The sequence below is a fragment of the Anolis sagrei genome, chromosome 2 (genome assembly GCF_037176765.1).
Source record: "Anolis sagrei isolate rAnoSag1 chromosome 2, rAnoSag1.mat, whole genome shotgun sequence".
Taxonomy (NCBI): domain Eukaryota; kingdom Metazoa; phylum Chordata; class Lepidosauria; order Squamata; family Dactyloidae; genus Anolis; species Anolis sagrei.
This window is the reverse complement of record NC_090022.1, coordinates 267,944,623-268,148,651: the sequence shown is the minus strand read 5'-3', so window position 1 is coordinate 268,148,651 and position 204,029 is coordinate 267,944,623. Positions and strand designations below refer to the sequence as shown.

Below are 204,029 nucleotides of genomic sequence, written 5' to 3'. Positions count from 1 at the left end.
TCCTCTTAGCCTTCTCTTCTTCAGGCTAAACATGCCCAGCTCCTTAAGCCGCTCCTCATAGGGCTTGTTCTCCAGACCCTTGATCATTTTAGTCGCCCTTCTGGACACATTCCAGCTTGTCAATATCTCTCTTCAATTGTGGTGCCCAGAATTGGACACAATATTCCAGGTGTGGTCTAACCAAGGCAGAATAGAGGGGTAGCATGACTTCCCTGGATCTAGACACTATGCTCCTATTGATGCAGACCAAAATCCCATTGGCTTTTTTTGCCGCCACATCACATTGTCGGCTCATGTTTAACTTGTTGTCCACAAATGATTTTGTCATTTGAGTTGTATTTGCTGGGATTTATAGTTCACCTACAAGCAAAAAGCATTCTGAACCCCACCAACGATGGAATTGAACCAAATTTGGCACACAGAACTCCTATGGCCAACAGAAAATACTGAAAGGGTTTGGTGGGCATTGACCTTCAGTTTTGGAGTTGTAGTTTGCCTACACCTCGTCCATGAGGTCACGAAGAGTCGAAAGCGACTGAACAAATCAACAACAACAACTTTACCTACATCCAGAGAGCACTGTGGAACCAATCAATGATGAATCTAGACCAAACGTGGTACGAATATTCAATATGCCCAAATGTGAACACTGGTGGAATTTGGGGAAAACAGACCTTGACATTTGGGGGTAATAGTTGCTGAAACTTATAATTCACCTACAATCAAAGAGCATTCTGAACCCCACCAACAATAGAATTGGGTCAAACTTCCCACACAGAATCACCATGACCAACAAAAAATACTGTGTTTTCTGATGGTCTTTGGTGACTCCACTGACACTCCCCATGTGACCCCCCCCCCCCAGGGGTCCCAACACCTAGGTTGAAAAACACTGATCTTATCCAAGTGTATTATAATCCAGGAATGTTTATGCCACAATATAGCTGCCAATTATTAAAATGCTACAACACTGCCGTTTTAGGGCCATTTTAAATTGGAAATGACTCAAAGGTACCCAACCAACTATATCTATGAAAGAAACATGTCTCAGAGTGTGATGAGATGAAGAAGATTATAAAGAATAAACATGGCCTCGTATTCTGAGAGGGTTAAAATGCTTGCTCTCCCATTCTTGCATTGTTTTTTATTGTTTTCTACCTCACTGGAGGGAAGGATGGTGGCAACCAGACTGATTGATAACTGGCAAATAGAGGGGGGAAACGTGGAGACAGTGACAGACTTTGTATTTCTAGGAGTGAAGATTACTGCAGACGCAGACTGCAGCCAGGGAATCAGAAGACATTTACTTCTTGGGAGGAGAGCAATGACCGATCTCAATCAAACAATGAAGAGTGGAGACATCACACTGGCAATGTTGATCCACATGGTTAAAGCAATGGTATTCCCCATAGTAACCTATGGATGCGAGAGCTGGATCATAAGGAAGGCTGAGCGAAGGAAGATAGACGCTTTTGAATTGTGGAATTGGAGGAATATTGGATGGATGGTATCCTTGAAGTGACTGGATTGACCTTGAAGGAGCTGGAGGTAGAGATGGCCAACAAGGAGCTCTGGTGTGGGCTGGTCCATGAGGTCACGAAGAGTCGGAAGTGACTGAACGAATAAACAACAACAGACAGATCACCCCCAGACAACAGTTTACAAAATCCTGGTCTTGTGTGGCCAATGTATACTTTTTCTCCAAGTATGAGAGTAATAAAGAGTTCTGTGCCAAAAGTCTATCTAGTCTGGCATTGTTTTCCACCTTGGCCAACAAAGTGGATGCATCTGGGAAGCCCACACACTCAGGACAGAGAGCAAAACTCTCCAGCTCTTGTTTCCCAGCAAGTTGCCTTTGATCCTGGAGGTATTATGTAGTCACTAGCCACCATGACTAGTAACCACTGATTTTCCATATTCAACTACAGATGAACAAATGTTCAGCAGTAAAGAATAAATATATCAAATGCTCACAAATAGCAAAAGACACCCACAGATTCAAATCATGTGTCTCCTTGTCCAATTTTACATGTGTTTGTTGTGACATGGAGAACAGCCCTAACACTCCCTTGCTGACTACCATGCAATCTCTGGCGAACACTGCAGCTGACAGAACTATAATTTTCTGCCCAACTTGGAGCTGCGCAAACACCAGACACAGAAGTCCTTTTTCTTTTTTCCCCACCTTGTCCTCCTTGTGCTCTTACCCACTGCATTCTGTACTGTAGAATGAATGCAGTTTGATACCACTTTAACTGCTATGGCTCAATGCTATGGGATTCTGGGGACAGTCGTTCAGTGAGGCATCTGCATTCTTTAGCAAAGAAGGCTAAAGACTAAGGGCCCCTTTATACTGCTATATAATCCAGATTATCAAAACAGATAATCTAGGATCTGATCCTAGATTATCTGTTTATCCCAGATTATCTGGCAGTGTAGACTCATATAATCCAGTTCAAAGCAGATAATGCAGGATCAGACCCTGGGATATAGGACAGTGTCAATCCAGCCTATATTCTACACAGGAGGAGGTTGGATTGAATTGGCCCTTCTGGTCTTTTCCAGTTCAATAATTCTATGATTTTTATGAACTTTCTTCCAAGTTTTTCTGTTATATCTGGATATTATAGCACTTCAAACAGCAGCAGCAATACTGAAAGACTCCCCATATCTTCGAGGGATACATTTCAAGACTCCTGATACCTGAAACCCTATATTTTGACAGGCTTGGGACAGAAGTTTATCATTACGTCACATCTAAAGATCTACTAGAGCGGCCCACAACTCTTCCAGAGAAGGGTGGATATTGTTTTGAAGTGTGAGAAAGTGAAACCATGAATATCTAATCCACTGATAAGACAGCCAAATTGTGTGATCAATGTACACACCATGGAGTATGCTGTCTTATTTTCAATCACTTTCAACTCTCTAGGAAAACTTATTTATTTTGTGGTGGTGATCCTTCCATTGGAAAGAGTCCTAAAATGAATCCCTGGTGACTTTCAGCTTCCATATAATATATCAAGTGGAGGAGGTGAAAACAACAGAAAAAAACTAAAATTTCAAGGGCGCTGGAGTCTTTATTTACATATTCAAATCAAAATAGGAATAAGATTGAGTCTTGAATGTTTAAGCAGGGGCTAGTCAGTGGTTCTCAACCTGGGGTTCCCAGATGTTTTTAGCCTTCAACTCCCAGAAATCCTAACAGCTGGTAAACTGGCTGGGATTTCTGGGACTTGTAGGCCAAAAACATCTGGGGACCTCAGGTTGAGAACCACTGGGCTAGATGGTCATCTGTCAGGAGTACTTTGATTGTGCTTTTCTGGCAGAATGGAATTGAACTGGATGCCCCTTGGGGTTTCTTTCCTCTATGGCCCTTCCCACACAGCTGTATAAAATCATATTGAACTGGATTCATATAATCCAGTTCAAAGCGGATAATGTGGATTATCTGTTTTGATAATCTGAATTATATGGCAGTATAGAAGGGCGCTAAGGCACACCCCTAAGACAAATGACTCTCTGATATGTTCTTGAACCAGGCCTCTGTGATTATAGTTGGCCCTGTGTATCGACAGGTTCTGCATCCAATGGTTCAACTAACAATAGCTTGAAAAGGAAAAAAACACAAACCTTGATTTTGCTGCATGCCTGTGTTGATATGTAGGAATACACTGTTGTAGCCTCCTGCCATTTCACAGATCCTCAGGCTTTCTCCAGCACTCGATTTGAGTTGCTTGCCATTTTATATAAGGGATCTGTGTATCCACGGATTTTGGAACTCTGGAAGCAAAAGATACCGAAAGCTGATTGTTCACATATTTCCCAACACGTGTTTGCCTCATTCTCACATTTAATCATCAGTATATGACTCATTTAAAAAGGTAATCTGTGCAACAAGCTCCAGTAATTCTGTGTCTCTCTATTTTTGGCGGAGCCACTCTCAGCCTGCCCAGGATGACTGCATGACCAGATTTTGTCTGAGGCTCTGAGAATAGCATGTGATTGTCCAGCCCCTCCTGCCCTTTCTGCTCACTAAACAAATCCCCAGTACTCAGGGGATCAAGGGCCTGATTTCCAGATGGAGAGGAGGAACTGGCTCTTTTTAATTGGGAGCTGGTCTTGCTGCGCTGGCTTACTTCTACTCATGTTCAGGATCTAGAGTGTACAATAAATGCAATTTGATGCCACTTTAACTGCCATGGCTCAATGCTCTGGGACGCTAGTTTGGTGACACACCAACACTCTTTGGCTGGATCTACACTGCCATATAATCCAGAGCCCCTTTTACCCAGCTGTATAAAATTCACATTATCTGCTTTGAACTGGATTATATGGCATTGAAGTGAGGTCAGACTTTATTAACTCTACGGTGTAGACTTAGGGCTCTTCTACGCAGCCATATCACCCAGCATATCAAGGCAGAAAATCCCACAATATCTGCTTTGAATTGGTTTATCTGAGTCCACAAATATATTCCAGTTCAAAGCAGACAACGTGGGATTTTATTCAGCTGTGTGGAAAGGGCCTCAGATAATCCAGTGGATTATCTAATGGATTATCTAGTGGATTATAATGTGGATTATCTGATTTGATAATCTGGGTTATATGGCAGTGTAGAAGGGGCGCAGATTATCAAAGTAGGTAATCCAGATAACCTGCTTTGAACTAGATTACATGAGTCCATATAACCGAGTTCAAAGCAGATAATCTGGATTTGATATGACAGTGCAGATGGGTCCTAAATCAGATATGGCTAAATACCTCGTGCAACTCCCATGACTCCATAGCACTGAGCCATGGCAGCTAAAAGTAGTGTCAAACTACATTCATTCTACAGTGTAGATGCCCAGTTTCCGTCTCAAGAGTCATGGAATGGCAGCAGGGGCTTGAGTATAAACCTGAGGTGCATCTATGCAGTAGAATTAACCTAGGTTGGATCTACACTGCCATGTAATCTAGATTATCAAAGCAGATAATCTATATTATCTGCTTTAAACTGGATTATATTAGGTCCCTTTTACACTGCCATATAAAATTAATTTTTTCAGCTTTGAACTGGATTGTATGTCAGTGTGGACTCATATAATCCAGTTCAAGGCAGATAATGTGGATTATCTACTTTGATAATCTGGATTATATGGCAGTATAGAAGGGGCCTGAGTTTACCCTACCGTATAATCCAGTTCAAAGCAAATAAATCTGGATTTTTTATGAGGCTGTAATTTGAAACCACTTTAACTGCAATGGCTCAGTGCCATGGAGTCATAGGAGTTGTAGTTTTACAAGGTATTTTAGACTTCACTTCCAAAGAGTGCCTCAAACACCTCTAGACCAGATTGTAGCTCAAGCCCTTCTTGGTAGTAACATTTGCTTTGTTCAGTCCCTCCTTCTCTGGTTTCTATTTCCCAGCAAACAAGAGACTTTTGCTTTCATTTCAGCCATCTATTGACATCCAGAGGAGGGAATGGAAGAGAAAAGAAGAAAATAGCCCTAATTTGGGAAGGCTGGGGACCCTTCCACACAGCACTGTATAGCAGAATATCAAGGCAAAAAAATCCCATAATATCTGCTTTGAACTGGAGGCCCTTCCACACAGCCATATAACCTAGGCTCCCTCAAGGCAGAATAACGAACAATATCTGCTTTGAACTGGGATATCTGAGTCCACACTGCAATATATCCCAGTCCAAAGCAGACAATACGGGATTTTATTCAGTTGTGTGGAAGGGCCCTCTGTTATCTGAGTCCACACTCGGATAATGTGGGATTTCCAGCATATAACCCAGAATATCAAGGCCGAATAACCCACAATATTAGATCCTGGGATATAGGGCCTGTCTGGAAGGGCCCTCAGAGAGGCCAGTTCAAAGGCAGATATCGTGGATTATCTACCTTGATATTAGAATCATAGAGTTGGAAGAGACCTCATGGGCCAACCCCCTGCCAAGAAGCAGGAAAATTGCATTAAAAGCACCCCCGACAGATGGCCATCCAGCCTCTGTTTAAAAGCTTCCAAGGAAGGAACCTCCACCACACTCCGGGGCAGAGAGTTCCACTGCTAAACAGCTCTCACAGTCAGGTGGAATCTCCTATCTTGTAGTTGGAATCCATTGTTCTACGTCCTAGTCTCAAGGGCAGCAGAAAACAATCTTGCTCACTCCTCCCTATGACTTCCTCTCACATATTTATACATGGCCATCATGTCTCCTCTCAGCCTTCTCTTCTTCAGGCTAAACATGCCCAGCTCTTTAAACCGCTCCTCATAGTGCTTGTTCTCCAGACACTTGATCATTTTAGTCGCCCTCCTCTGGACACATTCCAGCTTGTCAACATCTCCCTTCAATTGTGGTGTCCAAATTGAGGGTTATATTGCTGTGTGGAAGGGTCCTAGAATCACAGAGTTGAAAGAGACCTCACAGGCCATCCAGTCCAACCCCCTGCCAAGAAGCAGGAAAATTGCATTCAAATCACCCTCTGCAAATGGCCATCCAGCCTCTGTTTAAAAGCTTCCAAAGAAGGAGCCTTCACCACACTCTGTGGCGGAGAGTTCCACTGCTGAACAGCTCTCACAGACAGGAAGTTCTTCCTAATGTTCAGATGGAATCTCCTATCTTGTAGTTTGAAGCCGCCTTCTTGAAGCACCGTCTTTTACAAATTTGCCTCCAAAAAACCCCCCAAAAAATAGGATGCAAGACATTTCCCTCGCACATTACATGGCAATGTGGTTTTGTGGCCACCAAAATTAAGCCCTCAAAATTTGGTCTGAGGGACAAAACCCCCAGATTCAGGCAAGCGGCCCATTGGTTTTCCAGTGGCCCTTCCACAGAGCCCAGAATATCAAGGCAGAAAATCCCACATTATCTGAGTGTGGGCTCAGATAACCCAGTTCAGAGCAGATGTAGGATTTTTCTGCCTTGATATTCTGGGATATAGGGCTGTGTGGAAGGGCCTCAGGTCAATAATCTGAAATATATTCAACAGGGGGGAAATATGCGAGTGTGGAGACTGACGCCTTGTATGACACGAAATATAACCTACACAATCATTTCGGAAGCCTCTGTGTGAGGCCATGTTCCACAACAACGACAAGAGGAAAAAGGAAGCTTATTTATGAATAAATAAGGTGCCCCTGAGGAAATCTTTAGGGATTTTGGAAGAGAAATTTCACATTCTGAGGGGAAAATTGCCTGTTCCATGGGCGCCATCTTGTGGCAGTGGAAAGAAAAAAGAAACCAGGCCAGAGGTTGTGGAAGATTTTGGTTGGATCTACAATAGGCATGGGCAAACTTGGGCCCTCGAGGGGTTTTGGACTTCAACTCCCACCATTCCTAATGGCCTCAGGCCCCTTTTCTTTTCCCCCTCAGCTGCTTAAGCTGCTCCATAACAGGGGGTCTCTCATCCATAGGGTTGTCATAAATGGATGTCAACTTGGTGGAAGTTAACAATGAATGCAGAACTGTATTTGAAAATGTTAGACACATATCAGAATATTACAAAAAAGGCAGCTAAATTCAATCTCTAGCAAGCGTGGCTATTAATGTGAAACGAGGCTGAGGAGTGGGAGAGATAAGTAAACTGTCTGCAGTAAAGGCATAGATTGTTGTATGGCTTCAAGTTATTTCTGACTAAGAGCAACCTTATCACAGGATTTTCTGGGGCTGAGAATGTGTGACCCAGCCTAGGTCATCCAGTAGGTTTCCATGGCCAAGCACATAATTGAGTTGCAATCCAACACTCAGGCCACTTCTACACTACTATATCAAATCCAGATTATCTGCTTTCAACCGAATCAAATGGCCGTTCATATAACCCAGTTCAAAACATATAATGTAGATTTTCTGATTTGATAACTTGGATTATATGGCAGTGTAAAAAGGGCCTTTGGTTGGATGTACACTGCTCTATATCCCAGGATCTGATCCCAGGGCCCTTCCAGACAGCCCTACATCCTGGAATATCAAGGCAGAAAATCCCATAATATCTGCTTTGAACTGGGTTATCTGAGTCCACACTCAGATAATGTGCAGTTTTCTGCCTTGATATTTTGGGATATAGGGCTGTGCGGAAGGGCCCATAGATAACCCAGCTCAAAGCAGATATTGTGGGATTTTCTGCCTTAATATTGTGGGATATAGGGCTGTTTGGAAGGGCCCCCAGATTACCTGCTTTGAACTGGATTATATGAGTCTACACTGCCAAATAATCTGGGATAAACAGATAATCTGGGATCAGATCCTGGGTGTAGGGCAGTGTAGAAGGTACCTTAAACAACTACACCAAGCATATTCAGGTAAAACTACTAAAGAATGTTCTCTTAAACTCCAGAAAATTTTACCAGCTGACAATCCAATCTTGAACAAATTAGTTTTTGGAACATAACTCCTGTTCCGCCTCCTGGTTCACCATAGGTATTGGGCATATTGCTAGACAGGAACTGGGAATGGTAGCCCAAAATTGTAACTTTCCACTCTCATTTGATAATACAGAGCTAGACAGACCATTCGTCTTGCGTACTGTAAAAGACCTTCTTGTATCCCAAAGATGTAAGAGTCTTTTTTAAAATATGGAGGGACATGAATGGATGATCCATGGTCAACAATGCGCACTGCAAAAAGAAAGGCTTATGTAGCTTCAGCAGGTAAGATTCAATATATCCTTACCCTGAATCGTTCCCAAAATATGAAGAAGGGGAATATTAGAAGGGGGGGAATCTCTAAGGGTGAAAACCTCAAACCGCCCAGTGAGGATTGAGTGGATACAGAATGCAGACAGACTTCATTTGAACTTATTTCAAGTTAGTCTGCATAGGACGGATCACACCTTTAGAAAGATAAATGGATAAAACTTCTTAACATTCTGAGTACTGTGAAATATAAACTGGATTCAGCTGCTCCTGCTTCTGCTATCGCCATTAAGTGATTAAATATGTCAATAGACGAGTAAGTGAAGAAGAAAAAAGATCAAATTCAACCATTTCTGTTTTCAGCTTTATGAAAAGTTAATGTTGTGGTTCCGACTGACTTGCACAGGTATCTGCTAGCAGCTCAGTATTTTAATATAAAATAGCTGGAAGACAGCTTGAAAGATTGTTTTTCAAGGTGCCAGATGACTGGTTGGGGTGCAGAAGGGAAAATGCACTCAATTTTCTATGTAGCTATACTTAGTGTAAAAAAAAAAAAGAGTTTTGAGTTCACTATAGCTACAGACACTTTCCTTGCTGAAAAAAATCATCTTCTCTCACGATCCGAACATCCTTCTTTCTAAAAGATAAACACTTCACATTGTGGCAGAAACTCTGCTAGACATAAACATGATTGAGTTGTTTCAAGACTGTACTTAACATTTTTTTGGTGATTATGAAAAAGCATTTGGAAAGAAGGAAAGTGTGATTACATTGTAGATACTTCTTGAGTTCACTCATCTGAACTCCTTACACAAATAATGCAATTATACCACTTTCTGGGTTCGATGGGGCCAGGCATAGTTGAATATTGCAAACACAAACACAATTTAAGTCTCAATCTATTTCTAGCAACAGTACAACAAATTATGTATTAAATTTAACATATATGCACTGTCCCAAGAGTTCAGTGACTCCAGGGAGGTGCCAGTGAAGGTGTTGATTGCAAGATTCACCTATCTGTGCTGCTCAGTAGTTTGGACATCCTAAATAAAAAAAGACAAAAATATGCAAATGAAATATAGAAGTTCCCCTTTTCTTCCCTCCTAAATGTGCAGCTGAAAATACTTCTACCTTTTCACCTTGAGTAAGTCCACTCTTTAGCCCTAGCCACTGCAAATCCTCTCCTTCTGTCCTTCTCTTTCTGAACCCCTCTCTTTCAGTACCCTTCCTTCCTTCAAATTTCCCCACCCATTTGGGCAAACCAATAATTCATAGGATTTATACAATATCAATTGGTTTGGCAATAAGGTTTATAGTGATTTTTCCCAGGCTTCAAGAACAGATATGGCACCAAATTAATGGCATGTTGTGCATGCCAGGTGGGTTTTGTGCATTATAGTATGAATCCAGTATCTGCAGAGAATATGTTCCTGAACTTTCTGGGGATATGCAGAATTATGCATAACGAAAAGCTCTTACTGAAATGGAAGACTTCCGACCCAAGAATAGCAGAGAGTCATGCTAGCGGACCTAGAAACTTCCTAGAGAGGATATATTATATGTTGTTGTTCATTCGTTCAGTTGTTTCCGACTCATCAGAAATATATATATTTTTTATTATATTAGGTAGCACATGGATAAATGTGGACATTGGTTGCATAGATATGAGCTTCATATCTATGTCAAATGGAGTAGAAATGTAATTCAAAACCAATCTATGCATGTTACCTTTTTGTAGATATAGCACCACAGGCCTAATCTCCAGGCCTTGCAAAATCTATATATATATATATAAATGCTCTGTGCCTTAAAAACCTTAAAAACAAAAGAACCAATGAACGAAATCACACCAAATTTGGCAACAAAACGTCTCACAACACAAGGAGTGACCATCACTCCAAAAATTATGATTTTGTCATTTGGGAGTTGTAGTTGTTGGGATCTATAGTTCACCTACATTCAAAGAGCATTCTGAATTTCCATCGATGTAATTGAACGATGTAATTGAACCAAACTTGGCGCATAGAACTCCCATGACCAACAGAAAATACTGGAAATGTTTGGTGGACATTGACCTTGAGTTTGCGAGTTGTAGTTCACCTACATCCAGAGAGCACTGTGGACTCCAACAATGATAGATCTGGACCAAATTTGGCACAAGCACTCAATACGCCCAAATATGAACACAGATGGAGTTTGGGGGAAATAGACCTTGACAGTTGGGAGTTGTAGTCACTGGGATTTACAGTTCACCTACAATCAAAGAGCATACTGAACCCTACGAACGAAAGAATTGGGGCAAACTTCCCACACAGAACCCCGTGACCAACAGAAAATACTTAAGGCCATCCAATTCAACTCCCTTCATCAGGGCAAGAAAACGTAATCAAAGTCCTCCTGACAAAGAGCTAGTAATTCAATTCTAAATCACTTCCAATTTTTTTCCGGAAAACAAAAAATTGAAACCTTCAGAAACTTCCAAATCGATTCGTAAATGGTGGACACACATGCACAATAGGAGAAAACAGTACTGACACTGGGGAAACTTCAGAGGCTTCTGTCTCCCTTCAAAGAGAAGGGAGGCAGTTGACCCCCCCCCCCCCAAAAAATAACTTTAGTGCCTTTCCCCTGATTAAGGGGAAACACCTGGGTGTTGGGGTCCAGGAGATTTAGGAAATATTGTAGAACAGTGCTGTTATAATGTTGAAAATACAAACCAAAACAGAAGAGAGGCGGTTGAACCCTAAGAAAAAAGTAACTGTGGTACCTTTCCTCTGACTTAGAGAAGGCACAGGAGTTTTTGGAGAGAATAGATAAAAGTGACAAAAAAAAACAGCACTTAAAGGCTTCCTCTCAGGTTTTTCTCTCCTCCTCCTTTCCAATTTTTTTCTTCTTTCTCCTTTCTCTCTTTTCTCTTCTCTCTCTCCCTCTCCCATAATCTTTTCTTCCTTCTCCCTTCCTTCTTTCTCCAAACCTCGTTTGGCTCCAATGCTTTTGCCTGCCTACCCTTCCACCCACCCAGCAGCAGCACCAGCAGCAAGAAAGATCCCAACCACCCTCATCCCTTCCCTGACTGGAATGAGCCTTCCAACCATGTGCTTGGATTTATAAGCAGCAATGGCTTTCGGACACTGGATAACCCCTCCCCTTTACAAAACGTAAGCCCTGGTTGGCTGGGAGGTAAGCAGTTTACGCTGGGCCTCCCAGCTGGTTTACTTTCATCAAAAGGCTTTCTCATACTTCCGAATCAACTTCTGAGCCATTGAAATAAATGGCCCAAGTTACTTTGAAACTACAAGGGACTTCTGACTCGCAAGTACGCTTTGGAAATCAGTTCAGAAATGTGAAATTTCTGACTTTAGTTCTGACATCCGCAACTTCCAAACAAACTCACCTATGCCTAGTATGTACATGTTGTAGAGGACTACATTCCCATTCTTCAAAGTTGTAAGTCAGATGTGGAAATCATGGACTATGGGCCAAATGTGCCTTTTAGGCTCTTTCTACACTTCCATATAATTTAAATTATTAAATCAGATAATCCATATAATCTGATTTGGATTATATGAGCCCCCATAAAATCCAGTTCAAAGCAGATAATCTGGATTTTACATGGCAGTGTTAATAGACAGAGTTAATATTTTACCAACATCCATGAAGTTATGTAGCTCCTTTTCCATGTCTCCAATCACAGAGAACCCCAAATATGTGTGCACTGCTTTTTTTTTGGCCCTGAAAATCTCCTCCCATGAGCTTTTTTTTTTTTTTTTTTTTTGCTTAGAGCTGTGACTGGATGCAGGTGTAGGCAAAACAATCCCACCTCGATTCATTTACAGACTCCAAGTTTTCCTTATTGTGCTTACTGGTCAAGGCAAAATAGACAGTCTTTACACCCACTTTTTATATAACACAAATCTAATCTGGAGGATAGCAAGGAAATAGATTTTGAAATGGTGTTAGGAAACACTTTTAATGGATATCCCATTTTAGCTTTCTATAAATGTACTTGTTCTATTAACAGTAACAACACTGATATCAGCAACAACAAAGGACATGTTAAGAGATGTATAGAGAATTAGGCTTGATCTACACTGCCATGTAATCCAGTATCTGATACCAGATTATCTACTTTGAACTGAATTATATGAGTCTACACTGCCATATAATTCAATTCAAATAATATAATCTAGAATTAGAAAATCATTATATGGCAGTGTTGATGGGACCTTCGTTGACACCAAAAAACAAAAACACATATAGAAAGAAAATAATGAAAAAATCACATGGTCACTACATTAGAATCATAGAGGGAAAAGCTGAAAGGGGAAACATCTGGCAATGGTTACAGAACAAGATGTTGAAAAGAGAAACTGAAGAAATTTTATTTGCGGATCACGAACAAGTGCTTCATGACAGCCAGTGTGGTGTAGTGGTTTGAGTGTTGGGCTATGACTACAAAAACCTGCTCAGCCAAGGTAATACTGCGGGTGACTTCGGACAAATCACACATCCTCAAATTTAGAGAAAGACCCCTCTGAACAATCTTGCCAAGGAAATGCCATGATAGGTTTGTCTTGGGGTCACCATAAGTTGAAAGTAACTTGAAGGCACACAACAGCAGCAAGAGTAGCAAGAATAATAGCAGGTGCCATTGACAAATAGTGTCAAGACAAACATTTTAAAATGTTGTATACTATTTATTCTTTATTTATTGTGTCAGAAACAAATTGAGAATACAGTTATAATTTATAGAAAAACCACAAACCAAGTTAAAAACTTGACATTGTACTAAATTTCCTTTGACCAGAAGTTGGCCACTTGGAATGCCTCTGGTATCACTGTGAGAAGGTCCTCCATTGTGCGTGTGGCAGGGAGCTCAGACTGCCTTGTAGTAAGTGGTCTGTGGTTTGCTCCTCTCCACAATTGCATGTTGTGGACTCCACTTTGTAGCTCAGTTTCTTAAGTAACACCAGATTTCTCAGTAACACCAGGTAGACTATACTATCAAAAGACCCAACAACATTCTACCACAGGGACCCAAATCTATTAACAAACTTTTTTAAAGTTACAAAAATCACAGTGAATCTATATAAATAAAAATTAATGCTCGTTTGTGGGATTAACATAACTCAAAAACCACTGGACGAATTGACACCAAAAAACCTTCACTCAAAAAACTTGATTTTGACATTTGGGAGTTGTAGTTGCTGGGATTTATAGTTCACCTACAATCACAGAGCATTCTGAACCCCACCAGCGATAGAATTGGGGTAACCCCCCCCCCACAGAACCCCCCATGTGGGCCACAGCAACGCGTGGCAGGGGACGGCTAGTTATTTCATAAAAGCACAATCTATTTATTCTATTTCAGGAGTGGGCAACAGATGTTGAGCTGAAACTCTCATCACCCTCTAGTAAGCATAGCCAATGGTGAGGAATGCTGGGACTTTGCTGGGACTGCAACATTGAGAGACCTGCACTTTATTAATCTCTATTCTATTGAATGGAAAAGGAATCTATGGGCTCTATATGTTGCTAGATGGCAGCTCCTTTTCACCCTAGACACACTATCTTAGGGGAGATAAGAATAACCTCTCTTGCCTCTTTTGGAATTGAATCAGGAATCTCCAGAGATAGTGAGCATGTTACTCAATCTAATGAACTGCTCATACTGTTGAAGCCTCCAATCCTTCTTTAGATACTGGTATATATGTGGACTATAATGGACAAATTTGCCTTCTACAAACAGCAAGATCTCTATATTTTACCTAACGAGATAAAAACAAGGAACTATCCCCATTCTTATTGCTTGGGGAACACTCATCCTAGAGCTTATTTTATGTTTGGGCACACAAGCCCACAGTTTAGTTCTGCTTTTCCCTGAAACAAACACTGTCTCTTCATTCTTGTGATGAGTTACTGAAGCAGACCCCTGAGGATCTGTGAGCATTCAGTGTACCCAACTGTACCCAACTGAAGAATGATTATGTTCCTTTAAGGCAGTGTTTCTTAAGCTATTCGATGGCTTCTGTCTGCTCACCTCAAGGAACTGGTGAGATATTTGTTCTCCTTGGCTAAATTGGTAATCTAGTTTGTTTAATGTTTCCCAAGAATTGGCACCAGTCCATAGACCACCTTTTTTAGTAGGACCCCTTAGTGTCTCGTAATTGTAGTTTTGATGTTAGAGGAAGTGTCTGTCTTGAAACTACAATCCATGCTTACACAAATTTTAAACCATCAATTCCCTCTCCCTCTCCCTACTATGTTAGTATAAATGTAAGGGAGTCATATTTGCCAACATTGCTCACATTTTCATAGAACCATGAAATCTGGCTGAAACGCATCATTTTTCAAGCTGATCAAAACAGGATATAGGGCCAACTCAAATTTGACCTTATTTGGGCAATTGCTGGATTTTAAATAATTTATTATGAAAATTGCCAAAAGTGGAAGTGAGAAATAAAATGAGCAATACTTATGTAACATCATCTTGTCCTCCTCTTGAGTAATAGCATGCTTACATTCTTGAGTCAATCACATTAATTTTCTATAATGTCTGAATGCTTCACATAATATCTGAGTATCATTTGATATTTCAGGAATTGCAAAGAGATGGCAGCTAGTAACTGCACAATATTTGTGTGATTTGGTAATAACTGGCCTATTATTAGAATAAATCGGCATATGATACTAACACAAGTCATGCTTCCTATATATCACAAAGAATGCAGACAGCAAGAGCATTTTCCATTTCATAACACATTTTAATCTAAATAGGTCATGTTTCTCTTCTAGAACCGTAGAATCCCAAATACGTATGTTTTCTTCTCATTCTTAAAAATCTTTATGCTCACAATTTCTAACATATACCCTAATTGTAAGTATTTTTATCTAGAAGTACGTTCCACTGATGACATCAAACACAGGACATCTCTCTCCCCCCTTCCCCCCCCCCCCCCCGGGTCAAAATATTAAATTGATGATATTGATGCTGTGACGGAGCATTCCGCAGGTTAGCGTAGCTAATATTTGTAGTCATAAATAAATGATGAATTACCAAAGGTCTGATAGAGCCTAGCAACAGCTACCAACATCCAGGAGACTCATTGACCCCTTCTATTGTCTCTGACCCTTCAATAAACTGTTTATCCTTAGTTTCTACCTCTCTGTCTCTTGCTTGGCTCTCCTGTGTCTTGCTTCCCTTCTGCATTCCATTGCCAGCAGCCACATGGCCCCATGGCCTCTCCAACTCTATATATCTCTTATAACACAACAGCTCCTCCCCACCTCCCCTTACATGCAACCCACCTTTGCCCCTGTAACCCCGTACACGCTTGCCCAAATTGCGGATACTGACATCTACCTTCCCCCATGGGTTTATACATTGTGCTGCCTGCTAGCACTTTCCTCAAAGCAGCCCCTCATCATTCTCCCCGAACCCCTCTGCCATCTTTTAGCCACCTCACACACCCCAAAACACATCCAAACTATATTTTCCCTTCACCATTCATTCTACCTACTGCTTGTCCTCAATTGACCCAACCTTTAACCTTGTTGTTGTTGTTGTTCATTCGTTCAGTCGTCTCCGACTCTTCGTGACCTCATGGACCAGCCCACGCCAGAGCTCCCTGTCGGCCGTTACCACCCCCAGCTCCCTCAAGGTCAGTCCAGTCACTTCAAGGATGCCATCCATCCATCTTGCCCTTGGTCGGCCCCTCTTCCTTTTGCCTTCCACTTTCCCCAACATAATTGTCTTCTCTAGGCTTTCCTGTCTCCTCATGATGTGGCCAAAGTACTTCAACTTTGTCTCTAGTATCTTTCCCTCCAGTGAGCAGTCAGGCTTTATTTCCTGGAGGATGGACTGGTTGGATCTTCTCGCAGTCCAAGGCACTCTCAGCACTTTCCTCCAACACCACAGCTCAAAAGCATCGATCTTCCTTCGCTCAGCCTTCCCTAAGATCCAGCTCTCACATCCGTAGGTGACTACAGGGAATACCATGGCTTTGACTAGGCGGATCTTTGTTGCCAGTCTGATGTCTCTACTCTTCACTATTTTATCGAGACTGGACATTGCTCTCCTCCCAAGAAGTAAGCGTCTTCTGATTTCCTGGCTACAGTCTGCATCTGCAGTAATCTTTGCACCTAGAAATACAAAGTCTGTCACAGCCTCCACGGTTTCTCCCTCTATTTTCCAGTTGTCAATCATTCTTGTTGCCATAATCTTGGTTTTTTTGACGTTTAGCTGCAACCCGGCTTTTGCGCTTTCTTCTTTCACCTTGAACCTTTAACCTACTAACACAGAAACTGCAGTTGCCTAACTGGTCGTCCTTCCCTCTATCCGTGGATTCTCGCCCCACACTTCCTCTATGATCCCATCATCCTAGGCATCCTGGTATCCCCAGGAGCCTCATTATCCGCTTAACTTCCCTCTTAACCTATACTCTTTCCTATCCATAATTCCCTTAACTGCGCCTTACCTAAGGTCCCAGAATCTGCATATACATTAACCCCCATGGATACAGAAACCCATTGGGTTTCCCCTGCTAGCCACAGGTTTCTCCTATTTGCCTCTCCTCACTCGTGGGTCCCAGGGAACCCACCTGATGGGTTCCCCACTATCCACAGATCCTATATTTTCCATATATATATATATATATATATATATATATATATATAACTTTAATCTTCCTTCCCATGATACTCAGGATCTCTGTAGGAGATCGGGTCCCCCTTGCTCTCCATGTGCCCCTTGTGTACGTGCCCCCTCCCCCTGTGGATTCCGAGTCTCCATGAGAAATTTGGTCCCCCACTAACCACTGGACCTTTATGTGTGTGTATTAATCTTTCTATATTTTATATCTTCATAAATATGCTCTTGGAGAAGCCTTGTCACCAACCAAGTTTTCTGTTGACCTTTTTGCCTACATTTGCTGACCTGGGAAGGCCAGCCAGCTGTCTTCCTGGGCGTCATCTATAGGAGATTGGAGTCACCCTTCACCTCTGGGAGTCCATCTCTACTGATCCCATGGACTCCCAGCTGGGTGGAGGACAACATGATCCCTTTGCTGGGCCGCCTGTCTTTTGTCTCAGCCACCTGGACAGATGACTCACTCATCATCTAGCATGACCAACCAGTACACCAGGAGGCCATGTCCCATTGTCACACAAAAACATTTCCCCTTTTCCAGAAACTTGCTACTCAAGCCAATCAGGATGGACAATATTTCTGTTTTTTGGACTCTATGGACATCAACACCAGAGGCATTGCACACATTTTCTGGGGACTCAGATAACCATCATGCCAACAATAAAGACTCTTGGGACCTGATAGCCCCTATTGTTTGTCTCTTGCTGAGATCACATAACTCACTCATAAGCCATTTCAGCACCTTTATATCCTGGACTGCCTGTCCCCTCTATACCCACTGGATGGAGAGAAATCTACATTGGAGGCTAGGGGCGCTCTCTCATTGACCGGTGAGTGCCACACTTACTCCACTACAGGCAGCCCTCTTTGACGTCATCAGGGCTTAGCCAATCACAGCAGAGCTGGCTCAGCTGGGGCAGGAGTGGGAATTTCAAAGTGTATTGTATAAAAATGTCAGTTTTTCACTGCAACATATCTCAGCTTACTTTGGCGGATTACCACAAGTTGGTATCACTTTCAGCTGATTGAATAAAATACCTCGGTGGCTTCTTCGTCAGCTTGGTGAGCTTTATTTTGGTAGATCAGGTTCTTCACTTACCAGGCACATGGATTCACATGGATGGCCGATTGCCAGTGCCTGTGCCTGCTTATTGGACTCAGTATCCACACCTCAGGTTCTGGTATCCACGGCCCTGATCTCACTATCTGCGGTTGTTTCAAATTATTCTATTTCACTCACAGCAGTGGTTTGAATTGAAATTTAGAGCACATCTGTACTGACAATTTGTAGTTTGGTGAGGCACCACCACCCTTTGGCAGAGGTTGAAGACCTTATAAAACTACATCTTCTAGCATTGAGCTTTAGCAGTTAAATTGGTGTCAAACTTCCTTAATTTCACAGTGTAGATGCACTTTTAGTCAAACATCTATTGAAGTCAATGGATTTAGTCCTACTGAGTTTATACCAGAGGTAGTGAAAACACATCAGCTGGGAGAGTGGGAGCAGCTTTGGGGCATGCAGATAACTGCACATTCTTTGTGCCCAGCGTAAACCAGCATTTATGATTTTTCCACTTTCATCGGGTTCCTATGCTCTAACCACCACAAATGTGAGAAGCCAACTATATTGAACTATGTCTCTGCATCAAAGAGAAACTGGCTATGTCAGGAGAGAGAAATACTGTGCTCTAAATGTGTTGAAAACTGTTTTAGCATTGTGTTTTTAATATCATTGTTTATGTAACAGGTTTTTAATTTTTTGTATCAATAAGATTTTAGTTCTGTAGTGAGCCCTTGGTACCCACTAGAGTTTGATTCCAGGTCCTCCATAGATATCAAAATCTGTGGATGCTTGAGTCCCAGTATATAAAATGGCAAAATAAAATGACATCCCTTATATAAAATGGCCAAATTAATCTTGCTTTTTCAATCATTAAAAAAATCTTTCCAGGCAGTGGCAATCCATGAATGTGAAGGGCTGACTGTACTTTACTGCAAATGGTTGCAAGCGATCTTGGATCTGTTGAGATAAAGGTGGGAAACTTACTTGGCGTCCTTAGCCAAGTCACATTCTTTCAGCCTCAGAAGAGGACAAGGCAAACCCTCTCTGAACAAATTATGCTGAGAGACCTCTGTGATAAGTTCACCTTGGAGTCTCCATAAGTTAAAAATGGCTTGAAGACACACCAACTAAAACTATTATATCCAAAGTCTTATTAATTTTCCATTTATGCCTTATAATTTCTGTTTGAAAATGGCTTTTCCTTGAAGTGATCAGAGATATCAGTAATTATGATGGCCAGGTAGGAAGTGTCACTCCTTATCACAGACACCTTGGCATTGCCCATATACACAATCTGCTTCGTAAACTACACTGCATTTGAATTCCCAAGCATACCATTTGTCATAAACCGCTAACTTCCACCTCATTGCCAAGAAAAGTCTTCCTTCTCAAGCAGACAAACCTTCAATTAAATTGGCAGTCCGACAATTCTTGCTGAACAGAATTATCCTGGGATAGTTTGGCCTGGGAGAATAATGCAATTTCTCAGGTTACAGATGTGCAGATGGCTGAGGACAAGTCATCATCTCACAGGATGGAATGCAATCTCCTGTTCCCGGGTATAAAGAAGAATATATATTTTTAGCAGCTGCTGCTTATTTGAAAAGCTAGTATTCCTGACAGGTATGGAACTATCTCAGGACTGCAGAATCTAATTAATGGAAATAAGGTAGCTCATTGGGAAGGGAAAATAATCCCACAAATGGAATTTAATTTCAGTTTTCCTTTAATTGCCCAATAATAATTTATTTCCTTCCTTTCTACCCCACCCTTCTCCTAGAAGGGGACTCAGGGCTCAGTCATTGTCAATCTCACCTTGGAGATTATAGCTATTTTCAAATATTATCTTACAATTATCTTTTCCTTATCTGGTGCATTCCAATATGCTGGACTATAACTCCCACAATTTTAATGATCACATTAATTGGATATGATGAGGGTTGTAGCACACGCTTCAGGCAGCAAAACGTACTAGTCCTGCCCTGCTTGGAGCATTATGATGGCATGGATTTCTGGCAGTACTTAATATGTTAAATGCATCCCTTTTGGTGGGAGAGAGGGAGGGAAAGAGACTAGAATTACCTAGCCAGCATGGCCTCTGGGAATTATAGCTCCAAATGTCATAGCTGGGAATTGGAACTAGGAATTCTGCTAGTTCTGCTCGGCAGGTAAGGCGGGGTTGGTTGGTTGATTGGTTGGTTGGTTTCATGGCTATAACTTGGAAGTCTGTGAGGGACGGACTGGGAGTCAGCTGTATTAAGATCACTACTGACCAAAAGGTCATGAGTTCGAAGCCAGCCTGGGTCGGAGTGAGCTTCTGACCAATTTGTGTAGCTTGCTGTCAACCTTTCCAGCCTGAAAGTCGCATCTGTCAAGTAGGAAATTTAGGTATCGCTTAGGCGGGGAAGCTAATTTACAACACCATAAAAATCTCCAGCAAGCATGAAAGAATGAGGAAGTACTTCATCAGTGTCACAAATGGACGGTGAAGCAACAACTCCCTTGGTGGCCAGAATACCCTCATGAAAAAGCTGGAATGTTAAATAGCCTCTGTGTGTCTGTCTATATAAGTTGTGTGTCTATGGCATTGAATGTTTGCCATGTATATGTACATTGTAATCTGCCCTGAGTCCCCTACGGGGTGAGAAGGGCAGAATATAAATACTGTAAATAAATCAAATAAATAAACAGTAGCCCTAAAATTATTTTCCTGGGCTCTAATGTAAGGACATAGCACCAAGCAGCAAACAAGGGGGAACCATAAACGCACCCCCAAAAAATCCATGCTTAAACATGGTGACAAGATCAGAGAGCTGATCTACAGATGTAGTGGCCCTGTCTTTCTTTCTTGGCTAAGATTATGTCTTCAGTCAGGTCCCTACCCAACATTATGCCAAAGTAGAGGAAGCTGTAGCTAAATGCAGGTGTAAGCTATTACTTCCAAGACTTGAAAATGGCCACGATGGGTTAGGGATCCTAGAATGTTTAACCCCCTAAAAAACAACTTTGAGAAGACTGGCTTTATTCTCAGTTTTATGTATCTTTTCTCTTTTGCCATGGGCAAAGTGGATATAAGTCATAGGAGGTCATTGTGAAATATTTAAATCCATGACTTCCTCACTGCACACTTTGTTTACATATCAGGAAGAAAAATGTGAATAACTAATCTGAGATGAAATAGAGGTCAGTCTTAAAATACAAAAGCACGGGCTTTTACAATACCAATGCCTCCTTTAATACCAATGTTTCCTTCAATTTGATTTGACAGCAAAAATAAAAAACACTCTTAGAGAGTGGCTGGATTTTCCAAAAAAGATGAAAAACTCATTATTTGCTATAAGAACACTGGAAGAAGATATTTTACCTCAAAAGACTGCTAAGAATTGTTATGGGTTTATATTTAGCCAAAAATATTTCAAAACTCCAACCTCTTAAATGCCTCTTGAGCTATTTTGGTTTAACATTAATGCGAAAATATGCATCTCTTTCAAAAGCAGTCATTCAAAGGATCATTAGGGTACCTGACCAAAACCCTCTATATTTACACAAGATTCGACTATAAACTAAGAATGATGATGTTGCATAATTTTCAAATACAGCCATCTAGAACTTGTATTACACTAATTTCAAGAGTAGCGGCCATATGGATTGTATCATTATCTGGAATCAAGTTGCCTGAATAGAAAAGGTAGCTAGCTGTCTTCTCAGAACTTCCATGTAGACTACATGGAAGAAATACAACTTCTTTTCCCACAAAATATTTGCAGATAAAAGTAAAATATATTAATTATAACTAAAGATGTTCTGAAAGTGCTTCCAAACTCTTACCTGCAATATATGTGGAAAACGTATTGGGGGGGGGGGGATCCAAAATAATCGGCAACAAATTGCATTACACCTTAAAATCCAACACATTTCTTGTACCTTAAACCTTTAGGTAGCAGGTACTTTTTTTCTAGATGCACCCAGATAGACACTTAAAGATTTTGAAGTCAAGGGCAGAGGCATAAAAATTAGATTGTAACTAAAATGAAAGCATATGGCCAAAATATAGTTTTCTGTTCCTGTTAGTTATCTTTATTGTAAAAAAATAATAACATATCAGCCCTTTCAGATGCTGCTCAGCATGAGTATGACACAGATCTGACTGTAAAATTATAGTGAATTATTATAGAAACTACAGTAGTGCTAATAAACTTAAAAACAAGATGAGTATTTGAGCCAAGCTTGAAAAAGTTATTGGGGGGGTTGGGGGGTTGGTTTACAATTCTGGGAGATGGCGGCATAACTCAACTTCTTCCCTCTCCTCTCTGATTAATAATCAAGTTAAAGAGTGTTACATTGAAAGAGAACAAGAAATAATTGGCAAAGAAAAAGGTGTAGGTGCCAAGAAATAATAAGCCATCAACACGATGGAACATCTTTTCCAGTGACTGACAAAAGCCTTCTTCTCTGCAGGTTTTTAAGAAAAGCCTGTGTGCGTGTATGTGTGTGCTTGTGTGACAGGCCTGTAGCTAGAAAAAAATAGGGAAGAGGGATTAAACAATTACTGTTTTTAGTGAATCATTCTATATTTTTATATAGACTTCAATAAAATTTCTATTTTAACTACAAAGGTTCATGTCTAACCCCCCCCCCCCCCCTAAAAATGACTCTTAAAAGAAGATTACAACACCTGCTGGAAACACTTGAAAACTGTGTCAATACACTTTGACAGAAATCAGGCTCCATTGAGAAACTTTGGTGGATACTCAAGAGTGCAAGTTCAATCATTCTTTCGTGTCCTATTGTGCTTCTTGTTTATGTTTTCAAACATTTAACAGTTGTGCTTTATCTTTATACCAAGTTCGGAAATGCCAATTGGATCAAAATACAGCAGCCACATTGGTTACAGGAACACCCTGGAGTGAGCATATCACCTTTATCCTAAAGTCATTCCACTGGCTGACAATTAGTTTCCAGGCAAAGTGTAAGGTGTTGGAATTGACCTTTAAAGCCCTACATGATTTGGGTCCAGGTTAGCTACAGGATTAACCTGATAACTCTATCTCAGTTTACAAAAGTCTTGCTTTCTGTCTCTACCCTCATGGTTTCTTTCACAGGGCTTGGATTAGATGAACCTGTGGTAGACATCTTCATTTCCACAGTTTCCTCAGTTTTCACCTACAGCCCAGGTGTGCATGTTCTGGGGTCTTCATCAGTACCAGCTGCTGCAATGGTTCTCAACCTGCTGCCTTCTTGGTCTTCAGTTCAGTTGCTTTAATAAACATTTAGACATCTTCTGGAGTCAGGTGGATGAAAGGAAACACTAACAGCAATTAACAGGACTTTAAGTCTCAGACCAGCAAATAATTGCACAGTAAGACGCCTGTGTTTGGAATGACCCACTGCTGCTTTCATGCCTTCCTTTTTTTACCCCAGTACAATGAGTAAGAAGGTGGATGTAAGAGGAGGGAGAAGAGCAAGAGAGCAGTGACATGACTACTTTCAGGTGTTTTTAAAAATAATATTTCAAAAACTAGTAAAGTTAATTACATGGGGTAAAACAAACCAAACTACATAATAAAATCTACAATTGTGTTCAAATTTCACAAAAAGTATTGATTAGAATCAGAGATGCAGCATTTTGAAAGATCTCTTATTTTCACTTTAAATTGAATTATCTAAAACTCAGGATATATAGGTTGCTTACCTGTAAACGTAGTTTCCCAAGTGGTCACCTGTGTATTTGCACATATGGTATTATCCCTGCGCGTGCGCAGGCAACAACGGAAAGGTCTCGAGATTACAATGAGTTAGAGCAGCCCCGCCCACCTCTGCTCCCTCTATAAATAGCCCTCAGAAGGGGCCGTGCTCAGTTCTTCCAACGCTAAAAAAGCATCCAGAAGTCCTGAGGCATGACAAATAAATGAAGAGGGGAGGATGGGCGGGTTGTGCAAATACACAGGTGACCACTTGGGAAACTATGTTTACAGGTAAGCAACCTATATTTTCCCCACGTGGTCACCATGATTTGCACATATGGTAGACTAGCGAGCTGCTAACCTAGGATGGTGGGCGTCATGCCACAGCTGAAAACAGTACAGCTCTCCCAAAGGCTGCGTCCTTCTTTGACAACACATCTAGCTTGTAGTGCTTCACAAAGGTCGTCGGTCTGGACCAAGTAGCTGCTCGGCAGACTGCATCGAGCAGGATTCCTTTCATAAACACCGTTGACGTTGCCACAGCTCTCGTGGAGTGCGCCTTCACCTGTAAAGGTAAGTCTTTCCCGCACAAACGGTAAGCAAGCCTAATAGTTGACACTATCCAGGAGGAAAACCTCTGTGAAAAGACAGGAAGGCCTAAAGCGTCCTTCCTATATTTCAAAAATAGTCTTGTGGATTTCCTATACTGCCTAGTCCTATCTACATAGTAAATGAGCGCCCTACGCACATCTAACAAATGGGACTGGAGAAGAAATAATGTTTTGCTTATATGAGAAATCAATTTTTCCTTCGAATTTGCTACTATCAGCCAATCATCTATATACGGGTAAACCATTATTCCAGTCATGCGAAGGTAAGCTGCTACTGTGGCCATGCACTTAGTAAAAACCCTCGGGGCTGTGGCCAATACAAACGGTAACACAGTGAAATGGTAAGCATGGTTATCAACCATGAAGGCTAGAAATCTACGGTGTTGCATATTAATTGAGAGATGAAAATAAGCGTCCTTCAAATCCACCGTTGCAAACCATACGCTTTTATTCAACAAAGGGAGGATTGTCTTAAGAGACACCATTCGAAACTTCTTAGTACTCATAAACCTATTGACTCCCCGCAAATCCAATATTGGACGTTGACCTCCTTCCTTTTTAGAAACCAGAAAATATCTAGAGAAAAAACAGTGTCCATAGAAAGATGGAAGAACTGGACATATTGCTCCCTTAGAGAGCAAGGTAGTAACTTCTTCTAACAGTGTGGGAGATGAAGGCATGACCTTTACATAACCCACTGGTGGCAATTTATCAAATTCAATTAAATAACCATCTTTAACAATTTGTAGTACCCAAGAGTCAGTAGTAATACTAGACCAAACATCAAAAAATGGAGCTAATCGTGCTCCGAAAAAAGGAAGGTTAGAATTCCTAACATTGACATCCTTATAGGAAGGAATGCAACAAACTGGAACAGGAACAGAAGAAACGAAATCAAATATTTCAGCTATTCCCTCAACAGGAGGGATAGTGTCAAAAACGCTGCTTGTTTCCCCCTGAGCGGTTGGGCTTATTCTGATACGGTTGAAACCTATTCTTTGCTTCGTATGACTGCTTCCTTGGAAAATATGGTTTATTGTTCTGGGGGGCACGCTGCCGTAGTTGATTTCCATGGAAATTACCGGTGTTTCTTCTGTAATATGGTGATGATGATGTCTGCCAACAGGACTTAGGTTGGAAATAACCTTGACATGGGAAGCCATAAATCTGCATAGTCTTCTTCATTTCTTGGTTATGTTTAAGCTTTTCATCAGTTGTTGGGTGAAATAAGCCCTCCTCGTGTATCGGGAGATGTTCAGCGAGAGTACATCCCTCTTCTGATAGAGCAGAGGCTCTCAACCAGGCATGTCGCCTTATCGCAGTGACATTGTTGAATATTTTCCCTGCAGTCTCTGCCATATGTTTAGCAAAATCCTTTTGAAATTTTGCTAATAGGGTAGCCTCCGAATGGAATGCTCTTGGCAAGCGTTGTTCATCCTCAGGTAAGAGGTCAATATATGGCAACATCTTGTTCCAAAGAAAAGTTTGATACGCGCTCATGTATGTAGCATAATGAGCCATTCTGGTGCACAGTCCAGCTGCCATGTGGGCTTTTTTACCCATGGCATCTATCTTTCTCCCTTCTTTATCCGAAGGTGTAGGATTCAGCTTCTTAGCCTTTTGTCCATTACCCACTTCTGCTATTACTGTATTAGCAACTGGTGGTTTAGCTATCCAGTTTGCGGAGGACAAGTCCAATCTATAAAGATTATCCACTCTCTTTGGCATTGCTGGGGCCAAAGAAGGAGAGCCCTCAGAAGTCTTTGCTAACTTCAGTAAGTATGGTAATGTTGGGAGTGCGGTTGTAACAATAGAATCTTGTTGTTCCGCAGGGAACATAGGATCATCCACCGATTCAGGTGGTTTAGGCGTTGGTAAATCAAGCGCACGAATCAACCTAGTCATTAGAGATGCAAATTTTGTATAGTCCTCATTCGCTGCATCATTCTCTGCATCCCTGATATTATCTTGACTAATTATATCTTCATAAGAGGAGTCTGAATCATCCAATTGAGTTAACTCATTATGTGGAATAGTTAATAGATGTTCCTGTTCATCCATATTTTCTGGAGGTGGAACTTGAGGTTCTTTGGATCTCTTTGAATGAACTCTCCTTGGGTGTCTAGGTTCACTACTCACAGCACTATTTTTGTTAATATTTACAGCAGACCCAGTTGGATGCCACTGTGTGGGAATTGGGGCTCCACAATAGATCATCTGCCCATTTGGCGCTATTTGCCAAAAGCCTCCTTGAGGCACAATGGAAGGAGGTGGTGGGCATTGGCCCCCTTGATTCACGAAGGGGGCAATAGGCATAGATTGCTGGTTCCAGTAACTGCAGGACTGGGAAGTGCTAGGCTGTGGATCAGCTCCTCTTGAAGAAATAGGGGCACTCCCCTGGCTTCTATGGCTTCTCCCCCTCCTGTGACGCTTCCTTGAGGGAGAAGAGCTAGAGGAGGAGTCGGAGGAGGAGCTTGAGCTCCTCGATGTCAAGCGGCTCCGACGTCAACGCCCTCCATTCTTCTCTGTGCTTCTCGAGGGAGCGCGGTCCCTCGCGTGCCTTGGGCTTTTATCTGGAAGCCTTATTGGGGGAGAGGGTGCTCTCGACGCCGACTCTAAGCTGCTGCTTAGGGCTCGAGGGTTCGGCATGGACATCGAGAAGGTAAAGGATTTCTCTTTTACAGCTTGCAGGGCTTTCGAGCCCGTCTCGGAAGTAAGCTGAAGGGTCACCCCTTTGTTTGTGCTACATCGCCATTATTCACCAAGGACGCCATTTTGTTTGTCGGCTGGTGAATTAAGACCGCTTATCCCTCTTTAATGGCTTTTTGCGGTTTATCTTTACTTGACTGAGCACTTTGAGCCGCTTCACCTCCGTTGGAGGGCTTGATTTTTTACATTTTAATTACTTTCTTCTTATTATTAGATAGATCTGATTTCTCTACCTCAGCTGCTTGCTGATTTTCAGTAGTTTTTACAGGCAGTAAGGCCTGTTCGTATAGTGCTGCTTTCAAACGCAATTCTCTATTTTTCCTGGTTTGCGGTGTGAAAATGGCACAAATCTCACATGCCTGGGAGAGATGTTCTTCCCCCAGGCAGACCAGACAATGAGGATGTGTGTTGTTGTCCGGGTATTTGTTTGGGCACGACACACATTTCTTGAAAGAAGTCGTAGCCATTATCATTAAGATAATATGTTGTCCCTTCCGTTGCTGCTTTTTTGTGCGGATAGGAAGAACTGAGCGCAGCCCCTTCTGAGGGCTATTTATAGAGGGAGCAGAGGTGGGCGGGGCTGCTCTAACTGTGATTGTAATCTCGAGACCTTTCCGTTGTTGCCTGCGCATGTGCAGGGATAATACCATATGTGCAAATCACGGTGACCACTTGGGAAATTATGATTTACACTTATTATTACATTTTAAAAAACTACAGTAGAGTCTCACTTATCCAACATAAACGAGCCGAAAGATCGTCGGAGAAACGAAAATGTTGGATAATACTATTACCCATTCGACATGGCACTAGACACATAATACTAAAAACAGGGACTCAAAGGGTTAAGATAAAGCAACACCGTGGGGCTAGAGTGGCCAGCAGGAAGTGCCCAGATGTAGAAGAGCATTGAAATCACAAAGAGAAGGAGAAAGGATGCTTCCACTTCTGGTCCTGCCTCTTTTCCCACTTTCCTTCTTCCTCCTCCTCCTCCTCCTCCTCTTGTATTTTTCACTTATTGGGAATTTAGAGATAATTGGGGAGCGTACCTTTAACTGAAGGGGAAATGCTGGAGGAAAAGAGGGGTGTCAGATAAGAGTGTTGAATAAGACAGAATGTTGGATAAGTGAAGGTCGGATAAGCGAGACTACTGTACATAAAATACCTTTAATCAGGTACCTAGTTATTCAAAAATACTTGATAGTTTAGGAGAAATTAAAGCAAAGTTTTAAAGCAAGCACAAATCATAACTGTTATATACCTGGAAACATCATAAATTACATTTAAACTTGTTTTTCTTATGGAGTTTAACCTGGGGAGTCTGATGTCTGCTTTTTATGATCAGATCTAACACAAGGTGCAACATTTCTAAGTTTAGGTGTAAGATATTTGATGTTTCAAGTGTTTTGAAAATGACTTGGGTTAGTAACAAATGAACAGTATTGTGCATAGTGAGCTAGTTAGTGTGAGGATTGTTAAGACTGTGCCAAATTTGTCATCTTTTATTGGTATTTTGGTGCACTGCCAAAAATATTTTCTTTTCCACTATGACCTTGGTTATATTTAGCTTTTCTTCTCCCTTTTGAACATTTAAGAAGTAGATTCTGATTTTATCTTGATTGCTTTATGGAGTTGTCTATTGTTTTAATTGAACTGCTTCAGGCCCCTTCCATACAGCTGAATAAAACCCCACATTATCTGCTTTGTAGTGTGGACTCAGATAACCCAGTACTCAGATAACCCAGTTCAAAGCAGATATTGTGGGTTATTCTGCCCTCTGTGGTTCTCCAGAGGGTTGCAAGAAATAATGCAAATATATGACCCGTGACTGTTTTGAAGGACTTGGGAGCCAGTTTTCACCATCAGCAACTGCTGTGATCCAAACTAGACACAGTGGGCAAAATAGTGAAAAAATAACTGACTAGATGTCTGCTCCTGATTTAAATTCTTCTGATGTGGGAACTGGTATGGTCCTGACTCTCCCCACATAAAAAAACACATCTTTCTGCACCCCCTTCCTCCTCAGACTAATTTCTGATCCTATTGCTTTATTTCCATGGCCCATGGACTGAACTTTGCTCACCTATCTTAAAAATGAATGAAGAATGAAAACAAATAGAAAATGGCGTTATTCCTGATCTCATATTCTCTAGATATATTGAACTAAAACTCTCACTAACCCTATCCAACATGGCTAACATCTATGATAGCTAGAAATGATAGCAACTCATGCCAGAAATATCCAAAGGGTTTGAGGTCAGAGAGAGGCTAGTGAAGAATTTTAACAATTTTTTTTCACTTGTGGAGAAGGCAGTGATGAGGAGATATGCCTTGCCAAATGCTATACAAGGCTGGGAATCACGTGATTCTTCAGCTGTTTTTGGACTGGAACTCCCAGCATTCCTCACTACTGTTGGTGTTGAATGGGGCTGCAAAGTTGCAGCTCAACAGCATTTGGAGAGCCACATGATTTCCACACTGCCCTAGTACAATAGCATTGCACAATTGTTCCAGCAGAATACATTCAAGCTTTTATATTTTCTTTTACTCAGTCTTACTGAATAGAAAATATCTAATTAATTTTAACTTTATTTATTTTAATGTTAGTTCTTCCAGTCCCATGTCATTAAAAAAAAACATACATTTGGCTTGGATAAAAGCAAAAGCTGAATACAAATACACACAGACATACACTCCCCTGTATAAAAGTTCCTAAAGAACATTAGCAAGGCAATACTGCTGCACATATTTCCTGCGTGTGGGCTTCTTAGGCAACCAATGGTCTAGTGCCACTATGTGAAGAGAATGCAAGACTAAATTTGGTCTGACCCAGCATAGTTCTTAAGATCTTATAAAATACATGTCTCCACAAACTGAGTAATTTAGCATGCGATCTTAAACACATTTACTGAGGGAAAAGCACACACTGGACACTACGGACCACACTTGACATAATCCAATTCACTTAGAATAGACTTAATTCCTAGTAAATATATACATTGGATTGTGCTGTGATTAGTTATGGTCATTGCTCTGGACTGACAGGCCCGATTCCCAAAAGCCCTGCTTTGTTTTATATTAAAAAGTGGAAGCCATTGATTTCTGTGAATGAAGATGACTTTCCTTTTGCCCATTTCACAGTGGTACCCTTCCACAGCTAGATTAGGCATCATGTCTATCATGTGGTTTTATCAATGTAAATATTTTAAGGAAATATATCAGCCATGGACTCAGGGTATTACCTAGTCCTAGTTATGCTTAACTCTTTGCCTCAGCCTGTTGTATGTCAGCCTGTAATTGTGTTTAATGATCAGGTTCCTTTGGATGATGGGAATGACAATGTTGTTCATGTTCAAGTTGATTCCTCTGTTGGGAATTGGGATGCTGTCCATGAAGATGTTCCTGAAGGAATTGTAATGATGGTTTGTTTCCTGGTCCTAGTTTTAGAGCTGTGGGGCCTGAATGCAGTTTAGTTGATGGGTGAGAGAGGCCTTTATTGCTGCAAGATGATTCTCAATGTCTTGAGCCTGGGAAAGGCTCTGTGTCGCAGTCCCTGGTCAGTTATCTCCAGGTGCAGATTTCAATGAAGCCTTGATCAGAAGAAGTGTTTTAAGCCAGCAAAGACAAACCAGCAATTCCAGCACTCAGCTAGATTACAGCAGAAGTTAGAAGTGAAACCAAAGTTAAGGAAAAGTCCGTTCTTAGCTGTTTGGGAAATAGGGCAGGGATATAAGTGCCAAGTACAAAATCTAGCTTCAGACGAAGCAACATTGGATTCATGTTAAGTTCTTCATGCTAAGTTCCTGGACTCTTGTCTTTGTTTGATTCTGTTTTAAGTGCCTTTGCTGTTATTTGCCTTTGAAATCAAGCATCTAGTTTCATGGATTTCTTTGGTCTATTTCTCTTTGGATTAATTGCTCCTTTTTCTTCCTAATGAATTGGATTTACCTTTTAGTGTAGATTACTTTTTATTACTTTTGCTTTTATTACCTTCAATAGACTGCTTGTTATTTTAACTCAACCATGTGATGTTTAAAGTCAGAGTGGATCCTGCTCTGGAGTGCAACACAGCCATGATCACAGTATCACCCAATACATAGTAGCAGGCATCCTATTGGTGACTCCCAGCTACAGTGGACACTTAGTCAATAGCTGACCAGTGAGCCAAAACATTATAAAGCACAGATTCATTGAGTTCACTCTAGTCAGAACTAAAGACAAGATTTAGACCAGAATTTGCATGGTTAAAAAAAACCAAGTGCTAAAAGAAACAGCAGATACATGTGTTGAGGTGGGAACAGATTTAGTTACGTTACATTTTTGGACTCCAAATTTGACCATGTTGGCCAGGAATCCTGGTTGCTGCAGTCCAAAAGAGTAATTCTTCCAAGCTCTGAGTTGAATGATGGAATGCATATTAGAACTGGTGGAACAGTCTGATGGTACATGTATGCAGTATTTTCGTATGTAAGAGAAACTACCAAAATAAAATCATGCCCCAGTTTCAGATTGAAACTAACTTGCTGGCACATTGCTGTCAAAGAGCTGGTATTTTGTTTTGTTTTCTTTTTCTTGGGCAGGCTCAACAGGCAAGTTTCCCTTTTACAGTCAGACTATCAGATTACATATACCCCAAAGTAATATATGTTAATAATACTTACAATTTGGCTGTGTATGATATATAGACACAGAATTTAGAAGCTTTGCAAAAGCCATACATAAAAAGTAGCTGGTAGAAAAGAAATAGGTAAAATAAGTGCCCTGGTAGGTATCAATTCCTTTTTAATAATGGAGCTGTTTTTCTGAACTTGAATTTCTTGTGGTTTATTTAGAATTTTGGCAATGATGCTGCTGGACGATCATTTCACCAAATGGCTAACAGCTTACCTCCTTGCCAACTGACCAGAATTCCCCTGTGTTTCTTTAGCAACAGAAAAGCATATTATAAGACTGGAGAAACATGAGAAACTGATTGAAGAGGAAACGATTTATTATAAATAGTAAAGGTCTCAAGTTGCCGCTCATATTTATCAAGGATCCTGAAACAGTCATCTAGATTAATTTGCATTTAAAGTATGTCTGCAAGGAACCGCTTCCAGCAACTCATTTAAATGAGTTCTAAATTACAATAGAAATACCACCAAAATTACATTTTTCTTGGCTTACTATAATCCTAAAGCTCATTTGGAAGCACCTGCAAACAGTATTGCTTGCCAAAAAGAGAAGGCAGGATTCAGTTTCATTTGACATAATAAATTTTGCAAAATCCAGAATTTTAAAACTTTTACAGAACAAAGAACTTTTTGTAACTATGCTGATTATAATTACGGGTAGTTCTGCACTGCTGAGGTGCCTTGGAATGTTCATTGTTTAACCTGGAAACAATTTGAAATGAGACAGAATGCTGAAGTTGCCTCAGATTAGCGTAAGGAGGAGGAAAGACGCAATGACTTAAACTGAATATCTATACTGGAAATAGGCACCGAAATCACAAAACCAAGATTGTTAGGATCAGTTACAGAAATGGATGGTTAGGCTCACAAACAACAATATACGTATGCCCCAATAGACCTGTAGTGATCCAGAGGAAGGGGTAGGTTTAGCATACAAATAACAATCTCTTGAAAGTAATCCATCCTCTGTTCCCATTGTTAAAGAATGAGGAACGTTTCCCTCTTGAGCAAGTTTAGCAAGGATGTTTTATTTCATGCTCAGGCCTGAATTCAGCCCTGCTGTTTCCACTCATACAAATCAATCCAGACTTTGCTTCCTGCACATGAATGCCCACAGCATGTCTCTGCTTTCCTTCCAATGTGCTCAGAGCCATGATTTAGCCCCATAGAAGCCCACTGAAGTAGGTTAGCTTCAGTGAAAATGAACTGGTCAAAGCTGTCTGGTGAACTTCATGAGAAAGGCAAAAGCAATAAACCAGGGTCCAAATTTGCTACCTACCCAAATTAGTTTGTTCCTAAATATATTGAGGCTGAGAAATTAGGAAATGTAGGAGAAGGAAGGAGAAACAAGCTTTAAACATCTTGTTTAAATAACCAGAGTCTGGTAAGTATTCCCTTTTCCCCTTGACGGCTTGAGCTTCCTCAAAATGTAGCCAGGTGTTTACAGCAGTCTGCTAGAAAGAAAAAGGACTTTGTATTGTGGGAAGGAGCTGTTCCTTAAGAACCAGCTGTGTTCGAGTGTCATATTTTTAATGGTCACTGCAAGACTTTACCATGTACGTGCAATGCAGGAAAGCACAGCTTCAACATAGAACATAATAAAAAAATAGAAACATACAAAAACAGTCTACGGTGAACTTAATGATATTTTCCATGTTAAAGCTAAAACATCAATTTCTCAACCCTACATTATCGTTAAAATGACTATATCTGTACTTTTGCTTGCATTTATAAGCTAATTGACTCTTTATCCATATGCAGAAATCTATACATAGTTTGTTTCCATCTCAGCAAGGCCAGAAGAACCTGTAGTTGGATTCCTGTTTAACAGATACTCTGTGGTTTCAGCAAACTATAGCTTGTTGTATTAGGCACAATTAGGTCGGCAGGTTTAGATCCAGGTTTATATTTGAGTATTATGTAGAATATGGAAACAAAATGTCAACTTAATTCAATGTCAAAATTGTTATAGTTTAAAAACAAGGAGCTGCTTTGAACTGTTGCACAAAAATAGTGCTTCTATACATCTTGGGCCTATGTACATAACAATCGAAATAATTGAATGGTGGTCATGTGGCAGATTGAGCAGACCTGTCCTTTGTTGTTCAGAAGGCAGAATGAGAACCAACAGGTAGAAACTTTAGGAAAGCAGAATTCAATTTAATATTAGAAGAGACATCTTAATAGTGACAGCTGTTTAGTACGTAACCAGCCTGCCTTAAGAGGTTGCAGGTTCTCCTTTGAAGAAGATATTCAAGTAAAGGTTAGATCTACCATGGAGGCTGTAGCTACACTTTACCATAAATCTTGTATTGAACAAAGTTGGATCATCTCCAACATCCTTGTCAGCACCATGTTACTCTAATGATATCTTAATTTTCAAAATGCGATTATCTCTAAAACAGTGTTTCCCAACCTGTGGTCCATGGACCACCAGTGGTCTACAAGAATGAAAATATGGTCCGTGGCCTCACCATTACTACACAATTGCCTCGAAACCACGTGGCAACGAGAGCGACTGGTCTCGTGAAACCCTCTTATAGTGCCAAGGCAACTGGGATGTCGGAAGGGAGAGGCTGACTATCCATGAAAGATTATTACTACCACATCAGCTCTAGATTATTAAAGGTGATTTTCTGTGCGTGAGCGGATGGAGACTACTGGATGGCATATGTTCTGTATCATGAACTAGAGCTGATGTGGTCTATGCAATACAAATTTCTGAATCAGCACCCCACATAACCAAACCAAATGTAAAGTTGACCAAAAGCTGATTTGTTACCCTTTTGGTACTAATGTTGGAGAGTGGCCCCTGGTTAAGTGGCCCCTGGTCAAGTGATCCCTAGTTTAAAAAAAGGTTGGGAACCACTGCTCTAAAACCTAAATAACCTAGACCCAAGAACCCTTGGGGATTACCAGACTGTCCTCTCCTAAGATCTCCTGGGGATGTTTTTTTTTTTTTTCATATTCCAGTGATGACCAAGGCACTGCAAAAATTTCTTATCTTGAGACACATGTTTCTCTCCTCTTTTCCATTTTCTTCTTCTGGCCTGCAGTTTTCCTTTATAAAAAAAAGCAGGTGTTTTGATCTGCTGGTTGAGAATTCTTTGGGATTCTCTCCTAGGATTTTTTTAAAATTACAGTTGTCTGGTTTATCATTTTTGTTGTAGCTGTTTATTACGCTTTCCCTAAATTCTGCAAATATAGAAGGGTAGAATAGAAATAGTTTCAAACAAACAGCAATTGTTCACGAATTAGGATAGGAGGTTTCTATTCATTTCCCTCTTGTGTATAGAGGAAAGTAGAACATTTTATAGCCGTGTTGAAATATCAACCCTACTGTATTTCTCAAGGGAAAATGGAGTTAGAAAGAGCCCTGAATCTGAGCAGGAAGGCAAACAGACAACAAACAATAACTTTGGCAAATGCTTTGTCAAGCCTTAGCATTGTTTTCAGTCCAACCTATTCATTGCACTGTTCAAGACAGATAAAGTTTATTCCAAGCATCAGTATTTTATAGAATTTCAGAGGAATACAGATAAAGTGTACATGAACAATATCTAATGCACATGTAGTAATCCTTATCTGAGGTCTATGTGACCAGCACTGAATGTTTCAAGAGCTTGTTTATTGTTTATAAGGATATTCTCAGGATCTGGCACTGTTAGTAACTATAACTTCTGGTTTTTGGCCCTGGGTACATAATACTACAGTTCCAACATTTCTAACATAACACAAATAACAGAGCTCAGCAAATAATACAGCCCATAGGAGACGTCATCTACAATCAAAATTGAGTTGACTGGAGACTTATCAAAATTGCCCTTATGACGCTTTGTAAGCATACAGGAGAATTTTGGGCCTTTTTTTTTTTTTTTGTAAAACAGGCTTCCCTTGGGACCAATGTGCTTTCAAACTCTGGCAGTTGCCCATTCTTTCTGCAAGGCCTTTGACAATGCCAACTTTCTCCCTGAAAAACTACCTAGTTGATGCTAGTGTTAGATATTATTTACTGTACTGAAGAATTTGGAATTTAATTGATCTGAGAACAGGATGGAAATTTTCTGTGATTTTTTTTTAAAAAAACCTCTTTCTTATAGAAATAAGTGGCATTATCTACAACACAGCATGAGCACCATTATCCATGCGGATACTTTCCTGGATGTAATGTAGAAACACAAAACTGGATAATAGTGAACGCTATTAACATGAACAACTTCAGGTGGAAGCCGTACTACAGAATCACACTTGACACAGAAAATGCCTAGATAACCTTTTCTTTAACACAAGTAACTAAAACCACAGGTATTGTAATTGTGTTTCTGAAATGTTCAAAAGGGCCTATTTCTAATTATATGGCAATTAACAAGGCTTACCAATCAGCAGGGCTCACGTGAGACAGAATGATGGTAAATATCCTCAACCCTTGTCTCAGTTTCCTTTGTCTCTCCTTTCCAGGTATGTGTCAACACAACGTCTTAATGACTTTGAAGCAAATATTCTATTTCTTTCTCATCATATAATCCCAGGAAGACATATTGTTTACTTTTATGCTGGTGATATAATCAGAGAGTTCATGGTAGCAAAATTGTTTGGAAAACTACAGACAAAGAAACTTAAAATTGTCATTTAATCTGAACTGATCTTACTATAACTATCTGAACAGCTTTTATAATACAAGCATTATTTATTAATAATTATTTTTAAAATAACATTAGAAGCACTTTTTACAATCTCCCACTAACATGCATTTTGTAGTTTATACTTTACAGAAACAGTGTTAAGAACTAGCATGAAAGATACAAATCATTAACAAATATTTTCTAAGGCAAAAAATATCTTTATACCCCTTATTGTTCATTTTATTGTACTGAGTAGGTGATGGCTTAATCTTAATACATGTTACTAATTGTTGAAGTTTTCTAGCCGTATTCGGGCAGAATCTTCTGGATGTCTTAATGCAATCCCAGATCGCAGAAGAAGTTCAATATAAGGTTCCCAAAACGAAGCATTGATTGTTATATATGGATCATGAGGTACTTTTACATGTTTTGCTATAAGATTCTGAAAATGAGAAAAAAATTCAGATTAGATTTCTCATAGTTGGCCTGAAATTTCAGTAAATATAGTAAGAACTTACAAAAAATCTGAATACCATTGAAAGAAATAAAATAATTGATACAAATAATTCCAAGCCACTAATTCCTTGCATACTTATTTTGCTGCCTATTAATATCAGCCTTTAACTGCAGCAAACACACACAAAAAAAATCCTATTTACCTCTAAAATTTCATGTAATGTTATTCGGTCTACCTCTGGCTCTTCGGATGAACGCTACAAGAAGCAAAAAGACAATTACATACTTAAGACAGTCATATTCACAAAGAAAAATAGTTTTATAGAGAACTGAAAACGTCATTCATACTAAGAATAATCTGGCGTATAAAAGCTATGTATGTGAGAGTATATGGCTGAGAATACACACTTTCATGTTCATATCATTTAAAACAGTGGTTCTCAACCTGTGGGTCTCCAGATGTTTTGGCCTTCAACTCCTAGAAATCCTAACAGCTGGTAATCTGGCTGGGATTTCTGGGAGTTGTAGGCCAAAACACATGGGGACCCACAGGTTGAGAATCACAGATTTAAAACTATACAATAAGGATAGATGGCATCCTCATTCAAATGAACTTCTCATTCACACTCATGGTTCATGAACCCTCAAGTTCCAAATGGAGCCATCTGCTTATATGCTAAAACCTTGATGATTTGGGAAATTGTAATAGAGAATATTAGAAAACACAGACCTCGGCCCAATGTATGCAATGCATGAAATATTTTTGCATATAAACCAGTTTGCATTCTCAAGCTCTTGGTATTTCATTTATCATTTTTATGTAATAAGCTTTTAACAAGAATGAACATGGAAGATAATTTGAAAATGTATGGCTGCAGTGGGTTGAACCAATGAGCTGCTGAACTTGTTGACTGGCGGTTTAAATCTGTGGGATGGGGTGAGCTCCTGTTGATAGCCCCAGCTTCTGCCAATCTAGCAGGTCGAAACATGCAATTGTGAGTAGATAGGTACCGCTCAGGTGGGAAAGTAACGGCGCTCTATGCAGTCATGCTGGCCACATGACCTCGAAGGTATTTACGGACAACACCGGCTCTTTGGCATAGAAATGGAGATTATTGCCATCCCCCAGTTAGACCCGACTAGACTTAATATCAAGCGGAAATCTTTACTTTTACCTATGGCTACTCTGGTCTGAATTAACAGAAAAGTAGATAAAAATTCAGTGTTCTTTTAAAAAAATACTATCTAATATTTTCTGTGATTAAATTCAGCTTGCACTTAATATTTTGTGTTTATGCTTAGCTTAAACTGACTATCAAAATAAAATATACATCTACATGTACCTTTCCAATATCTTCACATAAGTTATAGCTTTCTAAGGAAGATGGTATCTCTTAAAAGAACAAATATCCAAATGGATGAGATAGATTTTTACCATTTATTTTAAGCAGTGATGATTTTCACCCTCTCTTAGGAGGTAGAGAAACAAAGCATGCCAAAGGCATATCTCAAGCATCTGAATCTGCGGGTATTTAAATCTGGAAGAACGTTCAATGTGGTTTTTAAGAGTGAGAGTATGGATGTCCCTTGGAACGTATGTTAAAAGTGACCACCAGGAGGCATAGTAGATACTCTAGTCTCAACTGTATTTGAAAAAGAAAAAGATCTTGTGGGATCACAGTTTGCTGCCTGAAATGGTTTCCTGCAAGAACTGCAAGGCTAAGCATATGCACCACTTCTTATAGCCTGCAAGATGGAGAGGCTGGTACCACAACTGCCAGAAGCAGAATAAGCTGAAACTAAGGAAGTTCAAGGACAGATGGGCAGCTGGACATTATACAAGAGAAGAAGGCTCAGAAACTGAACTTGTTCTTAGAAATAGTGCTTCTGACAAGACAAGCACTTGCTGGGTGAATCCAGGATGAATAAGGGCCATGCTGCTTTTATATTGTTCATATGGTTTTATACTGTTTATACTGCTTATATTGCTGTTTTATTATATTATTGTTACATTGTATATTCATGTTTTGATGTGGGTGCCGATTTGTTAGCGGTCCTGAGTCCCTTTACGGAGGTTGAGATAGGACGGGACATAAAAGCCCTAAATAAATAAATAAATAAACAAACTATTTGGATTGCAATGTTGGTGTGCTTATATCATTTTCATCTCTGGATTTAGTTATCATCTAAAGCACTGCTTCTTAAACTGTGGGTCCCCTTACCACAGTGTTGGGGGCCCCAAAATTTGGCATCAGTAAAAGTATTGCCACCTAGTAGCTCTTTTCTGACATTTATATGAACCTGTTAGCAACAATATGCAATGTTAGAATCAGAGAGTTGGAAGAGACCTCATGGGCCATCGAGTCCAACCCCCTGCCAAGAAGCAGGAATATTGCATTCAAAGCACTCCTGACAGATGGCCATCCAGCCTCTGTTGAAAAGCTTTCACCACACTCCGGGACAGAGAGTTCCACTGCTGAATGGCTCTCAGTGTTTACAGTGGACTCTGCGGAAAATGCTTCAGCTGTACTCCATATAAAGGAAAATAAGCCTGTTTAGCAGGCCTTGTGCATGCTGATTTTTTATCGGTAAATTTTTAGTTTTTACACCTATTTTATATGCCTATATACCTGGGGTCATGTAAACATTTCTTGGGTGGAAAGGGGTCACAAGTGGAAAAAGTTTAAGAAGCCCTGATCTAAAGAAAAAGAGTTCTTGTTTTAATATGAAAATACAAATGACCATACTCGCTTCTTTCTTGTAGTTTCACATTTCTCGGGGCAAGGGAAATGTTCTTCAAGGAACTCTTGCAAGGCCGTCCAGATCTCTTTCTTAAAAGCATGTACTGTCAGCATTTTAGTTTTCAATTCTTGAAATGCTCTAAAACAAAAACAAAAAACCTGCTCAGATTACTTTTAAATCCGCATTCTAATACCATAGTGATAATAAAGTACCATATTTACTTGTATCTAGTGTGCCATCAAATCTAATGCACAACCCCAGTTTTTAAAACCTTGAAACCAAAAAAAGTATTTGCTGGGGAATGTAATGCACAGCATTACAAAAAAGGTGTGCATTACAAGTGGCTGCCTGCTTAGAATTCCTTCTTTAAAGGTAAAAAGTGTTAAGATTCCCAAATCTTCCAAAAATGGAAAGTAACACTAGAAAATCAGGTAACCCTGGATGGGAAGTAAAGGAAGACTGGGAAATTGAAAGGAGGAAAGTTTGGGGGGGGGGGGGGAGAGAAAGGAGACGGAGAAAATGAGAAGATGGATGGAGGTTAGAAGGTAAGAAAAGAGGAAGGAAGGGAAAGAAGAAAGGAAGAAAGCAATGAGATGAAAAGAAAATGGGATGAGAAGGAAAGAAGTCAAGGGAAGAAAAAGAAGAGAGGAGGATGGATGGAAAGGATAGGAAGGAAAGAAAAAGGAAGAGGGATGGGTGGATGAAAAGAGGATAGAAGGCAATACGGGGAGAAAAGGAAGAGGGAGGGATGGATGGATGAAAAGAGGATAGAAGGCAGTAACAGGGAAAAAGGAAGAGAGAAAGAGGGATGGAAAGAGGATAGGAAGGAAAGAAAAAGGGAGAGATAGATGACAAGAGGATATAAAGGAGGAGTTGAAGAAAGAAAGGGAAGAGAGAGGGAAGGGTAGAAAGAAGGAAGGAAATAAACAAGGTTCTCCAGTAGCGCAATTTGTGTCTACTCCGTCACCCTAATTTCTCAGTTAAAAGAAATATCCTCCTCCTTCCCATCTACATTTTAATGGCACCATAGGAGGCGACTGGGTATTTTCATTGCAAGCAGAGTAAACAAAAGGGGTAAAAGCAGTGATGATTAAACTGACTGAAAGATTTAAGAGAGAAAGTAGGCAGGTGCACGCACAGGAGAGGCAAGGGAGCATGCGCCAGACAGCCTCCCTTCTCGTCCTTCACCTCCTCTGCTCCCAGGGCCAGTTTCCTCAGATTCCACTCGCTCGCCAAAGCCGCCTCCTTCTGCTGCTGGTGACCCCCCCCCCCCTTGCACACAGTCTCAACTGGGCCCTGATGGGAACCATCCTTGCCTACCCACGCCACCCCAGGAGGCTGCAACTTGGGGCAAACAGGGAGGCTGGTGAACACTCTCACTGGCTGTCTTGTGTGCATGCCCACCCGCACTTTACCATATTTCACAAATGTAATGTGCACCCCAATTTTGGCATGGTGGTTTGGCCAAAAAAGTGCACTTTAGATTTGTGTAAATACGGTAATTCATTAACATTAAACTAACTGGCAACTAGCACTACCAAATCAGCTAGCAAACAAAAGCTAAATTTAATAGTGCAACATTATTTGTCAAATAATTCCCAATTATCCAGTTTTTCCTTAAGAATCTTGAAGAATATGTCACTGATGGAATTATTTTTGCCAGCAGAATTAGGAGAGGGATAATTTTCGCCTGAAGCAACCATTGAAAGCATCCGTAGAGTGCTGGGAATCTCTCTGGAGCAGATTTTTGGGCATCTCTGGAGGACAATAAGGGCACAAAGGATAAAGACTGTATTGCTAGATGTGTACTGAACATAAGACACAACTGTCTACCTACCTTTTCTCAGAAAAGTTGACAACTTCATTGCTGAGTTTTTCCTCAGTTTGATTGAGACAGTCTATTAATTGTTGCTGTTCTTCCAGCCACTGTTGTTCCCTTTTAACACAATGACAGAAAAACATATAAAGTAGCCCAATTTTTTTGATAGCACCAATTACATAGTTCCAAGATCACATTGGGTCCAATACAATGTATACCTTAGCAAGTCTTGCTTCAGTTTTTTATTCCTTGCCTGAACTGTTGATAACACCATCTCAAGTTCCTGATCTAATTTCTGCAACTAAAAAGAAAAAAAGATATTGTGTATAAGAAGCAATTCTTGTGAATTTGCTATCAAACTCAATACATGACAATGTATGATGTACTTATATATCCAGGCATGGACAAACTTTGGGCCTCCAGGTGTTTTGGACTTCAACTCCCACAATTCCAACTGGCTGTTAGGAATTGTGGGAGATGAAGTCAAAAACACCCAGAGGGCCGAAGTTTGCCCATGCTTGGTATATACCTAAATTTATATGAATGCTACAGTATTGGGAGGTTTAAATATGAGCAAAAGCCAATAGGTAGCCATCTATGTTTGTTGTACAGTAACCAGGAGGTCCCTCCAGTTGGTGGCCACAGCAGTGGAATAGGAGGGGTCCACAGATGTTAGCAGAACAGTATATCTGAGCCATTTTATGCACATAACCATCCATATGGTTTTTCTATAGTTATAATTCTAGACTAATGTCTACCCAAGAAAAAAAAATATGTATACACACATGTATTATAAAAATTGAGATTTTCAGCTAAGCTGTCTAGAAAGCAGAAATGTCAAAGAGATGGGGTTTTGAATGTATGATGTTTCCTCAAAGTAAAACTGAGCTCTTATTTTGTTGAAAAAATACTGGGCCAGCTCCTATAGGCTTTTTAATATGTGAAACTGTTGGAATATAACAACATCCAGAGAAAGACAAAGGAAGTTTTTTAAAAAGTAAAAACATTTCTAATGTAAATGTGACTTCATTTATTAGCTATACTATAATTATTTGTTTTACCAGAGGAACCACAGGAATTTTCGCAGGTAATGTTGCATAGCATTTCTTTGACCACTATGTTAAAATCCTACCACAAACACATTCTAGGTTTGCTTGTTAGGCCCAGATTTGGAACAACACAGAAGTAATGTTTGCAGATGCTCTTTCAATAAAATGTTGGGTTTTAAAAATAAACTATCATCTGATTTATAATACCTTCAAGGAAGTTGCACAGACCTAAACTCCATCAAGCTGAATGCAATCTGTCTCAAATTCAGAGGTCAAAATACTTTTGACCAAAAAAAAAATGCCCAAAGTCTATTGGGAGCACTATTGTCCATTCGTTCCCTGGGACAGGATCACCTTTTCTAGGGTAGAAGTATGATGCAAAATTACCTCAAATGGAGAGAAATGAACATTTGGAGGGAATTATTGCCCATTTGGGGGAAAAATATTTTGAAGTCCTAATTTGTATAGGAGATGGGGTCAAAAGGGAGGAATCACAACCACATGGCTGCTCCAGCATATACTGTAAATGATATTTTCCAGGGCATAATACTGTTTCAGTTCCACTGCTAGCTTTTACACTCTGTAGAGCAGGCGTGGTCAAACTTTCTAATTTGGGGGCCGCATGTTGGAGTGAGGTGGGCGGGTGAGCCGGGAGGGAGGGGGTTCGCCCCAAGTGAAAGTGAAGGAAAAGATAGGAAACATTTGGATCCCTTGGTCAGGATGAGATGGTGGATAGGAGAGGAAAAGTGCATCTATTGGACCCCTATTGTCTTCTCCTGATATAGAAGCCTAGAGCTGGAAGAGTCCACCAAGGGCCATCCAGTCCAACTCCCTGCCATGCAAGAAGGCACAACCCAAGCACTCCTGATAGACAGCCTCTGCAGAAAAACTTCCAGAGAAGGAGACTCCACCATACCCCAGGCAGCCTATGCCACTCTCCAACAGCTCTTACTCTCAGGAAGTTCTTCCTAATCTTTTCAGTCAAATCTCTTTCCCTGCCATTTGAAACCACTGCTCCCTTGTGCCCTGTTCTCTCAATGTTTCCCCTCCTCCTCAATGGGACACCCTTTTAAATCTTGAAACATGGTTCTCATGTTCCCTCTCTACCTTCTCTTCTTCCAGCTAAACATCCCTCACTAGAAAAGGAAGAAGGAAAAAGAGAAGGAAGAAAGGGAAGAAGAAAAGGATGGAAGGGAATGGTGAGAGGGAGGAAAGAGAGAAGGAAGAAAGGGAAGAAGAGAAGGATGGAAGGGAATAGTGAGAGGGAGGAAAGAGAGAAGGAAGATAAAGGGAAGGAAGGAAGGAGAAAGAGAGAGAGGGAAGAAGGGAGAAAAGAGAAGGAAGGAAGGACGAAAGGGTGGAAGGGAAGGAAAAAAGGAGGAAGGGAGGTAGAAAGAGGGAGGTAAGAAAGGGATGGTGGGAGAGAGAAGGGCCTAAGAAAAGAGCCCAAGGGACCGCATCTGGCCCCCAGGCCTGTGTTTACTCACACCTGCTGTAGAGCAAGCTTCCCTAATCTATTTATTTATTTACTGCATTTATACCCTGCCCTTCTCACCCCAAAGAGGACTCAGACCAGCTAGTATTCTCCAGATTGCTAGCGTGCAATTGTCACGATTCCCAGCCAACACATCTGGAGGACATTGGGTTGAGGAAAGGATCAATGTATCAACATTCCTGTTATTATACCCCAACAGTTCTATAAATTAAAACCAATGTGTCACTAGTAAAAGATGCAGAACCTATCAATTGCTTCCTAGGACAGAGATGTTGACTATGAAAACTTCTAGATGTTGCCGTTCCAACTCCCACTATTTGTTTATGAAAGCCAGATCTGCCTGCAGCTGCAATCCAACATAATCAGCACAGCTGCACATTTCCCATTCACAGGGAAGCTGGTGGGATATATGTATATTTATTCCTAAGACTGGTATGTTAATGTGAGAATAACCAGTTCATTAGTTAAAAGACATACCTGGTCTCTTCCTAAGGCGACCAGAACCTCTGGATTTGTAGTAATCACTGAAAAACAAAATTGGCAATACATTTTTCAACTAAAGGATAGTTTCTTTGCAACATATGTCAAAATTGTGCTGAAGCAACTACTTTCTCTCTCTTTTTAGTACAGATATTTACAACAGATATTCAGTTATAATTATGTACATTATTCATACTTATGGATATTTATTTGAACTGACAGAGAAGGGGTAGGCTCTGTAAGCAAAAGCATCTTTTGTCTCCTAAGGAATTTGTGTGGTGTGGTGGTTCTCTAACCAAGTGTGAAAAGTTGTAGAATACATTGCTCGGGAAATTAACCATATTCTTTTTCTTTTCCTTTTTCCTTCTGTATAGAGTGGTGGAAAGGGATAGCCAAAAAGCAGATATTTTCCTTCTTTCTCCCATGCAACATTTGGAAAAAGTACAACAAAGATCAGTATTAATCATTCTTTGTTGGCAGTTATAGTGGAGATACTCTCTAGCAATATAAGCCTAGTGATTATCTGCATATCTGCTGCGTGGGGATTTGGCCATTGCTTTTGGGGTGAATGGCCCCCTGGTGGCGCAGCGGGTTAAACTGCTGAACTGCTGTCCAACTCTGTGGGGTGGTGCTCATCTCCATTTCTAAGCCGAAGAGCTGGCATTGTCCGTAGACACCTCCGAGGTCATGTGGCCAGCATGACTGCATGGAGCGCCGTTACCATCCAGCCAAAGTGGTACCTATTGGTCTACTCACATTTGCATGTTTTCGAACTGCTAGGTTCACAGAAGCTGGGCCTAACAGTGAGAGCTCACCCTGCTCCCTGGATTCGAACCGCCAACCTTTTGGTCAGCAAGTTCAGCTCAGATTTTCCTGCTGTGCTACCAGGGCCCCCCGTCAAAATGATATGCTAAGTCAAATTTGCAGTGGATTTTGAGCAGAGTTAATTTTCAAACTAATTTTCCCAGCAGATTTATAATCACTATTTGGGACTGAAGAACTAGGCCTATATGCAAGGTAGGATTGTACGTTGAAGGATAAGAGAGCTACTATTAGTGAAAGGCAAGGGGCTCCAGATAATGTGATGGATATGGGGAGATGTATTAATTAGCATATTCCTTTAATTGTCAGATGCCATCGATGGCAAGAAAGATGCTAATTTCTATACAATCACCACCAAGAAAATACGTAAAGATACATAAGATACCTGCGAGTATAAGATGCAACCCATTTTTAGAAATGTTTATATGGGAAATAAGTGCATCTTAGAATTGAAGAAATACAATATATACCAATGGACTGAAAACTATGGTCTATCAGAACAATGTACGTACTTTACATTTAAAGTGATAGATTGTATTACAATTGCACATAGCCTGTTAGAGAATACTTAGGAGTTCTCATTTTAAAAAGTCTTTCAAATATCATGGCATGTCATAAGTGAAAGCCGTTACTTGTGAGCAAGTTGTCTTAAAGCTGTTGCCTATTTTATTTATGAGCAAAGATATTCTGACACCAAAAGCCAATGGAATTTTGATAGCAAAAAACTATGTACGTAAATCAATGAAGATGCATTAGAAGTTTTGCATAAAAAGAATAATAATAATAAATAATAAACTTTATTTGTACCCCGCTACCATCTCCAAAGGGGCCCGGTGCGGCTTACATGAGGCCAAGCCCATCAATAATACAGCAATAAACAAAACATCGAAAGTGTATATACACTTTCGTTGTATATACTAAAAAGCACAATCAAAATTATTAAAAAAATAAAAAATAAACAAAACATCAAATAAAACAATCAATACAATACAATTCATATAAATCACATAAGCAAAAATAAGCAATAAACAATCAACAATAAGAACAATGATAGAAGACATGATAATACTAAAACCATCACAAAGTTTCAATGAAAAATATAAAGGTAAAAGCACACTTACGAGAAGACAATGATGGGAAAGTGATTACATGTAAGGCTGAATGAAAACACAGCTGGAGGCAGCATTTCAACAGAATTATGACTATAAGCAGATTTTAATATATGAAGAAATCGACACTGGCTCAATTCATTTCCATAGAATACAGTCAATATTCTCCTGGGTGGAAGCCCATCATTTTCCCCACCTTTCCTATAGCACAGACACTTGTGTGAATTCTTCATGGCCTTTAGTTCAGAAAGCATTCCAAACGCACCTGATGTAAAATAATATCTCAACTCTTAGGCAGATTTAGATGTATCCAATATCTAGATGAGAACATCTGGGAAGCCAATATATATCATTGTATGTCCTATGTTCTCAGTTTACCTTACAGCTTACAGATCAAATCATGTTCATATTAAATAATTTTATGTACATGCGGCCCGTTCTCTGTCATTATGTTTGATTTCTATGTTTTATGTATATTGTTCATATGCTTTCATGTTTCATACTTTACTGTTATGTTGTTTATTGCAATTTGTATTTTTGTATTGTAATTTGTTGTTCGGGCTTGGTGCCATGTAAGCTCCAAGTCCCTGTTGGGGGAGATGGTGGCGGGGTATAAATAAAGTTTATTATTATTATTAAAGATTAACTAGGTATTTTTAATTACAAAAAAATGTAAGTCAAGCACTGAAAGGGTTAAAAGAAAGCAATGACTCAGCAAAAGCCTGTTGCTTAGTAACACCTCAGTCTGAAAGAGCTTACAGTGTGTGAGAAGCTTCTCTGTGTGAGAGATCACCTCAGTGGGAGTATAGGCCTCATTGTTAGCAGGCCTGAGTGTGGGGTAGGCCTTGGTATGAAAAGGCTTGTGTGTCAAGCTCCAGTGTGATGGTTGAATTTGTGTTATGGAAACCTTGTTCTTGTAAATAGTGCAACCATATTATTTTGTTATAAAGAAATGTCTCCTATGGCAGATATAACATTGGTCTGTGTTTTTTGTTCTATCACTTTGGGCTACTGGTGCTGGGACATGCTGCTGCTGATAAGTTACTCTGCTGTGCCTTAATGAGGAAGGTCTTTTGTTAATAAGCTCATCTGCCCAACAGAGAGTTCCACTGCTGAACAGCTCTCACAGTTAGGAAGTTCTTTCTAATGTTCAGGTGGAATCTCCTTTCCTGTAGTTTGAAGCCATTGTTCTGTGTCCTAATCGCCAGGGCAGTGGAAAAGGGTCCTAAAAATACAATTCTATTGAAACAAGTAAGAACAGATTGCCATTAACTAATATAATGATTATACATTTCACAGAAGCCTAGACATTTCAAAGACCTAAGACTTCATAGCTTTTCAATTTAAAGTTTTGTTTTCAAAAATAACTTACCTTCCGGTTTTTTCTTTTGCCATTGGTTAAATTCTGCCGTTTGAGCCTTTAAACGTTTCATTAACAATGGAAGCTGTCAAATATTTAAAACATTTAAAACTTCATTTAAAAAATGTTGTTACACAGAATATATATTTGTGTGTATCTTAAACTTCCTAATATAATCTTCAACTTAAGTCAAATTCTATATTGTTACAGAATATAGCTCCCGGTGGCGCAGCAGGTTAAACTGCTGAGATGCTGTACTTGCTGACTGAAAGGTTGGCTTTGAATCCGGGGAGCGTGGTGAGCTCCCACTGTTAACTCCAGCTTCTGCCAACCTAGCAGTTCGAAAACATGCAAATGTGAGTAGATCAATAGGTGCTGTTTCTGCGGGAAGGTACATGACCTTGGAGGCATCTACGGACAACTCCGGCTCTTCAGCTTAGAAATGGAGATGAGCACCATCCTCCAGAGTCCAGCATGATTATACTTAATGTCAAGGGGAAACCTTTACCTTTCTCAGTATAACATTGCACTGAATAATATGTTTTTATATTTTTGTTTGCGTCATTTAAGCTTTAGGAACTGTGATAGAAGTATATAACATAACATGAGAACATGGAGCCACCCTAAATGTAAATACAGATAAGGTGAAGTTAAATAATCAGCTTGTAATAATAACAAGTAAAATTCAAAAATATCTGTGACCTCATACTTTAAAAAGAGGGAATATCAGTAGATTTGTTAGAGAAGACAAAACCTAGTATGTACACTAGCTGCAGTGGGTAGAATGGTTATGACTCATGGATAAACAGCAAAGATCATTTACTCAATTATCAGTTAATTGTAATGTCTACAGGAGACTCCATATCAATAAGAATCATGGGAAAGAGGAATCATTTTCATATCTGATCTTTAGGATTTTCCAGGGATATTTGGTAGGCCACAGTGGAAAAAGCTAGAGGCATACGCTGGATGAAGCTTTGGTTTGATTGAGAAGGACTCTGAGGTTTTAAAAAATTATATCCTGCTTTTTCACTCTTAAGAGAGATGCAAAGTGGCTAACAATATTAAAAACAATACAATGTACAATTTAAAACCTAAAACATACATGACTCTGGATACACGTTTCCACTGGAAGCTTCGGCTATATTGGTTACATTTTTGTTGTTGCAAATTTATTTACCTGCCAAGCATGTCAAAATATGCATGATTTAAGCCATCTGTTCCCAACTTGATACCTCCAGATTTGTTAGTGTATACAAGGGGTCCTCAAACTACGGCCAGGGGGTCAAATATGGCCCTCCAAGGTCATTTACCTGGCGCTCGCTCAGGGTCAACCTAAGTCTGAAAGGACTTGAAAGCACACAACAACAACAACAATCCTATCTCATCAGCCAAAAGCAGGCCCACACTTCCCATTGAAATACTAATAAATTTATATTTGTTAAAATTGTTCTTAATTTTAATTATTGCATTGTTTTAAAGTGTTTTTTGCACTACAAATAAGATATGCGCAGTGCGCATAGGAATACATTCATGCTTTTTTCAAATTATAATCCGGCCCTCCAACAGTTTGAGGGACTGTGACCTGGCCCTCTGTTTAAAAAGTTTGAAGACCCCTGGTGTATACTTTACAACACCCCCAGCCAGCACAGTTAGGGAGGCTGATTACTGTCCATGTTATGCATTTGGGATTACATCAGGTATACATTTAAGTGCATAAACAGATGCCTATCAATCAGGATTGGAAATTTATTCATCCTGACACATTATGCAAAGGAAACAGTTCTCAGAAGGAAATTCTAATCATACCTTGGGATCTGAACCTGGAAGAGTTTCTGTTTCTTGAAGTGCTAATTTATTCTGACACTTAATTAAAAAGAAAAAAAGACAGATAAAGATATATACAGACATCCACATTAATCTTATTCCCTCCATCAAAAGCTCAATCAAGTGATCATTTAATATTTCTTCAGAATTTGAAACATTGAAGGCTCAATTAAACTCACTTTAATTGAAGAATTTATTTATTTGAACACTGTTCCCATTCTAAATATCTCGGCATCACCTTGGATTGAATACTAACACTTAGGAACCACTGCACGAACACCAAGCCCAAAGTAGTTGCATGTGATGACATCCTGCAGAAACTTACTAGCAGTGCATGGGGAGCAGACTCAAAATTAATATGAACATCAGCCCTGGCCTTGTCTTACTATACTACTGAGTATGCCTGCCCAAGTAAAGCAGGTGAATACAGCACTGAACTAAACATGTAGAATAATCACAGAATGTCTCAAACATTCTCATAGACTCTATAACAGGCATGGGGAAATATGGGTTGCTTACCTGTAAACATAGTTTCCCTAGTGGTCACCTGCAAATTTACACATATATGGTAATATCCGGCGCTCGCGCTGGCAGCAACGGAAAGTTCACGAGACTAAAGATCAGTTGGAGCAGCCCCTCCCGCCCCTCTCCCCTCTATAAATAGCCCTCCTGAGGGGCTGCGGCCAGTTCTTCCGTCGCTAAAATCGCTTACAGAAGAGCTGGGGCATGACAAGCAAGTAGGAGGGGAGGAAGGGCGGGTTGTGTAAATTTGCAGGTGACCACTAGGGAAACTATGTTTACAGGTAAGGAACCCATATTTTCCCTGCGTGGTCACTGCAATTTACACATATATGGTAGACTAGCGAGCTGCTAACCTGTAACCTGGACGGAGGGCGTCATGCCACAGCCGAGAAAAGCACCGCTCTACCAAATGCTGCATCCACCTTTGACTGCACATCCAACTTGTAATGTTTCACGAAAGTCGTCGGTCTGGACCAAGTGGCTGCTCTACAGATAGTTTCAAGCGGAACGCCTTTCAAAAACGCCGTCGAAGTGGCCATCGCCCTTGTAGAATGCGCCTTAACCTGTAAAGGTAAGTCTTTCCTACACAATTGATAAGCAAGTTTAATGGTCGAGACAATCCAGGAGGAAAACCTCTGTGAGGAAACAGGAAGTCCCACAGAATCCTCTCTGTATTTCAAAAATAACCTAGTTGATTTTCTGCAACCCTTGGTCCTATCTATATAATACACAAGAGCCCTACGTACATCCAGCAGATGCAAGTTCTTCTCTAAAGAAGAGGTTGGGTCTTGAAAGAAGGCTGGTAATATAATTTCCTGTGACATATGGAACCTGCTTGTCGCCTTCGGTAGAAAAGATATATCAGGTCTTAGAACCACTTTATCTCTATGTATTCTCATATAGGGCTCATCGCACCTAAGGGCACACAGCTCCCCCGCCCTACGTGCCGATGTTACAGCAACCAAAAAAGCTGTTTTCCATGTCAAATATGCCATATCCACCGTCGCCAATGGTTCAAATGGGGCTTTGACCAAAGCCGAAAGTACTATTTCTAAACTCCATGAAGGAGCAATTGGTGCTACTGGAGGCCTCAGATTCTTTAAACCCTTCATGAATAGGGACACCATCGGGTCACTAAAACATGACGGCAAGCCTATCTTCCTCCTAAACCAGGACAGTGCTGCTAAATAACATTTTAAAGATGACCAGGATAAACCCAAATCAACCAAATGGGCCAGAAAGTCTAATACTAAGGAAGTTGGAGCCTTAACGGGATCCACCCCTTTATTCAGAGCAAACTTCGAAAATCTCGACCACTTATAGATGTATGACCTTCTCGTGGATTGTCTTTGGGCTGCTTCTATAATTAATTTTACTGGGCTGGAAATATACGCCAAGCTGTTAGCTTCAATTTCTGGACATCCGGGTATAGCACTTGGCCGTCCCTCTCCGTCAGCAAGTCCTCCCTCTGAGGAAGTGGTTTGAATATTCTTTGGGACATTTCCAGTACTAGGGAGAACCACGGTTGTCTGGGCCACCATGGGGTAACTAGGATCCCTTGAGCCCGGTCCTGGGCTAGTTTCGATACTATCCGATGTATAAGGGGAAACGGAGGGAACGCATAAACCTTCCACTCTCCCCAATGCAGCAGAAAAGCGTCGCCTAGGCAATTGGGCATCAACTTTCGGCAGTTCCTGGCGCAAAACAGATGACACTGTGTGTTTTGGGCTGAAGCAAAGAGATCTAACTCTGGCTTGCCCCACGCCCGAAATAGTAGAACTGCAACCTGTCTGTTCAGAGTCCACTCGTGGCAGGTGAGGGGATTTCTGCTCAAGAAGTCCGCTAACACATTCTGCTCCCCTGGCAGATGTATTGCCAAGAGGTGAATGTCCCTGTCTATGCACCAATTCCACACCCTGAGTGTTATTTCCAATAATCCCCTTGAATGGGTTCCTCCTTGCTTGTTTACATAATACATTACTGTTGTATTGTCTGTTACCAACTGGACTGTATGATGTCTTAGAATTGGTTCGAAGGCCTTCAGTGCCTTCTCTACTGCCAATAACTCTAACAGATTTATGTGGTATGTGGTTTCTACAGAAGTCCATGTCCCTTGGGTTGTTAACCCATCCACATGTGCTCCCCACCCCGTGAGTGAGGAGTCTGTGGTTAGGATTTTGGAAGGCTTGAGTTGACGAAAGGGAAGGCCAACACAAACATTGTGGCGTTCCGTCCACCATAAAAGGTGTTCGCGTTGTTGCACAGGCAAAGACAGGTGCATACTGGATCTGTGTAACAATGGGTTGAAAACCGACAGGAACCAGGACTGAAGGGGTCTGAAATGCAATCTTGCATGCGGAGTCACCGCAGTCGTCGACGCCATATGCCCTAATATTACTTGAATCTGCCTGGCCCTTATGACGTTTCGTCTTATAACCTGAAGTATTAGACTCTGTAGTTTTCTGAAGCGGTCGTCGGGCAGGTATGCCTTCTGAGTCTCCGAGTCCAAGAGTGCTCCGATGAACTGCATCCGTCTTGATGGGACGAGGTTGGATTTTTCCCAGTTCACTATTAAACCTAAGGACTGGAGGAGAAACAACGTTTTGTCGATATGCGATAGGAGTCTTTCTCTCGTATTCGATACAATCAGCCAGTCATCAATGTATGGAAAAACCGTTATCCCAGATGTGCGGAGGTACGCCGCCACCATGGCCATACATTTCGTAAACACCCTTGGTGCCGTAGCTAATCCGAATGGCAAAACGTTGAAATGGAAGGCCTGACTACCGACCCTAAAGGCTAGGTATCTACGGTGTTGCTCATTAATGGAAACATGAAAATAAGCGTCTTTTAAGTCTACCGTTGCAAACCATACATCTTTATTTAACAACGGGAGAATCGTCTTAAGTGAAACCATGCGAAACTTTTTAGAATTTATAAAATTATTCACCCCTCGTAAATCCAATATTGGGCGTAAGCCACCTCCCTTTTTAGATATTAAAAAGTAACGGGAGAAAAAACATTGTCCATATACTGATGGAGATACTGGACTTATTGCTCCCTTAGACAGTAAAATCTCAATCTCCTCTAAAAGTGCAGGAGAAGGAGGCGTGGTCTTAATTAGACCCACAGGAGGCAAATTTTCAAATTCAATCAAATAGCCAAACTTAACAATTTGAAGCACCCAGGAGTCAGTAGTGATACTTGACCATGCATCATAAAAAGGGGCTAAAAGCGCCCCAAAATAAGGTAAGTCTGAATTAACAGTGTTAAGATTCTCACAAACAGTAAAGTTACAACTTTGTAATGAAACAGAAGGAACTGAAGTAGGTAAACTAGATTCCCCATTGCCTATAGGGAGAATGTCAAAAACGCTGCTTGTTTCCCCCTTGGCGGTTGGGCTTATTCTGGTAAGGCTGGAACTTGTTTCTTTGCCCGTAGGTTTGCTTTCGCAGAACGTAAGGCTTAGTGTTCAGAGGCGCACGTTGTCGTTGCTGGCCTCCATAAAAATTACCAGAGTTTCTTCTAAAGTATGATGGAGACGACTGCCAGCGAGGTTTTTGTTGGAAGTATCCTTGTCTTGGGAAGTCATATATCTGCATGGTTTTTTTCATTTCTTGATTATGTTTCAGTTTTTCATCTGTTGTAGGATGAAAAAGGCCGTCTTCATGTAGAGGTAAGTGTTCCGCTAAGGAACGTCCTTCCTCCGACAAAGCTGATGCACGTAGCCAAGCATGTCTTCTTATTGAAGTAGTGTTACTAAAAAGCTTCCCAGCAGTTTCAGCCATATGTTTGGCGAAGTCCTTTTGGAACTTCGCCAATAGTAGAGCCTCAGAGTGGAATGCTCGTGGAAAACGTTGTTCGTTTTCTGGAATGAGGTCTATGTATGGGATCACTTTATTCCATAAATGAGTCTGATAAGCGCTCATATAAGTGGCAAAATGAGCCATCCAAGTAAAGAGTCCAGCAGCCATGTGGGCCTTTTTACCCATAGCATCCACTTTTCTTCCTTCTTTATCAGAAGGAGTAGGATTTAATTTCTTGCCCTTTTGACCATTGACTACCTCAGCTATGACCGTATTAGGGATGGGCGGTCTAGCGATCCAGCTTGCTGAGGATACATCAATCCTATAAAGATTGTCCACCCTCCTTGGGATTGCCGGGGCCAATGAAGGAGAGCCTTCAGTCGATTTAGTAAGCTTTAACAGGTAAGGTAGAGCTGGAAGTGCCGTTGAAGTTACAGATGCCTGTTGTTCAGCAGGGAACATTGGGTCTTCCACTGACTCTGGTTGTTTTGGAGTCGGAAGATCAAGTGCGCGAACCATTCTATTTATAAGCGAAGCGAACTTCGTGTACTCTTCATTGAGAGCATCTTGCTCTGCTTCCTCATAATTATCTTGAATAATCACATCCTCTTCAGAGGATGGGCATTCGTCCATTTGTGGCATCTCAGATTGTATAAGAGGTGTCAGCTGGTCTTGCAGAACTATAGGCTCAGAAGCAAGGGTGTGACTCTTCTTAGATTTAGTTGAATGTGTTTTCCTTTTTTGAGTTTGTCCAGTAGTGGACACAGTGTGCACATTATTGCTAGATGTGGGCCACTGCGTAAGCATTGGTGCTCCACAATAAAGCATCTGTCCATTCAGAGCCATCTGCCAGAAACCTCCCTGGCCCATAAAGGGAGGTGGGGGTTGAAACTGTCCTCCCTGTAACATGCCCGTCTGGTTTACAAACATTTGGGAGGGTTGGCATTGGTTCCCTTGAACCATTCCTCCTTGATTCATAAAAGGATAAACAGGCTGGGGTTGACCTCCTTGGATAACTTCCCCATAGGACATTAGTGGAGGTAGTGGCTGGCAATGGCCACTCTGATTGCCAGTCCTCCAGTCCTGGCTTCCTTGAATAACATCAGTAGAGGAGGGCTGACAAGGCATATTCATCCCTCTGGATGTATGGGAATTACTCCCTGGGCTGTCATGGGCCATCCCTTTCTTGCTTCGCTTCCTCAAGGGGGAGGAGCTAGAGCTAGAGGAGGAGTCGGAGGAGGAGCTTGTAATCTTCGGCGCTGAGCGGCTCCGACGCCGGCGTCCTCCATCTTTGGCTGCATTCCGCGATGGAGCACGGCCTCGAGCGCGCCGAGGAGTCATCTGGAGGATTCTGGCTGGTGAAGAGAGGGTCCTCGATACCGAAGCTATGGTATCGTTGGGGCCTTGAGTCAGGATTGGCGTCGATGCCGAGGCCATCGATGGCGCCGTGGTTTTTGGACCCGTCTCAGCAGGTACTTGAAGGGTCGCTCCTTCATTCTTTTCCCCTTCGTGAGCCGTGAGCGCCATTTTACTGGGCGGTTGGCTCTGTAAAGCCATTTCTCCCTCCTTAGAGGGGTTTTGAGGCTTTTTTGTTTGAGAGTTTAGAGCCACTTCACCTCTTTCGGAGGGCTTATTGGCTTTAATCTTATTTAGTTTTATTACTTTCTTCTTCTTAAGGGCCGGATCGGCCTTATCTGATGTACTCTCTATTGGAGGAAGCAGAGCCTGTTCATACAGCGCCGCTTTTAACCGCAATTCTCTATTTTTCCTCGTTTGTGGTGTAAAGGCTCTGCAAATGTCACATGGTTGGGAGAGATGTTCCTCTCCCAAACAAACAAGACAATGTGGATGTGCATCGTTGTCCGGATATTTATTCGGACACGAAGCACACTTCTTGAAGGAAGTTGTAGTCATTTTAAAAAATCCTTTTACTTTCCTTGATGCTGCCGTTTTAGCGCGGATTGAAAGAACTGGCCGCAGCCCCTCAGGAGGGCTATTTATAGAGGGGAGAGGGGCGGGAGGGGCTGCTCCAACTGATCTTTAGTCTCGTGAACTTTCTGTTGCTGCCGGCGCAAGCGCCGGATATTACCATATATGTGTAAATTGCAGTGACCACGCAGGGAAAACTTCAGCTCTCCAGGTGTTTTGGACTTCAACCCCCACAATTCCTAACAGCCTACTAGCTGTTAGGAATTGTGGGAGTTGAAGTCCAAAACACCTGGCGGGCTGAAGTTTGCCCATGCTTGCTCTATAAGCTAGCTTGCATTACTCCACCCCCCCCCCCTGCCAACTGCAAGAGAAAAAAAGGTTGAACACTGTGAAAGCCACCCACTGCATGGCCATCAGGCTCCTCTCAGTAGACTCAAATCAAATAAAAGTTCCATGAGAACCACCACTCTCCTAAATGTTCCCCAACAACAGCAAGAATATCCCCGTGGGCAGCAAAATCAGACAATTCCAACTGGGTGGCTCCCTACAAGGGTCTTCCTCCAGGTGCAAAGCAAAAATGGGCAACTTGGAAGTACATGAACAGACTCAGAAGTGGAGTGGGCAGATCAAAAGACAACCTGGCTAAATGCCACTACCTAGAAGGATCCTCCGCCTTGTGCAATTGTGGAGCAGAAAAACAACTCAGCATCTGTATGCTTGCCCGCAATGCCCTGCCTCATGCACAGAGGAAGAACTATTTAAAGCTACAGACAATGCGGTCGCTGTTGCCCGTTTTTGGACTAAAATTATTTCCCTCTATTTTATCAGTTTTATACTTATTTATGCAATACTTTTGAGACTGAATATTTATTTATTTATTTAATGCCCTGCCTTTCTCAACCCTGAGGGGGGCTCATGGCGAAATAAATAAATAAATTGGAGAGGTACAATCTGGACTCTTGTCCATTGAAATGAAAGCTTAAAAGTGCTTCACCTTGGAAGGATCATGCATCTTCAAACAAAAACACATTCTGCTGCACATTTCCCGTTTTTGAATATATTACTAACTTTGACCTATTTAACAACATATCTAACATTTCCTTTAAACTCCTCTTTATACCTAAGCCTATCAACATCTTCTGATAGATTTTCCAATAGTAAATTCATGCTAGCAAACACTGTCAGCACAGTAAGTGTAATATGGTAGGCATTATTTGTTTGGCTTTGTTTTTAATTTACTCACTACTGTTCGTTTTGCATTAACTCAAAGGAGGCAAGAATTAACCTTTGATGTCTTTTCAAAAACCATTTCTAATTTTCTCTTTATTTTCAGCTTGCTTGGACACATATATAAGCATAATAAATTGATAGAAGTACCTCATATTAATCTGTGTAGTTCCACTGATCACACCAGTATACATCAATATTCAACTTAAAAACATCAGTATTCAGCTCTGAAAGACTGCTCCTTACCTCTTCCATTAGTCTCCATATTTCTTCACATTCTTCTAAGAGTTGTTCTTTGGCGTCATCTGAACTTCTTAAGGGGCTGGCGATTGTTGGAGACATATTTTGATTGTTCTCTGCAAATGTTTCAGCCTACAAATAAGATTTATAATTATTGTCAACATACTTTTCTAATTCAGCTGCAAATAACTGATGACAAGGAATATTGTTTTAATGGAGTGTTGTGTGATTTCTGGGCTGAATGGCTTTTCTCTCACCCACCCTGGACATTACAAGGGTATATATACTCCATTTGCTTTACCACCATCAGATCCTCTGAAAATACCAGTCACAGATGCAGGTGAAACATCAGGAGAAAATGCTGCTAAACTGCTAAACCATGGCCATACAACACTCCAGTGATTCCGCTCTGAGTTGAGAAGAGCGGGGTAGAAATGTTATAAATAAATAATTGTAAATGAAAGCCTTTGAGAATATTATTTTAAATCTTTGGCCCTCCAGGTGTTTGGGATTTCAGTTCCCAAAGATCCCAACCAGGTTGGCTAATGCTCTGATTTCTGGAGGTTGGAAACCCAGTCATCTGAAGGAACAAAGGCTGGGAACAAGTGCTTTGCACAAGCATTGGCTACACCTTATTGCCACAGGTGAAGAACTCCTAAAAGAACCAAACATAGCCAAGAGCCCATTTACACTGTCCATTTAATGCAGTTCAAAGCTAGCTTCAAAATGTAGTGGCCAGATAGCAAACTCCTACAATAGCAGGCAAAGTAAAGTCCTTAATGTGCAGCAATGCTGTGTGATTTATCTAACTGGTTCCAGGATTTCCTGTGTAATCATCTACACAGTGAGACCACTACCTTCAATACTGTTTGAAACTGCATTAAATCATGAGCGTACGTGACCTCTGAATTTTCAGAATGCCAAACTTGAGTGCCGTGCAATGCCCAGACTTTTCCTCAAGCACTTCAAATGCAGTACAGTAAGCAAAGTGACAGCAAGGTGGGAAAAACTGGCTCCTAAATGATAGAAAGAAAATACATGACATCGTAGTTTAGTGAGCTGACTTGCACTAGGTCAGGATCACTGCTCAATGTTGGAATTATGAAAAAAAATGGCGATAGTAAACGGTTTCTGAGTGCCACCTACACATGTATATGAATCTGTTAGTAAAGATGTGAAGTCTTCACAGTGGACTCTGCAGAAAATCCTTCAGCTGTACAGGCAGTCCTCAAGACACATACAAGATAGGTTCTGTAGGTTTGTTCTCAAGTCAAATTTGTTTGTAAGTTGGAACAGAAACATTTTAAAAGTGTAAATCCAGCCATGCTTTGGATAGTATGCCTGTTTTGTGGTCTGGCCCCATTCAGAAGATTTGCCTGAACTTTCTGTCCCTGTAATAACAGATTTTTTTTTTTTAAAAAAATGGTTTCCATAACGCTCAGAGCTTCCGGACCCAGCTATCATACTAATACCCCTAATCCTAACCGTAACCCTAACCCAAACCCTAAACCTTACTCTAAGCGTCCCCTCCTTTCTATCCTTCCTTCGTTCTCCTTGCTCCCACTCCGCCCCCTCTTTTTCCTTATTCACAACCGCCTTTGCGGCATCTCCATAACTTTCAGAGCTTCCGGACCCAGCTATCATATTATCACCCAATTAGCATTGTAGAACTTTAAGTGGCTTAAGCGGCTGAGAGGGGAAAGGAAAGGGCCTGTTAGGAATTGTGGGAGTTGGAGTCCAAAACACCTGCAGGGCTCAATGCAGTTTTACACAATTTTAACTGTCTTGGCTCAATGCTATGGAATCTTGGGAGTTGCCCTTTGGCGAGGCACCAGCACTCTTTGGCAGAGGAGGCTCAAGACCTTGTGAAACTGCAACGCCCATGATTCCATAGCATTGAAGCATCAAAATACCATGATTCTGGGGTATAAGTATAGGAAATAAATAAATAAATAAATGCAATCATAAACCATGAAAATGAACGAAATCTGGCTACCAGTATTAAAAAAACTCACAAATTACAGCAGAAAAACAACAGAGGGGAAACAAACAGGCACATGAAATCACCCTCAACAAAAGATTCCCCCCAGGCGCTACCAAGCCATTGAATGCAAATCAAGGTGATCAGCTGAAACATCCACAGCTAGCCCCAGCAAACAAAAGTCCTTTGTCTCACCCTGGTCATTCCACAGATATAGAAACCCATTTTTCCTAGTTCCAACAGACCTCATTACCTCTGAGGATGCTTGCCATAGATGCAGGCGAAACGTCAGGAGAAAAATTGCCTCTAGAACATATAGCCATATAGCCCGGAAAAACCTACAACAACCCAATCATATATTTACATTCTCAATCACTATTCTACAGTACTTCTTCCTGGATTCCAGATTTAATTGCTTTTAATGATAATTATTTAATGCAACTGTTTACTTTAAATTACTGTACAATGTTTAATATTGTCTTTTGTTTACATTTTTATAGTTTTTTGTTTTGTTTATATAGGCACTGAATGTTTGTCTGTTGCCATGTTGGAAGCCGCCCTGAGTTCCCATGGAGAGAGAGGGTGGAATGCAAATAAAGTTATTATTATTATTATTATTATTATTATTATTACTCTGCACTCAAATAATCTGCACTCAAAACTCCCCTGACCAGAAAGCAACAACCTGGCTTCTCTTACCATGGCGGCCTGCCTTCCTTCCCTTCCCTTTTCCTTTTCCTTTCCTGGGACGACTCTTCCTCCCTGGGCCGCTTCCCGCCCCCTGTTTTCAAAGCAGCGCTGCCTGAGCCCTGATTGGCTGCCGGCGAAGTTCCTCGCGCCGGGCTTCGCTGCCCTCAGTTCCCGGCGCGGCGTCGCCGGAATGTGACGCAAGAGCAACATGGCGAATGTGGGATCTCCAAGGAAGAGACGCCACCGCGAGGGTGAAGGAGGAGGAGAAGGAAGAGAAGGGAGAGGAGATGGACGCTCCGAGGGGGAAGAGGAGAAGGAGGGCGAGGCGGAGGAGGACGAGCAGGAGCGCTGGGTGGGGCCTTTGCCCGGGGAAGCGGCGCAAGTCAAAAAGAGGAGAGGTGAGGAGGAGGAGGCGCCTCAAGGCATGGCCAGGCTGCGGCCTTCCCTCCGGGTGTTTTGCACTCCAACTCATTCCTAGGCTGATAGGAAATGTGCGAGGTCCCAAGTTTGCCTAGGCCTGGATATTTATTTATCGTGTCATGGGCACACCAAACTGTTGCGTTGCATTTTTAAACAAACCAACAAAACACAAAGTTTGCAAGCTTAAATGTCCTTTGACCAGTATCTGGCCACTTGGAGTGCCTTTGGTGTTGCCGCAAGAAGGTCCTCCATTGTGCATGTGGCAGGGCTCAGGTTGCATTGCAGCAGGTGGTCAGTGGTTTGCTCCTCTCCACACTCGCATGTCGAGGATTCCACTTTGTAGCCCCATTTCTTAAGATTGGCTCTGCATCTCGGGGTGCCAGAGCACAGTCTGTTCAGCGCCTTCCAAGTCGCCCAGTCTTCTGTGTGCCCAGGGGGGAGTCTCTCATTTGGTATCAGCCATTCTGGGTTTGACCCTGCCACTTTTGGGCTCTTGCTTGCTGAGGTGTTCCAGCGGGTGTCTCTTTAGATCTTAGAAATCTATTTCTTGATTTAAGTTTTTGACGTGCTGGCTGATACCCAAACAAGGGATGCCCTGGAGATGTCTTTGCCTTGGTTCTTTCACTATTGCCTGCTACTTTTCGGCGGATGTCAGGTGGTGCAATGCCGGCTAGACAGTGTAATTTCTCCAGTGGTGTAGGGTGCAGACACCCCATGATAATGCGGCATGTCTCATTAAGAGCCACATCCACTGTTTTAGCGTGGTGAGATGTGTTCCACACTGGGCATGCATACTCAGCAGCAGAGTAGGATAGCACAAGGGCAGATGTCTTCACTGTGTCTGGTGACATGCTGGCTGATATCCAAACAGGATGAGCTGGAGATGTCTGCCATGGTCCTTTCACTATTGGCTGCTACTCCTCGGTGGATGTCAGGTGGCGCAATGTAATTTCTCCAGTGGTGTAGGGCGCAGACACCCCATGATAATGCGGCATGTTTCATTAAGAGCCACATCTACTGTTTTAGTGTGGTGAGATATGTACTCAGCAGCAGAGTAGCATAGCGCAAGGGCAGATGTCTTCACTGTGTCTGGTTATGACCCCCAGGTTGTGCTAGTCAGCTTTCGTATGATATTGTTTCTAGCACCCACTTTTTGCTTGATATTCAGGCAGTGCTTCTTGTAGATCAGGGCACGGTCTAGAGTGACTCCCAGGTGTTTGGATGCGCTGCAATGCTCCAGTGGGATCCCTTCCCAGGTGATCTTCAGAGCTCGGGATGCTTGTCTGTTCTTAAGGTGAAAAATACATCTCTGTGTTTTAGATGGATTAGGGATCAGCTGATTTTCCCTGTAATAGGCAGTAAGAGCACCTAGAGCTTTGGAGAGCTTCTGTTCAACCATCTCAAAGCTCCCTGCTTGAGCAGTAATGGCACGATCATCTGCATAGATGATACTCTCTGTCCCTTCTGGCAGTGGCTGGTCATTTGTGTAAATGTTGAACATGGATGGAGCAAGCACGCTCCCCTGAGGCAGACCGTTCTTCTGTTTCCGCCATCTGCTTCTCTGGCCCTGGAACTCAACAAAAAAGCTCCTGTTTTGTAGCAGGTTTCCTATGAGGCGGGTAAGGTGGTAGTCCTTTGTGATATTATACAGAGTTCAGCCTATTCGTTGCCTTCCAAGTCACCCAGGCTTCTGTGCACCCATGTGGGAGTTTCTCATTAGGTCTCAGCCACTGGTTGAGATTCCAGATTTTAACCTGCCACTTTTGGGCTCTCACTTGCTGAGCTGTTGCTGCAGGTATCTCTGTAGATCTTCGAAAGATATTTCTTGATTTAAGATGTTGGCATCTGGCTAATAGCCGAACAGAGGATGGATCAGAGATGTAAATGCCTCGATCCTTTCATTACTGGCTGCTACTTTCCGATAGGTATCAGGTGGTGCAGTACCAGCTAAACAGTATAATTTCTCCAGTGATGTGGGGTATAGACATCCTGTGATAATGCAGCATGTCTCATTAAGAGCCACATCCACTGTTTTAACGTGGTGAGATGCCTTTCACACTGGGAAATCTTCTGAACAGGCACAGATAGGAAAACAAACACCACAGGGATGTTAACCTTTCCCCATGCTAGCGAAAACACACACACATATCTCTCTCTCTCGCTGGAGTTACACTTTAAAATATACATATTCAGACCTACATACAAATTCAAGAAGAACAAATGTACAGAATCTATCTTGTTCGTGATTTGGGGACTGCCTGTATACATAACGTGCTTATCTAATCCTTGCTCTGCCATGGAAACCCAGTAGATTTCCGTGGCCAAGTTGCAATCTCTGTGCCTCAGAAGAAAACAAAGGTAAAGCTTCTCTGAACAAATATTGGCAAATAAACTCTGTTAGGGTCCTCATAAATTGGAAATGACTTGAAGATACATAACAGCAAAATGAATCTAGAAACAAGTCCTATTCAGACCAGTGGGGCATGCAGTTTTGAGCCAGGTTGTCAGTGAAATAATATGGCAAAATGTAGAGATGAAAAGACTACTAATATTTACATAACTAGTAGCTCATTTCTTGATCTGTCAAATCTTTACTGGGCTTTCAAGACAACCCAGTGTTCATGATTTCAAACTTTTACACACTAAAATAATTCAGCAGAATCATGTCAGCATTTAATTTATGTCTTTACTTTTGTGCATCTGATTTCAACTCATTTCTTCTGTATTCTAATATTTTGTTCTTTGTTCTTTTTGACATTTGCAAATCCATGTACTGTGGATTCTGACATTTAACTCATCATTGAAGAGTTTAATATGAGATTTAACACACACAGCTTATGTTTTGCATGAATCCAAGAGAATATGAAGTCTGTAAGCATGTTTAAATGATTAGAGTGCACCAGCATCCCAAGGACTAATTTTTACAAAGATGGTAAATCTGTGTCTGAACTGCTGTATTTCAGACTTAATTTCTCCCCCTTAATATATTTGTAGTTCTTGAATTCGAACGTGTCTATCTGGATAATCTTCCCAGTGCTTCAATGTATGAACGCAGTTACATGCATAGAGATGTCATCACACACGTTGTGTGTACTAAGTAAGTTGCTAATCTATTTACCTGCATTATAGTACTGCATGGAGAGTGCCTCTGAAATACTGTATCTACATTACCACTGTAGAGGTGTTTTTTTAATTCTTATCTAATGAGGAAAGCTATAGTATCTGCTTTGTTTCACACTTATGAGGCTTGTTTTATTGATGTTTAATGTGTTTTTATTGGTCTTTGTGTTTTTGCTTTGTATAATTGAATGCTTTATATCCTCGCTCGCTCCCTTGCACTTTACTCCATCACTCACTCCATACTCCATTGGGCCAAGTCTTGGTTCTGCCGCTGCGATCCATCCTGGTGAGTGAGCGAAGGAGGGGAGGTAGCGGTGGCAGCAGAAGCAGGAGCCTGGAAAAGGCAGCCAGGCTTCTGCTTCTGCAGCCACTGCCACCTTTGCCACCCTTCTTGCTCACTTGCTCACCCCCCCCCCCAAACTCACTACTCACTGAGCTGAGTCCTGGTTCTGCTACCGGGATCCAGCCTGGTGAGTGAGCAAGCCAGGGAGGGCGGGTGAGTGAGAGAGGGTGGCATGGGCAGCAATGGCGGCAGAAGCAGCAGCCTGGCCAACTTCTTCCAGGCATCTTCTCCTGCAGTTGCTTCTGCCTTTGCTTCTGCAGTTGCGGCCCTCCCTCACTTGCTCACCTGCCCAACCTCGCTCACTTGCTATTCACCAGGCTGAATCCCAGTGGCAGAACCAGAACCCGGCCTGGTGAGTAGCGAGGGAGGGAGAGCCGTAAAGGTGGAAGCAGCAGCAGAACCAGGAGCCTGGAAGAGATGGCCTGGCTCCTACTTCCGCCACTGCTTCTGCCTTTGCGGCCTTCCCTCGCTCACCCACCCACCTTTGCTTGCTTGCTACTCACTGGGCTGTATCCCAGTAGCAGAACTAGAACTTGGCCCAGTGGGTAGCAAGGAAGGAAAATGGCGAAACAGCGAGTCCGCGAAAACCAAACCGCGAAGTAGTGAGGGGACACTGTATTGTATGGCATTGAATACATGCCTTTTTATTCTGTAAGATGTTCTGAGCGGGGAGAAGGGGTGGGATATAAATAAAGTTTGTTGTCATTGTTGTTGATTTGATCAACTCTGATGTGCTCTGGGGTTTTCCATTTCTTTGTTTCTCTTGTTTTCCTCATAGAGCTTGCTTAGAAATCCAAATAAGCTTCTTCATTACAATCATATCTGAACTGTGTGCTAAACAGATGTGCTACTAGGAAAATAGCATGGCACAACTAAGATAAGACCATCGCTTTCTTGAGATCTGTGCCCATTTTATTTTTATGTGCTTTTGTGCTTCAGGACCGATTTTGTAATAACAGCCAGCCACGATGGGCATGTCAAATTCTGGAAGAAAGTGGAGGAAGGAATTGAATTTGTTAAACATTTTCGTAGCCATTTGAGTAAGTTACTCTTTCTAACTTAAACATCGGTATCTTAAGCTTTAGTATGTGATGCAGACCCATCTTAAGCATTTTACGATCAAATTACGGTAAAAATTTTGTTGAAATTTTAATTGAATGTATTTTCTGTAAGACAATTATTTCCTTTGATTTGATCACTGCAGGTGTTGTTGAGAGCATTGCAGCAAGTGCAGAGGGGGCATTGTTCTGCTCTGTGGGGGATGACAAAGCAATGAAGGTGTTTGATGTGGTGAATTTTGACATGATCAATATGCTCAAACTTGGGTAAGTCACTTCACTTCACTGGGATTTCCAATTGTTTTACACATTAATTTGAGAAAGTTCTGCTTGATAGGATAATGTTTTCAAGCTATTCTTCAATCAGGCTATATTTGAATGAAGGAATTGTTTTATTGTTAATTATGGATTTAATTTACTAGGATTTTGTGTCTATGCAAGGAATTGCAATATATCTAATTGTTCTTATGAGGGAAGTGTTTTGTGTGTTTATAGATTTATACAAGCCAAAGTAAAAAAAGAAATAAATTGAATATTAAAATATGATGAGAAAATCTTATCAGAATAGTGCAACACCACTTTTCCTTACATTAAACTGCAATTCATTGAAGTGGGATTACTTAAGTAAGCACATATTACAGAAACAGCTCTTAACTGCCGCAATCTGCATGGCCAGTCAGGAATAGTGAGAGTTATAGGGCATCACTATCTAACCTGCAACTAAAGTAGCTTACAGATTTCAATACAGCTGGCCCTCTATATCCATGGCTTAAAAACTATCCATGGCTTAAAAACAACCCCCTCAAAATAAAACCTTTGAATTTGCCATTTTATTAAAAGGGGCATTATTTTACTATTTTGGGCACTGTTCTGAGTTTAAATTATTGTTTTATATGCTACTAGCTGTCCCTTGCCACACATTGCTGTGGCTCAGTCTGTGTATATGTGCTTTGTGTGTGTATATATTTGTGTATATGTGTATATATGTGTGTTTACGTATATATATGTGGTTTTGCGCATGTGTTGTAATGTATTTTTTATTTTGGGGCTTTTTTAGTCTCTTCCGCTATGTTTTTCAGTTTTTTGAGTGGTGGTCACTTGTTGGCCTGATACATGTATTGTGGCCAAATTTGGTGTCAATTCGTCCAGTGTTTTTTGTGTTATGTTAATCCCACAAACAAACATTACATTTTTATTTATATAGATTGGTTTTATGTTTGTATTGTAATGTGTGTTTATTTTATGCATTGTTTTAGGCACTTTGTGCCATACATAAGCTGCTCTGAATCCCTTCGGAGAGATGGAGATGGGGTGCAAACATACTGTTGTTGTTGTTGTTGTTGTTATACTACACCATTATATATAATGGGATGGATTCCATGGATTTCGGAATCTACAAGGCATCCTGAAAACAAACCCCAGTGGCTACTGAAGGCCAACTGTAGTGCTTTTTTTGCACACTTCAGCTTTTAAAACTTGTTTTGATTATTTAAAATGTAGGATTTCACTTGTAACCTTAAAACATGCCAATCTGATCATTTTGAAAATTGAATTTTAGCTATCACCCAGGCCAGTGTGAATGGGTATATTGCCCAGGAGATGCTATATCTTCAGTTGCTGCATCTGAAAAAAGTACGGGGAGAATATTCATATACGACGGACGAGGAAACAACCAACCACTTCACGTTTTTGATAAACTCCATACCTCACCTCTTACACAGATACGATTGAACTCTGTCTATAAAGTCATTGTATCATCTGACAAGTCTGGAATGATGGAATACTGGACTGGGCCTCCTCATGAATACAAATTTCCTAAAAATGTGAACTGGGAATATAAAACAGACACTGATCTATATGAATTTGCTAAATGTAAAGCCTATCCGACCAGCATGTGTTTCTCTTCAGATGGCAAAAAAATGGCCACTATTGGTTCTGACAGAAAAGTCCGAATTTTCAGATTCTTGACAGGAAAGCTGATGAGAGTCTTCGATGAATCTTTGAGTGTAAGTTTCCATATTCAGTTATTTGCTGAAACTAATTAAAATTGTTTCAAATATGAAATGATCTGCATACATATGTACAGAAACCTTTTTCAGCCTTGCACACAGATATCAATACATTTAAAACTGTGGCGCAGTGGGACTTAATAAAGATTTTAATTAAACATTCCTAAAGGTAAAGTTTTTCCCTGACATTAAGTCTAGTCGTGTCTGACTCTTGGGAGTGGTGCTCATCTCCAATTCTGAGCCAAAGAGCCGGCGTTGTTTGTAGACGCCTCCAAGGTCATGTGGGTGATATGACTGCATGGAGCACCGTTACATTCCCGCAGAAGTGGTATCTATTGTTCTACTCACATTTGCATGTTTTTGAACTGCTAGGTTGCAGGAACTGGGCCTAATAGTGGGAGCTCACCCTGCTCCCCAGATTCGAACCACCAACCTTTTGGTCAGCAAGTTCAGCAGCTCAGCAGTTAAATCTGCTGTGACACTGGGGGCCCTAAAATGCCTACCACTGTTACAACAATCAGGAGATTGTATGAATATCTTCTTGGAATATTTTTTGAAATTGACAAATTATTTATGAAGTAGTTAAATTGTTTGATAACCTACAGAATGAAAATAGCATTATTGAGTACCATAGTCTGAGCTGTCAAGTTTGCCACAGTTGTTAAAAGCAAGAAGCTGATGTATTTTAGTTGTGTTCAGTTTCTTGTGATTTCTGCACTTTGAATCCATGATGTTTCTTTGTAAATATTCCTCCAGTTAATTCAAGTTCATAAAACTGTGCTAGACTGAAACCAGTAAATCTTACTGCCATAAATATCACTATTTAGGTGCTATATTTGATGGGCAATGCTAAATTGAACTGAAGATGTATACATATTATAGGAAGGTGTCTTGTTTCCATAGATGTTTACTGAGCTGCAACAGATGAGGCAACAGCTACCAGACATGGAGTTTGGACGCCGTATGGCTGTGGAACGGGAGCTTGAGAAAGTCGATGCTGTACGATTAATTAACATCATTTTCGATGAAACTGGACACTTTGTGCTCTATGGAACAATGCTGGGAATTAAAGTCATCAATGTGGAAACAAACCGGTCAGTGTCTTTTTTAGTGCACAATATGAGCACACATTAATTTGTGGTGAAAGTTTGACTTCTTCTCCTTCCTTATGCAGACCCCCCCCCCCCCCTTGAAGCTGATTTAAAGAGCACATGAGGAGTCTGCTGAGGGGTGGCAGAGTTTAGTTTAATCTTAATTCTGAGTCTTTTATTTACTTATTAAAATATCTAAATCCCACCCTATAACATTTCTCCAAAATTCCATCTTATCACAAATTATCTGTGTCCAAGTGCATTGAACTTACTCACTCCTGCTTTGTTCCTCCATCCTACAGCAATTGATAAACCCAGAAGGGTTAATTTGCACATTTTTAATATCAGCAAAGGTTTCGGAAAACAATTTTTTTTCATGTTAGGAGCGACTTGAGAAACTGCAAGTTGCTTCTGGTGTGAGAGAATTGGCCATATGTGAGGACATTGCCCAGGGGATGCCCAGATGTTTTATCATCCTGTGGAAAGCTTCTCTCATCTCCCCGCCTGAGAAGCTGGCGCTCACTTTGCTCCCCAGATTCAAACTGCCAATCTTTCGGTCAGCACTCCTGCTGGCACAAGGGTTTAACCCATTGCACCACCAAGGCAATACAAGCTTGTAAAGGGAACAAAAAGCCAGGAACCCTATTTGGTGGGATGGAAAACAAAAATCTGCTTGTTAGTCTATATTCACTGTGGAAGAGGAAAACGTGGCTTGGAATATCATTATCATTCATGATAACAATTTGTTAAGCTTCTATTAACTTGTGTAACAAATCAGAAGAGATATTTAATTGCTACTCTCCACATAGACATGGCAAAGCTTCCATAATACATGGCTGGATGAAGAGGGATTTTCCATTCATGATTTTTGTAGATTTCATAGCAATTTTGCAAGGGTAGGATAATGCGTGAATTGTCAAAATACTGTAGATGTAAGCGGTTTTGAAATATTCCATTAGAGCAGGCATGGGGAACCTTCGGCCCTCCAGGTGTGGTGGACTTCAACTCCCACAATTCCTTGAGGCCAAGGTAAGCCTTTGGGGCGAATGCCGAGCCTCAAGGAATTGTGGGAGTTGAAGTCCACCACACCTGGAGGGCCGAAGGTTCCTGACCCCTGCATTAGAGTAATGTTGATTCAAGAGTATCAGCTTGCAAAATGACTTTGGAATGGAATAATAATAATAAATGTGCATTTTTGTTTCCTATGTGTAGATGTGTTCGGATTTTAGGCAAGCAGGAGAATATCAGAGTGATGCAGCTGGCTCTGTTCCAGGGTGTAGCAAAGAAACACCGTGCGGCAGTTACTGTAGAGATGAAAGCATCTGATAATCCCGTTCTCCAGAATATACAAGCAGATCCAACAATAATTTGCACTGCCTTCAAGAAAAACAGATTTTATATGGTAAGTTCATATTTTCTAGTTAAGTTGGGCTTTTTTTCTTCCTGTATAACTGTCTTCCTTTGGTCATCGGGTGTCCTGTTACAAGGCCCCATGTCCTGCCTTAGAGGCAACTAATCGCTGTGCTGCTTCCCAAGTTTCTGCTTAATGAATTTTCTCATTTTGGCTTTTTCTCCAAGTTATTTATTTATCGTGTCAGGGGCAGACCAAACAGTTGCATTGCATTCTCCAAGTTAAAGTTCCACAACATCTTAAGCTTTTCTTTACAAGGAAGAAGTTTTGTTCTGGTCATTTTGTTTGCCCGACTTTCTACCATTTGTCTCACATTTTGCCCTAAATTATTTTAAAAGAGAGAATGAAAAACTGTACTTACTGTGAAGGCAGGAGAAGCAATCCACTACAATGGGGTTTCACCCCTGTGCTCTAACGGGAATGGCAGGATCCAAGGTTCTTTTTCAGTTGAGCCTCCTTCTCCAACTGTTTTATTATCAAGTCATAACTAACATAAATTTCCACTTGTCAACTAATTTTCGTTTGTTTGTTTGTGGGAGGGCCTGGATCGCTCCTCCTGCCATCCCAGAATGAACCTTCACTGTAAGTACAATTTCTCATTCTTGGGATGGCCAGGAGGAGCAATCCACTACAACTGGGACTTGCCCAAGCCCTTCTTCTGGTTGGAGAATCACTTTGATACTACAGATTGCAGCATGGTGCTTCAAAAGCTGCTCATGCTGACTCATATTGCTCTATAGTATGGTGTCTCGCAACCACCAAGGTAAAAGTAAAGGTTTCCCCTGACATTAAGTCTAGTCATGTCCAACTCTGGGGGATGGTGCTAATCTCCATTTTTAAATAGAAGAACTGGCGTTGTCCGTAGACACCTCCAAGGTCATGTGGCCAGCATTACTGCATGGAGCATTGTTACCTTCCCACAGAAGCTGTACCTATTAATCTACTCACATTTGCATGTTTTCGATCTAAGTTGGCAGAAACTGGGCCTAACAGTGGGAGCTCTCCTGGCTCCCTAAATTCAAACCACCAACCTTTGGTCAGCAGTTTAACCCACTGTACCAACTTATCCTGAAGCATTGTAAATATCCTGTAAGGACACTTAAACAGAAAAAGGCTATCAATGATGTATGTGATCTTGTCAAATGATGCCGAAAACATTTTGGTTGAGATTTATTCTCATAGTTACAGTATTTCAATGTGTATGTCTCAATTCATCCTCCAAGAAGCAGTCTAGATATCCTTTGTCCTACCATGCTAGGATTGTATAATATAAACAAAACCCCTGTGAAAGTAAATTTGAGGTGTTCCTTTCCTATAAATGCACAGCTCTCTTCTCATCAAAGTGTGCCATCTGTTTTTCTAGATGGCATGAGTTTAAGCAAAATTTTTGAAGATAAACTACTTCCATGGCCCTCTTTTTCTCTAAGCACTTAGGTAGAATATCCAGATCCATTATTAACTTGTATCTGCCCTGCTCAACTGACAGAAATAACATTTTACCACTAAAGCTTGGCACTCTTCTTACTAATGTTACAGGAATGCCACCTTAAATGAAATAATTCTTATAGAATTATCTCAAGTAAGTTCACATGAAGCTGTTGTCAGCCTAGTGAGCAATACATTCAACTTCCAACTTCTCCAAAACCCTAAATCCAACCAGTTTGATTTGAGTGATGAATGGACACTTGAAGATGCACGGGATACCAAGACCTCCTTGGTCAATATGCAGAAATTAACTCTGCTGATGCTTTCTCACATTGTATTTGAGAAGTACTCATGTATGTTGTACTCCTGAACCTTATGTAAAAATAGTATTGTCAGTCTGTCAGATTTAGCTAGTTGTAATTTCTGTTTTAAACCTGCAAAAGTCTTGAGCATTTTGACTTAGCAAACTGCCTGTTTTTACTTCAGTCTGCTATCATAAACTTTAAAGCTGACTTTTTCCAACCACCAACCACCATTTCCAACTGCTTCACTATCAACTGATTCCTGGTGTAATATTAATATTTTAGGAAGGCTTCTGTAGTGGAATCTTCTCCAGGGAACTAGTCCCATTATGCCCCATTATTACAGCCATCACTTTAAAGTCCACCATTTCCTTACAAAACACCATTCTCACTATTCTCTCCAATGTTATTTGATTTTAGATGCCAGAAAAAGAGCACCCACAAGTGACTAATTGAGGTTCTTGGTTCCACATGAGTTTCTTATAACATTTCTTGTAAAAGTTCTTGAACAATTCACACTAGCTGTCATTTTGAAGATGCCTCTATGAAAGTCATTGAGGTAAGGATACCTGTGTACCCTTTCTCTTTGCAATAACACTATGGTAATTGTGGAACCAATATTTTCAGTCTACATGCCCCAGGACATGTAGATAAATTTCCTTGAGATGTATGAAGAATAACGCCTATTCTCTCTTTTTTTTCTTTTAAAAAAAATGGATTGTAACATATCCATTTTGGACCTCATGAAACCATTTAGACATTTCTTGACATTCAAAGCAGAATACTTCCTGTTCGATTTTTTAATAATGAAGACAAAATTGAATAGATTGTATTGAGACACTGGTTTTCGTGCTCCCATTTGTCTCAAACACTCTTATCTTTTTTTAAAACTGTACTATAATGTTTTTCTCCACTTTGGAGGCATTGCCTCAGATGCCTCCAAAGTGGATAAAAACATTATAGTTTTCTAAATGGCAGCTGTTTTCAAAATGACAGTTGCAGCTTTGCGGGAGAAATACCATTGCCACTGCAATATTCTCCACTCTGGAGCCATTGCCTCTGAGTTCCAGTTTTCAAAATCAAGTTGTAGCTTACCAGGAGACACATATCATTGCTTATATTTCCTAATTTTCTTTATCCTTACTAACATCCTTGCCTTTTGTCAGAGAAGGGCCAATGTGATCGGTTTGTTAGGCAGGATTGAAAAAACTGTTAAAGAAGGGGGCGGGGTCTTCGTGGCTCAACTGAAAAAGAACCTTGGATCCTGCCATTCTGGGGCTGAAACCTAGCTGTTGTGTATTGCTCCTGCTGGCCATCCTGAGAATCAATGTTTTGAATGTGGCATCAATGTTTTGAATGTGTAATCTCCTTTTTTTTTGTATTCCTCCTTACGAATCTTCATCTTAAATCTCATTTTAAACATGGTTGTCATGGCACATTGCGGAGCCCCCAGTGGCCTGTGCCGGCAGGACTGAAGACCAACAGGTTGCAGGTTCAAATCCGGGGAGAGGCGGATGAGCTCCCTCTATCAGCTCCAGCCCCTCATGCAGGGACATGAGAGAAGCCTCCCACAAGGATGATAAAACATCGAAAAAATCATCTGGGCGTCCCCTGGGCAACGTCCTTGCACACGGCCAATTCTCTCACACCAGAAGCGACTTGCAGTTTCTCATGTCGCTCCTGACACAACAAAAAAAATGGCACATTGCATCGTTTTGTTAATTTGTTTCATAACCATTTCTTCTATTGGGATCTTTCCCAAAGATGAACAAGCCAGTTCAGTAGGGAATAGTTTTTTCTAGACTATGGGCAGGACTAAGAACAGTGTAAAGGTACTTCTCTAATTAAAATGGTTGCAGCTGTAAGAGTTGCAAATGAAAGGGGAAACTGCAAAGATAATGTGGGGTTTGAAGAATAGTTTTTTTAAAAACTAAAATCGATGTGGAAGAATTGGATGAGCATTTCGATAGTCCAAAGACCCTTTGATGTCTGTACTGAGGGAGACGTAGTTTCAAAAAGAAATTTTCAGGGATGTTTCCAGTGCCCACATGTCTTGATTTACTGGCACATTGCTGCCAGGGCCTTTGTGGGGACTCCTCTAAGTCATTTGGAGTGCTGTTGAGCCCGTGCCCCTTCAGCACCAATGCTTTCCTGTGAACTCTGAGCAGTTTAAAGAGCTACATTCACCTGCAGTCCACTTGTTCCTCAACCCTGAACTAAAGGTATCACATAGGTTTAGTCAACTTTTTAGTTCTTCTTTCTGGAGGAGGGAGTTTTGCAAAACAATATGAAGACTGCCTTCCAAAATTTAAAAATATACTAGAACAGTAGGACAATATAAAATTGAGAGTTAGACCCCTTCTACACAGCTGAAAGAAACCCTGCATCTGCTTTGAACTGGAATGTATGGCAGTGCGGACTCAGATAACCCAATTCAAAGCAGATACTGTGGGATTTTCTGCCTTGATATTCTGGGTTATATGTCTGTGTGGAAGGGCCCTTACAGGAAGGGTAATTCAGCAGCAGAACAAGTTGACAAAGGGGCTTAACTATGATATATGACAACATTTCTTGGAGAATTTTAGTGTGTGATTGCTACAAACATTTGGTATGATGAGTCTTGTTAATAAAAGAAAAACAAGGGTACTGCTGTCTCTTCTTTCAGTTTACCAAGCGTGAACCAGAAGACACCAAGAGTGCAGATTCTGATAGAGATGTATTTAATGAGAAGCCGTCTAAAGAAGAGGTCATGGCAGCCACTCAGGCAGAAGGACCCAAACGAGTATCTGATAGTGCCATTATTCACACAAGCATGGGAGATATTCATGTTAAGCTCTTCCCTGTTGAGTATGTATACAAATATTTTAAAATTTTATTTTTGGTAAAGAACTTAGTTACGGTAAATTTTACCCCTGTGACAGAATGATATATATTCCATTCTTTTATCTTGGTTGTTTTTGCCAGTTTTTCAGAATTTTCTCATTCATTCCAGTTTTTCTGGCTATATTTTGTCCTATGGTGGTCTAAAATGAAGAAAATATCTGCAAATGCATCAGTTTAACTCTCCTACCCCTCAACACTGGATGTCTGCAGTGGAAGTATGGTCAAATGCTGACAGCGGCCCAGTGGCATGAAAGAATTAACTTGTATTAGTAGTCTTGTAATATATTTGCATTAGCCTGGCAGTTTGAAGCAGGAAAAAGAAAGGGATCTAGAGAACAGACTGGAAGAGTGAATTTTCCTTTAATCAGCCTGTTTGTAGGGTTATCAAACAGGGAGATGGTTCATAGTTGCTTGCTTTGATTTCCTTTGTTTCTGCACTCTACAACCTTCATGAATTGGTCTTCCATTAGCTTCCTGTAGAGGTGCACTCCAGTTTGTGGCCCCATATAACATTGTTACCTTTTTTCGCACCTAAGGCTGGCCCAAAATGGTGCCTGTAAGTGATGCTATGTTTCCTATCAGGCACCCCAGGCAGGCGAAGTGGAAATTGTTTGGAACCCTATGCATATATGCCCATCTGTCTAATCTGTCAGAGTTTTCTTTATGTCCCATTCAAAACTTAACACTAACCTTAAAAACTTCCAATTACAGATGTCCTAAAACAGTAGAAAATTTCTGTGTGCATAGCAGGAATGGTTACTATAATAGCCACACCTTTCACCGCATCATAAAGGTAAATGTCTTCCGCTTCTTGATCATTTATATTTTTATGATTTTTGTCTACTTATGTGTTATGTGTTAAATGTTTTGATACGGCCAATAGGCCAATCAATAAAACGTATTCTATTCTCTGCTACTTAGTTTCTGAATTGTCTCTCTCAGAATGGTTTAGAGCAGGTCTGCACAGCCTGTGGCCCTCCGGGTGTTTTGGGCTTCAGCTCTCAGAATTCCTGGCCACTGGACAATCTGGTAGGGCTTCTGGGAGTTGGAGGCCACAGGTTGTGCAGGCCTGGTTTAGAGCATGATACGTAGAGTTATTTACACCCAGATCTTCCTGTGGATTTTGTATTTGAGGAAATGTACATGGAGTTTCCTCATTGTACTCACAGCAGTCATTGGGATGTGGTTCCTGCAACCAACAATATCTTCTAAGGTCATTGGTGCTTCTTTCGTTTTTTCACGTGGGAGATCTTGAGATTGCTGAGGATTAGTCTTTACTCTGCAGTTTGCCCTTGCAAGTGGATTCAGGAAAAACAAAAGAATGTCGTTGTTCACATAAGCACTGTACAATATTTGCTGCCACAAAGAGGTGATAGCTTCAGTTGAAATGGGAGAAGGGAATCAGACTTTATTCATAGGAGGTAAATCTCTCTGTTGCTGCAGTCACCTGCCTGCATTCTGCCTTTTGGGTAGAAGTTGCCCAGGGACCAAGCGATTACTTTCAAAACCTACATTTGGGCTTGTTAGAGTGATTTAACTGTGGTTAGCAGGTTGTTGGACTAAATGGGCATTTGGTCTAGCCCAGCAGGGTTTTTTGGTGTCTGTAAATTCTGTACAATATAGAGGTTCAATATTTATTTTCAATGCAGGGCTTCATGATTCAGACTGGTGATCCAACAGGCACAGGAATGGGAGGCGAAAGCATCTGGGGAGGAGAATTTGAGGATGAGTTCCACTCCACTTTACGACATGACAGGCCTTACACGCTTAGTATGGCAAATGCAGGACCAAACACCAATGGCTCACAGTTCTTTGTAACAGTCGTACCAACTGTAAGTATCATGTCAGTCATCTGTTAATAGTCATAGTTGAAAAACTATAAGCTCTGAGTTGCATCAGCATGTTGGTGGTGAGTAGCAAGTAATTGATGGTGGAAACTTAAACCAAAAATTTAAGTCAAGTCTACTGCAAGGACTGGTAACTTGTAGGCCTTCCTGATAGTCTTCCATTGTAATTCATATCCCCACCATCAGCTAAACTGTCTAGGAATGATGGGACTGGCTGTCCAACATCTTCTGGAGAGCCACAAGTTGCTCATGTCAGGTCTACTTGGGGGAAGAATTGGACCACAGAATTAAGGTAGAATCATGGCAATCTTCACACTTATATGAATTGGCTGCTTCAGTGATACTCAGATACTTAGAAGTAGTGAGAAATGCAAGCACTTCAGCATTCCTCTGAAACCTAAGGCAAATCAGAGGAAGGCTTCACACATCTTCCACTTGATGAAATTGCCACAATTGCCAGGTTAATGCATGCTTGCTGTTGGTGTTCTCCAGTGGGAGTCCAAGATTGCATGGAGCACCGTTACCTTTCTGCCAAAGCGGTACCTATTGATCTCACGTTTGCATGTTTTTTAACTGCTAGATTGGCAGAAGCTGGGCCTAACAGCGGGAGCTCCCCCCACTCCCCAAATTCGAACCGCCAACCTTTTGGTCAGCAAGTTCAGCAGGTCAGTGGTTTAACCCACTGCACCACCAGGTGGCCCAAATAGGTTCATACCCTAATGACATCATCACACTAGAGAATGAATCCACTTTAAATCCGATTGTTGCTTCCTGAAGAATTCTGGGGTTTGTAGTTTAGGGAGGAGCCTTTAACAGCCCCACTAAACTACAAACCCCAGAATTCTGCAGGAAGCTAAAAATCGGATTTAAAGTGGATTCATTCTATAGTGTGATGAAGTCATTAGTTTAATCTTTGTTTCTTCCACCTTTTGGTATTGTAGAATTTTACTAATACTTTTAATCTTTTTTCTCTCATTCTCAATTTAATACAACTGTATAGCCTTGGCTAGACAACAAGCACAGCGTGTTTGGAAGAGTAACTAAAGGGATGGAAGTCGTTCAGAGAATATCAAATGTGAAAGTGAATCCAAAAACTGACAAACCTTACGAAGATGTCAGTATTATTAATATCACAGTGAAATGAAGAATGATTTCTTCTGGACTTCCAAGTACAATCAGTATGGTATCACAGTACTTCTGCTGTAGGAAGTTTCAGACCAGCTTTTCTAATCATTTATCTGTGTTTGTAATGTTTTGTACAAAACTCATCTTTGAACAAGTGTATTTTGTATTTTACTACAAAGCATATGTGTATTTTTTTGGTTTCACACCTGAAAAAAAATGTTTCTGCATTATAAGCTGTCCCATCTCAAAAATATATAGATGTTTTCCAGCAACAAAGCATATCCAAAGCTGAATAAAACCATGGAAGCATCTAAAGAACTTGAGAAGTCTATCATTTGTCAGAAAATAGTATCTTTCTCAGAACAAAATAGGTAATTGTTCGCACCATCAACCATGTTTTCTTTCTCCTGTTCCTATTCAGTAGTTCAGATACTCTGTTCACTGGGAGGTAAGACTACAGCTGGATAAGCAATTCCCTCCCATTTGACTCCAGATCTGCTGCATGATTTTGGAAAATCAGAAGGGTCAGGATTGTACTTTGGAAAGCACTAGATGCTGTAGGTTCTATGCAAAAGAGGTCAACAGCAAACTTCTCAATAAATCCTAACAAAAATTGTGTCATAAAGAGTCAAAGGCACATAACTTACTAGTTGTTATGGTAAATGGTTGTAACGGGGTGATAAATAAACTGGCCAAAGCATTTCAGGTTTAGCTAAAACTGATACCAGCAGAATCTAAACTTGCCAAAATGGGTTGGAGGCGATTGACAATAACTGAATGGCAAAGGAAACTGGTGCATGCAGGTCATGTTATTTCACTGTTCTGCATGCAAAAAGTAGGAAATACACTCGAGGTAATATTATGGCATAGATCAGGCATAGGCAAACTTTGGCCCTCCAGGGGTTTTGGACTTCAACTCCCACAATTCCTAACACAATTCCGGTAGGCTGTTAGGAATTGTGGGAGTTGAAGTCCAAAACCCCTGGAGGGCCAAAGTTTGCCCATGCCTGGGACAGATTAATGCAGTCATTTAAAAAGTGGGTTACAAATGCTCTACTCTTCTACTTTCACAACATAGAAATATTGATTCTACGTATTGTGGTTGGATAACAATGTTGATCAGAATGGAGTGAGAAGATACACTAGTAGCAGAGGTTAAAAAGTCAACCTCCAATGGGCAGTTTTGAAATAAAAATGTGATTAGATTTCCAATTTTACCCATTTGGTAGAACTATGAGGAACAGCTGATGAAACTGCATAAATCCATATCACATACAGCTATGTCAGGAGGTTATATTTCCCTTGTTATTACTTTATGGAAAATAGCTCAACCTATTACAAGAATTCCTTTAATTTCAGTGATGAATCTGTAACTGTTGAGTTGTAGAGGAATTTTTGAAAGGACAAGAAAGAAGACACACTCAAACTCTTGTTAGATGACTTTTACTGTTAGGAGACCAAGGCCCTCTTGAATCCACTTTCATACAACTTGTTACATGCCGTTCCTTTTTGTGCGCTATTTTACACACCGTGTCTCTCCAGAGACCATGACATCATGGTGAAACAACTACGCTTTCACTCCCAGAATCATAAAGTAACTCATTAAACACTGTTAAAAGCTAGAGTATATCAAGAAATAAAGCTCTACACTTAAAGCAAGATGTTAATACACCTTTCTTTTAGTCACAATGTTGCATTTGAGTTTCACAGTTAAAACTTGATTACGATCCAACTGTTTACAAACAAGTATTCAGTCAAATACAGTTTGCTCTTAAAAACAACCTATACTAGCATTTTTTAAAAAATGGAATTTAAACACACTTAAAAGCTGCAACACATTAGTACACTAAAGAGAATTTAAAGCTCAGTGACATATGAAACAAGCTTAAGCTTCTAACTGAAGTTATTACAAACAAGTTGCTATGTGAATCTGGTAAAACTTGAATCCAAACAGCTGCAATACCTGTTTTCACAGTCAACTTCAGTGTAATTAAAATAATACTTATGCAGGCAAACCACACTTGTAGCACAGCTTGACTTTTGTCTGTATTAAAGAATTAAGATCTTTGCCAAACTATTTTTCCAGTGTCCTAAAATCAGCCGAAGAACTAACGATTCACGTGTAGCTTTCCAAATTGCTGCATTTCAGATAAAATAGTCTAGTGTAACTATTAAAAATACCAATGTGAAAGTGGCTTCTGTGAGTATAATAAAATGTTTTCAGATTATTTACACACACAACAGACTTCACTTCTTCGCCTTGTATACTTTAAGGTTATTTACTGAAGAAGAAAATAATTAGTTCGGAGGGTTGCAAACTCGTATCCAGCCCTTGTAATCAGAAGGCTGCATTTATGACTTCACTTAAGAGACACAGAATGCAGACATCTCTTCATCTAAAGAATCAAAAGAATGAAAAGAGACGTCATACAAGAAGGCTTTTATATCAGTTATGTTAGCATAGTTGTGCTTACATTTAACCCTAGAATTTGTTATGGACTACTGTATGCTCTATGTATTTTTAATCCAAGATGGCATCTAAAAAAGACCATCAAATATCTGAAGAATGTGAAATTACAGCAAAGTGTTTTTCATTTTGAAGTCTTTCATGCCCAGGTATGCTCAAACAGGCAAACAAAATTGGCAATGTTTTTATGTATCAACTTAACATGGATCATTTCACTAGCTATAATTTCATTGTAGCAAAAGCTACAATGCTCTGTAAAATTACCTGGGAGAAAGATTCATTAGATCCAACTAAACATGTCTAAGTTTTACTGCATACCCTCAATGAGTGAGGCTACTTACTTCAGCAGTAAGATATTGCACAAGTCTCTCTTTGAAATAAATACATTTTGCATCTTAAACACAAACTGAGTGTAGGGAAGAGGCAGAAACCAGGAATAGGTTAAGAATGGCTACAAAGTACTAATTGAAATGTATGGTTTTGTGTTGCTTAAGACCTTATTTACGCAACTAAAATAACAGCTTTAATTCAGATATTCAACCCAGAGTTGCTCTGGATTTTAAATTGTGTTGTCTTTTAATATTGTGAGCAACTTTGTGTCTTGGACAAGAGATAAGGAGGAGGTAAGATTTGGAAGGCAGTGTGACTGTGGGCAAGATTTCAGATGTAGCTTCAGCCATTTCTACAACTATAGACCTTACTACTGAGAACCATCTTTACAAGCACAGTTGATGAAGGACCTGAAGAAGTTTCAGCTGGTGGATTCACAAAGCCAATTTAGAAGAGGTAATTTCTTTCTCAAAAGCAGACAGAGCAATTGTAACAACAAGGGCCATATATCTGATTGGTTGGGGGCCTAATTTTCAATTGACTACAACTGAAGTCAAAAGGACTCCCCCAGAAGAGTGCAGTATACCATAATTTTTTTAAACTGAAGTCAGTTCACCTGGCACTTCAACCATTTATCCAACTTGCCAGTTGCAAGCACTTTTAAATTCTGATGAATAATACAACTGTGCTTATGTATGTAAGAAAGGAAGTGGGTGAGAATCCTCCTGGCTAATCAGACAGAAAAAATACATTCCATTCCAGTGACCTGGGTTCTTTGAAACAAACTAATTATTTTGGAGGAAATATGATCTCCCATTACAAGCAGAACCTCAATTGTGGGATCTTAATATAACTTAATGACAGATTATATTTAGCACTCTGTGCTAAATGTTACTGTGATGCTACACAGTAACATTTAACACAGTTTGTGATGCTACTTTAGCATCACAAAGGGCCGGGCTTTAGCACAGCTGGTTAATCACCAGCAGCAATAGATCTTGCCAATCTGAAGGTTGACAGTTCAAAGCCTGGGTCTGGGTAAGCACCCGACCTTCAGCCCTTCAGCCCAGCTTACTGTCCACCTAAGCAGTTTGAAAACAGCTGTGAGCGGTGAGTAGAGAAATTAGGCGTCACTTAAGCGGGGAGGTATTTTACAACCATAAACACAATATGAGAAAAATCCCGGCAATCGAAGGAGGAAGTCTGTGATCAAGGCTCTTTGTCATAGAAGATGGAGCAACAGCACCCCCCGTGGCCAGAATCAAGCACAACCTCCAGGACACCGAAGTTAGAAAAAAATGGCAACATAATACCTCTATCTGTTGTCTGTTTAACAGCATTAAATGTTTGCTGCCTATGTGTTGTGATCTGCCATGAGTCCCCTTTGAGGTGAGAAGGGTGGCATATAAATCCTGTAAATAATAATAACTGTGCTTGTAGCTTATAAGATCCACTAGTTGGCTTGATTTCATTCCAGAAATACAAGCATTAAGTCTGACTCCCACTGCTCCAATTGCATCTTTGCCATCAGGTATTTATATCCTACCCCTGCAATTACTATCACGTATTTTGAACAAGGTTATTCAGAAATAATTATAAAGACTGCAAGCTTAACAAGAACTGCTACAATCATGATTCAGAGCTTTCCTCATTCACACACTGTTTAACATTAGGGGAAAATGCAGAACTATTGACTGTGGGTTCATGGCAAAGACAGACACGTGCAACTTGAAGTCAAGGTTCAGTCCATCTTTAAGCAGGATCAAAAGCAAGTCAAACTGACACAGAAACTATGTTTCTGTTATGAGTACGTGCAAGAAAAATGGTTCATACTTACAAGATTTTTACATTGTTTTTCATCACAAAGTTCTGAAGATAAAGCATGATTGATCTGTTTGGTGGGAGGAACGGAAATGAAATGTGCTATCAAATGAGCAGTTGACTCAAGACACAGCATAGGACATTCAGGTCCCTTGCTGAAATGTCAGAGGGAGAAGGGAACTGCAAGTGATGCAGCTTTATAAAAACAATACAATTACAAATTGATGACAAGTTCTATTCTTAGTTGCAATGAAAAGTCATTTGTGAAGACCTCCAATAAGACACATTTAGTTTGCACTTTCAACCATTTACTAAAAATAGTTGAGTTCTGATTGGCTACCAATAAAGATCTCTTTTTCACAACATCAGGAGAAAATCAGACATTATTCTTAATGCTGCTTTATCTGAAAGGCAATGGGTTTGCCTTCTCTTAAGAACATCTTCCATTTGGATAATGCTGTGAGGGACAGGAACAACTTGGGATCCCACATTCATATGCAAGCAAATAAAGGGTAGAAAGTCAACGAGGAAACCAGGGTCGAACAACCTGTAAGGCTCCAACTTTCAGAAATCATTTTCACCAATTCACCCTACTCTTCTGCTCTTTTCTCTGTCAAATGCAACATTCCTCTGCCCACAATGCAACTGTTTATTCTTTAACTCTCTTTCTCTGGCTTAATTATATACAAGTCTCCTGCTGTCACATCACTAGCCTCTTAATAGACCATGAGTTTTTGTTTTCTTATCTGAACTATATCCATTGTCCTTCTATTGCTCTCTCCCATCTGCAGCTCCATTTCACACACAAAAAAAGCCTGTGTCCATCACACCACAAGTAATACCTGCACAAGAAAAGCATTTATTTTTGTAAATCACTCTTACAACACAGACATTCACTGCTGGATTTAATAAATACTGCTCCTGGTAATTCTAATGCCTCAAGAAGTCCGTCAGTGAGGGAGGAAAAGATTTCAAGCAACTGAAAATTCAGCAAACCAATTATATCATGCTAATAAAAGGTACAAAATATTATCTGTTCAGGCATTCCAATCACAACCCCTTAAATCAAGCAGATTAGCCAAAAGAAAATCCACAGCAGCTTTTTGAAGTTAAGTACTATTTCTTTGACATATAAAATGTCTGACTAAATAACTTTAACTTTCACAATCTTAAATGAATGGCTGCTATAAATGTCTGTTCCTACATTTTTATTATACGTAACAGGAAAAAAAATGTGTGTTTTATTGACATAATTTTAGAAAGTAGCATCACTCACAGATACTATATAACTGACGGTCCAAAAAAAAAAGTGACTCTGTAATGAGTGGCACAATCTTTTCAATATGTAAAAAGAAAAATAAATGAATATCTTCACCTATGAACTATCTAACTGAAAGCACAGGAGAGTAGGGCAGCCGCTCAGAAAAGCCGTAGAGAGCTGGTATCCCAAACCAAAACCAGTGCTGTGATCTGCTAAAGACACACATTTGAGTTTTGTAATTAAAACAAGCAGAGGCAAAAAGCCATAAAAATAAAAATTGGACAATTCAGTCCATGCTACAATTGCACATGTTTTGACAAATATTGGCAGTGTTAGTACTGAAGGAAGTGTATATTTTGGATATGAGAAACACAGTATTGGACCCAAGATTTGGTTTCCATAGGCAGCAGGGCTGTTCAAGGAAGGTGCTTTCACCCAATTTTCAGGCATCTACCCTGAACTGCACCTTATCACATTCATATGGCCCTTCAACCCACTGTGTAGCATTTTCAGGAGAGGGATCTGCTATAGAGAGGAAGAGGAGGAAAGGAAGACTGTTGTCAAAGGTCTAAATCTACATGTGTCTCCAATCTGAAAACAATGCAATAAATTCAACTCTGAAAAAAGGTGAAATAAATGCCAACTCCTGAAAGCACTAGTGTTAACAATGGATTAATCTGATAATAGGAAAGCTGAAGACCTTTTATATTTCATTTTCTTTAGAAGACACAAGGCACCTTTCCTGCAAATCCACTGCGTTACTTGGTTACCATAATTTATAGGAATTACACACTCACTTTACTACACTTCAATAAGCATTCCAGCAAAACTGTTAGTTGGTTCCTGTAAGAAAATCAGATGAGAAATTCATCTTTGACTACTCAAGTCACACAAATAAATTAACAGATCTTCAAGTTTAATGCCTCTCATAGTAGGGCCTTAAGCCACATCCAGTACTCCTGCAGCTACCAGGTGCCTGGACAGCCAGTCCAGTCCTTCATACAGTCCCATGCCACTTCGGGCATCGCAACCTTGAATGTACCAGCTACGGCCACAGCAGAGTTTGTGAAGACTCAGCAATTCTGTGATTTCTTCTATGGAAAGTGCCCCTGCTACATCCTGCAAAGGAAAGCGACATATTTATTAAATGCGAAGACAAATAGTAATTTGAGTGTGATCGTATTATATTTGAATGGCTTGTGTTGAAAGAAAGACAGTGCTAAAAGAAGGGAAGGAAAAATCAACAGTGGATTGAAAAAGTGGACCACAATTGTGTTCAATACAGCTTAGAGCAGAAAGGAATGGTCCTGAGGCAAGGATCCTGTTTCTGCCAACAGGCATCCTTATCACAAGGGGCTCAGTTGCTGTTTGAAGGTGGAAAGCATTAGGTGCTGACAGGTAAGGAGTGATTTCCACAACTGTTCCCAAGTACCCATGGGCATGGCAGCACTGTCAGAACTTTAGCAAGGCTGACTAACTTCATACTGGATTTTCAAAAGGCTCTCTATTAGCTCACTCACATCTCATCACTCAACTAAGGATTCTGTCTAATGACCCAGTGGCAAAGGCCGAAAAAGTTGATCAAGGAAGGAAAACCCTGCATGGGAAATTGGTATAAAGAATGACTACTCAGAGAAGACAAAAACCCAGGTGTTGGGGAATCTAAGAACTCTGTCTGTCAGCATTACCAACTGAGACATGATTTATTTATAGTCAAAAATGGATCAGAGGGAAGATCTCCTTCTGCTCTCTCTAAGCATTTCTTCTCTTCCAGGCTACTCTTTCATTGAGTTAAAATTGTCCTAAAGAAAGAATTAAAATACACTGAAGAGAGACAAAAAGGGGGCTCAATTTTTTACTGCAATTCGACATAAAAAACTAAACACCAGGGTTAAAAAAAGGGTGTGCCTTACTTTTACCAAATAAGTGAATTAAAAACCCAACCAGTTGTAAAGATAATCTTTGTTTCCTTCTATTTCACATTAGCAAAATAAAGCACAACAGGGAGAGGAAATGGAGAAGTGCAAGACAGGACCAGAATACCTGTTTATTGGCGAAGATCAGCAGCAGCGCATCTCGCAACTCTTTCTCTGTTAACAGTTTGGCCAGTACACTGTGTGCCTCGCTGACCCTGTCTCTGTGGCTGCTGTCAATAACAAACACCACCGCTACAGAAAGAGAACACTTTCAGAGTTACATTTCATTCACATTTTCATTGTATAACAAAGAGATGGTGTATAAGACTGGCACAGGCACGAAGAAGAATGAAAAATATAAAATTTAAAGAAACAGCATCAAGTTCCAAAAAGATGGACTGGATCCAGGGTTGTATAGAGAATAATTCTGTGAATGTCATGATCTGACAGGCAATAAACTATGGAAATGAAGCAATTTTTATTTCCATCACCCCTCATATATCCATTGTGAAAACTAAATGACATCCCATAAGGGCTTAGAACATAACTGCATTCTCAACCTAGGGTTGGGCCCCATGGGGGGGGGGGCACAAGGGGGGTTTCAGAGGGGTTACCAAAGACCAGCAGAAAAAAACATATTTCTGGTGGTCTTAGGAATCCCTTTGGCAGAGAAGGCTGAAGATCTCTCCACCTGTCTTTCTCTTTCCTTTTGGAAATAAACGGCGAATCCTCCCACCAAAAGCCCTCCTCCTGCTCCCTGGATGTAGGTGTACTACAATTCCAAAACTCAAGGCAATGCCCACCAAATCCTTCCAGTATTTTCTGTTGGTCATGGGAGTTCTGTGTGCCAAGATAGGTTCAATTCCATTGTTGGTGTTCAGAATGCTCTTTGGTTGTAGGTGAGCTATAAACCCAGCAACTACAATTCCCAGATGACAAAATTACAGTTATGAAGTAGCAACGAAAATAATGTTTTGGTTGGAGGTCACCACAACATGAGGAACTGTATTAAGGGCTTGCAATTTGGAAGACTGCTAACCACTTGTTTTGAAGATGGCACTGGGGACCAGTGTCTGCCATAAATGGAAAGAGGCTTAACACAGAACAGCAACTCTAGACTCAAACCAACATTTAAAATGGTCATTGATTAATCCCATTACAGCTCAGCACAAACTTAGAGAAAAATCAAAGAAACCAAAGTAACTTCTCAACAGTGAAGTTTTAAACTTTCCTCTTGAAATGCATTTCCCCAGGATTTCCAAGGAACATATGAGTAAACTCCAGATATAAGTATGACTACACATTACATCATAAATAAAACATTCTCTTCTTTTAAACATAATTTAATAATAACTGTGAATTTTATATTGTGTTTTATCAAATTTATTAATGGAAAACTACTGCACTCTTACCTTGTGTATTGAGGTAATAATGTTTCCATAAAGGCCGTAGCTTGTGTTTACCACCAACATCCCAAATAGTGAACTTCAGATTTTTATATTCAACAGTTTCAACATTAAAACCTAAGAAGGGAACAGGCCTTTAATCATACATTTCCAATACCAAGTTTATGTACCTGAAATTCATAGTTTCTGTAAATGTTGTTACTTGCCTATTGTTGGAATAGGTTGCATAAATTCATCTTGCTTTAGTTTAAACAGAATTGTTGTTTTGCCCGCTCCATCTAGTCCAAGAGTTACAACCCGGATTTCCATTTTTGGTCCAATGTGTACCCTGTTATCCTACAGAAGAGAGGAAAGCTTTCTTTAAAAAATAGAGCCTTGACATTGTGTCCCCCCCCCACCAAAAAAAACCCAAAAACATTCTTCAGGTCCAAGTGCTGTAGCAAAGGAAAACTTTCCTGTGAAGTATTGTGTGTGCTTCTCAATTTAATGTTCATGAACTGGTAAGACAAGAAAAAGTTAAATGAAAAAAAGTTATGCACCACTCTGGATTTGTGTGCCTTAAGGTTTCAGTAGCCAGAACAGTGAAGGTAGTTTCTACAGTGGCTTCCACTGTAATATAGTCAGAAGAATGTTTGGCAATCCCTATTTTATGCATAGGAATGTCTGAACTTTTAAAATCTCTGACATTGCATCTTAATTGTGATACTGAAGTTTCATTTGAAGGGATACTTTTATTGAACTGTGCCAAAAATATACTCTGAATGAATCCTTCATGTTGCATTCTCTGTTGTCCACGATCAAAAATCCCTCCTCAACTCAGGTGAAGAAAAGTTCCCTAACCCCTTCCCATCTGTGTCTCAGGTGTGACTGGTGGAAATGAGAGGGCCTTCTTGACCGTGGCTCCTCGGCTTTGGAACTCTCTCCTAAAGGATATCAGAATGGCTCCCTTCCTTGTTATCCTTTAGAAAGCAGATAAAAACTTTTCTGGGGAGGGAAGCATTTGGGGATGACAATTAACTGGAATAATAATAATAACAGTTTATTTGTATTCCACCCCATCTCCCTGAGGGGACTCAGGATGGAATCCAGCATATACAGACACAATGCCTCAAAACAATGAAACAAATACACAGATAAAAGTAAAGGCTTCCCCTTCATCACCAGCTCTGGAGATAGTGCTCATCTCCAGCTCTGGGGGTTTCAAAACTGAAGAGCCTGCACTTCAAATCAGTACATATATTTCCAAGGCAAAGAATAGACCAAAAGGTATTTTCTAACTGTATTCACACTCACAATCATGAAGTGTTCTAAGCATTATAAGATTGTACCTTTGTAAAAGTAACTGGAATACTAGCATCAAGTTGTATGTGGTCTGCAAGCTCTGTAAATTGTTGTTGCTGCTTTTGTAGAGTTTCTAGAAATCTTGTAATTTCTTGTTTAGCCAAGACAACTCTGCAATCATCCTGAAAGAAAAATTAACTTAATGTTAATTACATACCAACATTTATGTGTTTTCCTTCTTAAATCCATCTGAACAATTGCCTATACTTGGAGACATCTACAACACTTTAATCAACAATAAAATTAAAATAGAGTTTTAGCTCAAGCAGATTTAAAATCCTGCTGTAACTTTAGCAAATTTGAAAGTTTGCAGAAATACAAGGCAATAAACACCAGCTACACAAGACAAAGCATTACGATACAGTAACTAAGACAAGAAAGGTCCTGTTCTACTCAGCTGGGAAAAACCGTGAAGTGAATTTTCTTATCATGAACGAAAACTGAATTAGACCCATTCACAATAGATTTAACAGAGGTGGAATTAAAAAGCAATGCCAGTTGAAAAATCAATTTTGTTGTTTATTTATTTATTTCACTCACATTTCAGACAGACGGCTTTTAAGCATTTTACTAAAAAAGAACTACTGTCTGACATCAACATTTAGTTCAGGCCCAACTTTTAACTCAGATATCTTGTGATCCAATGTTCATTCCTGCCCACTTACTCAAAAAATGTTTCTTATACACTAAGGAGTTTCAAACTAATATTTGCAAAATCAACATTTCAAAGTAATTAGATTACATGTAAATTACAGAATGATCAAGATCTAAACTTTCCCAGATAATTAATATTGGCATCTTGAAAGCGAGAACCCAAGATTCATATGGATTTCAATACAAAGATTTTCCTACCTGTTGCAAAGTCTTTTCACAGTGAAGACAAGCTGTTGAAACTTGTGACAACAGAATAGTCATATCTTCCTGTTGCTGCCTAAGCCAGATCAGTTTTTCTCGTACATGGGCATCAACCACACTAAGCGCCATTTCCTCTTGGCGGCAAAGGGTCTCGTGAAGGTCAGAAAAATAGGCCCGGACACAAGAACGAGCATTTTCTGCAGTACCTGAGACCTGGAAACAAAGAGATAAGCCATGAAGCTGCTACACACCTCTCATCTCCCGTACATGAGACTAGATTCTCCTTACAACTTCTATTGACTACACAAATGTATTTTCTATAGCCTGAGTTAAATATATCATCTCTCTCAAGAACTAATAGTCTTCAGTTTTAAAATGTTACTAGCCTGTCTTCTTGTGGAGAAAACTGAAAGAAAGGGCAGTACTGCACATTTTGAACTTTAAAACAGGACAAAAAGAACCTATTTTCAAATGTCATTGCTTCTCTATGTCTTATACACTGTGCTGATTCTGAATCAATTTAGCCGGAAGAAGCAGAATACTCCACATTATATATGCCCTTGTTTCTCTCTATATATCAGTTTCATCCAAGACTATATATTAATGCTACACCCACCCACACACAAACACACACATATTACTCTGCATATGGAAAATGAATTAATAATATATTGTCAAATGCTAATGAAGGTGGTCAGCTGAAACATTCACAACTACCTCTAGCAGAGAAGAGCTCTTTGCCCCACCCCAGCCATTCCACAGATATATAAACCCATTGTCCTATTTCCAACAGACCTCACTACCTCTGAGGATGCTTGCCATAGATGCAGGCGAAACGTCAGGAGAAATGCCTCTAGAACATGGCCCTATAGCCCGAAAAAACCCACAAGAACCTAGTGTATTAATAATAACTTAAAAGATCTTCAGATCTATAAATAATAAAAATAGCACAGAACTATGTGTCACAAAATTACTGTGACAACAATAAAGGCTGTGCATAATCATTAAAATGTAGCAAAAAATCCTCCAACAAATAACAAACAAATATCAGTTGGGTCTCTGGCTCTTTAGATAATTCCATGACAAATATTTAACAACTAACATTACCATTCTTGCACAACACAAATGTCGGTCTTTGTATCAAAAGAGCCAGAAATAGTATCTGGAGTATCAAAATATTAATAATAAATTTATATAAGAAAAGGCCAGTTTTACACATTAAGGTGAAACTTGGATTTGCAGTTCTTAAAAAGCAGCCAATCATGCTGCATGGTACACTATTTAAGACGAAAAACAAAAGACTGCTTACATGTTCAGTATGGGCCATTCCAATTCCATCTTCAATTATCTGTTCTCCTCCTTCTATTTGTTGAACTATTCCAACTAATTTCCGGGAGTAATCTGAAATTTCTTCTGTGAAAGTTCTGATACAATGAGCCATGTCTAAAATGGAAGCACGGATCTGGTTGGCTTCTGGTTCCAAAACACTGTGCTAAAGGGAAAGCATTAAAAGTGTGTGTGAAATCCTTTCCTGGAATCCTTGCTTTTTGCCATCTGTACCTCTTTGGATGCATACTTTTATTAAGAGACAGAAGTTTTGAACCCTCTGAATTAAATACCTTGTATAAGGGTATAAATATAGATAATACAATTTACATTGTATATCTTTACTGTGAGAAATTATATAGCCTCACTATATTTTACAAATGATAGGTAAAATGCAGAAATATTATTATTATGTTTATTTATATCCCGCTTTTCCTCTCCACAAGGAGACTCAAAGTGGCTAACATTCAAAGCATTACAATACGGTTTAAAGTATACAAATATACACCTATTAAAACATAATTAGTGTTAAACATAATTAATATTAAAACCAATTCAGATTAAAGTACATGCAGAGTGGTTTCTATTGAAATATTATATTAAAAAAGGAATATAGGTTTTGTATGCCATTCTAGCTCAAACTCCAAATTAACTGGTAACAATCCTAGATGAGACTGCAGAATAGCATTCAAAACAAACAATGTTCTGGTGAGTCATACGGCTTTAGGCCTAAATAGAAGCATTGATACCAACAAAATTACTGTAGATTCACTGAATCAATCGAAATGTCATTCATACAAGTCTATTCCAGATGGGAAACAGCTAACTTTAACCCAAGGGTGGGCATCATGCATCCCTCTAGATCAGGTATGGGCAAATCCAGGCCTGGAGTCCGGATGTGGCCCCTTGGGCTCTTTTTCTCAGGCCCTTCTCTCTCACCATCCTATCCTTCCTTCCTTCTCTCTTACCATTCTCCTTCCCTCCCTCCTTTACCTCCCTCTTTCTTCTTCCATCCTTCCTTCCCTTCCACCCTTTCTTCCTTCCTTTCCACCCTTTTGTCCTTTCTTCCTTCCCTCTCCCTCTTTCCCCTTCCTTCCTTCCTTCCTTCCTTCCCTCTTTCCTTCCTCCTTCTCTTTCTCCTTCTTCCTCCTTCCTTCCCTTTTGTCTTTCCTTCCTTCTCTCTTTCCTCCCTCCATCCCTTCCATCCTTCCCATCCTCCCTCCCTCCTTTCCTTTCTCTTTTTCCTTCCTCCTTTCCTTCTGGTGGATTTTTAGCTGTGAGAAGAGAAGGCAGAGAGGGAACATGAGAACCATCTTTCAAGATTTAAAAGGGTGTCCCATTGAGGAGAAGGGGGGAAATGATCTGCTGCTCTAGAGATCAGGACACAAGGGAGCAATGGCTTCAAATGGCAGGGAAAGAGATTTGACTGAAAAGATTAGGAAAAACTTCCTGAGAGTAAGAGCTGTTGGAGAGTTGCATAGGCTGCTTTGGAGTGTGGTGGAGTCTTCTTCTCTGGAGGCTTTTCCACAGAAGCTGTCTATTGGGAGTGCTTTGATTGTGCCTTCCTACATGGCAGGGGGTCGGAATGGATTGCCCTTGGGACCTCTTCCAACTCTAGGATTCTATATCAGGAGTAGACAATATGTGGTCTAATGGATACACTTTTTCTCTTCCATCTACCGTCTCAAGGGCAAGGAGGGGATTTGGGGAGAACATCCTACCTCCCAGCCTGCCCACCCCACTCCGGCCCACCATGCGCCCCCCAAGTTAAAGTTTGCCCATGCCTGCTCTAGATTGTGTTGAACTGGAACCTACAACAGCCCGTGTCAGCATACCAAATGCCAAGAAACATTAAGATTCTTAGTGAAAGAGGCATTATTGTAGTAGTAATAATTAATTAAGTAATTAATTAAGGTGGTCTGTGGACTGGTGCTCATCTGTGAGCTGTTTCATGGCACGTTTCCATGGAATAAAATCATATGCAATGGGCACAAATACATTACTGGTTCTTGGCACATGGGGAAAACACCTTATCAGTGCCCAATACCCTATAACTTAGGAAGCAGTAATATGAAAAACAGAAAAGGGAACAAAAATATTATCAAGTAAAGAAGAAAGATATACACCCCCTTCCTTCTAATAGTTGTGTTAACAGTGAAGCAACAGAGGGAAAAAAGCACACAGAAAACCTACTTTATGACCCTGGTGCTTTCCATATTCTTTGCAGACACAACACATAAGGGGGCTGCCTTGACAACCTTCTTCCAAGCATGCAAATTCAATAGCATGCACCTGGTGCTGAGAGCACATTGTTTTCTCATGAGGTTTATCAGCAAGTGGCACACGCCTGTGTTTTGCTAGTGTCTTTGTAGAATGTGTAAGCTGGGAACATTCTGCACAGAGGTGAGTGGCACACACAGTGCAGTATACGGAAGCAAGGTGAGTATCGTCTTCATCGCAACGGATGATACACTAAAAGAAAAGAAAAAAACATTCACTTTTTATCCAATAATCATACGGTCTGCTCTTCAATGACATATCCTCACAATGCCAATGATGAAAGTATTGGACCTCATTCACATACACTCACTCACTTTTAAATTTTTTTTACCTGTTCTGACTTACACATTCAGCTTAAGAACCCATCAAGTTCGTAACTTGGAGATTGCCTGTATTTAAAAGTTTCCTTCTGTCAGAAGCTCCCTACCCATGAAAAGTTTAGATATCAGAAGGGTGAGCTCTAATTTCCTTTATGTTTAGATCTGTTTATTGTGTACAGGAATTATCTGAATGCTCTCTCATGTAAAATATATACTTTCGACTCCCTTACAATCTGAAGTTCTGAGAGCTCTGTATTACTTGGTACTTCTGAATTTATTTCCCTACAAAACAAAATTATGCTGCTCTATTAACAATGCAAAAAGGCATAATGGTAAAACACTTAAAATAACATCAAATCTTTATATAAAACTGATAAGGGCAATCACATAAAAATAGCAACAACTTCAAGATGAGCAAAAACTAAACTGAAATTTACATTTATAATAAAATATTATTGTTGGTTAAAGTGAACTGTCAGTACCTCTCCAGAGAGGCCAATAGTGTCTTCATTTGATCCACACTGACCAACAAGCCCATTTTGCAGTCGCTCCAGGAGTTCTAATAGAGCAAAGTTTTTCTTCAAACCCCACACTCCAGAGTCTCCTGTTTTGGGGAGGAAAATAATGAAATTGTCGATTTTATCTTTTAAGCATATTAATTGAATGCAGTACCAGATTATTTCATAATTATTTTTGCTGAATTTTACAATTATCTGCTATTTTAAAATACGCTTCTCTCCTATTCCTGCAGCCCAAATATTTATAATTATTTGTGCACTAGATTATTCCCCAGAGATTTAAATATAAATTATACATTGATTACAATCTTGATTTTTTAATAAAAAAAACAAAACAATATTTACTGTATGGAATTTTTTTACACTGACTACAGACATTGAAAGAATATAGAACAATGTCCTACACCACTTTAAAATGTAAAAGGTTTTCTTGTATGGATAGCATATCAATTTCTGAATATTTCAATTTTAAAGAATTTTGCACATCAAAATATACAGAACATTACAGAATAATTTTAAAGAGTTTGCAGTCAAAATCTGAATAGTAAAAGAAGCAAAGGAAATAAAGAATCTTTTCATTTCTTTCTTTCTTTCATTTCTCCAATGACTTCGGAGATAGTTGATTACATTAAAATTAAAAATATTTACAATAAAATTTAAAAAATAATCAAATCCAACACATGAAACATTTTAAGACCATTTTGATAACAAACATGTGAAAAAGGTAAATAAAACATCACTGCCGATGCATTAAAAATCTGCTTAAATAAAATGTATTTGCCTGCTGGCAAAAAGAAAGCAGGCAGGGGGCCGGCCTAGCAAATATTAAGTCTGTGATTTTTCCCATTAATTCTCTAAATTAATAAAATACAACTTTGTATAGTTACATCCGCAACCCTGCATTCATTTTACTTGCACAAAAAACAATGTAATCCTTACTACGACATAGTGATCTTTGAAAACAGAATCTTTCAAGGGAGTTCAACATTGTCAACTGTTTCAGCAACAGAAACCAAGTAATTATTGTTTTGTGGCCAGCCACAAAAATATTGAAATCCTTTGAGATCATATGAATATTTGTCTTGGTGTCATTCATTTGACTATTTCCCCCAATGAAGGATCAATCAATTATGGGTAAGCAGAAAATAGCAGATGCTGTGTTCTAAACTGGACACAATGCTTTTCTTGCTCTCCTGAGAGTAAGTACCAATGAATTTAATTCAATTCACTTCCCAATAGACATGCATAAGATTGTTGTACTATAAATATACTGTTTTTATTATAAGTGTTATTTTTACCCACAGTGAACTGTCATACATTTAACCTTCATTTCAATCTGCTATTCAAAAATATTCAGCCTGAAATGATAAACAGACACACACACACATTCTAAGAAAAGACTCCCAAATAGTTTAGTTTTGTAAATGTAATTCTGGCTGGCTTACCTCAAACTCAGTGGTGCAAATTGAGCCCCCGGTGGTGCAATGGGTTAAACCAGTGGTTCTGAACCTGGGGTCCCCAGATGTTTTTGGCCTTCAACTCCCAGAAATCCTAACAGCTGGTAAACTGGCTGGGATTTCTGGGAGTTGTAGGCCAAAACACCTGGGGACCCACAGGTTGAGAGCCACTGGGTTAAACCCTTGTGATGGCAGGACTGCTGACCAAAAGGTCAGTGGTCCAAATCTGGGGAGCGGGGTGAGCTCCTGTCTGATAACTCCAGCTTCCCATGCGGGGACATGAGAGAAACCTCCCACAGGATGGTAAAACATCCAGACATCCCCTAGGCAACGTTCTTGCAGACAGCCAATTCTCTCACACCAGAAGCAACTTGCTGTTTCTCAAGTTGCTCATGACATGAAAAAACAACAACAAAACCCCTCAAACCTTCCCCAGGCATTATCTTCCTCCTCATCATCATCATAATTGCTGCTGTTATTATATTCATTTATATCCTGTTTCCCCTAAAACTGTCACTCAAAAAAGCTCATAATTTAAAAGAACAATACTGTACAATTAAAACATATAAAAGGTCAATGTTAAAATATAATTAAACTATTTACACTATTATAACAATTCATACATGAGAAATAAATAAAATGTTATTGAAAAATATAAAAAGCTCTTTAAAACAGTTCAGTTAAAACAATACAACACCCCAAAGACTACTAATTAAAAACTTGGTTTTAAAAGTCTGAGTGAAAACAAATGTTTTATGCTGCTACTCAAAGTACAACAAGGATCTCACCCATGTAAGGCTTTATAGGACATAACCAGCACTCTGAATTGTGCCCGGAAACAAAATGGCAGCCATGGAGCTGTTGCAACATGGTACAGTAACCTGCCCGGTCATACTATCAATAGTATGTCTGTAGCTCTTTCAATTAAGTATAGGCAATCCCAAGTATAGCATGTTACAGCACTCCAAATGGAATAATACTGAGAGATGTACCACTGTAGCCAGATCTAACATTTCAGGGAACAGGCCCAGTGGGCATAGAAACTTTAAATGCTCAAAAGCACACTTGGCCAGTTTCAGGACTTCAGGATTTCAGGACTATACTCAATTGAGCTTATGTTTTTCAAAGCCGGGGGGGGGGGGGGGGAGACATTTAGTGCTCCCTATTCCCTGACCTGCCTTCCAACTGACAAGGAGCATCTCTAACTTGAATGGATTAAATTTCAATTAGCTTGCCCTCATCTAGTGCATTACTGATGGCAGACACTGGTTTTAGGTCAGGACAGTCTCCTTGGATTGGAGTGAAAAGGAGTAGCAGATGTTGAGTGTCATTTGCATATTGATGGCACTGCACTCCAAAACTCCAGATGACCTCTTCCAGAAGTTTCATGCATACGTTAAATAGTACAAGGGATAACACAGAGCCCTGAAGGATTCCACAGGCCAAGGGGACAAACAGGAAGCCCCAGCATGACCTTCTGGGTTTGCTGCTCAAGGAAGTAATGAAGCCACCGTAAAACAATGTCTTAGAGTACTTATCCCAGCAAGGTGAGCCAGAACACTACCATGGTCAATTATTACATGTAAACCAGGCTAAAACATTATTCTGAGAGACATCATTATGCTTTGCTTATATTGCACAAAATTTCTAGCCCTAGGATTGTTTGAGGGGTCTCTTTTGGAGACTATCTTCAAGTATAATCCAAGGGTCTTTGCTGGCTGCCTTCCATCTGCTGGGCAGGGGGAGATCTGCTCACCTGAGGCTGTCAACTTGGGGCAGAGTTCTGACGAGCCTCCGAAAACTGCTGCGTCTGCCATCTTTGCCACTACCAGAAGTCAATAGGAATTTTCTCTTTTTGCCCGTATTTTCTTAGGTCTGAGCCTTTATATGCAGCCCAAAGTTCAGAACATTTAGGTCTTTTTTTTTTCAACTGAACAAAAGATATTGATATTATGCATTTTTAACCTCCCATTAAATATCCAACTTCTATTTAATATTCATTCCTTTATAGATATTTCAAAAAGGGTTATTTTGGGTTTACAATATGCTTGTTGTTGTTGTTCATTCGTTCAGTCGTCTCCGACTCTTCGTGACCTCATGGACCAGCCCACGCCAGAGCTCCCTGTCGGCCGTTACCACCCCCAGCTCCCTCAAGGTCAGTCCAGTCACTTCAAGGATGCCATCCATCCATCTTGCCCTTGGTCGGCCCCTTTTCCTTTTGCCTTCCACTTTCCCCAGCATAATTGTCTTCTCTAGGCTTTCCTGTCTCCTCATGATGTGGCCAAAGTACTTCAACTTTGTCTCTAGTATCTTTCCCTCCAGTGAGCAGTTGGGCTTTATTTCCTGGAGGATGGACTGGTTGGATCTTCTCGCAGTCCAAGGCACTCTCAGAACTTTCCTCCAACACCACAGCTCAAAAGCATCGATCTTCCTTCGCTCAGCCTTCCCTAAGGTCCAGCTCTCACATCCGTAGGTTACTACAGGGAATACCATGGCTTTGACTAGGCGGATCTTTGTTGCCAGTCTGATGTCTCTACTCTTTATTATTTTATCGAGATTGGACATTGCTCTCCTCCCAAGAAGTAAGCGTCTTCTGATTTCCTGGCCACAGTCTGCATCTGCAGTAATCTTTGCACCTAGAAATACAAAGTCTGTCACGGCCTCCACGGTTTCTCCCTCTATTTTCCAGTTGTCAATCATTCTTGTTGCCATAATCTTGGTTTTTTTTTATGCATATATCTCAGAGGCCTAATAAATATATTATGGATAGTTTATTCCTCCATATTTTCATATTGTATCTTCGGGATCCTACTTCAAAACAAATGTCAATATTAATTAGGCCTCTATTAATTTATTACAGCAAATATAGCAGTTGTTCAATATTCATTATCAGGCTGCTCACATCAATATATACATCTAGTATGAAGACCACATATGCAAGAATATAGGGTTTCACGGATATGCCTATTCTAATGAAACTAATTTCAAAACACAGTTTGGCAGCATCTCTTCAGAAAAAGCATCTAACAGCGGCAACTGTGCAGATCAGAAACAAGACGGCATTATGCAGTCAATCCCAGACTGAATACTATGCCTATTGATTTCAGCACACCAGTCAGTGGTTAAACAAATGTTCCTCTTTGATTCCTTGGTTACTAAGAAAATCAGAGCCAGGCCATATGTATTACTTTCAGCAAGACAAGATATCAAGAACAGTGCTCCGGATGAAGACAATGAATCCTAACTACAAAAGGGAAGCTGCACTTGTCACAAATGGAAATATCAGAATGATAATACACAAGATTAAAGCTGTGAATAAATAATATCCATCATGAATCCTGTATTAATTTTTATTCATACTCCACCAGACCACTCTATCTGGCATTGCATATTTTGGTCCCGCATTCTGAACTCCATCACCATAAATTTATGTACAATCAACTCTCCATATCCATTTTGTCCACCATCCAAGGCTGGAAAATATTCCACCCCCCCCCCCCCCCAAGCAAACTTTGATTTTACCATTTTACATCAGGGATACCATTTTACTATGCTATTGTTTATAATGGGACTTGAGCATCTTCGATGTTTGATGTCCACAGGGGGTCCTGGAACAAACTCCAGCAAATGCCAAGGACCCACTGCATTTCAGATTTGGGGGTAAATTAATAAACCACACATAAGTAGACATATTTTTGGACAAAGGCAAATGATCGGGAATCAACATACATAAATATTCCTTCCTAATCTACTGGAGGAAGTTTATATTTGTTAACCAAGTGACTCTATTCCAGCCTGAAAATATACTGAAAAAATTCCAAAACCCAAAAATAAAACAGAAAATGCCAAGAGACTGAGTCCTAGTTTTGAAGGAGCGTATTTTTGTTACAGAGGGCTCCACAACCTATTTAAAGGGTTCCTATTGCATTTTGCACTGGCACAGTAAAAATAGTGACAGTGAAAGTGGGTTTGCATCAACATCTTCAAGAAAAGAGAATAAACCTCTCATAGAAGTAGTCCTCATACACATCAGTAACTTTCTCAATAACTCTCCTCTTTACATTTAAACAACTTTTTAAAAAGTAACATATTGTAAACATTCTAAGAGAAATAAACAAATATAAATAATTTTCATATAAAGATTGGAATTATTTTTCACATAATATATAAACCAAATTATATGCTGTCATTTTTTTCTTGATCAAATATTTAAATGAAAATATATATGGGCTGTTGCAACAATACTGCTTTTAGGAAGACGACTGAATTTGGTGATGTGCTTTAATGTTTTATTATTTTTATACTATTCTTATTATATTATGTATATGTATGCTTTTCTTATTGTGGGCACTGTGTGAGGCCGGGTGTTACCTGCCCTGAGTTCCTCTGCGGAGGTGAGATTGCATGCGATATAAATGCCCTAAATAAATAAAATAACAAATAAATAATACAATTTACTATATATTGGGAAAGTATTATGAGATTAAGGTCTTATTTAGGGCTCAAGAAATTTTTCCAGTTAAAACATTCTCTAGGAAAATCCACACCTTCTTGCCACACCCAGCATCAAACTAGGAAGTGTCTAATTAAGCATTATTTCCTGTTTTATCTGAATGAGAAACCTTGCATACCATGAAGGCAGGAGAGATGTGGTTGCGTCTGAAATCAAAAGACACATACACATTTTGTAGCTATGATATGACTGTTGGAACCTGAGTATTGAACAATTAAGGGTACTATACAAAAAATATCTAGTGAATTCTTAGAAATGTTGACAGAAATATAGATAACTATAATGAGAAGCAACCAAATCATGGCTCAAAACCACACAATTGTGAGGACGATAAGTATGACTTAAGATACCACTGAAAAAGCATAGAATGAACTCACAACAAATCCCTCAGCTATCTTATCCATTAGTTTTTCACTTAAACCAGAGCAATTGTATTATTGCCAGAAATTTGCTTTAATTAAAACTGTGAATTAATCACAGTAGGGACATGTCATTTTCTCTTTTGTTACTCTCTATACTTCCAAATGCACAGACTGCATTACAGAAAATATGATTAAGCTCCCCTTCCATAAGAAACACAACCTCATTTATATCATATTTCTCCTAATCTAATTCTGCCACCAGTGATATTGCATTATCATGAACAGCAGGCTATGTTTTGACCATAGGTGCTTTCTTTACAAAGCTAGAAATTTATTTAAAAATATGCAGTTGAAATAGCTTAGTGAGCTATGGAACATGCTCAAAGAAACAAAGCTTTCGTGTCTAGTTAAGCTGACTACGGAGAAAAATCCCTTGCTGGACTCAGTAACTTTTACATCCTGGGTTTAATTTTAAAGCTTATCCAACCACACTTACCAAAGGCCAGCCCAAACCCAGAACCTCAATCAATGGCTGATAGCAAATGAGAGACTCCCCCTGCCACACAGAAAACTGCGTGACTTGGAAGGCACTGAACATTGAGATGCAGAGCCAACCTTAAGAAATGGGGCTACAAAGTGGAATCCACAACATGCAAGTGTGGAGAGGAGCAAACCACAGACCACCTACTACAGTGCGACCTGAGCCCTGCCGCATGCACAATGGAGGACCTTTTTGTGGCAGCGCCGGAGGCACTCCAGGTGGCCAGGTACTGGTCAAAGGACATTTAATAGAGTTTGCAAATCCTCTCTGTGTGTTTTTTAAATACAATACAACTGTTTGGTTCGCTCCTGACATGATAAATAAATAGCCCAATTCTGAGAATATTTGCCAATTAATTCAATGCCATAGAACTCTGACAATCTCCAAGGTTACATTTCACTAATTTGTAAAATTTTCCACAACTTTTGTAGCACAGAGAAGGGCTACTATTTTTGAATGGCACAGTCAAAATGTTTGAGTTACCTTCCAACCAATATGGGTTTGTTTCTAAAGCTACGCTTGCACTACTAAAATAAAAACTTAATTACAATTACAATGTTCTAATATAATTTACATATGTCTTTGTCTAGAACAATACAACGCACAAAAGCTATATGAATAAAGCTTAAATATAATTATGCTTTTATTGACTAAATTTCAGAATTTTGGTGCCACAATATGATTATTTCAATGTTAATGTTATTACTATTTCTGTATCTTACCTAGCTCAGTAACCTGCCGATCAAAAGGACATCGAACTGCTCTGCCATGGAGAGGAAGTCGAGTGAGGCAGTCATGACAAACAGTGTGGCCACACAGAAGCAGTCTAGGAACTTTGTCTCCTTGTAATGAGAATACGTCTTCACAGACTCCACATTCCAGAACCTAAAAGTTACAAAGGAGTACAGACATACCTCAGTTAACAAAGTAGGTGTGTTACTAGGCATTTCCTCTTTAACAGAAAGTTTGATACCAGAGGTAGAAATAATAGAGAAAGAATACCCTAAAGCAGAATCCCATTCTTTCTCAGCTCAGGTTTTATTACAGATTTTATTTTTTTACTGTAGATCAACTGCTGTAACGTAGTATCTAAAGTGTGTTTCCTCAGCCATCCTCTAGTGCTGCTGCAAATATGCCAGATTCATGGAGGAAAAGAGGGCCTGGGTGGACATTTACTTTATTTAGATTCTGCCTTTCTGCCATCATGAAATTCAAGGCAGAATAAAAATAATTTCTATACAGGAGCCTCACTCACAGAGGTTTCATTAACTGACTATGTTTAATTTCAACCAATACAAAAGTCAACATAATGTGGCAGGGTATAAATAAAGTTTATTATTATTACTAGCCGTCCCCTGCCATGTGTTGCTGTGGCCCAGTCTGTGTATATGTGTTTTGTGTGTGTATATATGTGCATATGTGTGTATCTATTTGTATATGTGTATATACGTGTGTTTGCGGTATATATGTGGTTTTGCACGTGTTGCAATGTATTTTTTGTTTGTGGCTTTTAAGACCCTTCTACTGTGTTTTCCAGTGTTTTTCTGAGTGATGGTCACTCGTTGGCCTGAGAGGTGTCTTGTGTCTAAATTTGGTGTCAATTCGTCCAGTGGTTTTTGAGTTATGTTAATCCCACAAACAAACATTACATTGTATTGTCGAAGGCTTTCAATGCCAGAATCACTGTTGTTGTGGGTTTTTTCAGGCTATATGGCCATGGTCTAGAGGCATTCTCTCCTGACGTTTCGCCTGCATCTATGGCAAGCATCCTCAGAGGTAGTGAGGTCTGTTTTTTTCCTAGTTCCAACAGACCTCACTACTTCTGAGGATGCTTGCCACAGATGCAGGCGAAACGTCAGGAGAGAATGCCTCTAGACCATGGCCATATAGCCTGAAAAAACCTACAACAACCCGAACATTACATTTTTATTTATATAGATTACACTGCAGAATTAATGCAGTTTGACCGCATTTTAGCTGCTGACTCTGGCCCCTTCCACACAGCTTTATAAAACCCCACATTATCTGCTTTGAACTGGGTTATATGGCAGTGCGGACTCTTGACAGCCCAGTTCAAAGCAGATATTGTGGGATCATCTCTCTTGATATTCTGGGTTATATGGCTGTCTGGAGGGGCTCAAAGATGCTATAGCAATCCTGTGCTTTGTAGTTTGTTGAGGCACCTACTCTCTTTGACAGACAAGGCCTTGCAAAACTACAACACCCAGGATCCCACAGCATTGAGCAATGGCAGTTAAAGTGGTGTCAAAACTGCATTAATATGAAAGTGTAGATGCACCCACAGTCGACCAGATAATCGATCCACAGAAGGATCACATCCTACTGCAGAAATATTTGCGGCCTTCTCTACAGCCGAAGGGTTTCATGGCCTTTCCCACCCCCAAAGGCGGCGAGCCTCGAAGGAAAGCCTCCCGGGCCTCTCCCGCTCTCCTCACCTTCACTACCGGGCCGCCCGGGCTCCGTCCCGGCCTGCTCCCGGCATCTATCCCTGCGCCAGCCCCGACCTTGTTTACACTCAGCGCCGCCATCTTGGAAAGGGAAGGAGAAAGCCCGAGCAGCAGCAGCATCCGCCCACTCCGCTCGCTCCCCGCTCTTTCTCCGCCCACAGCGTAGTTTCCCTGGAAACAGCGGGGAGGGTCTGCGCGCTGACGTCACACCAATGAGAACCGCCGAAGATTTGGTTTCCTATTGCACTGCGCATGTCTCCTTCGACGTCACGCTTCATGCTCCTTCCCAGTCGCGAAAGACTACAGCTACCATCATGCTTTGCCTTGACAGCTTGGAGGAAGCTCAGCACGCCTACCCGAAGGGCATTCTGGGGGATGTAGTTCCCAACGCTAGGGCGAACAGAGAGTGGGCCAAAGGCAGAGAGGGTTCATTTCGTTGTGTGGTGGAGGCGGGAGAAAAGGGGAAGTGCTTCCGGCAGAAGCTGGAGGGATTTTGTGCGTCTAAAGGAGGAGGCCCCGAAGTGGCGAGGCTGAGGCCATGGATGTCACCCAGCCCAAGCAGGAGCATCTCCTGGCCTTGAAAGGTATGTCCAGCCTGGCTCGCTTTCCCTTCACTTCATGGAGGCTCTGAAGTGGAGGCCCGAGGCCTTCAATCCTATCTCATCAGCCAAAAGCAAGCCCACGCTTCCCATTGAAATACTAATAAGCTTATGTTTATTATAATTGTTCTTGATTTTAATTATTGTATTGTTTTAAAGTGTTTTTGCACTACAAATAAGATATGTGCAGTGTGCATAGGAATTCATTCATGAGGTTCTTGTAGGTTTTTTCGGGCTATATGGCCATGTTCTAGAGCAGTGGTTCTCAACCTGGGGTCCCCAGATGTTTTTGGCCTACAACTCCCAGAAATCCTAACAGCTGGTAAACTAGCCGGGATTTCTGGGAGTTGAAGGCCAAAAACATCTGGGGACCCCAGGTTGAGAACCACTGTTCTAGAGGCATTTCTCCTGACGTTTCGCCTGCATCTATGGCAAGCATCCTCAGAGGTAGTGAGGTCTGTTGGAAGTAGGAAAATGGGTTTATATATCTGTGGAATGACTGGGGTGGGGCAAAGAGCTCTTCTCTGCTGGAGCTAGGTGTGAATGTTTCAGCTGACCACCTTCATTAGCATTTGAAGGCCTGGCTGAGCCTGGGAAAATGTTCTGTTGAGAGGTGTTAAGATGTGCCTGGTTGTTTCCTCTCTGCTGTTTTGCTGTTGCAATTTTAGAGTTTTTTAATACTGGTAGCCAGATTTTGTTCATTTTCATGGTCTCCTCCTTTCTGTTGAAATTGTCCACATGCTTGTGGATTTCAATGGCTTCTCTGTGTAGTCTGACATGGTGGTTGTTGGAGTGGTCCAGCATTTCTGTGTTCTCAAATAATATGCTGTGTCCAGGCTGGTTCATCAGGTGCTCTGCTATGGCTGACTTCTCTGGTTGAAGTAGTCTGCAGTGCCTTTCATGTTCCATGATTCGTGTCTGGGCAATGCTGCGTTTGGTGGTCCCTATGTAGACTTGTCCACAGCTGCATGGTATACGGTAGACTCCTGCCGAGGTGAGAGGATCCCTCTTGTCCTTTGCTGAACGTAGCATTTGTTGGATTTTCATTCATGTTTTTTTTTCAAATTATAATCCGGCCCTCCAACTGTTTGAGGGACTGTGACCTGGCCCTCTGTTTAAAAAGTTTGTGGACCCCTGTTCTAGACGGGTTTATATATCTGTGGAAAGACTAGGGTGGGATATATATATATATATATATATATATATATATATAGAAATACACACACACACACACACACATAAAACAAATATATTCCACAGATATATAAACCCATTTTCCTACTTCCAACAGACCTCACTACCTCTGAGGATGCTTGCCATAGATGCAGGTGTTTTGTTTTGTTTTTGTCATGTCAGGAGCAACCGCTCCTGTTGTGAGAGAATTGGCCGTCTGCAAGGATGTTGCCCAGGGGACACCTGGATGATTTTTGATGTTTTATCATCCTTGTGGGAGGCTTCTCTCATGTCCCCGCATGAGGAGCTGGAGCTAATAGAAGGAGCTCATCTGCCTCTCTCTGGATTCGAACCTGTGACCTGTCGTCTTCAGTCCTGCCGGCACAGTGCTTTAATCCACTGCGCCACCGGGGGCTCCATAGATGCAGGTGAAACGTCAGGAGAGAATGCCTCTAGAATATGACCATATAGCACGAAAAAAAACCTACAACAACCCAGTGATTCTGGCCATGAAGGCCTTCGACAATTTATGTAAAACATTTATATTCCGCCCTCACCCCGAAGGGAACTCAGGGCGAAGCACAGCATATACACAGAAAACATTCAATACTGAGACACAAATTCACATACAATACATAAACATTAAAAAACATTTATCAGATATTAAAATACACCATTTAGAAGTGTCTGACATGTGATCCAATACAACAGCCAGCAGAGAGATCTTGTCTGCTGTGGACTCATCTTGTTGTGTTTCAAATAATAATAATAATAATAATAATAATCAACTTTATTTATACCCCTCCACCATCTCGAGGCAGCTAACATGAGGCCAAGCCCAAATGAAATTACAATAGAGCAAAATGCATATAAACAAAACAATAACATCAAATAAAATACTTAATAATAACATAATAAAATGAAAATAACAAAATCATAATAAAAACACACGATAAAATGGTAATAGAATTAGAAAAAGAGAGCGAGGCTCATGACTAAAAGTGGATAGAAATTGATAAAACTCATAGGTGGGGTAGGTAGAAAGTGCTATAATTTGTGAGGGGGCTCAAACGGGATAACAGTAGAATTAATCTTCAACTTAGAGATAAGATGAAGAGCATCAGAAAGTCAAGTTGGACTTGGAACAGGACATGGCATGGAAATTGATAGTTCAGTCCCCAAAAGCACACAGGAAAAGCCAGGTTTTTAAACTTTTTCTAAAGACTGTCAGGGTGGGTGCCTGTCTAATCTCCTTGGGGAGCAAGTTCTAGAGCTGGGGGGCAACCACAGAGAAGGCCTTCTCCATCGTCCCCACAAGCCGTGCCTGTGATGGAGGCGGGAGAGAGAGGAGGGCCTCCCCCAAGATCGGAGAGATCGCACAGGTTCGTAGGAGGAAATTATAATGTATATGGCTGTGTGGAAGGGCCCTGGGTCACCATAGGGCAGTGACCCTCAACCTGTGGGTCCCGAAAATCAGCTGGTAAACTGGCTGGAATTTCTGGGAATTGTAGGCCAAAACACCTCGGGATCCACAGGCTGAGAACCACTGCCTTATTTATTTGCTTATTTGTGACATTTCTACCCTGCATTTATGGAAATACCTTCACAATAACGTAATCCTCAAGCGTAATCTGGGCTGTTCCAATACTCATTGCACAACATTCCATATCTCTCTATTGCACAAGTTCTCCAAAGGTTTGGTCACAGAGCCACGTTTGCACTCTCTTATGGAAGGTCTTATGGAGGGAGGGGGCTGATCTAATATCCCTGGTGAGGGAATTCCACACCAAAGGGGCCACCACTGAGAAGGCCCTGTCTCTCATCCCCAGCAGTCACACCTGCAAAGGGGTTGGAACCGAGAGCAGGGCCTCCCCAGACGATCTTAATCTCTGAGGTGGTTTATAGGGGAAGATACGTTCGAACAGGTAAGCTGGGCCGGAACCATTTCAAGCTTTATAGGCTAAAGCCAGCACTTTGAATTGTGCTCGGTAGCAGACTGGCAGCCAGTGGAGCTGACATAACAGAGGGGCTGTATGCTCCCTGTACGCTGCTCCAGTGAGCAATCTGGCTCCCACCCGTTGGACCATTTGAAGCTTTTGAACAGTCTTCAAAGACAACCCCAAGTAGAGTGCGTTGCAGTAGTCTATACGGGATGTAACCAGAGTGTGGACTACCGTGTCCAAGACTGACTTCCCAAGGTATGAGGACAAATGGCACACAAGTTTTAATTATGCAAATGCTCCCCTCGCTACCCCCGAAACCTGGGGATCCAAACTCAGCTATGAGTCCAGGAGAACTCCCAAGCTGCAAACCTGTGCCTTAGGGTTACCATGTTGGAAATAACTAAAAGGAAAAAATTGAAATGAGTAATCCTTATTTTTATTTCCACTGTGATGCCTTGGAAAAAAAGGCCAAACTCCTCTTGAGACTTGGATGTCATTGCCTCTGAAACAGGGATTCCCTTAATCTGTACAATGCAATTTGTAGCCCTTCTTAATAACTCCACAACCAGCTGGTGCTGGAAGAATAGCTCCTCTCTACAAATGTAATTACACACACCTTTCCCACAGGGTCTGTTAGGTATCTTCCTCTGTCATGAACACAATTCTTTATGTTTGGTGCCAACTGTTTTCAGATAGAAGCTGAACTTCATTGAAAACAACTGGGTTGTAAAAAATGAGTACAGTGAGCAATTTGAGAAGGTTCAGTGGTGGAGTTGTTAGGCAAAGAAGCCATGAATGGAATATTTTTCTCCAATTTCTTATAATCAGTAAAGCGGTTAAAAAACATTTGAAGGGTTTTGTCTGAGTGTTAAAAAGAGCAAGCAAACCTAGTGGAATTATTACAATTATTACAAATTTCTCCAGGCAAAATGATTTTGAGTAATTTCATAACAATGCACATTTTTGTGTCTGTAGCAGAGGAAAATTTCTGTCTAGTCTATAAACAAAGCATTTGGTTAGGTAATTAACTCTGGAGGATTTAAAGGAAGAAGTTCTGTACCATTTACTAACTTGAAAATAAACCATGTTGAGAAATCATACATGTGATCGGAATGAGTGGTTGCTCGATGAGTTATTATGTTCAGTGCTGAATTATTAAGCTTTTTAAAAACTGTAATAGAAAAATTGATTTTTTAAAATATATATATATATAGTCTGGCTTTAAAATTCAGAGCGGTTGTACTAGGTTCCTATAGGAAAACAACAACTCTGAAACACTGATAGAATTATTATGGTAGAAACTTTCATGGACATCAGTAATCAAATTTAAGTATAAATCCTATTTTTAATCCATCTAGGTTCTTCACCTCCATCCTCAGTTTGTTTGCAGGTATAATATGTCAGCCTGTTCTGGGCACAATTCAATATGCTGATCATAAAAAAGTTGTGTGTGTTAGGCCAATCTCATTTATCTTCTGAGATTCCAATAGAAAATTTTCTTTGTTCCACCAGCCTCAAGGGCTACTGCTGGGGATGCAAGCTAGATCCTTCTCAGTGAATGCAAACTTCATTTCCCAGTATCCCAAACTTCATTTCCCAATTATACATGTCATGTCAAAACTACAGTTAGTTTTTACATGACATGAAAGGCATTTGTCAAAGCTGAAATCCCAGTTATTTCATTGGTCTTACCCCAGGGAGCCTGGGGCCACAAGCAAGTTTTTCAATTTGCCCTTGTTTAGGAAAAACTGAGTCTTTGTCATTTGATGGTAATGTTGCTAGTGTTTCTTATTACTTGCAATACTTCTGCTCTAGGTCCTGTATTCTTCTGTTATCATTTTAAGTGATAACGTCGTGTCGCTGGCAAAACTCCCTGAAACGTTCATGATTCGAATATGTACAAGCATGGATGTGGTTCTACACTATCGACCATGGCAAAGGGACCCAGCACTATTGCAAAAAATTGCAGAAGAGGCACTGAAAGAATTTCCCATCCGGCAGCTGCCAAGCTTCATACCCTGGTTTCCAAATGACCGGTGCAACCTCCCCCTCAAGCCTAAGACAAAACCTCCAGTTATCTCGGTTGAAGAAGCAGAACAACTGAAACAGCATCACACATCACTAGAAACTGTTTGTGGCTCCCCATATTATGACTGTACAGAAGGGCTTAAGGAATTTCATCCTGATACGAAAGCTGTACAGTATTTACAAACTGAACAAGGAAAAAATGAATCGAGCAGTTTGGGAAAGCAATCGACAAGTGGCAAACAGACCTTCAGGAGATCTTGGAGTGTGTCTGCTGCAAACTCTGAACATAAAGATAAGATTTTTCCTTTATCCAGAGAGCTGCAGAAAACTTTACAAAAACTAAAGCTGCATGTATTCTATCGAGCACAGTGGATAATTGAACCCTCCACTTTAAACAATCAGACACTTGAAGATGTTTGGACAAAGCTTATCAGGATGATCAGACACAATGAACTGCCATCTTGCAATGCTACAGTACAGAGATCTAAGGGCCAGATTTTGATTTTCTGTGACATACTCTACTGTGAATACATTGCCAGTAACCTTAGAGAAAAACTAAATCTTGAAGGAAAAATGAATTTGTTTGTTCACAAATATGGAATAATACATAGTTTGGAATTATAGACAACAGTATGTTTTCTGTGCAAGGTCTTAAAACCACCTAATTGCAGTTGACCTTCATCTTTCATGGGGGTTGAGAGCACCAGTTCCCAGCAGAAATTGACTGCAGATACAGATAAAATTGTGCATGCTATTTTTTAAAAAAAACCTGAGAGAACACTTCTCTAGGCATTTCCAATGGAAGTGAAACATAGAAAAATGCTGAGATCCTAGATATCCCGAGAGAAGTGTTCTGTCAGGTAAAAAGAAATGGCATTTGTGATTTTTATTTATATATATAGTAATACACTAATAAACAAATCCATGAATGTTTATCCCACAAATGTGAAGAAATAGCTTACTGTAAGCTATCATTCTGTATCACCAAAAACATCAAAATTTTATGTTATTGACTATTAGGAAGGTCCCTTAGAGCATTTTTGCTCACATGGAGAGATGTCTGTTATTTAGCTGTGCCTATGAACTAAGCTGTACAACCTGTTCAGAAGATTTTTTTAATGTATGAATTTCATGAAAATTGGAGACATTTTCTCAAATAAATTGATCTCTACAAGGCTTAGTTGTGCTTTTTCCTTTCTTAAGGTGATATGTCTTTTATAAGAATAATTGCATATTTTAAAACAATGTTTTAATTTTCAGGCATTGTCTTGTTTATGGTTGCAATTAACAGTCTAGCATAACTAAATAATGTTTCTTAGAGACTGATTGCACTAGAAAATAGTTTCTCAATTTTGGTAACATTAGGTTTATCATTCTGAGGTCTGTCCATTCCCCATTTGGTTGATTGTGGTCATTTGATCTGTGCTATACTTTTTAACTTGAGTTAGTGTGGGCAGAATAGGATGATCATGTTTCATCAACACACCAACTATTATGTTCACAAACAGAACTCCTTCCGGTTTTAACAGAAACAGTCAATTGAGAGGAACTCTGGGAATTTTAATCTAACAATATCTAGAGAGCCATACAAAAATTACTTCTGTGAAATTTCAGATTTAGAAAGGTCTAAAAGAGAAATATCAGAAGGCCTTCTGACAGAAAAATAAATAGAATCATATATGCTAAGGTCTGTTTTTCATACACAAGCCTGAATACTATAATCAAGTGGATCAGTTCCCTCCAGTGGAATTAAATAACTTTTAAAAGATGTTAATAAAAACAGGTTTTGAACCATCTCATCAAAGTCCACCCGTACTGTTGGATCTAATGTAGTCAAACTTTAAAAGGGATTTAAAAATAATTTTCATCCAACTTCCCTCAGCTTCATTGTCAAAACTATGGTGTTTGTTTTGGGATATACATATTTAGTCTGACCTGAATGAATAGAGACCTGCTGCATACCATATTGTTTAAATATTCATCACAATTTGTTTTCTGTTTTGTTATCTTCTGTCCAAGTACAACACTCCAGTGTTAGGAGAAGCTAATTAAATGGCTATGTTTTGTATATTTTGATCTGATAGTTGGTTGTTATATTTCCAGTTTAAGTTTTAAAATAATCATTATTAAAAGAAATGCTGAAATGTATTCTGAATGAGAACTTTTTAAAAAAAATCTTTTGTCAGGCGTTCAAGACAATTGCAGAAATGACAATATCAATAGGACTTCCTTGTTACAATCATTCAAAACAAGACCATTATACCTTATCTCTCCCATAACATAGTTCAGCAGGGGAATGTCACGATTTCTCCATACTGCATGCATGTCTCTAATTCACCACTGACATAACCATTATTTGAGAGTAAAGAAACACTGATGATTATACACACACACACACACACACACACAGAATCACAGTAAGCAAAGCCTGCCTGGTTCTGTGGTGATTTATCTATAATGGAATGGGTTTATTAGAAAACATTCTATGTGGCTTTCGATTAGGTGACTGACAACTAGGTAAGGCAAATATTTGTGTTGTAGAATCTTCCTTATGTTGGTACTCTTTTTGGAGAATGAATACTTTAGATACTGAGGAGGACAACTCTATTTCCAGGTTCATAATGCTTTTTAAAGGGACAAAATCTTTAAAATATGCTTAGAATAGAGGAGATGACAGGCATAAATATTTTGCAAGTCTTCTGATTCATGTACAGTGGAACCTTGACTTAAGATCATCCCAATTTACAAACATTTTGAGTTAAGAATCATCACTCGGCCTTTGACATAAGGGCAGTGTTTTGAGTTAAGTGCTGAGTGCTAGCACTAGAGGGAATACTAACACCAGAGTACAGGGCTTCAAGGGAGTAGCTCCCGTGCTCATGCTCTTGTCTGCTTTGGAAGATTCCTGTCCCCTTGGCTCCTGTCTGCTTTGAGAAACTTTGGGTTAGTTGATTTTGTGTGAGTTTTATTCCTGGTTTGTTTGGCTTCATGAAGAGAGAGAAGGAGAGAGAGCAAGAGAGGGAGGGAGGCTGGAATTAGTATAGAATGAAGAAAAGAATGCTTCTGCCTTTTAAAGTTGATCTTTCTTTTTTATTGTTCCATGTGAATGTGCATTTATACATTGCTTTTTATTTAAAAGGACATTTTGTTATTTAAAAACATGTAACAAAAATGGGGGGGGGGTGTTCTGGGGGCCAGAACAAATTACTAGTACTTCAGTGGGAATTTGCTTTGAGATAAGAGCAATTTGAGTTAAGAGCTTGACCACGAAATGCCTCAAACTCTTAACTCGAGGTATAGAAGTATATTTTCCTTGAATCTCTCATTTAATCTTGTCTTGTTTGTAATCCTTTCTAACTTCATAGAATGTTTTTAATGTCAGGAGCGACTTGAGAAATTGCAAGTCGCTTTGGTGTGAGAGAATTGGCTGAGTGCAAGGACATTACCCAGGGAATGTCCAGATATTTTACAATCCTGTGGGAGGATTCTCTTGTGTCCCTGCATGAGAAGCTGGAGCTGACAGACAGGAGCTGATCCCGCTCCCCGGAGTCGAATAGCTGATCTTTTGGTCAGCAGTCCTGCTGCCACACGGGTTTAACCCATTATGCCACCGGGGGCTCCTAGATGATATAGATATAGATGATATAGTAGGAACCATAGATTAAATAGTTACTTTTTGGAGTATATTTTCCAGAATTCCTCAGCCAGCATGATAATTGTTGGTAAGGTCCAAGGGATTCACATGATACAACCGCAATTCTGCTTGTGTGTTGAGGAATCCATTAAGTTGTACAAATGATTTTTCAAGCTCGGGGGGGGGGGGGGGTAAGCGTGCAGTCTGATAGAGAACCTTAATTCAGGGAAACACAAGATCCTGCATTGTTAGCTTCTCTCCTCTGTAACAAGAATAGAGAAGAGTCTGTGTGTCAGATGTCTTCCTTATTTTGTCATGAGTAAAATTCCGGAGGCAAAGCAGTGTTTGTGATTTACGAGTGTTGAAGTGTTGAATTAATGATCCTCTGACGATAATCCTGAATTTGCTTTCTAAATTCACAGTAATGAGGTTGACCAAGCCTACATTATTCACCAATATTCCTGTGACCTGTGAAGAAAGAGATTTGCCAGGTAAATTATCTTTTGATGTTAATATTTAAACTTGTGGTCTATTTGCATTTTAGAGACATGTCACTTTTAAAAAACAGGTCAGTGTGAAAATGAATGTTTTCTATCATATTGTAACCTGCCACAAGGAGAGGCGGATAATAAATGAGTAGTAGTCGTTTTAGTATTCGTACTAGTATTATTATCTTGTTCTGATAGTGACAAGCATTGATAGAGAATAGATGCTGTGTTTTCAAGGCCTCCAAAAAGTAGTCTGTTGACTCAGTCCCCACTAAAAGGCAGGCTGAGGTTGCTGGTCTTTAGAAGTGGGTTCTTGTTGTCATGAACTACTGCCTCACTCTTGTCGCTGTTGGTGAAGTGCAGATTAAACAACTATCATCATCCAGAGTTTATAGTCCTGCTGCTTTTCTCTTTAGGGCAATTAGTTCTAATGACCTCTTTGATGGAGAGAAAACGTCCCACCTAGTTTGTAAAAGCAGCAGTAAACCAGATGGTCTGTGTTCACTAATGATTGTGTAGAAAGATTGACAGTTCACAGCTTAATGGCTATGATATCTTAGATCAATGGTTTACTTGTTAATAATAAAGATTTAACATTGCATCTAAGACAGTGGTTCTCAACCTGTGAATCCCCAGGTGTTTTGGCCTACAACTCCCAGAAATCTCAGCCAATTTATCAGCTGTTAGGATTTCTGGGAGTTGAAACATCTGGGGACCCACAGGTTGAGAACAACTGTTAGATGCAATGTTAAATCTTTATTATTAAGTTAATTCTCAGTTCCAGTTTTCAAATACTACCAAGTCACTGCTATAATATCATTTATTTCAGGAAACTAACAAATCTGGTTTTCATAGAGAATTTAGAATACCAATTTTTCCAACTTAATTAGGATACATTTCATTTCTAACTTTTAGAAGAACAATTTTTACTATGATAAGACCAAATGCACATGCAAATATTGTTAGAACGTAAAGATTTGTTAGGTACTTAATCTGTCTGATGCCTAATTTCTGTACTTTAAAATCTTTACTCAGTTGATCAAATGAACCATAAATGGCTTGAGACAACATTTTCTATTTCTGCAGGAGATCTATTTAACCAGCTAATGAAAGATGATCCTTCCACAGTACAAGGAGCAGAAACTTTAATGCTTGGAGAAATGTTGACTTTGCCTCAGAATTTTGGGTAAGAATTTCATGCAGATGTTTACATCTGTAAAGGAAATGGTTTCATGGTCTTTAATCCTTTGCAGCACAGTCCTAGTTTTCAATATCCCAAATTATTTCAGTGGGACTTAATTCCAGTAAGTGTACATAGCATACCCTTATATATACGGGTTTGGTTTGGTTTGCTTTGGCTTGCCTTGAATTTTCTTTGTAGTTCCTAATAACTGATAATAATAAATTCTAAGGGACTCTTGATACCCCAAAAGCATCAAATCCTATTTTGTCTTGGAAAGTAAACAGGGGTGGCTCTGGTTAGTACTTGACTGAGAGACTGCTATGAATGACAAGTGTTGTAGTTTACATTTGAATGGGAGGAACAGACAAAATTATTTATTTATTTATTTATTTATTAGATGCACTTATTGACCGCCATTCTCAGCCCTTATGGGCGACTCATGGCGGTGTACAGTACACATAAAAAGACAGTTACAGAGGCCAATATCAACAACATATGACTATACAACAAATACAAACTACATAAAAATCCGCTTTGTCTCTTAGTAGAATCACAGCCAGTCTCATTTTCCTTATACCATTCCAGTTCTCATTACCGTAATGTTGTTGCTTAGCACTTAATTAAATGCCCTCTCGAACAGCCAGGTCTTAAGGCTTTTTCGAAAGGACATGAAGGAGGGCGCCTGTCTGATGTGTGCCAGGAGAGTGTTCCACAGCCGGGGGGCCACCACCGAGAAGGCCCTCTCCCTCGTCCCCGCCAGCCGTGCCTGTGATGCAGGCGGGATCGAGAGAAGGGCCTCCCCAGACGATCTCAAGGTCCTCGTGGGCTCGTAGGCCAAGATGCGGTCAGAAAGGTATTTTGGGCCGGAACCGTTTAGGGCTTTGTAGGCCAAGACCAGCACCTTGAATTGGGTCCGGTAGCAAATCGGCAGCCAGTGGAGCTGGGACAACAAGGGCGTTGTGTGCTCCCTGCTACCCGCTCCAGTTAGTAACATGGCTGCCGCACGCTGAACCAGCTGAAGCTTCCGGGCCGTCTTCAAGGGCAGCCCCACGTAGAGAGCGTTGCAGTAATCCAGGCGGGATGTGACAAGAGCGTGTACCACCGTGGCCAAGTCAGACTTCCCGAGATACGGGCGCAGCTGGCGCACGAGCCTAAGCTGTGCAAATGCTCCCCTGGTCACCGCTGAAACCTGGGGATCCAGGCTCAACGATGAGTCCAGGGTGACACCCAAGCTGCGAACCTGCGCCTTCAAGGGGAGTGCGACCCCGTCCAGCACAGGCTGTAACCCTATATCCCGTTCGGCCTTGCGACTGACCAGGAGTACCTCTGTCTTGTCTGGATTTAGTTTCAGTTTGTTCGCCCTCATCCAAACCGTTACAGCGGCCAGGCACCGGTTCAGGACCTCGACAGCCTCCTTAGTAGCAGGTGGGAAGGAGTGACAGAGTTGGACATCATCTGCGTACAGATGACACCGCACCCCGAAACTCCGGATGATCTCACCCAGCGGCTTCATGTAGATGTTAAACAGCATGGGGGACAGTATGGAACCCTGTGGCACCCCACAAGTCAAAGGTTGTGGTGCGGAACAGGAGTCCCCCAATGACACCTTCTGGGTGCGACCCTCCAGAAATGACCGGAGCCACCGCAAAGCAATGCCTCCAAGACCCATTTCCGCAAGGCGCCCCAGAAGGATACCGTGGTCGACGGTATCGAAGGCCGCTGAGAGGTCCAGGAGCACCAACAGGGACACACTCCCCCTGTCTAGCTCCCGGCGCAGATCATCCACTAAGGCGACCAAGACCGTCTCGGTACCATGCCCCGGTCTGAAACCAGACTGTGCCGGATCCAGATAATCCGTGTCTCTCAAGAATACCTGGAGTTGTGAGGCCACCACGCTTTCCATGACTTTGCCCAAAAAGGGGAGATTGGAAACAGGCCGAAAGTTGTCCAATTTAGTGGGGTCCAGTGATGGCTTCTTCAACAGCGGCTTTATAATAGCCTGTTTTAGGCTCGCTGGAATCTTGCCTTCCCGAAGGGAGGCATTCACCACCACTGTTACCCACTCGGCCAATCCCCCTCTGGCCTCTCTCAGAAGCCAGGATGGGCAGGGGTCTAGGATGGACGTGGTGGGCCTCATTCCTCCAAGTATCTTGTCCACATCCTCGGGTTTCACAAACTGAAAAGAATCCAACAAAATAGGACAAGCAGGTGCTCTCGTTACATCCACAGAGTCTGCATCTAACACGGCGTCCAGCCCAGAACGGATCAAGGCGACTTTGTCTGCGAAGAACCGAGCAAATGCTTCACAGCGCGCGACCGAATTGTCAGGGCTCCCACCTGCAGAGGCGGGAGTTAAAAGACCTCTGACAATCCGAAACAGCTCCGCCGGACGGTTCTTTGCAGACGCAATAGTGGCCGCAAAGAAAGTTTTCTTTGCGGTCTTTATTGCCGCGGCATATGCCCTAAGAAAGGACACAAACCGTGCTCGGTTTGACTCGCTCGGTTCCGAACGCCACACGCTCTCTAGTTCCCTCTTCCTTCGCTTCATAGCTGCCAGCTCCTCAGTAAACCAAGGGGCTGGTTTAGCTCGGCTACTTGAGAGGGGACGTTCCGGAGCAATCATGTCAATAGCCCTGGTCATCTCCCCATTCCAGAGAGCCACCAAGGCTTCGACATGGTCACCTACCGAGGTGGCGGGAAAATCCCCAAGAGCCGTCAGGAAGCCATTCGGATCCATCAGTCTCCTGGGGCGGACCATCTTAATGGGTCCTCCACCTTTGCAGAGGTTAGGGGGCGCAGTGAGCCTAAATCTGATCAGGAAGTGGTCGGTCCATGGCAACGGAGAGATGGACAACTCCTCCACACCGCCACCCTGTTCCCATCCCAAAACTACCGCTATCTTTTGCCTAAGAAAACTTTAAGAAGTTCACAAGGTTGCCATAAGTCAGCAGATGATTTGAAGGCACAACACACACACACACAAAGATATATGCTATACTGCACTTGTCAAATTGGGATTAGAAGTTATACATCAAGGTTTCTACTTTTCGATTAAATAGCAATGGGCATAGACTGAAAAGCCACCAAATCCTTTGTCAGTTAGAATTGATGGGAAAAATAAATAAATGATCAGAACTATAACACTAACTTCCAGGGACTGCACTGAGTCTTGGAATGGATTTGGGTAGCTGAACTAAACATGAATATTTCTGCTAATTCATACAAAAGCTTATCTGTTCCATCATCCTTTGTTAGCTGTCCTCGCTAACAAAGGTATAAATAAAGTAAATCATCATCATCCTGTTTTCCATAGTGACAGTCAGGTGTCTCTAGAAAGTCACAATCAGGAAATGAGAGTGATAGTATTCTTGTGCTGCTTTTCCCCTTGCAGCTGGAGGTCAGAGACACCTCAACTCTAAATGTGTAGGTCATCATTATAGTCATTGTGGGCCTCATCTTCTAGTCATTTGATTAATTCCTATAATAAAAACACACACAATATCATCATATGAGCACCCCTAGTTTTGTTAATTCAGTAATCTGTTATATTTTGGTGTATCTTTGTTCAGCCCTCTGCTTTGGCCAGAAGCTGTGTTGATTGCTGAGACAATAAGTCAATTCTCAGCTTCAGTTTTCAAACACTACCAAGGAACTGCTATGATATCATTTATTTCAGGAAACTAACAAATGTGTTTAATATTCAAAACTCCCTTGTCGCACCCCAGACCAGATTCTACCTATGTCCAATAATTGACAATAAATGATACCTTGTAAATCCAAGGGTAAAATAGTCCAAAGATGGTCCCAGAACACCAACACAGCTTAAGTCCATAAGCAAAACTTGAGCAACAATACAAGGCAAGAACATAAAATACTTAGATCCAAAAGCATGAGCAGGAATACAAAACAAGAATATGAAATACTTGGATCCAAAACCAAGACTTGAAATGAGAGAGTCAGGCCTAGCTGTTAACTTAAACACCACATTGCCTGAACTGGAGTCAGAGGGGAACCTTAGCTCCTAATACACAGACATGAAAGCATTCTGTCTGCCCTGGAATTTCTGCTTCTCACAATGCTCTACGAAGCTGATTATTTGCTCTAATGTGCAAGCATGCTTCCTTGCTTAAGGCAGAACAACCAGGTGCTTTCCCATTAAGGTCCCTCATTAATTTGTCTCTGCTGGAGTCTTTATCTAGGGAGGATTATTCTAACTAGCCTTGAGATTCAGAGACAATTGGATTCTCAGGCTCTGCGCCTGGGCCTCCATCTTTATCTGGAACAGGTTCACTTTCCTGGCTTGTGTCTGAATAAATTCCAGGAAAGCCCACAATCCCATCAGACTCTTAAGTCACCAGCCCCTGCCTGCTGTGACTGTTACTGAGCTACAACATCTCTTGCAACCCAGGTTATAGGTTAAATGAAATACATACATAAATAATAGGCATATTTCAGCATGGCAGAAATGTTTGCAGCTCTTTAAAGTGGACCATTACAGATTTCAGAAATATATTCACTACTAAATCCTGTAATTTTAATAATATTCTTTCTCTCTTTCCCAACCCACTGAACAGAAATATATTTTTAGGAGAGACGTTTTCCAGCTACATTAGTGTACATAATGACAGTCACCAAGTGGTCAAAGACATTTTGGTAAAGGTATGTTTGAATTCATACAGTAGTTCAAAATGCATTTAAAGATTAATTGTCATAGTTTCCATCTAGCCATATCCAATGCAGATTTAAATGTAAACAACTAAGTATACTTCATCTGTCTAATCAACACATTTAAGTTAAAAGAGAAAGCAGCTTTGATTTGCACTTCTTTTATCTTCTAAAAGCATAATCTATTGGAAAGTTCTAGGGTACAAGGGAATAAAATGTTTCAGCAAGTCATCTTGGTGGATTGTGCCCAAGTTTTTAATGGATACATTAGGAAAAATGATACATAAAATTGGAAAAGAACCATATTAATAAATAATGTAAGTTCACAGCCTCGATTTTATAGTGGTGCTTGCAACTGGCATTTGTTTTGGATATGCCTGTTGCATTTACTACATTCTGAGTCTGGTTTCTGGAATTGGGAAAATGAAAACTACCTTAAACTTTATATGTGGGTCTAATTGACAGTAGTTTGGGTTATAACCTACCTATGTTGAACTCACAGTGAATTTTGACTATGATTTTTATAGTTATTATGTCAAACCCTTGTTATTGAATGCCTCCTGCCTTAGGATCCATGGATAAAGGGTGGGTTGAAAATATTTTAGGACCATAAGATTTGTAAAAAATGTATGAGGCACTTTTGAAACACCATTTCTTTCAATAGGCAAGAGCCATCCTTTCACTGAACAATGTGTTCTGCTTCTTTTCTTAATTCCAAGGCTGATCTACAGACAAGTTCACAACGTTTAAACCTTTCAGCCTCTAGTGCTGCGGTGGCAGAACTCAAACAAGACTGTTGCATCGATGATGTAATTCACCACGAAGTAAAGGAAATAGGCACCCACATGTGAGACCCTTAATGCTTTATTCCCATGAACTTAATACTTCATTTAATGTACCCACCCAGTGGTTCCCAACCTTTGGGTCTCCAGGTGTTTTGGACTTCAGTTCTCACAGTTCCTAACAGCTGGTAAGCTGGCTGGGATTTCTTGGAGTTAAAGTCCAAAACACCTGGAGGCCCAAAGGTTGGGAACCACTGTAAATGTAGACATTTTGCCAAATGTACTCAGAACTTTTAGGAGGTATACTGTAAATATGCATGTGTTGCTCTTTGCCTAAACTTCCTGTCACCTGAGAACTAATGCAATATTAACACATTGATTTCTGTCTTTCAGCTTAGTGTGTGCAGTAAGTTACACCACCCAGACTGGTGAGAAGATGTACTTCAGAAAATTCTTCAAATTCCAGGTATTGAAATGGCAAGGCTCGCAACATGGATCCTATTTGAAACCAACTCTTCCTTAGTCTTGCATTTTCTCCATCCTACCTAATGCTTATAACAGATGAGTTTCCAAATGTTTTCTTCTCCTTTCACCAATTCCTTGGTCTTGTCTCAGTCCCATCCTTGAACAAAGGGCTCAGTGTATTTGCTGTTCCTTATACTTCTCATCACTGCCTTAATATGGATAAATGTAGAAAACCCTAACATTAAAAAGAACACCTGAAATGTTCCCATTTGACTCCTTTTCAGATGATCTTTCATGTTCGGCTTTCTTGTCCTAGTCACTTCAAAATTTTGGTGAGATGAAATACAAGAAGAAATATATGATACCAAGTAAGCTAGACTTGGATCCTAACTACACATTTGTGATTGAAAGGATCCTGTCCGTTCACAGATGCAACTGAGATCTAACAGAGGATTCTAGTGGTGGGAAGGGGAAAAACTTTTTAAATTTGCCCTTTCTGATGAAGCTCCCTTCCCACCTTTCCAGATGATCCTCACCTATCTGGGGCAGTTTTTCAAGGGCATAAGAGAAAGCGGGAATTGGGGAAAGACATTACCCAGTTCTCTTTCTGGAGAAGCATTGAGGAGCATAACTTAGGGCCCTTCCACACAGCCATATAACCCAGAATAGCAAGGCAGATAATTCCACAATATCTGCTTTGAACTGGTTTAATCACACTGCCATATATTCCACTTCAAAGCAGATAATGTGGGATTGTATTCAACTATGTGGAAGGGGCCTTAGTGGTTGCTGGCAAGACCAAATTCTGTATACTGGACATTGCAAGCAACATTTAATTTTATTTTATGTTGTTTGATCAGCAGTCCTTGTTTTCAATCATCTTCATGGCTACAGTCTGTACCCTTTGAAGTTTCCAAATTCTAAATGCAGCTCAAAATAAACTGTGTAGTACTGCTTGAGGTAGTCATTCCAACTATAATGTGTGTGATTAAAGCCAACTTTGCTTCTCAGATAGGGTTGCAGCTGACAAACCAGCCTAAGCTACTGCAAGACATCCCTTGGCTCTGATAGCACAAAGTATAGGAAATTCCCCTTGTGTTCATATATTACTTTTTAGAGGGACTGCAATCATCTCCACAACAAATTGTAAGCATCTATCCATGTTGGCAGGTTTTCCAACTAATAACAATTGCAGCTTGTATGAATTAAACTTCGGGTTGACTGCTGTGATCCAAAACTGCGTCCACCTCTCTGGAAATAGAATTGAAAATGACAGATAAAGCTGGATTTCTATTGATGACAGTTCAGTACCAGTGTCTATTTGTAGAAGTCCACCACCATCCATCTAGAACAGTGGTTCTCAACCTATGGGTCCCCAGGGGCTTTGGCCTACAACTCCCAGAAATCCTAGCCAGTTTAACAGCTGTTAGGATTTCTGGGAGTTGAAGGCCAAAACCTCTGGGGACCCAAAGGTTGAGAACCACTGATCTAGAACACTAGGTCCTACTGCACTGAGTGATCGGCATGTCTCATTTAACCTTTTGAACTAACACACCCAACTTTTCTTCCTGTTGACTCTGTTATCTTGGACTGATGGTAGTCCAAAATTTCCACAGGGCACTCTGTTGGGGATGATTGGTATAGAAAGATACTGGTGGTTTCAGAAATAAAAGGTTCAAGAAAATCAACAGGATTGCACTACTCTCTCTCCCTATTTATTCCCTGGTATGGCCTAGGTGGGTTTCATCACAAAAGAAGCTAGGCTGTCATCCCAAAGTGCCTTGAAAAGACACCATCTGCTTTTATTCCTTCTTCAAAAACAATAGATATGAAGAGTGAAAATTGTTTCAAACCAGTATGCTTCAAGTTAGGATTCTGAAACCCTTGTGAAGGTGGTAAAAACTTAAAAAGTTTGAACAGAATCCCAGCCTTGGTGAATTTCAAAAGTGAAAACAGGCCAACATCTATTCTAAAGTTATATTGGGGACGTCTAACCTCTTTGGGGCAGTTTTATTCCATGTTTCAAACTATGAAACAGGAAAACAGGCAGTGAGTTTTGGAAATTTATAATTAAAATAGAAAAAGAGGCCAAAACTGTTGAATTTAACTCAGTGAAAAGCAAAAGTTTAAAGTTTCTCCAAAGGACCTAAAGCAGTAGTTCTCAACCTGTGAGTCCCCAAATGTTTTGCCCTTCAACTCCCAGAAATCCTAACAGTTGGTAAAGTGGCTGGGATTTCTGGGAGTTGTAGGCCAAAACACCTGAGGACTCGCAGGTTGAGAACCACTGACCAAAAGCCTTAAATGCTGCTTTGGGGGTAGAAATGAATAAATAATTATTCCCAGAGCCCTGATAGGATTATGGGCAGAGTAATGGGGTACCATAAGGGTGATTAAGAGGCATCTTTCTTTTTGGCAAGGTAGCTATATAAGGGGCAGATTATAAACCAGTGATATTTCCCTGGCATGAGTTGCATGAATAAGGGAAACTGAATTTTTGCCTGTTGTTTATCTGTGAAAGGTCCTGGAACTCAGCCAGAAAGATAGCACCATGTCTGGTGTTATTGCAAGTCAATTTGGCAAATGTTGTTTTAACCAGCATTACTATGTGAGTGGTCACTGTTTCAAATTATTCATCAGTTGGATAATGCAACTGAAGATAAAGAAAATTCTTCGACAGTTCAAATGCCTTTTTAGTTACTCTACATTCAGACCAAAACACTGTTGTCATCTCACTGAGAATAATTATAGATCTATAACATGAATTAACTATACTAACAGTTTTTTGTTCTCAAAATTCTAATGCAAACATTTTATTTTAATCTGTTACTTGGATGCAGTGTCTGGTACTTGACATTCTTAGGCTCTATTTAATATTCTTCAGTGAGGATGTTAAAGCTACATTCTTTAATTACAAAACTAAGCCAACAATTTCTAGTGTAATTACTTACACCTGATCTGCTACTAGCCGACTTTCTTCTATTAGCAGCATTTGGAAAAAAACAGCTTTGTCTTAGTTTCCTGAAAGGCATAGATTTACACTCCTTGATAAGAACTTTTAGGAGTTAAAACTGCTTGCTCAGAAATGCATCATCATTTTAAGCAGACTGGCAAAATTAGCTCACAAAATCCTGCATTTCGTGTAAGAGTACTTGTCGTCTGCGAAAGGCATTTGGATTCTTTTTCTAAAATCTTTTTGGGTTTAAAGATAATACCTTAAGAGTTTCTAAACATAGCAAAGGAAAAGTGGGTTGAAGATTTGGCTTTTCACTAAAATATCGATGTTCGTATTTTTGAACACAGTTTTCATTAGTTTAGTCATAAGTGGGGCAAACTGATTTAAAAAAAATAGAAACCAGGGGAGACACATATAAATTAGTAGTAGTATTAATGGGAGAGTGTGATAAATCTTGCTTTAGCATTTATTCTTTTTTTTTTTAACAAAAAACAGGTGCTGAAGCCACTAGATGTAAAAACTAAATTCTACAATGCTGAGGTAAGTGCAGAACATCTAATTTAATGCTTGAAGCATAATAATTAAATACAATAAAATTATGTTACCTGGAAAGGTAGTTCTTAATAAAAAATTTCTGTGTGTGTTATATACTGCTTGCAGTTTTGAGAAGCCCACTTCATTTTATCCTCCCTGCCAGGCATTTAAAATTTCTCCTTTTTACGTTTATTAGGTTTTTTTAATTATTAATGTTTTTGCAAGTTGCTGACAACTTGAACATTGAACTTTTTATTAGCTGTTAAGTAGAGTAGACTTGAAATAGGAGAAAATTGGAACATTAAGTAGAGGCACAATTTTAATTCTTGAAGAATTGTTATGAAATTAGATGAAACAGCAAATAATATATTCTCAAAGCAAATTAAAGTGCCTATCGTGCTGTGTTACAAGACACGGAGATCACATAAAATGCCGACAAGGGAATTTTGATTGTGGCATTAAATTTCTGCATGCCAGTATGCAAAGTATTGCAGCTCGTGGGGAGGGGAGGGGAATAATAATCTTGACTTCTTTTCCAAGTGAGAGTGAGGGAAACAGGTAAGTAAAATATGTGTTTTCCTCCTTCTTGATTTAACCTATCTGTTAACCATTGCCATCATCATTTGGGAAAGGTGTGGCTGTATACCCTACTGTCATTTTTAAAGCATTGTTGCATTCTTTGTTGAATTTCACCAAATGTATCTATTTGGCATTTACTCCAAAAGGCTGAGCTGTTTTCAGCAATGAAATGGGGAATGATTACTTTTCAATGCATCTATTTAAATAGGATAGGTGTAGTTAAGCAGTAACTTAACCTATAGAGAAAGAGAAATTGCTGTTTTCTCTATAAGGTAAATGACTGCTATACTATAGGAGCTTCTGGTGGCACAGTGGGTTAAACCACTGAGCTGCTGAGCTTGCTGACTGAAAGGTTGGCAGTTTGAATCCGGGGAGCAGGGTGAGCTCCCGCTGTTAGTCCCAGCTTCTGCCAATCTAGCATTTTGAAAACATACAAATGTGAGTAGATCAATAGGTACCACCCCAGGGGCAAAGTAATGGCACTCCATGCAGTCATGCCAGCCACATGAGCTTGGAGGCATCTATGGACAACGCTGGCTCTTTGGCTTAGAAATGGAGATGAGCACCACCCCCCAGAGTCAGACACAACTTGACTTAATGTGAAGGGGACACCTTTACCTTTTGTACTACAGAATAGGTTTTTCATTGCTGCATTTACATACTGGGAAAGCTGCATGTGTTGAATAGCAAAGATCCACTGTCAAGAAACAAAAAGAGCAATGCAATACTTGTGGTGCCCCATTATTGAGAAATCAAGAGACAAAAGAGAGAGAACTGTGCTTCACATGCCAGTGACCCAATTAAATTTCAGAGCCTGTTGAACTATATTTAATGTCACTGTGCTGAATAAATCCAAGGGAAAAAGACCCACATACACTGATTATTGTGATAATCAAGGTAGTGAATAAGCTTTCTTTGACATATCCAACTGGTAGGAAAGTTCATTTAGTGAGAACCCTTTTTCCAGTGGTTCTTATCAGATTATTTCCAATTTGTGGTTCCAAATTGGCATTAAACAGTGAACAAATCATCTTCCAATTTAGATCTCTACAATAAGAAAGTTACTTGAAAGATGAAATTCTGGAATGGGGGATATTTAATTTTTTTAACCACATAGAACTCCTTAGCCTAATAGTGCCATTGTGCTGTAAGCATGTACAGATTTACCAATGTGTTCACTGTGTGGTAACTGTGTTTCCTGTTCCACATAATTTCTTTCCTCATTTATATCATTGGCTGACACAAGTCTTATTTATAAATAAGATTTCTTATTATTAGACCTTTTTAATTTTTTATTGCCAGTTCTCATTCCTCTCTTACTAATGCTGTCTTGTTTAGAATATGCAAAAAAATGCAAAAAGATGCATTTTGTTTGAAACTTAGTTGTCTTCTTTTTTTCTTTAACATTTAACCCTAATTTCTCTAATGTTTTTCTTTTTTTATTTTCCCATTAGAGTGACCTCAGTTCTGTGGTAATTTTATTTATTATTTATAAATATATATGTATGCTTGTCTTCTGTTTGTCTTTCTGCTTGTTACTAACATTATTTTGTAAACATAATGAAAAAGCAATGTTTATTGCATCTACACAGACATATTTGATTCTGTGCTTTACTTTCCTATGCAAACCAAACCTTGGCAGGGGGAACAAAGCTACTCTTGAGCTGTGTTAGTGCTCTCCTTACTATCCACTGTTTAACAGTATGGAGTACAGTACGACCCACTGTATATGTAGGAGGTACATTTCCAGACTGTGTGTAGATACACACGATGCATAACAGTGAACACTTTTAAAATGAAGGACCTCTGTCCTTCTTAGAGTTGTGCTGGGTGACTTGGACAATGCCTAGAAAAGCCATATATTGTGGAAGGTGGATAAATGAAACCATGGGCACTGGTCCCGCAAATACAGGGGTGGCACTGTACTTCAAACACCAGGAGTGAACAACTGCTTCACTAAAGTACTAAGGCAAGCAAATTGATTCCTTTTCTTTGAAGTAGCATATGATGTTATGCACGGATACGCCTCTTCCTGTTGCCATTCTGTGAGAGTATGTGACTTGTCTTCTTGAGAATTTCTGATTTCATTTTAAAAAGACAAAACAAAAATGGGATTTTAGGCCTTACCGTGGTATGCAGATGTGTGGCTAATACATGCAGACATCCCAGAAGCCAGACAGGAGTTTGGTTAAGGTTTCAGGTGCTTAGTAATGGGCTTCCATGATCCTGCATAGATCCTACTCCTTCCCCACAGCTAAACAATTTCCAGATGGTCTCCCTGGCGCAATTAGGTTGGCCTCATCTCTCCTCTCTTTTAGAAAGAAGCTGAAAACATGGTTCTGGGACCAGGCATTTGGACAGTAGTATTTACAATGTTTGAACTCTTACAAGGACAGGTTTTGGACTAATTCATTGGTCACTAAACTAGATCTGGATCTGGCTATTTGATGAATAATAATAAGGTTTTAATGTATTTTAATCAATGTTTTATCTGTTTTATAATATTGTTGTAATGTATTTTGTATGTTATTGGCATTGAATTTCTGCCGTTGGAAGCCGCCCTGAGTCCTCCTTCGGGGGTTGAGAAGGACGGGGTAGAAATGCTGGAAATAAATAATAAATAATAAATAAACAAGGCGAATGAGTTAAGCACAATTCTAAGAAATAGTTTGAAATTAGGGTTGGGGGCTGAGGTGCCCTTCTGCATATGGAAATTATGTTCACACATAAGAGGGCTGTCTTTTGCTTCATGGTATGTCAAGAAGGTAAAATAATATTCCAAATATTGTAAAACCTATTGTATTTTTAGAAGGTTGAAAGTATCAGTGTTTATTTTTGTCAGATAAACCATATTGCCAAAATAAATAGGTCAAGATTTTGCACATCATTTTACCTTAAATCTACTAGCCACTATTTAGCTTCTACTTGTTGGGCTGCCTGAATACAGGAGTCTTTATTTTGTATGCGGGTAGAGTTAGTAGCATGAAGTACCCCCTAGTGTGCATGTAGGTTTGTTTCATGTTGTCATAACTTGGTTTCTGGAGTCCCCGGTGGCACAATGGGTTAAACCCTTGTGCTAGCAGGACTGAAGACTGACAGGTCACAGGTTCAAATCTGGGGAGAGCGCGGATGAGCTCCCCCTGTCAGCTCCAGCTCCTCATGCGGGGACATGAGAGAAGCTTTCCACAAGGATGGTAAAACATCCGGGCGTCTCTGGGCAACGTCCTTGCAGATGGTCAGTTCTCTCACACCAGAAGCAACTCGCAGTTTCTCAAGTTGCTCCTGACACGAAAAAAAACAAAACATGGTTTCTGTCTCACGAAGACACTGGATGGTAGGAGAGAGCCTAATGCCTACTTTGTTTTCTTATGCATGCTTATTAGAATTCTGCTTCTAAATCCTTGATTGCATGTGACAATTATTCTAATGATGTAATTCCAGTTTGATTTTAACACAAATCTTGCTGTGTGTGGCGTAATAATTTAGCAAATCTGCTGTGAAGCACCCCAATCTAATCCTATTATTGGGACTCATCATAAACTACCTTGCTTTTTCATGATGCTGCTTGAGTTTGTTTTCTTCCCTGAAATTAGCTGTTGCTATTTTTCCTAATGTGGCTGTTTTCAAATGTATGGGACACTTGGAAAATAAAAACATAAGCAATGGATTAATGGGATATTCTATTCTTCCAGAACACTACAAAATATTAAATCCCTCGTGTTGGAAGACCCTGTAGCAACTTAGATTTTTTATGTTTATGGTAAAATAGCCAAATGTTGTCACTGATGTTCTTGCATATAGTTGAATTCAGTTTAACGTTTTGAGAATGAGCCTCTAATTGGCGTTCTTCCCCTCTGATCCTTTAAGGTGGCTGCAGTGAGTGAAAGAGAGGCATTTTAGAGAACCAGTTTAGCATGTCATATTCCAGTCAATCTTATTTATCGTTAGTAGAAAGAAGCCACAGAAAATGGTTTGAAGCTGGTTTGTTTCCACTAACCATAATTAAGATTAATTTAACTCATTCTGTATCCAGACAACACAGCATGCTGTTATTAATCTAAAATAGAAGGAACTTTTTTGTGTTCATAGAGAAAAAGGAAGAGAAGTATGGAGTCAAAGGCTCATTTTACATCGTTCTCATAACATTTCAGTATTATGAGAACAATGTAAAATGAGCTTTTGGCTCCATACTGTCACTTAGCATTACTTTCAGAACCAGTCCTGTGTCTTCTCTTCTGAAGGTTCTTTGCACTTAACATCTGAAGATTGCAATTTCTTTTAATTCAGTATTGCTACTCAGCAAATACTTCCAAATTAGTTTTCTTCTGAGTCGAAGGTGGTATCGTTTTCTCAGCAATAGTATTGTGTTTGCTAGTGTACCTTTAGTTTCCATAGGAACTATGCATGTTTGTTACAAGGTGTGATGTGAGAGTTTTTCTCTTTATCTCGATCATGTTGATATCCTTTGATCTTAAGCAGGTTTTGATTCCAGCTTTGAATTGCTGGATATTTTGTTATGTTTCATAGGGCTAAGGTCTTGCAAAACATTAGAATAGTACATCCCTGCTACAGAAATCACAGGGTTGTATCCCTTGTTAAGGGACATCATTCAGTTGACACTTCCAAATATGCAGGTAATGTGTATTGGGGTTTTTTTTGTTTTTGTTTTGTTTGTTTTTTGGAATTCTGAGATCCTAATAGCCATCATTAAAGAGTCAGGCAAGATTAATTTTCATCACTTACCGCAGGCATCCTCAAACTCTGGCCCTCCAGCTGTTTGGGTTTCCAGGCCCCATAATTCCTGACCATTGAACAAGCTGGCCAGGGCTTCTGGGAGTTGGAGGCCCAAACAGCTGGAGGGCCAGAGTTTGAGGATGCCTAACTTACCATATATACTTGTGTATAAATTAACTTCATATATAAGTCAAGGACCAATTTTGGGGCCAAAATTATGGATTTTAATATGACTTATGACTAAGTTGAACGTCATTCCATGCAGGGGGAAGGCATCAGTGCTGCCATAGGGGCCAGCTGCCACTGCCACTTCCTCACCAACATTCAGAAAGGTCAGAAATGATGCTTTAGAAGAAAGAGTAGAGGGGAAGAGCGCTTGTTTTAGGTTCTCCCAGGATGGATTAAACTCTCACTTTTTTGGTTAATGTTTCTACTAAAATTTCTAGACTTATACATGAATATATGCAGTATTTCTAAGTAATGTATGGCAAACATGCATATTCCTTCCCATTCTCTTTAACATTGTGTTTTGTGCTTGGTACAAAAGTTTAATTTTCTAAAGTAGGAAATAAAGAAATGCAGAAAGCAATATTTAAAGTATTGCTAAGATACTTCTATATATCTTGACAATGCTGTTTTTGGCCTGCAATCTTATATACTCATCAGATCAGTGAGATTTGCTTTTAGTTGACATCCAGTGAACTGCTTTGAGCAGACTGGCCACAGGACCAGATTTTTTTGGAGTCAGTTTTGAAGGAGACAATAAGGAGTCATGGTGGTGCAATGGGTTAAACCCTTGTGTCGGCTGAACTGCTGACCTGAAGGTCGGTGGTTTAAATCCATGAGGTCGGTGGTTTAAATCCAGCTCCAGCTTCCCATGTGGGGACATGAGAGAAGCCTCCCACAAGATGGTAACACATCCAGGTGTTCCCTGGGCAACGTCTCTACAGACGGCCAATTCTCTCACACCAGAAGCGACTTGCAGTTTCTCAAGTCGCTTCTGACATAATAAAAAAGGAGACAATAAATAAGTTATTTTGAAAAACATAAACCATTTTTGTGTGTAAGTAATCCTGCCCTGTACTCATAGCATGCATCTAAGTCCCTGTGACAGTTGACATGTTTTTTTTATATATATATCTAAAGAAGCCTCTCCCTATTAATGACCATATATCTTCCTTGTATGCAGCCTGATTCATCTGGCATGGCATGTCTACATTGCGTATTGCACATTTCTAAAATATTTACTTTTAATGTAAAAATCTGAGTTGATGTGAACCCTTGGAGCTCAAATTGCAAGTCCTGTTAGGCCATAGAGACATTACACTTGAAATAGGAAAACATACCAAAACTATCCCACATCCATTGTTCAGCACTATTCCAGTTGACTAACATTTTTGCTTCTATTCCTCTCTTTTGGGATCAAGACTTTCTCACATTTAATAACTGTTATTTTGATTTTCAGGCATGAAACTAACTACTTTTGTGATTTTAATGTTTTTCAAACACTTAAGATCTTTGAACACCCATCATTTTAGACTATGTTTTACTTCGGCATTTTCTCTACTTTTCCAGACTGATGAAGTATTTTTGGAAGCCCAGATTCAAAATATCACAACCTCTCCAATGTTTATGGAGAAAGTGTCCTTGGAACCTTCTATTATGTATAATGTTGTTGAATTAAACACTGTGAGCCACACTGAGGACAGGTAAGAGCCTTATTTGCATGTCTAAATTGTGCTGTCTACAATATTACAGCATGGTGTTGTCATTATCGACAATGGATAGTACCATTCTTGCATGTACTTTCTGTGTTTCCCATCCTCTGAATGATGGGCCCTGAGTATAATATCTTGTCAATTTGGCTGTTCTGGCATCTGGATTACATTGCTTTCAGTGACTGGATTGCTGCTGGTATTGTAACATTTAGAACATATTGTATCCAAAAACATATTGCTTTTTTGTACGTACATAGAGTAGTGGTTTGATGGCACGCACTAAGTGCTTGCAACTATGTAGCACTTGGCAAGATATGTGTGACCTCCAAAGATATTGACCAGAAAAAGTGCCTCCTTTGTGCGTCCAATGTAAACTATAGCTTGAGACACATTTCTGTACAAGAGGGGTGGGAATCAGGAGTCCATCCCGATATTTTTGGAGTATGGCTCCAGCATTCCTCCTCCAGTTGTGCTGGTTAGGCCTCCTGAGACTTCAGTTCCAACAGCATTGAAAGAGGCAAGTGATTTCCATCTTCTTTCATTGACACCTAATGCAGAGAGCAAAGTCCCAGGGGTTGGCAAAAAATGGTTTGATTATTATATATATTCTTCAGGCTTACTCTGTGTCTTCAACATGGTATAAATTTTAATATCCACACCCTTCTTTGATTCTCCTGCTCTAGAAGTGATGTGTTCTTTGGAGTTTTGTCCTGTGTTGCTGTTCTGTCATGGCACAGATCAGCAATGGTGCCTTAGCCCATCTAATCACACACACGCCCACACGTTACCAGTGGGATAAAGAACAAGAGCTGTGGATGCAGTTTTCCAGCAAAATTGGGTATCTATAAGTTCAACAAAGTGCTGTTTGGTGGGCTCATGGGTTTCTGCTGGGAAACAGTTTGCTGACATAATGATTCTTCCCATGCCTTGTTTCCCAGCAAAACATGGGACAGTACTCCCATTTTAGATTTTGCTATTTTCCTGCCATGAGTCGCAATGGAGAAAATGTCTATGAAAATTAGCAAATATACCACTGCAAAATAAGCATGTATTTCACTGGCTTGTAGCCTACGCTAAGTCAAGCATGTTTCTTCTTTTCCTAGTATCTCAACATTTGGCACAAGGACATATTTACAGCCCATGGATACGCGGCAGTATTTATATTGTCTTAAACCTAAGCAAGAGTTTGCAGAGAAAGCTGGAGTGATTAAAGGAGTCACTGTTATTGGGAAACTGGACATAGTATGGAAGACAAATTTGGGTGAAAGGGGAAGGTTGCAGACAAGTCAGTTGCAAAGAATGGTATGTCTTTTCCAGAATATTCTCTTTAAAATTAATATCTGGATAATGAATTAGTATTCCATATTATTGAAACTATGATTCTTCTTATCATGTTGTAGAAGATGGAAGGTTCTTGGCCTTGTGCCTGTTGATCTGAATTGGTCTGAATCCATTTGGATTTTCTAGGAGTTGGCTTACTGGCTTCCAAGGCTGCAATTGAGTTCTATATACTTTTTCAAGAATGCTTGTCAAAGTAATTATCAGAGATGAGGGTTGTGCATCTTCTTCAATTACAGAGATCACAGCTATTATATGTAAAACAATTTGCCACTGTTCATGTTAAGTAGTTATGGCAAATGACACTGGGGAAAAAACTCATTCTGGTGGTCATTATATGCAGGTGCTCATTCTCTCACACCAGAAGCAACTTGCAGTTTCTCAAGTCGCTCCTGACACGAAAAAAAAAATAGGGCCAGTAGGTTTGGGCCACACCTAGTAGAGTATAACTGGGTGTGTTTTAGGATACATGCTTGCTCTCTCCCTTTGGAGTTGGAGAAGCCATGCTCTCTGGATTTATATGATGCATTGTTATTGCTTTAAGATTTTTATTACCATCATCTTACCTTTATTTGTACTTACCTTAGCTCCCTTCATGGAAAAAACATTTATTTTCATAATACATTACTTTTCAATGCATCTTTGCAGCTCCAAAAGCATAAACAAGGCAAAAAGAAACCTGAAAGGTAACCCAACTGACAGTATGAGTGGAAGAAAAAAACAGTGTTTCCTTGCTGACATAATTCACACACACCTTGGGGTGCAGTCTGCCTGTGTTGAGTCCCCAAAAGCTCTCTGGGTGCCAAATCTAGCAGGAAGCCCAGCTATGCACTTTTCTCCACCAAGAAAGAAGTCAGTCAGTTTCTCTCCTCTGTAGAGAGAATTGACCAAAGCCTGGCTGCATTTTTTTCCAGAGAGAGAAGACAGTTTCCTTTCTCAGTGAACAGAAATGCAGCCAGCCCTACTGTATTTCAGCATGCTATACAGATCTACTGTAGTTCAGCATACTGTTGTACTTAGCTTGATAATTTCATTTGACAATCCCAACACATTACCAAACATTGCTTATGGTGAACTTTCAATATCTTCTCAGGCTCCAGGTTATGGAGATGTGAGGCTTTCATTGGAGACCATACCAGACACAGTAAACTTGGAAGAACCATTTGATATTACATGTAAAATAACAAACTGCAGGTAATGAAATTACTCTTTCCCTTCTTCTTGGCAAACTGGAAAAAAATTTGTAGCAATTACACAACCTGTAAACTTCTTGGATGCATTAAAATATTGTACAGATCTGTGCTTTGAATTAACATTATCATGCACTGAAGAAGAAAATGACTGACATATTAAAATGTTTTTTTGGGGGTTGGTCAAGCTGGTAGAAATTTTTATTTCTGAATACACATAGCCTCTCCCCACTTCCTGACTGCAGGTTTTAGAATCCAGAAATAATGTTAGTAGGTATATTTCACTCCCCCATCCCTGGGAAAGGAGAGCAAAACCCTGATCCATGCTAATCTAATCTGTTGCATGTGATTGGCTTAAGATGTATGACTCTATCATTCGATCGGCAAATGCTGTGTATTGGTGTGTTAGATTTGCAGGACTTTGAACTGAAAATGATATATATTGAACAATGTATATTTTGCATTGGTAAAAAACAACACTCCCATGAGATCTCACATGAGAGATATAGCTAAAACCCACCTTAAAAGTCTAGCAGAGTTTTCAGTGCTGGCAAATGGGGTGCTGAAAAATGACACTGCTGCTGTGCAGGTGAGGATTGGATGTGTCATACCTCTTCAGTGATGCTATCAAGTCGCTGAACGTTGATTAGTTTGGCTGCCTGGCTTTTAAGGTGAGTTTTATGGGGCATCTGGAATTATAGCAATTGTGACTTGCTATGAATACCAACATTTATGGGATTCTGTGTCTACCTTACTTATAACATTATAAATATGGAAGAAGATACCAATGTCTTGATGCAAGAAAAAATTAAATATTTTTACCCCCTTCTACTGAGTTTCATTAAGTATTCAGTAAAGCACATCGTTGAAATGCATTTTGGGTGATTATCACTGTCCAGTTAGTTGAAAAATAGATGGCATGGAGAGGCAAGGAATCAGGAGTGAACCAGTCTATAGAAAAATAGATATCTATGTTAATGATTCTCTTTTCCATCCAGCAGTGAAAGGACCATGGACCTTGTTTTGGAAATGTGCAACACTAATTCCATTCACTGGTGTGGTGTGTCTGGGAGGCAGCTGGGCAAATTGCACCCCACGTCCTCCCTCCACTTGACACTTACACTGCTGTCTTCGGTGCAGGGACTACAAGTAAGAGCTCCCTCTGTGTGGCTTTCCTTTTAATTTGGATGCATATCTGTCTCAGGCAAGCTTAGAATCTCTGTTGCTCTTTCTCTTTTTCTTCCGTTTCAGAGTGTCTCTGGCTTGAGATTGACAGACACCTTTTTGAAGAGAACATATGAGTATGACGACATTGCACAAGTCTGTGTGGTTTCATCAAACATAAAAGAAAACTGAAAATAAATTATTTTAATATGTCCTGCCAGAAGTTTTGGACCAACAACATAATGAACATGCCAGACTGCATCCAACTATAAGCGGGGAGGGAGAGAAAACTTCTTTATTTAACTGTTCCTCTGGAATTCAATCTGTCATCTTTCACAATGTTTTAAAATAATTGCAAAGAATCAAGCACATGTATTTTAATTGAGTTGTAAATAAAGCCTTTAGTCCAATTAGGCAGCTATTTTAGTTGAATCTTATTTCTGTGCAGCGCATCTTATATTGACTTGTGTTTTGATTAAACTCCTGAAAAGAAATCTCTCTATTCTAAACAGTAGAAAAGTACAAATCAATGAACAGACAGTGACTGGAAAAGCATTTCATAATTTGACAGCCATTGAATGCCTACTCCTATGCTCTCCATTTTAAGACTAGGTTTTATACTTTAGGAAAACAAAGGTCTGAACATAATGGTTAGACCTTACTAGTGTAGAGTCATTGACTGAATAGTGAGTGAAGATGTAATTCTCACCAATTCAGAGCATCCACTATACTTGAGTGTAGCAATAGGATACAGGCCAAAGTATTACATATATTCACTTTGTTCTTAATATATTGGGCATTTAATATAGGTTATGTGGGGTGGAAAGACAGTAAAAAAAAAGTCCAAAAAAACCTACTTGGCATGCTGTCTTTGAGCCTGGGTGCTCTATACATTATCATGTTAGCTAACCATGATGGAGTTTAACTTCCATAGATTTGCCTCATATGACTTTAAACCATTGAAATCAGTGAATAACACTGTGGACCAGCAGTGGTTTGCAATAACGAAAATGTGGTCCGTGGCCTCACCATTACTACACCATTGCCTCAAAACCACATGGCAACGAGAATGACTGGTCTTGCGGAACCCTCTTACAGTGCCGAGGCAACGGGCATGTCAGGAGGGGAGAGGATGACAACCCGCGAAAGATTACTACTACCATATCAGCTCTAGATTATTAAATATGGTTTTCTGTGGGCGAGCAGATGACAACCACTGGATGGCATGTTTTGTATCAGAAACAAGAGCTGATATAGTCTATCCAATGCAATTTTCTGATCAGCTCCCCAAATAACCAAACAATCGAAAGTTGACCAAAAGCTGATTTGCAACCCTTTTGGTACTAATGTTGGAGAGCGGTCCCTGGTCAAAGTGGTTCCTGGTCAAAAAAAGGTTGGGAAACACTGATCTAAAGTAAGTGGCAGATTACCCATACCAATCGTATGTTCCGTGAAAACAATCAATTTGTTACAAAGGGCATTCTTTCTTTCACTTTGAACTGTACTACTTCCTTGGCAGATGCATATTAATTTCATTAAGTGCATAAATGTTTATAGAGTCCTACATCAGTGGTTCTCAACCTGTGGGTCCCCAGGTGTTTTGGCCTACAACTCCCTGAAATCCCAGCCAGTTTACCAGCTGTTAGGCCAAAACATCTGGGGACCCACAGGTTGAGAACCACTGTCCTACATGCTGCTTATTATTAGTCTGTGTACCCTGAAAAATGATAGATATGCCTTACTTCAGTTTGTCTCTGTGTGAACCTAAAGATGGTGAGACCTCCTTCATTGTAGCACCAGGACTGTGGATCTTCAACTAAAAGGAGATCTACCTGCTATTTCCTTACTGGCAAATGAAAACAGTTTTGTATCCAAACAGACTTTCAGCTTTTCCCTGCACAAATTACTGATTTTCAAGTTAACTGAGGCCTTTTTTGCCATAACATTGTGCACTGTTTGGTATCTGCAATCTTGTGAGTTTTTGTGGCTTTTATTTGTATTGTGTTGTGGCCTCTTTTATGTAACACAAATGTTCTACTTTAGAACAGCCATTGTTGACTAAAGAAAGGACCGCTGTACTGAAGTGCCAATTGGATAACAGACTGTAAACCTCTGAGAGCCGATTATCCAAAAGTAGGCTGGATAACATAATGGCAAATTCTAAATCCCATAAATGATATCTTAGTGGCTAGCTTACAAAAAAGCAACAATAGAATTTTTTTTCACGTAGCCCTACCCACAAACCTTCATTTGTCCTCTTTCAGCAGTAAACATGAAATATAGAAGCTGTAGCCGGAATTCATTGAATTATTCCACAGACAGAATTATTCCTACCAATGCAACCAGAAATTGAAGAGGGAAAAAATCCGTGCTTTTAGAATCGCTTATCTGTGCACCCCAAAAACTTAAGAGTGCACCAACACTATGAAATGAATGCAGTTTGACACAACTTAAACGGCTGTGGTTCAGTACTGTGGAATCATGGAAGTTGTAGTTTTTCAAGGGCCTTAGCCTTCTCAGCCAGAGTACAGGTGCCTTATCAAACTATAAATCCCAGGATTCCATAGCACTGAACTTTGCAGATCTTCATTGCCAGTGTGATGTCCCTACTCTTCACTATTTTATCTAGATTACTCTCCTCCCAAGAAGTAAACATCTGATATCCTGGCTGCAGTCTGCGTCTGCAGTAATTTTCACGCCTAGAAATACAAAGTCTGTAATTGCCTCCATGTTTTCTCCCTCTATTTGCCAGTTATCAGTATGTCTGGTTGCCTTCCCCAGGGATTGTATTTAGTTTAACCTCTCAACCATGACATTCCCCTCTTGGATGTCCCTTCATGGTTTTGCTCGTTGAGTCACTGAGGTGGTCAAGCTCCAGCACCGCGATAAGGCAACAATCCTTTGCAGGAGTACGAGATGCTAGTCTCTAGTATTATCCTGACTTTAGTTTAGAGTAACTCAGTACAGTTTAGTCAATTTCTTTGTGAAATAAGGAATGGGAAGAAAACACTTCGAAAACAGTAAAATATGTTGTATTTTTTAAAATACCTTTTATTAAACTTATTCCAAACATCACAACACTGATCCATTTATCGTCGATGAAATACTGAGAATGAATTAGAATGGAGAATGAATAGTTCTGCTTAAAGTGTCGCTTTCTGAAATGTACATTGGTTGGGAAAACACTCAGCCTGGCCTTGCAGAGTCAAGTGCTAGTGCTCTGCTACAGCTCTGCCCAGTGTTTTAAGCTTTCAAGACCTCTTACCTGGATGTTTAGGTAGGACTACTGAATAGATACTCAGTAATGTAATCACAGGCAGGAGCCATGAAGGAGACAGCAGTGATCTCTCTCTCTCTAGTATCCAAGCAGCCGAGTTAACCCTGAAGTGGTTAAAAGAGCCAGCTCACTGCAGGACACTAGTGTAAATTTGCTATCATTTGTAATGGATTGAAAAGTCAATTATCCAGATTCTGTTAATGATCTGAATAGTCAGAATATTGAACTGCAAATTTTGCATTCAGAACGTAATTCTTATCCCATTTCTTTAGCAGCTCCTGCTTTTGCATTTCGTGCTTTATATACTAGGTCACATATGCCCCAATGCTACTGAAATTCATGAAAAGTTACTGGAGACAGGAGGGGAGAACATTTCAAAAAGGACACATAAGTGGTGACAAATATATTCAGAGTAAAGACCTTTTAAATTGTTGCTTTTTTAAAGTGAGTAGTTGATGAAAAGACTTAAATTTAACAGCACTGCAACATTTGGGTTGATTCACTTATTTGACATTCTACAATATCCTTCCACGAAGCAGCATCTCAATATACCGTTAAAACACTTTCCAGACGACCTCATGCTTTCTGCAGAAATATATAAGCAAATCTATTCAGAATACTTTAAAAAAATCCAGAAGAATGCAAAAAAGCAATAATGGGGTAAGGATCCAGAACTGAAACACCGCTCAAAACACTAATTTTAGATAATCCAAGACGCATGTATTACTAAGAATTTCTTCAGCAGCATCATAAACATATCAAATTCCAGCTGTCTCAGATATTCCTAAGACAGTTTCTAATATGCAACTGCTGTGTATAATATAAGCAGGCAGATTACTATTAATATAATTCCATGAGTATAAAACTCCTGCCTTAATAGAAAACATGGTGCCATTCCATAGTAAATATCGTACGAGCTGTTCCTGTCCCAATCTCGTTCTGTAGTGTCTACAGAGTTTTCTCTTGGAACATTTTGGGACAACTCTTCTCACTAGCCCTTCTAAAGTCACCCTGCCCACTACTTGTCCACGGCAATTTGAGGTTCCATTGTTCATTCAACAAGTCTCATTTTATGGCTTTCATAATTTCCTTTCCACATTCCTTTTCAATACATTCATCACAATACAGACACATTGCTGTGCAAATCCAGTTTATAAAATAACTGTAGAAAAGGAGGTTATGCGTCCTTCTTGCCAGCTGGGCCAATGAGCACTTTTATGAGCCACATCTGAAAGTTGAAGTAGCATCCTCTCTAAAAATATAATAGGTAGCCCATGCTTATCAACCAACAAACCAACCTGGCAGTGCCTGCCAAGCTCATAGACCCATCAATCCTGCCTCGTTTCAGGTTCCTGCTCCTACGACCAGGCCCATTTTCCTTTTCCTCCCACTCCTGCTCTCTCAAACACATCTTTTCTGTCTTCTGCCACGTGACCTCAGGCAGAAACAATTCCACTAATTAGATCCATTATTCTATTCCTTCCTTTCAACAATTCCAAGGAAGTAACTATCTGAACTTTGGCTCTATTTGTATGGGTTTATTGCCAATTTGACATGCAAAACAGTTTGCAGCTCCCAGAGTCGTGTACGGGGAGCCCACTCTCTAGCTTGAGAACGACTGCCTTATAGAATATATGTTGAATACAATTTTTACATAGGACTGCATGGTCGATTAAGTGCGATTTCACCATTCCACTGCCACCGTACTGGATCCTTTTTACCAGTGCAGTGTGTTGGTGCTAAAACCCCATTCTCTCAAAGAGAATGAAAAATCGCACTGTTGCTCATTGATATGAAAATGGTCCCTTTTTAACATAAAGATTTTAATGTCGACAGTTCTAGTTATAGTCCATTTACAAAGGCATCAATATACATACATGATATGTTCAGATCTGTGTGCAATGAATCTGTTTTCACCAGACAAGAAGGAATACGCACAAAGGATTTTCCGCCTCATGTCTGAGAAGAATTACAATGGTGATATTTGCTACTAGCTACAGGATGCCTTTTAAAATTTGCAGAACAGCACTCTGGTGCATGCCTCTCAAATCAGGAATGCTCTTCGGTGCTGCCACTGAAAGATCTGCTCCGAACATGGTTCCTTAGTTGCTCTATGAGCTCGGGGTTTTGCTGCTGGATCTGCTGTGCAAACTGCTGTCCCCTGCACAGAACATGGTTCGGAATATCAATTAGTTAGGGAAAAACATGATTGTGGAATACTAAGATCACAGAAAAGCAAAGTTGATACTGTGCAACTGGAAACAGAATTCTAATTCAAGACTAGTGAGGATAGTAAAGATGGACAAAGTTCCTTTTTTGGATGGCAAGTAAAATCACCCAGAGCATTTATGTAATTATAGAATCGGAATTGGAAGAGACCTCATGGGCCATCCAGTCCAACCCCCTGCCAAGAAGTAGGAAAATAGCATTCAAAGCACCCCCGACAGATGGCCATCCAGCCTCTGTTTAAAAGCCTCCAAAGAAGAAGGCTTTACTACACCACACGATGGGAGGCAAGCTACTGGGGATACAGCGAGTAGGATTCTGCAGAGCTGATAAGTTTTTAAGTGTAGTTTAAAATGTATATTCATATTTTTAGTATTACTTTTAATAAATGTTCATGTTTTAATGCATTTGAAGTGCTTTAAATGTTTTGTTAAATTTGCTGATAGCCATCTTGAGACTCTATATCAGAAGAAAGGATGGGGAAAAGTAAATAAGATAGCCATTGGTCACACTGGCTAGGAGATTCTGGGTGTTACAATTCAAAAAAGGGTAAATGTGTGAAACACTGGATTCTAGACATTCCTTTTGCTCCAAGGAAAAAAATAATTAGAAAGCTCTCTTTCACTTTTCAGAAGAGGAAAGGGACAGAGAACATACTACAGCTGAATGCTTTACAAAGCCAGAAGTAACAATCAAGTTTTTTTAAAAAATAGAACAAATGCATGGTTTATTTTTATTCCCCCCTATACTTAGAAAAACATCTTTGTCAAGAAAAATAGTACAGACACATCAAAATAATCTACCAACTATGCTTCTGAGTGTTCAGGGACTTCCAAGTTGCCCGTTCTTGGTTTGCCCCTGGAGGAAGACCCTCACGGGGCAGGGGGACATCCAGTTGGAATTGCCTGATTTTGCTGCCCACAGGGATATTCTCGCTGTTGCTGGAGGAACATTTAGAGGAGTGGTTGTTCTCATGAAACTTTTCCTTGATTTAAGTCTACTGGGAGGAGGCTGATAGCCATATAGTGGGTGGCTTTCACAATGTTCAACCTGATTTCCATTGCAATTGGCAGAAACTTCCCCTCTCACATTGGTGGGGGGGGGGGGGCAATGCCAGCTAGCTTATAGAGTTTATCAACCGGTGTAGGTTTAAGAACACCTTGTGTCTCATTTAGGACCCAAATTATATACCAAAATTAAATAATTTGAAATGTCTATTAAAGCTAATGGCTACTAAACTGTTTTGATAGGCTGGTGTTGGATTTTCCAACATGCTGCTATTTTTTTTTCTTTTTATGTTCTGTACTTTGACGGTAGCTCACTCTAAGAAATCACATGCTAATTAAATTATGACAATGTCCTATCATGATAGTTACAAGGAAAAAGGCAGTTCTCATAACACACTTTATGCATATAATATACATCACTTACGCATGTATGAGGCTTGACAGATCAGTGAGTCCTCCAACACCTGCAGCTGGGCCCCCGATCGCATTTGTCATCATTCCTGACATCCTATGAGAAACAAATATTACCTTGGTGTAATGGAACGCAAATATTTCAAAAAATTGTTAGCTATTGCTCTGCTATATTATGCAAAGAAAGGCAATCAAAGCTATATGAAAATGCAACAGTTGCCACAACACAGCGAAAGTTGTTAATTAGCACAATTCATTGTTAATTTCCACTTACACAATCCAAATAACTAGCTGGAAGTTTTGCAAGTCACAACTGTTTTCTTGCACAACTCTTGAATTTTTGCAATGGGATTTGCACTTCAGAAATCTTTTGCATTAATACATTGTTTTGCTGTATTAGTCTTTTGTTTCTGCCCTTCACATCCCAACATCAGCTTTGATTCTAGGACCCAAAACAACAACCTTAGTCTCCTCTCTATCTCTCTTCCAAATATTTAAAAGATAATTTTGACTGCTGTTTACTAATTGGGAAAAAAACTTGATCTTAACACTTACAGTTGTTGAACTTGAGGATTCTGCATTAAACTTGCCGCCTGAAAAAGATGAAATACTTTGAGTCAAAATGCAGCTAGCGTTTTGCTGGGTTAGTTTGAAATTACCAACAGCATTATTTATTTATTTACTTTACTTACTTTACTTATATACCGCTGTTCTCAGCCCGAAGATCAAAATTCTAACCACAATTTTGGAATTGTATCTTAGCATTATAAAACCTGGCTTTTTATGTGCCTTTGAAGAGTAACCATCCACACCAATTTGTATTGTCCCATCTATAATATTCCCCACTCCCCCCCCCCCCCCTTCTCAACTGAAAGCCAATCCTCACTGTTTCATTTCCTTGGGACTCCCTCATTTACAATTTTTTTTACTCCTACCTCACCCAGGGTTTAATTTATTTTTATTTTATGTTACTTTTTGATGTATTTTCCCTTGTATTTTGCATTTTATTGTGTTGTATTGTATTTTTAGAAGAACTTAGCCTCATGTTAGCCGCCCCGAGTCCCTATTGGGGAGATGGTGGCGGGGTATAAATAAAGATTATTATTATTATTATTATTATTATTATTATTATTATTATTAAAACTGTATTTTGTTAGAATGCATAAAACAGCCTCATTCTGAAGGGCCCAATGATCCTCCCCAGAACTATTTTCTACACAAGTCAAACCCAAAGGCTTAAGAAGATTCCAAAAGCAGAAGTGTCAGTGGCAATTTACCAGAAGGGTTTAACAATGAATGAACAGGAGACTTGTGTCAAGGGAATTGCTCATCCCAACACAATACAGCTATGAAAATCTGGAAAGACTGCTTTTGAGGAAAAGAAAATATAATGGACAAATTAGACATAAAACAGAAGTAACCAAAATGAAATGGCATGTCCCTTACCATGCTAATGAAGGCAGGATTGTTTATCAAGCTCGCCATATCAAAACTCAGTCCGGTTCCAGTCTGTAAATAAAACATGCACATCAATTATGTGTAAAATATCATTGTCTAAAAAGAAACATTTGTTTAAAAACACTTGGAAGCTAACTTACAGGACTGGACATGTCTCTCAATTTCTGCTCAGCTATTTTCAGATTTGATTTATAGGAATCGTTTTCTGGATCAAGATCCAGTGCTTTCCGGTAACTGTTAATTGCTTCTTGATATTTATTCATTGAAGTCAGAGCCAATCTAATATGAACAAAGGAAGCCGATGTTAACATAGTCTGCCTTTGTATTTTCGGGTCTAACTTACATTCATTTTAAAGAAAAATATTGGTATAGTCTACATTCTAAGGAACAGTAGAATCCAAGAAATCACATGCCAATCTATCTATTTCATCTCAGATGTGTCAGAAGATTCTTTCATACATGAGGTAATACTGCTTACTGAAGGTGTAAATATGAGAAGGTTATCCATACTGGCTAGGAATGACTTTCCTACTTTTCCTAAAAATGTAAGTTATGAAAGTTGAGAACTTCTGAATCAATAGCAAGTGCACCACCACTGAGTTACAACATTTCCTTGATAAGACACATATCACACCAAAATGCTTACTATGATCACGTTCCACCAACTATAAGAGGAATTTCAATGTATATCTGCAACCCTTCGGGAAGCATATACCTGTACAATTATAATGTTGCAGAACAAACATTTGAACAAAGGTTGAAGGAGATGGAGACATTCAACTTGATAAAGAGTAGACATGACTGTACTCTAAATGCCTCAAGGGATGTCAGTCAGAGAAAGGGACAAGCGTGTTCTTTGCTGCTACAAACAGCAGGTCTGAAATTATAGGAGAATAGATTTCAACTGAACACGAGAAGGAACTTTTTGATAGTAAGAGTTGTTTCGCAATGGAACCAATTATCTAGGAACTTTTTGACATCTCCTCTGGATGTTTTAAAAAAGCTGGACAACTGTCTGTTGAGAATGTTTTATTTGGATATCCAGCTTTGCCCTGGGGAATGGATCCGAGGGTCGATGCAGCCCCTTCCAGCTCTATTATTCTGTGTAGTTATGTGCCTCCCATGTTAAGTAAATGATAATCTATATTCATCAAAGAACCTCGGTGCTTTTAGAAGGACTCCAGCTTCTTTAAAAAGGGAGGGGTAGCAGGTTCTAGAAAGAAAAGTTCCTTGCCCTAGGCTAGCACCAAAAGTTTTCTTTACAAACATATTATTTCAATCAATTCAATGATCGCTCCAAAAATCTCTGGAATTACAAAATAACCAGGACTCCAATGAACTTGTGAAACTGGTATTTGGCTGCATTTTCAACATCTAATTTGGAATTAGAGGTTCTATACTTACTTCTGCCTTACACCCAGTTTTTGTTGGCCGAAGTACTTATCTCTAAATCTCATCAGTTTGCTTTATATGAAAGGGATGAACAAGAAATTTTGGGCTTTAAATGGTAGTTTGATGTTTTGCTACTTCGATCATATGTCTGCAGAGCATCAAGGTCTTCAACCAAGGTAATTTTGTCACAGTCCAAGGTTGGGGAAAATGTGATCCACAAACTATATCCTCTGAAAAGTCTAAATATTCTCTTTGGCTCCAAATGTTGGAAAACGCATCAGACCTTGTGCATTTGCATTCTTTAGATTCTGATTGTTGCATACAAGGTTATTGTCATGCCCCATGAAGACCCTCACTGTTTACCCCTTGTTAAGCCCTTTTTAGTTAGAGGGATTAATATTTTATATACAGTTTTTTGGGGGTCAGCCTAGACATCCTCTTTGCATTTGAAGCCTCCCTTGCCCTGCCCCTTTAAGAATCTTCTCAGGGGCGGAGCCTCAGGCAAGGAACTTCTGGTTCTTGGAGGAATCAACCTTTTTGTGACTGGAAGATGAAGGGAGAGGAAAGCCAGAAAATCTACAAAATAACACATCCAGTCAGAGCTGTATGAGCTGTATTCAAATCCATTCAGAGCTGTATTAAAGTCCAGTCAGAGTTTAATATTGTACCATCTTAGAGACAGCTGAACACCATACAAGAAAGTGACAATAAGAAATAAAGATTCAAGAGCCTTAGTTTTGAGTCCCCCTCGGGGTGAGAAAAGTAGTATAAAAATACTGTAAATAATAATAAATAAATTAGTTCGGCCAGAACTGAGTCTATCTCTCAAAAACTTTATCTCTCCTCATAAAGACTTTGTAGTGAGACTCGGGAGGAGAGAAAATTTAAAATTTTTGTCAGTTAATAAATTCTTGTTTAATTCAACTATATAGTCTCCCATCTGTTCCCTGCTCAGCCACTTCACCTTCCAAGTAGTTAAGATAGCATGGGGGCAGAACAGTTATCATCTAACAGTTTTGGAAAATTTACTTTTGTAAACTACAATTCCAGAAATACCACATGCTGTCTTGGACTTATAGTTTTGTTTTTTTTAAAGTAGCTTTCCATGTTTCCTCATAAGGAAAATAATGCACAACTATAATATAGCAGAGACCCTAGAACAGAATACACCAGTTTTAAAATGTAGTCAAGAAGCCTACTTTCAACGCAGTACTATGATCCCTCATATAAATAGGCTTAGCAACATTCAGCTGCTCCTGTTTTTCTACTGATCTGCTAAATTAGGCAAAAAAGTGAAAGATGAAAAAATGCCATAGGCTCTTGGAAGTCCAGCGCATGTTTAAGCCACAGAGACTTCTGTAAACTAAGAATCTGCTCGTTCTCCATTTCAAAAGAAAAAATGATTTGAAGACAGAATTATATAACATGCATTAATTCTCATATATAAAACACTCTGAGATAAAACTAATTTCATAAATGCAGAAGGGAAAAAAGGGGAAATTAATTGCCTTAAGCTTAACATATGCAGGATGTTAAAAATTCACTCTGAAGATAGGTAAGAGACTTACCACCCATTTATTATCTGAATACTAATTTCGACTGTGGAAAAATTCAGAACATTTGAATGTGTGCATCTTGTAACTCTTTCATAGCCCAATGAAAAGATAATTGTCTCGCCACTTTTATGACTCCATTTCTATGGGACTTAAATAGCCGGCAGTAATGCATTCCGCCAACTCAATAAATAGTTGTAGTGCAACTGTATGACTAATAAATGATTTAATTTACCACCATTATACTGCAGTGGTAGGTGGCAGAACTGAAAGAATTATGAGAAATCTAACCTCATATACTAATTTGAAAATAAAGGCTGCTGTTGTTGTCAAAGTCTTCTGATTAATATTTACACTGCTGTCTGGCTCTTTGTTATTGCGTTTGCAGTATCAGTACACTGGAAAACGAGTGCAAGGAATCAAAATAGCAAACACTTGCTATGAGACTAGCAATTATCTTAGAGTAGTAGTTCCCAACCTGTAGGTCCTCACATGTTTTGGCCTTCAACTCCCAGAAATCCTAACAGCTGGCAAACTGGCTGAGATTTCTGGGAGTTGTAGGCCAAAACACCTGGGGACCCACAGGTTGAGAACCACTAATCTTAGAGGCATCCTAAGCAAGAAGTAGACAGGTTTCACTCTAATTTCAGGAATGACCATTGTATCCTTTTCCCAAGATATAGCCTGATGGTAAGAGATTAATTTAAACCCACTTGTGTCTCTGGTCATTCTGGACATGGGTTTTGACCCCAGTCTACCACAAGTACACAGTCCAGTTGATTTAACAGGTTACGAGAGATGGCAGATCTTAATACAATTTTTCTAATCCTTTTCTTAGAATTGATATGTGTTGTTTCATTATTTCAAATCTATGAACTTTAATTTGGCATTCAATTATTCGGTTACTTACCCCATTCTCCCATAAGCTTTACTGTATTTTGGGTCTATTGCTATTGCTCTTTCACAGTCTCTTATTGCTTCACTGTGGTTATTCAGCTTACTTTGAGCAGCAGCTCTGAAAAAAGGAATATGTGAACCAATAATTTATTATTATATATTTATTTGAAAAATTTATATTCTGCCCTTCCCACCCCAAAGGGGACTCAGGGCGGAGCACAGCAAGCATTCCATGCTAGGACATAAAATAACTATAAATATACACAAACATTAAAATCACTTATATCTATTTAAAAATAAGCTCTTTAAAATAATCTCAAGACACTATGCTGGCTCTGGTCAGCGAAGTAGTTTTCCTGTTATTGCCTCACTGCCCCAAATACTTGGTCCCACAAGCAGGTCTTTACCATCTTTCTGAAGGACAGGAGGGAGGGGGCTGATCAAATCTCACCCAGAAGGGAGTTCCATAGCCGAGGGGCAATCACTGAGAAGGCCCTCTCTCTCATCCCTGCAATATGCGCCTGTGACAGTAGCTGGACCGAGAGCAGGGCCTCCCCAGAAGATCTTAGTCTTTGTGGTGGTTCATAAAGGGAGATGTGTTCGGACAGGTAAACTGGGCCAGGGCTCTTTAGGGCTTTATAGGTCAAAGCCAGCACTTTGAATTGTGCCCGGTAGAAAACAGGCAGCCAATGGAACTGACGTAACATGGGAGTTGTGGGTTTCCTCTATGTTGCCCCAGTTATCAACCTGGCTGCCCCTCGTTGGACTATCTGAAGCTTCTGAACAGTCTTCAAAGGCAAGCTCATGTAGAGCACATTACAGTAGTCTATCCTAGATATAACGAGAGCAAGGGCCACCATGGCCAAGTCTGAATAATAAGATTCTCTATCCAGCTGTCAACTTAAACTAAAATCCTAAAATTTAGACTGATTTGCAGCACAATCCAAATAATGAGCCAATTCCTATCAATCCCTACAGGACTTAAATTCCAGCAAGGAATATTGAATAATACTTTGGGAAAGGATATCAAGGACAAGCAGTGTGACTCTAGGAAACTAGTGATCAAAATAAAAACAAGGGTTAGCAATATTTTAGAAAACGATATGAAATGATGACAGCATGACAGATTAGTCAAAAATAACCCCCAAGATGTTTCAAGCTTATTTACCTGTTACAATAATAGACTGCGTTGTTTGGATCCAATTCTATGGCCTGAGTGTAACAATCCACAGCAGCACCATAATTTTCTTCCTTCATGTGATTATTACCTAAAATCAATTGCAATAATAAAACGCTTGTGGATAATTAAAAAGGTGAGCTTTTTGTATGCTAACAGAAGGCTATAAACCACTTCCTACAAAGTGATTTTATGATTCTGTCATTGTCTCCAACTATCTTTTCAGCTCTATAGCACATGCAGACTGACACTAAATGGGAAGTTTGTTTACAAAAGGTACCAAATCCATCAGGACAAATTTTACAGGAATATAAAGAAATCTACATTCTTTGGCTGTAAAATGCAATTTTCCAAACTCTTCACCAAAGTAATATAAGGGTGGGTCAAAAAGTTTTGCCTCCTGTGTCATAAAACGTTTTGAATGAACATGTAACAGCGGAAGTTGCTACAGATCATAGCCTGAACTATCCTCTACACCAGTGTTTCTCAACCTTCCTAATGTTGCGACCCCTGAATACAGTTCCTCATGATGTGCTGATCCCCAACCATAACATTATTTTCGCTGCTACTTCATAACTGTAATTTTGCTATTGTTATGAATCGTAATGCAAATATCTGATATGCAGGATGTATTTTCATTCACTGGACCAAATTTGGTACAAATACTCCATATGCCCAAATTTGAATACTGGTGGGGTTGAGGAAGAGGGTGATTTTGTCATTTGGGAGTTGTAGTTGCTGGGATTTATAGTTCACCTACAATCAAAGAGGATTCCAAACTCCACCAATGATGAATTGTACCAAACTTGGCACGTAGTATTCCCACGACATACAGAAAATACTGGAAGGGTTTGGGAGTTTTGGAGTTGTAGTTCACCGACATCCATAGAGCACTGTGGACTCAAACAATGATGGATCTGGACCAAACTTGGTACAAATACTTAATATGCCCAGATGTGGACACTGGTGGAGTTTGGGGAACGTAGACCTTGACATTTGGGAGTTGTAGTTGCTGGGATTTGTAGTTCACCCACAATCAAAGAGCATTCTGAACCCGACCAACAATAGAATTTAGCCAAACTTCCCACACAGAACTCCTATGACCAACAGAAAATACTGTGTTTTCTGATCATCTTTGGTGACCCCTCTGACACCCCCTTGCCAACCCTCCCCCAGGAGTCCTGACCCCCAGGTTGAGAAACACTGCTCTACACAAAACTATTGTTCAACATAGTCATCATCAATTTGTACACACTTGTGTCATTGTTTAATCCAAGGCACCAAAAACATTCTGGAAAAATTCAGGGTTTTGCTTTGTGACCCATGTGTTCTGCAATCAGCCTCGAATCCCCTCAGGGAGATAGAGCAGAATATAAATAAAGTTTTTTATTATTAGGCCTATTCTTAATAGTAACACTCAAGAAATCAGAAATTACATTTATCTGGCATCTACCAATTCCCATTTCTGCTGGTTAACTGAGTCTCTACTGTATTACATATATTATATAAAATATATGTACATAACATATGCACATCATACACATACACACATAATACACACATAAAATATATATCGCATAAGTTATACACCATATAATACATGTATATTTTACATACACTAGCACATATATATCATAGCAAGACATTGTTGTTTAAATGCAGTTGTGATTTCAGTAACATAAAAGGTTTCTGTTAAAATAAATGGATCAAACTTTGCATCTTTATTCATAAGTGCATTTAGAGTAGGATAATGTTGTGTATTTAGTTTTCCTGAGCCATTCACTTCCTGCAGAGCAGCCAGCATGCAGATATCTTCTAACATACAGCATCAAATACACTTCCTAACTGCTCTCCTTCTATAGTAGGTTGGCCAGCAGCCTAGATAGCCATGCATCTTTCATGAGCCTTATTTCAATATGACCAGGCAAGAACTATGGAACAGAGCTTCCCCCTCCGTTTACATACCTTCATCCTTCAGCTGGTCAGCTTTCTCAAGATCCTCTGGCAAAGAATCGGAGAGAGGCAATATCTCGCTCTGTATGGATGTTTAAAGAAAAGACACAGCTCATCTTCCGATAATCTTATTAAGTTATCGCTAACACCAATGTAAAAGTAGGCAGAGTGAACTATTACTCAACATGTTAATGCAAGAAAGGAGAAATCAGTGATTACAATGAAACACATCTCCTTTATTTAAAGTGTGCATCTAAAATTAGATGCAGACTGAAGCTATATGGAAATCTGAAATATTCCAGTCAGTGCTTCCATTGCTAAATTATAAATAATGCAATCAGTTTTTAAAATAAAATATGTTAAAAGCAAAAACATCATGTTCTTGGCCAGGAAAGTGTAGTGATCTGTGTTGGACTGGTTCCCTTGTCAGTCAATTCTGACCACATTCATTACCAATTTAAGTCTATTAATGGACAAAATCTCTCTCTCCTGCCCCCCTCCCCCCCCCCAAAAAAGAAGAGATGAGTATTATCAAACCATTTAGATCAGTGGTTCCCAACCTGTGGTCCATGGACCACTGGTGGTCCGCAAGAACAAAAATATGAGCTGCAGCCTCACCATTACTACATTATTGCCTTGAAACCACGTGGAAATGAGAACCCTCTCTCGAAACCCTCTTATATAGTGCCTAGGCAACAGGGATGTCAGGAGGGGAGAAGATTACTACTACCACATCAGCTCTATATTATTAAATATGGTTTTCCATGGGTGAGCAGACGGCAACTATGGGATGGCATATGTTCTGTATCTGAAACTAGAGCTGATGTGGTCTATCCAATGCAGTTTTCTGAATCAGCACCCCAAATAACCAAACCAAACCTAAAGTTGACCAAAACAGATTAGTAACCCTTTTGATACTAAAGTTGGAGAGTGGTCCCTGGTCAAAGTTGTTCTGTTCAAGTGGTCAAAAAAAAAAGGTTGGGAACCACTAATTTAGATAGATAGATGACAGATAAACAGACAGACAGATAGGGCTTCAAGCATGCATTTCAAGGCTAGGTGCAGAAAATCTGTGCACTAGAACTACTCTAAAAATTAACCTGCTACCATAAAAATTAAGTATTTACTAAGATAAAAAATTAAGCATCCATTCTCAATAAAGAATTTAGTACAAACACCTTACAAACATATCTGTTACAACACTTGACTGCAATGCCTATTCAGTTTTATCAGATGCATTTATTGATGGAAAATGTAAATATAACTAAAACCTCTGAACAAGGGCTTATTTGAGTACTGGCTTTACTGAGACAGTTAAATCTTGGTTTTTTAAAAAGTAATATATGAATGAATTTTTTCCAGTAATGGGTCACTTTTACACTCTCACTTCCTAGCACATTCCCAACAAACCAGGATGTGAAAGCAACTTTAAATCATGGTTTCAAATTCTGGGTTATTCCAAAACCAGCTATATTTTTTTCACAGCTTTGACAAACTAAGAAACCAAGTTAATTGCAGACATCTACACTGCATATAGAAATGTCAAGAAAAAAATTAAAAGGAACGGATTGCATGGACAAAAGGCTTGTTGATGTTTTGATTTAACAAACAGAGATAGAATAGTTAAAACCAGGCCACCGAAAGCAGCATGACAGCATTTGCTAATTGAACTGTAATTCATTACATGCATTGTGAAGAGGTTAGTCTTTCTTCCTCTTGAACCAAAAACCTAAAAGTTTGAAAAATCCACCAATGATATCCTGTTAAATTTTTTAACCTGCAGACACATATGTTCTACAATCAGTTTTACCTTAAGACATGAATCTTCAAATATTTCTGTCAAGCATTTTGGTACTGCGAGATGGGAATCTTCCAGATTAATTTTAAAGACTGTCTCCAAACACTGAATAGCCACTGTAGAAAGAAAATATATTTATAATATCTATTTATCAATATGTATGAATAAAATATTTTTTTCTCAACATTACTACTACCTAACATAACATCAGCTCCCCAAACAGTATAAATTATTTATTGTTTCAAAAACATTAAATCTACTTGAGTCAGTCTGTTTTTTAATTACATTTCTGGGGCGGGGGGGGGGGGGTGGCATCAAAACAACTAAGCAATGAAGTAAAGTAAGTATTTATGAATTTAACTAGTTAATCTTCTTTGCTTCCAACTACATATAAATCTAAATTGGTATTTCACTGGAAAATACTTTACAATATGAAGGTTTATGTTATTTTTTCTTCAGAGCACCCATAATTAATCTCTAAATTAATACATTGATAACCTTAGAATTTGCCATATGAAATAATACTTTCAAATTCATTTAACATTATCATATAAAGCTGTTTTTAATATAGATGTATAAAAGTAACCGTTATTACAATGAGATTTTATATGATAAACCATAAAAACTAAATTACAAAGGTAAGGATCTTAGCACTTCCATAAAAAGTATTTAGTAATACCCCTTAAGGCAAGATATCTATCTGAATCCTCTTTATTTACTAAGCTGCAGTGACATAATTTTGCCTCCTGGCAAGATAAGTTTGAAAATAAATTTCATCCCATTATTCTGCCTTTCATACTTTTAGGAACATATTTAAGGGAGAGGAGCCCCTGGTGGAATAGTGGGTTAAACCGCTGACCTGCAGAACTTGCTGATCGGAAGGTCAGCGGTTCAAATCCAGGGAGCGGGGTAAGCTCCTGCTGTTAGGCCCAGCTTCTGCCAACCTAGCAGTTCAAAAACATGCAAATGTGAGTAGACCAATAGGTACTGCTCCAGCAGGAAGGTAATGGCACTCCATGCAGTCATGCCAGCCGCATGACCTAGGAGGCGTCTATGGACAGCGCTGGCTCTTTGGCTTAGAAATTGAGATGAGCACCATCCCCCAGTCGGACTCAACTAGATTTACAATGTCAAGGGGAAACCAACCAACCATTTAAGGGAGACATTTTAGTAAAATAGCCATATTATATTAAAGAAATCTGCATACTTTCAGAGATTCCTTATTAAATCAACTGACAGCAATACTCAGTGTCATGTCTGCAAACAGCAAGCAAGTGGGTCTTTCTATTTTCAAGGCATAATGCTCAAGTTTTATGCAGCTGTGTACTAGAATCATGGGTTACTGAGCATGCCCAAACTTTGTGCAACTGCCTACTAGAATTATGAGGTTACTGGGCATGCCCAAATTTTGTGCAACTACCTGCTAGATTTACGGGTTACTAAGCATGCCCAAACTTTGTTGAATTGCCTACTAGAATTATGGGTTACTAAGCATGACCAAACTTTGTGTGACTGCTTACTAGAATTATGGGTTACTGAGAATACCCTAATTTTGTGTAGCTACCTACTGCAGTTATGGGTTACTAAGTATGCCAAAATTTTGTGTGACTGTTGACTACAATTACACTATCTAACAAAACTTGAAAATATTTCTGTTCTTGGTTTGAAAGTGTCATTTCGTGTTTAACTGTAAGGTGGTTCCTCTGAAAGTAGTTCTTACTTTGTTTTCTTGCATGCCACAAACTATGTTGAATTGGTTGAGACTCTATGAGGTATTAACTGAAAACCTATAGCAAAATGTAGTTCAGCATGTCCTATCAAAAACAAAGCTTTTGCACTTTAATAAACTTTTCCCATGTTTTAATGATAGAACCAATAAGGAAATTACATTTATAACCCAGGAACAAAAATCATGTTACATAGTGTTATGGGTTACTAAGCATGTCCAAACTTTGTGTGACTGCCTAATAGAAGTATGGGTTACTGAGCATGCCCAAACTTTGTAGAACTTCCAACTAGAATTGTGGGTTACTAAGCAAGCCCAACATTTGTGCAACTGCCTATCTGACCTCACTGTTGAACCATATGAACTTGGGGGAAGCGGGGAGAACTTCCTTGGGGAATATACTGCAGGAAACAATTGGTAGTGTTTGACAAGGGGAGCTTGCTCACTGTTGCTGATTTTCTAATAATAAATCTCTGTTAAGTATCCAAGGAACTCCATGGTTCCTAAGAAGAGCAGCTTGAAACTGCTGTCCCCGAAGAAAAACAAACAGAGATAGCATTAACGCCTCCCTCTTGCTTTTCACACATTTAACGTCAACACTTCCATCAGATATCAGGCTTTGCAGTCAACACAAACCTTCCAAGCTTTCTTGCTCATCTGAAGTAAAGGTATCCATCTGACTCTGTTCTCGCAAGAAATGGATGACAGCATATACAAGGCGTTTGACAGAAGACATTGTCAAGGTTTGCAAAGCTCCTGTGAATCATAAAAGGAAAAATATCCCAATTCACACCCAGAAAATGCAGAGGACCCCAAATTAACTCTTAAAATTCCTTCTTCCTCCAAAGGCTTTGAGTGAACTTTGTTGTTATTATTATTAACTTTATTTATACCCCACCATTCTCCACATGAGGACCCAAGGCAGCTAACAATCCACACTACGTAAGTTTTAAAAGTGCAATACAAAAGTTAAAAAACAATGAAATAGTGACAGTTTGGTAAAAACAGAATTAAAATACAATAAATATACTAAAATGGCCTTTAAAACCAATATCCCCCCAATCCCACCCAAAATTCATTGTATACAATTCTTGAGACATGAATTCAACACGGACATTTCTTGGCACTATTTAACTGCATGTGGCTAAAGTTGAGAGATTAAATTATGAATACAACAAAGGCTATTAAGAACTTTTGGGTTCTGCCACTCAAATATTTGATCAAAGAATTGTGCCCATTTTGCCACTGATTTTCATCTTTCAGACATGAAAAAGTGGGGAGTGAGTAAGGCCAAATTTTCTTTATTCCACTGTGTTTGGTCTAAGCCTCAGATTTCTAGAAGTTTCACTTTAATACACTGAATTCTTTATTAATGTATTGCGTACTTTGTATATAATGTTTATTGTATTGTCGAATGTTTATTGTGTTTTACTCATGTTGTGGGCTGCCCCAAGTCCTTTCGGGCAGGTGGGTTGTGATAGAAATAAGATTATTATTATTTATGTTTAACATATATTTCAGACAACTTTCAGACTTGTAATCTTCCCAGTATAAAAGAGTAAAATTCAACTGTCAACAAATGTTCTTGTGGGTTTTTTCGGGCTATATGGCCATGTTCTAGAGGCATTTCTCCTGACGTTTCACCTGCATCTATGGCAAGCATCCTCAGAGGTGAGGTCCACCTCTGAGGATGCTTGCCATAGATGCAGGCAAAACGTCAGGAGAAATGCCTCTAGAACATGGCCATATAGCCCGAAAAAACCCACAAGAACTGAGTGATTCCAGCCATGAAAGCCTTCGACAATGCATGTCAACAAATGATTAAACTAAAACATAACCACTTTAAAATAAGGCAATAAAGTTGTTTAAAAATACAATAAAATCACAATACAGTTCAAAGATGTTGCAGGAGGAAATGAACTAAAATCCTATCATTTAAAAAGCCAGAGACAAATTGTTTGCTGCCAAAACCTTCTCAAAATCAGCTATAGAAGAAGCCAAACATGTGATTGAAGCACTGGACTCTGATTCTGAAGATCAGGGTTTGAATTCTCCACTCATTCATGAAACCCTCTGGATGACCTTGGGCAGGTGACACTTCCTCAACCGCAAAGAAAGGCAATGGCAAATCACTCTGAACAAACCTTACCAAGAAAACCCTGTGATAGGGTCACCATAGGGTTGTCATGGGTCAGAAATGACTTGAAGGCACACAGCAACAATAAAGAAGCCACTACTGAGAACTAAGTAATTATCTCTCTTTCTTATGGCTGCTAACTCCAATTATAATAAAGTCCAGTTGAGGAACAGCATTTCTGAAGATGAACCATAAGCGTGTATAATCTCCTATAAGCGCTTTCAAATAAGCTATTCAAAGAACTTGAACCCAGATTGCTCAGCACTGTCAACATCAGCACTCTGAGCACTGAAATGCATTGGCGACAAGTACAACTGATACAGAATCGAACTAATATTATCTAACTAGTAGCAACAAGGACAAAAGCAAGCCTATTTCTGTAATAGTTTCTGAGTCATCTTCAAAGACAACCTACACAGAGTGTGTTACAGTAATCTGCAACTAGGACATACATAATCGAGGTCTATATCCTTCATTTGCCAATTGAGGTGGGTTACCAAAGATGCTAAGAAGATGCCACTGGTCTCCCATCCATCCACAAAGACATAGTGATTCCCAAGCTAAGGACTTACTTTGTCATATGGAAGGCTAACCCATCTAATATAGCTTCACCTTTATCCTACCAAAAGTAATTCTGTCTGGATTAAGATTTAGCTTGTTTTCTTCGATCTATCTGAAAGCCACCTTTAAATCCCTATCCAGAATTTTTACAGTCTCTCTTTGATTGGTTAGTGGAAAGACAGAAATACAACTGTGTCTCATCTGCAGCTCATACCATTAGTAATTTACCTGTTAAATATTAAATAACATGATGGATAAGATGGAATCTGATGTACCCAAGAAGCCACGAGACAAGCAAAAGCACAAAATTATAAGGCCAGCCAATTATAAGGCCAGCCAATTATCCAGCCAAATAACCTAGAACAATAAATTTGTAATGTGTCAAAAGCTACTAAGAGTTCCAGAACAACCAACAACAGTGTACTTTTCCTGTCCATTGCTAGGGACAGTCATTCCTTCTGGATGATCATCCACCAATGTAACCAAGGCTGTTCCTGGCCTGAATCCAGATAGGGAGCTGGCCCTCTGCCTTCCCATTATTGCTGTCTCTGGTCTAGAAGGCAGGCCAAGGTAACCTTGTATACAGCTGAGTTGCCAGAACTTGCTTCTCAATACAAGAACATAGTGTAGCTTTCACATTTGAAAGAGAAAACATGGGCATGTTCATGTGCTAGCTCTTGGATACTTCACATGTAGAGGAGCTAATTACGTCTAAGTCCCCTTGTGGATACATGAAACCATTTGTTGTTGTTTATTTGTTCAGTTGCTACAGAAACCATAGATAATAGCAAACCCTACATTTTTAGTAGACTTGGGCCAGAAGCATACCATAAAATCATACTGGAGGACCTAGGCTGGATCTACATGACCAAATAATGTGGTTTGAATCTCCATTACAAGGTCAGTGTAGACCCATATTGTGGTTGAGCCACGATAAACTCCCACAGAAGATTTAAAGTCCTTCTTTGGACTTCCGCGAGTTTGAGGCATTGGGAGATGAGGAATGGACCAGCAGCAACTTCAAATCCCCCTTCCACAAGACTTTATTGTTTCTGACCCTTCAATAAATTGCACATATTTTCCTTGACTGTGTAACTTGCATCTTTCAGGTTACGGTATCTATTTCTTACATATAAAATGTATAATCTGCTTTATAAAATGTATCAAGACATATCCCAGAGACAGTAAACTCTCCATGACCCTGCGAAGATAATCCCTGGAAAACAGGAAGGCTGGGCAAAACACTGTGGCTGTTTCCCAAGCCAGGTATTCACTGGACCCATTATTCATATATATACAAAGATGGGTGGCTTCCTGGGTCAGCCCTGATAAACCCAAAACTGTTTGTCTAGTTATATGGTTCACTTGAAGCTGAGAGATTGCTGTCCATGGAAACAGGAGCTCAGAGTATGCGCATTTATTAAACCTCTTTATTGACAGCCAAGCACTGATTGCCCAAGATCATCACCTTTTGTTGAAGAAGACTCTCACCTTTGTTTTCAAGAGCTCCTATCTTTGTTTAATACGACAGTTGAGCTAATCAAAAGCTCATTAACATTTCACTGACATTGTCTTTCTGGATTATGATCCTCCCAGGAGCACATCGCATCAGCTGATTGATCCCTTATCCAGTCAATCTCCAGTCATAATTTCCCCAACAAAGGCTATCACCGTTTGGAAGCAGCAATGTCACCGGAGCTTCCAGCCAATCAGGGTGCGGATCCTGACCAATCAGGGGAGAGAGCAGGAAGTTTGAACAGCTGTCAAATTGTATAAATCATCTTGCTTTCTCTGTATGTTTATGTTCGTGCATTTTGAAGCATCCTGTTTATACTTACATCCATTTTGGCCAAATTGAATTAAACCTCTATGACTTGTCTTCAATCTGGTGAGTGTGTTTTGTTTGTTTGTCTGTTTTTTTAATGCAATACAACTGTTTTGATTCGCTCCTGACACGATAAATAAATAATAATCTGGTGAGTTGTTCTTCTGTCCTGGCCCTTTTGGTATAGCATATGCTCGATGGGCATGAATCCTCTTAGCCGTGGTCCTAGCTTATCCACTACAATATAATGCAGTTCAATGCAGATTCCAACTGCATTATATGGCAGTGTAGATCCAACCCTACAGACGCTCACAAACACTTCTAGGGAGGAGAATGTTTTTTGGAGTTATTTATTTATTGTGCAAAGAGCGAACCAAAACAGTTGTATTGCATTAAAAACAAACAAACAAAACACAAAGTTTGCAGACTTGGTATTCTATTAAATGTCCTTTGACCAGTAGCTGGCCACTTGGAGTGCCTCTGGTATTGCTGCAAGAAGGTCCTCCATTGTGCATGTGGCAGGGCTCAAGTTGCATTGCAGTAGGTGGTCTGTGGTTTGCTCTTCTCCACACTCGTATGACGTAGATTCCACTTCGTAGCCCCATTTCTTAAGGTTGGCTCTGTACCTCGTGGTGCCAGAGCACAGTCTGTTCAGCACCTTCCAAGTCGCCCAGTTTTCTGTGTGCCCCGGAGGAAGTGTCTCATTTGGTATCAGTCCCTGAGTCCCTCTACGGAGGTTGAGAAGATCAGGATATAAAATTTTTAAATAAATAAATAAATAAATAAATAATATCAGCCATTGATTGAGGTTCTGGGTTTGAGCCTGCCACTTTTGGACTCTCGCTTGCTGAGGTGTTCCAGCGAGTGTTTTTTTGGAATGAGGGCAAGTGAAACCATAGATAACAAATCCATTGATAAGGAGATCATAACTACAATTACTCTGTTGTTGCTTTTCACATCCTGTTTTACTCTCTAGTTTCTGTCTTGGGATTTCTGCTTCCATTCAATTTATTGTCTTATGTTTTTGACATCTGCCAGGACCCTACTGGTGTTAGCATTGGTACATAATTCTATCTATCTCAATTTGTGAGTATTCACCATTAAATAACAAAGCATGGATGTGTAGATCTTGGAAATGCTACTTTTTCAGATGACAGTTCCCAAAATTCCTAAACCACTGGGTTATTCTGGGTGCTGTGGTCCATAAACAAATTTCCCAAGCACTGTGGTCTTTGTTGGGTTGAAATCTAGAACTGGATCAGTGGAAGGGATGCACAGGTGTAGCAATGTGAGCACATTGCTCAGATGTTGGGAGATTGATTTCGTGTGACAGAGAGGTGACCCTTTCTTTTGAATGATTTCAATTTCCTTTGGGTCTTATTCCCTGCCCTTTGCAGATATCTCATCTGCAAAACACAGAGACTGTTTATGGCTCTGTAGCTCAGAAGTCTGTGTCTTATGACTGAGCTAGGCCACACAAAAGGCAGAAAAAAGGTTCTGGCATTAAGCTCTCCTGGGGTTCAGTAGTGGGAGTAAAATGGTATGAAATTGGATTGCTAATACTTTTAACCATCGCCTAAAGCCAGATTTTCAGGCAGAGCAACCTATTTATGCTGAATGGCACTCTCCACTTAATTCAACGCTGAACAAAATATCAGGGCTGAGAAGTGAATGCAGTTGGAAAAAATAACTGTAATTTGAGTCTATTGGTTAATAATTATGGTCAACCTTTTCACAAAAGAAAACAGACCCACAAGTTTGGGTCCATAAAAAGTCTAACATGGTGGTTCTCAACCTGTGGGTCCAGCTCAAGTTCTCCGTGAAAGAGAATTGCAGGAGGTTTCTGCAAAGCTACCGGGAAGGCGTCCTCCGGGATGCTCTTCAGAGGCACCTCCAGGTCTTCTTGGGCCTGAACAGCCTGGTCCCTCTCCAGACGGAGCTGAAAGCGGGAGTGGAGAAGCTGGACGCCATGATCCGAGAGGAGGAGCGGTGCCTGGAGTGCATCTTCGGTGAAAAGGTGAGGATGGTGGTGGGATGGGTGGGTCCACATTTCTATCTTGTTACAGTAAGAATTACAATCTGATGCTCAGATGGTTCAGGTTCTGCAACCAGAAGAGCTGAGTTTTGCAGGCAGAGAATGTCTTTACTCTATTTCCTTTCTTTCATTAAGATGATATGTAAGTTTTAGCATAGCAGTTTTAATGCTGCCATGTGTTACTTACTTAGGCGATCCCTCGTAGTCCGAGGATGATGGTCCTCCAACTGGCGGTGGGTCTGTAGGTGACTGTGGACCCCTATTCTTGATCTGCATCGTCTCCCGCAGTGAGAGCATTGGTTTCCAGGTGGAAGGTCGGGGTTGGGTTGACACGCCTTCCTCTTCACATGTTTCTCTCTTTTGCCCTCCATTCGTGCCTTTTCAAATTCTGCAGCACTGCTGGTCACAGCTGACCTCCAACTGGAGCGCCTAAGGGCCAGGGCTTCCCAGTTCTCGGTGTCTATGCCAGAGTTTTTATGCTGTCTTTGAGCCCATCTTTAAATTTCTTTTCCAGATGTTTTGGCCTTCAACTTCCAAAAATCCTAACCGCTAGTAAACTGATTCAGATTACTGGGAGTTGTAGGCCAAACCATCTGGAGACCCACAGGTTAACAACCACTGGTCTAACACAAGAGTGAGCAACATGAGGCCTCCAAATATTGATAAACTCAATATCCACTTTCTACCATCCCTGACTGCATTGTCTAGGGCAGGGGTCCTCAAACTAAGACCCGGGGCCCAGATGTGGCCCTCCAAGGTAATTTACCTGGCCCTCACTCAAGATCAACCTAATCTGTAACGACTTGAAAGCATACAACAACAACAGCAGCAGCAGCAGCGGCAGCAACCCTATCTCATCAGGCAAAAGCAGGCCCACAGTCCCCTTTGAAATACTAATAAATTTATATTTGTTAAAATTGTTCTTCATTTTAATTATTGTATTGTTTTAAAGTGGTTTTTGCACTACAAATAAGGTATGTTTATAGGAATTCATTCATGTTTTTTTCCAAATTATAATCCGACCCTCCAACTGTTTGAGGGATTGTGACCCGGCCCTCTGTTTAAAAAGTTTGAGGACCCCTGGTCTAGGGGCTGATAGGATTTGCAATCCAAAAAATCTGAAGGATTACAAGTTGTCCAACCCTAATGTAACACCTGTTAGAGCATGCAAGCAATCTGTGAATGTGTGTGTGTCAACTGTAAAATAAGATGCATGAAGCTGATTGGTCGGGCAATGCCCGGGGTGATGGCTGAGCCTAGAACTTTTGGATACTGTTGCATTTTTGTTCAGGCTCAAGCTATGGAGGTGCAGAGAGATGAAGAGAAAAGAAGAGAGAGACAGAGCGATTTGCTTCTTGGCTGCTGAAAGAAGGTCTCTCAAATGGACAAATAAATACCATTTTAAAATCTCTCTGAAAGGACATTTAGTGAGTTGATGCAACTGATCATATTCTACATATGTTGTTCTAAATCAAGAAGAGTAAGCTACTTGTTCTTCATTGTTCATCTGTGTGGCATATTTTCTTTCCCTGGCAAGGCAGTGTGTGGGCTGATCAAACGTGAACTACATGTGATTTATTTTACATTATGCCACAAAATCAACGTGTATATTGGCTTATGCTGAAATGTATATTTCATTCATTTAGTTTGAACAAATATATATCTTATTTCAGTTATCTACAATAAGTAGTGAACTTCAAAATACTGTACTTTGTCTTTTTTAATGAAAAACAACAAAAACAACATTCGATAAAGAGATGTAAAAGACAAAACTAAAAGGGTCTTTGGGTAGGTCATGGAAGACATTAAGATTCACTGCAGACAACAAGTGGACAATCTAAATTTAAATGTTCCCTTCACCCTCAAAACCAGCTCATTCACTTCCATAGAGTTGAAAGAGCTGGAAAAAGGTTTCTGAGGAAGAATGAGATAAGGGCTGAGCATCCCTTATCAGAAATACTTGGGACCAGAAGTGTTTTAGATTTTCTGGGATTTTGGAATGCCTGTGTTTCTATATACAAACATATAGAAACACCCAAGTCAAAACACAAAATTAGTTTATGTTTTATACTTACATATACATAGCCCGATGGCAATTTTATACAATATATTTAGCAATTTTATTCCAGAAACTAAGTTTGAGTAAACCGAAGTATCACTATTTGATTAAACCGAAGTATCAGTATTTCTGGCACACATGTGGACAGTTTTGGATTTTAGAGTGACTAATAATGAATGCTCAATCCATATACAGCAGGGAAACATGTACTTTGTGGAAATCCTGGGCTTTATAAGCTTTACTTGAAATGTATATACTGGATAATCTGACCAATACCTAGTGGTTTTTGATTTTCAGCCAAAATAAATTCTAAGTGTTTTAGGCAAAGTGCTTTGCTTTTAAAGTCATATAGATCTTGGAGCCTGGACACGTTTAGAAAACAGCCATCTGTCTACATAGCAGAGGAGTGGAATGATCAGCTTTTGGCAATTCTGGTTACGATGGTTGAATATTGCAACCCAACAACATATGGAAAACTGTGTGTTTCCTTTATCCAACTTAGGTCCTATCTATGATTGCCCAGACCAGGCATGTAGCCGGGGGGGGGGGGGGGGGGGGCTTGAGGGGCTTCAGCCCCCCCCCCCCCAATTCTCATGGTGGTTCGTGAAAAGACCTTACTTGTGCATTATTTAAACTGCTATGTTTATTCATATCATGATCTGATCACTATACTCAATATATCCCATATGCATGGGGGTATTGGGGTAACGATACAAAAGGTTTGCTCAGGTAGACCCTCTTTCACTCAGACTCACCCCCCCCCCCCCCCCCGAATCAAAATCCTGGCTATGGGCCTGGCCCAGACCTAATTGACTATCAGCTTAAACTCAGCACTTTACCTCCAGCCCTGGCCCTATAATCTGTTTTTGCACAAGCCCATGCCCAGCCCTCACCCTCATCATTTTGATATGCCCATTATATTCCTGGTTCTGGTTACTGAGGTTATCTTTGATTTATTTTATGATGTTTTTCTACTTTACTGATTCAATTGTTGAATTAGATTGTTATATGTCTATTGCATTTTTAAATGTGTTTTTACTTTGTTAACTCCGTTATTATTGGGCTTGGTCCCGCTTATAAGCCACCTCAAGTCCCTTTGGGGAATTGGTGGTGGGATATAAAAATAAATTAATTATTATACTATAACTTGTTCTGTCAACATTAAATTTCTTCTAATTATAAGAACTACAATGATATTCCTTCATCTTCCAAAAGATCTGTGATATGCAATTAATACCGAAGAGACACTCTAATAGTTAGTTTTTGTTTTTCAAAAGTGGGTTCTACACTTGCTTCTGTGTTGCAGTAGACATCACGGTTTGATTTGAGATTAGTAAATCATCCAATAATTTGCAAATGGGGTGCAGGTGATGCAATTAGAGTGAAAGATAACAGATTGACTCATGCCATCAACAGGTGTTTGGCTGGGATATAATTGGAAGTGAAGGTATCTCAGCATAGATTGCATCACCTTTTGAATTTTAATATCATTGTGAGTGTAAAGTCCCTTTTTAAAACAATTTGTTGTCTTTGCTATTTTGGAAGTCAGACAAAAACAATTTTTTCTAGTTCCTTACTTTTTTCCCCTTTATTTATTTACTGTATTTATATCCTTGCCTTTCTCATCCCAAAGGGGACCCGGGGCGACTCACAACAAATTCGATGCCAGGAATACATATATAATATCAAACAACATATACTTTAAAATCACATAATTAAAACATATAAAACTTAAAACAATTACTCAAAATCATACAATCCAAAAGCATATTCTAGGAGCCATTCCGGTTGTCACTTGCATTATTCATTATTGCACTTAGAGATCATTATTGCACTGAGAATCATTGTCCAAAGGCTTGGTCTCACACCATGTCTTCACTTTCTTCCTGAAGGTCAGGAGGGAAGAGACTGATCTAATTTCCCTGAGGACTGAGTTCCATAGCTGAGAGGCTATCACTAAGAAGGCCCTGTCTCTCGTCCCCACCAGTTGCACCTGCGAGGGGGGTGGAATTGAGAGCAGGGCCTCCTTGGACTATCTTAACCTCCAAGATGGTTCATAGAGGGAGATGCATTTGGTCAGGTAAGATGGCCGGAACCATTTGGGGCAGTGGTTCTCAACCTGTGGGTCTCCAGATGTTTTGGCCTTCAACTCCCAGAAATCCTAACAGCTGGTAAACTGGCTGGGATTTCTGGGTGTTGTAGGCCAAAACACCTGGGGACCCACATGCTGAGAACCACTGGTTTAGGGCTTTATGGGCTAAAGCCAGCACTTTGAAGTCTCTAAATCTTATCCTTTAGCAACCCTGATAATACAGTGTGTAAATTTTACACAATAGTGACACATGTCAGCAAACTACAACCACATCATCTCCTAGCATTCACCAGTTTTTGGGTAATATTTAAAATGAGCTTTGTGTATTAAAATAGGTGCATCTGTTTAAAAGGCTATTCTGTTGAATGAAAGAATGCATATAACACTGGGAATTTGGAAACCTGCCATTTCATTAAAATGAACAACCAAGAAAATAGACAACATCCTCCTAACACAGACCTGCCCTTTGGATTGAAAATCAGAACATGGTGTGACCTCAATGCAAACTTGTGATTAGTGACACAGTGCTGACTCAGAGCTTCATTTGCATTCAGCATCTTCCCCGTTATAAATTATATAACTTTTAAAAATGGATTTCTGTCCAACTTCACAGGCTTGCAGCTGCTGCCACTCACAGATGTTTTCTAGGTTTGTTCTGGGAAAATATCCCTTTGAGCATCACAATAAGCCGAAAATACTAAGAGTGTTTCTGTTCAGAGCATGCTGAGGGTGATGCTGAGCATCCAAAGAGCCGCCTGCTGATGGAGAGGCACGAGGGTTGTCATATAATACACTGATTTTGTGCTCGCGGAGGCACGGCCCACTCCAGGCCGATGCTGTCGGACCAAGGAGGATGCACAATGTCCCTATACTCGAGTATTTCTGTATTCCCCATACGCTGGATGTGGTTATATAAGCAGCCAACCCTATGTTTTGAAATGTCACTCCCCAGGAGAGCTTTTTCAAAACCCGACAGGCTGGGTTTACCCACATAACGCCTCGGGAAGACAGGCGCTTAGCAAACCTTTGGCAGGTTGACAGCTTTGGGGATCAGAAGCTGAGCGTGATGGGCAAATCCACACACACACACACACACACAGAGGAGTAGGAATGCTGCCAACATATGCCTAGGAAACCAAGCATAGCTCCTTTTAACCCACCGGGATGGGTCCATCCCAGTTGCCCCAGCTTTAGAAGGGCGAAATGGAAGGAAGGCCCTCCTGAGGCACCTTTTTGGAGGCCCAACAAGATGGTGATGACATTTGTTTACGTTGTGATTTTTCTCTCCTAAGAGAGACCCCAAGATCCCTTGCTACAGACAGACAGAGGAGGAAGTATGCCACCAATACATGCCTAATATTTAGACCAGACATGGGCCAACTTTGGCCCTCCCTCCAGGTGTTTTGGACTTCAACTCCCACCATTCCTAGCAGCTGCAGGCCCTTTTCTTTTCGCCTGCAGAGAACCTGCTCCCTCTTTCTTATGACAGCTTTTCACATATACATGTATTTTTTTCTGCTGCTCCAGAAACCAGGATACAATCGAGCAATGGATCCAGATTGCAAGATTCCACCTAAACATGAAACAGAATGTCCTGACAGTAAGAGCCATTCATTGGTGGAATTGGGTAATCCAGAATCCAGTGGAGTCTCTTTTTCTGGACATTTGTGAACAGATACTAATGGTTATCTGTCAGGAGGGTTTTGATTATTTCTTTGCAGAAGGGGGTTGGACTAGACGGCATTTGGGGCTCCCTTCCAACTCTATTATGATTCTATATACGGGGTGCCTTTCCCGCAGAGAAGCAAAAGCCGGATCCCAAATGGCCAAAGCATCCCTGGGAGGCCTCTCTTTCCTTTTGCGCTTTGCTTTTCCCCCTTCTTCTCCCTTGAAAGCTCTGCTTAAGCAGTTGAGGGTGGAAAAGGAAGGGGCCTGAGGCTGTTAGGAATGGTGGGAGTTGCAAGGAAAGAGAATCCCCTTAGACCAGGCATGGGTCAGCTTGGGCCCTCCCTCCAGGTGTTTTGATTGAAGTGACTATCTACACCAGGCTTGAGCCAATTTGGGCCTTCTAGGTGTTTTGTCCAAATCACCTAGAAGGCCCAAGTTGGCCCATGCCTAGCGTAGGTAGTCAGCTCATTCAAAACACCTGGAGGGCGGGCCCAATTGACCCACGCCTGATCGAAGTGGCTCCTCTTTCCTTGCAACCTGAATCCCTGTCTCCTTCCTTGGTGTCCTGCTCTGCAGGCTAGCTCTTCTCCCCTCTTCTCTTCTCAGTGTTACGTCCTTTCAAGCCCACGTCCTGCCCATTCCTTCCCTCTTCTCTCTAAGCGAGGCTTTGGAGGAGGAAGAAGCATCCATCCATCCTCCCTCTGTGCGCAGCATCCTTCCCAAAAGCAGGAGGCAAGGCAAGGCAACGAGGCGGAAAGGCACACTCACCGCAGGAGGATGAGGAAGGGAACCGGGGCCAAGGGATGGGGGGTGCTCTTTCTCCCCGCAGATGGAGGAGGAGGAGGAGGAGGAGAAGGAGCTCTGCTTGCTTGTCTTCCTCGGGGGCGTCCAAGCGGGCAAACTTCTCCTCCCTTGGCTCTCTCTCTCTCTCCTCCGCCTGACTCTCTGCTTCCACTGGAGAGCTGCTTGCTTGCTTGCTTGCCACGCGCGTTCCCGAGTCCTGTCGGGAGCGAGCCTGGCGCGAGGAGGGAGGGAGGGAAGGAGGGTTGTATGTGTGTGTGTGCGCGCGCGCTGTCACTCTCTTTCTCTCCGGGCTCATTGGGCACGCGCGCGTGGAAAGGCGCTGCTGCTTCTGCTGCTGCTGCTGCTGCTCCTCCTCCTTTGGCGAGGAGTGGGCAGCACGTGGGCGCTGCTGGTCGAGCCCCCTCCCAAGCCCCAGCCTGCTTCTCCCTCCCTTCCCTCCCTTTCCCTTCCCTTCCTTGCTCTCTCCCACGCTCTCCTGGGGCGCTCGCTGCTTGGGCCGGAGCTGCATCAGGTATTTGGAGGGAGGGAGGGGAGAGGTGTTGCTTTCTTCCTTCCTTCCGATGCTGAGGGATGAGGGGCTGCCGAGGGAGGAGGAGGAGGGGGTCCTCTACACCGCCTGCCTTCGCCACCAGCTTTTGTTCCCCCTTTGCGGCAGAGAAGAGAGGCGTCCAGCTCTGTGGCCAAAGAGCCGCCCATTCCCATTCCAGCCAGGTGTGAAATCCATCCATTTTTTTTGCCTTGGATGGAGAAGGTGAGCCGCCTCTGCTGGCTTCTGGGGTGGCTGTTCGTGCCTCTCGCTTGGCTTCTCTTGCAAGGTTGCTTGCTTGCTGCCATTCTTAGGGCGGATTTAATTAAATAAAAGTGCAACCTTGGAGATGGTGGCTCCCTTTAGAGAGAATGGCTTTTCTGCAGAGGGTCCGGGGAAGAGGAAGCAAGCAGGTAATGTTGGCCCTTGGGAAAATCGATCAAGTCCCCATCGCCAAAATGCTGCAATGATTTGCACACTGTTTTGGGGGGGTGGGGGGGGGGTACAGTAATATTGTGATTGATCCTGAGGCTGGATCTACATTGCCAAATAATGCAGTTCTAGGAGCATCATACAGTCATTATAGACCCATCTAATGCAGTTCTGTTTAGTTTCACACTGTATTATATGAGTCTGCACCACTGGTTCTCAACCTGTGGGCCGTGGCCCAGCAGAAAGAAAATCCAGTCTGTGAACCTCCTTCCTCTCTTTATTTTATTTTATTTCTGCTCCTTTCCGCAGAGCTAACCAGCCCTGCTCCTTTGGGGACTCATGTTGGAGAATGGTCAAAGTGGTCCCCGGTCAAGTGGGCTCTGGTCAAAAAAAGGTTGGGAACTACTGGAAATGGAAATGAGCACCACCCCCCAGAGTAGGAAATGATTAGACTTCATGTCAGGGGAAACCTTTACACACACACACACACACACACACACACACATATATGTGTGTGTGTGTGTGTGTGTGTGTGAGCCCCCAGTGGCGCAGTGGGTTAAAGTGCTGAACTGCTGAGCTTGTTGACCAAAAGGTTGCAGGTTCAAATCTGGGGAGCAGCGCAAGCTTCCGCTGTCAGCCCCAGCTTCTGCAAACCTAGCAATTTGAAAACATGCAAATGTGAGTAGATCAATAGGTACCACTCCAGCGGGGAGTTAACGGCGCTCCATGCAGTCATGCCAGCCACATAACCTTGGAGATGTCTACAGACAACGCTGGCTTTTCGGCTTAGAAATGGAGATGAGCACCAACCCCCAGAGTCGGACACAACTGGACTTAATATCAGGGGAAAACTTTACCATATATATATGTATGTGTGTGTGGGGGGGGGGGTGCTCCTAATACAAACATTATCTAATTGTGATTTATTGTAGCAAAAAATAAAAACCTGTTGTGCAAATTAAAGGTGGCTTGAGATGGGGGGAGGGGAGCACAGTGGTGGGAAAAAAGGGGGGGGGGAATGCTTAAGCAGAATAATAAGATTATATGTTAAAGAGTGTGTTGAATAATATGTAACTGCAATAACAAATGTATAACAAATGTAGTAATTATGATGAAACAATAAAAATTACTTAAAAAAATTAAAGGTGCAATATGGCTCTGCAACCCATGCAGAATACTTCTTTGGGAATCGCCTTTTGTCCTACTCCCTATTTCAGGAGAAAGGCAGGATGAAAGTGAAGTAAATAAGCAATAATTTACGGTATGATGTGTCCAATGAATATCTGTGACAGAATAACAATTGAATGGCTCTGATGTGAAAGAAATCCATTTTTAAAAAATCTGATCCAGTGCATACTTTTTTGAGAAAGTATGCATTGGATAGTGCTGCAAAGTCATATCCAATGAGGTCTCTTTCTCCCAAGCTTTCATTATAAAGGGGAGGAGGAGGACTGTATAGTACATGCATGGGCAAACTTTGGCTCTCCAGGTGTTTTGGACTTCAACTCCCACAATTCCTAGCAGCCTCAGGCCCCTTCCTTTTCCCCCTCAGCCGCTTAAGCGGCTGAGGGGGAAAAGGAAAGGGCCTGGGGCTGCTAGGAATTGTGGGAGTTGAAGTCCAAAACACCTGGAGAGCCAAAGTTTGCCCATACCTGGTATTGTATAAGGTTCCCTTTCTTATTTACTAATACAGTTCCCACTCTCTCCTTTGGGAATGAGTTTAATTGCTGATTTTGTAACATCTGGCCAGATGTTTACACTGGGCTTCTTTCCTCCACTCACAAATGTGTATGAGTCCTATTTATGGAGAGTTCTGGGGAACTCAAAGGCTAGCACATTGTTATGGCATTTTGCTTGATGAGCCCAGCAAAGCTCTTTCTCAGTGTGGATTATGGGGTTTTTTTTCCATAGACCAATATGGCTGTTTTTGTTTATGTAATAAAAGGGTTAGTAGAGCGTTAGAAAGAGCGCAGCAAAATCATTGACCAGTAATATATGTATTGAAGTGATTTGGTTGAAATGTTCTCATTAAACATCCTGACATGTTTAAAGGACACTGGGGAGGCCTATAAAGCAATTATTCTTTTAGCAGTCAAAGTGGTTGTGTGTATATTAGTATAAATATTGCATAGTGGGTGAAAGCAAAAGAGGGATTTGTCTTGGTGCACACGTGTGTAATTCACTTCCCTCTTTGTGTCTTTGCTGTGTTTCGATGTTACTTACACAAATATATCTCATTAATCTGAGGGCAAACCTTATTCACACAAGGTATTCCTATGCTGATTTAGGCTTGCTAAATCCTTTCTTTTTATTGAGTGAAAGCCTGTGTAATGCTTCTTAGGACGTGGCAGTAAATTGCCGCATGATGTGCATCTGAGACATGAATGACTGATACAGACATCCTACAGGAGAATTTATAGATATTTAGAGAGTCCCTCGAGTTTGTCGCTTAATTAAAATTTCATTTCTAACAAGAGGCATAAATAATGCAAGTTGTTTGCTGTCCGTAAGTTGCTGTTAGTATCTTCAGCAGTGCCTGTGTTCCCAATCCATATTGGTATAGTAGCGGTTGAAGATAGCACTATCTAGCTTGCTTCTAATGTCACATGCGGTGCATAAATTCTTAGTTAGATCATTAAGGTCAGCAGGACAACAGCAGCAGAGTAGTAATCCGTTTACAAGTTAATTGCATGGCTAATTACTGATTAGGTCTGTGGTTTACTAGTTAATTGAGCAACCAGAATGCTGTATGTGCAGAAAGAATGTGTAAGGCTGCCGTCCTGCACCCAACTGAGAATATTTATTTTATTTATTTATCGTATCAGGAGCGAGCCAAGGGTACAGTTGTAATGTATTTAAAAAGCACAAAGTTAAAAAAACTTGGCATTATATTAAATGTCCTTTGAACAGTAGCTGGTTACTTGGAGTGCCTCTGGTGTTGCTATAAGAAGGTCCTCCATTATGTATGTGCAGGGCTCAGACTGCATTGTTATAGGTGGTCTGTGGTTTGCTCTTCTCCACACACTTCTTCATAGCCCTGTCAGTAGCTTATGACACTGTAAATCATCACCTTCTCCTTAGAAAAACTTATAATATCACAAAGGACTACCACCTCACGCGCTTCATAGGAAATCTGCTACAAAACAGGAGCTTTTTTGTTGAATTCCATGGTCGGAGAAGCAGATGGCGAAAACAGAAGAACGGTCTGCCTCAGGGAAGCGTTCTTGCTCTAGCAATGTTTAACAATTGCACAAATGATCAGCCACTGCCAGAAGAGACAGAGAGTTTCATCTATGCAGACGATCGTGCCATCACTGCCCAAGCAGGGAGCTTTGACATGGTTGAACAGAAGCCCAACTGAGAATATGTCCCATTGTATCATGGAACTGGAAGGGACCACAAGGGCCATCCAGTCTAACCCACTGTTATGCAGGAATGCACATACAAAGCACTTCTGACAGATGGGCATTGAACCTAATGGGGCTCACTATTGGTTAGATGCGTACAGGATTGCACTTGCTTACTGCATTAAGTCATTTTAAATTGCTGTTAGGTTTATCTAATCTTTATTTTGACTGAGAAAATTAACTTGAAAACATTGATCAACACAGTTTTGGTGCCTCAAATGGTAGAGCTATTTCTGGGTATATTAGACCTGCTGATTCCAAAAATGGCACTAGTTTTCCCCCATCAACTCCAGTTTTTGAGATATAGAACATATGCCATACACCACACCTGGAATCACACTGTGTCCAATTCTGGGCACCGCAATTTAAGGGAGACATTGACAGGCTGAAATGTGTTCAGAGAAGGGCGACTAAAGTGATCAAGGATTTAGAGAACAAGCCCTATGAGGAGAGGTTTAAAGAGCTGGAGATGTTTAGCCTGTAGAAGAGAAGGCTAACAGGAGACATGATATCCATGTATAAATATGTGAGGGGAAGTCATGGGGAAGAGAGTGCAGGCTTGTTTTCTGCTCCCCTGGAGACTAGGAGGAACAATGGCTTCAAACTACAGGAAAGGAGATTCCACGTGAACATTAGGAAGAACTTCCTAACTGTGAGAGCTGTTCAGCGGTGGAACTCTCTGGCCCGGAGTGTGGTGGAGACTCCTTTGAAGGCTTTTAAACAGAGGCTGGAAGAGCTATCTATCAGGGGTAGTTTGAATGTGAATGTGATGCTTCTTGGCATGCAGTTGGACTGGATGACCCACAAGGTCTTTTCCAACTCTGATTCTACCAGCCATCATTTGCTCGCCCATCGAAAATAATGATAACCATATAAAAAAAAAAAAACTAGAGCCGATGCAGTCTATCCAATGCAATTTTCTAAGTCAGTGCCCCATATAACCCTAGGAACAGGCCTAAAAACCAAGACACCAAGGATTTTTTTTTGATTGGGCTTTGTCATGTCCCTGATTTATGTCAAGATGGGCACTACTAAGTGGAGCCTAAACCATAGCTGCATTTGGGCTCTTTATCTTAGATCAGGCTACCAGCAGTATTTGGCCTTTAGTCTCTTAAATTCTTCTGAAATGCAACAGTAGGGAAAACTGCACTTTGCTCTCATCCATTTTAGCTGTCTTTCATGCATCATTCAGAGGCACAGGGATCCATGTTTTTGTGATAATATCAGAATTCACTTTATTATTGAAGGGTTTTTTCCCCCCATTAAAAATTGTTTGTGAGTCAGCTGTGTGTTATGTGTGCATTCTCCTGATGGATAGGAAATCTCTTCTTCTTCCTCTCCCACGTACAACCTGAATGTTATAATTAGAACCTTGAGGTGAGAGGAGTGGTGGGTTTGGAGCCACCTATCTAGGATTGCCAAACAGCTACTAGGCAGCAGCAGCAGCGACACTGGTGGAAGTCTCTTCAAGACAACAGCTGCGGCACCAGAGCTAACACTTGTTAGTACTGCACAGAAGGAGGCACGGTTAATCCCCTTTTGAATGTCATACCATGACAACTCTATGATGAGACAATCTAAAATGGAGCAAATGATAGCACTAGAGGATAACATCCCCAAGTGTGTTGGCTTATCTTCAGATTTCTGTTTTGAATATTTTATTTATAAGTTAGTTTATTTTATAATTGATAGTCTTGTTTTATCGGAGTTTGTGTAATTTGAGACTCTTCCCCATACTTTGTTAGCTTTTCTTGAGGGGTGCATTCCTCTTTAGCCAGATAGTTGTCTTACTGACTTGCGGCTTTCTCCAAGGTGCTCTTGGGGAACACATCAATAGGGATATTGGTACTGCAGCCAAGCTTTATCACCTTTTCTTACTAAGCTGGGTGCATGTGGGTTTTACATGGAGGACATGGAATGGATTGGCTATTGTGTCTAGAATAACATTGTCTCTAGTGACAGATTTTTTTCAGGTTGTTTGGCATCATGTAATTTTTTATGTACTTATTTATTAGTTATTATATTTATTTATATCCCACTTTCTTTTTAGAGAGGACTATGATGATGATGATGATTAATGAATTTATTACTTACCTCTCCCCGCGGCTCAAGATGGGATAAATCATAATTAAAACAAGAGATAAAACACGATTAAAAGATATACAGCAAGTCAAAGTACAAGTTAAAATCCACTTATAAAGTGCAGATTAAAATTCACAACTTAAAATTGACTGGGTAGGCCTGCCGAAAGAGATGAGTTGTCAAATTTTGTTTCACAGTGTAATATATTCAAGTTGTGGTGACTGCCTTCTCTGCATAAACACCAGTGGAATTTCCATGGATACACTAGGAATGAACGTTGATAATGTTGCTTTGTTAGTCTTATTTTCTTTTGCTGTTATTTTGATTTCTGGCTTGCTGCATTACAGCTCCCTTATGTTGCCACAAAAGGACTTTTGGATTCATTTGCTTATTGTTTTGCATGCTGCCAAAGTTACTGTCACTTCTTGTATTGTCGGGTGACTGCTTTGTCAAAAGAGACAAACGGTTTATTTGTCTTGACTTTTTTTCCTGCATTATTTGTACTCTTCTTATCGGTTACTGGTTTATTCTTAGGCCTTGAGATCTAGTGATGAAATAAAATTTCACTCTCATTTGCCCTTTTCTGGATTTTCAAACAATGACTTAAATCCTAAAAATAGCAGACATAAAAAGAGTACAATTCTGTACACTGTCACCCATTCACAGAGTTTTCTGAAGCATTCAGCTTGAAATCAGAGATGGGCTTATGAGAATGTCAATTTTATTTACTCCTTGTTACTTAAAGGGAAAAGTAGAAGCATGTGAGAACTATGTTTGCTGCAAAAAGAAAATTTTGGAAATAGGACCACATTGGAAAAGGAAAGAAAAAAAAACCAAATTGCAGAGAGCAAGGAGGAGTTATAGCCTAAAAGAAAGAAATAAGTTCTTATTCAAGAGCTTCTTCTCCTCACTCCATATTGTCTACTTTTAGCTATCATAACTTTTATCCAGTGCAGTTATTTCCTTTTTAGTAGAACTGCCCTTTCAATCGTTTTTCTCTGAGGACAATTTCCTTATCTTGTATTCCCTCCTTATCTTGTATCCAGTTCTTCATCAAATTTTTCGAGGCGCATAAAAGTCTATCGTCTTTCATCTGCCATTAATATTTCATCCACACCCGTAATGCAGAGTAAACGTCATTTCCGTTCTCGTATTTGGGCTTTTTTCTGTGTTGCTTATTGTGCTCGGGTTGGGTGTTATTGTTTTTTTTGGTTCTTTCTTTCTTTTTTGCAATTGTTTGCTTTGTTGTTATTTTTAATTGCAGAGCTGTTGGCCCAAAATTTTTTCTCAGAATGACGCTGGGAACAGAGATCACTACATTTATCAAAGCTGCTTCCTGTAGCGCAGCAGACCGAAACTTTCTGAAATGGGATTTGCAACCAGAACAAATTAGAACAAGGACTGAGGAACTCATCAGAAAAACAAAGCAAGTCTACAACTGTGTTGGGATGCTTGATTTGGATAAGATTACATATGAAAACACTTTACAGGCTCTGGCAGATATAGAAGTTGAGTATTCAGGTATGTATGCCATTTTAATGTAGCTCTAGGTTGCAACAGAATGCAAGAATTAAATTATAAACCAGAAGAAAGAAAATTTGTGGAACAGAAATATTAAGTCAATTATTAGATATAGAAGTGTTAATTGTTGCATAAAATTGGATTAATATTTAACTGCATGACTGTATTGATTTCAATTCGTGTGGGTCAGGAGCAATTGGTAATTTAGTGTTATCTATGCATATGGAAAATGATGGGCATTTCTGCTTTAATGTGCAGCTTGTTATCCTAAAGAAGTCCTCTCTTTTTTGCATATTGGAAGTAGTGTTTTGAATTCTATTACCACTATATGTTGATTTGTATTCTATGTATTTTATTGTATGTATTTTATGTTCATATGTTTTTACTCTGTGTACCCTGCCTCAAGCCGTTAGAAGAGGTGGTTAACTATTATTATTATTATTATTATTATTATTATTATTATTGCTGTGAATAATTACACAGCTGCACTCTAGCGAAAAGGATGTTCAGTTGCTTACGTGCTCAGTGGTAAAAGGAAAGTCGTGAGGCTGCAAAACATACATAATAGGGATAGGGAATGTGAGAACTTGAATCAGGGGAAGCCAGGCATAGAAATGGGACTTATAAACATTGCAATACTTGTGATGAATGAGCTAAACTGGACAGATATGGAAGATATTGAGTAAGATATAGTGTTAATTAAAATCTAAGAAGAAAGGGTTAGCATTAATAGCAAATTATGTACCAAAAGCAGTCAAATGATAAAATGCAAAGTCTGTTTGAATAATTGGAATAAAGCTTCAGGGAAAATCCATCAATATAAATATATTCCAAAGGTGTGCTTCAACCTACAGAGATAAAAGAAGAAGAAATTGAAAAATGTTATGCTAGAGTCCAGGAGGAAGTCAATCACATACCAAAACAGAACTTTTTGTTACTCATAGACAATTGGAACCCAAAAGTAGAAAACAGAGCAAAATCAAAATTTGTAGAAACTATTGGCCTAGGATCAAGAAATGAAGCAAGAGAGTGACTGATTGAATTCTGCAAGGGCAACAGTTAGTTCATTTCACACACATTATTCAAGTAGCACCTGATGATCAATGTAGAAATCAAATGGACTACATCATTAGAAGCAGAAGATGGAGAAGCTCCATTCTCTCTGCAAGAACAAGAACAGGGCAGATTGTGACACAGACCATTAAGTACTAATAAAAAAATAAATAAAGCCAAAGAAGAATGCTAAACTAATCATGCTAAGATACATTCTGAAGAATTTAAAGGCAATATAAAGATGGATTTGCAGTATTCAACCTAATTGAAGCCAGATAAACCCTGGCTGGAAATGTGATCAGAGAGGCATGCAAAATGTCACTATCTGCAAAAAGTAAGAGGAGCCTCAGCGGATGACAGATGAAACTCTTCAAGGAAATAAGAACAGATGAGAAGCAAAAGGATAAGGTTACAAAGAACAAGATACATCAGCAGTAAGATCTGTGTGATCAAAGAGAAATTTAAATCAAGAGAGGGGATGCTATACAAAAAAGGGGGGGGGCATTGGACAATAGCACAAAGCATGACCAAGTGCAAATAAAGGGGGCATGACCAAGTGCAAATAAAACAACAATGAAAACAGTTCTGCCCCCATGCTATCGTAACTACTTGGAAGCTGAACTAGCTGCACAGGGAATGGATCGGAGACTATATAGCTGAATCAAAACAAGAATTTATTAACTGACAAGATTTTTAGACTTTCTCTCCTCCTGAGTCTCAGTACAGTCTTTATAAGGAGAGGTAAAGTCTTTGAGAAATAGATACAGTTCTGGCCGAACTGGGGCTCTTGAATCTTTATTTCTTTTTATTGTCTCTTTTTAATATGGTGTTCAACTGTCTTTAAGATGATCTCAATATTTAACTCCCTCTAACTAAAAAGGGCTTAACTAGGGGTAAACAGTGAGGTTCTTTATGGAGCACGACAGAAACAACGTCCAGAAGAAATATATAAAGAAGATGAAAGAATGACAGATTTATTTAAGGAAAAATCATTTTAAGATCACCCTCCAATTTTAGGAAGAGACATGGAATCTTACATCAGAGTGCTTGGGAGAAATAAATCACCAGGAACAGATGGCATATCAACAGTGTTGCTTCAGGCTACAGAGACAGAATTTTCTCTAGTTCTAAATAAAACCTGTCAACAAATGTCAAAACACTCAATATACGTATACCCCAACCCCCAAGAAATGGAGAACAGGGATTGCAGTAACCATTGGGCACCCTTAGCTTTCGTGTAGTTCAGCAGGTATAGGGAGGAAAAAAGTTAAGCTTCCTAGTCTTCCACTTTACAAGGATATCTAGTCAACCACCTTCTATTGCCATAATTCAAAGGCATTTTCAAGACAAAACTTTAAAAGCTGTTTACTGTTTTTCTAAAGCTTATAGTAAGATCACTAATATAAAATTAAACAATATTGCCATGCCCCCACGGAGGCTTCCACATTTAAGATTTATTTGAGGAACTTCAGTTTTTGGTTGAGAAAACAAAGTTTAAGAAGACAAAGCCAGATAAAAGACACAGGAAAGAGGCCAGAAAGGAAGATCTGTTCGAAAGTAATCAAGAGAATATGAGTTAAGTTCTGAGGTCCCATCCGTTCCTTTAAAGCTGTGGTTCCCAACCTGTGGGTCCCCAGATGTTTTGACCTTCAACTCCCAGACATCCTAACAGCTGGTAAACTGGCTGGGATTTCTGGGAGTTGTAGGCCCAAACACCTGGGGACCCACAGGTTAAGAGTATTCATTTATTAGTCAGACCCTGGGAGGAGTTAGGGTACTGATATTGCATACAATTAAATTATTTTTGTTTATTGCTACACATTCTTGTTGAAAATTTCCAATTCTGTTCTCACTGAGAATTTGGTACCTAAAAGTTATCTCAGGGGACAGAACAAACATGTATTTCTTTTCATACTAAGAGCTTGTCTTATAAAATGGCACCAGCTTCTTTTGGCATTGTCAATTAAGTTTCCTGGTTCCGAGAAAGATAACGGCACGATTTACCAGCCTTAGTTGCCTTCATAAGATTCAATTGTTTTCACAGATGTTATAGTCATATGCAATATAGTCATGTTTTTCAGAATTGAATTTGTTTACAAAATGTTAAACTATTGGGCTTTGTGCTATTGTCCAATGTATTTTCTTTGCTTGTTTTCCCCCAATAGTGGAAAGAAGTTTGTTGGACTTTCCGCAGCATGTCTCACCTGATAAAGATGTGAGGGCAGCAAGCACAGAAGCTGATAAAAGACTTTCTCATTTTGATGATGAGATGAGCATGAGGGGGGATGTGTTCCAGAGGGTCGTCCATTTACAGGTAAATAGTACAAACAATAATTTAGTAGGCATTTTTACAGATCATTAAAGTTGTCAAGCTTTGGAAACAGGTTTATAGAATGAGGGCTCTTCACTGTTAGTTTCAAACCTCTCTTGTCTTGATTTATTTTCTACATTCCCCCCAAAACCTGGTGCAAATAATTAAAAAAAATGCAAAAAAGAAATCTTGCTGGGACAAATGACCAGTATACATCTCTACTAAGTGTATGCTTCCTCATCATTAAATTATCTTTATCATGCCGTGATTGAAGCCACTTAGCCAATTTTCATACTGTATGCCTGGTTCATCTCCAAATATTCTGGAATATAGATTAAATGTTCAAATCAGCTCACTTCCCTGTCATTTTTGAAACACAAGAAAAATACTGATTTAGTTTTGGGTTTTTGCAGTTATATGCTTTTTGGACAATATCTACCATGTGCCTGAGGTAACATGCATCTCAACTCATTGTGGGACATTTGTATTGGAACCTCAGTGGCCTGTAAGAGAAATGCAACTAGCATTTTCTTTGTTTGTTCATTGCTTTGGACACGTTAAGTAGGGATGTAGATATGATTGGACAATGAAAGAGTGCAATCCTATTCATGCCAATTCATATATCTATTAGGCTTCTAAAATAATGTGTATAGGATTGTAGTCCCTATGTGGTAGGGAAGTACAGTCTTCCCCATTCACCTCTTTGTGAGCATTTGTGTTTTCATAAGATTTGCATATAAGCAACGTAAGAACATTTATTAAGGTTAAGGTAGGAAGACCAATTTATTTATTTATTGCATGCAGAACATTTGCACAAATGTTTATATAATAATTATTCACTGGTTCATTTAATTGTTTATAAGTACATTGGTAAAAAAGGAACTTTTGTTTTTAGACATACAATTTCAGGTCTAATGTTGCCTTTTATGCCTCAGTTGAGCATGTGGCTTCATAGGTCCATTACATTTGCTGCAAAGGAAAATTTGATTGTTCAGGTATTCATCAGATTTTGTGCTAGTAAACTATAGTAATGTTTTACATTTTTGTTTTCCATTAAATGAGCCTAGAACTTCTAATTCCTTGTGGCAATTTTAGCTAATATTCTATCTAACATCCTCCACAACACCACATTTTCTTTGGCTTACTTTGTTTTAAAATGTCTTTAATGTACTGCATATTTTCACATTGAAGAGTGTTTTTTTTAAGTCAGAAGGGCAACCATCATGCTGCTTTTTTCTAGTCTTGTTGACAGCTGAATCCCATTTGTGACACATCTCCTCATGGTTCATTGAAGCATTTTTTCTGTATTTGAAGAAACAATGCACAGTCAGAATGTTGTTGTCTAAAACTGATGACTTTCAAAAGGAGCTGCTGGGAGGTATAGAGGTGCTTTCTTCCTGCAGCTTGATTCCTGTTGTTGAAGAGCAAAAGGAAGCACCGGGTTTGGCTTGTGGAGCGAAATGTTTCATCCTCTTTTTGTTGAATTAACATTCTGATATCAAAAGAGGCATCTGCTTGATTATCACAGAGCCATCTCCATTCAAAAAGGATCTCACTCTTCTGGAAAGGCTTTTCAAGATCTGGATGGGGGAAGTGAGCCAGCAAGGTGTAGTAGTTTAAGACTAAGACACCTATCCATGCCCCCTAGGGCAGGTCACCCTCTCTCAGCCTTAGAGACAGGCAAAAGAAAAAAACCCTCTAAACAAATTATGTCAAGAAAACACCTTGGTAGGTTCACCTTAGAGTTGCAATGTCAGAAGTGAATTGACTGTGCAGAATAACAGCAATGAATAGCAGGAGAAGAGGATGGGAAAACCATTTCTGACCATCCCTTTCTGTTGGCAGTTTTCAGTAATCACAGAATATTACTATGCCTTCCTGGAAGGATACAATGAAAGGCGCAGTCTTAAATCCTTGTCCATCATACAGCCCCTTCATATGCATCGACCCATAACTACCCATCTAGGACCTTTTGTTATTCTTTCTCGACTCTCATATGTCCTGGTTCTTTGAAGAAGTATATCACTTGCATTGTCGAAGGCTTTCATGGCCGGAATCACTGGGTATTGTAGGTTTTTTCGGGCTATATGGCCATGGTCTAGAGGCATTCTCTCCTGATGTTTCACCTGCATCTATGGCAAGCATCCTCAGAGGTAGTGAGGTATATCACTTGCTATTGTGACTAGGATAAAAATTAAAGACTTAGATTTTCATTAAAAACTTTTTAAATTTTGTTTTAAAAGAATCATAAAGAAAATTAAAATTCTTGTAATGCAGAAGGCCATGTGGGCACAATCATCTAAAGACATCAGGGTTGCAAACTGTGCCTCTCTCATTCTTGGGTCGTCATCTCTATTCACAGTAAGTCACAATGTAATGAATAAACAGTATTGTATATAGACCAAAGTCACCAGAAGACTAACTCTGCAGGTTTGATGGGTTTATTATTATTATTATTTATTTACTGTATTTATACCCTGCTCTTCTCAACCCTGAAAGGGACTCAGAGCAGCTTACAGATTATGGTAACATTCAATGCCGCATCATACAACAAATAATAAATATAACATATCAAATTATAAAACCTTTAAAACATATACATGCAATAAAGCATATTAAAAATAGTTTTAACAGAGCAGATGTTCCATCGGGGAAGAATGAGATGCCATATATAGGTTATCTTTTCCTTGTGCAACCTTACATGAAGGTGGGATGGTGCAGATCCATGAGAAAGAGAAGTGCACACTTTCTTGTCCAGTGAAATGGAAACTTGACAAGATGCTAAGCCTTGAAGTAATATTGAAAAAGGAATCCTTTTGAAAGAATAATTTTCCTTGTTAACCAATGAAGGGATAACCTTCTCACGTACATGTTGACACAAATTTATAGATTGTTGTTGTAGAGTATTTATTTTTTATCAAGCTCTTGTAAACCAGCCATTCAGCTGGCTAAAGATGACTCAAAGTTAAAGTGAGGGGGTCTATGCTAGATAAGCCCCAATAATGATGAGTACAAACTGAAAAGAGAAAAGGGCTACAATGAACAACCAGAATCAACATGCAAGAATATGTCAACTTAACATGGATTGAATATGATAAGAATAAAATAATAAATGTTTCCCTTCAAGTATATCTAAGTGATGCAGTTCAACCTTTCCAAGGTGGTACTAACATGTGCCAAATAAAATGTGTTGGGTTATTTAACTTGCTTTAGACTTTCAAACCTCTTGGTGCAATTCGGTATGTTATGTCTTATGTCCTACACAAATAGTCATTGCGTGAATTAAGGCCTTTAGCTCACTCATGTTGCCAGACTGAAAAATGGGCCACTTGGTTAGCCATCTTATGGGTTATCATACATTTGGGCCCCATGATTAAACCTGGCAGGAAAACCAAGAGAGAATTTGAGAGGAAATTATGTACATTGTTTTTTTAAAATAAATTTTTATTGAATACATTTTCTTTTTAATTGTACATAAAAAACGGTATATCAGTATATAATACATTGAAGGGGGGAGTGGGAAAGGAAGAGAGGGAAAGAGAGAGAGAGAGAGAAAGAAAAAAAGTGCAAGGAAAGAAAGGGGGAGAGGGGGGGGTCGTGAGTGCTGGGGAAGGGAAAGGGAGGGTAAGAGGGGGAAATTATGTACATTGTTGAGGTCAGTTCATTCAACTTAGTTAAGGGATTGGGAGCATTGTATGAACCCAGATCAGTTGTTACAGATGATTGTTCAGTGTTGGATTAATGGAGCCAACCAATCTATAGTTGGGGAGGAATAGCAGATTTCCCCCAACAAACCATACTTTTGCAGACTCCAAGGAATTCTTGTGGTTTATGTGTTAGTCTTGGGCACCATCCAAGACTGATTTATCTGTATTCCTTTCCTGCTGCAAAATGTACTTTGCTCAACAAAGATGCTGATAGCTTCAGTATGTTGTTGTTTCTAACCTTATATATTGAGAGATCCAGAAAAGCAAAAACAAAAGCATAATTTGAAACAAATATTTTGAAAATTAAACCATCTCTTTTCTTATCAGCCCTTTAACAGCCAGGTAAAAGGTACTTGGAGGTTATTTCTCATCACATATTTATCAACAACCTCTCCCAAGTGAATGTGCATAGATCAGGCATGGGCCAACTTGGGCCCTCCAGGTGTTTTGGACTTTAACTCCCCCAATCCCTAACAGGCTCAGGCCCTTTCCTTTTCCTGAGTGGGAAACCGAAATTGTCCGAGAGTGTTAGGAATTATGGGAGTTGAAGTCCAAAATACCTGGAGGGCCCAAGTTAGCCCATGCCTGTGACAGATGGTCACCTAATTTGTGTAAAACAGTGTCCTTCAGAAATGCCTGTGTTTCGAAGCAAATGTGTGGTGGCCCAACTGTAATATAAATATTTATTCTATGTTTACTCTACTCTGAAAGTGGTGTAGATTAGTAGCTGTCAGGACTCATTTAAGGTTTTTTTTCTTAGTAAAAGCAATATTTCCCCATCCGTCTTACATTAGTGGAAATTTTATTCTCACTTTCCATCACTTCTGTGCATATTTGTGAAGCAGAAGAAAATAAGCTATTTTAATCATATTAATAGGCAGTGATTTAATGGATTAAATAATTTGATTTTTTAACTGTGATGTGCATTAGTAGCCATTAATATTTAATTCTTGTCATAAATCTATTAGGAGGTGTTAAGCAGGTTAAATGATGACGATGACAACGTCTACTACTACCAACTGCCCTCCATAATCGCGGGGGTTAAAGGCAGAGAACTCCCATGAAAATGGATAAATGGAATAAAACCCCACTATTTTTCAATTAGAGAGAACACCTCTCTATGAATCTCTAGGTCCTTCAGGATGACTCTATAGTCGTGCTAAAGGATCTATAGATTTCTAAAGGGAATATTTTAATCAAATCCATGATTAATCAAATCCTCAAAAGTCCAACCAGCAAATATGGAGGGCTGTTTATAGATTATTCTGTTGTGAAGAGAACTGCTGAATATGTCTACATATAAATGTGCAACATTTCTGTTCAGTATAAGGTAAAGGTTTCCCCTCACATTAAGGCTAGTCGAGTCCGACTCTGGGAGGTGGTGCTCATCTCTATTTCTAAGCCGAAGAGCCGGCGTTGTCCTTAGACACCTCCAAGGCCATGTGGCCAGCATGACTTCAAGGAGTGCTATCTTCATGCAGAAGTGGTACCTATTGATCCACTCACACTTGCATTTTTTCGAACTGCTAGGTTGGCAGAAGCTGGGCCTAACAGCAGGAGCTCACCCTGCTCCTGGGAGTCGAACCGCCAACCTTTCAATCAGCAAGTTCAGCAGTTCAGTGTTTTAACCTACCTCGCCACCAGGGGCTCCCTGTGCAGTACAAACTTTTTTGAAAACTGGCTTTCTGTTTTATTACAATTTTGATCTCTCCATCATTAGGTTTTATGAAAACTTCAGGGAGGAACAAACATTTATTCTGAGTTGCTGTGAGTTCAGGCTGAGCAAACCTCCAGGGAAGCTTGCCACAGATGCAGGCAAAACATTGGAGAAAGTGCTACTGGAACATGGCCATACAGCCCGAAAAAACTCACAGCAACCCAGTGATTCTGGCCATGAAAGCCTTTGACAAAATGTTTATTCTGCTTGAGGATATGCAACCCATAATGGGCAACAAGGTTACTTTTATGAATGAGAAAAAAGATCTTCCAGTTTGAAACAAAGAATCGTTGTTTTCTTCAGAAAATTATTTAGGAGAATATGTCAAACTATAAAGGTCATTCTGTAGTACAGAGGCATAAGGAAAAGGGAAAAAAACCCACTTCTTGCTTTTCTTGTAATGCCTCCTGAGCTTTTAACATGATGCTTCACATTTTTCTATGTGTTTTTATTTCAGCAAACATGTGACCTTAAGGCGTTACAGCCTGAAGCCAGAAGATACTTAGAGAAGTCAATAAAAATGGGAGAGAGGAACGGGCTCCACCTTCCTAGTGAAGTACAAAATGTATGTGTGGCATAATGATGGCATTTTAAAAAGGAGGGAAATGATACTGGTATATTTTTATAAACCCACATTCTGTTTTCAGTTTAGGTTTTAACAGCCTTAACAAATTTATGTTGCAGTTCTGAATATGTCAAATCAGAAGTAAGTCATTCTGTTTTCAGTGGTACAAATTCCCTGGTTGGTGTGCATATACTGAAAGCTTAATACGTAGTAATATGTATATATAAAAGTACAATTATTAAACTATATCAGACATTATGATTTTGTAGTCAAATGACACTTCAACACTATTGCTTTTTATTTATATGACTGTAGAACTATTGCTATGCATTTGTTTGTTTGTGTCTTGAAAATTCTCCATAACTCACGAAAAAAAGGTTACTTGAAAATCTCTATGCACTTGATTCAAGCTATGTGGTAATTTGCTCTTGGGGCCATTTATTAGTCATTTTATTCTCAATATCTTGGGTTTAGACAGGATAGAAATGAATTGTTCGTAGCTTAATTCCTTCCTACACTCTATTGTTTTCCCCATATGCTTTTATTTTAAAAGTAATGTTATGAAGGACACATTCACCGCTTTGAGTTGCCTGAGGGCTGAGAAAAGCGATATATAAATAAAGTAAATAAGTAATGGTAACATATGTAATACGTATGTGTGTTCATGCCTTCAAGACACTAACATATGATACTTTTATTTAATGTGATTCTCAGAAATTTCTCTGTACTTTAATATTAAGGAAATCTTGGCAATAAAACAGAAACTGAGTGAATTATGCATAGACTTCAGCAAAAATCTAAATGAAGACAACACTTTTCTGATATTTTCTCAAGATGAACTGCGTAAGTATCTTTGTTTAAAAATCCTGTCAAGTAGAGATGTAAAAAAATAGAATAACACCATCAGATTGTTGCATATTTTACCAGTGAGAGGTGTATTTGATTTTTTGATATGCTAATTCATGTCCTCACTTATCCTCCTTCCATTTTATTTTGATTTTTCCTTAATTTATACTCTCTGAAAAAAAATTACTTAGTTTTTGCACATTTTTCCTGCAAATACTGTTGACTTTGAGCAATTTATATTCTTTCAGGGATGCTGTCATATTCCTGATAATCACATTGTTAGATAATATTTTGGCAGCTTCAAAATTTAACATCTTTTCAAAATATTCTTACGTTATATCAAATTAGTGTGTTTAAATTTAGGCAAATACATTTAATGAATTTCTGTATTTACTTCAAATTAAATTCAATTGACAATTAAAATGTTTATTTATGTCTATAGCTGTTAATTGTTAACAGTATGAAACAGTTAACTGTATAATAGCCTAGTGCATTTGTATAGAATCGATATTAGTTTCTGTTTCATTCGTCAGCTCTCCCCTTTTTTGTTTTTGCATGCCTTCTTAAAACGGGTGCTTTTCCAAATGAGCTTTTTCGTTCTGTGTCCGAAAAAATGAAAATGTTTGGACCATTGGCCAACATGGGTGGCTTCCCTGGCTTCTCTTCCCTCACTTTTAGGGCTAGAGAGGCAAAAATCACCACACTTGGGGGGCACACCTATCACTTTTAGCACACTAAGTTTAATTACGTTTGGGTCTGTCTCCGATTTTTAGGGTTTTGGTTTTTTTTTTGGTTTCTAGAAATAAAATCTCCTTTAAAACATTATATTTTCCCCCCACCAGCCCCACCGCCTAACTTCTGCAGCAGCAGAAGGGAGGCAGGGCAGCATTCCTTTCCACCAAATGTCAAAGATGCTTCACATATGCACCACACACGCACAGCCCATGGTCCAGCCCCACTATTTCACTCTCTTCTTTAATAAAAAATGACAAAACTGCAAGCTACTGGAGGCTTTTGCAGCAGCAGCAGACACACACCTCGCAAAGAGGACTCCAATAAATACAATGACCAATGCGTGCCCACATGACAATGTACTTAACCTCCGATTGGCCCAACAGGTAGGGTTCAGAAGTAAAAACTAGCACATGGCAACTCTCCATGGGCAGTGTGAGAGCACCACGTGGCCTGAAAATCAGACAAATAAACAGTAACTGTTCCCGCATACTTTTCTTTTTGGGCTTGATTTTCATACCAGAGGGGGGTTACCGTTTTGAAACAAATGGAACGAAAAAATTAATTAAACAGCACAAACAGGTACCACACACATGACTACTATATAACAGTTAACATAACTTGTAGTTCTTAGAATTTACGTTGTCAGGAGAAACAAGTTTGTAATTAAAAGTTGCAGGTCTAGCCATTTCAAATATTTTTATATTTTAAAGGGAATGTCTGAAGAATATACTTTCATTAAATCTTGTGATAAAATGTGTTTCTCAGGTGGCCTTCCTGATGATTTTATCAGTAGTTTAGAGAAGGTTGAAACAGACAAATACAAAGTTACTCTAAAATATCCCCACTATTTTCCTGTTCTGAAGAAATGCAGTGTTCCTGACACCAGGCGGAAATTGGAAGCTTCTTTTAACACCAGGTGCAAAGAGGTACGTGTAATTTGCCCTATCCGTAATAAAAGGAGGGATATAATTGGGACAGTACTAATCAAGTAAGGTATGTGAAAGGTCATGGATCAGTTGTAAAGCTTTGCAGGTAGAGCTTCAAGCTCAATCATTGGTATCTCTACTTGATTAGGGAGCACTTGACTGTCAGCTGCGGAAACCTCGAAGTGTCATTCACACATAGGGAACCCAGAAAAAAAAATCAAGTAAAATTATGTATAATTAAACCAATAAAATGGTTTAGCCCTGGAGAGGGATGTCAAACCCATTTCCATCAAGGGCTACATCAGGCTTATGGTTGCCTTAAAGGGCCACTGGCAGAGAATCCATGTATATGGACAACCAACTAAAAATGTTTTACATAGTTGTCAGCGCTCTTTAGTTTTTGCTAAAATTGGGTCTCTCGATGTTGGTGAATGACAATTCCCAATCACTTTTGATTATCCACCATTCGGACTGGGGATAATGGGAATTGAAACCCAACAAAACTAGTGGCTCTGAGGTTGGAGAAAGATTAAAGTCCTTCGTAATTCAAACCCCACTCTGCTGAATAAATAGAAAAAAACACAATCTTCCAGAAGTTTCTGTATCACAACTCCCACCAGCTCTAGTTGTGATGTCTAATGATGAAGAATACAGGAGTTGTAGTCCAGCATCTGGAGAGTGACATAAAATAGGCATTGGGTTTGAGACATGTGGCCTAGGAAATCTGCGTTTTATAAGCACTTTGTGTTGCTCCTTTTGTCTATTAATTTAATAAAAGCGGCAAAATGGTTTCCCGTTGTTTGGTCTTTCTCCTCCCAGAAGTCCCAAAAATTCCAAAACATATGGAAGATGAGATGATATCGATACTATATTGCAGAGTAATGCTTTTTATCCTACAGTATGGTATTTTTCACAACATGCCCTGAAATATGAATAATATTAAATATGAATAATACTTTGACTCCCTCCAACATAATTTATTATGTTTTATTTTCATAATTAAAATTTCATAAGTATTACTGCTATCTGAATGTGATTATGTTTTCTCCTTAAAATAGTAAGGATCCTTGCAAAAATTGTTTACAGTGTGTGCAATAAATATATTGCTACCCTTTTTAAAAATGCAAAGTTTCTGATGTAGATAACCACAGAGCTTTTCTGTATTTAAAAAGCCTAGTTATATTAGCATTTTACATATTGCAAACTTTGTTTCAAAACCACCCATTGGATTCATATCCTGACTCTAAGAGCCGTCGCAAACTAGGTTCCTGCGGGAGAAAACCTTGCTAGCAAGTCCCTGACGTCATGAGCCTGCGCCTCTCTCCCCGCCCCTTTCTCCGCCCTTTTCTCTTTGCCAGCGTGGTTTTTCCTTTGCTAGGGCAGCATTGCCCGCATTTTCTCTCAGTTGAATTCTGCCAACTGAGAGAAAATGCGGGCAATGCTGCCCTAGCAAAGGAAAAACCACGCTGGCAAAGAGAAAGGGGCGGAGAAAGGGGCGGGGAGAGAGGCGGAGTCTCGTGACGTCAGGGACATGCTAGCAAGGTTTTCTCCCGCAGGAACAGAGTTTGCGACGGGCCTTAAGCTTGTAATGAGATAGTGAAAGTACCTACAGAGAAGCACAACTCATACAATGCCTTTGCTCCCAAACCAAATCTCAAGTTGACCAAAAACTGATTCATAGAGTAGAGAGTAGTCCTTGGTCAAAGTGGGCCCTGATCCAATTCTAAAAACAAAATTAATGTATTTTTAGTATACACCTTATATACAGAGTTTGAAGGTAATATTATGAATTATATTTTAATAATTGTGTGGATGGAACAAATTCTTTGTGTATTGAACTATCCAAAAACAAAGGTGTCACTATCTTATTTATTTATTATTTATTTGCTTCATTTTTATACCGCATTTTTCAGCCCTTGACAGGCGACTCAATGCGGTTTACAATGCATTTAAAAACACAACAATACAACAACAGGATCGACGTTGATCCACAACAATTGACAATCAGACAGGACAAATCTGTCAAGATCGTTTTGAATCCTGCTCCTGTCCTCTGGACTATTGGCTATCCCTCCCAATTTGGTGTCGTCTGCAAACTTGATGATCATGCCTTCTAGCCCTTCATCTAAGTCATTAATAAAGATGTTGAACAGGACCGGGACCAGGACGGAACCCTGCGGCACTCCACTTGTCACTTCTTTCCAAGTGGAGTGCCGCAGGGTTCCGTCCTGGTCCCGGTCCTGTTCAACATCTTTATTAATGACTTAGATGAAGGGCTAGAAGGCATGATCATCAAGTTTGCAGACGACACCAAATTGGGAGGGATAGCCAATAGTCCAGAGGACAGGAGCAGGATTCAAAACGATCTTGACAGATTAGAGAGATGGGCCAAAACTAACAAAATGAAGTTCAACAGTGACAAATGCAAGATACTCCACTTTGGCAGGAAAAATGAAATGCAAAGATACAGAATGGGGGACGCCTGGCTCGAGAGCAGTACGTGTGAAAAAGATCTTGGAGTCCTCGTGGACAACAAGTTAAACATGAGCCAACAATGTGATGTGGCGGCAAAAAAAGCCAATGGGATTTTAGCCTGCATCAATAGGAGCATAGTGTCTAGATCTAGGGAAGTAATGCTACCCCTCTATTCTGCTTTGGTTAGACCACATCTGGAATATTGTGTCCAATTCTGGGCACCACAATTCAAGAGAGATATTGACAAGCTGGAATGTGTCCAGAGGAGGGCGACTAAAATGATCAAGGGTCTGGAGAACAAGCCCTATGAGGAGCGGCTTAGGGAACTGGGCATGTTTAGCCTGAAGAAGAGAAGGCTGAGAGGAGATATGATAGCCATGTATAAATATGTGAGAGGAAGCCACAGGGAGGAGGGAGCAAGCTTGTTTTCTGCTTCCTTGGAGACTAGGACGCGGAACAATGGCTTCAAACTACAAGAGAGGAGATTCCATCTGAACATTAGGAAGAACTTCCTGACTGTGAGAGCCGTTCAGCAGTGGAACTCTCTGCCCCGGAGTGTGGTGGAGGCTCCTTCTTTGGAAGCTTTTAAGCAGAGGCTGGATGGCCATTTGTCAGGGGTGATTTGAATGCAATATTCCTGCTTCTTGGCAGGGGGTTGGACTGGATGGCCCATAAGGTCTCTTCCAACTCTTTGATTCTATGATTCTATGAAATCAACAAACAACATATATAACGCCTCAATTGAATCAGATCCGTTCTCATAGTCGTTGTGCCGTTCCTATGTTCCATTTACCGTCTTCCTTAATTAGTTGCATTGCTTAGCCAAACGCTTGTTCGTAAAGCCAGGTCTTGACCATTCTCCGAAACGTCAGCAACGAAGGTGCCTGTCTGATGTCTACCGGCAAGGCATTCCATAGCCTGTGGACAATTTTGAATTTTGGTATATTCTGGATAAGGGATGCTCAACCTATACTCATATTTATATCCTACATTTTGTCTAGAAAGCTCAAAAAGGACTGTTGGGCTCCCCTCTATACTTTATTTTATCTAATGACATAGGTTAGGTTGTGGGAGAGTTTGTGGCCCAAGACCTCTTAACCAGTTCTGTGGGCTATGAACCTAGGTTTCTCAACAACACTGCTTCCCTTAAGCACATTTTATTAGGAGTATTTGTAGTTGTTGTAGCTGTGGAAATGTATTCTTTCATTGCATGAAATGACTGAAAATTTTGATTTTATTACTCTAGGAAAATTCTAACATTCTCCAGCAGCTGCTCCCTTTGAGGGCAAAACTAGCCGAGCTTTTGGGATACGACACACACGCCAACTTTGTTCTTGAGCTGAACACTGCAAACATCACAGACAATGTTACAGTGTTTTTAGGTATGTTTTTATGTATCTGTAAAAAAATATTGTACACAGTAGCAAAACATGTATAATGAATATCAGTTAATGTGTTGTCAAAGGCTTTCATGGTCGGAATCACGGGTTGCTGTGAGTTTTCCGGGTTGTATGGCCATGTTCCAGAAACATCAGGAGACAATGCTTCTAGAACATGGCCATACAACCTGGAAAATTCACCACAACTCAGTTACAGTGTTAGAAAGAAAACTGCTGAATTGTTTTTAACGAAATCTATTAAATCCACTTCAAGCTGATGCTGTTGTACATATTTCCCAAAACTCCAATTTATATGTGGAGAACAATCTAATCTGCAAAAGTCAAATCTGCAAATGTGAAAAGCCAATTATATATACATAATTTTCTTATTTTTAGTCTTTTTTTTATTTGAATGGCACGCTCTGTGCATTATGCTTAATAACATGACCAGGGCCTTCTCCCTGGGACAGTTCTGACCTTTCAATGCTAGCATGAGAGTAATAGCCTCCAAGCTCCACCAGTGCTATATTTTCTATCACAGGCATGGACAAACTTTGGCCCTCCAGATGTTTTGGACTTCAACTCTCACAATTCCTAACAGCCTCGGGCTCTTTCCTTTTCCTCCTTAGCCACTTAAGCATTGTGGGAGATGAAGTCCAAAACACCTGGAGGGCCAAAGTTTGCCCATGCCTATTCTATAATATGGTATTAGCCAAGGTCTTACAAATATTATTTTAATTTCTTCTCTCTTTTTTGCAGATGATCTAAGTAATAAGCTAAAGCTCTTGGGTGAGGAAGAGAGAGCATTTATTCTAAGTCTGAAGAAAAACGAATGTGAAGAAAGAGGGTTTGAATATGATGAGAAAATTAATGCTTGGGATCTATATTATTACATGAATCTGACTGAGGAGCTCAAGTATTCTGTAGATCAAGAAAAGCTGAAGGAGTACTTTCCCATTGAAGCAGTCACAGAAGGGTTACTGAATATTTACCAGCAGCTGTTAGGACTTGTATTTGAACAAGTGGATGATGCTTATGTTTGGCACGAGAGTGTTACTCTGTACACAGTAAAGGATAGTTCAACAGGAGAAGTTTTAGGGCAGTTCTACTTGGATTTATACCCAAGGTAACAATCATTTCTAGTTGAAAGTATTGTTTATTATAACTGTCTTTTCAAAATACATTCGTATCTTGTCTTCCTGCCAAGGACATCGTGATGAACATAGTTTTTACTTTATTTTATCCTACTAATGACTCTTAGTAGGGTGTTCAATGTCCCAATATCAACCAGTAAACGTACTGGTTTTGTGTAGATTTGAACCTAAACAACACTTGCTATTCTGATCAAAAACGTTTTGATAACTGTGAGAGTGCCATCTGCCAGCAGATAATGTAAACCAGAGCTTTCCAAACTGTGTGTCACAACACATTAGTGTGTCAACTACAGTATGTCGGTGTGTCGTGCAAACATAACAGAAACCTCCGAATCTATGTGAAATAAGCAATAAATCGTATCTTTTTAAAGTATATAAATGAAAGGTTTTCATGCGATGTCCCTATACATTCCTTAATTCAATTTGCATATGTGTTGGTATCTCTTGTAAGGGGTTGTATTTAACCTTTCGTTTGCTAATAACACTAAATTACTGTGTAATTAGGAGCCCCTAGTAGCACAATGGATTAAACGCTTGTGCCTGCAGGACTGAAGACCGACAGGTCAGAGGTTCAAATCCGGGGAGAGGATGGATGAGCTCTCTCTGTAAGCTCCAGCTCCCCATGTGGGGACATGAGAGAAGCCTCCCATAAGGATGGTAAAACATCAAATATCCAGGCGTCCCCTGGGCAACGGCCTTGCAGACGGCCCATTCTCTCACACCAGAAGAGACTTGCAGTTTCTCAAGTTGTTTCTGACAACTAATTGTTCAAAAAGTATAATACCAATGTGAAATGTAAACATTAAAAATAATTTTAATGTATTTATAAAAATAGCAGATGGTAGACACAGTTCCCCTTCTATAAGTGTATGAACTAAGTAGAAAGTGTAGCTTTCATGAACTACTGTTTTCTTGACCTATCATCTAAGCCAGTAGTTCTCAACCTGGGGTCCCCAGATGTTTTTGGCCTACAACTCCCAGAAAAACCAGCCAGTTTACCAGCTGTTAGGATTTCTGGGAGTTGAAGGCCAAAAACATCTGGGGACCTCAGGTTGAGAACCACTGATCTAAGCTGTTTAAGCATCTGAGGGGAAAAGGAAAGGGCCTGAGGCTGTTAGGAATTGTGGGAGTTGGAGTCCAAAACATCCAGAGGGCTGTTTGCCTATGCCTGATCTAAGCTGTGTTCAAGTCCTTGGTCTATGAGGATGATGAAAAGTAATTTCGAAATCTCATCAGTTAGCAGCTTAACAGTCCATTCTGTGCTGCCCGCGTTTCCTTTTTTCTTTCCTTCCTGACTTCTCTCCCAACCACCATTTTCTCTCACTTGGGGAAGACAGATCTCTTTCCCTCTTGCTGAGAGTCCGAATTAATAGTTTGAGTGGGACTTTTGAAATTAAGTGGAGCGAAACTATTGCTGTCAAAGACTTTCCTTCATTCTCATAAAAACTGGCTCAGTTTTATGCCCAATGTGGTTAGTGATCTGAAGCAGTTTTATTTTCATTAATCATTACTTTGCCATAATAACCCAGTTGGAAAAACTGATTAGTGCTCACCTTCAAACCATAAGTCCACTTCAAATTGTGATTTGGATACAAGGAGTTAATCAGAGTTTCCCAATGTGGTCAACACAACCAACTAATTAGCAAAAGTGGTTTGCCGTGAGTTTCCCAGGCTGTATTGCCATGTTCCAAAAGCATTCTCTCCTGACCACATCTATGGCAGGCATCCTCAGAAGTTGTGAGGTTCTGAGGCTGCCTGCCATAGATGTGGGTGAAATGTCAGGAGAAAATGCTTCTGGAACATGGCCATACAGCCCGAAAAACTCACAGCAACCCAGTGATTTTGGCCATGAAAGCCTTCAACAACACATTACTTAGCAAAACCTAGGAAGTAGAACAAGAGACAAGATTAGCAGACAAGACCAGACAACCAAGATGGTTATAGACTCTACAATCCCGCCCCAGAAAGTGTCATGTGGAATAATACAACCAATTTCTTTGGCTTTCATAGGTTTTGTATCAAGGAATGTGTATGATGTAACTGCAATTGTCAAAAAACTGTGAGGCGGAGTGTTATGCATTATGATCCCTATCTTGCTAAAGTTTATAAAGCCTACTATTATTCTTTATTCCTGAAATCTTTTTGAACATTACATGGAAAAGAGAGTGCTTCAGGGGATATGTCCTTAACTGTGATTGCTATGACTAAGTAGCGCTTACAGTAAAATGACACACAGAAGCAGCCAGGATTTTCCCTTAAGTGGCATCATGCTTGAATTTTTAAAAAGAAAGTTGAGCATTAGGATATTTTATGGGTCTGTATGCGAAGGGATGATGACATGTTTGGATCTTGGGTATTGTTATAAAACGACAAGGAATTGCCTCCTTGTTCTTTGCTGTTCCAGGAAAAGAAATTCAAATTAAGTAGTGCTGAAATGATTCAGTTTCTTCCTCTGCAATCCTTCTCTAAACAATTATTTTGGCTCTTTCTTCCTTTTTAATTTAGAGAAGGGAAGTATGGGCATGCCGCATGTTTTGGCCTCCAACCCGGTTGCCTTCTTTCCAATGGCAGCAGAATGATGTCCGTGGCAGCGCTGGTGACCAACTTCACAAAGCCAACCCTGGATCGCCCATCACTGTTGCGACATGATGAGGTGAAAACATACTTCCATGAGTTTGGGCATGTGATGCACCAGATATGTGCACAGGTTAGCAGTCCTCTTATTCCTGAAAAACAAACAAACAAATAAATAAATAAATAGGCGATCTTCTTGTTCGGTTTTTTAATCCTGACTTCCAGATTCCCAGTTGGGGAAAAATGCAAAATCATAGTAAATATGGATGGATCATATTTAGAAATGTTTTCAGCTTGCAGGACTTAGTTATATATTTGCTTATTCAAGAAAATACAATGAAGAATACCTCAAATGCTGTATATTAGATCTGATCTCATTGACGTCAGGGACAAATGTAACATAAACTGTGATTTGATTAACGAAGCTATGGGCACCTTAAAGACTGTCATTAGGTGATGCAATGGGTTCAAGCCTTGTGCCAACAGGACTGTTCAAATCCGGGGAGTGGGGCGAGCTCCTTTCTGTCAGGTCCAGCATCTTATATGGGGACATGAGAGAAGCCTCCCACAGGATGGTAAAACATCCGGGCATCCCCTGAGCAACGTCCTTGCAGATGGCCAATTCTCTCACACCAGAAGCAACTTGCATAACACCAGAAGCAACTTGCAATATGTTGGTTTGCTTTGAACGATTCCTGAAAATCGATTTGCTCCTTTGTGTAAAGCTAGTACACTGGTTCCAACTTTAAACTGGTTCAAGATGTTGGCACCATTTTGGGAACTGGCATATATATGAACCTATGGATACTTAGATCTTTCTTACAAAATCAACTGTCAAAGGGAAAGCTTTTCAGGTGTACATACTCTCTTGTGTGTTTATATCATTTCCCTTTATCCAGCTGTAGTCTTGTTTCTTTTTAGGACCTAAGATCAGATCCTGGGATGTGGGGCCTGTCTGGAAGAGCCCCAAGAGTTCTACATTTCAATGATGTTTTTAATTGTCTAATTAAACTATGCTATTTTATTGATGGGAATCAGAGCTGTTAGGCTCAAAATAACCCTCACTTGGTGTGATTCCACAAATATATAGCAGAGTTGCCAGAAGCACACTTCATAACCAACAGAAACTTATGTGTGGTGACATAGGATTAGCAAGATGGCACAAGATTGCAGAGGCACACATTTAGGTTCCAAAAATGTATGTTTATTAAATTAAAAAAGAAATCCATTCTAGATAGAAAAGGGTCTTGGAGCTAACTAGCTTCCTAAGCTATCTTCTAAGAAAGGTAAAAGGATAAAAATAAGAAAATAGTATCCATGCAGCTACATCTTGCCTGGAGAAAGGCAAGATGCATCCTTACTCAAAGGAAGACAAAGGCAGGAAGAGGAAGGGCCAAAATGGAGAATGACCACATGGCCAATAAGCCAGGGCAAACAAAATACCTTTAAAGAGGAAGTTATCTCATCCCTCACAGAGATCACATTGCTAAATCTTCAAAAGGGGAGAAGTGGTGGTAGGATATAAAAATAAAGTTGTTGTTGTTATTATTCTCATCTTCCATAGACTGATTTTGCCAGGTTTAGTGGAACTAATGTGGAAACAGACTTTGTAGAGGTACCTTCACAAATGTTTGAGAACTGGGTCTGGGAGAAGGAACCTTTGCAAGAAATGTCAAGACATTATGAAGATGGGAGCCAGATACCAGATGATCTCCTGGAAAAGCTTGTTGCTTCCAGGCTAGCCAATACAGGTATTTAGGTATTTCCTTGTTCACTTCGGATTTTGTTTGCTTTTGTGTGTGTGGAAGAAAATTAATAATATAATTCGAATGAAACAAATTCATAAAGAGAAAATGGGTTTGTAAGGTCTATTCCCCTCATCTGGAACACTGGGGTGAAACAGCTTCAGAGAAAATTCCAGCAAATATTCAGTCTTTTTGAACTATGGAAAGTCCAAGGGGTAGATCAAAATTTATTCTTAACTACAGCTAAGCCCTATTCATTTTGTGTCAACTCTAAATAGATCTACTATTAGCTTTAGCAGACGATCTTCCTGGTATCTAAAATAATAGTATGTAGCTTGAAAATGGATTTCAGAGAACTAATTTCCTTGTAGTAGATCTGACTGATAATTTTCTAGCATGAGCTTCAGACAGTATCATGCATTACAGCCTAAGAGATACATGCTGTCATATTTAAGGAGGCTGTAACATGCCAATTTTGTAATAAAACACCTCAAAAGGTTACTTGCAACTCCAGACTACATGTACACATTTTAATAGAAAAAGTAACTATTTCAAACAGAGAATGGAATCATACGAGTTGGAAAGGACCTCAAAGGCTAACAAGTCTAGCCTCTGTCATGCTGGAGTATTCAGCTAAAGCACTCCTAAAAGATTACATCACTGTGGACGCATAGTGTATACTTCTGTGAAATAGTCTTGGCTCTTACCTGTCAAGGAGGATTTTACTGAAGATAAGTGAAGGAAATAATATCATTTCAAGTTCAGTCAAGTTCTGGTCTGTCTGCATGGTATGTCAACTGCAATTTGCACTATTGGTAAACAGGATACGGGTGTGGCCATTCTTGGCAGCTTCTTTGCCAGTTGACTGTACCAACTCCCTGCCCTGGACTTTACTTGGTTTTCTGCTTCCCTTCTTCTACATATGTATTCACTATATTATGAGAAAGGGCAGAAAAGTGAGGTGAAATGTACAAATGTTAGACCCATTTTCATATCTCCTAGGGATATGAGGGGAATATAATCTGATCTAAATAGGATTTGTCTGCAGGAAAGTTGTCTTCCCTTTAGCTGTGAAAGCTAGCATTTATATTAGTTTCCAATACTTACCAATACTTTCTCTTGTTGTTTATCTAAAAGTTCCTTAAATTATTGTAGCATGCAGAAATATATTATAACCTGTGAAGAGGCGAATAGCCTGCATTTCCATGTTGGCTCTATGAAAGAGAAACTTGGCAACTTGGATAGCTTTAAAAAGGGAATGGACAAATTCATGGTCATCTAAGTAATTGCCATCCTGATTAGAGGACATGTTCTCTTCATTAAGGAAGAGTAGCTTCTGAGCTCCTCCATGTCTTTCTTCTCATCATCCATTAGTAGCTACTAGTCAGGATAGCAATATGTCCCATCTAATACTTCTGCGTTGGGGAGCTATTAAAAAACACAAGATGGAAGGTGTGTTTCTACTCATATTCTGCTGTTGGACAACTGATTGGGCACTGTGAACAGAACATTAGACTACACAGGCTTTTGATATGATCAAACGTTGCTCCTTTTATGTTCTTAGTTCTTATGATCCATAAGTTGGTAACCTCTTTGCAGGCTAGTTAAAACAAGCAAAAAACAAGCAAATGCTACCATATACCAGTTTGATAAGGGACAAAATGAAATTGGCAATGCCACTCTTAATTCCATGTTGCCAGTGAATGACTTCTTCCATAATTATTGTACTTCTTCCATAATTATCACAAAAGCAAAGCAATATGGCAGGCCAGTTACGAATGAGCAACCTCCTTGTGCTAGCTTGATCACCAACCTGCCATGAGGGATGATGGGTGATACACATTTAGCACCTTGACCTGTCATTCCTAGGGAAGTAGTTAAATATAGGTCTGATGCATAAGGCCATTGCTTTTCTATGATTCTGTTTTTTCTGTAGACTGTAATAATTCGCCCCCCCCCCCCACCCCCCTGCACTCCTTTCTAAAGTAGGGATTTTCTAGTACTTATCACATCTCGCTGAATCCATTGAACTTTCATTGCTGGTTTGTGAAAAACTGTGTTTTGCTCCACTGACTAGGTCTTCTGACACTTCATCAAATTGTTTTGAGCAAAGTTGATCAGGCTGTTCATACTAAATCTTCTGCTGATCCTGCTGAGGAATATGCCAAGTACTGTGATGAAATTCTGGGGATCCCAGCTACTCCAGGTGTGGAAATGTAAAACTTCAATTTTCCTTTTGTTACTTCTTAGAAACACCTATTTGTATTGTTTTCTTTTAAGTCAGAACATTGCTTCAAATAAAGTAAGGGGTGGTACTTGTAAAGAGTTGTTTTTCATCTAGCAACTTTCCAAATGGATGTTTTTACTGTTTCTGTTAGCATTCTTATTATTTTAGTTCCTACTCTCCCTTAGACAGAAGGTCTATGCTATGTTGGCATGAATCCAGTGTTCTATAAATAAAGCTTTGCTCATTGAGTTGCTGTTGTTTGATCCATACATAGCTGCACAGTCCTGAAAATCTGCTCCAGGAGATTGAAAGGGCTTTGGAATTGGATGGAAGGTGGCATTGAGAACTGAACTCCCCTTCCCCAGTGTTTGAATATTTGAGTGAACTTAAAGCATATCTTCACACAGCCCCAAAGATCCTCTGAAGATGCCAGCCACAGGTGAAATGTCAGGAGAAAATGCTGCTAGGAACCATACAACCCAAAAACCACACAACACCCCAGAAATTGTCCTGTTAGACAGCATTACAATGTCTAGCAAACTCAGAACATTCTTGAGTCCAAAGTGATGGTATGAATTGTAGGTCATCTCCAAGCCTGGCATCAGCATCTGCTGTCCTAAATTAACTAATAGTGGTTTGGTCCTCTAGTTTAAGTTACTAGGAACAACTCCCCATTTTAAGTGGTCATTTTCATTTGTTTTTCTGCTTCATAATGCCAGTAGTCTGGGCCACTGCAGGAGTTGGAAAGGGCAGCTTCCAGCTGACACAGGTGTCCATAGGGCCCATTAGAGCAGTGGTTCCCAACCTGTGGTCCATGGACCACCAGTAATCAGCAAGAATTAAAACATGGTCCGCAGCTTTACTGTTACTACACTGTTGCAACCAGAGCAACTGGTCTCATGAACCCTCTTATAGTGCCGAGGCTTATTAAATATGGTTTTCTGTTGGCGAGCAGATGGCGACAACTGGATGGCATATGTTCTGTATCAGAAACTAGAGCTGATGTGGTCTATTAAATGCAGTTTTCTGAATCAGCACCCCAAATAACCAAATCGAATCTAAAGTTGACCAAAAACTGATTGGTAACCCTTTTGCTACTGATGTTGGAGAGTGGTCTCTGGTCAAAGTGGTCCCTGGTCAAGTGGTCCCTGGTCAAAAAAAGGTTGGTAACCACTGCATTAGAGCAATTTGTCCAGCCCCCCAACAACAAATGGTAGTCAATCTCTTTTCCTATGTGTCACACAGTGTGTCTGATTTATATCACATACTGTATACTATCAAGACTGGTAAGCTGCAGTGTAATCTGCGTTCCCACATGGTCAGTAGGATTTGAACAAAAATTAATTTTTCAAAGTTTTGTGCTTTTTATGTACATCATTTTTCCTTTCTATAAGTTTTGAGATAGCTAGTAGCCTCCAAATATTGTTGGACTCCCATCACCCCATGTGAGGCCCAGCCAACATGGCTAGTGATTATGAAAGCTGCAGTCTATCAACATTTGGAGTATCATAGATTCTCCAACAGTGTTGTAAGCATTTTAAAACCTTGTGTATGGGATTCAGCCATGACCAAACTTGCTTGGCTTCAGATGGAGCTATATAAGGTACTTACAGATCCTTTTAGGATGCATTCCACTTACCGTGGGCCATGTTTTCATGTTTGTTTTTCTATTGCTTTTTAAGGTACAAATATGACAGCTTCCTTTGACCACTTGGCAAGTGGGTATGATGCCCAGTACTATGGGTACCTATGGAGTGAAGTTTTCTCTCTGGATATTTTTTACAACTGTTTTAAACAGGAAGGCATAATGAATCCAAAGGTAGGTAAATTTGCTCCCGCAGGAGTGTTCTTTTTCAGAATTCTATTCAGAGATAATGATGTACTACAGAGGGTTACTGGAAAGTATGAATTCAAAACCTTTGTGTGTGTGTCAAATTCAGGGTAATTATTTAAACCAGTAGTTGTCACAAACTACCAATGCATGCTAATTGTTGCACTTCAAAAACAAATCTGTAAAACTTCATATAGTTTAATGGAATTTAACTTTGTTCTCACAACTTCCTTGTTACTATGTGAACCAGCAAGTAAATTGCTAGTAGCTAAAGAGTACATGGAGCCCCTGGTGGCACAGTTGGTTAAACTCTGGAGCTGCTGAACTTGGTGATCAACTGTTTCAAATCCAGGGAGCGGGGTTTTAGCTCCGCTGTTAGCCCCAACTTCTGCCAACCTAGCAGTTTGAAAACATGCAAACGTGAGTAGATCAATAGGTACTGCTCCAGCGGGAAGGTAACAGCGCTCCATGCAGTCATGCCAGCCACATAACCTTGGAGGTGTCTACGGACAACGCTGGCTCTTCAGCTTAAAAATAGAGATGAGCATCAACCCCCAGAGTCGGACACAAGAGTACATGTGGATTTATTTATTTATTTTCATATTTATATCCTGCCCTTCTTAACCCCAAGGAGGACAAAGAGCAGCCTTCCACATCGGCAGCCATTCAATGCCATAAAAACCAAATAGAATTTAAAAACATTTACGTTAAAAAACAAGAAATTAAAATGTTAAACCAATGATCAAAAGTACATAGTCCAAGATCGTATTCCAGGGCCATTCCAATTGTCATTGCACAAATTCTACATTCACTTATTGCACTGCAGTTATTATCCGAAGGCTTGGTCCCCTAGCCATGTTTTTATTTTCTTTCTGAAGTCTAGGAGGGAAGGAGTTGATCGAATATCACTGGGGAGGGAGTTCCATAGCTGAGAGGGCACCACTGAGAAGGCCCTGTCTCTCGTGCCTGCGATAGAGGTGGGACCGAGCGCAGGGCCTCCCTATTAGCCTGTGTAAGAAAGCAACAAGAAATAGTAAAAGAGACAGTTGTGGGTAAATGGCAATTGTAGGATTCTAGAAGTGGCAATCCAAACCTAAATGTGAAATATAAACTAAAAAGATCCACATTTGGGGGGGGGGGGGAGGAGGATAAGGAGGATAATAGCAAGACTATATGTTTGTTTCACATCTTTTTTTAAAGGTGCTGTAGAATAAGAAAGAAACAGAATTAAAAATAATATAGAAAAAAACAACAGGGCCCAGCTTGAGAGCTTGCAATCTTAAATGAACAGACCACTTAGAAAGAGGAAATGGTAAGGGAAAACAATGGGGGGGGGGGGGGGCAAAGAACAAATTAAAATACTTCATTTAATTGGAAAAGACATGTGAGAATAGATAAGGCTGGAGGCGCTTCTTGAAGAGCAGAAGCAACGGAGGCCTCCTAATATCTGGGGGCAGTGAATGAATTCCAGAGATAAGGTGCTGCCAAGGAAAACGGAAGGAGGCATGAGATGTCAGATGTAATTTCTGGTGTGCCTAAAAGTTTGGAACCAGGGGAATGCAGGCTCAGAAGGAGTAGGCAGAGATAAAGCAGGAAGAAGGAAAGTGTTGGGAAGTGAGTGTATGGGGGGAAAGGTAAAACTTGCGATGTATATATGAACAAGAAATACAGAATGGAGTAAATAACTGATGTTGTGTGCCTTCATGTGGATGCCAACCTATGGCCACCCTATCATGGTTTTCCTGGCCAGATTTGTTTAGAGGAAGTTTCCCAGTGCCTTCCTGTAAGGCTGAGATTGTATGTGGCTTCCTCAAGGTCACCCAGTGAGCTTTCATGGCTGAGGGGGAATTTGGACCCTGATCTCCTAGAGACCTAATCCAACATTTAAACTACTGTAGATAGATAAAAGAATAGATAAACATTTTAGGTAAGATTTTAAAATGGCATAATGATTTAGCCACCTACTACACACCCAAATTTACTGCCTTAATAGAATTTGCCATACCCTATTCCGTGGAGACATATCCGTGTCAGGCAACTAACATCTCCAAGAATATTCAGTGGATTCTGAATAGAAACAAATCAATCCCTGTAAAATAGTGTTTCTCAACCTGGGGGTCGGGACCCATGGAGGGGATCGCGAGGGGGGTGTCAGAGGGGTCACCAAAGGCCACCAGAAAACACAGTATTTTTTTGTTGGTCATGGGAGTTCTGTGAGGGAATTTTGGCCCAATTCTATCATTGGTGGGTGGGGTTCAGAATGCTCTTTGATTGTAGGTGAACTATTAATCCCAGCAACTACAACTCTCAAATGTCAAGGTCTGTTTTCCCCAAACTCCACCAATATTCACATTTGGGCCTATTGAGTATTCATGCCAAGTTGTGACCAGATCCATCATTGTTTGAGTCCACATGTAGGTGAACTACAATTCCAAACCTCAAGGTCAATGCCTACCAAACCCTTCCCGTATTTTCTGTTAGTCATGGGAGTTCTGTGTGCCAAGTTTGGGTCAATCCCATCATTGGTGGAGTTCAGAATGCTCTTTGATTGTAGGTTGACTATAAACCCCAGTAACTGGAACTCCCAAATGGCAAAATCAAACCCCCTCCCCAACCCCACCACTATTCAAAATTGGGCGTATTGGGTATTTTTGCCAAATTTGGTCCAGTGAATATGAATACATCCTACATATCAGATATTTACATGATGATCCATAACAGTAACAAAATTGCAGTTATGAAGCAGCAATTAAAATTATTTTATGGTTGGGGTCCACCACAACATGAGAATCTGTATTAAGGGGTCGTGGCATTAGGAAGGTTGAGAACCACTGCTGTAGAAAGCAAGGCGTAATCAGTTCCTGCCATGGAAACACTTTGCATTGTGGATGAGATACAGTAATTGTATGCAAATCCCAATAAGAGCTAGAAGAGCAAAAGAACACCTTTTATAGAGGCCATCATGGACACGGTCATAGACACAAGTGTTATGAATGGGAAAAACAATGAATATGAACAAGGCATGGCATCCTCCCAGTTCTGTCAATGTCATTGTCTGCAGTAAAGATTCCCAAACTGGTCTTCCAGGTGTTTTGGACTTCACCTCTCAGAAGCCTCAGCTGCCTTGGCCACTGATGGGGGATTCTGGGGGCTGAAGTCCAAAACACCCAGAAGACTAGAGTTTGGGAAACACTGGTCTGCAGTGAGTTGTAGAAGTCTGGATAAAAGCTACTACTTCTAGCAGACTGCCTGTCATGTCAGGGACAGAATCAGTAGGAGCCACATTGGGGAAGTGGGGGGAAGATTGGAAAACATAATTGGAAAACCTACAAAATGAAAGCAGTCCCATCTGGAATTCATACATTTTGTTAACTAGACCAGTGTAATTGTAGACTAAAAGCTCATCTGATACAACACAAAGCATTAGTCTTACAAGTGCAGAACAGAAGAAATACAGAAATATGTTTTTGATAATATATTTCTTGAAGATGTTGTTTGTACTTTACTAGGCTAATGATGCATTAGTACTATTATGGGTTTTTATGATGATTTCTTCGATTTTCCTGCTTCTTGGCAGGGGGTTGGACTGGATGGCCCACAAGGTCTCTTCCAACTCTATGATTCTATGAAAAGACATATGTGATGTTACTTGTGGGGAGTCCAGGAAACATTGGGCTCCTCTGATCACTTCTTTGGTGGCTTCTAATTTGGGTTTGGTTTATTGATATCTAATGAGGCTTGAAGGTCCATGGCTGTCAGTAATGTGAAATTATATTGGGAGACGGGGTGAAAGAACAGCTTTCGGCAAAACAAATACAATTGTGTCAGCTCCATTTCAAGACAATGTGTTATTTCCATACCGGGCAGGTTTCCTGTGGTTTTGTTGTTGATTTAGAAAGTTCAAATAAACATGAAATATTAACCTACCCATTTTATTTTATTTTAGGCTGGAATGAAATACAGAAATCTTATCCTGAAGCCTGGAGGTTCACTAGATGGGATGGATATGCTCCAAAACTTTTTAGGTCGCAAGCCAAACCAAAAAGCTTTTTTATTGAGTAAAGGGCTATGTACTTAATAAAAACTATGGGTTCTTTGTGATCAGATGTCATCTGGGGAATTGGTCTTGGAATGCCTGTTGAATTTCATGTCTGGATAAGTAAAGCACATTAATGTTCACCAGGAAAAAAAATAATCTGCTTTTCTAATCTTTTTATTACTGTTTTTCAAAATCCATAATGATCAGTGTCACCTTGAAATCCACACTAAATCACTGTACTGTAAGCTTTTTCTTTTTACTAGTAAATTATTTGTGGATTGTGGTGAAGTCATAAAAGAAGAAATGTTGTAATTTTCGAAATTAAGTCAATGTGTTGAATAAATGTAACATGACATTGAAGATTTTGTGGAGTTTTTAGTTTTGAGTATCGAAATAATCCTGTCTACCAAATACCTTGGAAATGATACATCTAAATCCCCTTGAGACACATTTCGATCCTTGACGTGCAAACCTTTTGCTTCAAATGAAAGCACAGCATTTACAGAACAATACACAGCAGGGCCAAATTCAGTTAGAAAATCCACCCACTTTCTATTTTCCTTCTCTTGGGTCTTCATAAAGTACTGAGTCTGTGGATATAAATCTTGGAGGGAAATCTTTCTAATCTTGGAGCCAATATGCTGCCAAAAGCCCCATCCCCAAAGCCTCAGATTTGATGTCTACCTTCTTTCCCTTTGCTGTCACAATGTAAAGCAATCCCTCATGTGCTGTGGATATGTTCTAGAGAGGAACATGCAAAGATGCCTTATACCATTGGTCCATGTGGGTATGTATTTGCAAATCTGGGTGCATTTTGACTGTAGAATTAATGCACTTTGATGGCCCTTTTACTGCAATGACTCAATGCTAGGGAATCATGTCCTTCTCAAGGAGTGCTGATGCCTCACCAAACTATAACTCCCAGGATTCAGTAGCAATGAGCCGTGACAGTTAAAGTGGTGTCAAACTGCCCAACTTACCTATCCGAATATGTCTCCCCTTACAAATCTTCCAGGAATTTAAGATCATCTGGGGAGGCCCTGCTCTTGATCCCTCCTGCCTCATAGGCGCGCTTGGTGGGGATGAGGGACAGGGCCCTCTCAGTGGTGGCCCCTCGGCTATGAAACTCCCTTCCTGGAGATATTA

General features: G+C 40.0%; 7 protein-coding genes across 17 annotated transcripts; 4 read left to right on the top strand and 3 right to left on the bottom strand.

Annotated features, from left to right (window-relative positions):
* Nucleotides 1–35,867: 35,867 nt before the first annotated feature.
* On the bottom strand, nt 35,868–60,399 carry CENPK (centromere protein K). The gene is made up of 10 exons (XM_060761558.2): nt 60,199–60,399; nt 57,525–57,650; nt 49,777–49,833; nt 47,980–48,052; nt 44,674–44,720; nt 41,871–41,953; nt 41,671–41,769; nt 39,839–39,971; nt 37,295–37,348; nt 35,868–37,077 (listed from the first exon to the last, which is right to left on the bottom strand). The coding sequence occupies exons 1-10, from the start codon at nt 60,397–60,399 to the stop codon at nt 36,919–36,921; spliced, it is 1,032 nt and encodes a 343-aa protein (XP_060617541.2). The 3' UTR covers nt 35,868–36,918.
* On the top strand, nt 60,398–77,541 carry PPWD1 (peptidylprolyl isomerase domain and WD repeat containing 1). Its single transcript, XM_060761556.2, has 11 exons — nt 60,398–60,587; nt 63,604–63,706; nt 65,012–65,112; nt 65,277–65,397; nt 66,689–67,136; nt 68,043–68,233; nt 69,443–69,632; nt 74,034–74,215; nt 74,963–75,044; nt 75,901–76,083; nt 77,099–77,541. Exons 1-11 carry the CDS (start codon nt 60,398–60,400, stop codon nt 77,240–77,242), a joined length of 1,935 nt encoding a protein of 644 aa, XP_060617539.2. The 3' UTR covers nt 77,243–77,541.
* Nucleotides 77,542–78,650: 1,109 nt separating this feature from the next.
* On the bottom strand, nt 78,651–102,568 carry TRIM23 (tripartite motif containing 23). The gene is made up of 11 exons (XM_060761559.2): nt 102,394–102,568; nt 100,660–100,822; nt 93,029–93,150; nt 92,140–92,418; nt 89,930–90,112; nt 88,618–88,833; nt 87,753–87,887; nt 86,631–86,760; nt 86,431–86,541; nt 85,146–85,270; nt 78,651–84,221 (listed from the first exon to the last, which is right to left on the bottom strand). Exons 1-11 carry the CDS (start codon nt 102,523–102,525, stop codon nt 84,042–84,044), a joined length of 1,776 nt encoding a protein of 591 aa, XP_060617542.2. The 5' UTR covers nt 102,526–102,568; the 3' UTR covers nt 78,651–84,041.
* Nucleotides 102,569–102,899: 331 nt separating this feature from the next.
* TRAPPC13 (trafficking protein particle complex subunit 13) lies at nt 102,900–133,989 on the top strand. Of its 4 annotated transcripts, none has more exons than XM_060761561.2 (13): nt 102,900–102,989; nt 112,205–112,273; nt 113,357–113,456; nt 118,028–118,112; nt 118,838–118,965; nt 119,294–119,366; nt 122,814–122,858; nt 124,886–124,903; nt 129,741–129,874; nt 130,987–131,185; nt 132,315–132,415; nt 133,413–133,560; nt 133,663–133,989. In XM_060761561.2, exons 1-13 carry the CDS (start codon nt 102,944–102,946, stop codon nt 133,765–133,767), a joined length of 1,251 nt encoding a protein of 416 aa, XP_060617544.1. In that variant the 5' UTR covers nt 102,900–102,943; the 3' UTR covers nt 133,768–133,989. The 4 variants fall into 4 exon arrangements, with proteins under 4 accessions (XP_060617544.1, XP_060617543.1, XP_060617546.1 ...); XM_060761560.2 differs by having other exon boundaries at nt 133,410–133,560; XM_060761563.2 differs by lacking the exon at nt 124,886–124,903.
* On the top strand, nt 102,905–109,324 carry SHLD3 (shieldin complex subunit 3). The gene is made up of 2 exons (XM_060761564.2): nt 102,905–102,989; nt 107,936–109,324. Exon 2 carries the CDS (start codon nt 108,005–108,007, stop codon nt 108,770–108,772), a length of 768 nt encoding a protein of 255 aa, XP_060617547.2. The 5' UTR covers nt 102,905–102,989; nt 107,936–108,004; the 3' UTR covers nt 108,773–109,324.
* Nucleotides 133,990–136,601: 2,612 nt separating the features above from the next.
* On the bottom strand, nt 136,602–165,974 carry SGTB (small glutamine rich tetratricopeptide repeat co-chaperone beta). The gene is made up of 11 exons (XM_060761571.2): nt 165,596–165,974; nt 153,087–153,206; nt 150,737–150,840; nt 148,939–149,008; nt 146,965–147,064; nt 145,810–145,914; nt 142,095–142,233; nt 141,943–142,005; nt 141,052–141,089; nt 140,510–140,593; nt 136,602–139,013 (listed from the first exon to the last, which is right to left on the bottom strand). Exons 1-11 carry the CDS (start codon nt 165,924–165,926, stop codon nt 138,902–138,904), a joined length of 1,266 nt encoding a protein of 421 aa, XP_060617554.2. The 5' UTR covers nt 165,927–165,974; the 3' UTR covers nt 136,602–138,901.
* A 10-nt stretch (nt 165,975–165,984) lies between these two features.
* NLN (neurolysin) lies at nt 165,985–203,243 on the top strand. 8 transcript variants are annotated; one of them, XM_060761570.2, is made up of 13 exons: nt 165,985–166,142; nt 173,343–173,599; nt 176,818–176,966; nt 182,845–182,952; nt 183,693–183,795; nt 185,299–185,459; nt 189,181–189,316; nt 190,073–190,439; nt 192,973–193,174; nt 194,606–194,792; nt 196,864–196,992; nt 198,696–198,832; nt 202,791–203,243. In XM_060761570.2, exons 2-13 carry the CDS (start codon nt 173,371–173,373, stop codon nt 202,920–202,922), a joined length of 2,040 nt encoding a protein of 679 aa, XP_060617553.2. In that variant the 5' UTR covers nt 165,985–166,142; nt 173,343–173,370; the 3' UTR covers nt 202,923–203,243. The 8 variants fall into 8 exon arrangements, with proteins under 8 accessions (XP_060617553.2, XP_060617552.2, XP_067320681.1 ...); XM_060761569.2 differs by having other exon boundaries at nt 166,082–166,142; nt 173,370–173,599; XM_067464580.1 differs by lacking the exon at nt 165,985–166,142 and adding an exon at nt 166,153–166,382 and having other exon boundaries at nt 173,370–173,599.
* The last annotated feature ends 786 nt before the right edge of the window (nt 203,244–204,029 follow it).

Excerpts from the sequence above, each read along its gene's own strand:
- CENPK (XM_060761558.2), bottom strand. The coding sequence starts at position 60,399 with ATGTTGCTCTTGCGTCACATTCCGGCGACGCCGCGCCGGGAACTGAGG. Across the intron at positions 44,721-47,979 it reads GCAAAAGAAAAAACCGGAAG|TGATTACTACAAATCCAGAG; the intron begins GTAAGTTATTTT and ends TTTGTTTTTCAG. Across the intron at positions 41,954-44,673 it reads TCGCCTTAGGAAGAGACCAG|TTGCAGAAATTAGATCAGGA; the intron begins GTATGTCTTTTA and ends TTTTCTTTTTAG.
- TRAPPC13 (XM_060761560.2), top strand. The coding sequence starts at position 102,944 with ATGGATGTCACCCAGCCCAAGCAGGAGCATCTCCTGGCCTTGAAAG. Across the intron at positions 118,966-119,293 it reads AAGGAAATAGGCACCCACAT|CTTAGTGTGTGCAGTAAGTT; the intron begins GTGAGACCCTTA and ends TCTGTCTTTCAG. Across the intron at positions 119,367-122,813 it reads GAAAATTCTTCAAATTCCAG|GTGCTGAAGCCACTAGATGT; the intron begins GTATTGAAATGG and ends AACAAAAAACAG.
- NLN (XM_067464579.1), top strand. The coding sequence starts at position 166,192 with ATGCTGAGGGATGAGGGGCTGCCGAGGGAGGAGGAGGAGGGGGTCCTC. Across the intron at positions 182,953-183,692 it reads TTCCTAGTGAAGTACAAAAT|GAAATCTTGGCAATAAAACA; the intron begins GTATGTGTGGCA and ends TTTAATATTAAG. Across the intron at positions 183,796-185,298 it reads ATTTTCTCAAGATGAACTGC|GTGGCCTTCCTGATGATTTT; the intron begins GTAAGTATCTTT and ends TGTGTTTCTCAG.
- SHLD3 (XM_060761564.2), top strand. The coding sequence starts at position 108,005 with ATGATTCGAATATGTACAAGCATGGATGTGGTTCTACACTATCGACCA.
- PPWD1 (XM_060761556.2), top strand. The coding sequence starts at position 60,398 with ATGGCGAATGTGGGATCTCCAAGGAAGAGACGCCACCGCGAGGGTGAA. Across the intron at positions 68,234-69,442 it reads ATCAATGTGGAAACAAACCG|ATGTGTTCGGATTTTAGGCA; the intron begins GTCAGTGTCTTT and ends TCCTATGTGTAG. Across the intron at positions 69,633-74,033 it reads AGAAAAACAGATTTTATATG|TTTACCAAGCGTGAACCAGA; the intron begins GTAAGTTCATAT and ends CTCTTCTTTCAG.
- SGTB (XM_060761571.2), bottom strand. The coding sequence starts at position 165,926 with ATGAGCCCGGAGAGAAAGAGAGTGACAGCGCGCGCGCACACACACACA. Across the intron at positions 147,065-148,938 it reads TGACCAGCTGAAGGATGAAG|GTAATAATCACATGAAGGAA; the intron begins GTATGTAAACGG and ends AATTGATTTTAG. Across the intron at positions 139,014-140,509 it reads CTGTCAAGCCTCATACATGC|GGGACAGCAGTTTGCACAGC; the intron begins GTAAGTGATGTA and ends TGTTCTGTGCAG.
- TRIM23 (XM_060761559.2), bottom strand. The coding sequence starts at position 102,525 with ATGCTGCTGCTGCTCGGGCTTTCTCCTTCCCTTTCCAAGATGGCGGCG. Across the intron at positions 87,888-88,617 it reads GTGAAAAGACTTTGCAACAG|GATGATTGCAGAGTTGTCTT; the intron begins GTAGGAAAATCT and ends TTTTTCTTTCAG. Across the intron at positions 85,271-86,430 it reads TTATTACCTCAATACACAAG|CGGTGGTGTTTGTTATTGAC; the intron begins GTAAGAGTGCAG and ends CTCTTTCTGTAG.